The sequence below is a fragment of the Hippopotamus amphibius genome, chromosome 4, assembly GCF_030028045.1.
Source record: "Hippopotamus amphibius kiboko isolate mHipAmp2 chromosome 4, mHipAmp2.hap2, whole genome shotgun sequence".
Classification (NCBI taxonomy): domain Eukaryota; kingdom Metazoa; phylum Chordata; class Mammalia; order Artiodactyla; family Hippopotamidae; genus Hippopotamus; species Hippopotamus amphibius.
In genome coordinates this window covers 42,463,013-42,751,370 of record NC_080189.1, presented here as the reverse complement: position 1 = coordinate 42,751,370, position 288,358 = coordinate 42,463,013, and the positions used below count along the sequence as shown (strand labels likewise).

The 288,358-nt window shown below is 43.2% G+C and overlaps 3 protein-coding genes and 2 pseudogenes across 5 annotated transcripts; 2 read left to right on the top strand and 3 right to left on the bottom strand.

The window, feature by feature from the left end:
* Positions 1 to 63,259: 63,259 nt before the first annotated feature.
* Positions 63,260 to 186,451, top strand: EEPD1 (endonuclease/exonuclease/phosphatase family domain containing 1). 2 transcript variants are annotated; one of them, XM_057731565.1, is made up of 8 exons: positions 63,260 to 63,808; positions 64,286 to 65,353; positions 143,001 to 143,052; positions 173,017 to 173,127; positions 176,238 to 176,372; positions 178,565 to 178,703; positions 183,558 to 183,752; positions 185,749 to 186,451. In XM_057731565.1, exons 2-8 carry the CDS (start codon positions 64,476 to 64,478, stop codon positions 185,946 to 185,948), a joined length of 1,710 nt encoding a protein of 569 aa, XP_057587548.1. In that variant the 5' UTR covers positions 63,260 to 63,808; positions 64,286 to 64,475; the 3' UTR covers positions 185,949 to 186,451. The 2 variants fall into 2 exon arrangements, with proteins under 2 accessions (XP_057587548.1, XP_057587549.1); XM_057731566.1 differs by having other exon boundaries at positions 63,260 to 63,872.
* On the top strand, positions 107,124 to 117,903 carry LOC130851097 (dr1-associated corepressor-like; annotated as a pseudogene).
* On the bottom strand, positions 134,266 to 134,832 carry LOC130851373 (60S ribosomal protein L18-like). Its single transcript, XM_057731567.1, has one exon. The coding sequence runs from the start codon at positions 134,830 to 134,832 to the stop codon at positions 134,266 to 134,268; it is 567 nt and encodes a 188-aa protein (XP_057587550.1).
* Positions 186,452 to 203,850: 17,399 nt separating the features above from the next.
* LOC130852312 (cytochrome c-like) lies at positions 203,851 to 204,167 on the bottom strand (annotated as a pseudogene).
* Positions 204,168 to 223,068: 18,901 nt separating this feature from the next.
* On the bottom strand, positions 223,069 to 288,056 carry MATCAP2 (microtubule associated tyrosine carboxypeptidase 2). Of its 2 annotated transcripts, none has more exons than XM_057733588.1 (7): positions 287,751 to 288,056; positions 277,434 to 278,134; positions 257,873 to 258,016; positions 257,101 to 257,233; positions 256,244 to 256,549; positions 228,095 to 228,192; positions 223,069 to 225,790 (listed from the first exon to the last, which is right to left on the bottom strand). In XM_057733588.1, exons 1-7 carry the CDS (start codon positions 287,773 to 287,775, stop codon positions 225,629 to 225,631), a joined length of 1,569 nt encoding a protein of 522 aa, XP_057589571.1. In that variant the 5' UTR covers positions 287,776 to 288,056; the 3' UTR covers positions 223,069 to 225,628. The 2 variants fall into 2 exon arrangements, with proteins under 2 accessions (XP_057589571.1, XP_057589572.1); XM_057733589.1 differs by having other exon boundaries at positions 277,434 to 277,735.
* Positions 288,057 to 288,358: the final 302 nt, after the last annotated feature.

Sequence of the window (288,358 nt, the reverse complement as noted above, 5' to 3'; positions counted from 1 at the left end):
TTGTCTTTCTCTTTCTGACTTACTTCTCAGTATGATAGTCTCTAGTTGCGCCCATGTTGCAGCAAATGGCATTATTTCATGCTTTTTTGTGGCTGAGTAATATTCCATTGTATATATGTACCACATCTTCTTTATCCATTCATCTGTCAATGGACATTTTGGTTGTTTCCATGTCTTGGCTACTGTGAACAGTGCTGCTATGAACATATGGGTGTGTGTATCTTTTTGAATTATATTGCTGGATCATATGGTAATTCTACTTTTATGGTATGTGGTCCAGTTTTGATCAATGAGACCATGGTATAGTTTCCTAGGAGCTTGAGGGGAAATTGTTTTTCTCCTGATAAAAAGAGAGGGATAGACAAGGAAAGCTTGCTTCTTTCTTTTTTTGTCTTAAACACAGTTTGAGTGTGAATATGGCATTTGGAGCTGCAGAAGCAATATTGTGACCATGAGGGAAAGCCCAAGAGTATCACATATAAGTCAACTCAGAGCTCTGACACTAAATAGCCATTAAACTAACCTTGGAATCACCTATTTCAGGACTTCTTATTAGCTGAGAAAATACCCCTTCCATTTATAAGTTTCTTTTACTTGGGTATTCTACTAGTTGCCATTGAAAATGTTTCCATTGACTAGCAATGTATATAACAGAAAACCCAGCTAACCCTGGCTTAAGTCATAGGGACATATATTATTTACTTAACAGAAAGACTAAAGGGAGATGGTCCTGAGATTGTTTTATTGGCTCAGCCATGATATCAAGAACACAGACTTTTTCCATATGTCTGCAATAGATTTTGACCTTTGGTTGTTGCCTCATGGTTGCAAAATGGCTGCCAGCAGCTCCAAACATTCCACCTTGGCATAGGATAGGAAGGGAAGAGGAGGGCAGAAAGGGATCCTCCTCCCGAGCTACCTCTCTGTTATCAGGAAAAACATCTTTTTTGGGATCATATGCCCATCCATAGTTCACTTACTGGCAAAAAGGAATGAGACAGTCATTGATGACTTAAATCAGGTACTGCTGGGCATCTGCTCTTTTCTTCTTCCTCTGCTCTTCTCCTTTCTCAGCATGTCCACTGCCTTTGCTTGCAACCCGCAAAATTTGTTGGTGATGCTACATTCTTTGGGTTTCTATTAAAGAGCAAAGCATGTTTTTTACCCTTTGAGCTTTGTTCTGTCAGTGGGGCCCCAAGCAGGTTGTGTGTTCCCCGATGCTACTGTCTGCAGGTGCTGCTTCCACTGCTTCCCTCCCTACAGGCAGACCTTCGGGGAACAGCTCTTAATGAGGCGTGATTTTGCACACACACCCTCCACCCCCAATGGACATTTGGTAATGACTGGAGACATTTTTAGTTTCACAACTGGGAAGCTGGTAGTGCTACTGGCATCTAGTAAGTAGAGGCCAGGATGCTGCTGACCAGCCTTCAACGCACAGGACCGCCCCCCACACAGGAGTTATCCAGACCAATGTGTCAGCAGTGCCAGGGTTGAGAAACTTGGCCCCAGAGGATGTGACCAGGCCAGAAAGCCATCTTTCCTCCTTTTTTTAATGCCTTCTTGCTTTTGTCCCAGGCCCTTGTAAATACAGAGAATGTCCATAGTTTATGTGTCCCTCCAAAGACATGAACTTGCCCCTGGACAGTAGCAGTGACCAAGTAAACACCACAATGGAGACACCAAATACTTATGTCAATTCACTGATTAAATAAATTAATCTCGAGTCTATTTTCACCTTTAGAAAAATTGCAGCAATCACTATGTGACTTTTGTACAAAATGACAAAGTGTTGCAGCATCAGTAACAACGTCTCCAGTGGCCATTGCATCAGAGACAGGCACTGTGAGAGGCATGTGGCCGATTCCTTCCATTTCTGTTGATGAGCTTTGGAAGTGAGCAAAAGGGCAGCATAGGGGCATTGTGATCTAAAACAAGACTCGTGAGCAGTTTGGGTCTGGGGCACGTCTACTTACTCATCCCTATCTGCTTTCACATTATTTCCACCACACTCAAGCGATTATACCTTCTCTTTAGAGTTGTCATTTCTTGGTTTTCTCTCCTTTCTATAATATACCTTCTTATCTGTATCCCATTTTCATGCACAGAGAGAGACAGAGCAACAAATGAGGGGAGGGAAAGAAGTCCCACACACACTTAAGCAGGATTCTCTTCTTGTCAGTGCTGGAGTTGGCTGTTTCCAGGGACATTTCAGAGTTCTCTCTTAAAGTAATCATGCCATTTGGAGACTGCAGAATTTAAGATGCAAGTTTGGCTACCATCATAAAGAGATTCCCCACCCCAATCCATTGTCTTAAATACGTTAGAAGTTTCTCACTTACATAACCATCTCTTTAGGCAGTCTCAGGCCCGTAGGGTGGTTCAGGAGTGTCTAGACCCAAGGCCTCTTTGCTCCACTGAGCTCAGCATGCAGCTTCTACCTCATGGTCAAGGCTGGCTGCACTGTCTCCTGTTATCACAACCCACATTCCAACCAGCAGAAGGAGAGCACGCCCCTTACTTTTAAGGGATATTACCTGCAAGCTGCACTCATCCCTTCTGCTCAAATCCAGTTGACCAGAACCTAGTCACATGGCTACATCAAACTACAAGGGGTTCAGACTGGAAAATGCAGCCACTGTCTTGGGAGGCCCAGCGTACTAGCTACAATCTGAGAGTTCTATCACCGAAGTGCTTGCTAAATGCCAGGCTCTGTGTTGGGTTTTACTAGGATTACTTGGTGAAATCCTTACAATAAAAACAGATGCTCTTCTAGTCTCCATATTACAGAGGAGGAAACTCAGGCACCGAAAGCCCCGCACCCCAGAAGCAGACCCTGATTTGTTAAGGGAGTGCCAGTAGGGGGAAGGGAAGAGGGGGAGGGAAGCAAGATAGGGAAGGGGAAGGAAGCCAGCAAGGGCTCCGTTTCAGGCAAAATTCCCCACCCCCACCCTACCCCACCTCACCGCACCTGATCCTCATCCTGATCCTGCAGCACATGCGAAATCACGAAAGTACAAAAACACCACCTCTGTGCTGTGGGCCTAGAAGGTGCTGAGTGAATAAGGGAGTGAAGGAATGGATGAAAGAATGGACCCAATGCTTGATCATTCTTAGGAGAACAGGAGATCCGCTCAAAATCTTTACTACAAGTAGGTTTTCCCCCAAACCACTCAACCGTCTCCCTCTCATCCTCCTGACCCCCCCAGGAGGTTCTAACCCACCCTTCCAGGGCAGCAGCCTTGAGTGAGAGCACCTGTTAACCTCTGGTGTGAGGAGCAGAATGCTAGGTAGAGACTCAGCACTGTTGAATGTTCTTTTTCTTTCCATCATTGTCTGAACCTGACCTACCTGTAACTTGGCAGCTCCATCACCTCATGAAGTTAGACAAGTTTCAGAAAGCTTCACCTCCCCCAGTTGAAACTAGGGAGAGAAGAATAGTTTGTCCTGATCTGAAAATTACTTCAAGACTTATAGGCAGCAGATGTCCCTTGGGATAAAATACAGATATGATCTCCCCTCTCCCAGACCAAATGTCCTCAAGGTCAGGGTCACAAATCCCACAAGAAGTATGAAGTCCATGGGTCACTGGGGGAGGGGCTGGCAGCAGAGGCTTGGGGTGGGGGGCTCTAATCCCCGGTGCCTCCCACCAGCCCCTGAACAATTCAAGACCTCGAAGACTTCTTATTGATTAGCTAGATGAGGCCATCAGTTTAATGTCAATAATATGACTCAAGGAAAAGACCCTGCATTTTCAAATGGAGCAAAAGGAGACCAGCCGAATAAGAGAAAAGATTGTTTTTCTCCCTCCAGCATCATTTCCTGGGCCCCCTCCCTGAGTCAGGAGAGTGTCTCCTGTGAAATCACACCCTGCAAATCCCCAAGGTCTTTTAATTTCACAGTTCCTGCCTGATGTCCTGTGCAGATGGCTTCCTCTAGAGTCCCCTGGGGACTCAAAAGGGGCACCAGGACGTTTAAGAGTGGATCCCTCCTTTAATAGCTAATGTGAGCAGTCAGGTGTGAGCCTCGGGGTGGCCTTTGCTGGCCTTGGTCTCTGTTCCCGTCTTGTCCCCAGATGTGCTGGGTGAGTTTGGCAGAGGCTTTAAAGTCCTGGGATGATTCACTGGGAGGCACTTGGTAAGTGCAAAACGTGATTATGACACCGTCAGAATAATCTCCATTCCAGGTACCAAATATTTGTTGCTGAGAATTGGAAAGAATATTGTTTTCTTTCTGAGAATTTGCAATTTGGCCGGTGTTGGGGGACGAATTTCATTAAGGAGTGTGGGTAGGGGTGGGGGGTTCTATTTGTGGATTTACTGTGCTTCTCCTCACAAATGCTCACTGAATACTCACACCCACACAGTCCTTCACAGTAGCTGCAATTGCTCCCATTTTACAGGAGTTTTACAGATGTTATGGCTTGGGTGCAACAGAGCCATGAACCTTTGAAACACGGGTTTGCACCCAGGTCTCTCTGACTTAAAAAATTCCGTTTTTCTACCTCAATGCTACCTTAAATTCAAATTAAATGTTTTTGTTTTTTTGAGAAGTAAACATCTTCCCACACACCTGGAAGTGAGAGACTGGCTTGTCACCTGTCTCCCACACGTCTAATCCTTCCCAGGTTGAGGTCAGGCTTGGGGAAAGTAGAGGAGGAGCCCAATCTCTAACCCAAAATTCTTGGACCAGATGTGTTTTAATATCAGAAATGAATATGCAGGATTTTTTCAGATTTTATAAAGGAATTATAGTATATATGTCATGTCTTACACAAGACCTGGTAGGGTTTGGGGCAGCACCCTGAAATGAATCACATTAATATTTCTGCAGTGAAATATTCACAGCAGTGGAATACGTAAAGATTTTAAAGAGCTGCACAGGAACTTAGGTCAGGTTTTTGCTACCAAATTAGGTATGCCAAGCTATGGGTTCTCAGAGTGTTAGGGATTTGGGAGTCACTGTAAGGCATGGTGGACCTATAGGTGGTATTTAAGGACTGTTCTTCTCCTCTAAAGTCTCTCCAGATGAGTCTGGTGGGGAAGGGTAGGGAACAGGGAAGCTGCCAGGGAAGCTCCTTGGTCTGGAATTCTTTCAGCTGTGCCAGAGGAGGAAAGCCCTAGTCCCTGGGCATTTCCAGGACACAAGGACCAGGGAACCAGACTTGCTGAGCTCTCCCACTGACTGACGCACTGAGCTGTGTGTCCTTAGGGAAACTGCTGCACCTCTCTGGTCTACTAAGTAGGGAAGGGGCAGAGGGGAAGCCCTGTATGCTCTCAGAGCAGTTGGTGGAGATCAGGCTTGTACCAGTGACTGGGGGCTGCCATGACAAATTACCACAACCTGGGTGGCTTAAAGCAATGGAAATTGATTCTCTCACAGTTCTGGAGGCTAGAAGTCTGAAATCAAGGTGCAGGCAGGGTTGGTTTCTCCGGGAGGTTCTAAGGGAGAATCTGTTCCCTGCCTTTCTTCACCTCCCAGTGGCTGCTGTCAACCCTTGCCATCCCTTGGCTTGTGGTCACATCATTCTGATGTCTCCATCTTCCTGTGCCTCTCTGTGTATCAAGTCTCCCCTTCTTTTCTCTTACAAGTGCACCAGTCACTGGATTTAGGGCCCACCCGTAATCCAGAATGATCTCAATTTGAGACACTTCGTTTAATTAACTCTGCAAAGATTCTAGTTCCAAATAAGGTCACTTTCACAGGTGCCAGGGGTTAAGATTTGGATATATCATTTGGAGGGGATACAATTCAACCCACTACAGGGCTAGACATTAAGCCAGGTTGAACGTGTAGTCAACCACAGCACCCACCACATGTGGTGGCGGATTGTTAGTCAACCCCTGTAGGGATCCCCTGATGGGGACCATCCTTACAGGAGCCACTGCGACTGTGTAAAGGGGAGGGGTTTCAGGGTCTGACAGATCAAGCCCTGAGACACTGGGCAGGTCTACTTCACCAAAGTGAGGCTCAGTTTCCTTACCTCTGAGATGGACACAACAAGCCCTACCTCCAGGTGTTCTTGCGAAGAGTAAAGTCCATAAAACACTCCATAAAGTGTCTACTCCATAAAGTGCTCATGAACACAATTCCCTTCCTTGCCCCTGCTTTCTTTTGTCTGGTGACATGAATGTGGGCCCAGACTCCTCTCTGAAATCCAGATGCAAAGGCTGCAGTAAGGCCCCTCTGTCCCGGCTGTCAGAGCCCTGCAGTTCCAGCCACGGTGGCAGGTCAGCCAAAGGTCTTCTCCAATGCCAAGTGGTCTGCAGGGCACAGGCCTGCATTTCCAGGGAGAAGTACCTGATCACTGGGAGCCAATTCTTTGGAACCCACCCCACCCCACGCCCCCTAGCTTTGCCAGCGCCCAGAGAGGACTTCAAACCCTGAAGAGCATTTCAAGATCATTGTAAAATGATGTAAAACAAAACAGTATCCAGGATGGGCTTCAAGGCAGCAGACTAGGTTCCTTTAAGCCCTGTGTGTGGCCACAGACACAGCTCAGAGGAAAGCAGTGGGCCCCCCACCTGGCAAGGCTGAGGCCAGAACGGCTTCTCTCGTCCTTCTGAGGGCAGCAAAGCCCCCCACCCTGCAGTGGGTCGGGAAGCTGAGCCCTGTCCCACGTAGGATGGTGCTGGTGGATCACGATGCTGCTCCCAGGGCCTGTTTGTTCCGTTGGAACACGTGAGCCTTTCTTTTCCTCATCAAGTTTTATGACACGAGGAAGGATTTCAATTTCTGTAGGAGGTGCTAGAATATCTAGTCTATGCACCAGACCCAGCATTTTAATTCTTGAGCTAATAATTCAATTCTTCACTAATAATACTACCAGCAGTAAGTTTTTGTATGTCATGGTTTGTTTTAACTATTGTCACAAGATCTCAAAGAACACAGAGGGGCATTAACTTTTGCCATCCGTGGTGGAACAGGGAGGGGCTGGCTGGCCAGCCCCTCAACATCTAGGGAACTGTGTTTCCACTCCTCCATGAAAGGGAGTTCAGCCAGGGGGCCTTTGCTCCTGCCACCCTACCCCCATTCTTGTTTTGGAGGCTGCTTTTGGAGGATCCTCCCCAAACCAGTTTTTTCCTAGGGCAAAGTGCACCCTAACCCGGGAATGTCCAGATGTCGGTTCCCTCCGCCCATCCACCTGGATCCTCTGGCTCTGTGTTCCTGAACCAGGCTCTTCATGATGACAGGAAGGTTCCGCTGCCCTTCTCGTCCTTCCTTGCAGCTGTGCTGAGTGGCCGGCATGTGAATGATGGCACCAGGGATGCAGTCTTGGCTGTTTAATGTCTGTGAGGCACTAAGAAACATGCCTTCGATGTTGCACCCCAGGTAACGCTTACCCCACCTCACAGATGAGGAAAAGGAGCCCAGAGAGGCCAATAATGGCTTCTCTGAGCTCCAGGGTGGTGGAATTCCGCTGGAGCCTATTAGACGGAAGGCGGGGGCGGCGCTGGTGACTGAAGATCAATTTTGCTTATAGACTTGGATGATTGAGAGGGGACTCAATGGGAAGAGGGACAAGGGTGGGAGAGAGAAGTGTGTGGCTCTGCAGGGCTCACATGGCCATGGTGGGGTTGGGGGGGCAGGTGAGTAGCCCTAGCTGGTAAGGCTGAGCGGAGGTTCAAGGATTTGTCTGTCTGGCCCCAGCTGGTACGGATGGATCAGGCCAGGGCATGGCTAGACATATCCTCCCAGTCACTGCTCTCTAAGCACACCTCCCTCCTCCCCTAGGCTCACCAGTTTCTCCCCAGTCACAGCAATGAGGAACCAATGTAGGATGGCACCATTAGAGTCTAAATGCCACCTAGAGTGGCCGCCCAATTCCCACATTCCTATCCTTCCTCTGTCACCGTAAGGCACCCTAACTCTTCTGACTGGAAATGCTCATCTTTTCAGTGGTTTGGTGGAAGTGGGGCTTACCAGGAAATCTGGCCATCCATTATTCCACAAAATTACTGCATCCGTCTTCTAATTCCCAGAGAGCTTTGTACTCTTATCACTTTGATTATTTCCCTGCCTTCCACTGCCTCTTTATTCACATGAGAAGAGGAGTGTGCAGATGGGCCCGTGGTCAGTGCCACACCACCCCTGAGCTTTCCACCAGCTCCACACTCTCAGTTTTCCTAGATGCAGGATTCCTGGGGTTGAAACTGGCCAGAATGTCCATTCATTGCACTAACTTCACCTGGTCTGTGCTGACCAATGGGATTCTGAGATGGAAAACACAGTCCCTGCTCTCAGAGAGGGGCTAAGGGAAAAAAGCCAGGTCTCTCCCTTTCCCCAGGGAATTTTGGAGCAACTTAATGACAGTTGAAATTCTTAGGGAGGGAACATCAGTACATTAGTAATTATTATTAATATTAATTATGATTGAGTCATGGCAATATCAGAATAACTTGGTAGCAGCTCCCCATGGCGAGAGAAATGCCTTTAATGGAAATGGATTTCTAGTTTGCCCTTAAATCCTCAGTCAAAATCTTTTTCTAGCAAAAAGAAATGCATAGCGGCATCCATCTGGGCAAACGGAGGGCAAAACACCAGCAACACCACGACCAAGAAAGGAAGCCCAGACCCGAGGTCACTTGGGGTTTGAGACTGAGTTTAACAGTGTGTAAGTTGCCAGTGATCACAGAGGTTTGGAGAAATGACACCTGCCACTTGACATAAAGTCATATTCTAGCCTTCTCAATTGCACTAAACTCCCCAGAACAGAAAACCCCCAATTCTGTGGTAGTTACTGCTACCTTGGGATACATTTGTTGTTGTTGTTAAAATGAGAACAGCAACAGTGGCCATTTTCTTTATTCTGACGATGAGTGATGTTCCAGCCCTTGGCAGGGACTGGGTGCCCTGGCCACGGTCTGGACTCCTACACTCACCGCCCACCTGTCAGCCAGCATCACCTGTGTGGCTCCCACCTGCCACTGGTGTGACTGAGTCAGCAGGAAGAGTCTGGGCCCAGGCAGTAGCTGGACTGGCCTGGGGGAAGGAAGAGATCCCTGTGGATGCAAGATGAGTGTTCAGATGAAGGACAGTGGGATTGCAGGAAGCATGTGATGCTGAGGGCAATCTCATTACTCCAGGTCGGGAGTTAAAGATCTGTCCACAGAGCACTGAGTCAGCCCATACCTACTGACCATTCTGTGCTAGGTCTGCCGGGGCCCCAGGGGAGAGCACCATGGACCATTCTGAAGGAGCTTACAGTGAAGACGTACTAGAGAGAAAGCCCACATGGGGGGGGAACCCACTTCAGAGCACCATCCCCTCTCACGAGACAGACCTCCACTAGATCTTGCTAACGCCCCCTACGGCTACCACCTCAATGCATGCTTCCTGAGCCATCCAAGACCTGTGTAGACCAGCACTGCTCCAAGGTGCCTAGGAAAGTCCTGGAGATCAAGTTAGAATGCAGATTCCCTGAGATCCTGCATGTCTACCAAGCTCCAAGGGCGGCCAAAAGTACCTAAAGGCCAGCAGAAGAGTTACATGTGTGTGCTCGGGGGTGCTGGCAGTGTGACCTGTGGAATGTCCCTCTGTCTGGCTCTGCGGTCTCCTTCTCTGTGGAGGGTGGCTGTGGCGAAGATCACAGGCCTCAGCGGATGACGCGCGCCGGGCCAGTGTCTGGTTCATGGTGCGGCTGCGCGTGGTGCTTCCTATCACAGCTCATCCCTCCGCTGCTGCAACCCTGCAGTGCAGCCACCCCTGCAGATCACATCGGCCTTGAGCCCCGCCCTCCCTCCGCCACACCTTTGCTTTTCCCTGCGTCTGGAATGCCCTTCTCTCCCCACTCCACCAGCAAAATCCTCTTCACTTTTCCAGGCTCCCAGACCTGAGCCCACCCGAAGGGAGACTGTTCACAGGGCTAAGTAGCTCCTTGGCTGTGATCTCCGAGGGGACAGGAAGTGTTCTTGCCCTCTTCTATCCCAGTCTGTACATCACCTGACACAGTAGGTTTCAATACATGATGAGTGAATGGATGAGACAGCAAATACTTCAGCTCTTCCTTCTATAACTTCTATGACTCTGTGCTCTACTGAGAGAGGCTAAACCAGGATTTCTGAAACTTGACCACACGTCACCATTCCCTACCATCTTTTTAAGAACGAGGAATGCCTGGACCCCACTCCAGACCTAATTGAGGCAGCATTTCAGGGAGAGAATCTCTGGCATGGGATTTTTTTTTTTTTAGCAAGAACATTCATTATTTACTTATCTGTTTAGTTATATGGGTAGGGACTAGATATGTTTTTTTTTATTCAATGGCTCGTAATTCATTATTATCATTGTTTATTTTGATGCCAAACTGTCCCAGATTTAGCCTTCAGTCTGGCCCCTGTGTCCTTTTGACATGTCCTCATCACTCTTTGAGTAATTCCTTGCTTTTTTTGTGTACAAGACTTTCCAGGTTCATTTTGTGGTATATTTCTTACAAAGCACAACAGATGATTCTGATGCACATCTGGATTTTGGAAGCCATCGGGCGAGTCAGTAGTCTCAAATGATCAACAGGGTTAGCTCTGATTCTAGAGCCAGAACCTATAGCAAAAGGCAGAGAGACATTCTTAGGCAGGAGCTCGTGGAGGAAGCTCAGTGCTCCCTGTGACGGTCAGGCAGCATCCCTGAGGACAGCTGGCTCACCACAGAGGCACAGGTGACTCAAGCAAGCTACCTGGCAAAGATTCCCAGGTGTCACCTGCCCAGGCAGTTACAGATAGCAAATGGCCTAGACGTGCCCAAGGCAACCATTGAGGAAAACAAGAAAGAAGTGATACAGAGAAGACTTTCTGGAGAGGAATGTGTTTCTCAACAGGTAGAGAGATGTCGTATTAACATCACCTGTCTGCATGGGGCGATAATGGTCTTGAGGTCTGGGTCCCGCCCTCTGAGGAATCACCCCCAGAAAGTTCCCAGGGATGGAAAAGGCTGGCAGCTCCAGTCAAGGAACCCTGCAGGGTATTCCTCTGGAGGAGGCCAGGTATCACAAATACCTTGCACTAAACAGCACTTTTCTTCCCAAGAATGCAAAGCATTTTCATAGATGGCCCATTTGTTTTCAAATAATCTTTAATGTAAAAACATTTGTAAACCTGAACAGAGATGAAAAACATGTTTAAAAAAAGACTCACAATTCTCTACTGCCTTGACAAGTTTTCTATAAATCTAAAATTATGCCAAAATGAGTTTTTTAAAAAGATTCACAGTTTATAACATTGTGGTAAACAGAATAATGCCCTTACCCACAGATGTTCACATCCGGGTTCCCTGAACCTGTGAATATATTACCTTACATGGCAAAAGGGACTTTGCAGATGCTTAGAGTAAGGTAAGCATTTTGAGGTGGAAAGTTTATCTGGAATCATCTGGGTGGGCCTGTTGTAATCACAAGAATCATTATAAGGGGTCAGAGATGTGACGATGGAGGCAGATGTGAGGAAGAGGAGGGTGGGGGGAGAGAGAGGAACTCAAATATGCTACCCTGCTGGCTTTGAAGATGGAGGAAAGGGCCACAAGCTCATTTATAGAAACAGGAAAGTAAGGAAGCAAATTCTTTCTAGAGCCTCCAGAAAGAGTGCAGCCCTGCTGACACCTTGATTTTAAGAACCATTTCAGACTTTTGACCTCCAAAACTATAAGGGAATAAATTTGTGTTGTTGGCTTAAAATAACACAAATTTATATGTAATTTGTTATAGCAGCATAGGAAACTCATAAGACACTAACTCAAAAATTCTTTTATCACATTCTCCATGATGCTGTTGTGTCAACCAGCTTGCTTTTCAGTCATAATCTCTTCACTTTTCCATGTCACATTTTATAAACTTGTCCCATGAAAATGCAGCTGTAACCAAAAATATTCTTTCCATTTCTTTCGCCACCATCTGAGTACCCATCACCCACCTTTTTGTGGTTGCCATTGCTGCTGTTCTGCACCAATAAGCCTTGTTTGTTTGAGGTTTCCTACTCGACATTAGCCTCATGCTTTTCTTTAATACCTCTGGAGTTTATTTGAACATCTGTTACTATCCTCTTCTTGAGTGTGTATACAAATGGACATTCAGGTATACAGGTGCCAGAAACATTCCCATATGCAGACTCGTCAGCCGTCTGAAAGATATTCCTCTATAGATGGAGCATGGGCTCCCCTCCCCTGCAATAAGCCATCCTCCTCTGCTGTGGGCAAGTGTTCCCCAAAATGAAATTACTGGCACCCCAAATGTAACATGGAAAATGATTCATAGTTGAAAATCCACTTCTCCCTTTCACATACGGCCACCTGGAAGCTGCAGTAGTGACAGCGGTATGTCCAGAGCACCTAGAAGCAATACCCAGGTAAAGCTAGCAGGTGGGCACGCATTGTCATGTCGTCTGCATTCTCATGTCGTCCACGGATGACCCAACTTCCCATCTACCCATCACAGACCCAGAGACTTCCTTGTCGAGGAGAGGAACGGGCGTTAAAAGTAAGCAAATCTGTATGTAGGATAGCCCTGATTAAGTTACAGTCCTGTGGCCAATCCCATGCTACAGATACATTATCAAATCATTACCTTCAGCATGAATGCACCAAGGGCAAATTTAGAGTGGCCCCCACATTCGCTTCCAAGCCCATTGCACTAACGCTGCTGAAACCTTAGTCTGGTGGGGCTGTGGGAAATGTTTCAGCTCCTTCCCGTTGACAGTGTCTTCTTTCATTCTCTATTTTTTTTTAAGTTCTTTATTGGAATATAATTGCTTTACATTCTTGTACCAGCTTTTGAGGTACACCAAAGTGAATCAGCTGTATTCATACATATATCCCCATATCCCCTCCCTCCCGCGACTCCCTCCCACTCTCCCTGTCCTGGCCCTCTAAGGCATCACTCGTCATTGAGTTGATCTCCCTTTGTTATACAGCAACTTCCCACTAGCTATCTATTTTACATTTGGTAGTGTATATATGTCAGTGCTACTCTCTCACTTCATCCCAGATTCCCCTTCGCGCCCCGCCTCCCCAACCCCGTGTCCTCCAGTCCATTCTCTGCATCCTTATTCTTGCCCTGTCACAGGGTTCGTCAGTACCTTTTTTTTTTTTTAGATTCCATATATATGAGTTAGCATACAGTATTTGTTTTTCTCTTTCTGGCTTACTTCACTCTGTATGACAGACTCTAGGTCTATCCACCTCATTATGTATAGCTCCATTCCATTCCTTTTTATGGCTGAGTAATATTCCATTGTATATATATGCCACATCTTCTTTATCCATTCATTTGTTGATGGGCATTTAGGTTGCTTCCATGTCCTGGCTATTGTAAATAGTGCTGCAATGAACATTATGGTACATGTTTCTTTTTGAATTATGGTTTTCTCTGGATATATGCCCAGGAGTGGGATTACTGGATCATATGGTAGTTCTATTTGTAGTTTTTTAAGGAACCTCCAAACTGTTTTCCATAGTGGCTGTACCAACTTACATTCCCACCAACAGTGCAGGAGAGTTCCCTTTTCTCCACACCCTTTCCAACATTTGTTGTTTCCAAATTTTGTGATGATGGCCATTCTGATCGGTGAGAGGTGATACCTCATTGTGGCTTTGACTTGCTTTTCTCTAATGATTAGTGATGTTGAGCATCTTTTCATGTGTTTGTTGGCCATCTGTATGTCTTCTTTGGAGAAATATCTCTTTAGGTCTTCTGCCCATTTGTGGATTGGGTTATTTGCTTTTTTGGTATTAAGCTTCATGAGCTGCTTGTATATTTTGGAGGTTAATCCTTTGTCCATTGCTTCGTTGGCAAATATTTTCTCACATTCTGAGGGCTGCCTTCTTGTCTTGTTTATGGTTTCTTTTGCTGCGTAAAAGCTTTTAAGTTTCATTGGGTCCCATTTGTTTATTCTTGATTTTGTTTCCATTATTCTAGGAGATGGGTCAAAAAGGATCTTGCTTTGAAGTGTCATAGAGTGTTCTGCCTATGTTTTCCTCTAGGAGTTTTATAGTGTCTGGCCTTCTATTTAGGTCTTTAATGCATTTTGAGTTTATTTTTGTATGTGGTGTTAGGAAGTGTTCTAATTTCATTCTTTTACATGTTGCTGTCCAATTTTCCCAGCACCACTTGTTGAAGAGGCTGTCTTTTTTCCATTGTATATTCTTGCCTCCTTTGTCAAAGATAAGGTGCTCATATGTGCTTGGGTTTACCTCTGAGTTCTCTATTCTGTTCCGATGATACAAACAGATGGAGAGACATACCATGTTCTTGGATTGGAAGAATCAACATTGTGAAAATGACTATACTACCCAAAGCAATTTACAAATTCAACTCAATCCCTATCAAATTACCAACAGCATTTTTCACAGAACTAGAACAAGAAATCTTACGATTTGTATGGAAACACAAAAGACCCCAAATAGCCAAAGCAATCTTGAGAGGGAAAGATTGAGTTGGTGGAATTAGGCTTCCTAACTTCAAACTACACTACAAGGCCACAGTGATCAAGACAGTATGGTACTTTCATTGTCTATTGATCAGCTGTGCCCACATACTTCCTTGTTGCCCTCCAGTCAGCCCTGGATGGCTCGCCCCTTTGCACAGGGCTTCAAATCTAATAAGACAGAGGGCTCTTTCTCTCTGGTTATAATTGCCCTAAGTCCATGCTTTACAGGCCCCGTGTTCAGAAGCCCTAGCTCTCCTGGTTGCTACATGCTACTGCATATGTCTGTGCAGATGTAGATGCTGAGATGTGAGCTCTGCAAGGTTGGCTGCCTGGAATCCTGAGACGGCCTCACTCTCTGAGAGTCTCAACCATGTGACCTCCCTGTCTGTCTGAGTTACGCTGTGTCTTTGGGAGGAATTTTCTTGGCTTTAGATTTGTGTTGGTAAAAGCTTCCAGCTGAGTACAACCTGGAAAAGGTCCTTTGGAGAAGAAATTATCCATTTTGTGCAGCTGCCTGTATTTGGACATCAAGCTTGCCTTGGTTGTAGCAATGTGTGGTGTCACTATTTCACTCTTCCATGCCCAGGTGGACCACAAAAAGAGACTTTATAAAGTTTCAATGAAATGAGCCATGCTGATCTACTTCTTGGGTGGGAAATCTACCTTAGGTTTCTGGTTACCCTGAAAGTTCTTTATTATCAAGAGAAGGTTTGTTTTTTTTTTTTATGGCCTGGTCCCTGTCTGCCTTTTTTTTTTTTTTTTTTTTTTTTTTTTTTTATTATTTTTTGGGGGTACACCAAGTTCAATCATCTGTTTTTATATACATTTCTCCATATTCCCTCCCTCCCTCGACTCCCCCCCCACCCTCCCTCGAGTCCCCCCCACCCTCCCCGTCCCAGTCCTCTAAGGCATCTTCCATCCTCGTGTTGAACTCCCTTTGTTATACAACAACTTCCCACTGGCTATCTATTTTACAGTTGGTAGTATATATATGTCTGTGCTACTCTCTCGCTTCGTCTCAGCTTCCCCTTTACCCCCTGCCCCCTCCCAGTCCTCAAGTTCTCCAGTCCATTCTCTGCATCTGCGTCCTTGTTCTTCTCACTGAGTTCATCAGTACCATTTTTAGATTCCGTATATGTGAGTTGGCATACAATATTTGTCTTTCTCTTTCTGACTTACTTCACTCTGTATGACAGACTCTAGGTCTATCCACCTCATTACATATAGCTCCATCTCATTCCTTTTTATAGCTGAGTAATATTCCATTGTATATATATGCCACATCTTCTTTATCCACTCATTTGTTGATGGGCATTTAGGTTGCGTCCATGTCCTGGCTATTGTAAATAGTGCTGCAATAAACATTATGGTACAAGTTTCTTTTGGGATTATGGTTTTCTCTGGGTATATGCCCAGGAGTGGGATTACTGGATCATATGGTAGTTCCATTTGTAGTTTTTTAAGGAACCTCCAAATTGTTTTCCATAGTGGCTGTACCAACTTACATTCCCACCAACAGTGCAGGAGAGTTCCCTTTTCTCCACACCCTTTCCAACATTTGTTGTTTCCAGATTTTGTGATGATGGCCATGTTGACCAGTGTGAGGTGATACTTCATTGTGGCTTTGACTTGCTTTTCTCTAATGATTAGTGATGTTGAGCATCTTTTCATGTGTTTGTTGGCCATCTGTATGTCTTCTTTGGAGAAATGCCTATTTAGGTCTTCTGCCCATTTGTGGATTGGGTTATTTGCTTTTTTGGTATTAAGCTTCATGAGCTGCTTGTATATTTTGGAGGTTAATCCTTTGTCCATTGTTTCATAGGCAACTATCTTTTCCCATTCTGAGGGTTGCCTTCTTGTCTTGTTTATGGTTTCTTTTGCTGTGCAAAAGCTTTTAAGTTTCATGAGGTCCCATTTGTTTATTCTTGATTTTATTTCCATGATTCTAGGAGGTGGGTCAAAAAGGATCTTTATAGTGTCTGGCCTTACATGTAGGTATTTAATCCATTTTGAGTTTATTTTTGTGTGTGGTGTTAGGAAGTGTTCTAATTTCATTCTTTTACATGTTGCTGTCCAATTTTCCCAGCACCACTTGTTGAAGAGGCTGTCTTTTTTCCATTGTATATTCTTGCCACCTTTGTCAAAGATAAGGTGCACATATGTGTTTGGGCTTACTTCTGAGTTCTCTATTCTATTCCATTGATCTTCCTTTCTATTTTTGTGCCAGTACCATACTGTCTTGATCACTATGGCCTTATAGTATAGTTTGAAGTCAGGAAGCCTGATTCCACCAACTCCATTTTTCCTTCTCAAGATTGCTTCGGCTATTTGGGGTCTTTTGCATTTCCATACAAATCGTAAGATTTCTTGCTCTAGTTCTGTGAAAAATGCCATTGGTAATTTGATCGGGATTGCATTGAATCTGTAAATTGCTTTGGGTAGTACAGTCATTTTCACGATGTTGGTTCTTCCAATCCAGGAACATGGTTTGTCCCTCCATCTGTTTGTGTCATCTTTGATTTCTTTCATCAATGTCTTAAAGTTTTCTGCATACAGGTCTTTTGCCTCCTTAGGCAGGTTTATGTTAGTGTATAGGAATGCAAGAGATTTCTGTGCATTAATTTTGTATCCTGCTACTTGACTAAACTCATCAATTAGTGCTAGCAGTTTTCTGGTAGAGTCTTTAGGGTTTTCTATATATAATATCATGTCATCTGCAAAGAGTGACAATTTTACTTCTTTTCCAATTTGTATTCCTTTTATTTCTTTTTCTTCTCTGATTGCTGTGGCTAAAACTTCCAAAATTATGTTGAATAATAATGGTGAGAGTGGACACCCTTGTCTTGTTCCTGTTCTTAGAGGGAATTCTTTCAGTTTTTCCCCATTTAGAACGATGCTGGCTTTTGGTTTCTCATATATGGCTTTTATTACGTTGAGGTAATTTCCTTCTATGCCCATTTTCTGGAGAGCTTTTATCATAAATGGATGTTGAACTTTGTCAAGAGAAGGTTTTTAATACAGGCAGTACTAAAGGAACAGACAGCAATATTTTCCAAAATAGAAGAAATCTGAGGGATTTTCAAGTAGGTAGGATCTACTTACAGGAAGCCTTTCTTCCATTTGGACTTATTCTAAAGGAATTAGGGTGGAGAGGAAGAGGGAAGGATTAGAAAACTTCACCCCATAAAGTCAAAGCCCATACCACACCTGGTTCAAGGTCTCCTCAGTCCCTCCTCATCAGGGACAGGTGTGGTGCAGGGCTGGGCCAGGTCTGCTCAGCCAGAGCAGGCAAGGCTCCCTTCCCGCGGAGGAAGATGGATACTTCCAGGAGGCAGGAGAGCGGCTGGAGTTGTTGTCCAGCACACCTGGAAAATAATGTCCGGCACACTCAGAAATTTCTATCTGCCTTTGATGAACCCAGGAGTCTCCTCCTGGACTGTTAACTGTGTCTGACATCAAGTAGGGGCCCTGGCTAGATTGAACAAGGCCCAAGAATTCTGTGCTCACTGGAAAGTGGTTCCCCAGAGCAGCCTGCCATTTAAGGGCAGGAGTTGCTCTCCTGTGAGCTTGCTCTAAGGGGGCTCTTGGCTGACAGCTCAGGGTGGAGACCCCAAGGCACCTGATCTGACTGGAGGCTCAGCACCAACAAACTGGACCAGCCACATTCTCTGTGGGTCTTAATCTGACCATCTTCCAAAACATATCTCTGCAAATCATTGCACCTGGGAGAGGAAGCACCCCCGGAAATGGTTTGCCATCTCCCCTGGGCCACAGCAGAGCTGTGCTGCCTGGGGGCCACGCGGATGCCCAGTCACCATGGCCTGACAGCACGGGAGGACTGGGGTGCCAAGGAGCTGCAGCTCTGGATGAGCAGTTGTGTGTCCAGGCAGAGAGCCTGCAGCCATCACAGCCTCACTACTGGGACACCCCTGGGTCAACCAGGGCCTTCTGAAAGCACTGGATGTAAACCATGGGGTCTCCTGGAGCCCCACTGAGGCAACTCCTGGCACAATCACACCACCTGCACCAACCACCTGAGCCGGGTCACTGAGCATCAGACACCATTACCCAAGGTCTCCTCACCAGCTTGCCCGCCTCCCACATCATGACCCCATTCTGGTGGTGGTAAACATCTCTCAGCAAAGACACCCCTTCCCTTCCCTCTCCAGCCCCAAAGCCCACTATTCTACCCACTGTGTCCTCCTTATTCATCAGTAAAATCCTTCCTTAGCTGCTTTATTGACAGTCTCAGTCCAAATTTGTCTGTTGGTGTTGGAGGGCACTGTCCAAAGCCCTACAGATCTATCCAGGCCTTCCACTCCACTCACAGGCCCCTAACCCAGTGGAGGGTGTCCCCAGAAAAACCTTGAAAGGGTTCCAGACACAGCTATGATATGATTGGTTTACCTGCCACATTACTGGTTTTCAACCCCAAACACTCCTTTTCACAGAAATTGCTGTTTCTCTGCTGCTGCTTCCACTCCCTCCCTGATGCACCAGCCACATTTGGGGGAACTATGGCTAGCAGAAAGAACTGAGACGCCCACCAGTCTTCCCCAGGCCAGCAGAAGGAGCCAGGCCCCAGGGGAAAGAGCTCTCTGGTCCTCACCTGGCCACGTATGGGCCAATGGCCAGCCCTCAAACTGGAGGACCAAGAAGAGGGACCCTTCAAGAGAGAGACTTTGGAACCTGTGGCCTTCTGACTCAAACTTCTGCCCTGTGTGTCTGACTCCTCTTCCACTGTTCCCCGCTTCACCTTGCAACCCCCAGACCCATCAGATAACTAAGGACAGGAACCAGGAGACATGGGGGGAGGGGCTGGGCCTTCCATGGTACCTCCATCAACTTTAACCTTGACCCTCAGAATTGGAGGAACCTGGGAAATTCCCACATCCAAAATTCACTTGACTGTATTGTGGCCTGCCTTGGGCAAACCGTGGGGGCCCAACCCCTGTCTCCAGGCAGTCTCTGGGCTGCTGCACCTTAGAATAAGCACACCAATGTCAGGCCCCATCCCACATAAATCTGAATGGGGGAGGGGGATACAGGTATTGGTATTTTTTAAAAGCTCCTCGGGTGATGTAAATTGCTGCCTGCACTGAAAAGCCAGAGAGAGGGTCTAGGGGGAGGCGAAGGCATCCCATCGTGGCTGAAGGGGCAGAGGCTCTACTGAGAAGCACTCAGGCTGGGCCCCCTCCTCACACAGTTCAGGCCCTCCACCCTCACCCTCTGCTTTGAGTCCCCCTCCTGCCTGGCAACCCTGGTTCCCACCGCTGTGCCTCCTGTTCTGCCCCTTCACATGGGTGACCTGGCTGAAGGGTCTGTCTGCTAGTTTCCCTTATGCTTCCGGTTTGAGATGTGACTTAAACCAGAAGTCATGGTTGCACACCCTGGATCACAGCCGACCACCACCCACCACAGCCCCTGGCTGAGCCCAGGTTCCCAGACTCCTGCAGTGCAGCCCCTGCCCTGCTCTGGGCACCCACCTGCTCATCTGGAGACTGCAGGCAATTTCCCTCAGAATCTCGAGGACATCTTGATGAACCTGCAAGGCCTAGAAGATAGGAAGAGAGCAAAGGATGTCTGTTGAATGAAAGAATGGATGTTAAATTCAAAAGCCTCACTTTAAATACTGATTTTCTCTTGCTCCGTGACCCAAACTCTTTCCAAATGGGCTATCGAGTCGATAAAATGATTGACTTGTGCTTCCCAGAGATGCGTAGCCAAGAAGGAAGGAAGAAATGAAACAGGAGCTGGCAGCACACAGCTGCTGGGGCTGATTGGCTGGGCTGCAATCTTTCTGGATTAAAAGCCAAAAGTTTGAAAATACAAACTGTGGAGGGACTGTAGAGTTAGCTGTAGGTTTCTGTCCTGGTCCTAGCTGTAAGGACTGTGGAATTAGCTGTAGGTTTCTGTCTTGGTCCTAGCTTTTGTTTTGAGTGATGGTATTTCAGCCCTTATTACGGTAAAGAATAAAACAAAAAGCCTAAAGAAGTAACAGGAGGCCAGACATGGACCAACGACAGCAGAGTGACATGAGCGAAAGATGGTGATTAATCCCTAATGCAGTTCTGTGTGCCTGAGGCCCAGGAAGTAGAGTGCAGGAATGAATCACGCTGGGTCGGTGTCTCCAGTGGCCACAACAAGGCCTCGGTTGAGGGGAGGGCAGGCAGACCGCAACGCTTCCTCCCGTTGGATGCTGGACACCAGCGTGGCATCCACAGGGGAGCTGGCAGGGGTTGAGCTGAGCAGAGCTGCTGTGTCTAGTGAAAAGCTGCAACCTGCACCTGTGTGTCAGCAGGTCCTGTTTTCGACACCCTCAGATAAGTCGGGGAGGGGGAGGGAGGTCAGCCTCTGCTTATGAGAACCTGGACATGGGCCTGGAGGCCTGAACAACTGGCCCTTTGGAAGTTTCCCAGGTTTGCAGGGCCAGGGGGTGGGGGACGGGTGCCAGGAAGAGGGGTTCAGACCTCCTGACTGTCCACGCCTCACAGGGTTCCACCCCTGGGGTGCTCCAGGCCATGTAGTTATGATACCTCCTTATCTCCTCCAGACTGGGATCCAGGTTTTGTGGGACCCAAAGAGTAGACAACTGGGGGAACCTTTTTAGAAAATGAACTTAAATTTACCAATGCAAAAAAGCAGATGCCAATACAAAAGCAAATACTTACCTAGAAGTGAGGGCTGCCTAGCTATTTAGCTTTGTTCTCACCACCGTAAATTTGGCTCCAGGTATAGGTATGATCACTCCCATTTTAAAGGTCATGAGATTGAGGCCCAGATTGGTGAAGTGACTTGCCCAAGGTCAAACATCAGGCAATGAGTTAACTAGAATTTTAACCCAGATCAGTTCCATGTGACCCAACTGGGTGGTAACTTCCAATAACCTCTGATGGTGGTGGTGATGGGGGTGCCACTCTTCTAGAAAGACTGGTTATCTAATTTGCATCCTAAAATGATTTATGCCATCAGCCAATTCAGTTGCATTTATCTAGGGCATATCTTGTTCTAGGGCAGTGCAGGGCCCTGAGAAGAGAGCAGTCATGGAGACAAACATGGGCCCTGCTCTCCAGGCAAACAGAGGATGACTTCCACCACCACCAGCACCTCTGGTCATTGAGCACTGGTGCGGGAAAGAAGGTGGTGGAGCAAAACAGATATATTGTATTTTACCGGCTTGTCCCAAAGGCCTCAGGGAAGGAACCGTGGTGTGTTTAGGACAATGACTCAATAAGCCTTTAAAAGTGGAAGATGAGAGCCTATGGGCTCGAGTTGGAAGAAGACTATGAAGAGGTGGCTATAGCACTTTAGGTTAGGGACCAGGACACTGGCGGGGACAGAAAGGAGGAGAGAGAGACGAGAAGAGAAGGAAGGAGAGCGAAGAGGAGGCAGAAATGTCAGAAAGACTCAAAAACACCAACCACCAGGTTATCTGTACTCAGTTTTGTACTGTCATGTTTTTACAGTGTAAATCTCCACATCCCCAAGGTTTCTGTAAAACTGGACCACACACGTGGCCTTGAGAGGGTGGTGAGAGTGTGTTAGTGTGAGAGTGAGAAAGTGTGTGAGTATGTGTGTGTGAAGCTGAATTCCACATCTGGATAAAATTAAAAACCTAATAGAGAAAATATAATGGAGTAGAAATAAGAAAACCGATGCCTGGGGATTTCCTGGAAAACCTACCTTGGCACTGGGCAGGTGGGGGTGTGAGATCACCTCTAGATCTGGAGGGCAGACAGGTCCCATGTGGCATCTATGGTGTTAAAATAAAGTAGCGATACTGAGCCCCCTTTGCACCAGGTCCCACACCTCTGCCACGCACATTGGCTCAGGTAGTCTTCCCCCAGTCATAAGAGATGGTATGTCTATCCTCACCTTGTAGATAAAGAACTCAAGGCTCAGACAGGTTAGACAACTTGCTGAGAGCGGTAACAACTATTAAGAACAGGTTCATCTGATGTCACAGCCCTTCCTGATTCCAGCCTGGCTGTGGTATTCCTTCCACATTGGTCCGTTTCTAGACCCATGTGCCCCAGGTTTCATCGTGAGGACTGACAGAACGTTGGGCGTGGACCAGTCCGAGGCAGTTGGCTGATAGTCTCCAGGTCTCTGCAAGGCAGTGCCTGGCTCAGTTTCCTCCCGGCTTCTCCCCTTCCCTCCCTCCCATACCTTTCCGTGGTAGGTTTCTCAGGGAAGCCAGTGGAATATTACTGGCCCAGTCACCCACTCCCGCCTCTTAAGTGGGGCCACGACTCCTCCCCACTGCCCAGGTTGTCCCTGAACTATTGACCAAGGGTGTGGAAGCTGCTTTTGAAATTTATTTATTTATTTACTTATTCATTATGTAGGCAGCTGCTTTTAAGAGTGACCTCTCACTAAGTGAAAATGCTGGTGGCAAATACATATTACCTCTCTCTGTGTGTGCCTCTTCAGAGAAAAACATTTTAATGGAATTGTTTAAAAAGATGAGGTCTTTCAAGACTTGACCATAGGTAGTGTACTGGGTCACGCCAACTAATTTTACTGTGTTGGCCATCTGACTGCCACCAGGACACGGTGCTTGGTTTTCTCTTGGTGAAGTGTTAAATAGCTGTCAAGTCAGCTCTTGGGTGATAACAAGAATCCAATTATCACTAAAAATGGAATCTGGTCCCAGGGGCCTGCCTGTCCTCGGAGAGTCAAGGAGAACTCCGTGTGCTGATACAGCGAGGCCCACACATCTAGGAGCAACACAGCTGGTTATTTACTGAGTGCCTCTTCTGTGCCACCTGCCAGGCAAAGCCTGCTGCATCCACAATCTTGTCCTAGCTGCGTGGCAAAGGGGGCACCACTGTTATCCCCATTCTACAGAAGAGGAAATTAATGCCATGGTCACCAGCTTATAGGTGTCTGGGGTCATATTTAGGGCTCTTCACAAACAATCCCTATCCAGTTATCCAGTTCTTCTTCCCCAGCTAGGGGAGGAATATTCTTCCCTGCCCCCTTGATGTTGGCAACTCGTGTCCTTTCCAGGTAGAAGTGGTTTCCTCATCTGTGATTGAGGAGAAATAGTATCTATCGCATAATAACATGCTGGGAGGATTAAATGTAGTAATATATATGCAATAGTGTATATAAAAACATAGCATAGTGTACAGCACATAGTAGGGGCTTAATAATGTTAGCTGTTATTATTTTCATGATGATGATTACATGATGTGGTTCCTTGAGAATCTTCAGCATCTTCCTGTTATGTATGAAGTCATGGCCAAATGTCTCAGCCAGGCACTCCAGGTGTCATTTCCTCCCTGGTGTTTCTGTCATGGACCAGGAAGCTCTGAGGCAGGTCACCTTACTTAGCACCTGGACTGTCTGAGGGAAGTTGGGAAGGTAAAGACAGGAGCCTGCCCTGAGGAGACAGGGCTGCTTCAAGTAGCCTGGCCTCAGGAGTGCTCTATGAGGACAGCGGCTGCCTCAGCCAACCCCAGCTGTGGCCGGAAGGCCCAGTCCAGCAGGAAGAACACAGCTGTTAGGGGCTGTGTGAAGACAATCCTGTGAGTTAGTGTTGGACATTGTGCCTGTTGTTGAAGGCAAGGTTTCCTTACTGTTTATAGCATTAGATACAATATCTGTATTGGAGTTCTTGTTCTGGGCAAGATGCAGTAAGACACTTCAACATGCCTCTCCCCCTGAATGCAACAATAATCTCAGACAGAATGCAGGGAGCAGCTATCGGAGGACAATGAAAAGTAAACAGAAGCGGGTGGATTGGGGAAGGAGAACAGAATTTGAAGTACTGCGAAACCCACTGTGAGTTTTCCGTTTTTCCCCCTCTGGGATCATCTGGCCTCAACTCACAGGAAGTCTGAAAACTAGAAGTGAGCACCAGATGCAAACAGAAAGGAACCCTTGCTGTCTGATCTGAGAAGGGGAAAAGGGGTTCCTAAGTGTCAGAGAAACTGAGGAAAGCCCCTCGTGTTTTTTTCCATTCTCCCACCCTGACCCCCAGCTAATCCCAGGGTAGCCACAAGGATGGCAGCAGCAGCCAGGCAGCTGCCTAAAGCTTTGAGAGAAGAAAACCTTCTCTCTGACTAGAGAAGCTATGGTCCCAAGGAGGTAGGACACAATCCCACTGCTTTTCTTTCTCCCTGTCCTTCCACTGCTTGGCTCATACTCAGACACCCTCAGTGGAAGTGCACAGCTGAGTGGGGAAACTAAATCCCCAGCTTTCAGACCAGAGGACCACAAGGGAGCTGAAAGTGTCAGAATGATCTCAGAAAGGAGAGAGCTCGAGAGAGAAGTCCCATGTGAGCTCCTGGCCTTATTTCTAAGCTCTGTGAGTTTTGAGAACTGAACCGTGGACGAGAGGATCACTCAGACCCCCAAGTGGCAGCTGGGGAGCACGTAGAGAGCAGATCCAAGTAGCACTGCAAAGTCTTTGAAAACTGCACTGAAGTTGAAACCACAGTCCACAAAAGGCGGGTCAGGACCTGAGGCAGGAGCTTAACCATACCGATTACCTGCTAAAATAAAGCAAAACAGAATTCAACATTCTCTTTCAGATTTAAATAAAACATAGATTCTCAGAATATAATATTCAAATGTCCAGAATATAATTTGAAACTACTCAGCATGTGAAGAAACAGAAAAAATCAACTTATAAGGGAAAGGGTAATCAAGAGATGACACAAATGTTGAAATTATTAAAGATGCTAAAGCAGCTATTATAATTACTCTTCAAGAAGTAAGAGTAAATTACCTTGAAATGGATGGAAAGATAAAAAATGTAAGCAAAGAGATTGAAGATATAATGAAGAACTAAATAGAAATTTGGGGGAACTGAAAAATACAGTAACTGAAATAAAACATTCACGATAGAATCGATAGCAAAATAGAGAGGAGTCAGTGAACTTGAAGACAGATCGATAGGAATTATCCAATCTGAACAAAGAGAAAGAAATTGGAAAAAAAAAAAACCCAAAAAACAAAAATGAAAAGCAATGAACAGAGCCCTGGAGACATATGGAACAATACCAAAAAATCTAGCTTTCATATTATCAGAGTCTCAGAGGGAGAGGGGAAAGAGTATGGTGCAAAAATTTTATTTAAAGAAATAATGGGTAAAAACATCTCAGATTTGGTGAAAGACATAAAATTACAGATTCAAAAAGCTCAGTGAACCTCAAGTAAGATAAACCCGAAGGAATCCATGCCCAGACACATCATAATCAAATGGCTAAAAACTAAGACAAAGAAAAAAATTGTAAAAGCAGCCAGAGAAAAATCGTGCTTTATTACGCTCTATAGAGAAATGCTGATTTGGATCATTGTGAATTTCTCATATAAAACAATGGAGGTGAGAAGGAAATGGAATAACGTGTTTTAAATGCTGGCAGAAAAACTGTTAACCAGAATTCTTTATCTGGTAAAAACAGTTTTTTCAGGAATGAAGATGGAATAAAAATATTCCCAGTGAAGGAAAAGTGAGAGAGTCCGTCACCATTAGATATGCTCTAAAATAAATACTAAGGGAATGCTCTCTCCCCAAGACTGGGAACAAGACAAGGATATTCTGGAAAAAAACAAAAAAGCTATAGTGATGGGGAATAAATCCGTTGTTGCCGGAGATTAGGGTGTGATTGCAAAAGAGGAACACAGGGAGTTTTGTGTGTGGTGGACTGTTCTGTATCCTGTTGTGGTGATGACATAAAACTATATATATGTGAAAACTCAGAACTGTTACAGCCAAAAAGAAAAAAGAAAAGGAACCTGGAGAAAGAATTGGGGTGGGGCTGGGGGAGACAAAAGGAGAATGAGCTGAAGCTTCCTCTCACCTCCACAAAGCTCATTCAAATCCATCTACCAAAGTTCTGCAGACACCTCAGCCTCCCATGAAAATCCTGCCTCTGAACTCCCATGAATGAGGCTCTTCCTTTTCCTATTACAAGAGATGAGCCCAGATTCTAAGAGCAAGCAAAGCGATGCTTCTCTTCATTTTTTCAAAAATGAGTTCTGGAGCATCTACTGTGTGTTCAGTAGTCAGGGGTACAGATGTGAATAACAGAGGTTGGCTCCCTACCCTCATGAACGAAAGTCTAACAGGATAGGAAGCAGGGCACAGAAAGCAAACATATAGATCAGATGGTGATGGGGCTAAACGGAGACCAAACGGAATGATGCAATGGGATTCCGGAACCCATCTGCTCTCCACTTACTAGGGGGCTGCTGTGGGCAAGGATTTAACCACTCTATGCCTTGGTTACCTCATCTGTAAAGTGAAGATAATGGTATTAGCTACCTCCTGAGGCTGTGAGAGTTCTACAAAATAATGTCTATGTCATGGGATTACTGTACCACTTGAACCCTGTACGTGATCAGTAAATGTTAGCTACTCTAATTAGTAGTAGTTTCAGAAGAACTGTACTTAGAGTTGCTTTAAGCTTCAGAGAAGTCTACTGAGCAGATAGGAATTCCTCTCTCCCCTACCCCACTTGCTTCGTGTTCTTTTCCTGTGTATCAAGGGACTGATGATTTTGTGAACTCGGGCTCATTTGCCTCTGCCAGCACCCTGCTAAAGTGGCCTCTTCATTAAAGGAATACAACTCTTTAGAAGCACTGTCATCTCCATGGGGAATGTAGAAAGTGCCTGGGATCAGAAAAACCTGGGTTCAAAGGCTGGCTCTGCCAGTATTTGCTGTGTGACCACAGGCAAGTGACTCCACTTCTCTGAGCCTCATTTTTCTGATCCATAACATGTGACTAATCACACATGCTGCTCAGAGTTGAGATAAGGTCAGCAAAGAACAGTTCATTAGGGTAGCTATTTTCACTATTATTAGGTCATGTAATTCAGAATCTAGGCAAAGGTTTATTCTGGGAATTGAATTAAGCAGCTCACTGGAGTGAGCAGGAGGCACAGCCCTGAAGTGGAAGTAATTTATGGGAAGACAACCCCACCTCCATCCTGTCATTGTGCAAGGCGGTGGGGTCCCCAGCCATGGGGTTGCTGAGGGGTCAGAGCATAAAGGACCAGTAAATATCAGTGGTCTGACCACCTCATTTTCAGACAGGAAGGTGGACTGCAGTGACTTGCTACAGGCCGTAGGGTCCCCGGAAAGCTCAGCCGCGTCCCCTAAGTTCAGGGGGTATCACTGGACTTCTGTAAACACATGTGAATCCCTCACCAACAGTTACTGTGACTAAAGGAGGAGTCAACAACCCCATCCCATGATGGATGGGCAGGGTGGGCACCAGTGGGCAAGGGCGACCTGGACACGGCTGAGAAAAAAGTCAAAGCAAACCGTGAGGATCCTTCCTTCCAGCAATAGGTTTCTTGTGTTGTCATTTTTGTGTGTGTGTGTGTTGTCATTTTATCGCCATTTGGTGGGAGCTTGCTATATATGGACTGAATCCTTTGTCATATTGTATGTTTGTTTACGTATGTACACGTGTGTACATACACACATGCACCTGTATATGCATACATGCACACATATGTAACATACATACATAAATTTTCTTCCTGTCTAAAGCTTGTTTTTTATTTTCCTGTGTGCTTCTTAATAAGAAGTTTTTAATGTTGAGGGAATACAATCGACTGATTGCTTCTTTCATATTTTGTGCCTTTATGTCCTGTCTTAAAAACTTTGCCTCCCCCAAGTACAGCATGTTTTCCTGCTATGTTTTCTTCTAAAAGCTTTCTAGTTTTAGCTTTTACATTAAGATCTATCACACATCTTGAATTCCTTGTTTGTGTGTGGTATGAAGTGGTGGTGGGGGTAGTGGGGGCAGGTTACGGTTCTTTTTTTTTCCACGCGATGTCCGGTTGCTCCAGCACCATCAGTTGAAAAGACATTCCCTTCCCAGTGTGGGTACGCTGACCGCACTGGAAGTCTATTTCAGAAGTCCCTATCCTCTTCCATTTGTGTGCTCAGCTGTCCTTACATCAACACCACACTGTCCTGGTTACTGTAGCTTTATGGGAAAGCTGGGAATCAGGGAGTGTTAAGGTCTGCAACTCTTGACTTTCTTTATGAATGTCTTGACAAATTGAAGTTGTTTGTCTTTCGACATAAATTTTAGAATCAGAACATCAATTTCTACAAAGTCTCCTGGGATTTTTCTTTAATGCTAGATTTATTTTTTTTTAGAGTAGTTTTAAGTTTACATAGAAAATGAACAGGAAGTACAGAGTCCTCATATACCCTCCCTCATCAGGCTCCCCTGTTATTAACATGTTGCAATAATGTGGTACTCCTGTTAAAACTGATCAACCAACATGGATACACTGTGATTACAGCCCACAGTTTACATAGGGTTTGCTCTTTGTGTTCTCTTGTTCCACGGGTCTTGACAAACGCCTAAATCGTCTCTACCATTAGAGAATCATGCATGATAGTTTCCTTACCCTAAAAATTCTCTGTGGTCCTCCTATTCACCCCTCCCCACCCCCAACCACCGGCAATCACTGATCATGTTACGGCCTCTATAGTTTTGCCTTTTCCAGAATGTCGTATAATTGGAATCATGCAATATGCAACGTTTTCAGATTGATTTCTTTAACTTAGCATTATGCATTTAAGTTTCTTCCATGGTTTTTAGTGGCTCAAAACCTCATTTCTTTTTATTGCTGAATAAAATTGCATTGTATGGATGTACTACAATTTGTTTATTCACCTAAGGAAGCAACCAAAGGACATTTGGTTGCATCCAAGCTTTGGCAATTAAGAGTAAAGCTGCTATGGAAACAACCTAAATGCCCATCAACAGATGAATGGATAAAGAAGATGTGGCACATATATACAATGGAATATTACTCAGCCATAAAAAGGAATGGAATGGAGCTATACGTCACGAGGTGGATAGACCTAGAGTCTGTCATACAGAGTGAAGTAAGCCAGAAAGAGAAAAACAAATACTGTATGCTAACACATATATATGGAATCTGAAGAAATGGTACTGATGAACCCAGTGACAGGCAAGAGTGGAGATACAGAAGTAGAGAATGGACTTGAGGGCATGGGGCTGGGGTGAGGGGCAAAGGGGAAGCTGGGACGAGGTGAGAGAGTAGCATAGACGTATTCACACTACCAGCTGTAAAATAGATAGCTAGTGGGAAGTTGCTGTATAACAAAAGGAGATCAACTTGATGGTGGGAGATACCTTGGAGGGCCAGGACGGGGAGGGTGGGGGGAGTCACGGGAGGGAGGGGCTATGGGGATATATGTGTAGATGCAGCTGATTCACTTTGGTGTACCTCAGAGACGGGTACAGGAGTGTAAAGCAAATATATTCCAATAAAGAGTTTTAAAAAAAAATTCTCATCACAAGAAAAGAAAGAAAATAAAAATAAAAATAAAAAAAGGTGACATTCGGGTGGATGTTGTTGATGATGGGGGAGCCTATGCCTGTGTGCAGCCAGGAGTGTATTGGAAATCTCAGTACCTTCATCTTAATTCTGTGGTAAACCTGCTCTAAAAAAGTAATGAGGGAATTCCCTGGTGGTCCAGGGGTTAGGACTCTGGGCTTTCACTGCCTGGACCCCAGGTTCTGTCCCTAATCGGAGAACTAGGATTCCTCAAGCCATTCAGCATGGCTTAAATAATAATAATAATAATAAAATCTTTTTAAAAAAAAAAGAGTAAAGCTGCTGTAAACATGTGTGTGCAGGTTTTCCTGAGGGTATATTTTCAATGTGTTTGAGTGAATAAGTTATGTCACTCCTTCCCTCCTGTAATCCTTCTGTGTTGAGGGAGAAAATTTTTTTTAAGAAATGCACGAAAATTCCTTTTAGAGGAAAAAGTCTTTATTGAGCAGAATTCCCTTATGGCTGATAATGGACAGCCTGGGGGCATTGCTAGTTAGGCTAGAAGTAGAGAAACCACGTATTTTATTATCCAAACCAGGACACTTTGGAGGGTAAGAGGGGCACTATTAAGTTCATTGGCACAGCAGACATAATCTGTTTTATTCCCTGTAAACCTAAGCATATGTTCCCCTTTATAGAAATGAAGCCAAGAGGTAGCTAAACTTCTGTGCATTAAAGCCAACAAACAAACAAAACCACAACAGGCTGGCTACATTTAAAATGGCTGACTGTACCAGATGCTGGTGAGGATGTGGAGCAGTTGACAATCTTGTACATTGCTGGTGGGAGTGTGAGAAGGTGCAACCATTTTGGAAATCGGTTTGGCAATTTCTTAAAAATTAAACATACATGTACCATATAACCCAACCATTCCATTCCTAGATATTTACCAAAGACAAATGAAAGCATGAAACCCAAAGTCTTGTACGTGAATTTTAGTAGGAGCTTTGTTATAGCCAAAATCAGAAACGACCTATATCCATCAATAAATGAATGGATAAATTGTGATATATCCATACAATGGAATATTACTCAGCGACAAAGACGTATAAACTATTAATACACACAATATTGAAGAACCTCAAAGTCATTATACTGAATGAAATGAGCCGGGGGGGAAAAAGTAACATATTGTATGATTCCATTTATACAAAACTCTAGGAAATACAAGCTAATCTATACATAGAGAAAGCAGATCAGCAGTTTCTTGGGGATGAGATGGAGGGAGGAATGGATTAAAAAGAGCACAAGGAAACTTTAAGGGGTGATGAAAATGAGTGGTCGTGGTTTTATGTGTGTATATATGTCAAAACTGATAGAAGTGGACTCTTTAAATATGTGCAGTTTAGTGTACTTCAATTATACCTCAATAAAGTTGGAAAACTTTCTAAAAATAAAAAGTAAAATAAAAAAGAATGCTTTTAAAAGCCTTTAAAAAAAATGAGAGCTTTTTGAGACCAGTTTATGTGTGCGTGGCGGGAGGAGGGGGTGGTCATTAGAGTAGGTGAAACAAGGTAGAGAACAGAAGATTGATGAGGAGGAAAGGGCCTCAAGAAGTTGAGTCTGGAGCTAAAGGAAGAGAAAACCAGTGAACATTCCCGTTAGGGCTGGGGCCCCAGGAGAGGGAGTACCAGGAGGCTTTAAGACTCATGATGTCTGACAGTCACTTTTTTTCTTTTTTTTTGACAGTCACTTTTATCTGTCGTGCTATCCCCACACTTATACCCTGACTCTGTAATTAGAAATGTAATGGCCTTGGATGAGTGTTGCTTAGGGGAAATAAAGGAACTAAGTCTCTGGATGGATTCAGGATAGTGAGAAGGAGACAGCTAAAATATACAAGATGAGAGAAAGACCCAGGATTCACAGTTTGAGGTGACCTGGTGAAATATCTGACTTTCAAGAATCCCCGTTGATATTGGGAACGTGGCTGGGAATTAAACAGGGAATGAACTCTCAGTGGACAGGAAGTTGTAAGGCCCGGCTGACATCTGTGTTACAGGAGTATGTCAAAGGGCAGGGGTCACATCATCCCAGCTGAACGCCACATCCTGTAGCCACTGCTCCTTACAGCAGAATTCTCACCTGCGGCCTTGGTCAGAGAGACAAAGTCACTGGCCCTCTGCTTCTTTGTCAGCAAAGGTAAATGGCACTTCAGGGGAAGAGAGAGGTGGTGGAAGGTAAGACGTGAAAGTGGTTTTCAATTTGCAGCTTCAATATCCGTGGTGCTGGCACTAGAGATATTGTGATGGGTGTGATTGTCCTTCCCAATGGCCTTGAGGAGACTGTGTTTACTTATATGGGCCTCTTCCTCAGCAGAGATGGCCAAGAGGCCCTGTGGTATGTTGGACTTATTGCTAGCAATACTAACTTACTAAATTAAAAAAGGGAAAATGAAATAAAGAAAAAAAAATGAGAAAAACAATAAAGAAAAAAATAAGAAAAAGCACAAAGTGATAACAATAAAAGAATAAAGCAGAAAGAAAAATTGGGAAAAGACTAAAAGAACAAAGAAAATTTTAAATCTAAAATAAAAACAAAAATTAAAAATAAGAAAAAGGAAAACAGAAGAAAAAGAAAAATAGGAAAGAATAAAAAAATGAGGAAAGGGGAAAAAATAGAGGAAGAAGAAGTAAAAATAACAAGCAAAACAGATGTAAGAAGAAATATATATGTGGTTTTCATCTCAAGTTCCTGGCACAGAGCTTCTAAAATCTCAGTAATTTCCTGAGTGATGGAGTGAAAGGAACATCTTTTGTTATTCATAATAAACCCCTTGCAACCAAATCAAAATTTATGTTAATTAGGTGACCGGTAGCTAAGAGCCTCTAAGTAGCCCCTAGGTAGCCTCCTAGGTAGCGGACCTCCTAGGATGGGGGCAGGTTGCCACAGTAACCAACCATGTGATTAGTGGGTTGGAACTTTCAGCCCTATCTCACCACCTACCTTCCAGGGAGAGAAAAGGGTCTGAGGGTAATCACAAATGATTTAATTCATCTTCCCTATAACAGAACCTCCATAAAATGACGGGGTTAGAGCTTCTGGGTTGGTGAACACATCCAGATGCCAGGAGGGTGAAATACTCCCAAACTCCATTGGGAAAGAAGCTCCTGAGCTTGGAAACATTTTCTTCTTGCTATATGTAGCTCTTCATTTTGCCTGTCAATTAGACCCTCTATAACATCCTTTACAATAAAAGTAATACTAAGTAAAGTGTTTCTCTCAGTTCTGTGAGCATTACAGAAAATTACTAGCCCTGAGCGGGGGATCATGGGAACCCCCAATTTGTAGCTAAGTCAAACAGAGGTGGGGGGGGGACCTGGGGACTCACTGCTTGCAATCAGTATCTGAAGGGAGAGGGCAGTCTTGTGAGACGGAGCCCTTAACCTGTGGGCTCTGCACTAATACAGGGCAGTTAGAATGAGAATTGAATAAAATTACAGGACACCCACTTGGTATCCACAGATAACTGCAGAATTTCTTGGTGTGGAAACCCACACATTTGGTGTCAGGAGTATTGTGATTAGATAAACAGTTTTCTTTCATAGACAAAAATTCAAGAAGAAAAAAAAGCTAGTGGTGGTGAAAATCCCTCAGTTGACCAAAAGCCAGACTCCTGAGCTAGAAGGACCAAAACCCTAGGCCAAGCCAAGGACTTATGTCGGTGCCTGGAATTCCATGACAATGGCTCCTTATAAGGTCATAGCAAGAAATGGACCTGTCACTGCTAAGGATAATCCAAAGTAGCTTTCCTACTTTTTGGACTCAAGAATCCTTTTACTCATATAACAAAGAGCTTTTCATTCCTGTGGCTTGTAGTGACTGATATTTAGCTTATAGAAATTACAACCTGTAGGATGCTTCAGTGGCCTTTTTATTTCTAGTTCACAAAGCTATAATAATTTTTGGCCTTTATAGAGCTCATAATGTTGACACCTCAACTATTTAATTTCCTTTTCTTTAAACTCTCAACGATTGGTCTCAAAATGATGCCACAACTTAGTTGGCATTGTGATACTATATGAAAATGTTCCATTAGATAAGACATGATAAAATACATTACTAACACCTATAAAGTCAAGGGGATGACAGCTTTCACCATGTTTTCATTTCTTATTTACGGTTTTGCCCAGTTTTTTGGTTTGGTTTGGTGTTTTTGTTTGTTTGTTTGTTTTTGTTTTTTGTTTTTGAGCATATTCCTCCCTTCTGCAAGACAGAGAACTCCCTATGTCCTTTTAGGTAACCTTTAGATGTAATGGATGCATCTGTAAGTCAAAAGAGCGAGAATTCTTTCTTTCTTTGAGTACTTAATAGACATTTTTAAGAGCAGTTTTAGGTCCATAAAAATACTTCGTGGAAGGTACAGAGACTTCCCATCCATCCCCTGCCCCGACACAGGCACAGCCTCCCCCACTGCATTATCCCCACCAGAGCGGTACATTAGTTGCAAATGATGAACCTGTACTGAGACATCATTATTACCCAAAGTCCATAGTTTATATTACAGCCCTTCATTCTTGGTATTGTACATTCTGTGGGTTTGGATGAATTTACAATGACACACACTCATCATTATAGTATCACATAGAATAGTTTCACTGCCCTAAAAAGCCTCTGTACTCTGACTATTCATCCTTCCCTCCCCACAACCCAGTCAACCACTGATCTTTTCACAGTTTTGCTTTTTCCAAAATGTCATATAGTTAGAATCACACAGTATGTAACCTTTTCAGGTTGGCATCTCTCACTTAGTAATATGTATTTAAGGCTCTTCTGTGCCTTTTCGTGGCTTGATAGCTCATTTCTTTTTAGCACTGAATCATATTCCATTGTCTGGATGCACCACAGTTTATTTATCCATTCACCTCCTGAAGGACATCTTGGTTGCTTCCAAGTTTTGACAATTATGAATAAAGCTACCCAAAACATCCGTGTGTAGTTTTTGTGTGGATATATTTTCAACTCCTTTGGATAAACATCAAGGAGCATAATTGTTTGATCATATGGTAAGAGTGTGTTTAGTTTTGTAAGAAGCTACCAAACTGTCTTCCACAATGGCTGTACCATATTGCATTTTCACTAGCACTTGGTGTTTTAGACTTTGGTTGTTTTAATAGGTGTTCTGTGTATCTCGTGGACCTCTCAATTTGTATATTATGTTTAACATCTTTTTGTATACTTATTTGCCATTGTATATCTTCTTTGGTGAGGTGTTCGTTCAGGTTTTTTGCCCATTATTAAATTGGGTTGTTTGCTTTTCTATTGTTGGATTTGAAGTGTTCTTTGTATATCTTGGGTAACAGTGTTCTATCAGATCTATCTTTTGCAAATAGTTTCTCCCAGTCTGTGGCTTGTCTTAATGGCATTGGTGTTTTTCACAGAGCAGACATTTTAATGCTGCTGGGATTTTGACTGAGACTGCATTGAACCTACAGATCAATCTGTATTGACAATAGATTACTGAGGAGAAATCGCCAAGCATCAGGGCAGCCTGGCATCAGCAGGGAGTGGTGAAGGCTGGCATCCTGCTGGCCCAGGAGGGAGGGCTGATTTATATATTATGTGCTGTCTCCTCTTCCACCCACCCTCAGGCCTGAGTCATAGCAACATGGTCATACCTGTCCCTGTGTTTCCTTGGTACAGCTGTGAACACACCTCTCTGCACAGAGACACTCACACACTGGGGCATATACCCGTGGACACCCATCGAGGCTTCCTGAGACTCACCCTTTTATGGCCTAAAGAGGTGCCAACCCAAGGAAAATGCAGGTAGTGTTCCTGCCCAGATCAACCGGACTAATTAGTCCTTTCTGCTCTGAAGGGAGAGACCTTGTTTTATGGCCGTAAATGCAGGCAGGACAAAAATAAGATACACATTCCAGAGACTTGTGTCACCTGCCCCAGAGTTGGGTAAATACAGTAGTTGGGCTGTGGCATAAAATGCTGTCACTCAGACACACGGTGGCCTTCTGTGGGTCTCACCCACTGGAAACCCTCCCCCCCAGGCTCTCCTTCCACCCCAAGTCTCTCCAGGGGCCTGGAGTTACTGTTTTCCTCCAGCCTCCTCCCAACTGAGGCTTCTACACATTTTCTTCTAAATCCAAATTTCTCAGGGATAAAATTAGATCAGAGATCTGGGGTTGCCAGGAAGCTGCCTGGGGAGCGGGTGGCTGTAAGCCAGTGATGGTAAGGAGAAGTTAGAACAGCACTAATAAAGATGGTGTTGGTGCGGGAAGAAGAAGCCCTCTCGCCAATTCCCCTGAGAACCAGTTATCCTCCTCTGACCCAGGTTGATTGTCTTTCTGTTTTTCTAGTTGATTCTGCCCTCAAAATTACATCTGTATTTAAACCAACGTCTCGATTTTCCCACCTGGATGATCCTGCCTTTTCTGCTGCTGCTCCTGGTACATGGTTCCTTGTCCTTTGCTCCCATCAGGGCCTCTGCGGGGCCTTCCCTGCCGCCCCCAAGCACAGTTCGCCCCACATTCTCCTGAGCTCACTCTGCCCAGGGCAGGCTGCTCTGCAGCCATCAGATTGCGCTTCGTCCCTGGGTCTCCTGCCCCACCTGACAGCAACCCCTCTTCTCAGTGGCCACCAGACACATTTGTCTCTGCATTTCAGGTAGTTGCACCCAGTATTCTTTGAGTCAGAGTTGTGAGCTGGTGCTTTCAATGAAATCCAAGGCTGACACACACGTGACATCCTGCAAAACCCTACTGCTGGCAAGGAAATTCAGTGGATGTGCCCCTTGGGGGTGTGCTTGATGCAGTGTGTGTGCGTGTGTGTGTTTGAGTGTGACTCACTAAGCAAGAGATAAGTTTCCCCCCCAAGAGTCAAGGTTGGAGGTGGCATTTGGCCTAGGTGACAGTTTTCGTTGCCATCACCAGCCTCAGACCAGGGGAATCAGATATCTGATATCAGGTATTTGCCACCCCTACCCCAACTCCTTGGAAAATTTGACCTCAAACCTAATTAACACCCTGGCTTTGGGGGAGCTGGGCCCTCCCTGTGATTTCTCTGGGGTTTTCTCCTTAGTCTCACACCCCCACACAACTCAGCTCGTTCTGTCCGTCCTTCACCATTTTCCATTAGGAAATCTCCCCACACTCAAGCATTTCATGAGTCGAAGAAATGCGTTGAAATTTCTGGGGTCTGAAGAGGGGTCACACGGAGACCCATACGTGGCCTTTTTCCAGTTCTCTTGTTCCACCCTCCTGCCCCTCAAACAACGAATTATTCATCTTGTCTAACACTAAATGATTTACCTCACCTTCTAGCCCGAGATCCATTTTTTAAAAATGTTGACATTTTCTTACTAAGAAAATTTCCAGAGGGAAAATTCTTTTGAACTAAAAGTGATAGCACGAGGGGGTAAAGCAAGGTTTGGGAAGTAGGAACGTTTTGCTTTCTCCTGCTACCAAGAATAATTTGGTGAAGTTATTCTGAGCCTTGGTTTCCTCATCTGTAGAATGGGTGCAGTGATATCTATCAATCTTCCTAGGTCATTTGGGATTCATGGCACATAACAGGTCCTCAGAAATGTTCATTTCTGCCTCCTCTCTGGTTAATAAAAACACCATTGTGTTGAAAGGAAAACCAGGAGGTTAGTCCTGGCTCTGTTGTGAACAGTTGTGTGACCTTGGGGGAAACTGCTTTACCCACCTGGGTATCAGATTTCTCCCCTGGAAATAAGAGGTGCAGAAGGACTGGTCTCTAGACTAGATTTTATTTTTTTATTAAAGTTTTGAAAAGAAGTGTTTTCCACCTAGGAATTTTAGTTTTAGGGTTGAAAACAAAGAATCTCAAGAGAAGGGCATCAGCTTTTTAGGGATGGATTTGGGGGTGGGATGGGGCCAAGGCCTCTGTCATTGTCCTGCTGGGACCTGCCAGAGTCACTCAGCATTTTAGGAGTCAACCTCTCCATTGGTGGAGCAGCAAGGAGGCAAGGTTGGTGAAGCGGTGGGGTATTCTGATGCTGGATTCCATGGGAAAATGAGACAAGAAGGACAGAGTGGAAAGAAAATTAGGAGAAACAACTGGGCAGGTATTCCCCAATGGCCAAGTTGCTTTACGATCTCCAACGGTGGAGCTGGAAGCAATTGTTTGAGAACTGCCGGTCAAATCTACCCCAACACAGACGAGCAAATGGCAGCTTCAAGGACCTAAGGGATTTGCTCAGGTGTCCCAACCCTGAACTCAGTGATTCCTGTCACATCATGTCCTTTCCGAGGAAGCCACTTCTATTTCAGTTAGTCGTGACTCCAAGAAGGGAAACTTTAGTGTGTATTTTGGCCCCAACAAATGGCAGGAGTAGTTTTCTTTAAAAATCTTTCTTCAGGGGCACTGTTAGTCTCATGCAGTTTTAACAGAGGATTGTGTTTCTATTTCCCAGCAGCCTTAGTTGCTATGAGTGTAAACTTCCATGTTTAATGTAGCGTGATGCACAGTAATGCTTGGTCTAAAAAGAGAAGAAGGGCTATTTTGGCAAGAATCATAATACAAAACTAAACAGGGGTAGGAAACAATCATTTCTAAAAAATAAAAAGAAATGTTGATTGGGCTTTCATTTACTTACAAGCGTAGCCAGTCAGACCAATTGTCGTTCCATTTCAGTTTCTCCACATGATTGTGAATGTTTTCGATGCTTACCCCTCTTTTTACCTTGCAAATAACCACAAGCTCTTCCAAAGAAATTAGGGAGCTGTGGGTGGGGTGGGGGTGGGGTGGGGGGTGAGGAGCTGGGAAAGTTATGAGAAGAGAGGCCAAAAGGCAGCTGTCAGAACAAGCCATAGAATCCCTTTGATCCCTTTAGTATTTGGGAAACGCTTTGAGATAAGAGATCTACCCCCATCCACCCTCTACCTCCCTCCCCTTCCCCCCACCCACCCCCATTCTTTTTCACATTCAGTTGATTTATAGCTGGTTCACTCCTCAGAGGGGGAGAGGCTTCCCAGGGACTCCCTAAAGACTACTATGAAGACCTCCTGGTGCCCCCTTGGAATTACTGTGAGAGCTAACATTTGTAGAGTGACAACTATGTGACAGGCATTGTGATAAATGCACAACAACCCTAAGAGGATGAGATAATTGTTACTGATATTATCCCCATTTAACAGATGAGAAAGCTGAGGCACAGAGTGGTTAGGGAAGTCAGCCAAAGTCACACAGCTAGTAAAAGCGTGAAGTCAGGTTAAGAACCCAGGTTGTCTGACCCCAGAGTCCATACTCTTATTTTCTTTTTAAAATATACCACCAAATGGATATTCTATGATTTATTTATTTGTTTTTTTAAAAAAAATTTACTTATTTATCTATTTATTGGCTGCATTAGGTGGCACAGGCTTTCTCTAGTTGTGGTGAGTGGGGGCTACTCTTTGTTGCAGTGCTTGGGCTTCTCATTGCGGTGACCTCTTGTTGCAGAGCACAGGCTCTAGGCACGTGCGCTTCAGTAGTTGTGGCAAGCGGGCTTAGTAGTTGTGGCACACGGGCTTTGTTGCTCCAGGCATGTGGGATCTTCCCAGCCCAGGGCTTGAACCCGTGTCCCCTCCATTGATAGGCAGATTCTTAACCACTGCACCACCAGGGAAGTCCCAGAGTCCATACTCTTAACCACCACCCGGATTGCCTCAAAGATCCATCCAAAGTGCCTGGTGCAATAGTACCAAGTTTTGGCAAGGACATGGAGAAACCGGAACACCCATACACTGCAGGTGGAAATAGAAATCAGTACGTCCATGCTGGGGAAACTATTTGGTAGTTTCTTATAAAGTTAAACAGACATAAGTCATAAAACAGCAATTCCACTTCTAGTTATAAACCCAGGAGAAATGAGCACATATAGGTACCAAAAGACATGCACAAGAATGTCCGCACGTTCACAGCACTATTCACAACAGCCAAACACTGGAAACCACCTGAATGTCCCCTAACAGCAAATTGTAAGTAAATCATGGTATAGTCACACAGTGGCATACTTACTGTGTAGCAACGAGGATGAACAAACTACGCACCGCAATAAGGATGAATCTCCCCCACCGGTGTTGAGAGAGAAAGAAGCTCGACACCAAGCAGTACATACTGTGTGTCCGTATATTTAAACTTCAAAACACTCAAAGCCAGTGCGTGCTGCTGGAGGTCAGAGTAGTGTTCACCTTTGGGGGATGGTGCCTAGAAGAGGGCCCAAGGGACCCTTCTGGGGGTGCTGGCAGTATTCTGCTTCTTGATCTCAGTGCTGGTTACACGGGTGTGTTGTCTTTGTGAAAATTCATCAAGCTATACACTTATGATCTGTATACTTTTCTGTATGTGTGTTTCACTTGAGTGAAAAGTTTACTGTTAAAATAAAACGTCTAGGACAGTGTCTGCCAGTACAGAGGGCTCAGCAATGTGAGTTCCTTCCTTCCCTCTCTCTTTTCTTTGCCTGCTTGCCAGTGTCTGGACGTCCCTTGCTGGTTCCTCCTCTCTAGGCGTTGACCTTCCAGTGATGTCACTGGGTCTGGGGTCAGGGTTGCTGGGTTATAATGGGATGCCCAGAGTCTGAGACCTGGGGGTCTAGGAGATTTCCTGTCTGGGCCGAGACCAAGATAACATCCATTCCCTCACTGGGGTTGCTCAGTGGGTTCACAAGGGGCTACATCCTCCCTGCCTCTGAAGGGCTCAGAGCTGGCTGCCGTGTAATGGGTCGAGTTCATAGCCTGGAGAGCATGGTTCGAATTTAGGCTCTGCTGGACACTCACTGTGCCACTGGGCAAGTCATTTAGCTCAAGGGAGCCTCCACTTGCCCATCACAAAGTTCTTGGTGACCTAACGTAGGCAGAAGTACAGTGTATGCTGCAAATGTGATGTAAAAACGGGGCCTCATGAATGGTAATGAGGAGTGAGAGCACAGAGAAAGGACCCAGCTCAACTAGACTGGGCACAGCCCTGCAAAGAATCCACCATCATCTGCTTTCCCTTGCTTTGGAGTTTCACCCTCTCTCCACTCGCCTGGCTCTGCTTACAAAAGGTTTGGGCTTAATTTCTTGTGGTATATGTCATTTCTGCACTATCCCCACAGACAAGGCAGCCGCCTGCAGAAGTTTCAGCATTTGGGCTTATTGCAAGCCCCTGCGTGAATACCGCTTCCTAGAATTCTCTGGGTCTAAAAGCAACACTAGCTGGTTGGTTTCATCAATAGTGATGGCCCTTGCCTTTGTGAACAGTCAGCTCTCATTTGGGAACTGTGAACGTGGATGTCTTTTTTGTTGCCGAATCCCCTCCGCACCCCCCCCCCCAACAAGCTCTTGTCCTGCCTCTTTTTGAAAATCTCCAGTGACGGTGAACTTGCTGATTTCCACATACTGCCTTCCAAAGAGAGACCTTGAAAGGAGATTGTGGCCTCATCACTGGAGTAAGACTCATAAATTTGAGGCTGTGCCATTATGTTAGAGGAGGAGGCACTGGGAGGAAAGGGTTTGATAAGAAAAGAGCAGGCTGGTCAGCTGCTGATGAAAAAGGACATTTGTGGACCATCCAGTAGAACCTGGCCGCTCTCAGCCTCCCTGCTGTATGGAGCCAAGATGCCCCAAAAGGAATGACGGCTGAGGATGCCCAACCTAGGATGGGGGTGAGACGAGGCTTGGCAGAGGTAAGCTCTTGTTTTCACTGCATCCACAGCAGGAAGATGGCTGGGCTGCGGGTGGGCACAGGACCCAACCCCACCAGGGAGATTATCCTGCCTAGTACAGCCAGTCTCAAATCTTCTGCTCCCAGGACTCTTTGATACCATTAAAAAGTATCAAAGACCCTAAAGAACTTTCCTGGGTTTTAACCATTAATATTAAAAATCAAACCTCGAAATGTTCTGGGATATTTATTCAATAATTTGTTTAAAAGTGTTGGATTGCCTGGATTTGAACCCCATTTCTGCCACGTAATAAGTGCTCAGTGTTAGCTGTTGTTAATATTATCACAGCAGGTACTCAGTACAGACTTGGTTGATTTTATTTTGTAAAGCACAAGATCTGGAATCTTCCACCATAGGGTTCAAACCAGTGCCTCAATTTCAGCAAGGAGCTCTATAGGTTAATATTATTGCTGTATAAATATATGCCATGTTGTTTCACTCTTTCAAATAGGATTAGAATAGTACGAATCCTGGTAACAGAATCGACTCTTGCTATAGAGATATCACCTTCTTGGCCAGAGGACAGATGTCCCCCAATGCTGAGAGACCTTGGCCAGCTTTTTAACCTCTCTGAGCTTCATTTTGCCAGTTCTGTAAAATAAGATTAGTAACAATCTAATCTGCCTCATAGGTTTGCAGTGAGAATTAAGTAAAGTAAGGCCCTTGGCCCCCCTGGCATATAGTCAGCACTCCATGAATGTTATCTATTATCACTTTTTTTTTTAATGGAGTTTTACCAACCCTGCATCTTCCTTTTTTAAAAAAATTTATTTTAATTTATGTTATTTTTGGCTGCGTTGAGTCTTTGCTGCTTGCAGGCTTTCTCTAGTTGCAGCGAGTGGGGGCTATTCTTCATTGTGGTGCAAGGGCTTCTCATTGTGGTGGCTTCTCCTGTTGTGGAGCACAGGCTCTAGGCTCATGGGCTTCAGTAGTTGTGGCATGAGGGCTCAGTAGTTGTGGCTCATGGGCTTAGTTGCTCTGAGGTATGTGGGATCTTCCTGGACAAGGGCTCGAACCCATGTACCCTGCATTGGCAGGTGGATTCTTAACCACTGCGCCACCAGGGAAGCCCACCTATTATTACTTTTAACCAAAGGTTTTCAATAGCAGGTCTGAGTCACACCCCTTGGGCTCAACCTTCTAGAAATGCCATAAAGGTATTTGCTGTTGACATAAAACTGAATCCCTAGACAAGCCAGTTTGTGGGATTTTAGATCAGAAATTACTAGTACTTTCTCTAGGTGCTGGGGTCATCAGAGACAAAGTGCATAAGTGGTCAGGGTTCGGGCTGTTTGGGGTGTGTCTGCTCCTTGGACATTGGCTGCACCTGTGGGCACATTGGGTCTCCACCTGCTGAGTCACGTACCCGGCCATTCCATCTCATCTGCCAACAGGGACACTGTGATGGGCTCTGGCTGTGCTCAAACGTGTAAAAGGTTCCGTAGCCTCACTGAACCCAGTGCACAGAGCCCTTCTAGCTGGGGCTGGTGATGGTTTCCAGAACTGAGACTGATGGAATTAGCAACAAAGACATTAAATTCCATTTTCAGCAATGCTCCAAATCACTCCTATGTTTCCCCTTCATGACTTTAGGATCTAAATCCTTCCTGATACTTACTGCATGTGTTGTTTTTGTTTTTTACCTGAGAAGTATTTATAGATAATCCCAAAATTAAAAGGCACGTTTCTTCTGGTTCTGGAAATTCATTTTTCCATCACAGCTCTGTGAACCTCTATCCTGTAACTGGCCATTATCTGCTTTGTGGACAGTTCATTGTTATTCAACAATGCCATAAGCATTTATTGACCTCCACCCGTTTGCCAAACATTGTAAATAGATACAAGGGTGAAAGGGTAGCTACCTCTGGGCCAGCCCCTGGAGCTGTGTCTTGGGTGACACGGAGATAGCTGCACCAACAAAGGACCGCAGGGCAGAGGGTGGGCGAGGGGAGGGCACCTGGCCAGGCTGCCAGAGGAGGAGGATGGGGTGGCCATCAGGCCTGCATCCTCCAGGTTGGCAAGGCTCGTGTCCCACTGTGTGTCCCCACTGCCTTGCCCTCGCCTTCTTCCCGCTGATCCTTGCATGGCTGGCTCCTCTTGTCATCATTTCAAACGTCACCTTTGCAGAAAGGTGCTCCTGTCCATCTGATTTGCAGCAGCCCTTTGTCCCAGTGCTCTGTCACATTGGCACGTTTTATTTTGTTCACAACGTGTATCATTTAAACATTTCATTTATGTGTTTCCCTGACCTAGTAGACACCCAGGGAGCATTTATTTGCTGAATGACAGGCAGAGCCTCTAAATGAAAATGAATGAATGGACAACATGCTCACAGATGTTAAATCATTAATTGACATCACATGGACAATTTGGGAAAAGTTTTTAAAAACAGCTAATGTGATAGATGTAATTACTGTCTTCAACATACCAGAAATTTTTCATGAGGACATTAGTCTGGGGGCTTCCATGATTACAGGATAAAGTGGACCGAAGTTAACATGAAAGAAGTTTTGCAGTGAGGCAGCACCAATTAGAAACATCATCTGAGTAAAGACTTTAGTTCTAGAAACTTTGGGGGAAAGCGACTACTAGTTTTGATGGTTTATTCCTTGACTGGCCTGAATGTAGGAAGCTCAACCAGTTGTGAGAGGATATTACAAGGTAGCCAGTGAGCCATGCCCCAAAGAATATTTCTAGGATCGTCAATCACATATAGATATGTGTGTATATAACATATTTATCTGTAAATGAAGATATGTTTTATATATTTACATATACATACACATACACACACAGGAATAATAAAAACATGGGGAGACTGTTTAACCAGTCTAGTTTGAGCTACACGGGTAACCCTGGCAGGTCAGCTATCTCCTCTTTCCTAGATTTTAGGCACACTTACAATGATGCATTCTGGAACATTCTTGGTACTATCAAATAGTAAGTTCATTAGCTGGCAAAAGTGCCACAGACTTTTGAAGCATTATCGCAGATTTGGGCCAAGGTTTTGCATTTCTGGAGACTTACTCATCTAGGAAACGTGAAGTATATACAGCACTATTCAGCGCCCAGTGTGAGGAACCAGGTGTGCAGAGAACCTGAAAGGACTCATGATGGAAACAGACACACAAATAACTAGCTGCTATACAGAGCAAGGCTGCTGAAGCACACTCAGGAGTTAGGGGACCCATGGAAGGGGCTGTTGGTGTGACTGGAGTTCTTAGAAGGCCTAGAAGCTTCCATCAGCTAGAATATGAAGGCTAAGGAGGGGCTTGAGGGATGCAGGGCAGGAAGGGCTGGGGCTCAGGGCACTGCCAGGCAGAAGGAGCACATGTGCAAAGGAAGAGAGAGAAAACAGCCTACAGAGTTGAAGATGCGTGGGTGTGGGCAGGGGCCAGATGAGGCTGCAGAAGCAGGCAAGACCCTATTGGCAGGGACCTTGGGTTTGAAGCCAGGGAGTTTGAACCCTGTTCTGAAAGTTAAGTGTGTCTTGGAAGGATTGCCATAGACCTGCCTCTTAGAAAGAGGCCTTAGGCAGCTGTAAAGATGCATCAGGGAATTCCCTGGTGGTTCAGTAGTTAGGACTCGGTGCTCTCACTGCTGTGGCCTGTGTTCAATCCCTGGTTGGGGAACTAAGATCCCACAAGCCACTCGGTGCTGCAAAAACAAACAAACAAACAAACAAACAATGCATCAGATGATAGGAGGCCCCCAGCTCTGAGCAATAATTCCAGGGGGTGGAGACCAAGTAGAGGAGATGCGGATGGGAGAGAGTGACGAGAAAGAGGCCTCGGGCCGTGGGAGACACATAGGATGTGATGAAGAGAGGAGCGTGGAGTATGAGAACCACTGTGCAGCAGGCCTTGTTCTAGGCTCCTGGGCTCCGCAGTAGACAGAAGAGAATGACAGCCCTGCCTCATGGCTCTGAAATCTGGTGGGAGAAGCCAGAAGGAAATAAGCAAGTCAGCAGGTAATAAACCAGAACTAAGTCCTCTGGAGAAAAATAAAGATAGCGGCCCTGGCAAAGGGGCCAGGCAGCTTGAAATTTTAGACAGAGTGGCTTGTGAAGGCCTGCAGGGCCTGGGGGAACCAGCCCAATGACTCCCTGGGGGAAGAGCATTCCAGAAGGAGTGAACAGCACTGAAAAGGCCCTGGAGCAGGGTGTGTCTAGCATGTTCCAGGAACTTCAAAGCGCCCGTGTGGCTAGAAGGACCAGGAAGGAGAATAGCAGATGAGATAAGAGAGCTGCAGGGTGATGTGAGGGCAAGAAGGACTGTGAGGAAACTTACAGGCTGTTGTGAGAACTTTGGCTTTTGCTCTGAATGAGATGGGAGCCAGTGGAAGGTTGTGAGCAGAGGATGACGTGCTCAGACCTCCGTTTCTATAGTTAACTCTAGTTTAGGGTGGAGAACAGACTGGAAGGGGCAAGGGCAGAAACAGGGAAACCTGCTTTCGTGGGGGCAGGAGAGGGGGTGAAAATCATCAGATCCTGGTTTTATTTTAAAGGCCAAGCCACCAGGCATTGCTGATAGATTATATGCTTCCGAGAAAGAGAAGTCAAGGTGATTTCACGAGTTTTGACCTGAGCAGCTGGAAGATTGGAATTGCCATCTTCCAAGGTCAGAAGATCAGAGGTGGAGCTGGTTTCCAGGTTGGGAGGGGGACAATCTTGGGTTTGGCTTAGAGAAGTGAGTTTGAGATGGCAGGTGGAGATGTCCAACTGGCAGGGAATTATAGAGGTCTGAGTCTCATCTGGCCTTCAGGTGGAGCTGTGAAATCGGGCAGGTAGGAAGGCCACATAGGCAGCACCCTGCAAGGTGTCCTGATGGGGCCATCCTCCCATCTCTTAGGGTGTCTGAACTTCTGTCTTTAATGTCCTGGTTCCTAATGGAGCTGCCCATCAAAATCACCAGGGGGCTTTTTAAAGGTACAGATTTCTGAGTCTTACTTCAGACCTATAGAACAGGAATCTCAGAGGTGGGATCCAAACCTAGAAAAATGTTCAAAATCTTCATCAGGTGACTCTGATGAGCACTACTGGATAGGATTCCCCACATGTAAGGGGCTTTCTGTTGGTTTCATTGCTGTTTTAAAGTTAAGGGAGACAAGCCACAGTCTTGGCTCGGGAGAAAGAGTTTGCAAAAGACATATCTGATAAAGGACTTTTATTCAAAATATACAAAGAATTCTTAAAACTCAACAATAAGAAAACAAACAATCCAATTAAAACAATGAGCAAATACTTGAACAGATACATCACCAAAGAATATATACAGATGGCAAATGAACATATGAAAAGATGTTCAACATCATGTGTCATTAGGAAATTGCATATTAAAACAACAGTAAGATACTATTACAAACCTATTAGACTGGCCACAATCCAAAACACTAGACAACACCAAATGCTGATGAGGATGTGGAGCATCAGGAACTCTCATTCATTGCTGCTGGAAATGCAAAATTGTACAGCCACTTGGGAAGAGAGTGTGGCAGTTTCTTGCAAAAGTAAACACACTTACCATACGATCCAGCAATCACACTCCTTGGTATTTACTCAAAGGTGTTGAAAGCTTATGTCCATACAAATACCTGCATACAAATGCTTATATCAGCTTTATTCATAATTACCCAAAATTGAAGAAATGAAGATGTTCTTCAGTAGGTGAATGGATAAACTGTGATATATCTAGACAATGAGCTAGTATTCATCACTAAAAAGAAATGAGCTATCAAGCCATGAAAAGGCATGGAGGAATCTCAAATGCATATTACTTCCTGAAGGAAGCTGATCTGAAAAGGCAATGTACTGTATGATTGTAACCATATGACCTTCCGGAAAAGACAAAACTACAGGGACAGTAAAAAACACCTGTGGTTGCCGGGAGTTGAGAGGAGGAAGGGACGGATACTTGGAGCACAGAGGGTATCTAGGGCAGCGAAACTACTCTGTATGATACTCTAATGGTGATTATTTGTCAGTATACATTTGTCAAAACCCATAGAATGTACAGTACCAAGAGTAAACCCTAATATAAACTGTAGGCTTTGGTTGATAAAAAGCAAAACTTAGGGGGTGGAAATTTATGGAGAGGACAGAAAAAAGAACATAAGAACCCGCCTTTTGTGCCAGGCACTCAACAGGTGCTAGAAATGGGTGAGTGAATGGAATGGGGCAATCACTGCCCTCGTGGAGCTTACATTCTAGAAAGCCTGTCTGAAAAACATGGAGACAGGAGGGGAAAGTGAGAGTGCCTGGAAATTGTGCCCCAGAATGATCTTCTCTCTCTGCCTAGAGAGAGGCTCCCTGTGGTGTAGGGCAGGAGGGTAGCACACCCACAGCTATGTGCCAGGGCAAAACCCCAAAGAAGGGGAAGGGCTCCCTCATCACCCCACCTTCTTGGACCTCAGTGGAATGCTCACCATCTGAGCCCCAGGCAGCCCCTCTTTCTTCCTGCCCACCCCCTCTCCCGCCACAGGTGACTTGACAGTCAAAAGAATTGAAAACAGGATCACAAAGAAATATTTCACACCTGTGTTCATAGCAGCATTATTCAAACAGCCAAAAATGGAAGCAACCCAGGTGTCCATCAATGGATGAGTGAATAAGCAAAATGTGATACGTAATACATACAATGGAATATTATTCAGCCCTAAACAGGAAGTTCTGACACCCAGTGCAACATGGATGAATCTTGAGGACATTATACTAAATGAAATGTCAGTCATATTGTTTTTAATTTGTTGAAGTATAGTTTATTTACAAAGTTGTGTTAATTTCTTCTGCACAGCAAAGTGGCTCAGTTATATATATATATGTGTGTGTGTGTATATATATACACATATATATATACTTGAAATGTCACTCATAAAAGGACAGTTATGCTAAATGAAATGTCAGCCACAAAAAGGCAATTCTTTTTAAAAAAATTTTTTTATTGACTTATAGTTAGTCATTTACAATGTTGTGCCAATCTCTGTTATACAGCAAAGTGACTCAGTTACACACATATAGACATTCTTTTTTTATATTCTTTTCCATTATGTTTTGTCACAGGATACTGACTATAGTTCCCTGTGCTATACAATAGGACCTTGTTGTTTATCCATTCTATATATACTAGTTTACATCTGTAATCCCAAACTCCCAGTCCTTCCCTCCCTCACTCCCCTCCCCCTTGGCAACAAGAAGTCTGTTCTCTATGTCTGTGACTCTTGTTTCTGTTTTGTAAATAAGTTCATTTGTGCCATATTTTAGATTCCACATATAAGTAATATCACATGGTGTTTGTCTTTCTCTTTCTGATTTACTTCACTTAGTAAGATAATCTCTAGTTGCACATAAGAGGGCAATTCTTGTGTGAGGTACCTAGAGTAGTTAAATTCCTCGAAACAGAAAGTGGACTGCCAGGAGCTAGCAGAAGGGAGGGAATGAGGCGTTACTGTTTAGTGGGTACTGAGTTTCAGTTCTGGAAGAGGAAAACAGTTCCAGGGATGAACAGCGGGGATGGGTGCATAGCAATGTGAATGTACTTAAATTCTGAACTGTACGCTTGAAATGGTAAGTTTTATGTTAGGTGTATTCTACCACAATTTAAAAAAAAGGGAGTTAGACGCTTCTACTAACCAAGACTAGAGCCTCTCTCAGACTGGTTCCAGTAGGGTGGTAGGAGCACCAAGAGAGACGGGGCCTCCGGGAAATGCAGCACCCGGAGCTGTGATGGATCCAGGCCTCCCTGGAACCGGATCAGGAGCTACTGTGGCTCGGAGGGTGTGGATTAGGATCCATCCTCATCTCTCCTTGTCTGCTGCCCTGCCCCCCAGCCTCATAGCTTCTGCTCTTGCCGGTGGCTCACTTCCTCACTTCCCTGGCTTGCAAGTGACCCCTCAGGGCCCTCCGTACCTCCGCACTCTCCTGAGATGTTCTTTCATCTTTAGCTTCCCTGCTCACTGCCTCTTCTCTGTAGCCCCCAGTACAGATTTTGAAAAAATCAGATTGGTTGTCCCATTTCAGGGGAACAGCACATTATAAGTGTCTGGCAGGCTTGTGGCCTGGTACCCCTGCCCCAATCAGCTTTGCCAGATTAGTGGACAGCCTCCTGGACAGCCCAGTCAGCAGGGCTCTGGCCACCCTGCCCTCAGTAGAGGCTGTGGGCGGCAGGGATGGTGCGTTCTGACGATGGGACTCACTAGAACAGCAGTGACCTAATCAGAAACCTCCAGAGTCACTGGTTCTCTATCCATCTCAAAGTCAGCCACTCTCTCTCTCCCTTCTCTATCCCTATAACCTCTCCATCATTTGTTATTCTGTTGCACATACACTTGGGAAACAGTAAATTACATGCAAGGCAAGGCCTGCCTTATTCATTTTTATATTCCCCCATCACCATATTCCCACATCACTCAAATGTTTACTAATAAACTAATTAATGGGAAGATGAAAACATAGAAAGAGCAATGGGTTTGTAATCTGAAGCCCCCAGTTGAGTCACCCAAGGTCTCTTTCTTTGTGACCTTTGAAAAAGCATCTAATTTCTGTGGGCCTCAGCCTCAAATTCTGCAGCGTAGTTGGGCTAAAACCTATCAGTAGTCCAAAATGTGTTCCACTGCACCCCCCCAAGTTGAACGGGTGTCTTTCCAGCAGAATTTCTCAAAATCTTTAATATGATAATGGGCATTACAAATTTGCCACACAGAGATAAAAGCACAGAACACTTTCCAAATTCACTGGTCCTTTAAACTTGGAACATCCTATGGGGCTTGGGCAGGGAAAGATGAAACACCTGTTTGGGATGCACGTGATGCTACGGGCTGATTTAACCTCAAAGAATTTTGGACCGCATATGAGTCTATTTGCCGCTGCCTGTCTACTCACCCAGAACAAATTGCTGTGGATTTTCGATTGGCTACTTTTGATCATTTCCTGTGTAAATAGCTCACTCATGGTTGCCTGAGGTTTGTTTCCCTCTGTCTGTTTACCCATGACCTGGAGGTAACTAAGGCCACTAAGTCAGATTCTATGAAATTGTTCCTCCTTATCTCAGGGTATCATGGTACCTCCTATTTCCAAGAAAGATAAGGTGCTGACATGCCAGGCTACTGCCGCTGAAGCGCCACGTGAAGGCATCTGAGCTGGCAGCTGTTACCTCGGAAGTCCCCTGAGCTTTCGTATCGCGGCTGGGTCAGTCTCGGCCATGTGATTAGTGGGAGGCGTAATCTCACTTGTGGGTTTATTGTAGGAAAGTTAAATAGCTTTCATGACTTTTATTAATGGCCAGATACTATAACTGACTGGTGAATAAGACTCACCGTCAAATCAAGATATGGGGTACTGGGGCTGCCAGAGCTGGGGAGCGCTCTCCTGTAGTAGTTTCCTACAGGGGCTGTTGTAACAAAGTACCACAAAACTGGGTGCCTTGAAACAACAGAAATGTATTCTCTTCAGGCCAGAAGTCTGAAACCAAGGTGTCAACAGGGCCATATTCCTACAAAGCTTCTAGGGGAGGATACTATGGCTCTTCCAGTTTCTGGTGACCCCAGATGTTTTTTAGCTCATGGCAGCATAACTCCAACCTCTGCCTCCGTCTTCTCATGGCCTTCTCTCTGTGTCTGTGTCCAAATTTTCCTCTTCTTACAAGGACACCAGTCATATTGGATTCAGGGCCATCCTAGTGACCTCATCTTAACTTGATTATATTCGCAGAGACCCCATTTCCAAACAAGGTCACATTCACAGGTACCAGGGATTAGGACTCCAGCATATCTTTTGGAGGACATGATTCAAACCATAACACCCCTCATGTCAAGAAAAAGCATGTTTAGAGAGTTCCCTGGTGGCCAAATGGTTAGGATTCTGGACTTTCACTGTCATGGCGGAGGTTCAATCCCTGGTCGGGGAATTGAGATCTTGCAAGCTGCACGGCGCAGCCAACAAAAATTAAGAAAAAGCATGTATGTGTGCCAGCTGCATGCAGTATGTTGCACTCATTCCTCTGAGCCCTGTCTGTGAACAATGACTATCTAATCTCTCCTTTTGGGGGCCTATTTTTGGTTTTGAGAGAGGAGAGTCCAGAGTCTAGGCACCTTCAGCACAAAAGGTAGATTTTAGGGCCAAAGATGTTCAAAGTATTTGAGGCCATTTTTGCAGATGAGAGTGTATCTCGAGTTACTGTAATGCGGGGCTTAGGAGCCAGCTGGACTCTGGTTTGAATCCTGCCTCTACCACTTGGGAGCTGTGTAATCCTGAGCAGAGCTCTTGACTACTCTGAACTTGTGGCTTCCTCACATGCAGACGGGAATGACACCAATCCCTTCCCAGTGCTTCTCACCTGAGAAAGATTTTGCCCCCCAGGAGATAAGTGGCAATGTCTGCAGATATTTTTGATTGTCACAACTGAGGAATGCTGCTGGCGCCTAGAGGGTAGAGGCCAGGGATGCTGCTACACATCCTACAATGCACAGGACACACCCCATGTAGCCAAGAATTATCTGGCTTCAAATGTCAATAGTGCCAAGGTTGAGAAGCCCTGTCCATCCTTATGGGGTTGATAACTATCTTTGAAAATGAGGCATACAAGGTGCCCAGCACATGCCTGGCATTGTGTCAGCCCAATAAATGGCAGGTCTACATATTGCCAAGTAGGGAGTTTGTGACAATCTCATACAATATGCGAACTCACTAGAATTTTCAGAATCTGAAGAGGAAAAAAGTTCTCAAACTCACTGTAGTCCCTGAATTATGAACTCCCAAGAAACATAAGGAATGTGAAAATACAATTGGCTAACGCAGATAACAAGTCATACAGAAGGGGTCAAAAGATTAGTGGAGTGCTTGTTATGTCACACACTGGCCACTTTTCCCTACATCACTTCATTTAATCCTTTTAGCAACATTAGGAGGTAAGAATTTTTATTCTTATTTTATAAGCGAAGAAACCGAGGCTCGTGAGAGTTTAGATCTTGTCCCTGGGTTAAGGATCTGTAAGAGGTACAGCTGGTATTTGAGTCCAAGTCTCTCTGTCACCAGGCTGTGATTCTCTGTTGCCCTGCCCTGAGTCACATGTAATCACTGCAAATGACAAATTTATTAGTCATGAACCCAGCAATATGGATGCTGGGAGATGCAGCCAGGGAGACCCGCAGGAGAATCAGGAACCTGTTGAAGGTGCCTCAGGGATTCTGAAGGATGTCTACCACTCTAAGAGCTCCCCTCCTCTTCCCTGCCTTTGAATCCAGGCCTCTCTTGATGTCCGCTCTGGTGATCCTGACAGTTGGACAAGGCCTGCCCTCCAGGAACAATGCAAAATGCTAAAAAGTGAACCCATTTGCTTCTCCTCCTCCTCTAGTTTCCCTCAGGGTCACAGAACAGCAGCATGATGCAAAGAAGAGAGCATCTATTCTAACCAGAGATGTGACAACAATAGCACAAAAGTTAGGGGTGGAACAATGGATGTATACTTGTGTAAGGTTCTTGAATATACATGAAGTGGTGTAATATCACATGAAGGTAGACAGTGATAAATTAAAGATGCATACTATAAAACCCCCAAAAAACCCCACTAAAATAATGATACAAAGATTTACAGCTAATAAGGCACAGAGGAGATAAAACGGAATCATAAACAGTTCACCAAAGAAGATAAAGAAATGGCCAGTAAGCACATGAAAAGATGCTCAACATCACTAGTTACCAGGGAAATGCAAATCAACACCACAGTGAGATACTGCATTATACCAACCAGGATGGCTATAGGCTAAAAGATAGATATGAACAAATGTTAGAATGTGGAGAATTTGGAACCATATACACTGCTAGTGGGAATGTAAAGTGGGGCAATCACTTTGGAACAGTCTGGCAGCAACTCAAAAAGCTAAACACAGAGTTATCATATGACCCAGCAATTCTACTCCTAGGAATACACCCAGGAGAAATGAAATGTGTCTACACAAAAACATGATATTCATGGCAGCATTATTCATAAAATGTCCATCAGCGGATGAATGGATAAACAAATGTGGTGTATCCATACAGTGGAATTCATTGATAAAAAGGAATGAAGTATGGGTATATACTACAACACGGATGAGCCTTGAAAACACTCTACTAAGTGAAAGAAGACAGTCGCAATAGGCCTACATTGTATAAAATGTCCATTTGTATAAAATGTCCAGATTAGGCAAATCCATAGGGGCAGAAAGTAGATTTGTAATTGCTTAGGGCAGGGGGAGGGGTAGGAATGGAAGGATTTGGAGGTGATAGCTAAATGTATGAGGTTTCTTTTTGCGGTGATCTATAAATATGGTGATGCTTACACAATTCTCTACATATACTAGAAATCACTGAATTGCACCTTTTTTCAGTGGCTGAAGTGTATGAGATGTGAATTATATCTCAAAAAAGCTGTTCCAAAAAAGTAATCAATCCAAAAGTAGGCAGAAAAAGAGAAAAAAGTGAAAAAGGAATAAGTGGAACAAAGAGAAAGCAAACAGCAAGATGTTTAAACCTAACCATAACAATCACATTAAATTTAAATGGTCTCAATGCTTCAATTCGAAGGCAGAGGTTGAGAAATTGGATAAAAAAGCAAGAATCAACTCTATGCTGCCTACAGGAAACCCACTTTAAATAAAAAGACACAAATAGGGTAAAAGTAGAATGACAGAAAAGAATGTAGCATGGTAAAACCTAAAAAAAAAAAAAAAAAAAAAAAAATGCTAGGGTGGATATTAATATAAGACAAAGTAGACTTCAGGGCAGAGAATTTTGCCAAGGACAAAGAAGGCCATTTCATGATGATAAAATGGTTAATTTATCAAGAGAAGATAACAATCTTAAATATTTATGGGTCTGATAATAGCTTCAAGCTACATGAAGCAAAAACTGATAGAACCACAAGGAGAAATAGGAAAATCCCCAGTTATATCAGTTATTTTAATTTAAACACTTGTCATACAATAACTGAGCAGAATGTTTGGAGATTGTCCAACCCAGTCCACTCATTTTACTGTATGAGGGAAATGGGGCCCAAAGAAGTCCATTGATTTACCCAAGGCCACAGAGCTCACTAGTGCCAGAGCCTGGTCATTAGCCCAAGCTCAGGGCTCCTTGGCTCTGTGAGGTTCCCTGCAGCATACGGACTCCCATATTCAGCCTAACGCTGTGGTGAGAGACCTACCATCATGAACAGGAAGGGCCCACTGGATAACTACTCATGGTTACTTGTGTGTTAAGAGACTATCTGTTCAGCCCCTTTCATAAATATTTATCAAAGCCTAGGCACTCTTGGCGGTGCTTGGGATATAGCAGTGAAGTCCACCACCTTCCCCTCAAGAAGTTTATATTTTAGCGAGGAAGAGATGGCAATAGACAAATCTATAAGTGATAAGTGCTATTAAGAAGAGTAAAGCAGGGTAAGAGGGATCAGGAGCGGGCCGGAGCTTTAGGAAACTGTGGCCACCTAGTATTTACCCAAGAAAGGCAGTCCTGTTAAATCTTTCATATAAAAGATCAGACAAACACTGCCTGTACTGTCTCCTTCTGGAGATTCCCTATGCCTGTTAGTAAGCTGAAAGCCCTGGGAAGTCCTGCAATGATGAAACATTTCAATTTCTCTAATCTAGCACTTTCTAACTATGGAGCATGCCTTGAGGGACGTCCATGGTGCCTCCTCAGCTCCCTACAACATCTTTCCTACCCACTTTCTGGAAGCCAAACTTCCAAGCTTCTGTGTCTTTAACTTATTCCTCAAAAAGATTGTAGTTTCTTCCAGCTCAATTTGCAATTGAGGCAATTACATCCACCAGAGAGGCAGCGTGAGGCTGGGGAAGGAGCCCAGGTTCCCAGCAAGTTTCTTGGCCTTTCCAGGCCCCCCGAAATAAAATGAGGATCTAGAGTTGGTGCTCTCAGGTCCCCTCCAGCTCTAAAATGGCATAATTCTTTGGACTGGGATTTTAAGACTATGGTTGACCTTGGCCATTAAAATAGGTATTCATGTTCCAGATGCTGACAGGTCACTTTGGTGTGGAAAAAATGTTCAATCTTATTCATACTCCAATCTAAGATTGGTTTAAAGCACTGGTTCCCAAGCTATGTACTGGAGTCATCTGGAGGTTTAACAAATACCCTATTTAGGTCCCACCCCCAGAGTTTCTAATGGAATTGGTTCCGGGGTGGGGGAGGGGGGTGGGCGGCTGGGCATTGGGATTTTGACAAGTGCCCCTGGGGTTCCCATGTGCTGCCAAGGTTAAGAATGACTCCCTGTAAAACATGGTCTTTATACTGCAGCCTTTCTTGAATACATTCAGGGTTTATTGCCATATCTGAGCACCGTCTGCACCTGGGGATGTATGACTATATGTGGAATGGCTGTATCTTTGGCCATAAATAGAAGATACCCAAAAAACATAATGGAAAATAATAGAATTACATTTTAGCTTATTACTGGTCCCTGTCAAGATTCTGAGCCTGAAATCACCGTTTTCCCTATGGAGAGAGATTAACAAACCTGAGAATGTGTTATGGTCACAGTGGCCCTGAACTGAGAATTTCCCCTCGAGACAAAATGACGGTCAGAGAAATGAAAAGGCAAAGATTCCCCGTTGAGGAGTTTGATCGTATTTAGGGCTGTGTCTGGGGCCCCCTAAATGTCTCTTCCTCACCACCATTGGATTACACTTTGGGGATGCTCTTTAAGTCCTTCAAGGTTATTGCTTAAGGGGGGGTTATTCCTGGAAGCAGGGTTATGAGATCAGGTACCAGGTTATCAGGCCTTGGAGAAATGTGGCTAAGAAAGAATGGCAATGGCAATGGTGAAAGGGAATAGAAGGCAGGAACCGGAAAAGTGCATCATGAAGTTGAACTTGGCAGGGTGTTGATGAGGAGGATGATGCTGCCAGGTGAGCCTGAATTGGGAGGCAGAGCAGGGGAGGTCCACCTGCTGCTTGTATGTGTGTGAGAGCCTTTTCCCCTAGCTCCAGCCAGAGGAGCCTCCTCTGGCCCATGGGCGGGCTGAGGGAGCCTCCTTACCCCACTCCCAGAAGTGCAGGGTCCAGGGACATTGCCTGATTCCCTCTTCTGCCTCTGGAACATTCTGTGCTAAGTGAAGTCTCCTAATGAGGCACCCAGAAATCAAAGTACTAGGCTCCACCAAGAAGAATGTCTCAGAAACCCTCCAATTTAATAAACAATAAAGAAACTATTCTGTGACAAAGCAGAAGTCTGAAACTAACTGCAAATGTTGCTTCTAAGAGGAAATGAATATGCTGGAGTTCCTAAGTGTGATGGTGATAATCACATTGCCTTTAAAAATTAATGAATATTATTTTCTGTAATAATAATAACAGCTCCGGGCATTACCATCAGAGGCAACAGTGCCTCTGACGGTAACTGCTCTCCATTTTGGTACTGTAAATGAAGCCTCCTCGTTCTGTTGGGACTTTGCTACAATAATCACCAGCCAAATGCTCCATAAGAAATAAAAAGCCAGCTGGAAAGGCATTTATGATGTTGGGGGAAATGACAAAATCCTTCAACTGTCGGCCATGAAATGAAACAATTTATCAGTCAATAGACTATGAGCTTTCAAAGGAGGTATTTGATAGGAAAAAAACCCAAACTTGTACTGCCAAAATTGCATTCCTGCCTTTCAATCCACTTCCCTGGAAGAAGGCCAAGTCCACTGAAGGAAGGAGAAATAACACTTCTGGGTTCCCTGGAAGTTGTGAATTGAGGTGCCTGTTTTTAACTGCTATTGAGCTTTGTCCGGGGGGCTGATGGTAAGGCATTTAGCAATACCAAAACAGATGCAGGTTTGCACATAAGAATGATTGGGAGGGACTTCCCTGGTGGTGCAGTGGTTACAAGTCTGCCTGCCAATGCAGGGGACAAGGGTTCAAGCCCTGGGCCGGGAAGATCCCATATGCTGCAGAGCAACTGAGCCTGTGCTCTAGAGCCTGCAAACCACAACTACTGATCCCAAGTGCCACAACTACTGAAGCCCACATGCCGAGAGCCTGGGCTCCGCAACAAGAGAAGCCACCACAATGAGAAGCCTGCACATCTCAATGAAGAGTAGCCCCCACTCGCCACAACTAGAGAAAGCCCGTGCACAACAATGAAGACCCAATGCAGCCAAAAATAAATAAATCAATTTTTTAAAAAAAGAATGATTAGGAGCTGTTTCTTCTTCAACATCCATGTATCTCATCAGAGAAATAGGTTCTTCTATTTCTAAGAGCAGATAGTGACTCCTTGGCAGATAAGCTGGCACATCTACAAACAGACAAATGGATTGTAAGTAGGGGAATTTGTTTTACAATCCTTTCTATTTACTTTATTGTCATAGAAATGTTTTGATTAATTCTCTTTGCAAACTTCATTTTTGAAAAAAAAAAAAAAGGCTTCCTCAATAGACAATCTGAATAGGTCTGTATATATTAAAGAAATTGAATCAATATTAATAACCTTCCAAAACAGAAAGCACCCAGCCCAGATGGGTTCACTGGTGAATTCTACCAAACACATAAGGAGGAAATGACACCAATTCTCTACAGTTTCTTCCAGAAGATAGAAGCAGAAGGAATACTTCCTTAACTCATTCTATGAGACCAGTATCACGCTACTACCAAAGCCAGACAAAAACATTACATCATTTTATGCAAAGGAACATTTCTGTATAGTATCATGATGTCAGTTAAGTTATGGCACTATTTGAGACCATTCATTCAGAGGTTAAAGAAAAAAGAATTGGGTATTTTAAGTATAGACATTATGAACTTTTTAAAAGTCAAAAATTATTATAGTTTTTTAAACTAGAAATGAAAAGGCCACTGAAGCATCCTACAGGTTTTAATTTCAAATAAGGTAAATATCAATTCCTATAATACACATAAACAAAAAGCTTATTTTTTTCTTTAAGAATTTTTATTGATACAATTGACATATAATAAATTGCATATATTTAAAGTGTAGAATTTGATTTTTTTTCTTATTAGTAATGTATATATGGCAATCCCAATCTCCCAATTCATCCCACCCCCCAAAAAAAAGCTTATTTTTTAACAGTAAAGGATTTTTGAGACAAAAAAGTGAGAAAATCACTGTATATCATCCCCAGCTGTGATAGGGACGTTTCCTGCTATGACCTCATAAGGAGCCATTGTTATGGAATTCCAGGCACCTGGGTCCCTGGCTGGGCCTCCGTTTTTGGTCTGTCTAGCCCAGGAAGCTAGTTTTTGGTCATGTGAAGGATTTTCACCAAAGTTCAAGGTTTTACTCTTTGGCTTTTTCTCTGTTTTGCTTACTCTCCCCCCCACCCCCACCTGACACTCCCCCATTCTTTCTTTTTTCCTTTTTCTCATTTTTTCTTTATTTTTGCATTTTAATTTTTCTAACTTAAAATGTTTTTGTTTTTCACCCTTCCCTGTTTTCTTATTTTTTTCTTAATTATTTTCTTTTTCTTTTTACTTTTTCTCACTTTTTTCTTTACTGTGGGAGTGGGTACTGAGCAGAGTACACAATATTCCCTTCCATGTGTCCATGGAATATGAAAACCTGCTCAAGAAATTCCTCATTTTCAACCCCATCAAGGGAGGCCCTTTAGAGAAAATCATAAAGGACTCATGGATGCATATGGGCCATGCCTTATACAGCGCTGCTACCTAACTACGAGGATCCTGGGCAGACTGAGTTGATGGTGTCCACGGGCTACACATGGGAAGGCATCCATGATTTGTAGACGGGCCAGAAGTATGATGAACTGAAGTGGTGGTCACCTATGTGCTCCTGGCTTACAAGTGATCTGAGCTGGAGGGCTGTATCATTACCCTGAAGCCTGCCCTGTTGGCTAATCTGACCAACAACTGTCCTTCTTACCCATCCTGCAAAGTACAGCTAATCCAAAGCAGCAGAGTTTCAGTGAGCCTGCCATTCCCACCTTTAATTCCTACTCTGAGAACAGTCAGAGCAGTAGCACAGAAAAATCAGTGGTCTGAGGGGGATCAGGAGTTAAGACAGAAGTCCAGCAGCACAGCCAAAGTGCCTGCCAATCCCCTACCTGGATGGAGACCACCACTCCAGCACAGCCCCTGGCATGGCCCTGTGGTCTCCCCCTGCACAAACACACCACCAGCAGCAATGGTAGAGCCCCCAGATGGAACCAACCGCCCCAGGGGGTATCCTCCAAAGAAAACTCCCTCCACACTGGGCAGCTTAGACAGGTGCCTGACCACCAGAGTTTGCCTGACAGTGGGACCCCAGCCTCTCTCCCTGGCAGCAGCCAGGGGCCAATGGGAACGTGAAGGTCCTTCACCTTCATTCACACCTGTTTTAGGTCAGCTACAAAGAACCGGCCTGAAGCTGAAAGCAGAGTGAAGAGGAAACCTCAGGTAGTCCAGGCAGTGATATAAACAAGAAAGCACACTGTGGGGGTCAAGTGTGCTCCCTGCACTTTACATGGAGCCTGAAGCTCATGAGATCCATGGAGCCCAATGAGATGGTGCGCGAGATCAGGTGCTGGAAGAAAACAGCTGCGGGAGTAGCTGAGCTGCTGTGGGTGCATGGCCCATCCTCTAGAGGACTTTGTGCAGTGGAGGATGGAGGTACGCAACCTGCCCGGCCTTCACTCACGGGGTTCAGATAAGAGGATATCTGGCACCTCCATGGCCTTTGAAAGCATAGTCTCCAAGGCAACTGGCCACTCAAAAGACTGCCATGGGGCCACTAGGGAGACAAGAGGAGAGGACCCTGGCCAGAGCCGCAGGCGGGCCCCTCTCTCACACTTGGGTGAACTTCTGAGGCTAGACAGTTACTCCCCAGCATTTCTCCTCTTCCTCTTCCTGCTCTTCTTCATCTTGTCTTCAGTGTTTGTGGAGGAGGGGAAATGGCTTGGTAGAAATAAACACAATAAAAAAATATGCGTTAATTTATTGTATTTAAACACAATTGTGAAAAAACTACCCTGCTTTATTGCTAAAGCTGTCGCAAGACACTCATCTATCACTTGGCAAGAGGAAGGCCCTTGCCAAAATTCTCTCGTGACCCAACTGAAAAAAAAATGAAAACCACTTTTCTTGGGAGAAATCAAAGCATGATGAAACCATCCTAAGAATGAGACAAAGGTCAATGAATTGTAAAGGGGACAACATTTGGAGCTGTGGCATTGGCTTTTCTTGCTGGGAAAACAAGGCCTGAGGATCACATCTATACAATACATATTGCTGTTGAGGCAACCACTTCAGTATTTATAAGCTTAAAACAATGACAATGTATTCTCTCTGTTGACTCCTGGCCTTCTGGGGAATGTTCACTAGTCTCTTCTGTTTGCTCCAGACTCACCTTCATGGACCGCTTTGTTCCCCTTCAGCTTTCTCCTCTCTACCCTGGGTCATATATCCCTCCTCCCTAAAATTACCCTTCTTTTTCCCCTTTGAGTTCAAAGAGCACTCCTTTTTATTTTTTGAAGATTTCCCCCAGTGTTTATTGAAGTCTAACTGAAGCACACTAAACTGCACATATTAAAAGAGTACAATTCTATCAGCTTTGACATACACAGGCCTATGAAACAATGACACCTCAAACATTTCTATCACTTCCCCAAAGTTTCCTTGTGTTCTTCTTTAATCCATCCCTCCATCATATGCCCAAGGAACTGCTGATCTGCTTTCTCTCTATATAGATTAGTTTGTATTTTTCCATGGAATCATACAGTATGTTCTTTTTTTTAAACAGGGCTTCTTTCATTCAGTGTGGTTTGAAAATCTTCAATATTGTGGGTATTAATAGTTTGTCTTTATTGCTGAGTGATATTCCATTGTATGGATATACCACAATTTGTTTATCCATTCTCTACTAGTGGATTTGGGTTGTTTCTGGGTTATGGGTGTATAACAAAGTTCCTATTAAAATTCATGTACATGACTTTGGGTTTTATGCTTTTATGTCTCTTTGGTAAATGCCTACAAATGGAATTGTTGGGTTGTATGCTAGATGTATGTTGAGCTTTTTGAGAAACTGCCAAACTGATTTCCAGAATGGTTGTATCTCCTCACTCTCCCACCAGCAATGTACGAGAGTGTCAATTGCTCCACATCCTCACCAGCGTTTAGTACGGGCAGTCATTTTAAATGTAGCCAGCCTGTTGTGGTTTTTGTTTGTTTTAATGCACAGCAGTTTAGCTTTTGGCTTCATTTCTAAAAGGGGGAACATATGCTTATGTTTATAGGAAACAAAACCAGATTATGCTTGTTGTGCCAGTGAAGTTAATAGTTCCCCTGGTACCCTCCAAAGTGTTCTGGATTAAATAATAAAATATGTTCCAGCCCAACTAGCAATGCCCCCCAGGCTGTCCATTCACAGCCATAAAGGCCCATTAAGGCATTCTGATCAACAAAGATTTCTTCCTCCTCTAAAGATATTTTTATGTTAAAAAATTTTTTTTCCCTCATCACAGCAGGATTACAGGAGGAAAGGAGTGGCCTAATGTAGCCTAGTGCTAGGGTGGGGAGCAAGTAGAGGAGACAGAGGGGGTCAGACCAGGTCCTGGTGACATCATTTGAGCTGGGTGCAGTCATGTGTGACATAGGTAAGATCTAATCCTTAACTTTTCTACACAGGAACATGGAAATCCCTCTTTTATGTCTAGGCTTGTTTGACTTGGATTTCTGTCACTTGCAATTAAGAGTTCCGACCAGTATACACAGTCCAAAAGGCAATAGCATTTCGCCAAGCCTTGGTTGGCTCTCATGTCACATCTGAAGTACCTCTGCCTTCCCTGAGATTGGTTTTTGCTGACCTAGCCTGGGATTTGAAGCACAAGCATCCATCGGTCACATTGGTTGGGGATGAAACTTCAGAGGTCACCAAATACCCAGGATCAAAGTATTCAACGACATCACCCCACGGTTTGTTTAATCGAGTACTCTATCTCCGTGTATCCACTGTAATGCAGCAGGCTCTTTAATCTTTAACTAAGTTATCATTTACTGATATGATCCAAAAACTCCCGAATTTGGGGAAGCAGCCTCCATTTCCAACTAGCACGTTCTTCCTCCTTAGATTTAATACTTTTGGAAAATATACATATTTACTGAGAGCGCTAAACGTGCAAACGAGCAACGCTATAAAGGACCTATGTGAACACATCTCTAATCGGTGGTGCGCGCCCTCTCCTAGCAGCACAGAGTTGCTAGGGTTGTTTGAGGACATCTCTCTGTAAGCAGGGCAAAGATAATATTCCAGAGGAAGAAAAGAGGAGGCCGCATGTGGGGAGCAGAAGTTAAAAAGATCCCATTCAGTCCTATCTCGAACGTTCTCAGACAGAACTGAGGCTAGGCCACTTACCCGCAGGGGCGCCTCCCCCACAGGGAGTGTCCTCGCCCTGTCCCCACGCCCCAAAGACGGACTCAACTTGGGCTGGCGGCCCGGCAGCGTTTGCCGCGCCCCTAGGTGCAGCCCATCGAAAAGCAGCCGTGCAGGTCTCGCCTCGGGCGAGACTAAAAGGCTTCCATCCCGCACAACCAGCCCTTGGTCCCGGGTAGCAGCCCGGGCTCGGGAGCAGCGGACCCGAGGTCAGCCTCCAGCAGACCCGCCGCTGCTCCTCCAGCGTCCGCCCCGCCTCTTCACTCTCTAGGTCCCTCCTGCGCGCTCCCGGGGCCCGCGCCCTCGCTCCAGGGCCCTGCCTCCGCACGCCCCTTTCCATCGCCACCCCCACGCGCTCGGGCCAGCCCCCTCCCAGCACCGCCCCGCCTCCCACACGCCTCCCGCCCCGCGCACACCAGGACCCCGCCCCCCGCACACCGGGGCCCCGCCCCCGCGCTCGCGGGTTGGGCCCTCTCGGGTCCAGGCCTCGCGCTCGGGCCCCGCGCCCACGCGCCCTCCGAGTCCGGGGGAGGAGTTGGCGCTCGGGAGTAGGCGTGGCCGCGGTGCCGGTGGAGGCGCGGGCGTCGCGGCCGGGGTTTCGGCTTGGACGCGGCCGGCGAGCTGGGGCAGTGTCCCCGGTGCTGGGGTCTGGACGCGGTTGTGGCGGATCCCACGTCCGAGTCGGGGGCAGGACTTTTCGTCTGGATCGGCGCAGCTGCGGCAACGCCGCGCGTCCTGGTGCAGCCGCAAGACTTGGTGCAGCTGCGGCGGCCGGGTTTCACCGCCACTGCCGCCTCCGCGAAGCCCTGCGGCTCCTGCGGGTTCTGGGAGAGCGACTCTGAGAGTTTCTCCAGCAGAAGGAGCTGGGACGCGCGGCCCGAGGCGGCGTGGGAGGGACCCCGCGGCCCGCCCCGGACCCGCACCCGCGCGGGCACTGGCGCTGAAGGCAGGGGGCCGGCGCTGCCCTGGCCTGGGCTCAGGCTTCGGAGCCGCAGGTGTAAGGAGAACAGCCCCGGAGCAGCGGCTGAGAGGTGGGGCGCCGGAACGGCGGCGGGTCTGGTGGGGTCGATAACCCCCTTCTCCGTGCCCGCACTGGTGAGGACGGAATTCCAAAGTTACTCGTGCCGCTGAGTGTTAGGCGCGGGGGGCGTGGGGATGAGCCCTCTTTTCTGCCCGAGAGTCGAGATGGGGGCGACCGAAGGTGGGGATTTGGCCCCAGTTCTGGGAGAGTTGAGAGAGGCAGGGACAAGAGGTGTAGGCTGATGGGGATAGGTCTCTTTCCGAGAGAAGCGGCTTATAGCGTTTTTGGACCCCAGTGTGATACAAATTGGACCTCACCAGGGGAAAATCCTCATGGACCAGTCCCCTTGTATGTATGTTTTCAGAGGTTCACGGACAGGCCTCAGCCCTGGACGCCTGGCTAATAACTCCAGCTCTAGGTAGGGAGTGTTAATGCAAACTGGTTAACTAATTCAGTCGATTTGTGTGTTTATTAATTTGTTTTCCAGGTGGCCAAGTGAAAGGTGGTTTTGGACACTCTGGGCATGGCTGTTTAGTGTGAGTTCGTGGTAACCGTTTCATGTCCTGAATCCTGCACCTTCCCTTCTTCTGTGCCTGTGAGGTCTACTGAGCTTCCTCGCTAGCCAGAGAGTCTTCTGCGGTGGTGAGGCCTTCCTGGCCCCCTGATCCTGGCCGGCCATGGGGAGCACCCTAGGCTGCCACCGCTCCATCCCCCGGGACCCCTCGGACCTGTCCCATAGCCGCAAGTTCAGCGCGGCCTGCAACTTCAGCAACATCCTGGTGAATCAGGAGCGGCTCAACATCAACACTGCCACGGAGGAGGAGCTGATGACCCTGCCTGGGGTGACACGTGCGGTGGCGCGCAGCATCGTGGAGTACCGCGAGTACATTGGTGGCTTCAAGAAGGTGGAGGACCTGGCACTGGTCAGTGGCGTGGGTGCCACCAAGCTGGAGCAGGTCAAGTTCGAGATATGCGTGAGCAGCAAGGGCAGCTCCGCGCAGCACTCTCCCAGCTCCCTGCGGCGGGACCTGCTGGCAGAGCAGCAGCCTCACCACCTGGCAGCCACCGGGTCTCTTACCCCGCGTGTCAACCTCAACACAGCCACCCCGGCTCAGCTCATGAGCGTGCGAGGCCTCACGGAGAAGATGGCCGTCAGCATCGTGGACTACCGCCGTGAGCATGGGCCCTTCCGCAGCGTCGAGGACCTGGTGAGGATGGGCGGGATCAACGCCGCCTTCCTGGACAGGATACGGCACCAGGTGTTTGCCGAGAGGTCCAGGCCCCCGTCCACCCACACCAACGGGGGCCTGACCTTCACCGCCAAGCCCCACCCCAGCCCCACCTCGCTGAGCTTGCAGAGTGAGGACCTGGACCTGCCGCCAGGGGGACCTACGCAGATCATCTCCACTCGGCCTTCCGTGGAGGCCTTTGGAGGCACGAGGGATGGGCGGCCCGTGCTGAGGCTGGCCACCTGGAACTTGCAGGGCTGCTCAGTGGAGAAGGCCAACAACCCTGGGGTGCGAGAGGTGGTGTGCATGACGCTCCTGGAAAACAGGTGAGGACGAGAACCACCAAGGGTGTTGGGTGTGAAGGCAGCTCTTGCATGGCCTCGTCTGAGCATGCAAATGAGTGGATTTTTGGGGGGTAGGGAGAGGGCAAGATTTTTTTAATCAGCGTTCTTGAGCCAATATTGTGAGTATTCTGAGTGGCGGAGTTCTTCTTCTGCTCCAGAATTTTCTGAATACAGCTGTCAGGGCTCAGGGTCTGTATCTTGAACATGGTATATCTGAGATCAGTTCCTAACTTTGGGGTAAGTGGAGTTTGTACTGGTGTTACTGCTTTGGAGAATATTGTTCGGCTTACAAGACTTCATGGAGTTTGCACCAGATCAGGCATTCAGAGCCTGGGAACTACTGCAGTTTTGCATATGTGAAAGAGCTAGCTGAATTTTTTTTTTCCTTGGGAGGCAAAGTCACATTTGTCACCAAATATGCCTATTTGTGTGCAGAAAATCATTTTAAAGACCAGGTATTTGCAAACACTTGTGCTGTGTATATTTACCAAAATGCCGTGAATGAATCACTCTTCATTCTTTTTCCTTATTTAGACTGAAGTTGGTTTTTAGGCCCACAATTACAGCCCCAAATGTGTGTAACCTCTCCTGTCCCAGAATCAGAAAAGGCCAAGGTGACGTGTGGTGAATATTGGCCAGATTTCCCCATTTGAACCATAGAAGAAGGAGAGTTGTAGGATGGGCTCTTACACTGAGTGTTTACATTGTTCACAGCACTGCTCTCTGTAGAAACTTCTGTGAACCCTCCCTAAAACAAAATAATACCATTGCAGCAGTAACTCCCACTGTTAGCGACATAGTGTATTATGTAACACAATCAGCTTCGGAAAGGAAAGAAATATTTCTAATGGTACCTTCCAGGGCAAAAGCCCTCTCTGATCCTGCTCTGAAGGGAATTGGCCCTGCCACCCCCCGGAGATGCAGTACGTGTGGGGCCACTTGCTGCTTTCTTTTGCACCGGGTTGTTGATGAGGCAGGCGAGGTGGCACTTAGTGACATGAAGTGAGTTCTCGGTGGGAAATCACAGTGCTTTGTGGCAGAGCATCAGGATATGAGTGAGGAGAAAAGCAGGTCACAGCATTTCCCTGGCACCGTCCCACTGGCATGCTCCGTCACTGAGGATTGAGGGACCTTGCACCAGCTCAGGGAACGGGACCTGGGCAACCCCTGGGTGCTCTTCCTGTACCGCCAAGTCCTCTGTTTTGCATCATAACTCACTCCTTTTGCAAAATCACCTAGCACACAGGTGAGAACGGGACTCAGCCTGGGGGATGCTTGTCAGGTATGGCTTGATAACTGTTCTCTTCATCCATGGCCGCTTGGGTGTATGTATGGGCAAGGAGGAGGGGGGCTGGCTCTTTAATTCCTATCATGAGTGTTCTTAGGGCTTAGTTTGGGGGGTGAAGGAGGGTGAATCAGGATCTCAGGTTGCCCCAGTAAGAGTGATAGGCTGGTTAGTCCTTGCCAACTTACTGTGACAGATTTTTCAATTTCTCAGGACCAGCATCAGCAACGGACTCAGAAATTCTGGGTTTCTGTGTTTTCACGCACCGTCTGGGTGGTTTAATATGCACAAAAGTTTGAGCCCTCTTGTGCTGTGTGGGCAGTCAGCTAACCCTGTGGGTTGCCTCGTAAAGCACCTTCCCCTGCCCTGGCCTTTCTGACAAGGTCAGTGAGTCCAGGCAGAGCTTTCTAGGTACTATTTTCTTTGATTGTTCTGAGCATCCTTGTGGTTATCCAACCATATGATGTTCTTTCGGGCCAGAGTTTGAGGGACTTAATCAGATTCTAGAACAGATGAATGTAAAGGGTAGAAAATGGGAGAGTGAGTAGGAAACAGCTGACCTCAGGGTGCGCTCCGATCTGCAGCGCAGACCTGGGGCAGCCAGGGGCACTCTGAGGAAGAGTGCAAGCTTGTCCAGAGAGGGATTTGTCCTGGTGTCTCTTCTTTGGATTTCTTCGAGGGGTGTTGATTTGTTGAAGGCATTTGACTGCGGTCCTCAAGTGAGAGTGCAGGAAGCGCTTACCCAAATCCTGAATGGTATCGAAGGGAGCATCTGGGAGTCACTTTAAATGTGACCTATGTCCCCATCACATTTCTTGCACTTGGCCACATCTGTTGTCCTGTGGGTTGGTGGTTCCTTTTGCCTATTCGCAGTGTGTTCAGTGTTATGGGTACTCCAAGCACCTTGTTCGTGTCTGGCAAACCTGAAGTAATTGACTTAGGGCCTGACCCCCTGCAGAACTGGAGTGGGTCCATTTGCCTAAGTGACTGTCCTAGGGCACCAAAAGATGCCTGGCTATGACAGAGTGGGTCACATGTCCTCAAAATAGCAGTGCACATTCTCCAAGAGCTGTGTTCATCCTGATTCACAAAAATCCCTCGCATTCCAATTGATCCTTTTATTAGTAAGAGGAAATACGTTTAACCTGAGCAAGAGTGGATGAGTGGATGCAGGTAATTTTTTGGGTGGCTCTTAATCTTTATGTGTATCTTTATATATGTCTCTTAATCTTTATGTGTGTGTGTATGTGTGTGTGTGTGTGTGTGTGTGTATGTATATATATAAATAAAAGCAGGAGTTACCTGACTTCCGGATGCGCCTTCATATTTTCCAGCAGCTTTCACATTCATTTGATTTTCTCAGTAACTCTGGGAAGTACATAATGTATGCTTTTATTAATGAGTCTTCATCTCTGGGTGAGGAAACTAAAACCAAAGAAGTTAAATGACTTGCTTCCATCCAACAGCTCATTAGTGACTCAGCTGGGACTAGGACCCAAAACCTTCTGACTTTAGACCCATGCTCTTCACAAGCGTGCTTTTTTGTAAGCATCTCACCTTTATCCTGCCTCTTGTTCGGGCATCCCACTCTCTGCCTAACCAAGGGCAGTTGCCAAATTGTGTACTAGTTCCCATTTTCTTACATTAAATCCATTGTAAAGGAAAAAAAGAAACCCCCCAAAATGAAAACCCTTGGCTCCACCTCTGAATGTGTTAAATTGGTGAAATTCTTTAACCTCTCCAAGTCTCAGTTTTTTCATATGTTAAATGTAGCTAATGGGAAAAAAACCCAACAACACAGAAACACAAACCCTTGGGCACTTCTTTTGCAAAGGGAATAGCTGGCTCTTGTTTTCCTTTCCATGGTTTGCTTTAGTAGGTGTGTTTTCTTAGACTAAAGCATGCCTGGGTGGGACTCTAACGGGATAAAGTCTTTTCTGGCCCTGAGATGCTGCTGCATTGGTGGACCGGTGAATATGAGCTACAGGAAATCGTGTTTTGCACATGAAGCCTGAGATAGGACAGCAGAAAGCTTGATAATCACACATTCACCAGGAACCTTCAGGGACGTGATGCTGTAACACAGAACTGATGGGTTTCATCAGATTCTTTTGCCAAATCTCAGTCTTAGGTAATGTTTTTCCTTGTTTTCAGTATTTATAGAGCAAGACTAAAAGAGGAATGCTTCTGCTAAATACCCTTGCAAAATTTGGTGGCAGCCCACACATGGAATGAAGATTGTTTATTTTTTTCTCTTCCAGTTTTATTTTGATATAATTGTCATATAGCACTGTATAAGTTTAAAGTGTACAGCATAATGATTTGACTTACAGGCGTCATACAATGATGACCACAATAAGTTTAGTGAAAATCCATCATCTCATATAAATACAAAATCAAAGAAATAGAAAAAAACATTTTTTTCCCTTGTGATGAGAACTCTTAGGATTTACTCTAACAACTTTCATATATAACATACAGCAGTGTTAATTATATTAATCATTTTATACATTACATCCCTAGTACTTATTCATCTTCTAAGTGGAAGTTTGTACCTCTGACCACCTTCATCCAATTTCTCCTGCCTCTACACCCCGCCTCTGGTAACCGCAAATCGAATCTCTTTTTCTAGGAGCTTGTTTGTTTGTTTCTGAAGTGTAATTGACTTACAACACTAGGTTAGTTCCCGATATGCAACATTAGCGATTTGATATTTCTGTACATTTCAAAATGATCACCATGATTCTAGTTATGATCTGTCACCACACAGAGATCCTACATAATTATTGACTCTATTCCCCACACTACATTTCATACCCATGACTCATTTATTTTGTAATTTGAAGTTTGTACCTATTAATCTCCCTCACTGATTTCTCTCCTCCCCTCCTGCCTTCTAGCAACCATCTGTTTGTTTTCTGTATCTGTGACTGTTCCTGTTGAGTTATGTTTGTTCATGTGTTTTGTTTTCTAGATTCCACATATAAGTGATAGCATACAATATTTGTCTTTCTCCGTCTGACTTATTTCACTTAGCATAATATCCTCCAAGTCCATCCATGTTGTTGCAAATGGCAAAATTTCATTCTTTTTTTATGGCTGAGTAATAGTCCATTCTGTGTGTGTCTATATATGTATAGACACACCCAGCATCTTCATCCATTCATCTATCAATGGGAACTTAGGCTGCTCACATATCTTGGTTATTGTAAATAATACTGCAGTGAACATAGGGGTGCATATATCTTTTCGAATTAGTGTTTTCATTTTCTTCGGATCTATACCCAAGGGTGGAATTTCTGGATCGTGTAGTAGTTCTGTTTTTAATTTTTTTGAGGAACCTCCATACTGTTCCATAATGGCTGCACCAATTTACATTCCCACTGACACTGCACAAGGGGTCCTTTTTCTCCACGTCCTTGTCAACATTTGTTATTTGTGGTCTTTTTGATGATAGCCATTCTGACAGGTGTTAGGTGATATCTCATTGTGGTTTTGATTTGCATCTCCCTGATGATTAGTGATGTTGAGAGGGTTGTTTAATTTTTATTTTTTGTTTTTTGCTGAGGAGTTGTTCTATTTTGAAAAGTCCGTTTGGTTTCGGAAAGCATAAGCCCTGTGGGAACTGACAGATAATCTCCAAAAGAAATAAGGAGGTTTAGCATCCCACTTGCACATTTTCCCCATGGCCTCAGTCAGAAGGGAATGTGAGTCTCAAAGTCTTGAGCCTTTTATTGGTCCGAATCTGTTTTCTTGCCTCGGGTTTGTTTGCAGTACCAAAGCACAAGGTGAATTAGTGCCTGGCAGCACACACTCATTGTGAAAAGAAACATTTTAGTTTATCAGACTTGATTAGTAGGCTCAATATAGACACAACCCATCTTATCGTTTGATTCATTCATTGAAAAACACATGTTGAATGGCTGCTGTGTACGTGCATACTCTAAATTTGGGAGTCCGACTGGCCCTGTTTTTAAACAAAGTTAAGCAAATGTGAATCAGCTTCTACGGCTCAGCCACAAAACGGTGAAAAATCCACACATTTTATCAAAAGTCACTGAGTAGGACTGATACCTGGTTGAATTTTTCCTTTAAGAGTAATGGGCTCGGGGCTTCCTAGGTGGTGCAGTGGTTAAGAATCCACCTGCCAATGCAGGGGACACGGGTTCGATCCCTGTTCCAGGAAGATCCCACGTGCCACGGAGCAACTAAGCCTGTGCGCCACAACTATTGAGCCTGCACTTTAGAGCCCGTGAGCCACAACTATTGAGCCCATATGCTGCAGCTACTGAAGCTCACGCGCCTGGAGCCCGTGCTCCGCAACAAGAGAAGCCACAGCAGTGAGGAGCCCACGCACCACAACAAAGAGTAGCCCCTACTCACCGCAACTAAAGAAAACCCACACACAGCAAAAAAGACCCAGCACAGCCAATAAAATAAATTTATAAAAAAAAAAAAGAGGAATGGGCTCATCCTGGGGGACTGAAAGGTGGGTGGATGCAGTCAGACATAACATCTGGGGGCAAACTGTCCAGGAATCCCCTTAAAGTAGAAATTGTGAACTCTATTTTGACAGCTGTGGAAACGGAGGCTCAGAGAAATTAAATAGCCTCTGTGCAGCCTTCAGAAATGGAGATGTCAGAATCAGGTTTTGAAGCCAGGTGTTTGTTTGATTTTGGAGCAGGGAGTGGAGATGTCTCTTCCCAAGTTCCATGTCCCTTGACTGACCCCCGGCCCACCTGCTCTTTTGTCCCTGTCTTGGGTCTGAGGCCGGCCAGGCATCAGGGCTTTACCTAGACTCTTGGGACTGTGTCAAGCTGCTGGAGGCTTCTGCTCCCTTCCTGTTTTTGTCCCTCTGAAGGACAGGGCTTTTGGCCAGAGGTAGAGCACTTCACAGGGCGCCAGGGCCCCTCCACCCGGACCCTCAAATGTGGGTCTGAGACCTTGGCTCCACTTCAAGGTGGAATTCCGGTTTTCTGAGCCAAGGAGCTCTGGGTGGTTTCCAGGGAGAAAGGTGGTCAGTAATAAGACTGCTGAGGATTAATAAGAGAAGAGAGGGTGAATGAAGGGAAGGCCTGGGCTGGGCAGATGCAGGGTTTATTTCACCAAAGGGAAAGCTGTTACTTTTGTCTTTCCAGGAAGCTGGGTCCATTTGGGATCTGATTTGGGGAGGTGGGGGGGGGGGTGGTGTTGAAAGTGTTGATTCTTCCAGGAGATAGTCATTCCTTTATTATTCATTCATCCATTCAACAGAAATTTTTTGAGCTCTAAGTACCAGGCTCTGTGTCAGCCTCTGGTAATAAAGTGCAGGACAAGACAAAGTCGGTGCTTTTATGGAGCTTCCATTTTAGGCAAGAAGATGGACAAGTTGGTACACAGATAAATAATTATAGCTGGTGACAAAGGCTGAGCATGATGGAGGCTTGCTGAGTAGACGAGGGGGTCAAGGAAACCTCAGCTGAAAGCTGAGGAGTCAGGTGAGAAGCCAGGAATGGAAAAACTTGGGGGAAAGAGTGCTTCTCTAGAGGAACCAGCAAGTGCAAAGGCCCTGAGAGTGCTCATTTCAGACAGAGAGCCGGAGTTCTGGGAATGGCAGGTGGCTGAGGTTGCAGGGGGAGGCAGGGCCAGGTGGGTGAGGCCTCCAAGGCTTTTAGTTTAACAGCAGGAGGAGGCCACAGAGGATTAGAAGCAGAGGTTGATGAATTAGGTGATTCTGGTGGTTCTGGCTGCTTGGAGTGGGTCCTGGGAGTTGAGTAGAGAGGCTGTTACAGAATAAAGGCTGAAAAGGATGGTGACAGGGGAGCAGGAGAAGTGGGTGGGGATAAGAGAATCTTTTAGAGGCAAAAACTGGAAAGACTTGCCTGTTTTGGATATTGTGGGAATTAACTGATTGGATTCCTAGAAGACAGGCTCAGAGGCATTTAAGAAATCCTGGAGCTGATTCACATGCCTCTGGATTGTGTCGGCGTGATGCAGCTTGCTGACCTCACCCCTCCATCTGCCACTGCCTCACTCTGTGGGATCTTGGTCCATGGTGGATAGAGAAAGAGGTCTTGTGGTCCTCCGTGCAGACCAGGCATTGGGCTGCACCCCGCAGGCCAAGAAAGAGCCTGGAGACAGCGACAGAGACATCAATGGTTTGCTGGACAGGGGATCTTACACAAAGGGTCCTGGAGCAACACCCCACCTTGTGTGGCAGACAACGGGCAGAACATGGCAGCCGTCTTTGGTACTCGGGGGAGAAGGAGACTACCCTTTATAGGAGGGAATTGACTTCCCGTGGTCTCATCAGTTACCAGGGACTAATTAAGCCCTATAATTAAGAGGATTGGGTCAGTGAAAGAGACTGGTTGAGCAGGGGATGTACAGAGAAGAGAACAGCCATCTTCAATGGCCTAACCATACACCAGGCATCTGACAAGGCCACTTCTGCTATTTAGTATCAATTACATATAGAACAAGGACACGTTTGGGGAGTTTTAGGTAACTATTTCAATCAAAAGACATTTACATGAGTTAAATTCGACACTGATTGAGCACTTACCTGCTGAGGTCAGAGGCATAGGGAGATCCCACCTGTCATCAGGGAGCTCACAGTCTAACAAGGAAACACATTTGCAGGTACTTACCAGGGTGATACGTGTTTTGAAGGAAGAGGACCCCTGAGCTTAATTAAGCACAGGGGTATGGTACCTGTCTGCCTGGCTCTGGAGGCGGGTGGAGACCTCAGCATAGGGGAAGGATGGGGGGACAGGACTAAGGTGGTTGGAAAGGAGTTAGTCTGGAGGGGAGGTTAGGGTCTGAGCGGCAGGAGCGTGGTGGCCATCGGGGTGAAAGTCAGCAGCCTCCCACTGCAGCCACCTGGTGAGGAGTAGGAAGTCAGGGTCAATTCCCGACACCCAGGGGTCCAGGCTGGCCCACTGCCCAGGCTCGTGACCTGGAATGTTCAGACTGGGAGCATGGCAGGCTCCCACACATGGTGCCTCACAGGAGAGAACAGCATTGAGGTGTGTTATTTTTATTCCAAAATTACCCTACCTTACAAAGATTTTATCCCAGAGTTCCTTAATTTTATTTTTATTTATTTATTTACTTTGGCACACGGGCTTAGTTGTTCCGTGGCATGTGGGATCTTCCTGGAGCTGGGATCGAACCCATGACCTCTGCATTGGCAGGCGGATTCTTAACCACTGCGCCACCTAGGAAGCCCCCCAGAGTTCCTTAATAAGAATCTCTGCCAATAAAATTCACTTCACTAAAATTTGATGTGTTCATCATGGACACCCTGGTCTGTGTGTCGTCATGTACAGCTGAGTGGAAATTCCACACCAGTGACTTTTATCAAAACATCCAGGATATGCCACAAAAATGCCCTGCTCTGCTTGCAGACTTGTAGTCCTCAACAAATATTTAGGAACCTCAGAAACTTTCTGATCCTATTCCAGATGACTGTACACAGGCCTGATCTGGACAGCAGTTCTTATTGTAATGTTTTGATTGACAGCTGCCAAACAGCTGGACTCCAGTGGATAGGGGCCCTGGGGAGATGTGCTCAGAGTAAGCGGTTCCTTATAAGGAAGACTTGAATCCTTCTATTAAACTGTTGGATAAAGAAACCCTGAGTTTTCTTTACTGAGTACATCTCCCTATCTCTGTTGCTAGCTTGTTTGTTTCCACCAAGCTCTTGTTTCCTGTGAATTCTATTTTGATTCAGCCATTACCTGATTGCGCTGTTAAGCTGGGCCTTCAATTGTTTTATCTAGAGACTGCTGTAAAGTCCTGAAATGCAGTGCCGAAGCCAAGAGAATGTTGTTCACATGGCCACGTTGAAGGCTGTGTGTGCTTTGGGTGTGGTTTTATCGTGTTCCAGGGATCTGACTCTCGTTTGCTCACCTAAAAGCTGAAGGGTGAGATCAGTACTTCATCTTTCTCAGCTTATGCTAAAAGCATGGTGTCTTAAAGTGGGAGGTCCCACGTGGATTGTTGTTTTTAAAAATACTGATCCAATTCTCAACTAAAAAAAAAATTCTCCAGAATGTATTTTCATTAAGCAAATTCAGTCAGACTTAAATATTTTTGCAGTCCCTGTAACAGGGAAAAAGTAAAAAGTTTTGTGTCTTCTAAGTACCAGTGATTAGGCCTTGGACTCACCTGCCAATAGATTCGGGGCTTAGTCCTTTACTTGGTGGGCAGTCTCTGCAGTTGCAGGTCATTGTGTCATTTTACTGGTTAGCTCTTTACAAAGTGGTCCCCAGTTGTTTTTAATCTGAGAACTCGTTTTAAACAGTAAAGTACTGCATGTCCCTCCCCTGACGTAATGGTGATTGTATTTTCAGTGTCCATGACCGTGGAAGTAGTAGTTGTAATAAGAACAAAAATAATGATAGTTAACACTGAAAACTACTGTGGCTGATGTCCAGGGCTAAGTAGCTTTACATATGTATTTCATTATCAGCCATCTTACAGATACAGGAAAGATGGCTCAGGGAAGCTGAGTAATTTTCCCCAGGGTCACACAGCTTTCAGGAGATGGAGTTTGAATTATAACCCAAGAAATTAGACTCAAGACTTGATGATAAAAAAGCTACTCTCGGTTAACTAAAGCTTTTCCACAAATATGTATTCTGTTCATTACCCCAGCCTTTTTATTAGACTAGGTGCTCCCTTAACTAACTTGTTTTAAGTTCCCTAATCATGATCTTTCATAAGTATGCTGATAACAGTATCAGTGTGTATGTGTTTGTGTGTGTGTCTCCAGTATTTCTTTATTGAAGTGGAGCAAGGATATTTGCAAAGCAATCTGAGTGTGGGATACTCTAGTTTTACGACTTTTCAGTCTTTTACAATCATCTTGCCCACACCTATTTTGACAGCAGTTTCTTTAAACAATTTGCTTTCATAGAAGTTTTGCAAACATTCATCTTCCTTTTCTTAGAAACAGCTTCTCTTTTTGCTCACTCTTCTAGTTCAACAGTTGATGTCACGTTTAGGAGACCATAGTGATATGCACAACGGACATAAACAAGTCTGGGGACAGACACAGCTGACCCCGGGTGAGCACGTGATGCCCCACCAGAAAGGGGAAGTGCACTGCTCATCCACCCGGAGGACTCAGTGTGCCATGGGCACCCATATCTCAGTCTGTTTTATGTTGGAAATGGGGACAGTCTGGTGGATCCCTTGAGTAGAGGTTGGTAAGGAGAACCTCTGTTGTGTTTTTAAGAACACTAGTACCTGCACCCAAATTACGTGATTTCCGTAGTCTAGAGACAGTATTTGCTGTGGATGTATATTGCAGACCCCTGGCAGTAACTGCAGGTTGTTACTGATGCGCTAGTAGGAAAAAATAAGGTTGACTCAAAAATATAAGCAGTTATAAGGTCAAGAGTTTATTGACCCAGTTTCTTCCCCCAAAACTCTTACAACTTTTAGAAATGAAAAAGGTGAAGGGGTAATGAGCTTTTTAAAAAAATTTTGGCTTAAGACCTATACTAGTCAACATTTTCTTCAGTGCCATATATGGCCTGCTTTTGAAACTCTCGAATAACTGTGATCTGGGAGGGATTTAATAAGCAGGTGGGCTGGAGTCGATGGTGTATAAAACATCTTTCCAAGTTTGTAACTTTGCACTGTCCTTTTTAACTTCTGAGTTTAATGTTCAAGTTCGATTCTTGTTCTTGTTAAATTTAAATTCATGCTTGTACCTGTGAAACTGTGTAAGAGACCGTGGTGTTGCAGTACTCATGCTGGGCTCTGTTAAATGCGAGGCGGGACAGTTTGGAGTGGATTTGTAATCCTGAATTGTGTTAGTTCTGATGCCTCCAACATTTACAATGAAAGTGCAAGTAGTTGTTAGATAGTGTTAGAGTTTCAACTTAAATATTGTTAGAGTTTCAACTTGGAAATAAAAGCTGCTTCTGTCCTTTAAACTTTTTGGTAACTTGAAGAACATCTGAGGCTCTAAGATGGTTGTTCAAAATGTTGCTATTTGCAACCATTTATCTAATCTATGAAAATCAGGAATTTCTTGTCATTGATCTACCAAAGCAAGATATAGAAATAAACTGGGTGATGAGTGAGAGAGAAGACTGCAAGATCACCCGTAACCCCCTAATTTCAAATACAGTATCTGTATTCATAAAAACAATTGTGGTATTTTTATTGACTGATTATATTGGTAAAGGCTATATATTAAAATGTATGCAGTTCTTCTGAATCACAAAAGTCCCTTCCAACCCTGAGGGTTTTTCTACAGAGAGGGAAAATGGTCACTCTTTCTACCAAATGCCCTTCAGTTCAGAGAAGGAAAAGTATTTGTTTTTACAGGTGAGTTTGTATTAGTTTGCTAGGGCTGTCATGGCAAAGGAGCACAGACTGGGTGGCTTAAACAAAAGATACTTATTTTCTCACAATTCTGGAGCCCGGAAGTCCAAGATCAAGGTGTCAGCAGGATTGGTTGCTTCTGAAGCCTCTCTCCTTGGCTTGTAGATAGCCATCATCTCCCTGTGTCTTCACATGGTCTTCCTTCGGTACCTGTCTGTCCAAATTTCCTCTTCTCATAAGGACATCCATCTTATTGCATTGGGGCTGTTCTAATGGTATCCAAATACAGTCACATACTAGAGTACTGGGAGTTAGGACTTCAACATATGACTTTTGGGGGACATGATTCAGCCCATAACAAGACAGTGTAAGAAAAATCACCCAGGAACTTCCTTTTGGGTATTTGTGAGGAACCTGTTCCTCTTAGTTTTTCCTGGGGCAATGATGATTTCAAGTATTTATTTAACAGTTTAAATGCTGGAGAAAGCTGCGTTAGAGTTCCTGGAGTGACAGTCTGCTGGACAAGAGGAACGGCTTTCTGGCTGGGCCACAGCAAGTATACACCAGCAGTTAGGGACTGGGATTTGTTTCCCTTGAACTTCTTCCAACTTGTCAGTCCATGGTTTTCTCCTGAAATGCCGGCAGTGACCTGAAACCTTCTACCCACCCCCGCCAAGGCAGCAGCTCCACTTTGCCAACTTCTCTGCTTGCCCTTGGCTACAAGTAATGGTGACTCATGAGTTTGTCTGCCCTTTAGAATTTTAGTGACCTTTAGCACTGCCATGAAAGGTGCGATTCAGAGGGACCACTGTGAAGCCTGCTCGTCTTCAACTGTTCCTGCCCTGTTGTTAAGCAGCCCAGCTGTGGGCTCCCCCGTTGGCTTGTTTCCCCTCCCATGACAGTCATTCTGTTGTCCTAGCCTGCGGGATGCCCTCTGTGCTCCCAGACTGCACATGCAGCCTTGTTTCAGCACCATAACACTCAGAAATTTATTGAAAGGAGAAACGCCCCCGACATCTATTGAGTATCTACTTTGCCCCATGTGCTGTTGCTCAGCCTTTTATGTTCATTAACTAACTTAATCTTTGCAGCATCCCAGTGAGGTTGGCAAAGTATTCCCGCCTTACACATAAGGAAACTTTAAGAATTTAATCTACTGGGCGTATGCCCAGAGAAAACCATAATACAAAAAGATACATGCAGCCCAGTGTTCATTGCAGCACTACTTACAGTAGCCAGGTCATGGAAGCAGCCTAAATGTCCATCAACAGACAAATGGATAAAGAAGATGTGGTATATATATACAATGGAATGTTACTCAGCTATAAAAAGGAACGGAATTGGGTCATTTGTAGAGATGTGGATGGACCTAGAGACTGTCATACAGAGTGAAGTAACTCAGAAAGAGAAAAACAAATATTGTATATTAATGCATATATGTGGAATCTAGAAAAATGGTACAGATGAACTGCTTTGCAAGGCAGAAATAGATCTGCCTACATCCCTACACAGATGCAGAGAACAAATGGACACCAAGGGGGAACAGCCGGGGGTGGTGGTTGGTGGTAGGATGAATTGGGAGATTGGGGTTGGCATATATATGCTAATATGTATAAAATAGACAACTAATAAAAATTTATTTAAAAAAAAGAATTTAAGTAAACTTGCCCGCAAGTCACATGGCTGGTGAGTGTAGAGCAGAAGTTCAAAGCTGGGCAGAAGTACTCAGAGCCCAAACACTGTTACATTCAGAGGCAGAGAATCCATAAGCCTGACGATGGGACCAGGAGGTCAAGGAAGGGGACAATTCTTTCCTGGCCTTTTGTACCTAGGAAGTGTGAGAGACAAGTTTAAGAGGGAGGTGCTCCCTGGAACTCTGGAGGGGCTGCCAGCTGGCGCTTGAGGAAGTCATCCAATTCTATCATCCAGTAAGGTCAGGAGTGCTGGGCTTTGGGGGCACAGGATTTTTGAAATTGAAATATAATTTCCATACCATATAATTCACCCCTTTAAAATGTACAGTTCCTTGGTTTTTAGTATATTCACAAAGTTGCGCAACCCTTACCACTGTCCCTGAACGTTTTCATCACCCGTAAGGAAACTCCATACCCTTTGCAGTCACGCCCCTCTTCCCAGCCCCAGGCAACCACTGATCTGCTTTCTGTCTCTGTGGATTGCCTGTCCTGGACGTTTCCTATAAATGAAATTATATAATATATGGCATTTTGTATCTGGCTTCTTTTACTTAGGTTAAATCCATGTTGTAGCATGTATATGTCTTTTTTTATGGCTGAATACTATTCCATTGTAGGGATATACTTCATTTTCTCTATCCAGTCATCAGCTGATGGACATTTGGGTTGTTTTTACTTTAGGCTATTGTGAGTAATGCTGCTGTGAACTTTCGTGTACAAGTTTTTGTGTGACATACGTTTTCATTCCGCTTGGGTGTATACTTAAGAGTGGAGTTGCTGAGGCATATGGTAATTCTGTGTTTACTCTTTGAGGAACTACCAGACTGTCTTCCAGAATGGCTGGACCATTTTACATTTCCACCGGTGATATGTGGGGGTTCCTATTTCTGCACGTCCTCTTCAACACTTGTTACTGCTTCTTTTTTATTATAGCCATATGAATGGGCATGAAGTGGTGTCTCATGAGGAGTTTTGGTTGCATTTCTGTAATGGCTAGTGATATTGAGCATCTTCTCATGTGTTTATTGGCCATTTGTATATCATCTTTGGAGAACTGCCTATTTAGAGCTGGGTGGCCTCTTCCCACACACCTGTTTCCAAGCTGGTAAAATATAAGACATCTTCGTGCTGTCTACCTTTTCACTCCATATTTCCCCTGCTCCTTGCCCCTTAGTCACAGGGTCATTATACAAGAGCCTAGCCTAGAATAATTGTTCTGTAATAGGAAAAAGTGCCTGCCATCTTACAGAAACAAACCCCCCATCTGGGAAGGAAGCTGGAGAATTCCATCTGGTGTGCTTCATTACATATTCTGGCTGGAGCGATCTGGCTGGACTGCACTTGTAACCCTCTCCTTGAGAAGTACTTAGTGTCCTCTGATTTTCACATTTATTATTTTTTTTATTGGAATATAATTGCTTTACACTCTTGTACCAGTTTTTGAGGTACACAAAGGTCAAGCATCTGTATTTATACACATATCCCCGTATTCACTCCCTCCCTCGACTACCCCCCACCCTCCCCGTCCCAGTCCTCTAAGGCATCATCCGTCACCGAGTTGAACTCCCTTTGTTATACAGCAACTTCCCACTGGCTATCTGTTTTACAGTTGGTAGTATATATATGTCTGTGCTACTCTCTCACTTTGTCTCAGCTTCCCCTTCACCCCCCGCCCCCCCAAACCTCGAGTTCTCCAGTCCATTCTCTGCATCTGCGTCCTTATTCTTGTCTTGTCACTGAGTTCATCAGTACCATTTTTATTTATTTATTTATTTTGACTTTTCCGCAACCATTCTTTTTTTTTTAATTTTATTTATTTATTTATTATATTTTTGGGGGGTACACCAAGTTCAATCATCTCTTTTTATACGCATATCCCCGTATTCCCTCCCTCCCTCGACTCCCCCCACCCTCCCCGTCCCAGTCCTCTAAGGCATCATCCATCCTCGAGTTGAACTCCTTTTGTTATACAGCAACTTCCTACTGGCTATCTATTTTACAGTTGGTAGTATATATATGTCTGTGCTACTCTCTCACTTCGTCTCAGCTTCCCCTTCACCCCCCGCCCCCCCAATCCTCGAGTTCTCCAGTCCATTCTCTGCATCTGCGTCCTTGTTCTTGCCTTGTCAGTGAGTTCATCAATACCATTTTTAGATTCCATATATATGAGTTAGCATACAATATTTGTCTTTCTCTTTCTGACTTACTTCACTCTGTATGACAGACTCTAGGTCTATCCACCTCATTACATATAGCTCCATCTCATTCCTTTTTATAGCTGAGTAATATTCCATTGTATATATATGCCACATCTTCTTTATCCATTCATTTGTTGATGGGCATTTCGGTTGCTTCCATGTCCTGGCTATTGTAAATAGTGCTGCAATAAACATTATGGTACATGTTTCTTTTGGGATTATGGTTTTCTCTGGGTATATGCCCAGGAGTGGGATTACTGGGTCATATGGTAGTTCTATTTGTAGTTTTTTAAGGAACCTCCAAATTGTTTTCCATAGTGGCTATACCAACTTACATTCCCACCAACAGTGCAGGAGAGTTCCCTTTTCTCCACACCCTTTCCAACATTTGTAGTTTCCACATTTTGTGATGATGGCCATTCTGATTGGTGTGAGGTGATACCTCATTGTGGCTTTGACTTGCATTTCTCTGATAATTAGTGACGTTGAGCATCTTTTCATGTGTTTGTTGGCCATCTGTATGTCTTCTTTGGAGAAATGTCTATTTAGGTCTTCCACCCATTTGTGGATTGGGTTATTTGCTTTTTTGGTATTAAGCTTCATGAGCTGCTTGTATATTTTGGAGGTTAATTCTTTGTCCGTTGTTTCGTTGGCAACTATTTTCTCCTATTCTGAGGGTTGCCTTCTAGTCTTGTTTATGGTTTCTTTCACTGTGCAAAAGCTTTTAAGTTTCATGAGGTCCTATTTGTTTATTCTTGATTTTATTTCCATGATTCTAGGAGGTGGGTCAAAAAGGATCTTGCTTTGATGGATGTCATAGAGTGTTCTGCGCGTGTTTTCCTCTAGGAGTTTTATAGTGTCTGGCCTTCCATTTAGGTCTTTAATGCATTTTGAGTTTATTTTTGTGTGTGGTATTAGGATGTGTTCTAATTTCATTCCTTTACCTGTTGCTGTCCAATTTTCCCAGCACCGCTTATTGAAGAGGCTGTCTTTTTTCCATTGTATATTCTTGCCACCTTTGTCAAAGATAAGGTGCCCATATGTGTTTGGGCTTACCTCTGAGTTCTCTATTCTATTCCATTGATCTTCTTTTCTGTTTTTGTGCCAGTACCATACTGTCTTGATCACTATGGCCTTGTAGTATAGTTTGAAGTTAGGAAGCCTGATTCCACCAACTCCATTTTTCCTTCTCACGATTGCTTTGGCTATTCGGGATCTTTTGCGTTTCCATACAAATCGTAAGATTTCTTGCTCTAGTTCTGTGAAAAATGCCATTGGTAATTTGATTGGGATTGCATTGAATCTGTAAATGGCTTTGGGTAGTACAGTCATTTTCACTATGTTGATTCTTCCAATCCAGGAACATGGTATGTCCCTCCATCTGTTTGTGTCATCTTTGATTTCTTTCATCAGTGTCTTAAAGTTTTCTGCATACAGATCTTTTGCCTCCTTAGGCAGGTTTATTCCTAGGTATTTTATTCTTTTTGTTGCAATGGTGAACTAGAGAGTTTCCTTAATTTCTCTTTCTGCTCTTCCGTTGTTAGTGTATAGGAATGCAAGAGATTTCTGTGCATTAATTTTGTATCCTGCTACTTGACTAAACTCATCAATGAGTGCTAGCAGTTTTCTGGTAGAGTCTTTAGGGTTTTCTATATATAATATCATGTCATCTGCAAAGAGTAACAATTTTACTTCTTCTTTTCCAATTTGGATTCCTTTGATTTCTTTTTCTTCTCTGATTTCTGTGGCTAAAACTTCCAAAACTGTGTTGAATAATAATGGTGAGAGTGGACACCCTTGTCTTGTTCCTGTTCTTAGAGGGAATTCTTTCAGTTTTTCCCCATTGAGAACGATGTTGGCTTTTGGCTTCTCATATATGGCTTTTATTATGTTGAGGTAATTTCCTTCTATGCCCATTTTCTGGAGAGCTTTTATCATAAATGGATGTTGAATTTTGTCAAAAGCTTTTTCTGCATCTATTGAGATGATCATATGGTTTTTATCCTTCAGTTTGTTGATATGATGTATCACATTGATTGATTTGCATATATTGAAGAATCCTTGCATCCCAGGGATAAACCCTGCTTGATCATGGTATATGATTTTTTTAATGTGCTCTTGGATTCTGTTAGCTAATATTTTGTGGGGATTTTTGCATCTATATTTATCAGTGATATTGGTCTATAATTTTCTTTTTGTGTGACATCTTTGCCTGGTTTTGGTATCAGGGTGATGGTGGCCTCGTAGAATGAGTTTGGGAGTGTTCCTCCTTCTGCTATATTTTGGAAAAGTTTGAGAAGGATAGGTGTTAGCTCTTCTCTGAATGTTTGATAGAATTCGCCTGTGAATCCATCTGGCCCTGGGCTTTTGTTTGTTGGGAGATTTTATATCACTGCCTCAATTTCCGTACTTGTGATTGGTCTGTTCATAGTTTCTCTTTCTTCCTGGTTCAGTCTTGGAAGATTGTATTTTTCTAAGAATTTATCTGTTTCTTCCAGGTTATCCAATTTATTGGCATCTAGTTGCTTGTAGTAGTCTCTCATGATCTTTTGTATTACTGTGGTGTCCGTTGCTACTTCTCCTTTTTCATTTCTAATTCTGTTGATTTGCATCTTCTCCCTTTTTTTCTTGATGAGTCTGGCTAATGGTTTATCAACTTTATCTTCTCAAAGAACCAGCTTTTAGTGTCATTAATTTTTGCTATTGTTTCCTTCCTTTCTTTTTCATTTATTTCTGCTCTGATCTTTATGATTTCTTTCCTTCCTCTCACTTTGGGGTTTCTTTGTTCTTCTTTTTCTAATTATTTTAGGTGTAAGGTTAGGTTGTTCATTTGATATTTTTCTTGTTTCTTGAGGTAGGACTGTATTGCTATAAACTTCCCTCTTAGAACTGCTTTTGCTGCGTCCCATAGGTTTTGGGTTGTTGTGTTTTCATTGTCGTTTGTTTCTAGATATTTTTTTATTTCCTCTTTGATTTCTTTAATGATTTCTTGGTTGTTTAAGAGTGAATTGTTTAGCCTCCATGTGTTTGTATTTTTTACAGTTTTTTTTTCCTGTAATTGATATCTAGTCTCATGGCATTGTGGTCTGAGAAGATGCTTGATATGATTTCAATTTTCTTGAATTTGCTGAGGTTTGATTTGTGACTCAAGAAGTGATCTATCCTGGAAAATGTTTTGTGTGCACTTGAGAAGAAAGTGTAGTCTGTCGTTTTGGATGGAATGTCCTATAAATACCAATTAAGTCAAGATGGTCTAATGTGTCATTTAAAGCTTGTGTGTCTTTATTTATTTTCTGTTTGGATGATCTGTCCATTGATGTAAGTGGGGTGTTCAAGTCTCCCACTATTAGTGTTACTGTCGATGTCCCCTTTTATGGCTGTTAGCATTTGCCTTATATATTGAGGTGCTCCTATATTGGGGGCATAGATATTTACCATTGTGATATGTTCTTCTTGAATGGATCCCTTGATCATTATGTAGTGTCCTTCCTTGTCTCTTGTAATAGTCTTTACTTTCAAGTCTAATTTGTCTGATATGAGTATTGCTACTCCGGCTTTCTTTTGACTCCGTTTGCATGGAATATCTTTTTCCATCCCTTCCCTTTCAGTCTATATGTATCCCTTGGTCTGAAGTGGGTTTCTTGTAGGCAGCATATAGAAGGGTCTTGTTTTTGTATCCATTCAGCCAGTGTGTGTCTTTTGGTTGGATCATTTAATCCATTTACATTTAAGGTGATTATTGACATGTGTGTTCTGATTACCATTTTCTGAATTGTTTTGGGTTTGTATTTGTAGGTGTTTTCCTTTTCCTGTGTTTCCTACTTAGAGAAGTTCCTTTAGCACTTGTTGTAAGGCTGGTTTGGTGGTGCTAAATTCTCTGAACTTTTGCTTGTCTGTAAAGCTTTTGATTTCTCCATCGAATCTGAATGAGATTCTTGCTGGGTAGAGTATTCTTGGCTGTAGGTTTCTTTCTTTCAGGACTTTCAGTATATCCTGCCATTCCCTTCTGGCCTGCAGAGTTTCTGTAGAAAGGTCAGCTGTTATCCTGATGGGTTTTCCCTTCTATGTTATTTGTTGCTTTTCTCTTGCAGCTTTTAATATTTTTTCTTTGTTTAATTGTCGTTAGTTTGATTAATATGTGCCTTGATGTATTTCTCCTTGGGTTTATTCTGTATGGGACTCTCTGTGCTTCTTGGACTTGGTTAATTATTTCCTTTCCCATGTTGGAGAAGTTTTCCAGTATAACCTCTTCAAATATTTTCTCAGACCCTTTCTTTTTTTCTTCTTCTGGGATGCCTATGATTCGAATGTTGGTGTGCTTAATGTTATCACTGAGGTCTCTGAGACTGTCTTCTATTCTTTTTATTCTTTTTTCTTTTTTCTGCTCTGTGGCGTTTATTTCCCCCATTCTATCTTCCAACTCACTTATTCGTTCTTCTGCCTCAGTTATTCTGCTGGTTATAGCATCTAGAGTATTTTTAATTTAAGTTATATTGTTATCCATTGCTATTTGTTTGATCCTTAGTTCTTCTGAGTTCTTATGAACTGTTTCTTGTACTTTCTCTATTTTGTTATCAAGATTTTGTATCATTTTTACTATCATTACTCTGAATTCTTTTTCGGCATTTTTCCTATTTCCTCTTCATTTATTTGGTCTTCTAGGTTTTTTTTTCCTGATCCTTTGCCTTCATGGTGTTTCTTTGTTTCCTCATGGTTGTCCAAACTTCTGGGGTTGCTTGTCCCGGCGACAGAGGTGTTTATGGAAGACTGTCCAAGCCCCAGACAAATGTCCAAGTGTTGGGTCAAACAAATACTAAGTCTGGTGTCTTTGGGTACTAGCAGAAAGGTTTAATTTGTTAAAAATATTGGGCCCTCATGTAGAGCTGGTGGTGGCTCAGCTTCCTCTGATGAGTAAGGTGCTGTAATGGAGAGATGGTCACCATTTCGAATCCGCCCCCAACAAGGATTCTTCTGTCCAAGTGTCCTTTGAGTTCGTCTCTGAAGCAAAGGAAAGCTTTATTCTTGGAGCAAAGAATGGCGAGGCATGAGCTCCTGCCCTGGTTAGCCTGATTTTCACATTTAAATTATATGTTTAGGATGGAACTTTAGCACTTTTTTACTTTTTCCCAAAGTCAAAATGTAATGTATTGTATGTCAGGATTTGCAATAAGAAGTAATTTGGAAATAGTTCATGACAACATCTGTGAATTCCAGAACCCTGGGCCAGGAAAGAACCTTGGAGGAGCACCTCCCACAGGACCCTTCCTAAGTCACCACAGACAAATGAAATGCTATGTACAGTGTTTATTTGCTTAATCTTTTAAACCCAGCTGTAGAGCGTTGAGTCACTAGACTCTTCACTTTTGGCATCCTCTCATCCGTCAGTGCTAGGCTCCGCTTCTCTTTGGTTTTATTTAAAAATTGTCTTTTCTTCTTCACCCCCATCCCTGTTCATCCCCCTCCCGTAGATTCCCAGTGCAAAGTGTTAAATATATGTCCTTAGACATATCTTTGAAAAATGTAATGGTTTCATCTGCAAAAAACTTGTGTTTTCATGGTTTCTAGCTAGTTCTTTGCTCCTGACTGCTGTGTAGTCATTGACCACGTGCAAGGACAGGTGCCACATGCACCTGTCCATCCCCAGGTGATGGTGAACCAGGCTGCCTTGAGCTCCCTGCTACCAGTGAGGCCACCATGTCCTTCACATACTTTTTAGCCATTTGGATTTCCCCTTTGGGGACAAATTTTCTTGACTTTTGCCCATTTTGTAAAATTTAAAGTTGCTTTTTTTTTTTTTTTTTGAGTTGTTTTGAAATGTTCATGCACATTCTAGATGCCAAATTCCCTTTTTGGTCTCAAAAATTGTACAGCTCTTCTCCCACTTTATCACCTGTTAACTTTGTCTATGGTGCCCTGCACACAGCAGAAATAATTAATTTTGCTGTGGGTAAGTCTATCAGTTCCCTTTTGGATGATGTTTTACAAATCCATCTCACCCCAAGTTCATGCTTACATTTTCCTCTTAGCTTCTTAGTTGTGTAGTTTTATCTTTCACATTTTTAAGTTTTCACTCTATCTGGAGTCTACTTTTGAGTAGGTATGAGGTAGGGATCCAGTTTTTTTTCAGTTTTTCTTGTCCCATCTACAAACAGCTTGTTCTTTCCCCATTGATTTGTACATGACCTGTATCATCCTTTATCATATGTTCACATCAAATTTAATGTGTGTCAACTCATGCATTCCAGTGCTGTTACCACACTGTTTTTAATACAGTGGCATGTGGCCAGGTAACTCTCCTTCCTTGTTTTTCTGCTTAAAAAATTCCCTAACCTTAGAGAACTGGAGTGGCTGCCTCGGCTCTGGCTTCCCCAGGCAGTGGGTGTCTGACCCTGACTGCAACGGCAGGCAGCTGTGAGGTGAGGGCTGGCCCCTGAGCCTGGAGGAACGTGGGCCTCCAGGACGGTGCCAGCAGGGAGACTGGTGTGGGGTGGATGGTTGGGGCCGTGAGAGCAGTGGTCTCCACCGGGACAGCCTTCCCTGGGTTGGGGCCCAGGACCTGAGAAGCGGCCCAGCCCACATGGGGGGAAGCAGAGCCCTGGTGCCTGATTCCTGTCTGGGGGTGTGACGACGGACGGATGTGGTGTGTAGATGGGTCCTGTGGGAAGGGTGTGAGCATCCGTGGGGCTGCTTCCCCGTGTCTGGCTCTGATTTGAGGGTCAGTGAAGAGTGCTTACTTTCTGGGTGGTCTCCTGTTGGTTTCTGCACCGGTTGGGGCTTCAGCCGTCTTCCCCCATTGCATGGGCGGGGCTGGGTTGTGTCTGTTTAGTTTGCCGTCATCCTGCGCACCAGCACTTGGCAGGCTCTCCACAACAGTAAGGAGAACGTGGGGAGTGGAGCAGGGCAGGGTCTGGAAAGAGCTTTGGAGCCAACTCTACCAAGGTTCCAAACATGGCCCCACCCATTATTAGCCTGGTGGCCTGGTAAACTTTGGCTGTCTCATTTGATAGCAGCTGCAATACTGCAGCCTTGTTGGTCAGTGCAGAGGGTCAGAGGTATATATAGCACCTAGCACTGGGCTACACATGATAGGTGCTCAGTACGTGGGAGTTGTCATCTGGGTGTTATCTCACAAGAAAGTTCTCCAGTTCATTAAGCATGTCCTCTGCCAGGCTGTGCCAGGCATTGGGCATACAGAGATGAATGACCTAGCCCCGCCCTTTGACGAGCTTACAGTTCAGGGTGAGATAGTTACAAGTAGCTAGACAATAGCTGACCCTGATGCTAAGATCAGGGTGTAAACTCAAGCTGTGGAGGATGAACCCCTAGCCCAACCTAGAGGTCCAAGGGAGTCTTTCTGGAAGAGAAGAAGCTTGAATTGAATCTTGAGAGGTGACTGAAGTTAGCTGAGGGAATAAAAGGTAGAAGGGCCTTCCAGGTAGAGGAGCTGGCAGGAGCAGAGCATGGAAACAGGGAGCAAAGGGCATGCTGAAAAAAAAAATTTCTCTTACCGTATAAGTTTTAGAGTCAGTTTCAGTTTCTCAAATATCCTCTTGGAATTTTAGCTAGAATTGCGTTGACTTTATAGATGAAAGTTTGAGAAAATTTGACCCTGAAATGTTAAGTCCCCCCTTTCCTGGAACATCTATATTTCTTCGTTTATTTATGTCTTCTTTTGGAACTTTTAATAAAGCTTAACTTATTTCTCCATGAAAGTCCTATGCATTCTTTGTTAGCTTAGATCTTAGATACACTGAATTCCTGTTTTTAAAATTCCCAGAGAATAGAGTTCCAAAGATTTGCTGCTATTCATTCCAGTGTTTAACTGTTCTTATTACCATGTTACTCTTCCTTCACTTACGTATATCCCTTATTTGTAATTTAGGCCCATTTCCCCAAGTCTTTTCTTTATCTTTTTTTTAAAGATACTGTGGGGTTTTTGTTTTTTTTTTTAATTTTTTATATTTTGGCTGTGTTGGGTCTTTGTTGCTGCATGAGGGCTTTCTCTAGTTTTGGTGAGCAGGGGCTACTCTTTGTTGTGGCTTGTGGGCTCTCGAGCTCAGGCTCAGTAGTTGTGGCACACAGGCTTAGTTGCTCCTTGGCATATGGGATCTTCCTGGAGCAGGGATTGAACCCGTGACCCCTGCATTGGCAGGCGGATTCTTTTTTTTTTTTTTTTTTCTGAGCTCTTTATTGGAATATAATTGCTTTAACTCTTGTACCAGTTTTTGAGGTACACCAAAGTGAATCAGCTGTATTTATACATATATCCCCATATACCCTCCCTCCCGCAACTCCCTCCCACCCTCCCTGTCCTGGCCCTCTAAAGCATGACCCATCATCGAGTTGATCTCCCATTGTTATACAGCAACTTCTCACTAGCTATCTATTTTACAGTTGGTAGTGTATCTATGTCTATGCTACTCTCTCACTTTGTCCCAGCTTCCCCTTCGCCCCCACCCCCCAACCCTGTGTCCTCAAGTCCATTCTCTACATCTGCATCTTTATTCTTGCCCTGTCATTGGGTTCATTAGTACCATTCTTTTAGATTCCATATATATGAGTTAGCATACAGTATTTGTTTTTCTGGCTTACTTTGCTCTGTATAACAGTCTCTAGGTCTATCCATCTCATTACGTATAGTTCCATTTCATTCCTTTTTATGGCTGAGTAATATTCCATTGTATATATGTGCCACCTCTTCTTTATCCATTCATCTGTTGATGGGCTTTTAGGTTGCTTCCATGTCCTGGCTATTGTAAACAGTGCTGCAGTGAACATTATGGTACCTGTTTCTTTTTGGATTATGGTTTTCTCTGGGTTGGCAGGTGGATTCTTAACCACTGTACCACCAGGGAAGTCCCACTAAGTCGTTTCTAGTAGAAGTAAAAACCAGCCAGTCAGAACCTCTCTGGGGCTCTCTCTGTATGTTTGGAGACCTCAATTCAATCTCGTTCCACCTTATATTCTCACCCTAAATAATTTTAGTTCATTTTGCCTTTCTCCGTGATTTATATTTTTCATGCATAAATCAATTCTTTTCTTTAAATCTCAGATTGTCCTTCTTGTATGAGTAGGTATACAAATATGAGCAGGCCTGGTGGAAGAACCAAAACAAGGCCGCTGGCTTCAAACAAAATAAACAAACAAAAAAGTAATGACCATATATTATGTTTAAGTTTAAAATTAATTTCATTTGTGTAGAGCAACCCTACCAGTGAGTCAGACTTTATTGTCTGTCAAATTTGAGATCAAAGAACTTGGAATTATCTTTTATAGTTCAGACGTCATTTATTGAGTCCCATTTTTGCAAATCATTTTTGCTTCTCATGTGTCTGTGGATTCCTGTTTGTCTGACCACAGAGGTGTCTGTACACGCCTCCACCCACAGAGTGTCTGGGTATGTGTGAATTATAAATATACCCATCTTTTAAAATAGATCTTCATCTTTAGTGTTAATTACTTCTTTGCTTCTTGCACTTTCTCAGTGAGTAAGCAGAATGAGGAAGACCTGTACACAGCTGGCTGTACACTACCTTCTAACTAATTATTAGCAAGCTCTTCACTGCAGTTAGTTTCAGCCAAGCCCAGTGGTATTGGCATCTAATTTCACCTAAAAGCAGCCCAGGTGAAAATTAGAAATTTCTTTTTCTTTAACCAGGTTTCCAAATGGTGGCTGCCCTATGACTTTGGTCTTTTGCGTAGTTCTGGGCCAAACCGCTAAGTTTGTTTTTTGGCATCCAAGTAGGGACCTTTAATTTTGATATGAAACATTTAAAACATACAAAAGATATAGATAATACTTGGGCTCTTTTTCCCCTCCTGTCAATGCATTTTACTCTCTTGAGGACCCGGAGCCCTTATATCTCACTGTCATTCTTTCAGGTCCCTCCCATGTCACCCTTTCTGTGCTTGGAAAATTTCCTTCCTTATAAGACTTGGTGGGCAGCAGAGTCCACCACCCACGGAGGGGCTCGGACTGCAAAGGCTCACTTTCCCAGCATGCTCTGCAGCTAGGGCCTGGGCTCTGCAGGTCAGGGTGTCCTTTCTAATCTCTGAGCTGGGAGCCAGTGGCACTAACAGCTCAGGAACTATGAAGAGCTCACTGTGTAATCTATAAAAATGTTGAGTCTCTATGTTGTAGGCCAGAAACTAATATGTTGTACATCAACTATACTTAGTTCAAAAAAAAACCCAAAATATTTAAATACATCCAAATTTCAGACAATTTATAGGCACTTCATAAAAAGAAGCAGAGGAAAAGCAAAAAAAAACTGTTACAATTAAAAAAAAAAAAAAAGAGCTCACTCTGGCCCCAGGGACAGTTTGCACAGGATCATGTCCCTGGACGACAGAGAGAGTGTGGCTGGTAGGAGGGAGTGATGTCCCGGGCTGGTGCTGTCGGCTGCACAGGCTGCTACATCAAGGATTTGGCATTGTGACAGCGGGGTCCTTACCACCCTAGTTCTGGGTCACGTTTGCCTCTTATTCTTGATCATCAGCCCTAGCTCCTTAACATCCTTTTAATGAAGTGCTTTTCTGCGTAAATCAGCCAGCATTGGTTTCTGTTTCTTGCAACTAAGAATCTTAACTGATACACCCTGATATATAGCCCTTGGACCAGTGGCTTTAAAACTCTGTGTAACCAAGGAAACCTTTTTTTAAAATGTAGTTTCGTGGAAACACAACACAGAAAGCCAATAAAAGGGGGTCTGCTCTGGGTTAGGGACCCAGGAGGGGCCTGCACAGTTGAAATCCACTGCCCTGGACATTTTCTGATCAGGGATCAGTCACTGCCTCCCTGCCCATGTTACCCAGGCCCTGTTCTCTGCCAAGACGCCGCTGGACAGAGGGTGGTGTTTGCTACTGGTTCTTCATGGTTTGTATTTTCCGTGCTCTTCATGTGCTGCCCATTCCAAGACCCTGCCCTTCTCTTTGCCTTCTGATCTTTCTCACCAGGCGAATAGTTACATACCTGGCTCATGTCCAAACCTGGCACAAGTATAGATACCTGGACCAAAGGACATTTGTTATATGTATCTCTTAAGAGTCTGCTTCAAAACAGAAGTCCATTTTTAAGATCAAAAAAACAGTAAGAGCTAAAATTCGCCCTCACATGTAAAGAAGGATGTGTTTTAGAGCAGGGTCTCTCAACCTTGGCAATTTTGAATTTAAAAAATGTTTTCGTTTTGAGGTTATCATAGGTTCACATTCTATTGACATTTTGAGCCAGGTAACTGTTGGTTGTGAGGGCTGGCCTGTAGAATGTTTATTGACATCCCTGACCTCTGTTCACTAGGTCCCTGGAGCACCCGCTGCCCCAGGTATGACAACCCAAACTGTCTCCAGATGAATGTTCCCTGGGAAGCAAGCTCATCCCCAGTTAAGAGTCACTGCTCTTGAGCTATTCATAAGGGAGGCGCCAAGAGCAGTGTGACCACTGTGAGGACCACAGCCCAGCCTGGCCTGGTTGCTTTCCTTTGGCTTCATTCAAGTGCTGGACCCTAAGGCCCAGGCTAGACAGGGGAAGAGAGGAGTCAGAGGGGCTGAGAGGCAGATCACTCTGTCCCAGCAGGGTTGAAGAAGTATGGGTGACTTCTTGCAGCTGGAGGGCTGGGTCATGTACCGTTTCAACCATGGACTGGGTGGCGTGGATGGAGCTGGTGGGATGCGTGCGGAGTAGAAGGCAAGGCTGAGGAAGTGAGGCCCAGGGACCGCTCTGCACCCGTACCCCTAGTTGGGACTTTTGAGTAAAGGAGGAACTTGGAAACCACAAACGGATCTACCTCCATAGTGTTGAGGGGGAGCCCAGGGTTGGGCGGGGTTGGGGCTGTGTGAAGGGCAGGGAAGCCAAGCAAAGGCCTCACTGAAGGAAGTTTCCTAAAGAGGATAAAGCAAGGCCTTCCCAGGGGAGGTTGATGCACTTGCTTGATGGCAAATCATTTCAAGAACGGCCTGGAGAGACTCCTTCCTCACACAGCCCAGAACGGAGCACAAATTTGGAAGGAGAGAAGAGGTAGGGCTGCTCACCCATAGCCCTTGTTTTATGGTATAAAAATTGGGTCTCATGGGAGCCCAGTGAATTCAGCAAGTTCTCTTATGCAATGGCTATTTGAATAAAATTTATTCAAATTACAGAATGGAAAAAGTATTTCCGTTCAGATGCCAGGAGGTACCACTGTTACAGTTTTCCTACAGTGAACATGTAGGAAAAATATTAGCAGGGTTTGAGATACTCAAGTATTAGTGTTTGTGTTTCTGTGGGAGGTGTTATAGTTTTTCCTTAGTAATGACCCCCTTAAAATAAAAATGAAAACTTAGTTGCAATAAAACATTATTTTTTGTGTACAGAGAAACATCTCAAATGAAAAAGATAATTGTATTTGATTCTAGATCGTGCTCCCTTGCTATGTGCTTGACTCTGTTATGAATATGATCCGAAACAAGCCGCTAATGCCAGAGAGCTGAATAAATCATTTTCAGTGAGGAACAAAGAGGTGGGAGGGAAAGAGCCTGTGGTGGAAAATTGTACAACCTGAAAATAAAGCTGCCTGATTCTCCTCAAGTGGTGCTTAGGTACCTTGAATGTCTTCAGTGGAAGAAAAAATAATAAACCCCAAAAGGATTCAATATATTTTGACTTAAAAATGTTACTGCAAAAAAAAAAAAAATTAACTGCATGCAGTTTTAGAGACAGAAAGTGGACTGATGGCCGGGTCTGGGGGTGGGAACGGGGATTGACTGCAAGTGGGCACAAGGAAGCTTTTTGGGACGACTGAAGTGTTCTACAACTGGATCGTGGTGATGATTGCACAACGATAGATTTACTAAAAATCATTGAACTGTACACTTCATGGATTTTATGGTATGTAAATTTTATCTCACTAAAGTGATCAAAGTGTTGCTGCTCTAGGCTTTTGATGACACCTTATTTGACTTCTCAGCTGTTCTCACGTCTCTTTGTTTTTTTTTTTTTTTTGGTCCTTTCAATGAATGCCTGACTTAAGGTAAGTCATTTGAGCTCCCTGTGCCTCATTTTGTCCCGGAAAAGGGGGAGATGGTGGACCTACCCAGAGGCTGTTGGGACAAGTAGTTGAATGAATAGGTGTAAAGCACTGGCAACAGCCCCCGGTTCCTAGTATCATCATCATCGTGACCATCATCTGCATCGTTACTTGTGGCTCTGGTCTTTTTCTCCTCTGTTTGGCGGAGGCCTTGCTCTGGTCCAGGCCTCCTGCAGAGCCTCCCACTCACTCCACTCCACACCCTGCAGTCAGAGTACGACTTCTGAAAAGAAGACCGAAGCTTTCTGGAAATGCTGCTGTGGTAGATCCCCACAGGGCTTTTACGTAGATTCCATACCGGCTCTGCTAAGAGGCAACCCCCTTCTGCCCCCCGCCACACACACACACACGGTCACCCCTTCTTTGTCTCCTGTCTCATCCCAAGTTCTCCAGCCATCTCTCAGCCTTTGATGTCCCTGCCAGTCAGGAATTCTTCCAGTTCCCATCTGGGATCTGCCTGGGACCATCCTTCCTCCCTGTCTCTTCCTGTTGGTGCCAGCTCAGGGCCCATGTGAGGCCCTCTTAATGTGGGGCCCCGATTTTGGGCTGCTGGTGGGTACATGAGTAATTCTCGAAATTACAATTCCAGAGGATTTGAAATTACTGTAATTACTCATGTACCCTCTGTGAGCCCCACAAGGTAGGGTGTGCCCTGCTCCTTGCTGGTCGTAGCTTCCTGCACAGTGCCTGGCACTCGGTCAGCAGCCCTTGAAGATCAACTGTGTCAGTGAGGTGCTGATTTACCTTCCTGCTTACTTGCCCCAGGGAAGTAACGTGATCCTAGTGTGTGTTCTGTTCATCTCAGGAAGCCTTAGGTCTAGAACCCTTTCTCCCTTTGTGCCTTTGCTCAAGAGAAAACTCCTTTTTGTCTTCCAGAGGTTTAACTTAAACTGGAAAAGAGATTATAGCCTTGGCATTTTGCCTGATGGTACTTTTCTAAGGGGAAGATCCTTTTTCCATCTGATCTCCTGGGATCTTTAAGCCCTGAATAGAAATGCCTTCTTTGCATGAAATAAAAGAGCTCACCCATTATCCATCTGTTCACCTGCAAACCAACTTTTTCCTGTGGAGATCCTCTTTATTTTTTCCACACATGCATTTTAAAAATATAAGTAAAGCAATGTTCTGGGGTTTTAATCTGAGAGATTCAGTGGTTTACTTCCCACCCTGGTAATCAGCCTTTCCCTCCCCCACCACTGCTGGGCCAATGGGGGCTGGCCATTTCCTGAACTTCTATTTACGTGAATTTTATCTCATCCGTTTAATATTTCTATTTTAGCTGTACTTTATAACGTACATATTGTTACGTTAGTACTTCTATATGGTTTACCAATAAGTAATATATACATAGGCTACGTGCTCAGAATTACTGAGAGTACTGTAAGGCTGGTTGAGGTAGTGATGCCTTATTTTAACATTAGGACTGGGGACTTCCCTGGCGGTCAAGTGGTTAAGACTCCGTGCTTCCAATGCAGGGGGCTTGGGATCAATCCCTGGTAGGGGAACTAGGATCCCACATGCTGCGTGGCACAGCCAAAAAATAAAAATAAACAAATAAATTAATTAAATAATAATTAAAAAAATAAAATTAGGAACAGGATTATGATCCTATAGAAACTTATCTGTATACAGTGGTTTGCAGGCTTTAAAAATCAGCAGACGCTTTCCTCAGAGGAAAGTGTAGGTACAGTTCCAGACCAGACGCAAACAGACGGACGTGCCTCGGGCTGGGGCCGGGAGTCTCGCCCTTTTCACTCCCCTGGAAGGTGTGCTCAGCCCTCCTTGTGCTTCACGGTCACCTGAGGAGCTCTGAGGACATTCCCGTGCCCACTGCCACCGAGAGGCCCCTCCGCGGGCCTGGGGCGCCAGGCGTGGCGGTGCTCCTCAGAGCTCCCCGCTGATTCTGAGAGCAGAGGGTGGAGAACACTTCTCCCCAGTCCGGTGAGCAGTGGCTCCTCTCAAGACTCCAGCCCAGGCCAGCTGGATACCAGAACTATAGCGCCACAGGGAAGACCCCATGAAGACTCTTTTCCACCCAAAATAAATTCATAGATGAAGGAATCAGGTAATTGGCCGGGCACAGGATGCTTAGGACAATTCTGCGACACCTGGAGGGGGCCATGTGGGGTCATCCTCCACCTGTGCATTAGGGGTTCCCCCTTTGTCTTGTCACTAGCCAGGTGTCACATTCTGTTGTACCCATTTTCTATTTGGAGTTGACAGGAGAGGGCAAAGTTTACAGGGCAGAAGTGTTTTCTTCCTTCTCTCCTTCCTGCCCTGCCCGCTCACTCATTCTCCCTTCTAAGTACATGGGGGTTTGGCAGAAAAGTATCCAGAGAGGCTGCAGGGTCTCCTCTTCCATCGCCTTCCAGAAACCACGGGCCCCTCTCTGGCGCTGCTGTTGGAACACTGGGGATTCTGTGACTGTACCCATAGTTGTAGCTTGTCCTCGTCCAGGGTGGTAGGCAGGAGAAACTTTCATAGACACGCTCAGGGCACACACAGTGTGGCGTTGTGGCAGTCCCAGGAGGTTTGGGCATATACCTACCTTCGAATGCTGGCTGTGAATTTCAGAAGCCTGCGTGTGTCTGCCTGGGTGTCTCACTAATGCCAGCTCATCCTCAGATCCCAACTTAAAAATCCCTTCCTTTGGGAAGGCGGTCCCTACCCCGGGCAGGTTGGGCTCCTTCCCTGCTCTGTGCCTGTTGGGACAGTGGGCATCTGTCGTTAAGTCCATTCACTTCTACCGTAACTCTGTGTTTTCTCTGTAAGCCCCTGCCCTCAGCCCTATCATCATGTACCTGGCCTCATGCAGCATTGTCCCCCTTACTGGTCTCCTGGCCTCCCACCTCCTCGTAACTTGCCAGCTCCAGAGTGACCTGGATGGTTAAGGCCTGCCTGTCACCCCTGTCACCCCACGCCTCCATTGTCTTCAGCAGCGATTCCTAAAGTCAGGTTGGATAACCTGCAGAATTACTCAGAGCGATTTTTTGGTGTGGATTCCTGACCCTGCTTAATACCTACTAGATCTGACCTCTGTGGGTGGTGCCTGGGAAATGTGCATTTGACATCTCCCTGGTGATGCTGGTGCAGGCAGGAGTTTGAGGACCACTGAGGAGGGTTCACCAGGTGGTCAGACGTTATCTGTCCACATGCCCTCTTCATCTTGTGTCCCTACTCCTCGCCCCCCAACTCCACCCCACATCCCGCCACTCTAATTTCTGCCAGCTGCTTCTGCTTCCTTCCACACTTGGAAACTCTGCAGTCAGTGCAGCACAAGTGGGCCGGGTATCCCCTCCTCGCTGAGGCTCTCTTTTTGTGTCTTATGCTCATCTCTGGGTTTGGCAACTATCAAATTGAACTGCCCATCCCAGGGTTGACTTTTTGTAGATTTCTCAAGATGAGAGATCATGGGACTACCCTGGTGATCCACTGGTTAAGACTCCACACTTCCACTGCAGGGTGTGCAGGTTTGATCCTTGGTCAGGGAATTAAGGTCCCGCATGCTGTGCAGCGCAGCCAAAAAAAAAAAAAAAAAAAAAGATGACAGATGATATCTTTGGACTCCTAGCATCTCACACAGCCTGACATGGAAGGCGTAAAATGAAGTTTTGAGTTGAATTTGCTAGCTGAGGGCGGCCAGGGCAAGAAGCCCCTTGAGTTTGGCCTGTACCCTGCAGATTCTTCATGCTCCTAGCCCTCAGTGACCCTTCCTCATTCTAGAGGAAAATGTGGGTACATGTGGAAATACATTGGTGTAGGAGATAAATAAATATGGCAACAGAGTTAGGAAACACCTGGAGTTTCTCTTGGTGCCTCCAGCTTCAGTGCCACAGACCAGCAGGGCAGTGCGGCTCAAGGCTTCCCTTTTCATAGACTTGTTAGGAGCATTTATGTCCACATCCCACATGTTCAGTTATTCTTTCTTCAGCCCCTTATTTGTCAGTGTTAACAAGGAGGGGGAGAAGAAGGCCCAGGACCACAGGACGGCCTTGCTATACAATATTATTCCTCCTCTCACATTGCCAGCCGAGAAAAGGATTCCAAGACTTTTGCTACCCCGGTTCCCATCTCTTGTGTTTCTCATCATTGACTAAAGCCATTGACAAAAATAAACATAATTTATTCAGTAGTGGCCTGGGGGAAGGGGAATTAAAATCTCTGATATGCTTCTGGAATTTATCTTACAAACAAACCTGCACACAGAGAGTGAAGTCTGGATAAGTTTCCACATTGCACGTTGTCTGTGACGGCAGAGCCTGGAAACAGCTTGTGTGTCCACTGTAGCACATGGAGTCCAGCCACACAGGCAGACACTCTGCAGCTGTAACAGAAGAAAGAGAGGGCCCATGTGGAAAGATCTCCATTCTATATTGTTAGGGGAAACAGTAAGGTAGAGAACAGCATAAACCTTTGTGTGTAAGAAAGGGAGAGAAAAGTAAGGCTATGTATTCATATTTACTTGTGAATGCATTAAGGTAAGCTGGGTGGACACTAAAGTTCCAATAAAATGGTCATCTCTGGTGAGGGGGATGCACGGGGGATGGGGGTGGGAGCTAGATTTCTCAGTGTGTCTCTCCACAGCGTCTTGATTTTTTGAACTATGTGAATGTATTACCTTCCAAAATTATATACAAATAAAATGTTATATAAATATGTTACAATATGTTGTATAAATGGACTGATTATTCTTTTGTAATTACATTTGTCTCCCTGTATCCATGGGTTCCACATCCGAAGATTCAACTGACCTTGGGTCGAAAATATTTGGGGGACATATTCCGGAAAGTTCCAAAAAGCAAAATTTGAATTTGCTGTGTACCAGCAACTATTTACATAGCATTTACATTGTATTAGGTGTTATAAATTATTATAATCTAGAGATGATTTAAAGTATGCAAGAGGATGTCCACAGGTTATATGTAAATACCACACCAGTTTATATAAGGGACTTGAGCATCCTCAGATTTTGACATCTGAGGGGGTCCTAGAACCAATCTCCCATGGATGCCTAGGGACACCTGTAAAACCAAATTGGTCTCAGCCACTTTTGCCCTGTCTAAGTTCCCACTGAGCTTTCAGGGCAGGATCACAACTCCTGATCCCCAAATCGGGACTCTGTCTGCGCCATCATACAACAGAAGCAAAGAGGCTCCTTCCCTTCAGCAGATGGACACAGGGCCAACATGCAGAGGCAGGCACTAAAACAGCACCCTTGAGGTTAAATGCAGCATCTTGTACCTTTTAACCCTTTTAAAGTTTTGCTTCGTGTCTGTGGATGCTCTTTTGAGTGTTCGCATCCAGTTAGCCTCCACGCTTCATGTCATGCTGACCTTTGACCTCTTGCCTCTTTCTTCCTCCGTGAACAGGGGTTGCCGTGGCAACCCTAAAGCTCCAGTGGGGGTGAGTCAGAACTTCTAGGTGGATGGGGTCAGGAAGGCCTTGGAGAGAAGGCCCAGAGGGTGGCAGTCCCTGTTTCTAAGCCCCTGCTCCTGAGCCGGCTCACATGCCCACCTGTCATAGCTGTTCTCCCCAAGTCCAGGCAGCTGACCGTGGGCTGTTCTGAGTGTCTGAGGATGTGCAGATGGCATGCACATTTCATCGTGTTCTCCACGGGCACCAAAACCTGGCTTGCTTGGCACAGGTTTTTACTTGGCGAACACACGATCTAGCTGCGCTCCTGGGAGAAGAAGATAATGGAGACCCAGCAAATTGGAGCATGGTTTCTTTTTGACAAAATCTGGTCACATCTACTTAGTAGACCTGCCTGATAGAGGGCTCCTCTTGTGCTGTCAAATTGTATATTTGGCTTGGGTCGCAGGAAGCTGTCACCCGGGGATGTTGTTAGGACTTCGTCCGTCAGTGCTGTGGCTTCACACCTGATGGGAGAACAGATTTGCTTAAAATAACTGTTATGTTTTTGTTTGTTTTCCTCAGACTACATGACTTTTTCCACAATGGTGTACCTTTCTGCTTTGGCCGCCCAAAACACAGATTGGTATTCCAGTGTTGATAGTTGTGTAGATCTCATGCCTTTCTCTCTGGGCCTGTCTCTGCATTTGAGCCAGATTATTCTTTAAATTTATAATTTATTTAGGTTATTTTTTAAATTTATACTATATTATGTTATCTTATAAGCAGCCATACGTTCCGTATGAAATGAGGTCACATATAAGCACAGAAGCAAATTTTGTGTCTTAGGTTCTGTACCTGATCTGATTTATTTTTTAAACTTTTTTCTAGGACAAGGGCGGCAGGTTTTTTCTGCAAAGGGTCAGATAGTAAATACTTTAGCCAATTTTCTCCATTTTCTCTTGTAGCATGAAAGCAGCCACAGGTCAGTGAATGTGGTTGTGGTCCAATAAAACTTTATGGACAGTAACGTTTGAATTTCATATAATTTCCTCATGTCATAAAATATTATTCTTGTTTTGATATTTTTCCACCATTCAAAAAAAAGTCAAAACCATTCTTAGTTTACAGGCAGTACAAAAACTGGATATGGCCCACAGGTTTGCAGTTTGCCGACCCTTGTCCCAAACCACGGATGTGTTTTGGTCCCTTCTAAGAAAGAAGAGGGATTATGTACACTCAGCAGCCCCCAGACCATGTTTCACCCAGAATCCATCTTAGCTGGGTGCCATTCACATAGTCAGGAGTCAAGTGTGCTCTGGGACTATCAGACCTGGGACCGTGTGAGGGCAGGAGAGAGCCCTGGAACGACAGCCCTTTGTTTCTTCCTTCCCTGGAAGATTTGCCATAATCCCTTCACTTTGAGGCACGAATGATTCTTTAGTCCTCTCTCATAGCCAGGCAGCTTTTAAAAATAGCGTTCTTATAAAAATGAGTTACTACAAAAACTTTCACAACATATATATATATATAAAATATAAAGAATTAACAATTCTAGGAATACTCATATGCCTACCGCCCAACTTAAGAAAGACAACGCTGTTATTTTGAAGTTCCCTGTGTGCCCTCCCCACACAGAGATCACTACTTGCTGGAACTTTCTTCATTGTTCATCATTTCTTTGCTTTTCTGGAGAGTTTTGCCACATATGTTTGTATCCCTAAACAGACGCGTCGTTGAGTTTCATATCAATGGAATCACATTCTGTGTATTTGTCTGCAGCTCATTTTTTATTCCACTCCCTGTCATGCTTGAGATCCTCCATACAGGTGCAGGTAGCTGTGATCTCTCCGTTTCCCTGCTGTACCTTCCATTGTGTGGCTGGTGGGTGCACCAAAATTGACATCCGTTCTACTGTTGGTGGATACTTAGGTTGTTTCCCATTTTTGGTTATCACAAGCAGTACTGCTGCAGACATTCTTTTTTTTAAATATTTGTTTGGCTGTACCAGGTCTTAGTTGTGGCATGCAGGATCTTAGTTGTGGCGTGTGGGATCTAGTTCCCTGACCAGGGATTGAACCCCGGCCCCCTGCATTGGGAGTGTGGAGTCTTAACCACTGGACCGCCAGGGAAGTCCCCAGCTGCAGACATTCTCGTATGTATCTCTTGGTGCATGGGGGCAAGAATTTCTCTTGGGAATGGATTGGAGGTAGAATGGCCAGTTTTTGGTGTCTAATTAAGGAATTTTTGTTTCATTGATCACACCGTCATCAGGCATCCCTGTGCCGGACATGATGTAACAATGGTGAGTGTGTGGATTCCCTTGCCCTAACTCCCATGGGCTGTGGTCCATCACACTGCTACCCTAGAAAGACGCTGCCCTCTCCAATTCATGAAGGTCACTGGTAAGACATGAGCATTCTGAATTGGGGATGGCTTCTGTCGGGGAAAGAAAATCATGCCTCTGTGTCTGTTCACGGTTCCTAAGCAGCTTTGATGTTTTACTTTGTGCCCTTTGTGTTGGCGGCAGCGTGTTTGTTTTGCATGTCATTGGGCTTTGCAGGGATCGTGTGTTCTATATCAAGTTTCTTTTAAGCTCCATAGAGAGCTTTTACCTTGGCGTAAAAGTGTACAGCATAAATCAGAATATTCCTTTACCAACTGGCAAAGGGACCATTTAACATTGGAACAAGTATAACTGGCAGTTCTGTTGTAAATATGGATACTTGAAGTGCATTTACCCTTACTTTTTCCTTTCTAGAGGCGCATTTATTTTGCTTAGTGGGTTGGTTTCTTCCTGGCACAGGTAGAAAACCAATAGCATGTAATCGTAGCTCTGCATACCCCAGGGACCCAGAGGCCAAATGGCCAAGACTTTATTAGCATCCAGGCCTCACTCCAACACCTCTCAGGGCTCTCCCCCTTCCCCGCCGTTTCCCTTCCTTCTGTCTTTCACCCTCTTCTTCCTTAAAAATCTAGTCTCTTATTTCGTTAGGGTTCACAGTGAAGGGTGATAATGGCCAGTGAGGAAAAGACTTTGGAGCAGGTTGGCTCTCTGACCCCCAGAAAGTTTATCCCAAGTGAGAGAAGTGTGAAATTCCAAGTGTCTGTACCTCTGGCACCAATTCCAGACCTTCAGTGGGAATCCGTTGGGTTCATCGGGGAACCCAAAGAGGGTTCTGTAGCCTCGTTTAACCACAACAAAAATGCATGACCACATTCTCATATTGGATTGTGAAACAGCAGCAGCCTACTGGAAGGACCTAACAGTTGTCTGTTTTTCCCTTTATGACTAAATTAAAATGTCTGCATTAATCTGAGGGAAGTAGAGTGATTCAAGGCAAGCAATTAAAAGTAACTCAAGATAAAATTTTTTAAAAATAAAATAAAATAATATTGATTGAAGACGTTCAATTAAAAAAAAAGTAACTCAAAATAAATGAACAGGTAAGGATGCATGAGTGTGTACTTGTGTGGGTGGAAGTGTAGGCAAGGTCATTGCTATGGCTGGGGTAAATGCAAAATTTGGACTGATTAAAATTTAGTAAGCTAACCATTCTTTCAGTAGTCTTAGGAACTATTATTGGAAATGCTAAATACCGAACGTTTTGGCTGCAACATGTATTTCTGTAACACAGGTTAGCTCATATGCTATTATGATTATAAATATAGGAATGATGTCAGTGTAATGTGGAAGTCAATTGTTCCCAGCATATTAATATTTTATAACAGTGCGCAAATCCAGCAGAATCCTGCAAGGCAAGGCGGAACACAGAACCCATTCACCTTGTTCTTGGTTCATTTTGGCTGCGTACTCTGTTCTAGAGGTGATTTTTACATGGCTCTCTCAGAGCTGTGTGCATTTTGCCCTTGTTATTACAACTCGGCAGCCTCAATTCCTCTGTACCTCCTCTTCAGTCAAGGTACCTGTACCTTTTAAGATTTTAAGTGAAGCCTTTTCTTTTTTCTTTTTTAAAAATTGTGGTAAAATATACGTAATAGAAAATTTACCGTTTTAATCATGTTTAAGTATGTTAGCATTAAGAACATTCACGTTGCTATGCAACCATCACCACCATGCATCTCTAGAGCCTTTTTCATCTTCCCAGATTGAAACCACATACTAATCAAACACTAACTTCTCATTCCTTTTGCCCCCCACAGCACCTTGCAACCACTATTCTACTTTCTGTCTCTATGAATTTGACTACTCTTTAAGTACCTCATATAAGTGAAATTATACAGTATTTGTCCTTTTGTGACTGGCTTGTTTCACTTAGCATAATATCCTCAAGGTTCATCCATGTTGTAGCATCTGTCCAAGTTTCCTTCTTTTTTAATACAGAGTAATAGCCCTCTGTATGTATATTCCACACTTTGTTTATCCATTCATCTATCTGTAGACGCGAGTCGTTTCCACCTTTTGGCTCTTGGTATGAATAATGCTACTATGAACATGGGTGTATAAATATTTATCTGCTAGTGCTGTTTCTCTACTTATTCGTAACTTAACTTGTTTTTAACTGTGCTGGTAATTTTAAATGTGTAATTGTTACTTGCTTTGTTAATTCTCTGGGTATAAATTTGCATCAGTCTTGAGCAGTCTATCATTCTCTCTCTCTCTCTTTTTTTTATAAGCCCCGTTATTTTTTACTATAGGATTTTTAGAACATGCACTTTTTTTGATAATCAGTATAGCAAAAATGATTATATTTGAGAATGAGGCCAGAAATGAGTAGGAAGAGGCACTTCCTGTTCTCCCCACTGTCTGTCATTTTATCAGTCATTTCGTGTGTCTGGCACCTGCTGGCACTGTGCTGAGGTCAGTCTCAATGGTGTAGCAAATGGCCTTCGATTCCCACAACACTCTGTTGAGAGATAGGACACTGCAGCCAGCAGCATTGTGACTGCAACTGAGACAGGCAGGCTGAGTGACTGTCATCTGGGTCCTGCGGGGAAGGAGGGTCCTGTGATCCCATGGGCTGTGAATCAATAATCAGCTTCAATAAAAAGCAAAATTTCCATCAGGGCCTTTCCTTCACTCAGATGAGTTCTGCAGTAAATAGGTGGTGAGAGTTAATTCTGCATCCTTTCCTCTTGTCCTGGTTCCTTAGTCATCTGCCGAAATGAGTAGTTTGCATTAAAAAAAATTGAGCTCTGAAATGTGTAGAGGGCTGTTTGTAGACATTTATTTTTAAATGTGTTTGAATGCTTAGGAGGCCCATTGGTTACTTCTGATGTTTTACTATGAAAATGCTAAATGTTACCAAGGATTTATGTAATTTCATATTTAGAAATGCTTTACAATCTATTATCAAATATTGGTTTCCACATTATGAAAATATCTGTTTATTGCATGGCAAATTGAGTGGGTTTGATTTGACGGATGCTATAGATCTTGAAGAGCCTGATGCAGTGACCAGTGCCATTGAGACATTCCTGCCCTGCACCCTGGGCTCTGCAGTGGGTGCTAGTGGGTGTCAGACCATGCCCATGGCCCTAGCCCCACAGCATGTGAGATTCCAGTGAGTAGCGCACTGCAGGGGCTCTGAGGGAGGGGCCTAGCCCAGTGCCTGGCACAGTATGGGCCTCCAAATTATGTTTGCTGATGGATTGACCCAGTTTATAGAAATTTCAAGACGAGAACTAATCTGAATTTTGAAGGCTGGAACATTTGGTTGAAAAATGGAGATTTTTTAAAATGAGAAGTCGTAGGAAAATAATCTGTGAATAGTTTTATTTAGTCTATTTTTTTATTAGCTACTTCCACAAGTCCAGTTCTGGCTTACAAATGAATTTTTATTTAGTTGAATTGAAACAACTGGGACTAAGAAGTAAACTTGCATGCCTTTTTTTCTTTTTTTTTTGGCTGTGTTGGGTCTTAGTTGTGGCACGCGGAATCTTCATTGAGGCATGTGGGATCTTTCATTGTGGCGGGCTTCTCTCTAGTTGTGGCATGTGGGTTTTGTCTTTTCTGGTTGTGGTGCACAGGCTCCAGGGTGCTTGGGTTATGTAGTTTGTGGCACGCGGGCTCTCTAGTTGAGGCGCACGAGCTCCGTAGTTGCGGTGAGTGGGCTTCGTTGCCCTGCGGCATGTGGGATATTAATTCTCTGACCAGGAATCGAACCTGAGTCCCCTGCATTGGAAGGTGGGTTCTTTACCACTGGGCCACCAGGGAAGTCCCTAGTCTTGAAATATTAATATTGATGTTATTATTAAATATGCAGATAACCATAGTATAACATATCGAACTTCTTTATGTTATCAGTGGACATTAATTTCCCTAAATCTTTTTGAAGTTCTTTGGCTGTGTTAACTTTTGGAGGTAAACTTGTTGAATATGAGAATCTTGAAATCCAGGCAGCCATTCTTTTACTGACTACCTTCCCTGGGTTAAGAGCTCCGGTCGGCACAGGTGCTTTGGGGAGAAAGGAACGTGCATACCCTCCACTCCCCATGATGGCCGAGAAGGAAGGCTTCCCAGAAGTTACTTACCCACGTGTCCTTGCTGAGGTTATTCAGCACTGTGGAAAGGAGCAGAGGTCTGCAGCTAGACTTGGTTCTCGTTCTGTGCCCCAGGCTGGCTGTGTCTGACAGGTTGGGCAAATTACGTAACCTTTCTGTGCCTCAGTTTCCCAAAAAGAGCGACAGGTGCTCCTTTGGTTTTGATGATGCGAGGATGAGAGGTGCACACAGGAAACCTGCACTCACGGCTGACCACTGTTTTTAGCTCAGGTGGCTCTTGGATTTGGCTCCTTTGTCCATCCTGCACTCTCAAGTCCCGTGACATAGTCAGACAAAAACCAATCTGATCCTGACCGAGACATGATTCTGGCTTGATTTTTCAAAGGCTGTGCGTCATTTTATCCTTAAGCACGGGATTACTTTTGAAGGTGACACGGTGGGAACAGCAACCAGCACACAGGGTGGCCTTCGCAGCCCAGCAGAGGGGAAAACATCTGGCCCCTCCCATCGGCTTCCTTTGTTCCTTCAGGTTTATTTTAGTCCTCTGAGTCTGATACCTAATGGAAGCCTGGCACATAAAAATGACACTAATCCGGGTTGTAAAACAACCCGCTCTTTGAAAGTGGGAGAGTGGGGGATGAAGCCTACAGCTTGATTATCCCCGTTATTTTTAGAGAAGCCCACCCTCAAGTCATCATGCATCCTTCCTGGCTCTGCCCCCTGGGATGGATCCGGGCTGGCTGGGAGCATGACCCGCACCCGCCACAGCCCGAGTGCTCCGGCTTCCTCATTCTGGTCCCTTGCCAGCTGTCTTCCCTTAAGTCATTACCGGGCACTGACCTCTTCCCCAGAAAAACGCTGAAGAGGTTTCTGAACTTGAAACGATTTCCACATTCCGTTTCATGTAGGAGCTTTACAGTTCCCTTGTTTGGGCCAGGTGGTCTAAAACCAGACCATGCTAGGAAATAACCAGGGCAGTACCAAGTCATGAAGTGCCCGTGGTTTCTGTCAGGGAAGCATTCTCCTGAGAAGAGTTGGTTTGTGCCAAGATCTCATTACCTTGGGCAGCTGGGTTGCGGGTCCTCAAATTAAGCGTGTGCTTGGACTGACAAGAGTGAGTTAGTAGGATAAGGAGACGGGGCCCCAAGGTCAGCCAGTCTGAGATGGCTTTGATTTAGGACCTAAAATCCACTGTTTCGGCCTTGAGCCCTTGCTGTGGGTGAAACCTTTTTGGCACAGCCATAGGTAAGCACGGGAGAGGGTGTGTGCTGCACACCAGGGAGTGGCTGGGGGTGGCAGGGTGGGGCGTGTGGGGGGCAGATGGAGTAGCCTGGAGGCAGCTGCCACCTGGTCTGCCGAGTCCCCTCTCCCGTGATGGCCGAGACCGAGGTGGCACTGACGGGGGCTAGCTGTAGTTTACTTTCCACAGTGAGGCTTGAACCCATCCTGAAGGAGAGAGATGAGCACTGGGATTAGGAATGATTAGTGACATGCTCAGCTGCCTGGTCAAGTGTGAGCCGTCCTGGGAGGTGTAAATCCGGGCACTTCTGATTAAAACCATCCCAGATGCCAACGCTGGGTCTCCAACCAGACACACTTCATTTTGTGACTCAAGGTTGCTCTTTTTTATTAGTCTGAGGGAGCTTATCCTGGGGACAGTTTGTGGCCAGAGACCACAGCCTTTTCTGGCTTAAGAGTCTGTCCTCCTGAGGCTGTTTGTGACCTCTGCCCCATGTCCTTGAGAATGCAGGGGCGGTTTTGGGAGGTCCAGGTTTGGGGCACCTTGACTCTTTCAGATTATCAGAACCCTGCAGGTTAAAATGCCTCATCTCTACAAGTTCTGCACAGGTACCTGGGAGCTGAGTCGCATTTACAAGAAGGCCCTGGGCACCCACGTCTCTCACCCTTTTCTAAAAGCGGAGTGTGAGCTTTGCATTGCAGATGTGATTTTTATTTTTAAACACCGGGAGTGACCGTGTGCGAGCAGTGATGCATCCTCTGCTGGCTAATCTGTATTGTGTAAAAACACACAAACCACAAATTATTTTTAAAAGGGAAGAAAGCAAAAGAACAGATGTAGTGAACTCCTCGTGTCACGTGAATCGAGCAAAGAACTCTGCAAGAGGCGTTTCTGAGCAGTGGCAGAGGGAAGACCCACATGACCGGAATGAACAGGCAGCATATTCTGTCCATTGGTCTTCTCTGCAGTAGCTGATACCTGCCTTTGTCTCTGATTTTCAGGGCACTGATGATGTCCATCTCTATGTGCATGTATTCCTTCTTTCTCTTTCCTTAAAATCAAGTGGAATAATTGTCTCGTGAATATGGAAAAATATAGAAGTCAGGAGTATAGCGCTTGCCGTGTCGTCATAGACTGAACAAACATGGGACTTGAGGGGGAGAACCTTACCAGGCCTGCATCTTAGCGGTACGTGATCCTGGGCAGACCTGGTTCACTAAAGTCAGAGACGGTCACATAGCCCAGCTCCCCTTACATTAAAAAAGAAGTTGGTATTGAAATCTAAGAGTAGAAATGATACTCCTTGGGCCATGAGTAGAACTAAATTGTGTTTCCCTGAATGAAATTAGAGACCTTCTGGATCAGGACATGAAAAGCATCAGAGTGGAAAGGATTCCTTCTTCCCTGACCCGAGGTCAAGGGCCGATTGGGCTGCACATTCTCCCCGAGGACAAATGATGGCCTGATGCCCCAGGAGGGGACGGAAGGCTGTAGCACAGGATCCCTTCTGTCCCTCCGTCTCCCATGTGGGGCTCAGGTTGCTGGAGGGAGGGGCCCTGGGGAGGGACTGCCCCTCTCCAGGTAGTTGCAGCCTGACTCTGCTGGGCCCTGACCCTGTGCCTGTGCTGAAGAAACTCCTGGTTCAGTGCAGAAGGCGAGCAGGGCACAGAGTTCAACGTCAGCAGCAAGGATGCTAACCGAATCTTGGGGCGTCAAGAAAGGGTCCTGGAAGAGCTGATGATGAACGCCGAGATCCGGAGTGCCCACCAGGGGAAGTTAGATGAAGAAGGGGCCCAGAGAGCAGAGTTCCCCAGAGGGAGAAAGTGCAGAGGTTTAGAGTATGAAGGCAAAGTATGGCTGGAGTACAGAGAGGATGCCTCGGAGTTGGGGGGGGGTGGAAATAGGGAGCGATGAGGTTGGGCAGGAAGGAAGGGACCCCTTTAGGCAGGCCTTAGGAGGCCATTCAGAGCCCCGGGGTTACCCTGAGGGCAGAGGGAAGCTGGAAAGAACAGAGGAAGGGCAGGAAGACCAATGAAGCTCTGGATTTTTCATTACTGTGTTGATGGAGTCATGCCTGGGGTGGCCAGATTCCCTGTCCTAGTAGAGGCATATCTGGAAAAGCTCCAGGGATCACAGCTTCTAGAAGGCTCTGCCTTTGGACACTGTGGGGTGTTATTTCACATTCTGTGAGGGGCAGTCTTGTTTAACATGTGCCCAGGGCTGTGTTTTCTAGGAGGAATTCAGGAATGCAGGCCATCAATTGCCACCATAAGTGGTGACCGGTAGTAACCTAGCTACACTCATCCTGGTACTGTTCTTAAAGTTTTTTCCAGAATAGTCATCATCTCCCTCTCAGGTGCCCTTTGGGGCCATATCATAGTGTTGGGTAGAGCTAACAGCAAAATAAAGCCTTGGACACAGCGTGAGGGCTTTGGAGAGTTTTGCCTGGAGCCTCTGTCTCTACCTGAGTCCTCAGGGCCAAGCAGCCCCCACCAATCCTGAGACTCACCAGTCCTGGGTTTATTTTGTGTGGTCTTTGAACTTCATGTGTTGAGTCCTTTTCGTTCCAGAAGAATTGTGGCTATTTCTGTTGTGAGGTCAAGGAAAGATCTGAGTTTGTATGTGAGGGACCTTCGGGTTTCTGGTTCCATGTGGGGAAGATGATGATGTCTACAGTGGACATTATCCACTGGGCATGATTGCCAGGCCCTGAGGTCCTCCTTGGGAAAGGGTTGGATATATGTGCAGGCAAATTCATACTTTAGGGTCCAATCCATGTCCAGGCATGTTAAGTACATGTGGAAGGAAGGAATCCTGAAATGGTGAATGAATGAGTGAAAGCATCAATGGTGATTTTCATCCTGATTTCATCAGTAGTTCTTTTGGCATCCCTCCCTGTCCATTCCTTGTGGCCCCCTCCAAGGTGAGTATTTCCTGGGGCAGGAGACCCTCACAGGACATCCCCAGGCCTGGCCTCTCCTGCTGCCACCTTCTTTCTGCATCTTATTACCTCGTACTTCCCTTGCATCAAAACATAAGTCTTCTGAATCACATCCCCCAGAGCGTGTAAATACTCGGTTAAGATCCTATTCTCATGGAAAAAGTCCCCCATGTGGCTTTCCAGGGATACTATTCTAGTCCAAGGATGGCAAATGGGACAGACTCTAAGTGATTGTTAGTTCTTGCTAGAGCAGTGGTCCTCAATGTCCTTCTACCGAAGGTTCACCTGAGCATCCTTTTTAAGTGCAGATTTCCTGTTCCCAATCGCAGTGAGTCTGACTCAGCATGGGACACAAGCCAGTGGTCATAATCTCTGATAGCATCCCAGGTGCTTCTGGGGCAGGTGGACAGCGGGGGTAGTGCACCGTACACGTCCTGCTAGGTGGCAGGGGCCCGGGCTGCGTGTGGACTGGTCTAGGAAGAGTAGTGAGATTGAGTCGGGGGCTCCCCCTGGAGAGACGTGGATGGGAGAGGCGGCATTGGGTCCTAAACCAGCCTTCCTCATCCTAGCTTGCCTAACCCTTTAGCTTTGAAGTGCCCATTTAAAAAGTGTGGGCATGTTAGCAGAAATCCATGTGACCCTGTGTGTGCCGGGATTCATTAGTTGATTCCAGTGGTGATTTGGGTGTGTCTTCACCTGGTCATCAGTTACGAGACTCAAAATACTCATGCCCCTGGAGACGACTAAACTCTTTCGTTTTGAAGCTAATCCCTCCTAATGCCCCAGATAGGGCTCCTGATGTAGTCTGTTTCTAACTCATTTCTTCTTTTGTCCATTTCTATGTTCCTCCAGCGATCAGGTATTATTGAGTGCCTGCTCTGCAGGGACCTAGGTGGGTCCTGGTGATACAGTGAAGCTCGAGGGGGCAGGGCCCCCCTTCCAGCGCCACAAGCAGTCAGCCTATTACTGTGAAGGTGGGGCTGAGAGTGCTAACAGGGCTGGCTTCTTGGAGGGATACTGAGGCCTGACAGACCTTGAAGTAAGAGGCGGGCAAGGGGAAGCATGTCCGACGCGCACGGGAGACAAGCGGTGACTCAGAGCTGCCCTGACCCAGTGAGCCTGGGTCAGAGCCAGGCCCAGAGCACGGCTTCCCTAATGGGATGCTACTGGCAGTGAGTCCATTATCTGCCTCTCACTGTGAGATCAGGGGCAGATCTGAAAAATGTTTCCCCTCTTAATGATTTGTAAAAGAAGCTGAGAAAGCCATCCCGTAAGGCCTTCTGCCCTTATGAACTGAGTTTGTAGTGTCTTTTCCAATTTTAGCTAAAGAACTCTGACAAAATGTGCATTGGTGGAAACTCTGTAGGTCTGCACACAAAGTATAAATCACTTGAATGCTGGAATGTGAAGCATCTTCTTCCCTGAACATGAAAAGGAAGCTTTACAAGATCAGACATCCGGCATTCCCTGTGAGTGGGAACAGGATGGATGCTGTGCTCCGTCAAGGCATGGTTTAAGATCGATGGGCGCTGTGGTCGCCGTCGCCTCTGCCCCAGAGGCCCCAGCCGGAGCTGTCTTCCTGAGCGTGTGCTCGTGGTCACTTGGGTGGAGCCTGCCCCCGCCCGTCCACTGACGTACTCCTGCCTTGTGGTCTGAGCCGCGAGGCTGGGCGGATGAGGGTGCTCTGCTGGCTGTGCTAAGAGCTCTCTCCATGAGGGGAAGAACCCCAGGGAGGCCCAGGGAGCCTTCTTGCTGCTCCTCCAAAGCGGAAGAGTGCCTTGCACGTTGCTGGGAGTCTCAGGATTTCCTGCTCACCCAGCTAGCCCCGTCAGGACACACAAGTTTTACATAACCCCTTCGACTGGCATCCCAGCCCAGAAATGCAGGCTTGTCCTTAGGAGATAAGAGCCCTTTTTCCCTCTGAGAAATCTGAAGAAAGTTCTCCAGAAGGTGCAGTGTCTCGCCAACACTCAGCACATTCTGCCTCAGACCCCCTTATCCCGGTGCTGTCCTTACCAGCCAGGTATCAGGAAACTAAGGTGCTTTGGTTTTCCAGTGCCAGGGCTGTCTGGATGATAAGAATTTTCGGGCGGGGGGGGGAATCATTATTATCATTATTATTAAAAGCTCATTATCCCCCCCTTTATAATTTTTGGTTTTCTAATTACTGGCCTGGCCCTAGGAAGGAAGAGGGGAGGATGGGGACTTGCTGAGAGACGGCAGGACATGGCATTTATGGGACATGAGGCCTCATGCCCGTGATTAATAATAAGGAATAATAATCAGTAATGTTTGGGATTAATAAGTCCATGACTTCTGAAACTTTCAGGACTCCCTGGATCAGCTTTGCAGAGCCTTTGGGGGAAAAAATGAGCTAGAGAGACAGCCTGTCATTGGATAGGCCTGATTCAGATTCCCACTCTCTCTCTCCTGGCTGGGTGATGGCGTCCTCTCTGAGTTGCAGCTGCTTCTTCCCTCAAATGGGAATCACACGCGCTCTCCAGAAGCCGTGGTGCCCCTAGCATCTAGAAAGGGGAGAGCCACTTCCCCTGGGGGAAGGGAGCTGAAAGCATCAGAATCATCAGAGCCCAGAGGCTGTGGGCACTGTGATGCACTCCCCCCGACCTGGACGGGGTTGTCACAAGGACCAGCCCTGACACAGGACGCACGGAGCACCTGGCCCTTCGCAGGCATTTATAAATGACAGCCGTTATTTATCACCTTGTAAATCTTGAGCTCTTAGTGCTCTTTTCTAAAATTTGTCGGTGCTGTCTCCCGCATCATATTTCTTTAAGCATGCCCGGTTTTGCTGCAGAATAAGAGCTCAGTTCTAGAAAGAAATGCTCACTTTGGGGGAATCATTACCTGCAACGTTCCAGTTTTCTAGCTTGGATGCCGTGAGTGCTGCATTTGCCCTTCAGAACATTTCTGCTGGGAGGTTGACACCGAGGGTGTTTTTGGTTTGTGTTTTGGGTTGTTTTGTTGTTGTTACTGAGATTACCAAATTTCCCAGGCTGGATTCATGCCTGAGGCTATTGCTGGAATCTTCTGCAGCTTGTCTGTTGTGCCAGTTGGCAGTCAGACACATACCCGGGTTTCTTGAGTTCTGGCTCTCCTCACTGCTCCTCCAGCCCCGCAGCCCTCGAACAGAGCCCGCACCAGAATCACCTGTTCAGACATTTGGGTGGTCTCCAAGTGACTCCTCACGGGCTGGTTGTTAGTTACCATCCAAATGGTACTTTTTTACTTTTCCAAAGGGAAAAGTGGTAACTCTGCCGCGGAGACACCAGTACGATGCCCCCTGAAGAGTACAACCTCATTTCTGTGGTATTTTTGCCAAAATGCATGATATGAATTTAATCACAAGGAGACAGCAAACAAACCCAAATCAAGAGACATTCTTCAGATAACTGGCCAGTACCCTTACATTTGTCAGGGTCACGAAAAACAAAGATAATGGAACGGCCTCAGGTTGGAGGGCACCAAGGGGGCATGGTGGCTGAATGCAGTGTGGGGCCGTGGACTGCGTCCTAGAGCAGGAAGGACCCTCAGTGGACACTCGGGAAATATGAGTATAGTCTGTAGAGCAGTATAGTTAAGAGCTAATAGTATTGTATCGCCGTTAGTGCCCTGATTGAGATAATTACACTGTGTTTTGTAAGTAGTTAACTTTGGGGGGAGCTGGGTGAAAGGTCCCGGCGTCTTTTCCACACCAGGGTGTGGAGTAAAGTACTTGAGTTTTGGGGCCAGAAAGGCCTGTTCTGGGTTAAAATCTTGCCTCTGATAACGATGAGCTGAGCGGTACAAGGCAGGTCGCGTTACCTGTCCGAGCCTCCGTTTCCTCATCCGCCACCCCTGGGTGTTGTTATGGGATAAATGAGAGGCTGTGTGCCACCCACAGTGTGTAACATTCCCTTCCCCAAAGACAGAGAAGGGATTTGTCTCCTTTCCCACCTTCCCGTCTTTCCCTGACCTGCCCTTTATCTCTGTCAGCCTCTACTGTGCACCCTCTCGTGTGGTAGTTTCAGAAACTCACACGTGCATTTATAGCCAAGGTCGAGAAAGCAGGTTCGCAGGTGAGACGCTCTCCGACTGGCTTTGGCTGGATGAAGCCTGAGGTAGGACGGAGGCCCGATCCATCCTGCCCCAGCCGCTCTTTTGCCGGCTCAGGCCTCCTCTAGGATTCTCCTTCAAAGCCTTCGAGCCCCTGCTTCTCCCAGACCCGCAGCATTGGCATCACCTGAGAGGTTGTTGTACATGCAGAGTCTCAGGCCCCACCCCAGACCCAGAGACTCAGAATCTGCGTTCTACCAGGTGCTTTAAGAGTCAAGAAACCTTTATGCAAGGACTTGACGCAGAAGAGGATTCCGAGCCAAGAGAGCAGGGTCTCGTCGCCCGTCTCTACATCGGGGGACTAGGTGAGAATCAGTACGAGAGCTGAGGAGCGTGAGCTCTAGAGAGAAGAAGCTTCAGGACGCATCGTTCCAGGCCCGGCCTTATGTGGAAATCTCTCCCCCGGAGACTGGAGGGCCCGAGGTCCTGCCCGCATCCTGGAGTTCCAGCCGGGGCCTCTACGTGGTGTTGCCTGGCCAGAGTCTTGCCCGGGAGGGGTTGTCTATTTTCTGTGGGACTTGGGTTTCTCAGCCTGTTTCCTCGCCTGTGCCAGGCGTGCCTGGGGCCTCCACATGGAAGCTGGCGGCATCCAGCTGCCGTGGGTGCCCACGGGAGATAGGCGGCAGCACAGGACGCTTCTGCCTGCCAGACCTGATTCCTCTCAGCTGGACTCAGGTGCTGTGCAGGTTGTCTTGTAAACTAAACTACACTTCATCAACCTGATCCAGCTTTAAGTGCCTTTAACTGTCACTAGGACTACAACGTAGGACCACCACTAGCCCCATTTTATAGCCTTGGACTCTGGGACTTAGAAAGGCTAATGGGAGCCTAAGGTCACGTTGCTTGGAAGTGGAACTGGGATTCAAACCCAGAGCTTCCTTCAAGCCCCGTTCTTGAATCCCATGTTGTACTGGCCCGGGTTCCCTTCTGGTGTCTAAAGCGGGACGGCCACCCCCGTGCCCTCTCGTACACAGAGTGGAGGCAGTGACCCCGCAGTGTCCTCCCTGCCTTTCTGTGCTTGCTCTGGGTGAGCCACCTGCCAGGCCCTCTGGCCCCACTCTCTGGTGGGGCTGGACGTGCTGGCGGGTCACTCTTATCTCGTGGGGGACGGGTGTTGGGTTCTGGGTATAGACCTGCAATTCCCAGAGAAGGAAGAGTGGCAGCTGGGAGAGCAGGCAGAATGCAGGGCAGCTGATGCTTGTCATGGTGCAGATCCTGGTGGCAGGGCTGGGTCAGGGTCCAGGCTCGGCACAGTGGCTTTGCAGTGTGGCCACCTTGACGGGGTCTGGGGTGGTCGAGGTGGGCTGCACCTGCACAGGAAGCAGCTCAGGAAAGCACCGCAGGTCGAGGCCGCGCTGTGCAGTTGCTGTTCCCGTTCTGCAGTCATTTTCCTTCCTTTTCTTTCCCCTTTCTAGCAGACGAGCGGAGGAAAGCGGAAAACCGCCAGAAACTCTAAAGTAATACCGGCCAGTGTGGCTCATCCTTTCCCCACAACTCCAGTGAGGGAGAGGCTTGTGTTTTTAAAACTCTGGTTCTCTTTCAGACTCAACTGAAAGGCTCAGAGGTAATTAGCTGTTCTAGAAAGACTGTATCATCACCTTAAAAAGCTGCCTCGTGGGAGTAACCATTATCTGTAGTGCGATGGAAACATGGCAATAAAAATAGAACCTGGACCCTCCTCTGCAGGGGCTGAAGGAAACCAGCCAATTCGTTTAATGAAAATTACGCAGTAGGCCTAAAGTTGCCCCTCTCTCACTTTTTAATTTGAAAAAAATCTCATAAAAAAGCACACATTTTACTATGAAAATTTGGAGGAGTCAGAAAAGCACAAATAATAAAGAAAAATCATCCTTAATACCACCATTTGGATGAACTGCTGTCAGCATCTTGGCAAATACACCTCCGATCTCCATTTCCTTTGTTCATGAATAAATGTTTATTTGTACAAAATTGGGATCACGCTGATGTATAGTTTTATAAATCATTTTTTTCAAAAGTAATTGAAATATTACTTTTTAATCTTTTCCTCATGTCATTGAATGCTCTTTTTTAGTAGTGAAATGGCTGAGTTGGGTAAAGGCATCGTAATTCATCTAAGGACAGCAGCAACAAGGATGAGGATGGCAATGAGGAGGTTTTGTAAAGACTCGTTTGGTGCTGGGCACTGTTCTAAGCTCTCTGTAAACTCACTTCATCCTCACAGAGTGCTCTGAGGTAGGCACTCTTGTTATTCCCGTTTAATCTTTGCTGTTTGGGATTTAAGCTTTTCCTTTTAAAAAACATGTATTTCTAATAACTCTGTACTAAACATACATGTTTAAACACGTTCTTAGTTTCCCAAAGGTTGCTGCTGGGTTAAAGGGGCTGCACATTTTAAAGCTTTGATGCCTGTTCCCCAGTGTCCTAGAATGAGTCTCCACTCCCTGTCCCTTTTCCTCTTCGCACTCGTTTGGTCCGGAGGTGGCCTCATGGTGGCCTGCAAGGTGAGAATGGGTGAGTCTTCAGTGTCTGCTGAATGTTGGACCTTGTGACTGAGGGGTCTGGAGAGAGAGCAAGTCTTTAGGCCTGGTTCTTCGGGTCCAATCTCCGAGACCCCTTGCTTGCCTTCGTTGCCTCTCAGTGTTGGTTAAGCCCAGTCTCTTGGTTTGGTGTCTCGCAGTTAGACTGAGAAATCCTCGCAAGCAGAACTATTTCGTAGCTCAGCATCCTGCACGGGCTACGTGTTCATGGTCTGTCAAGGTTGGGTGATTGAGCAGAGAGGAGAACAGTGTTAGTAAGTATGGCTGGACTTTGCTGGCGGCTGAAACAGATTCTGCAGGAGGTGAGATCTGACCACCCCGCAGGCCAGATCTGCAGCGAGCAGGCCTCCTACATAAGCCCATTGGGTTGCATGGGTCGTTTGTCTACCTGAGTGAGGTGACCTTGACTCGTGGAGCCCCCATGAGACTCAGGGGTGTCTGGTCCTCGGGGATTTTCAGCTACCCCAGAACAGACAGGGAGTGAAGTCTAGGTATCAGAGCCTGGCAAACACATGGGACCACCAGGGCTGCAGAAGCTGGGGCTGCCTCTTTCCTGTGTGCACCTCCCCCGTCCGTCCCCATATTCTGGAGCGTCTCCACAGAGTTCCTGAAGTGGCTGGACGTTACTGTGCACCCGTGGTTTTAAAAAGGTGTGGGACTCCGGGGAACTGTGGCGGGTGGGTGGCAAGCTGGCCCAGGGGCCGGGAGGCCGCAGGCGGCGGTGCTGGGCCCGGCTCGGCGAGAGAGGAAGAAGAAGTGCAACGTGCGGTTGCCCCCAGCACGGATCAAGATCATGCAGATGGATGAAGAGACTGGGAAGGCGGCGGCGGCTGTGCCTGTCATCATCTCTCGGGCGTTCGCGCTTTTCCTGGAGTCACTGTGGAAGAAGGGCTGCCAAGTGACCCCGTCCCGAAACACCACAACCACGAGCACATCCCACCTGAAGCAGTGCGTTGAGCTGGAGCCGCAGTTTGACTTCTTGAAGGACCTGGTGGCATCTGTGCCTGGCATGCAGGGGGACGGGGAAGACAGCCACGTGGATGGGGACAAGGTTCCCTGCAGGGGCCGGAAGCCAGGCGGAAGCACCGGGCAGCATGGTGAGATGGGACGCAAGGGCAAAGACAAGAAGCTGTCGGGGTCGGACTCAGAGCAGGAGGCGGAGTCTGAGGACACAGATACTGACGGGGGAGGGGAGAGACCACAGGCCCCACCCCGGCCGGCCACCCCCCTGCCCACGTTCAGGGCCCTCCAACACCCTTCATGCCCTTCACCTCAACTCTGCCTCTGCCCCCAGCGCCCCCAGACCCCTCAGCACCTGACATAGAGGATGAAGAGGGTTAGGACTCCTAGCGCCTTCTGCCCCCCAGGCCCCACCCCCTTTTAGCTGGTTTTAGTTGCTCTGGGGGGGAAGAGAGACGTTAGAGCTGTTCTAAAATTTGTTAAAATAATAAGAAAAGGAAAACTTTTTTTAATTAAAAAAATTAAAAGGTGTGCCTCGGGACCGTGTAGCAAATGTCTATTGATTCCTTCCTGGGTGCCAGACCCTGTGCTGGACACTAGGGGTATGAAGATGAATCAATTGTGGCTCTTTCCCTCTAGAAACTGGTGGGAAGACCGTCTTGTAATGGCTATAAGACAGGGTGAAAGGTTCGCTGTACATAAAGCTGGGAACAGTGGTCCACGCTCATTTCTTTTCCCACCAGTGGCCTGTGCGCACAGGTCACCCTCCTGGCTCTCAACCTCACTGATTCTCAGCAGAGAAAGGGTTAGCTTTGCCTGGAGCCCTGGTCCTCAAGGCAGTGCAGGGTGTGTGGGGGAGAGGGCTGGCAACTGAACGTGATAAACAGACATCAGGTTTCATTAGGAACAAAAGCCAAGAACAGGGCGGAGTGGCATCAGCGTGAGCTTTGTGTCACTCACTTCTGTGCTCTTGGGAATTTTTTTTACAATGAGAATGCAGCCATGTTTACTGTGTTTGTATAAATAAAGTAATTTAGAAGATAATAGGAAAAAATTAATTAATCTTGGATGCCAAACTCCAAAGACTTCTCTCCTTTCAAAATTGTATCGTATGTAAGTCGCTGCCCCATGATTATTTTGCGATGAGGAAGACATGTCCCATATGGGAGAGAAGGGAGTGGCCTGCAGAATATTTCTGTCCTCTCTTGAGGGGTTGCAAGGGGTTTCAAGTTTCATTGCCAAAGTGGCCCTTCGATTCTGGGTCCCAGTGCTGTGTGGGGAGAGGGAAAGCGTTTGTCTCAAGTGTGATTTAGAAAACTGAGCTGCAGGTGAAAAGCACGGAATGTGATTCTTTTCCCCCAGGTGGTTTTAGATTTTGTATTACATGTTTCACTTTTGAAAATGGTTAACAAATTCTCAAAGTGAGCAGGCCATTTTATCAGGATGGCGGAGTGAGTAGCACTCAGAAGCCAGATCTCTAGCTAGTTTTTTAGAGCTTTAGCGCCTCTGCACAGTGGCATTTTCTGCAGAGAGGGGACAAAGATAGCAGAGTGTCAAAGACAAAACCCCATAGAAACTCTCCCGGACTCTGGGGTAATGGGGCCACTGACCTAAATAAGGGCAGGAATCCTCCAGTACAATGAGCTCGCGCTGCCAGGATGGCGCGGCGTCCTCCCCTCACACGCCGGACCCATGTGCATTCAAGCCCCAGACGGCATGCAGGCCACCGTCCAGAGACAGCCAGACCGCCCCACACCCTCCCACAGAGGGTTTCCTAGCTCCAGGAACCTGGCTGAGGGCTGGGTGATAATAAGGCTAAGTCCCTGGGTGGAGACACTAGCTAGCAAATAGGATTTTATCATAAGAATCCCAAGAAATGAGCAGACCTCGTCAGGCTCCAGGGCTGGGTCAGAGAGAACAGTTCTTGGTGGACTATCCAAGAACAGCGCCGAGTCGAAATACAGTGTGAGCCACATGTGCAGTTTTCAGTTTTCTGAAAGTACAGTTTAAAAGATGGAACAGGTGGCATTAATTTTAATAAATTTCATTTAACCCAATATATCCAAAATAGTCACATTCAACATGTATGCACCTCGTCAGTATAAAAATTACTAATGAGATGCTTTACCTTCTTTCTGCGTGCTCTTCCAAATCCACTGTGTGTTTTACCCTTAGCAGCACATCTCGCTGCAAAGCCATCCCATGTTAAGTGTCCGGCAGCCACACGTGGCTCATGGCTGCCGTCTTGCACAGGGCAGGTCTAGAAGCTGTATCACTCAGCGTCTTACAGAGTGAGGCTGAAAGGCTGCCGGGATGCTCTCTGGGCCTGTGGGATCACTGTAGCATTTGGTGTAGGGTCCTCATAGCATTCTTCTGCCATTAAAAAAAAACTTTCAACCTTAAGCTATAGATGGTAATACTCTACATTTTCATAGGGCTTTTCCATGGCAGGATATTTTAGTATGCTCTCCTTTGCACTTAAAACTGAGAGAGGCCAGGCAGGTTATCATTCCTTTGGCAAATGTTTATTAAGGGTCTGCTGGGTGATAGGTCCTGATTAGCAGACAACTCCCACCTTCTTGGAGCTCAGATTCCTGTAGGAGAAAAGCAAGTCATGTGTCACTGTAGTTAGAACTGTAGTAGGTATGATCAGGGGCTATGGAAACACAAGAGAAACACTTCTAATTCTGCCCACGACGTCAGGGGAAGCACTTCAGAGGAGAGGTATTGGAGTCGAAAGGTGGAGAGGGATACCTTTGCTAGGCAGATGAATGGGGGTGAAAGGGAGACGAGTTCTGAACCTGATCCATTCGGGTTAGAACTTCTGAACCTGGTATGTCCATTTTACAGCCCAGACAGGTTAGGTCACCTGTTCAATATGTGTTCATAGGAGATGGATCCTGGAGGAGTTCCTGTCAGCTAGGCCTAGAGCAGCTATTCATCTGGAAAAAGTGTTCCTGGGCATGATGTTTAGGAAGGGAATACGTGGTGGGAAAAGCCCTACCCTGAAACTTAATGATCAGCTGACCTCAATTCCAGGGTCCTTTCCTGCCTGCAGCTATCATTTTTTGTTCTGAGATCTGACTTAAGAATATTTTGCATACAATTCTGTATTGTCGGTCAGTGAAAGTCCAGCAGGGATGCATGCTTTACGTGCTGTTTGCAGTGTTTCTATTGTAGTTACTGGGGAGTCTTGGGGGAGACATCACCATATCTGGATGTTTCCAGTCCCAGGTGAACTGGCTGCCCATCTGGAATTTCAGTGTGAGGATTTTAACCCAGACAGGGAGCTGGGCTCTTGCCTTTTGTCCATACAAGGCCATTGGCCACCACTAGGGCAGGACAGAGCGCCCACATGCCTGCCTGAGGCCTGTTTCCCTCCAGGAATGGTGAGCCTCCTCTGCACTCAGCAGTTTTTATTTTTATCTCCTCAGCGTGTTCCTCCTTTTAAAGTGTGAATCCTAGTGACCTGAATGAGCTGTCTGCTTGGGCCTGGGCCAGTGGGACCAGGTTACTCCAGTTCAGAGGCGGCCCTGGGCTGGGGTGGCAGGGATGGGGGTTCCCTGTGTGACTGGATGGGGCAGGGCGGGGAGCTAAAGTGGCCTGCCAGACTGACAAGTTCTCAGACTGGGAAAAGGTTATGCTTGAAGTAAAGCGGGCCCTGTATCCCTCCCCGCTTCCTTTATCCCCTTCACAGCAGCCCTTTTAAAAGAACAAGCGAAGTTTGCAAAATTCTGATGTTAATATTTAGAAACATGAAATCAAGTGTGCGTACCTCCCCAAGTTTGGCTGTAGGTGGAATTCATGCCTGTTGGCTTTGGCGTCCACACATGTGAGGCTCTGCTGAGATTTTGTCCGTGCTGATGCATCAGAACAGCATGGCTTCATACTTAGAGGTTGGGCTTGGGGGTGGGTGTTTGTACTCTTTCCCTGGAATTGAGTGGCGGCTGCCCCAGGCTCTCAGGGGAGGATATGGTAGAGTTTTAGAAACAGGAAGACAGACGGCTTGCCCCACCCCACTGTTGGCTCGTGAAACTGGCATGAGTCAGAGGGAAGAAATAGAATATTTGTGGCCTCCTCTGCTGTAGCAGGACCTGTGGTAAGTACTTTTCCTCTATAGGCCCATGAGTGCCACACAGCTGTTCTGCAAGCTTATCATTATAGAGGCAGTTTCCCTTCCATAGGGCAGTGGTTCTCCAAGTGTGGGAACTGGACCGGCAGTGTCACCTGGGAACATGTTAGAAATGCAGATTCTCAGGCCCCACCCACGCTCTCCAGAATGAGGACTCTGGGGGAGGGGCCAAGCTATCTGTGTTTTTTTTTTTTTTTTTTTTTTTTTTTTTTTTTTTTTATCTGTGTTTTAACAAGCCCTCCAGGCAACCCCTACCTCAGAGGTGAAAATCACAGGCCTGGAGCTAATCTGGGCTCAAACCTCAAGTGTGTGGCTTTGGGCAAGTTGGGCAACCACTCTGTGCCTCAGCGTTCTCATCTGTAGATTGGGGGCGTGAACAGTACCTGCTTCATGGGGCTGTGTGGATTACAAGAAGGAATATATGACAAGACTCGAGCAGTGCTGGCACGTGGTGAGCACGCCCTAAGTGTTTGCGCTCGCTCACTGAGAGCCAGTGGCTTTGGTCCCAGGTCTGCTGGACCTCAAAGCCATCTACTTAGAAGCCTCATTGTACCAGCTGTCCCTTCGAAGCCTAATTCAATTAGCTATCACCACATCTCATTCTGCAAAAACTGTAGGCTGCTCTGTAGGCCTAGACTAGCCAGGGGTTCTCCTCTCTCTCTCTGCCTGCTTTAGTTCCTTAGTAGGAGCTGCTTGGAGCAGGAGAGAAGGATTTTAAGGCCAAGGCCGAGTTTGACATGTGTGTGCCCTTATTGATTAGTGTGTCTGTCTTGGATACACAAGGGGTTCTTTCCTCCTGCTGTTGCTGCTTGTCAGGCAGCTTAGTGTGAATTTCTGATCCTTTCCTGTTACTGGGTTGTAATGGAGGGCTGGTAGGAGTCGCTGCTCAATGTGGCAGGCCAGAGAGGCTGCATGGGCCGCACACGTTCAGGGAGGGTCCGCAGGAGGCTGCATGTGGTTTGTGGGCCTTGCCTGGCCCAAGAATTAACGTGCTCCTGGGCCTGGTGCTGTCTCCTTGGGGACTGGGGGGTGGCTGTGGCCCCAGGGAAGGGCTGGTTGAGAACGGGGATGTTCTGAATCCTGGCCAAATATCTTTCCATTTTACCATGATTAACAGGTGCTTTTAGCCCCATTTTGCAGCTACAGGAAGGGTTGCCATAACAAAGTACCACAGACTGGGTAACTTAAACAGCAGAAATGTATTTCCTCATGGTTCTGGGAACTACAAGTCTGACATCAAAGTGTCAGCAGAGTTGACTTCTGAGGCCCGTCTCTGTGGCTTGTAGATGACTTCTCTTCCTGTGTTTTCACATAGTCTTCCCTCTGTACCCAGCTGTGGCTACATTTCCTCTTCTTTTAAGGACACCCATCACATTGTATTAGGGCCGCATTTTAGCTTAGCTACCTCTTCATAGGTCGTTCTCTGATTGCAGTCACATTCCAAAGCCCTGGGGGTTAGGACTTTAACATATGGATTTGGGTGCAGATGGGGCACCGTTCAACCCATGACACCCGGCCTCAGATTATCCACCTGGGTCTTTGAGAAGAGGGAACCTTGTGTGGCAGGTGGGCCCCGAGGTGACTGAGTTCACTGAGGACAGAGAGGTGGGAGGAGGGGAGGGGGCAGGACATCCTGTGGGCAGTGAGGGTTTACCAAGCAGAGAGGTAGCTGGAGGTGGAGAGGTAGGTGGGGCTGGGGGGTGGGTAGAAGGGAAGGGAAGACCCCAGTTTCAGGAGGTGGCTGGTTGTGACAGTGCAGGCAAGTGACAGCGAGGGTCCAGAAGTACGGGTTGGATCTTCTAGAAGAAATTTTTCAACGTTTTTACGGATAGATTTTTGAATGACTTGAGTATGAGGAAAGATAGACCAGTTTCTTGGATGGGAATACTGCATTTTGCAAAGCTGACAGTTCTTCCACAGTCAATGCCTAGGGTATTTAATGATTCCAGTTAAATCCCAGTGGGCTTTTGGGAACGCAACAGAATGATTCTAAGATTCTTTTGAAAGAAGAAAGAGCTGAAAATAGTCAAGACTTTTTTCTCATGAGGGAGGGTGATGGTGTCTCCTCTAGTTTGTTGCCCACACGCCGTCCAGAGTGATCTTTTTAAGAAGTGAGTCAGGTCCCATCTGATGGTGTCATCCTGTCATACAGAATAAAATCTCCCTTCTTTCCTGCGACCTGCAGGCCCGCTGTGGCTGGCCTCCTGGACCTTGCCTCCCGCCACCCTCACCCTTGCTGAGCTCCAGCTACGTGGCTTCCTCCTCCTCCTGGGAAACACCAGGCTCGTCCCGCCTTCAGTTGGCTGCTGCCTCCGCACCGAACTGTTCCTTTCTGGTCCAGACTGTCTCCTGCCTCACTCATTCTTATGATTCAGGTCTCTGCTCAAAAGGCACCTCTTCCTCGGGGAAGCCTTCGTTGACCACTCTGTCTAAACCACACTCTCTCCTGTCATTTACTCTCCTCTGCTTTTATCTGGATTATACACTTTATTTACAGGGAGGTGGGCTCTGACCCGCACTACCTGCATTCATTGTCTGGTTTTACCCCTTACTATTGTGTGGCCACCTAGCCATCAGTTTTCCTTGTCTGTAAAATGGGAATGACACTGCCTATTTCATGAACTGTTGTGAGGATTAAATTTGACATGTAAAGTGCCCAACAGATCCTGGCACACACAGTAGGCATTCAATAAATGTTGTTATTGCTTGTATTACAATGTTCATTCCCCCTCTAGAAAGGGAAGCAGACAAACCAGGAATGCTTTGCCTCGTTCACTGGTGTATCCTCAGTGCCCAGAACTGTGCCTGGCACACAGTAGGGGCTTGGTAAATATTTGAGTGAATACATGAGTGAATACATGAAAGCATGACGGTAAAGCGTATTATAAATGCACAGTAATTAAAGTTGTGATTGGTATGTGAGTAGAGGTGCAGATTAAAGGAACAGAATAATATCTCAAAAGCCAACCCTAGCTTTTCTGAGAATTTAAAATAGGATGATGGAGCATCACAAATCAGTGGGGAGAAGGGATGGATTATTTATTGTGACCAGGGCAAACTAATTACATCCTCTCCCATAACATACACCAAAATAATTTCCAATTTGATTTTTCAAGTTAAACCATAAAAAAGAAGGAAATACATAGCAATATCTTATTTTCTAGGGAAGGGTTGGTTTTCTAAGCACAAAGCACTGGGGGAAAAAAGAATAAAGAGCAATGGATTGGACTTTTTCAAATTAACTTTTGTGTATCATAAGCATTAGAAACGAAGTTTATAGTCAATGTAGAAAAATTGCCACATGTACAGTAACTGGAAAAAAGTCCTTTACTGTATAAATTGTTGCTTATGTAAATCTGTAGGGAAAAAAAGATGACTATCTCAATAGAAAAATTAGCCAAAGGGAAGATATAGAGCATGCGTGAAAGAAATACAAGCAGCCAAGTAAAATGGGGGGGCAATATTTAACTGATTGGTAATCAAAGAAATGTAAAGTGAAATAAGAGATCATTTCTTTTTGGTCAGGTTACCCAACCGGTTGTGTTGAGAAGGGCACTTCCCTAAATTGCTGTTGGGAGTATAGCTGGAGAAAGCTTTTCTGACACAGAATTTGAAGAGGCTTAACTCTATACATACCTTTTGTCCTAGTAAAGCCAACTCTAGAAATCCAGCCTAAGGAAATAAGTATAAATACATCGGATATATGTGCAAAGGTATTCATTATTCATAAATAATAAAAATGCGGAAAAAAATCTACATATCCAGCAATAGAGGAAATAGTTATGGTACATATACATAGGAAATATCATCCAGACTTTAAAAATAATTTTTCTAGGATTATTAAACGTATCAGTTCTTAACCATGGGCCTTTGTTTGCATCATGCGCACTGATGTCATTGGCCAAAAGCAAGTCACGTGACCAAGCCCCTGGCTCGGAGAGAGCAGACCACACAAGAGGTGACTACTGATGGCCAGCAGTGTAACAGTCTGCCATATATATGCACAATATGATGGCAGTTCCTAAACACGAGACACACAAAGACACACGCACATATGAAATATGACAGAATGTTATCATTGGTTACTCTCTCATTTCTTATTCTGTGTATTTTCAAAATTTCCTATAATGCGTATACATTTTATTGTCATAAATAAAAAATATGTGTTGAATTAAGAAGTGTGCTGTGGGTTTGGAGAACCTAATATATGATAAAGGATAGATTCAGGAGAATGGTTGGATGAATGGAATTAACTAGTGTTGGTGGCTTTTTAGATGATAGATGGGGCTGGGAGTAGGTGGGTTCAAGAGTCATGTAGCTCAGGCCTTGATTGGATGGGATCCAAGATGGAGGGAGGGGACGTGGGGCATCTTTGTGGGGGGAAATGTCTTCTAACGTGTTGAGTTTGAGGTCCTTCTGCGGCATTGTAGTTGGAGTCCAGCAGCTGGTGGAAATACAGAGCTGGAGTTCAGAAGAGAAGTTGGGGGCTGGAGAAAGAAATTTTTTTTGAATCACTGGTGGTCATTGTGAGAGAGAAAATAGGGTTGAATCCTCGAGTTCACCAACATTGAAGGCCCTGGCAAAGGAAGTGCCAGGCCAGTTCCAACCCCTGACACTGCTTCACTGCAGCTTCGCTCACAGTGTCTTCCCTGCCCCAGACAAATAACCCCCACCCCACCCCCACCATATGCGGTCTCGGCACCCTGTGCTTCTCTTTTGGAGCACGTAACGTGTTTGTAATTAAGTGACCGCTTGTGTAATTAATTGATCGGTGGAGGTGCCCCCACTGGATTGTCAGCTGCATGAGAGCAGGGCAGGGTCTGTCTTGTCCACTTTTGTGAATCAGGGTTGTCTGGCACAGGTTTTCCCGGAGGATGAGTGGATGAAAGCACGTAGCAAGCAAACCAGAGACGTGAGTGGATACGAAGGGTTCAGAGAAGGTGCTGGGGTTCCAGGAGAGTTTTGGGAGAAGAGTTTCAAGGAGAGAGAAGGCAGCAGTGCCAGACAGTGGTGAGAGGTCGAGAAAGATCAGTGGAGAAAGTTTTAGAGTGGGGGTGCAGGCAGGCCCTGGGGGAAGGGAATGTGATCAGTCGTTCAAGAGCAAAGGTGGGCTGTTTGGTCTTGGAAAGAGGACTGGAAGGTCTTCTGAGTGGAAGGATAATAAAGAGGGTAGGATAAACGTGGTCGCCCCTCAGTATCCACAGGGCATTCGTTCCAGGAGCCCCCGTGGACACCAAAATTCAGGGATGCTCAAGTCTCATATTTAATGGCCTAGCACAATAAATACAGTTGGCCCTCTGTATCCACAGCCACCAGGCTTCTCCCAGAGCCCTCCTCACCAAGTCTGGTCCGGGAACTCTTAGATGTGTACCACCTATAGTTAGCTGTGTTGAAATCTTCACGGAAGTGGCGTTCTTAGCTATCATACCCTAATTCAGTGGTTCTCAAAGTATGGTTCCCAGCCTGGCAACAGCTGCCTCTGCCTCTCTTAGGAACGTGTTAGAAATGCAAATTCCTATTTAAATAGAGGACCTGGGGGTGGGGCTCAGCCATCTGTTTTAGCAACACTCCAGGAGATGTTCACTGACGCTCAAGAACCACTGCCCTTACTCCCAGAATACAAGCAAGTGGTTGTTGGAAATTAACCTGCCGCCCTGACATTTATGCAGGAGCCTCCAGGAGCAGGGATGTCTGTTTCCTTCCCGCCTGCTTCCTGGAAGAGTTTTGAAGCTGTCAACTCAAAACCTTCTTTGGAATTCCCTGAGGTTGGAGGATTGGGCTGATAAAGTTAGAGGCCCCTGTCTTGCAGAGGCCTCTTCCATGTTATGGATCCGCCGTCTCTGTTGGGATCTCGGGCAGGTTTCCTGAGCCAGGCGGCCGGGGGGTGGGGAAGGGGGGCCTCCTGGGCCTCCTGGAATTCACTACTTTAAATTGAAGACAGTGAAGGACCCGAGGGGTTACAGACTGGAGGATAAGGTTGCACACAGAGCAGCTGGGATTCATAGCTGTGGCGTCTGGGACCTGTGGCTTTGGAAACTTGGTGAGATGCTGTTGCTTAACAGAGACCCGCCCCGGCCCGCCAGCCTCCACCCTCGCTGTGACTTGGCACCAGTCTGGGTCACCAGGGTCCTAGTGCACCTCGCGGTTCCCCGGAGATGAAAGCGTGGCGGCCCTGCCTGCTGCTGTTACTTTAAAGAAGGCTGACTGCGCTGCAGCTCGCATTATGGACACCCAGCAGCAAATGTTAATTGCTGGAGGGGTAGAGTGGGTTTTCTCCTCTTGGTAATTCAGAGGGACAGACATCCAGAGACCTGCCAGATTCCCACATGTTTGAAGCTGACCCAGAAACCAGGGGTTGAAATTCCCCAGATAAGCAAGGCTCTCAGCAAAGAGGAAGTACCCGTTTGTCCCTGCAGTGGAGGTGCCCACTGGCCTTCTACAAGCCTGTAGACGTGATGTTTTGGGGGGCCTTGCTGCCTGAGATTTGTGTTCCAGTCTGTTCTGCACTGTTGAGCGCAGTGTTGTGAGTAGATTCTGGGGAGCTGGGACTGGCCCCATCCCCCGTTGGGGCTGTTTTTGTGGGAGACAACAGCAGGTAAGGGCCTGCACTGTCCATGGGGGCTCCCCCTCCCCTTCTGGAAAACCTCTGGGCTTCCCTGCAGACCGCAGACCTGTGTCCAGCCTAACTAAAGTCCTTCTCATTTTGCACACTTGTAAAGGTAAATCTCCCTCTGCTTCCAAAACCACAGGGAAGATGAGATCCCTTGGTCCTGGTTCTATTTTATTCACATGATTTTGAACCAAGAACTAGATCCTTCCAAACACTCTTTTTTTTTCCCCTCTCCCATGAGACGGCTTTAATCGTACTATTTCTAGCCAATAGGCCTCTATGTAAAATTTTTGGGACAAAATATTGAAAGTAGCTATTTATCAAGAATATTTGGGAATCTAAAATTTCTGTACACACTGTTCTAGTGTCTCCAGAGAAATATATCCAATTAACAAAGGAGAGGATGGAGAGAGATGGTTCCAGAACTTCAGCTTAGTTACAGAGGTCTGATTGTTCATTGATTGCCCTGTACAGGGCTGCTAAAGTGGGCCTTCTGGTGTGACTCATAGGTGCTAGAAGACATTTCCCCAGGACTGCCCCCTCCCTCACCATCATTCACTAGTTCTGATGAAAGAAGAGTTGAAAATAGCCAATAAACTGTTCTCTAGTGGTCAAATCAATGTAAATTTGAGTAGCATAGTAACACTTTTTCCACCTATTGGATTAGGGAGGATTTACAGAAATTACGCAGGGCAAGGGAATGGGTTGTGTAATTGCTCATGTAAGTCTACGTCTGCAAAGCAGTTTTGCAAATGTTATTTAAAATCTTAAAAATGCACATAGCCCTTGACCTCCTGTAAATTTTTTGCTTGAAACAAAGTTATGCAGAAAGTAGTATGTTCAAAGTTTTTCACCAGAACGATAATTAGAACAGTGAAAAATTAGAAACAGCTTTGATGTCTAGCAAGGATTATTAAATTATAGCATACATCTATATTTGTATCTGTAGCTATATGTATCTTCATTAAAATTACATCAGATAATACTTAGTGACATGAAATCATGTCAATTAATAATAATGACAATAATTTATAACTTAGTGGCAGTTTAAAAATAGTAGAAATAACATAAACATTATGATTCCAATTTCATGAACTATATGTATTAACTTCTTTTTAAAGTCTAAACGGATATATATGAAGATGTTAATGGTAATTCCTAGGTTGAAGAATTATGGTTAATGTTTCTTTTCTCTCTTTTTCCTTTTTTTGGGGGGGGGCTTCTAAGTTTTCTGCAATAAATATGTGCTTTGTAAATTATTTCTTTTAAAAACATATTCCTGTGAAATATGCCCTCATAATTGCTGCTTTAAACAACTTCCTGCCCAGAGCATCTAAACTGGCTGGTTTGCATTACAAGAAGGGATGAACATTAGCTTTTTACTGATTAATGAGGAGGCCATTGCCTCTGACAAAACCCAGAGGTGAATTTTGTCTGGCCTAAAAGGAAGAGAAGCCTTGGTAAGAGGTGAAAGGTCAGCATTGAAAGCCAGATGAAGAATTTTGGCTGGAGCATTAAGCTGGAATCACAGACCCTGTATTGTGTTAGATAACTTTGTAATTTCCAGTATGTTCTGAAAGTGGAAATTTTTTTTTCTTGCATGTTCAGTTAATCGCTCTTCCTCTCTCCCAGAAAAATGAAACAAGTAACTAAGTTCTTAAGTGGTGGCAGTGGCAGTTGAAAGCAGCAGTAGTAAGGCTAACTGGGCACACATGACACCCTGCTTTTTCCTGAGAGTTGGGTGATGGGGTGGAGGGGCCAAGAACAGAGCTTTCCCTTTGAAGTGCACCCAGAGGGATCATTTATACCAAGAACTGTGTGAAAATATCACTCTTCTTGGCCGAAAATATGTGATCAAACGTAAAGTTGAACTTAAGAAATATTCATTTCATGGTGGCTTGACAGGCTTAGGATGGAAACAGTAGATGGTGGAAGAGGAGGGGGTGGGGATGAGTGGCGACTTCCTCCAGGTTAGGAGGGACTAAGGAAAGCCTAAGAGAGAGCCTGAGAGGAAGGCCTGGGAGGAGAAGCATTAATGGCATCTGCAGTGGAGCTTCCCTGGGACCTGGAGTCTGCAGAGAGCCGGTCAGTTGAAAATGAGAGGAAGAATTATTCTGAGGCTAACCTTTGTGTGAAATATCAGAAACCAAACCATTGGGCTGCAGCATTACTTTGAAATGCATCAGTAACAAAGAAAGAAAAAGATGGATTGGTGAATGGTTAGAAGGACAAATGTACAAGAAAGCAAATGTGGTAAAATGCTAACAGGTGTGAAATGTGGGTGGTAGGTGTATGGGTGTTCACTGTACAGTTCTCTAAACTTTCCTGAAAGTTTGAGAAAAAAATCGTAGTTAAAGTATTGGGAACAAAAAGAGCTACTGGATGGCAAAACCTAAATTTGTGACATTTACAGAAAAAACAGGTAACATGGAATCCCATAGGAATCCCCAAATACAAAAAGGTGGGGATCAAACTCCCCGCCCCAAACCCCCAATTATCGACCTGAGAGCTGGCCAGCATGCACTGAAAAGATGTGTGTGTGTGTGTGTGTGTGTGTGTGTGTGTGTGTGTGTGTGTCTGTTACCGCCATTCTCACAGGATTTGATACACATAGATACTTGCAAATTCAAAAGATGAAAATGTTGGAAGGAAGCCTAGTGAGTGGCAGGGGAAGATAGGGAAATAAGATCACCCCTGGAGACACACCCCACATGGTTCTGAGCCAGTAGCTGCGGGAAGACCACAGGAAAGCCAGGTGCAGAGGAGAACAGCATCAGCGACAGTCCTCACCTTTTGCCTCGTGAGGTCGTGTAGGAGGGAAACGCAGTCCCCACCGTAAATACAAAAGTGCATTTGATCTGCTTGTTTCTTACACCTCCCCCAGTGAAAGCCAAGGAATACTGTAACCAAAAAGGGTTCAGGAAAAGCAGTTGAGGGAGGGTACTGAAAAGTATTTCTTCCTGCAGGAAAAATTATCTTCAAATGATATTTGCAGCATTTTCTGATTGTGTTAGCCAGATGTCTCCTTCTTATATAAACATGTGTTGAAAACAATGAAAGGGGAAGGCTCAAGTTCCAAGAATCCCCCAGTTCACTTGGATTAGAGAGGTGAATGGTACCAACCTGAGAGCCCCCTTGGTTTAGGGATATCTGGAACTGTGTCATCATAACCCCTTGGATGAAGAATGATCCACAAGAAGCTCATCCACGGTCTAAGGCTTCACCTCTTAGCAGCTGGATGTGCCACTGGGGAGGACGTTTGGAATGGAATCAGGAAGTACCAGCCAGAGCCCTGAGCCCGGCTTTGAACGACCCCTCTGCTCGTGCTTAGTCGCGTGGCCCCGCTGTCCTCCTCTCTAAAGCAGAGCTAGTGACGCACATCTGTGCGACGCGCCCCACCTCGCATTAGAACGTACGCTTCGGGAGAGTAAAGATTTCGTTCTGTTCATTGCCCTATCTCTGGTGCCCACAGCTATGCCTGGCACGTAGTAGGTGCTCAGAAAATATGTGTTGAATGAATAAAAAGCAGTAAGCCCTTTTAAACTGTGCACCCCCCAGCTCACTTCCCTCAGTTCCTAGCTCTTACGTGAGCCTTGCACAAGCCGCCTAATCACTCTGAAGCTGTAAAATAGGAGTCGAAATCCCTGCCTCTTCCGTTGAGAATAAAATATCCCAAAGCCAGGAGTGAGAAAGACTAATTTCGTAGCATCCAAATCATGTAGCCAATCCCTGAGTGCTCTTTAGCTTCAGAATCTGCAGTTTGTTACAGCTGTGTCACTGAGGAGACACTTTGAGGTGTGAGTGAAATAACGTAATAAAGCCTTCGCAGAGAACCTGACATCTGGAAGACACTTGGTTCATAGCATCCTCTTTCTCCCCTTCATTGCTTCTGTCCACATTTTAGTCTGTTCCTGTGCCTTTTGTTCCAAACGTCCTAGGAATAAAACCACCTAGTCTATTGCAGTTTTCTCTCCTGTAGTTAAACCATGCTGTTAACTTCCTAATGGGCTTTCCTGTGGGATTTCAGACCTTGGATTAGGCTAAATGTTTTAGCCTTTTAAAAAGTGGCATGAAATAGGCAGTTTGCTGCTGAAAAAGGACAGTGTGAGTTGGAAATGCCTTTCCCGGTCTCCATCCACCAGGAGCCACCCTCCCCTCCACTGTCCGGCTGTCCTGCATTGGGTCTGATCATATTCAGCTCTTTTCAGTTAAGGTCAAGGCTTCCTCGCCTCTGGCAATTCCAGTGGTTTGTGCTTGAGGAGATTTCAGAGGGCGCTGTCCTGATTCCACACAGAGGGGCTTCCTGAGAGCCAGGATCTGGGATGCCTGCCAGGTACTGACCTGAAGCCCCCGAAGCTTGAGGAGCCGAACCTGCCTCAGGGAAACAGATTCTTTTTGGGAAACTTCTCCTCACAAGGAGGACGTAGATCCCTGTAGTTTGAGGAGGAGCCTGTCTTTCCATCTGCTGAACAAGACAGTTGGTAAAAACAGGAGACCAGACAGCATCTTGCCCTTCAGAGACACCATCTCTGGAAGCACTTAGCTGCTGCTGAAACGGTCTTCCTATTCATCAGAAAGATATAGGCTCCACCCTGGTTCCAGGTGCCCTGTGGCTTGCAGTTCCTCCTGATTTCTCCCTGATATACCTATGATGACACAAAAAATAACAAAAACTCACAGGCTGGCAAAAGCCAAGAAGGATTGACAAATGCCAGGATCTTGAAAGCATCAACTGATGGTCATGAGAAGACAGATAGAGCTGGACTATGGGGCCCTGTCCAGGATGTAGCTCATGCCGTGAAGGTTCATGGAGAGGAACAACCCCTCCACCCCCAAAAAAAGTCAGAAAGTATTATAGTTTATACCTTCTCTATTGTTTAGTTCCTAACTCTTGTACTTGAAGCAAATTCCAGCTGACTGGCCTTTTTTTTTTTTCCCCTACTTTCAGCTACAGGCCTCAGATGTGGGCTTTTGTAATCTCTCTCTCTCTCTCTCTTTCTTTCTTTCTCTCTCTCTTCTTTTTTTTTTTTTTTTTTTACCCTGTATCCAAGTAGAGAAAGAAAACATGGGAATACAACCAGATGGGAAATAGGGGAAACTGGCATGATTTCAGTGCATCCCAGTAAGCCTACTCCCCCAAAGCAAAGTGCTGTAAGGAGGGAACCCTGGGAGCTGTGCATGTTGGAAAATAGAGCACCTTCTGTCTTGAGTTGATTAAGTCTCTGAGGAGGAGATGAACTTTGCTAGAGCAAGGGTTCCAAATCACTGGCAGCTGTGCCTTCGCCCTGTCCCCTACCATAGCAGGTACAAGAAGAAGATCCATCCTTTATGCAGCTGGGCAGAAAATGGAACCACTGCCAGTCCACTCATAACGTCTGTTGAAATTTCATCATTGGTCTCAACAAATTTTTCCTTATTCAAGGATAAATAAAGACAAAAAAAGACTGTGTGGGAAAGTCCTGCAGGACAAGGTAAAGGCAGTAGCTTCTAAAGACCCAAAAGCAGTGTCCACTTTTGGAAAATCAGCTACAGCAGGCTCCAGAAGAGAATTTTGGGGAAATGTATAGCATCCTCAGTATACCACAAAGAGACATGACCTCCCTGGAACAGAAACAGAAAAATGTAAGGAAAAGATGGGTTAATATGAAAAGGCAACAGAAAGGAAAAAAAAGATACGGATTAAATGAGGAAAGGTTTTGGGGAAATAAAATCCAGTAACAGACTAAATCCAAACTAGTAGGAGTATAGAAGAGTATTAATGTGTGCGAGGCTGAATAATGCCCCACCCCCCAAAAGATATCCATATCCTCATCTCTGGGACCTGTGAGCACAACTTTATATAAGAAAAAACGACTTTGCAGGTGTGATTAAGTTGAGGCTCTTGAGAGATGGAGAGGTTATCCTGCATTATCCACATAGGCCGTCAGTGCAATCACAGGTGTTTTTTTGTTTTTTGTTTTTTTAACATCCAAAATCTTTAATAACAAGGTAAGATCTGGGGTTAGTTTTTGTAGCCACGGCTGGCCCGTCGGCCTCTGGCACACTCGAACTTCCGGCTCTTGGAGCGTACATCGGGTTTGGTGTGGCTTTGCGGCGTTCCTGGGGCCTTGCCAAAATGCCTGTACACCTCTCGGCCCTTGCGAGGACCAAAGAGGAGGGCAGTGCCACAGCCCTTGGGGGAGTCCAGGGCCAGCTGGTCGAAGGTGAGGATCTTGCCCCCGGCCTTGAGGATGCGGCTCCGGGCACTGCTGCTCACCCGAAGGGCACATACCTTCAGTTTGGGCACCTCCTGGACACACACATCATCGGTTTTAGTTCCCACGACCATAGCTGTTTTGCCTTTCTGGCCAGGAAGCTTCATTTTCCAGATCATCTGGGAAAGGGACAGAGGTGGCCGGTTGGTGCGACCCATGAACAACCTCTTTAGTACAAGTTGATTGAAGGTGGAGTTAGTTTGTCTGGCCAGAAACCTGTACAGCTTGGCCAACAGCCTTAGGTAGATGTCCTGGCTCTTGGGCTCCTTGCATCGCCCCTTCCGGTCCTTGTTGTGGCGGATGTCAGCTCCCATGATGGCGCCTCCTCCTTAGCCAGGTCTGGAAAGAGAGAACCGTCACAGGTGTTCTTATGAGAGCTACGCAGAGGGGAATTTGGGGATAAACGAGAAGGCAGCGCGACCATGGAGGCAGAGATTGGAATGATGCGACCACAAGCCAAGGAAGGCCAGCAGCCACTGGAAGCTGGAAGACGCAGAGAACGGATTCTCCTCTAGAGCCTCCAGGAGGAGTGTGGCTGTTCTGACAACATCATTTGGGCCCAGTGATACTGATTTTAGACTTCTGGCCTCCAGAACTGTGAGAGGATACATTTTTGTTGTGGTAAGTCACCGAGTTTGTGATAATTTGCTAGCGCAGTCACAGAAAACTAATACAGTTGTTATAGACGATCAAATCAGTGATGTGGGTGAAGGAAAAAGAAACCTGAGAAACTGTCCTGGAAAATACAACAAAGAGAATGAGAGACAAGGTTTAGATGTGGAAGACGGAACTGACACATTCAGCTTATCGGTGTTGGTGATACTGGGATCAGTGCCCAGGCATCAGGTACTTCCCTGAGCTGATGAGAGACTGTGTGTAAAGGTAAAGAGCTCACTAACCACATTCTAAACAAACTCAGGGGAAAGAGGCCCACATCTGGGGGTACCCTGGGGAAAAAAAAAAGGATAACGAAGATAATGGGGAGGAAAAAACATATCACAAGTGTCCAGAGAAAAGAATAATAAAAATCAAGCTGACTTTAGGTCTGTTCTCTATAACAAAGTGTCTGTGTCTACTGAACCTGTCAGATTAGAACATCAGGAAGGTTTTGTTTTGTTTTTGGTTTTGGTTTTAAGTTCAGATATATTCATGCCTATCTGGATTGGGAATGTTAAACATTAAAAGCTCTTCTGCCTATCAAGTAAGTTTGCGAACCATCTATAAAGTTTTGGGAGTTATATTGTAACCCAACTACTTTATACTTGACTGAGGTGTGTTCTGTGTATAAAGCCCATCAGAAAGACGTTCTTAGACATGCAAGGACTTGGGAAAATAAACATGTTCCTTTCTTTAACATTTAAGATACGTTGCAGAAGTTGAAGTGGTAGAGCAGAACAGAGCTCAAGCATAGGCACTGTAATCAGTAAACCTAGAGAGCAGTTTCAAGTATTATCATAAGTCTGGCGATCAAACAGATACAAATGTGGGAAATTGTTCTCAGATAAGCTGTAGCATGGAAAGACGGCAGCGTGACCATGTCCCAGGTCTAAACCCCGGAGTGTCGTTAACAGAAATCAACAAGGGAAGAGGAGGGAAAGGTTTGTCATGCTGCTCTTATGAAATAGGTTGGTACCAAAAAAAGGTATTTCCTTTATGATTCCAATCTTTAGAGGAGTGTTAAGGGCCAAAGAAAGACTCTGAATAGTATTGGTACCAATATCTGCTATTTGTGGAGCTTTACTCTGAGCTAATCAGCAAAGTGCCGAAAACGTTACCTTCGTCGTCTCTACTCCAGGCCACGGGTGGGGATGCCAGCGCCTTCCCCTCACACCCACTGTTCTAAGCCTCCTGAAGATCGTGCACTAGTAGGTGGTGCCGCTTGGACTTCAGGCGGACCGACCCTTCCCTATCCCCGAATATGAGAAACTTACAAGTAGACCCTAAGAGATCCAAAAAACAAGTTCGGGAACTACCCAAACACTGAGCAATAGAAAAGCAAACCTCATCATAAAGTAGACTTAAAAAAAAATGTATCGATAGATTTTTAAAAGCAGGAAAGGTACAAGGTATTTTCTTTAACCACCGTGCACTAGAATTATAGAAGATACAAAATTATAAAATTTAAAACCGAAATACTTAGAGAAAAGCACAATCCAAATAGTATGGAGTCCAGTGAGAGACCAAATCTGCAGCTGCAGGCTAGATGGAAAGTAACACGAAAGCTACATAGTGAAATTTGAAACAAGGACAAATATTTACCTAGAGAAAAATTCATGGCTGTATGTACAAGAAATCATTTAAATAAATGAATATCCAACTTAAGAAGGCAAGCAGAGAAACTAACGAAAACAATGGGAAGTTGAAGAAAGGAATTAATGAAGATAAATGTTGACTTTAATTAATTGGAAAAAAAATGGTAGGCTTGATAAATCCCCATGCTAATTTTCTCAGAAAGCAAACAAAGTGGACTGATTTCTCACAAATCTAATTTTTTAAATGAGAAAAAAATGCCTATACACATGAATGGGGAAGGCGGCATGACCACAGAAGCAGAAGTTGTTTTTAAGTTAAAAGTGATTACTAGTACAATTCTGTGCACAAAATTTGAAAATCTAGATGGATTGGACAGTCTTCTAAGAAATTTCTAAGAAATGGAAATTACTGTAATTGATTCAAGCACTTGAAAACCTGAATAGAACAAAAAGCATGGGACTGTCATCAGAGAAGTTCTTGCCCACTGTTTTGCAGACTAGTTCCTGCACATGTGCCAAGAAGTGTTACCTAAGTTAAATTCTACATAGACTGTTCTGGTGCTAATGGGGTAATTCAGCATTTGGCTCTGGAGAGGAACGATGAGATGCAAGCATGTTTGGCGGTGATGGGATGAAATGCTGTAGAGGATACATGTGAGAAGAGCCCCGCCTTCTCTGGGAGCTGGTCCTCTCTTCCAGGTGGCACCCGTCTACATCCAGAGGCTGATGCCCGCTGTGTTTTCCCAGCCCTGAGCCAGTGGTGGAAGACAATAAAGCACTAGGGAAGATGAGTCTGAACCTAACACTCACGGCATCTTCTAAAATTTGGTGATCAACAGAGAGAACTCTTCCTTACTTTGGTCAGGGGAAGGTAATGTGGAGCTTTCCTTGAAAGGGGAAGAGATGTGTTCAGACAACTGGATTGACACGGTTTCTGAATTTGACTTTCATGAAATATCATAAGTACTCCCCGCCAAGGGGCACATGAGTAGAGAGTGGCCGTTGTCCACGGCCACTGGCCCCGCCTGCAATCCTACCTCCTCTCCATCCTCTCCTCTCAGCCCCTCTCTCCCTTGCTGGAAGGCTGCCTGTCCCCCCCACCCCCAGTTTTATCCTGTTGTTGCTGAGACTCTGGTCTTCTGCTGAAGTGTACATGGAAACCCTGCTCCCCTCACTGGCCTGGCTGCCAGGCCTGGGGACAGTTTGGGCTGGTGCGTTGGGCACAGAGCTTGCATCCCCAGGAATTTCTCATCCCTTTCCCTTTTTTCCTGCAGAAGAGGTTGTGGAAATATTGTATGACAAAACAAAATCACCCCAGCATCATTTAGGACTTTCTTGACCTTTACTTTTCCCCATATCATTGCAAATGCTGATTATGCTCTGAGAGAAAAGATGGGCCCTCTGAGGATACCGTTTGGGGAGGTGGAGGGGAGGGGAGGGGAGGGGTGGTGGGAGCGAGAGAGAAGGAGGGAGAGGGAGAGGAGGGAAGAAGCCCTGAGAGGGGTCATTGTCTGCACTTTACTAATTCCGTGCACGTGACAAGGTGAGGACCTCTTGGCTTTGCCTTCTGCCCCGGGGAATCACGCTGGGGGACTTGCCACCCTACCTGTTCTACCTAGAATTTAACCTCGTTATTTCCCCTTCTTTGCCTCCCATCCATCTGTTCCTCACCCACCGAAACCTGGCATCTCTCTACCACTTCCTGTAGCCTCTCTCTCCTGGAACACCAGCCCCCACTTCCCTGGCGTTCCTCAGAATCAGAGCCGTTGCCCTCCCCGCCCCCCCCCCCGAGTTCTTGCAACGCCCTCTTCCCTTGGCTCCTGGCCCACGTGCTCCTGGATTTCCCTCCACCTTCCTGGCAGTTCCTTCTCTGTTTCCTGACAGGCCCTGTTTCTCTGCCTGCCTCTTAAGTGGCGATGGCCCTTGGGCTTCTGTCCCTCTGCACAGTCTCCTGAAGATCTGACCCCTCCAGTCACTGTCCTCGTGCTCCTGGTGTCCACATCCAGAGCCCAGAACTTGCTGAGGGACAGCCAGCTGCTCTTTCCATCCCTTTGAGGGGACCCACAGGCCCCAAAGTCAGCATGTCCAAGACCTAACTCACCATCTGTCATCCAAGTAGATGGTCCCTTCAGCCCCCAGTTTTACAGGCCAGGAGCTGAGGGGATATTTCTCTCCCATCCCCCACATCTGTTTCTTCATCAGGTCCTGCCAGCTACCAACCTATCTGGAATTAGCCCCACGCCTTTTCCCCGTACCAGCCTCCATCATCTCTTCCCTGGACCCCAGGTCTTGCTGCCTCCTGTCTCGTCCCCCATGCTACCACCCCCATCCATTCTCCACATCAGGGCCATTTTTACACCTTTATTGGGCATCCTTCTGCGTCCTGAGCCCTCTCCCACACCACAGCCCTAACTCATTGGCAGCCATTCCTTGCCCCCAAAGTACAGGCCACACTCCTCAATGTGGCTTAACAAACCCTCTAAGAGGCCGGGCCCTGCTTGCTCCTGCAGAGGGATCTTTCAGCACCCGCCACGCCCCAGGCAGCCCGTGTGCCCTGGTCAGCGTGCAGTCCCTGCGGGGGCCGCGCCTGAACTCCTGCCTCCTTCCTTTGCTTGTGCTATCCCTCCCACCCGCCTCTCTGCCCCGCAAGCCTGTAGGCATCAGCTTAGGGGTCCCTTCCCAGGAAGCCTCCCCGCTTTGTCTTCTGCTCATGCAAGCACCCTGCGTTTGCCCCTGGAGAGTGCTCTTCAACGTGGCTGATGTGCTTACCTGGTTCCTCTGTAAACTCAGAAGCTTGAAGGCAGAGGCCGTGTTGTATCATTGTATCATTGCACATCACTGTATCCTCAGCATCCAGTAGTGCCTGGTACGTAATACATACCCCTTAAATATTCTATCTGTGCAGTGAACGTGTGGCCCCATCATACTACACCCTTTCTGCATGTATTGAAATCCTCAGTATCTCATGCAGTGTACTGTGACCCTTAATAAATGCAGTGGAACCTCAAAGTGCCAGAATCCTCAGAGAAAGGGAGGTAGAGTAGTCAATTCTTGACTCTGGTGCCCTGTAGCTCATAATCTGTTCTGGAAGTGTGAGTTTCTGAATAGTTGGGAGTTTACCCTTTAAGTGCTTTTGCTGCACCCACAGAGTTACATGTTATCTGCCTTTTCAGGGGTCATTGAGGTTCATTGCAGCCCTAGGCCACCTCCGAGATGCAGGGGTGCCCTCCATCTTCTGTCTCTTTAACTTTGCTGCTCTTCATTCCTTCCGTCAGTGTCTGCCTGGTGCCTTCCCCATCACCACTTAAAATTCCTTTAAAGACCGCACTGTGCCACCCACTATCCAGCTGAATAAGACATCTGCCCTCAAGCGCCTCACCTGCTTGTAGCTTACTTTGCAAACATTAATTGCATGCATTCTAGGTTCTTCTAAGTGTTGCCCATCTTGACTTCAGAACTTGGCCTTGAAATGGCCACTTTTCTAAACAAATCACAGTCATCAGCTGCTTTTGTGTGATTTGCCTCTCTTCTCAAAGTCAAGTAGGGAAAAGAAATTGCAGCTTCCATCTGATGGGAGCCCTGCTGTTCTCAGAGGATGCTGACCAAGCACCAGGCCACCCGAGAGACATGCCCTGTTTAGCTCAGCTCTGCTGGTCCACGTTGGAACCTGGGAGAGTCTCAGAGAGACATACCTCCCTGGGCTTGTGCCCCAGCAGCATCCTAGCCCCCGTGAGCCCTTTGAGGGCAGGGACAATATTGCGTTCATCTTTGTTTTCCTGGCTCCTGGTGCTAGGATATGTTTGTAGATTAGCAAAAGCACAGAAAGGGGGAAGAAAGGAGGGAGAAATGGAGACAGGAAGGGAGGGAAGGGAGAGCAGAATTGAAACTGAGAGGTGAGATTCCCTTCCAGGGTAAGACGTTCGAGGTGTCAAATGGAGGATTTGGTAAACAGGTTCATTGCTTCTTTGTGTGTGAAAATTTCCTCCCAGGGAGTATCTGATGTGCTAGAAGAATCTGATATCATAAATACTGAAATAAATACTCCAAACTTGAAGAGTTTCCAGTAAGGTAAGAACTAACAGTAGGATACTTATATACCAGTAAATGCACTGAAAAAAAAAAAAAAAGAAAAACGAACATGGTGACCAGGGATGTTGCTTGGAGGAGAGAGCATTTGCACTTAGACTGAAATGATGCAATGAGATGCAATTGGTGTTGTCAGGATCTTGGGGAAGACAGTTCTGAGCCAGAGAAACAACAAAAGCAAACCCATCCAAGAGACGAAGGAAAGTCAGGCATTGGAGCAGAGGGAATGCCCAGGGTCCTGTCCATTAGCCCTGATGTCTGCTAAATTGGTGGTGGTGGTGGCGGTGGTGGTGATGGTGGTGGTGATGGTGGTGCTGGTGGTGGTGGCGGTGGTGATGCTGGTGCTGGCGGTGGTGGTGGTGGCAGTGGCGGCGGTGGCGGCAGCAGCGGTGGCGGCGGCAGCAGTTTCTTGTAGGCCTTTAAAACTTTTATTGCACTTGCTGAAGCTGCTTTCAAGTAAACCTTTGCATTTGGTTGGACAGTGCTTGCTTAGCTATGCAGAGAGGTTTCGAAGCATTCTGTAGATCGAGGTGAACCTTATCATGGGCGTCACCCCTTTTGAGGGAGGTGTGTGGTACGGGGGGCCCATTTCTGCTCCAGAGAACCCACGCGGGTTGGGGTAGGGAGTCGCAGTGACCAGTGACCACAGGTGGGTTGGCCGGGTCTGGAGGGAGCACGATGACACCATCGGCAGCTGACCTGCTCCCTGAAGAGGCCCGCTGAGCTCTTGCTTCCTCCTGCGTGCTGGCCGCTCCAGCCTTGGCTGCCTGCTCACTGTGTCCACAGACACCTCAAAAGCAACTTGTCACGAAAGGGAAAATACCTTCCCTGTGAAACCTGCTCCCGTGTCTGAATTCTCCCGTTTCAGCTGCTGGCTGCAGCCTGGGCTCTGGGGCCTCAGCTGGAAACTAGCAAGTTGCGTACCTTCCGAGCCCTTTCTCTCCCCTTGGTGCCTTTGCCCTGCAGTTCCTCTGCGGGGGGCCTTTCTCCCCAGCCCTCTCCCCTGGCAGGGCTAACCCGGTCCCTTCTCCGGGAAGCCACCTCTGACCTCAGCCAGGCTGGGCTCCTCTCTGTGCCCCAGCCGGTGCACTCGGCACCCTGCTGGTCCTCTTCTGCTCTGACTGTGGCCTCTGAAAGGCTGTGAGCTCCTCGTGGGCGGGGAGCAGGTCATGGGCATCAGGTGCCTGCACTGCCTGCGCACAGTAGGGCTCGATCCATGCACGGTAACCAACGAGCAGCTGAGCCGGCCCTCGTCATGAGCAGTGAGTTTAGCTACTCATTTGTTCTCATCAAAGGGACATCAAGGGAAGATTCATGCTGAACGTGGGCAGCTGTTTCCTTCTTTATATTCCTCTGGATGTATTCAAGTTGCTTACATAAGCAACTCTCCATTACTTTTAGAAATTTTTGTGGTGAAACGTATGTAACGTAAAATTTACTATTTCAACCATTAATAAGTGTATAATTCAGTGGCGTTAAGTACGTTCACATTGTTGTGCAACCATCACCACCAACTCCAGAATTTTTTCCCGAACAGAAACTCCATAAGTCCCCGTTCCTCCCTCCGCCGGCCCCCGATAACCACCTTCTACTTTCTGTCTCTTTGGGTTTGACCAGTCTAAGGACTTCATATAAATGGAATCAGATAATATTTGTCCTTTTGTGTCTGGTGTATTTCATTTAGCGTAATATCTTCAAGGTTCCTCTATGTCGTAGCATGTGCCAGAATTTCCTTCTTTTTAAGGCCGAATAATATTTCTTCATGTATACAGTATGTACCACATTTTGTTTATCCATTCATCCATTGACGGACATTTACATTGTTTTCAACTTTTGGCTGTCTTGAATAATGCTACGATGAACATGAGTGTGCACATATCTGCTTCAGTCCCTGTTTTCAACTCTTCTGGGTATATGCCCAGGAGTGGAAATTGCTGGATCACATGGTGAAATCACTTTTACAACTTAGAAACATTTTTAATAGTTCTGAAATGGTCATTTTAGTTCAAACCAAAGGTTACCTTAATATAGGAGGTGATGTAGAAATGAGGCTGAAATTTCAGATTTTAGTTCTTGTGATTTGTCTGATGCTTGGTGACATAAAATGTTTTGTTTTCAAGTGTTGTTTTAATTTTTTCTTACAGCATCAAGCTGCTAGCTGTGCAAGAACTACTTGACAGAGAGGCCCTGGAAAAGGTAAATATTTTGTTCTTCCAACGCCAGATTCAAAAACTTAGAGCAGAATGCCCCACACAGGAAAAACTCAACTCTCCGTTGCCAGAGACAGCACTTATAGCAGTGTTGGTCTGTTATGTGGTCTTCTTAACAGTCAGTGAACCTTGCAAAATTTTAATCAAAACGCCCCACATTGCTCATAGGCCCTTAGCACTTGTAAACTCTTCCTCGTTTGGCTCTTTCAGAGTTGAGTGAAAGCGGAGGCTCGCCCTGCTGTGGGCCAGGCTCTGGAGCTTTGTGTGCCCAGAAGCCCCGCACACTGGCCACTGGCTGCGTGCCAGAGTCTCTGCTTCCCTCCATCTCTGCTCGTGTGTGCTCTTCTCTGGGCTTATGGGTGGTAGAATTGAGGCAGCGAGGTTAGGGAGCTTGCCCTCATGAGGAAAATTACCTCAGTGGCAGAGTAAGGATTTGAGCCCCAGAGTTTCATTTCCAAAACCAATGCTTCTTCTATTTAATAGGCTAATTCGTGAGCTTGAGCGCCTTTAGGGGCCACTTCTGAGGATTGGGAAACTCTCCCCGCCTCAGCCCTAGAACGAGCTATCCAGTGTGTCTCGGTTTTTTATGTTCAAGTCAAGTACTCAGCTGGGGATCTTTTGCCAATTGTGGGTTCAAGTTCTGTGTGCATGGTGGGGTGGGCTCCAAAGAGCAGGCTGGGCAGGTGCTGAGGAAGCCCAAGTGCCCCCCCACAGGCCTCCCAGCTCCTACCAAGCTGCTCCCCGGGTGGCTCAGGGCTCTTCCCCAGCACGTGGCTGTGGGCATTCATTAGAATCTATAAAGGTAACAGAACAGAAAATGGTTAGGGAGATAAGCACCCAAACGATATTACTTTGTAGAATTTAAAATGTTTGGAGTAGTGATCCGTCTGCTGGTTGGCACTAAAGCAAATAAAGTCTTTAAGCACCAAGCAGTGATGTGGGGGGAGGAGGTGGCTGAGCTCTGGCTCTGAATTTCACGTCCCTCTAGATTCATGTGTATCACACGTAGAGCAAGGGTGGTGCTGCCTGCCTGACCTCAGCGAGGTGACGTGAGAACCAAATGAGTTAGTGCCGTGGAAGGGTTTTCTAAATGCCAAAGCACTGGACTCATATTAATTCTTAATTACTCATATTAATTCTTTAATCCGGCCATGAAAACATACTAAGTCCAGATGTATATGAAGATTCTTTGTATGTTCCTGAACTTTTAAAAAGTTACCCCTCCAAAAATAATTCTCTTCTCGGGTGTTTGTTTTACTCCTCAATTAAAAAAATCAGACAAAGCTGGTAAACACATGGAGCCCATGTGCTAAGGTGTATCAGCATCATAGAAACACAGGCACCAAAGACATATCCGTTAGGTCTTTAGACTTGTACTGGTGCCCGATGTGGAGAGGCCACACGGCCAAGCCGATGTGGGGTACTAACAGCTTGTGGAATGTAGCAGAGAACAGGGCTCCCGTGGAACGGCATATAGTGTGGGGTTCAGACAGGCTGGGCCCAGAGCCGCCTCCTCCTTCCTAACTGGGTTATTAACCCTCTCTGTGCTTTACTTTCCCGTCTGTAAAGTGGGAGTCTTTATGATCCGAAATTCACGGAAGTTTTGAGAAGATTAAGTAGACAGTCAATGTAAAGGAGTTCAGTGATCCCCCAAGAGTCAGCTGCTGCACGTGTTATTTTCCCTTCCTCCCCCTCCTCCCTCTCTCTCCAAATCTTATGATGGTTTTGTAGTTTTCCCCTATCTTCATATGTGACCAGTAGAAAGATTTATAAGATGGTTTAAATATGCACAGGGGCTAGCTAGGAGCCAAGTTCACTCAGTTTCCTTCTTTGGTTCATGCATGCATTCATTCATTCATACTACAAGTCTTTATTGTGTTTTTGATGTGTAGGCAAGTAGCAAACATGTGTAGAAAAGTCCAGAAGCAACCAGTCAATAGGAGCTTGGTACCCAATTGCATTTTGAGTAACACAGGGTATATTATCTGGCATATCTGCTATTATTTTTTGCAGTGAGATTGGTTCAGATTCTATGTTGGAATAAGATATGTTCATTAAAGAGCCTTATGAGTTACAGATTCTCATCCACCTGGACCAGTTAAAGAACCACCAAAGAAAGATCTTAGTAAACTGTAGAGCTTCGCTACTCAAAGTGTGGTCTGCAGACCAGCAGCATCGGTGAGCTTGTTAGAAATGCAGACTCTCAGGCACTATCCAGACCACCTGATTCAGTTTGCATTCTCACAAGACCCCAGCTGATTCGTGTGCACCAAAGGCCAAGAAGTTCTCCTGAGGAGTAGCCATGATCATCACCATCACTGCTGTTGACTAGTCCATCTTCATAGAGAACCTCTGAGATGTCAGCTTTTTGCTTTAGTGGCCAATCAAGCTCTAATTTTTCACACCAAAAAAGAAGTAAATACCATAAGTGTATTTGTAAGAACCCAGTTTTTTGTTTTCTTGGTTTTTGTTTTTTGGTTCTGTCCATTCTTTTTCTTTTTTTAATTGAAGTGTAGTTGACTTACAGTGTTATGTTAGTTTCAGGTGTACAGCAAAGTGATTCAGAGAGAGAGAGATATATATATACATATATATACATACTCATATATATACACACCTATTCTTTTCCAGAGGTTGTTACAAGATATCGAGTAGAGTTCCCTGTGCTGTACAGTAGGTTCTTGTTAAATATCTATTTTACATATAGTAGTGTGTATCTGTTAATTTCAGACTCCTAATTTCTCTCTCCCCCTCTTCCACTTTGGTAACCATGTGTCTGTAAGTCTGTTTCTATTTTATAAGTAAGTTAATTTGTATCACTTTTTAGATTCAACATATAAGCGATATCATATATCTGGTAAGAACTCAGATTTTATCTTTAGTTTCATTCAGAAAATAGTCTCATTTAATTTAATAGTAGACCCAGCAAGAATGACCTCAGTTAAACACACATCCTGCAAACCTCACACCTCTTTAACTGTCTTTGCAGCTGGGCTTCAGATGGCAACATGCTTTTAGGTTCAGCAATTGCTGAACTCCTGAGGTCCCACCATGGTGGGACTGGTCACTTCCAGACAGAGAGTCTTTCTCTTATAAGATGGAAGCTATTCTGAAGGGGTCATTTCCCCCCAGCTACTTGTAGGTTAAATCTGACCAGTAAAATATTTAAATTATGTAAAACATAATATAAGAGGCTAAAAAGCAGCAGCAATGTTTTGGAGTCTCCTAGACAATAAGACCTTCAGTGCTTTTTCTCCCTAATATTAGACATTGTTGTTATGATCTTTGCATTTTTAGTTCAAAATTACCAGCCATTTGTCTCACTTGTACTTCCCTGGCTTTAGGTAGAGAGCCTGTCCATTTTTGGAAGTGCCAAGGCTTTCTGGGTTTCTGCAGCGCCCAGAGCAGCTGTGGGGAGTCTGCTGTAGGACAGCCAGGGTCCCCTCCCAACCTCGCCTCTGTTTGGCTGTTGGACCTGGCAGAGGGCCTTCCTCAGAGGCCTGGGCCCCTTTCGTTACCCATAAAACTGCTTTCTATTCCTTCTGTGGTTCCTTCCTCTAAGAGTCTTGGGTGTCACAGTTGATCCTTGATCACATTGTGAAGAGGGAGGAATTCTCCTTTTCGTGCTCTGTTTTCTGAGTTTTTCTCTGCTCCTTGCTCAGTGATCCTCACTGGGTTGGGGGCTTCCATGTTTCATCTGCAGGGAGAAGAGAATGGTGGACACCTGCCCAGTGAACCCCTTACATAGATTAGTAGAGTCCCATTTTTCACCTCTTCAAATGCTTTGTTTTAATTCAGGTACCGTCAGTTAGGGTGGAGACTGGGGACACCTGGGAGGTCAAGTCTCTGAATTTTTCTTCTCCACCAACACTACATAAAGCCATTTCCCAGACAAGTGACAGTGCTTTGTCATTTATTTAAAAAATAAGTTATAAACCATGCAATTAATAACTGCTTCTTTTTCTAAAAATCTGTTAGAACCTTGAGAAGATGGTTTAATATGCATGAATGTCAGGGTATGTGACATTTCCTTGAGAATGCATTTTAGATTTGATGTGATTTATTTGTCAAACATCCATTTGGCTCCAAGAGCAAGGCCTTGCTCTGAGACAGGTGCATGCCATCCCACTCTCTCTGTTCTCTGCACTTTAAGAGCAGGACGCTTTTGTTTTTCTGAACTTAAGTCACCCAGACTTGTTTCCCAGGCTTTATAAACAGGCCCCCTCTAATGCCTTTAAATGTGGCATTGCATGAAAGGAAATAAAAATATTGGTTCAGCTTGATTTAGTAAGATCATTTTTCAATGACCCTTTCAAACAGCTTCCTGCGAAGCTGAAAACAATAGTTTGGCCGTTCCTTCCAGCTGGAGGTCACCCTCTCCCTGGAAGGGCCAGAGGGCAGAGCACCGGCTGACCCCACCCAAGACTGGAGCCTCCCTGAAGAGCTGCCTGTGTGAGCCGGGCCTCCTGGAGGCTCAGGACGCCCAGCTCATGGCCATTGCCTGTCTTACCTCCACCTCGGCCCCCATCCCATTTGTGAAATTGTCTAGGATAAAATGCCTGCCAGTCTCCATGCCTGCTGCTGCTAGATATTTTTCCTAGAATTTCAGCTTTGAAGACCCACTCTTAGTCTAGTTTTCCAACGGGTGAAGCAGATGATCTCTAAGACTTCTACACCTTTTGGTGCTTTCCATGTGAAATAAACTATATACATTTCACCAGCAAGCCTGAGACTAGAAAAATTGAACTTGATGTTTGCACACGGTGGCTAATCAGGGACTCTTCCAGCTGAACCCCAGTGGTGTGCAACATTGGAATTAGAAGTTAATAGCTTCCTGGGGATTTTCAGAAGGAAATAGGAGGTAAATGATTGTCACATAGAAGTGTTCGAATAACCTAAGGATGCCAAGTGCGCGTATCTGTAATTGGTGGTGGTGTGTTCTGAACACACATATACACATACGTAAGCTCCAGCTCTGTTATTACACAATTTTGGAATGTTTTCCACTGTGATTTTGACTTCCTGTTAATTTAGTTTGTGCAACAGTTGCGTGCTTATGCTGTGCCGAAATTGCAGTACATACCTAGGAAGATAAAGTTATAAAAATAAATTTGAATGGCATATATGGAATCCCAGAATGTCAGAGCTGAGGGAGGCTTTATAAGCCACTGAACCAACCCTATCATTTGTCATTTTGCAGACAGGACACAGAGACCAGAGGTGTTGAAGTGTCCTTCTCGTTCAGGGCCCATAGCAGTTGTGTGGGTAGAACCAGGACCAACCGTGGTGGACTCAGCTCCATTCCAAGGCTCCCTGTAGTACGACCACTGCCTGTCTCCCATGGTCTCATTTATCCTGGGCATCAGCTTTTGCGGATTTTGCAGGTACTTCTATCTCTGTGTATTCCAGGGCTTGGGAGCACATCCAAACGGTCGGTCCCTGGCCCAAGTGATAGAGAACTGAAACCCAGGTCTTCTATTCCTTGCAGCAAAACAGACACTGGTATGTGGTGTTTATCACCACGGGTGCCCCTTGGTCCAGCAGGGAGACAGCGTGGGCCAGGGGTTGGAGGAGGAGGCAGTCAGAGGTTCAGGGCTCGGGATGTGGGCACTGTCAGGGGAGCCTCTGAGAGCAGAGGAACTCTCAGTGGTGTGAGGGCTGCAGAGGGTCCAGGGGCCCCTGCGGAGGAGGGCCATGAGGGACATGTAGGAGGGTAGAGAACATGTAGCAGACTCACCCTTCGTTAGGCTCTGTGTCAAAATGTATTGCTTCAAGAATCAACATAAAATATCCCTTTTCCAAAACAGTACTCGGTGTTGATTTTAAAATATGAGATTCTTCAGCTCCCTGGGTTCATTTTTCTCCCATGCCTGGTCCTTCACATAGTCAGAGCTTCTTTGAATGCCATCTTGGGTGGTCAGTATTCATGTATCTGTGAGATTTTTTTTTAAGTGGGTTGAGCCAGATCAGTGTCTAATTACGATTAAACCCATTATGTTCATATTCCTGGCTAAATCCCTTCCAGCACGCAGCTGGGTCATTAAGCAGAAATGGGGGCCCTTGTGGAGCTCAGGCTCCCCCGGTTCGCTGTGCGGAGTCTGGCTCAGGCCTGCAGGGGCCGCCACAAGCAGCTGCACACCAGCTCCGCTTTGCAAACTGCACTCTTGCGCCCTGACCCGGTTCTGGAAAGGGCTCTTGGCTGGGGTACCCCACAAGCACCTCAGCTGTCAGAAAATGGTGCATCTTGGTGAACTATGGGCCAGGCTTCACGCTTCATTCAAAAAAAAAAAAAAAAAAAGGAAGAAGATGCATTTTCTCCTTATTCTTTTAAAACCATCACAATATACCATCTGTAATTGGGGGTTACACTATCTTTCGCCTATTATGAAAAGCTTTTATTCGAAGTAAGCAAAAAGTAGAGTCCCAAAATAGGACTTTTTAATTCCTTTTAGCTTTATTAGCTATCAAAAATAAGCAAATTGAACAATGAGGGATCATTTTAAATGTACTATTACACTGGCAAAGCTTTTTAAACACTGGTATGTAATGTTGAAGTTCTGATAACACCAGTGTCTCCATTCATTGGAGAGCATGTTGACAAAGTACTGTCCTTTTATATGCTCTGGATGGCATATTGCATTAGCCTCTGAGATGCCCCTACCCTGTGACCAAGGTTGATTCCTAGGAGTGTATCTTGAGGAAATGATCCACAAAAGTGTGGAAAAGGCATTTAACAGCATGCCTTGTGGTTATGAGTCATTGCCGGCAGTCCACTGCTCTGTGGGAAGGGTGGGTTTAAACAGACTGTAGTAGGTCTGCCCCGTGGGCTGGTGTGTGGCCATTAAAAATGATAAGCATAAAGCCTTATAGAAATTTGATATAATGTTTGCAAAAGGGGGGATAAGGGGTGGAACCTGCTGTAATTACAACTATGTAAAAATATATGTATTCATCCTTTCAACCAGTATTTAAGTTCTTGTGTCATGCTTTGCACAAGGCTGGGAGTCACATACCTCTGTGACCCAGACAGCTATCCCTCCTGCCTTCATGTAGCTCACGTAATTGGTGAGGAAAACGTTAGCAATTGCACAATTACTTATTTAAATACAGTAGTGAGAAACACTACCCCAAGAAACACCAAAACAAAAATTGGGTCCGGGTGAGGGTGGTGGTGCTCATGTTCTCATAGCCTCGAGGAAATATGAAGACACAAAAAACAAAAGCATAACTAGGATTGGGAGATTGGGATTGCCCTATATACATTGCTAATAAGAAAAAAAATCAAACTGTACAATTTAAATATATACAGTTTGTTGTATGTCAATTATATCTCAATAAAAGTTCTTAAAAAATAAATTATCAAAAAAACCCATAATTAGGTAACTCTTTTTTCCTTTTAAATTTCCCGTATCACTCATTTACTGTTCCTGGAATCTACTTTTTAAGATCCCGTAAGGCCTCCAGCTATGGCTGTAGGAGCCAGGGGGAAGGAACAAGGTGGGTGGCCCAGGGAATCTGGAGGATGAGGCTGGGCACCAAGACGGAAGTACTCAGTGAGTGCCCAGGAGGCCTGCACGGGAGGGTCTTTCTACATCAGGCCAATGGTGATGGGCCCTCTGGTCAAATCTGGCAATAGCTAGTTTTTAAACATCAGGTTTTATTAAAATGGCAATGCTTCCATTTGTTTACTTGCTGTCTGTGGCTGCTGTCACACTACAACATCAGCATTAAGTAGTTGCGACAGAAAAGGTATAATCCACAAAACCCAGAATATTTATTATTTGGACCTTTGCAGAAAGTTTGCCAACTCCTGTTCTGGATCAGTGGTACTTGGCTGCTGAGCCCTTTAAGTATCAGATGGGAGCTGTATGACCCCATCCAGGAAAATGCACCTATGAGCCTGTACATGGAGTTGAATTTACCTGTTCTAGAAGCTTCCCCATGGAGGCCCTCAGGTTCATACTTCTGGGCCCTGGTGAGGGTAGGACTCATTTCTCTACGGCAGAAGTGCTGAAATATCTTCTCTCATTACAATGGTAGCCTAGTGAGGAAATGTTTCTCAAAGTGGGACAGCTCACCCTTTCCAGGGAGACATAGAGCCCAGGGTCTGCAGGGAGGGTCCTTCATGTGATTAGAGGCCAGTCAGATTTTAGATGAGACTGCATCCCTTTGGCACAGAAACAGCATCCCTTTGGTTACCTTTCTGTGATTTATGGCTTGATCCCATATTGGCTGTTTTAAGGAGATTATCTGGTTCATACAGTACCTGTTATCCATTCTTCACCCCTTTCTAGCATCATTTTCTTCACTGGTAACTTGAGACATATTTAGGTCTCCTGAAATCTGAAATGTGTTGCTACTTGCCCTACTTTCCTCTTCGCTGCTGTCCTATTTCTCTTCTTTCATGTATTCATAGTTGTCTTGAATGTAAACTCCCACCCTACACAATCAGCCTTCATCTCTTCTCAGCTGTCCTTAACCCTTAGGAGCCTAGCCCCTGTCCCACTTAATCTAATAAATCATAGCTTACCCTAGCCAACTTCTAACCCAAAGCATTGTTACTGAAAACATTTTTTGCTTTCTATTAAAAATTATTATGAAATAATTTTATATAGAATTTAAATTTTGTATGTGCAGTTTTTCATTTTTTGGTAATTTCTGGGTACCTATTTCTGCTTTTATAATGCATCCATAATGATTTTATGTTAAAATTTTGTTTTAATTTTTGAAGCCATTTAGATACAATACTATGAATTTAGGAGTGGGAAAAGGAAAGAAATCATTACTAGGGCTTGTCTTATCTAGGTGAGCTATACCGCTTGGGGCATCTGAATCAACTGCTGCCTTCTACCTGTGATGGTTGTCCTTGAGGTCACTCTCCTTGATGGTTCCATTACTTTGTCTTCATACTCTAAAAGCTTCATTACTTCTTAGTCTCCTAATTGATTCTGGATTTATAGAGGAAAAGAGGAGAAATCTTATAATAGCCATATGGATGGCAAACTCAGGCAGAGGCCAAAGCAAGGGGTTATAACAAGAGCAGAATGATCATTTCATTCAGGCTTGAAAGTCAAGGGAGACTTGAAAAATCACCCCTCCCCATCTTTTGCTAAGAATAATTTTATCATCAACTAGAGAGAATTTTGCTGGCGTCTTCTGGTGGCTCATAAATGATGGGCTGGTTTTGTGAACTTGTCTAGCCTATGATTTAAACATAATGTGTTCATGTTAATATTTGTCTTGTGCTGACTCTCTCCTTGAGATACCCTCTTTCCTCTTTGAGAATCTGGAGGTTCCACTTCTTGGTAACGCCAGAGTAGCTTATATCAGAATAACCTTCCCTCAAATAACAATTATAAACTCTGGGTAAAGTGCAAACAACTATTTGAAGGCACTTAAGAGCAACTAATAACCGGAGAGACGTCAACTCTCAAAAGAAGGAACTAGCACTGGGTGAGTTCCACATCTAGATGGCTTTTCCCCTGATGGCATTTCCTAGTCTGTGTGGGCAGCTAGAGCTCAGACAGGTTTGGGGGATGAGTCTTCTCTCTCTTTTTATCTCGGTCAGTCTAGCTAAAGTTTTCTTATTTTTGTGTTGAGCTTTTCAAAAAACTTTTGGTTTCAGTGATTTTCTCTATTGTTTTTTATCCTCTATTTCATTGACTTCTGCTCTAATCTTTATTGTTTCTTTCCTTCTCCTTGGTTTTTGAGTTTGGGGTCTCCTTGCTTTTTTTCCAGTGTCTTAAAGTGGAAGCTTAGGTTATTGATTTGAGATCATTCTTCTTTATTAGGAATCTGTAGCTATAAATTTCCCTCTAAGGACTGCTTTAGCTGACTCTTCATTTTCATTCATCTCAAAGTTTTTTTAGATTTTCCTTGTGATTTCTTCTTTGACCCACTGGTTATTTGCAAGTGTGTTATTTAATTTTCACGTATTTATGAATTTCTCCCCAATTTTTTATTATTGATTTCTAATTTCATTCCATTCCATTGTCATCAGAAAACATACTTTATTCAGCCTCAATCCTTTTAAATGTATTGAGGCTTTTTTTAATGGCCTACTATATAGTCTATTCTGGAAAATGTTCCATGTGACTTCAGAAGAATGTGTGTTCTGCTCTTGTTGGGGTCAGTGTTTTATGAATGTCTGTAGGTCTGTTTGGTTTATGTTGTTAAGTCTTTCTTTTTCTGTTGATCAGTTTAGTTTTATCCATTATTGAAAGCGGCATACTGAAGTCTTGAACTATTGTTGAACTGTCTGTTCCTTCCTTCGATTCTGACAGTTTTTATTTTATGTATTTTGGGGCTCTGTTATTAGATGCATATATATTTATAATGGTTATGTCTTTCTGATTGATTAACCTTTGTGTTATTGTAAGATCTCTCATCATCTCTAGTAACACCTTTTTTATAAAGGCTATTTTTCTGATACTAGTATAGCCATTCCAGCTTCCTTATGATTGCTGTTTGCATGATGTACCTTTTTCACTGTTTTTACTTTCAACCTACATGTATCTTTGAATCTTAAATTTATCTTCTATACACAGCCTATGCTGTAGTTGGATATTGTTTTTACCCAGTTTGACAGTCTCTGCTTTCTGATTGGATTGCTTAATCCATCCACATTTAATGTTATTATTGATACAGTTGAGTTTACATCTGCCATTTTACTTTTTGTTTTCTATGTCTTGTCTGTTTTGTTCTTCCTTTTCTCTTTCACTGCTTTCTTTCACAATAAGTGAATGTTTTCTGAAGTAGCATTTTAATTTCCTTAATGATATTTTTCACTATGCTTTTGAGTTATATTCTTAGTTGTTGCTCCAGAGTTTTACCATGTACATCTTAATTTATCAGATTTATACTAACTTAATTCCAATGAGATGTAGAAACATTACTCCTATGTAGCTCTATTCCCTCGTCCCCCTTTTTGTGCTGTTGTTACACATGTTACATCTAACTGTGCTACAGATCCAACTATATATTCTTATGATCATTACTTTATATGCTTTTACGTCTTTTAAAGAAGATAAGAGAAGGAGAACAAGTATATTTTAGGGAGATAACTACATTAACCTTCTTATTTACCATTTCAGATTTTCTTCATGTGTTCCTATTGATTCCAGTTACCATTTGGCATCATTCTTATTTCAATTCATCTTTACTTCTACCCAGCTCCTTTTTGCTGGTCAACTGTATTATATCTCTATATGTTATAGGCCCAACACAACTGTATACATCTATTCATATTCACACAATATGAATAAAGGAGAAGAAATATGTATTTATACTGTCTTTTATAATTATATAATGACCTTTACTGGTTCTCTTCATTTTTTTTTTCATGAGGATTCAAGTTGGTCCGAGGTCACTTGCTTTCAGCCTGAAGAACTTTCTTTGTTATTTCTTAGAAGGAAGGCCTGCTAGGAACAAATTCTCATAGTTTTTTTTTTTTTGTTTGTGTGTTTGTTTGTTTGTTTGTTTAGTCTGGGAATGTATTTCATCTTCATTTTTAAAAGATGGCTTTTCTGGATATAAGATTCTTCAGTGACAGCACTTTGACTATGTCATTCTACTGCTTTCTGGCTTTCATTGTCTCTGATGAAAATTTAGCTGCTAATCTTATTAGAAACAAGTGAATTTTGAAAGCTGGCTATGTTTACTGAAGGAGTATTTTGTTTGGGGGGTTTCTGAAAAGTGGCTCATACTTACTCAGTGTCCCAAAGCTCATCCAACTTTAGTGACACAATTTCATTTGTTTGAGGAGACTTCTAAGGCATTATCTGTATAAAGTCCAGCAAAACATTTCACTTGATTTTGGCAAAGAGAGAAATGAAAAGTAGAGAGCATTATGATGTTCTAGTAAGACCAAAGACTTCATAGTAAGAAATATCTGGTTTGATTCTCAAATTATAGGTTGTGAAACCACTTGAGTAAATTACAACCAGCATTTGTTTCATTGTATGTGTATATGGTGGATGGATGGATGAGTGGATAGATAGATGGATGAATGGACAGATAGAAGGATGAATGGGTAGATGGACACAGACATACATACGTAGTTGGCAGGAAGACAAATGGATAGAATATACCAGATTGCCATATAAAATTTTATTTACTGCTATGATTCATGGTAAGAAATGCTTGAAAACTGCCATTCTAGACCATTTGTTGGCTTGAAAGGGGGGAAGACAGTGTGCTCTGGGATTTTTTTCCAGCTCTGGAAAGGCTCTGCTTACCCTTGGGTATATCCTAAGCACTTTTCCCTCCTGCCTTGTTAGTCTCTTAACTCTTTTTTGCTTTTCAACAGTAAGAAAATGTGCCTAACTCATGGCATTCCCCTCAAAATTGTTGCATGTAGCCATCACCTTATACAAACTCTCATACAGCCATGATGACAGGAGTTACATGCAATTTCCTGTCTTGTTTGGTCCACCCTCAAATGCTTCTCTTATCAGGAAATGCTAACAATGAGAGAACTTTCAATTCACTGTTTTAGAGAATTCTGAGACTTTTTGTGAATGATTCATTCACTCATTTCTTGAGAGCATGACTTTGTATTCAGCAAAGTTCAGGCTAATTTGTAATTTTACATGAAACAGAAGGGCAGGCAGGTGAAACTATTTGGCTTAGTTGCTAAAAACATTTATGCTGGATATTCTCAGTAGGTAAACTTATCCTGATTGAGTTGGTCATTAAGGCTTGTTTTGCCAGAATTAATTCAGTGGGGAGATCTATCAGATTGTTAACTACCCACTTGGAATGAGTAACTCCTACAGCTGATAAAATATTTTTTATTAACCTTTGGAAGGCATTGAAATGGTGAGTTTGGGCTTTAACAAGACTCCAGACTGCTGGGAAAGCATCCAACCCATTTTTAGAGATGTTGATCTGTATTTGTAGAAATTCATAATAGTGTACTGACATCCCTTATGGGCACAATCCAAGACCCCTTTCTAGATCCTAGACTTGGTTTCCCTATCACACTCTGTGCTGCCACCCCATTCCTTCCCTTGTCCTAAGTCTGTCCCCCCAACCCTTGTCCATGAAATGCAGGATTATTTTCATACGTAGAATTAATTAGGTTGGAAGAAGACAGCTAGAGAAAACAAAGCAGCTCCCCATATATGAGTTACTCTAAAATTACCTGCCCTCCTAGTTAGCGGTTAGTGGCTTCCTACGCAAGTGGCCAGCAAAGAAATTTAAGTGGCTCTGTAGAGTCACTGTTGGGTCATGGAGCATCTTCCCGATGTGTCCAGCTCTAGGGATCCAGAGGCATCAGAAATACCCAGGACTAAAACAAGATCCTCAGCATTTACAAGCCGAAGGGCTGAACCTGGAAAGGAGGTTCTTAGTTTTTGCCTGAATTCCCAACATTAGCACCAGCTCCAAGGTTGAGTGGGGACAAGGGCACTAAAGCCTCTACCCCCACCTTTTTTAAAATTATGAAATCGTGAGACTGTAGTCTTGCATTACTGCTAATCTTCTCTATCAGGCATGCTTTGTCTCCCTCCTTCTCTCCATCTGGCTGAAACCTCTAGTTAGAAAATAAATTACTGTGTATCGATTGTTCATTTTGTTTCTCATCACTCAGGCATCCTTGTTATGCACTGGGCTTGCTTGGCTATATTTGTGAACAAGAGAAGAAGAAGTAACAAGTATTTTTAGGCTTCATGTCAGGATGTGGCAGGGACATTTTCTTTCTTTCTTTCTTTTTATAAATTTATTTATTTATTTATTGGCTCCATTGGGTCTTCGTTGCTGCACACGAGTTTTCTCTAGTTGCAGCAAGCTGGGCTACTCTTCATTGTGGTTTGTGGGCTTCTCAGTGCAGTGGCTTCTCTTGTTACAGAACATGGGCTCTAGGTGCTTGGGGTTCAGACGCTGCAGCACGTGGGCTCAGTAGTTGTGGCTCACAGGCTTAGTTGCTCCATGGCATGTGGGATCTTCCCAGACCAGGGATCGAACCCGTGTCCCCTGTGTTGGCAAATGGATTCTTTTTTTTGCTGTGCGCGGGCTTTCTTTTTTTTTTTTAAGTTGCGGTGAGTGGGGGCTACTCTTTGTTGCAGTACACGGCCTCCTCATTGCCGTGGCTTCTCTTGTTGTGGAGCATGGGCTCTAGGCGTGTGGGCTTCAGTTGTTGCAGCACGTGGGCTCAATAGTTGTGGCTCACGGGCTCTAAAGCGCAGGCTCAATAGTTGTGGCGCACAGGCTTAGTTGCTCTGCGGCATGTGGGATCTTCCCGAAGCAGGGATCGAACCCGTGTCCCCTGCATTGGCAGGCGGATTCGCAACCACTGCGCCACCTAGGAAGCCCGGCAAGTGGATTCTTAATTGTACCACCAGCAGAGTCCCAGGGACATTTTCTTATGTTGTTTTTGGTGATTAATTTATTTAGTAACAGCACTTAGTCACCTTTTATTTATGGAAAAGAAAAAAGCATGTGTGTGTATGTGTGTGCTTACACATCTTCTAAATGGATAAAGTTCAAGCCAATTAATTGGTATTTATACTGTGACTTTCTAGAGAAGTGAAATTTGTAGAAAATGTAAAACAGAAAAGTTAAAACATATGTAGTTACTACCTGGTCTCTGTAATTTTTCTTTCAATCCTTCATTTCTATAGTTACCAGAGTAACCCTCCTAAAATGCAAGTTTGATCCTATTACTGCCCTCTTTGTAGTTTCTTCAGCTGGAAGCCACGTGCTGTAATGGGATCATGGACGTGAATTTGGGTCCTGGTTCAGCCGTTTGCCCTATGGGTGACCTTATCCCCTCCAGCCCTACATTTCTCATTTCTTGAGCAAGGATAATGCCTCCCTCGCAGACCCGTGGTGTGGGTCACATCACGCAACATGTGTAAAGAGCCAGCGGTGTGCTTGGCATTTGGCAAGTGTTCTACTAAAGAGGACACCGAAATTGTATCTCAATAAAAGTTCTTTAAAAAAAAAAAGGGACACTGGGGTTACGACCCATCACTATGGAGTTATCCTCTTACCTGCAGGACACTGTCATGGCATCCATGTGGCCCCGTCTGGTTGCAACTTGATCTTTGTGATCCTCCGCTCTGTCCTGTTTGCTTTCACTCTACCCACTCCCAGTAATTTGGAAGGAGCCTGAAGAGCCTGCGAAACTAACATCAGGCAGTTTGGCTATTTTTAATTGCCTCTGGCCAAAAATGTGATGGGAAGGGAGGTTGACTGAAAGATAGTTTGGGGATCTGGCTTTCCATTCCGTTAGCACAAAAAAATGAGAACCAAGGAGTCTCAGGACGTTCTCCAAAATGAAAACGTTATTTCATGAACTACCACCTATAGTTCCAGCTGCCATAAAGAGTCTGGGAGTGAAAAATTGCAGGTCTTTCTATCCCTGGCTGCCCACACAGAAAAGAACCATCAAAGCTATGCGGTGTTCCCTGAAATAAAATAGGAAATATGCAGGCTTTAGAGACCAGGATTTGGCATAATGCAAATCAAAATAAAATAAGTCGTGAATCTGTAATCCGTTCACCCACAGCTTTGAAGTCTGTATGATTATTGCTGCTGAGGAAGGCAGGCTGCATAAACACCATTTAGAATATAGCTGGAGGCTGGCGTTTTATAAGAAAAATGGCAACCAGAGCAATTTCCCAGAGGGTCCATAAGTAGTAATTCTGTTTAATGTGACAGTTCCTAAATAACTCTGCATTCTTCACAGAAACACGTATGGGAGGTTCTGGAGCCTTGCCATCTAGAGTGAGCGTAAGAGCGAACTAGTCTTCAGTGTTTACGGATCGAGAAAATATATCTCTGGGATTTAAAAAAAAAAGTGGGTGTTCACGTGGGAGGGTAGGAACAGGGAACTGATGTAAACGGCCAGGTTTTGCATTATTTTCTTCGGATTTAAACACCTACACAATCGTTTCCCACCCTTTTGTGTCAGCTTTCTCTCGCGCCGTCCCTACCCTTTCTGTTGCTCACAGAAAGGGTGAAAATGCTCCTAGTAATCAGTTGTGCTGTGGGATGGTTTGTTGGGGTTTAGAGGCCTTATTTCCTCCATCTATACCCATCTTACTCATTCTTTGAGGCTGTTCACCCAGAAATGTCAGAGAGGGAAGAAGGCTCTAGAAAAGGAAGAACTAAGGTTGGCTAAGTCAACAGGGTTTGTCTTAGGAAATGCTATCATCAGCTTTGAGCAGATGCTTCTTTGCTTTACAAGTAAAATGTTGTAATATGTATGGTTGGCATTTCCTGTCCAGTCTTTAGTTCAGCATGTCAGTAGGAAGTACCAAACGAAACTCTGCACCCTCCGCTTTCATCGCTGGCATGTTTCTCCAGCGACGTGGAAGCCTTAGCATCTATGGCATGGCATGTTTGTTGCAAGCCATGGCATGGCCATCCCTGCGTTTCTGCTTTGACTTGCGGTACTTCACTCTGCCTGCAGCTCTCCTACGCTCTTCTAAAATAGCCACAAAATCCTCCCAAACGCCTTGCTATTTTCAGACCTGCTTTCACTTAGAATAATTAGTTTCAATCATTACTCACAAGTTTAGTGTCTAATTTGGGACAAAGGATTTATTTTATTTGCCCTAAAACTGTCTTTTTTTTAAGCTTCAGAGAGCCTATATTCCAAGAATTACCGGGCAATGCATGTCTCTCACAGGCGCATTATAACCGTGTGGAGAGAAGGCTGGAAGAACCCTGTCTAGAAGCGGCTTCCGCGGGGTGGTGGCCCTGCTTCCCTGCTCCCCACCTGATCCAGGGCTCCACAAGGGACAGCCTGACTTCCAGCTGTACCTAGAATAGCACATGGCATTTGTTAAATGAAAGAGTGGTTCCTCTGCTTGATCTTAAACATCTAGTCCATTGCCCAAGTCACTTTTTAAATTATTGACGTAAAATTCCATACCATAAAATTAATCAGCGTTCATTTGAAAGTGAGCAAGTCAGTGGCATTTAGTGCCTTCACAGCGTTGTGCAGCCGTCACCTCTATCTAGTTCCAAGACATTTTCATCATCCGAAAAGGAAAGCCGATACCTATTAAGCGGTCACTCCGCGTGCCTCCCTCCCCCTGGCACCTGGCCACCACCAATCTGCTTTTTGTCTCTATGGAGTTGCCTCTTCTGGACGTTTCATATGAGTGGAATCATACAATATGTGGCCTTTTGTACCTGTTTTTTTGTCACTCAGTATAATGTTTTCGAGGTTCATCCATGAGGTAGCAGGTATTAGTTCCTCATTTTTAGTTGTAGTGCAGTACTGTTCCAGTGTATGGATACAGCACATTTTATCTATTCATCAGGTGATGGACATGTGAGTTGCTTCTGTCCTTTGGCTCTTGTGAATAGTGCTGATATGAACATTCCCCTGCCAGCATTTGTTTTCAATTATTCTGATCCAAGTTGTGCTTATTTCCCAGTTCTCTCTCACATCTGTCCACTGCTGTCCTATCAGTGAGGCCACCCTCGTCTCTTACTGCACTACCAAACTGGTCTGGCCCTCCTTCAGCCTGACTCTACACTGCAGCCCTGTGGCTTTTTCAAAATGCAGATCTGTTGTTCATGCCCTTCTTTGACTTTAGAATTGCTGAGAAGGTAAGAAACAAACTCCTTTCAGGCCCACAGGGCCCTGCATGACCAGGTCTCTAAGCATTCCTTTAAGTGCATCTCACCATTCTGCCCCTCACCATCTGGGCTGCAGCCACACTGACCTTCTGTCCTACAAACTCTCCATGCTCCGCTCCATCACAGGCCCTTTGCACATACTACCCCTGTTGCCTGGAAGGTTTCTCTTTCCTCTCTGCCTAATTAATGCCTTCTCACCCTGGAGTTGTCCGTGCAAGCCTTACTTCTTCAGGGAAGCCTTCTCTGACTGAGTCAAACTCATCCCCACCACCATTGCCACCATCGCGGATGCCCACAGGCTCCTAACCGCTCCTTTTGCAGCACAAGTTCTAGCTGCATGTTTAGCTGATTGTTTGATTCATAATTGTGCCTACAGAGGCAGAAGGCAGCTGTACACAGAGCATGGGTTCTGGAGCCAGACTGCCTAGATTCAAACACCGCCTCTGTCCCTACTGGCTATGTGATCTTGGGCAAGTTAATTGACCTCTCTGTGCCTCTGTTTTCACATCCATCAAGTGAGGATCATAATAACACCTACCTTAGAAGGCTGTTGTGAGAATGAAATAAACTCATATGTGTTAGGTACATGGCACCAGAATGACCTCAATAAAAGTAGCATTACTGTAACTTTTTAAGAAATGAATAACTGCCTACATTGTCCCCCCCCCCACACACACACCCCTCACTCCCAGACTGTAAGCTCAGGGGGGCAGGGAACCATGTCTCTTTTGCTTACATTATAGCTCCAGAGCCTAGCCCAGGATACCCATGTGGTTAGTGCTTGTTACATTTTTATTGACTGATTGGATGAATCCATTGTCTTCCTCACCAGAGAAGAATATTAAAACTACAGGGTGCCATCTCTCTGTCCGTATCTGAGTTTTAGGGGGCTGTACCTTCCAGCATGCAGTGTGGTGGCACTTGGCCGCAAACCCTACTCCCGCCCACATCCTAGCTGGTTGGTTTGGGGATTGGTGCAGCTGGCTGTGGAGAGCTGAAGGCGGGGACCCTCCCGGTGGCCGTGTGCCGGGGGAGGGCCCAGTCTATACGGCAACCACAGGAACACAGAGGGGACTTGCATGCATCAGGCCCCGTGCGCCCTGCTTTATCCAGCCCATGAGGCGGCAGGATCTGTATCCCCTTGTTACAGACAAGGAAACGGGGGCATGAGCAGGGGAGGCATTTGCCCGAAGTCACGACTCTCGGTCAGTGGCAGAGCCAGAGTCTGGATCCTGGGAGACTTTCTTCAGAGCCTCTGCTCTTCACCTCACCCTTAACTAACGAACACGACCCCCTTCAGCACGGAGAGTGTGGGAAGGACTCCTCCACCGGAGGACTGGGGGCTGCGGTCCCGAGCCTGGACAGCTTTGTGTAAGGCCCCACAGCGAACAGTGGACATGCCCTCTGTGTCCTGGCTTGTGTGATCGTCCAGCCCTTCGCACCTGAGGGTCCTAACACGTGCAGGTTGACGTCAGAACAAATTCTCTAAAGAAATATTAGAAACAAAGCTAGAGGGAAAAACTGAAGGTGAGAATGGTTTATCTGGAGATGAAAGAAACGAAACTGTTTCTAGAAGACTCCCACTCCTGTGTCAGTCGGAGATGTAAGAAAACAGAGCGTCACTTCCTTTCTGACCGTACGTTTCCGGCGTTTCATGCCTGCAGTCGTTCACCCTCTAGGCTCTTGTGCTGCCATCTGTTTATTACAAGTATGTTTATTGAAAAACAAAACCTCCTGGTTTATGTTCAGAAACAAAGACATTATGATTTTAAACTCAGCATCTTTTTTTTAAACATATGGATGAAACCACTGTGAGCACATAGGGTTGAATGGTGAGGTTTTATTGCTACCATAGTAGGTGATTTTAGGATGTTTATAATGAGGTGAAATGAGCCCCCAAGCGGCATAAATTCCTCCCAGCCAGCGAAATATCCACCACTGGGGAGATAGCATGCTGTGTCCATATAATAGCACATTAGATGGTACGGGAGGTGAGTTTGAAAGAGTATGTAATAATGTGGCACAGTTATAACAAAACTGTGTGTCTTTACGAGTAAACAGGTATACATATATTAATAAAGTGCATAGGAAACATCCTAGAAGGGAATTCACCAAAAATGTTAGCAGTGGTTGTCTTTGCACAATGATATTCTACTTAAGTTTTTCTTTGTTTCTCTAGTTTACAAATTGTCTTATAATGAGCTTGTGTTTACTGATATCAGGACATAAGCTTGAATTTAAAGAGTAGGGGAGGACGTCCCTGGTGGCTCAGTGGTTAAGAATCCGCCTGCCAATGCAGGGGACATGGATTTGAGCCCTGGTCCGGGAAGATCCCACACGCCGTGGAGCAGCTAAGCCTGTGCGCCACAACTATTGAGCCTGCGCTCTAGAGCCCACGAGCCACAACTACTGAAGCCCGTGCACCTAAGGCCCATGCTTTACAACAAGAGAAGCCACTGCAATGAGATGCCTGCGCACTGCAACGAAGACCCAACACAGCCAATAAATAAATTTATAAAAAAAATAGAGAAGGGGAAAAAACCCACAAAATTATCAGCACACTCTTAACTCCCATCTCAGATTGAGAGTCTTAGCATCCAAAGACCTTTAGAGAAGAAAAGAACCTTTGAAAATGTCCCCGAAGGGCAGAAACAAGGGGTGACGAGGACAGTGACAAGGACAGTAGCAGCATAGGAGTGTAGAATCCCCACAGGAGGGTCCCGGGTCCCCTGCCTCTCCTTCCCCATCCTAACCTGCCTTCCCTCTCCACAAATCTTCAGCTGCCTCTTACTCACCACTTTATAATTGCCCTTGCAAAAAAATCCCATTGCCCCCGCCCCGTGCTTATGTTCAGCCATCTTGTTCCGGATATGTGCTGAGGAGCTGTAACTCCTGGGAGCAGGGAGGAGACGCTCCCAGGACCGGCAGCCGCTCTGCGGACAGGGGTGCGTGTGGATGTGACTTCCCTCGACTCTGAAAAAGCAGCTGGTGATGAGCTGCTGTGGAGGCCGAGGGAACGTCTCCTTGTTTGCTATGTATCTCCCTCAGCATGAGAATGTTTAAACAAGGATGAGCAGTCGTCCAGAATCCTTTTGGGTCCCCATGGAAGAGCGTGTTCATGGAGCTGACCTGGCCGGGGTTCGTGGGCGGAGTGCCGGAAGGGCGGCAAGCCCGTTGCCTCTCTGGCCGGGTGGAGAAGGACGCGCCTGAGCTTTTAGAGTAGGGGCTGCCCTACGAAGCTCTGAGTGCTTGACTGCGGGTCCCACCGTCCCTGGCCCCCACCAGGAGGAAGCCTGGAGTCTGATGTGCTGCGCTCCCCAGGAGAGCAGTGTCCCCAGGACCCAGGCAGCCTGCTGCATCGGTGAGGAACTGACATCAGCAGCGTGGTGGTGGTGTGGCTTTTAGCTCCAGAGAACCCCAAATTTGCAATACCTGTGGTGTATTGCACACATTATCACACAGGGCAGTTGGTTTAATTTGTGTTTCCTGAGCCGTCTCCCCTAAGTTAAGTGCACTTGGCCATTAGAGTTGGCCACCCTGGATTTCGTCCATCCTGGCCCTCTTGCCAGCAGTGGGTGACCTTGCCGTGTTCCCTTTCTGAGCCCTGCTTTCCTCACGTGTCACATGAGAGAATTATGAACTGCCTCACAAGGTTGTCGGTAGGATCAAATGTGATAATATGTGAAAACTGCCGAATAGCTGGCACTTGACGCTGGTTCCCTGCCCTCACCTTTCCTCCCGGCTCTGGCTCTCTCTCTTCCACAGGGTTCAGAAGCTAACTTGGTTGGGGATTATTGACCACCTAAGTTTTCGTACTGTTGCTGGATTTACCCAAACTTAACCTATTAGAATTACTACCTATTAAAAGTAAGCTCCTTCATGAAACTTAAAAGCTTTTGCACAGCGAAAGAAACCAGAAACAAGACTAAAAGGCAACCCTCAGAATGGGAAAAAATAATTGCCTATGAAACAACGGACATGGGATTAACCTCCAAAATATACAAGCAGCTCATGCAGCTTCATACCAAAAAAGCAAATAACCCAATCCACAAATGGGCGGAAGTCCTAAAGAGACATTTCTCCAAAGAAGACATACAGATGGCCAACAAACACATGAAAAGATGCTCAACATCACTCATCATCAGAGAAATGCAAGTCAAAGCCACAATGAGGTATCACCTCACACCGATCAGAATGGCCATCATCACAAAGTCTGGAAACCACAAATGTTGGAGAGGGTGTGGAGAAAAGGGAAGTCTCCTGCACTGTTGGTGGGACTGTAAGTTGGTACAGCCACTATGGAAAACAATTTGGAGGTTCCTTAAAAAACTACAAATAGAACTACCATATGATCCAGTAATCCCACTCCTGGGCATATACCCAGAGAAAACCATAATCCCAAAAGAAACATGTACCATAATGTTTATTGCAGCACTCCTTACAATAGCCAGGACATGGAAGCAACCTAAATGCCCATCAACAAATGAATGGATAAAGAAGATGTGGCATATATATACAATGGAATATTACTCAGCTATAAAAAGGGATGAGATGGAGCTATATGTCATGAGGTGGATAGAACTACAGTCTGTCATACAGAGTGAAGTAAGTCAGAAAGAGAAAGACAGATATTGTATGCTAACTCACATATACGGAATCTAAAAATGGTACTGATGAACTCAGTGACAAGAACAAGGACGCAGATGCAGAGAATGGACTGGAGAACTCGAGGTATGGGAGGGGGCGAGGGGTGAAGGGGAAACTGAGACAAAGCGAGAGAGTAGCACAGACATATATATACTACCAACTGTTAAATAGCCAGTGGGAAGTTGTTGTGTAACAAAGGGAGTCCAACTCGAGGATGGAAGATGCCTTAGAGGACTGGGATGGGAGGGTGGCGGGGACTCGAGGGGGGGAGTCAAGGAAGGGAGGGAATATGGGGATATGTGTATAAAAACAGATGATTGAACTTGGTGTACCCCCAAAAAAATAAAAAATAAAATAAATAAATAAATAAATAAAAGTAAGCTCTTATTTTAGGGAGTTTAGCAAGGAGTCTTCAGATGGGGTTTAGGGTACGTTAAGGAAACCTGATGCTGGTTTTGAGAGAGTGGAATCCATTCTTCCCGTTTGGGAGAAAACCTTTGGAAATTTAAGCCAGTGCCCTGTCGGTGCAGTCAACTTCGTTATGGAGTTCATGCGGCAATTATCACAGAGAAAGGGGGAGAAAGGAGTTTTAATGTTTCTGAGAATCCTGTATTTTCCCTCCCAGTTTTATACTTCTCTCCCCCCACCCTCCCACCTTTCCCTGTCTCCTCCACCCTCTCCTAGTGTTCTAGAATCATGCGGTGTTAGAACGTGGAAGTGTCCTTGTTTGGGGTCATCTCCTCCCATCCCTTCACTTTCTAGATGGGGAGATTGAGACCCAAAGAGGTCAAATGCCAGGGGTGCCCGGGGTCCGGAGCTCCTTCAAGCTCCTCTTCTTCCTGAAGGTGGCCCTCTGAGGACACTTCCAAAGCTACATGGAAACAAGCCCAGTTTTTTCTTTCAGTATGAGAAAATGATAGTTGTTCAGTGAGCCTCCAAGGGGCAGAGGAATGGCCCCCCCCACCCCCCGGGGACTCCAGGGCCTTTGGGGAGGCTCTTAGATGCAGCGCTGCAGCAGTGCTGGGTGAGGGGCTCAAAGCAGCCCTGGAGCCCCAAACACACGGCTCTCTGTCCCACTTTGCACCTGTCTCCCCTCTGGGATACGTACCTGTGTTTGCGTTTGAGCAAATGTGACTATACCTCGTCCTGGCTCTGTGGGAACAATCTCTTTCTCTCCCATACAGGCTGGGGGAGAAAGAGGAGTGAAAGCCTCTTTGCTTTTGCAGAAGCAAAGAGGCTTTCACGCTAAGTCCATGTTACATTCTGTGTGCGTGGCCTGCTCTGGGGAGAGGCGGGCCAGGGCTTTTTAAGACGGCTAAGGACCATTAAGGCACTTAGCGCTCACTGGGGCAGAGTGTAACTGAGTGTATGGCTGCCCCATAGGCAATGCGGCATCTTAAAGTCTAAATATGCCCGAAAAACTTTGGAATAGCCTTATTTGTTATAGTTCAGAGGCCAGATGTAATCGGTACTATATACCAGGCGTAATTCAGCGTTTGCGCTGCTCAGTGCTCTTTGAGAGCACATTAGCGTTTTTGATGCCCCTAACCGTTCCTTGGTTTCGCCCTCCGCGAGCTCACCGTCAGGTACCCGTAGATGTGCTGGCCTCTGATGGTGGCCGTAACGTGCACGCGGTGACCATCCTGGCAGAGCTAAGCCCCTGATCACTGTTAACATTTCAGAAAATGTCGTCTGTGTCCTTTGCTCCGTTTCCTGTAGTATTCAAGTGAAAGTGGAGTCTCTTGACCTTGCCTGACTTAAGACAGGGCTGCTTTCTGCTCTGATGTGTTTATCTCACCTCTCCTCTCCATCCACCACAATATACTGTGTTTCGAAGAGCTGCCGCTGAGTGCATGGTGGGAATTGGTGATTAACGAGCAGAAGACTCACGGTCAAAGAGACGTCACCTCCAGAATCAGGGAAGCAAACGAAATAGCCAACTCCGTGAAGCACCTTCATCTGGAAATTTGACCCAGAGGATTCTAAGTGAAAGCATACCCTCCCTCCCACCCCCCATCCAGGAAGCAGGGTGAGGGCGGCCACTTGGAGTTTGCTATGGAAACACCTGACTGTACTGGTGACGTTCTGTCTCCAGCTGACCCTGCGGTCGGCACCAGCAGCACATCTTTATAACTAGCTCACAGAGCCCCAGGTTTCCTTTCAGCTTAACTGGATGGGGAAGATGAAGGGACCACTGAGCTTGGTGGTGGCTGGATAGGCCACCAAGTGAGGTTGGAATGCCTTTCCTGTTGTTATTTGCCAGTCAGGACCAGATGAACTAAGGAGTATTCATTTCAGGAAAGGGGGGGGGGGTGCGGGTAGAAGGGAAGAAACAAAGTCCAAAGGTCCACACAAAAATCAGTTCCAAGTGACCTTGGAACATTTGGTCACTGAAGAGGTGAGCAGAGTCCAGGCGGACCCAACGGATATCACATCCTAAGCGTAGCCAAAGGAGTCTTGTCTTTTAGGACTTGACATTCCCGAATGCCAGCACCTTTGGCGTCTTGTAGATTGGAGTTTAAATGTCTGACTTGAGGCCCCTTATCGTCAAGGTGATGGGTAGGGTGGGTTTGTTCTCGACAATCAAGTTCTGCCATCTGTCCAGCTGGTTGTGGGGCAGGTGCTAAAGGATGATGACATCACCCCTTGGTCTGAAGTTCGAGAAACAAGTTCAGCCCGTGGGGTTTCTTGTAACTTATCCTGGGAGAGAGGAGTCACAAGGTGGTTCCGCAGAGACATGTGATTCATTTATTCAGCAGCTGTCTGTCGCGCGTCTGTGTGCCATCCAGCGGCACGCAGGCTCCCTCCACGCGTTATCCCGCGGGCGATCTGCAGAGGGCGGGCCTCAGGCAGATGCGTCCATGGGGCAGGGTGGGAGAGCTGAAATTGTATTTATTTGTTTTGAACAATAGAAGCTGTCTTTCTCTACCACAGGTTTTAAAAATGCAAAGGCCAAGTTCTAAAACAACGATTGTCTAGCCTTGTCGGAGCTTCTAAAACTTGGTTTAAAATTGCTCGGGGAACTTGTCAGAAGTGCACACCTTGGCCCTAACCTCAGAGATTCCGATTCAGTAAGAGTGGGGTAGGCAAATCTGTGGTTTGAAATAAGAGCCGGTGTGATTCTGACAGAGGCAGGTGGTGGTTAGCCCCTGGGACTCTAGAAACACAGGTGGCAGGTAGGGGGACTTGGTTGGGGTTTTGCATATCACAGTTACCTGGGAGGCTTTTTTCCATTCGCACCCTCCTTCCCCTTTCCATTTCCACCCTTTCTGCCCCTGTTAGCCACTTTTACTTACCAGTATTATTTCTTCCTTCTGATATGTGGGCGAAGCAGAAAATTTGAGAACCAGCCATTCTTTAAAAAAAAAAAAAAATCAACTTAAGGCAGAGTTCAGGGTGAGGGCTTTCAGAGGATGCCTTTGTTTTCCTTTGAAATTTTTGGGAGAAAGAATCTAAGGATTGGTAAAGGCCTGCCCGGCCCCACCTGTTCTGGCCAGAAGATGGGACGTCAGGAGACAGACTTCAGTTCACACTCCCCTTCTCACCCCTATCAGCTGTAGAATCTGGAAGGTAAACTCACTTATGTTTGGGCATAAGCTTTCTGGGCTGCACTCCGCTCCTGAATAACTGGTAGGATGCGGACTGTTGCACGGATAGTAGGGATGGCGTGTACAAAGCAGGAGGGCTCCAGAGCAGGCTTCTCCAAGCTTGCTGAGCTTGTGACTCACCCGGGGATCCTGTGAAAGTGCAGATTGCAGTGCGCTAGGTGTGAGGCGGGCCTGAGAGCTTGCACTTCTGACAGACTCCCAGGTGAGGTCGAAGCTGCTGGTCCAGGGACCACACTCTGAGTAGCAAGGATCTAAAGGTGCTCCCCTCCTTAGGTTTGCTGCGAACTGTTAGTGCAAACAGTCAGCGAAGTTAACAAGCTGGCGATTCTTTTTTCAGTCCTAGAAGTAGAAGAATTACCTACCCCTTACCTAAGGCTGATCGTGAAAATTGGGGCAAGGAACGCTTTCAGCCTTTATAAACACTGTTCTCCCTGGCCCCTTATATTATTACGCATCCCCAGTAATGTAAGAAATACTGAAGAAGAGGGCAGAGGGAGGGATCGTCTACTCTGTGGGCCGAGAGAGGTCATCAAGGGCAAGGCTTCAGATGTGCAAAGTATAGGCGGCCCTCAGGGTTCAGGGATCATGGTTCCTTTTCTCCCAGAGTTTACCTGTGAGGGAAAGGCTTTTAAATATAAAACAAAGAAAAAGGAGAATGTCCTTCCTTCATTCAATAACACCAACTTTAAACTAGAGTCAGAGTCACCTGGAGGGGCTGTTAAAGGCACAGGGCCAGGTCCCACCCGGAGACTAATTCAAGGGCATTTTAAGTTCCCAGGTGATGCTGATGATCACAGCTGGATACCAGCGCAAGCTTAGTCCCCAGAGTCCATCTTTGAGAGTGGTGTGCATGCAAAACAGTGTCAGCCTGTGCCACCTCCTCACAGTTCTGGCCCTTCCCATCAAAGTGGCATTGCCAGGAGTGGCAGTGTTTAAGCTGGGCTGGCGTCTGGGGAGTGAATGGGAGATTCACCTGTCCTCAGGTGTCTGAAGGTCCTGTGAGGGTCAGGAGAGATGAGCTTTCCAGCTGCCTGCAGATCCTCTTCCCAGCACAGCGTGGCCCCAGAGGCCGGGGCTCTCCAGTGTAGCTGGTTGGCTAATCACCTCAGGGGCTTTTTAAAACTAGAGCTTCCGGGGTGCATCCTCAGAGATTCAGGCGAGCAGCCAGTTTCGGGACCCCCTGCGTGGGGACCAGCGAGGCAGCAGATGGGCAGTGGAGAGCTGCTTTCCTTTTTAATGATTCCTGGATTCAGCTCTGATGATCATCCAGCAAGTAAATGACTCCCCGGCAGGAAATTGGACCTTCTGAAAGTACATTTGCCTGCTAGATCCCTAAAGTTAGAGTTGATAAATTCCACCAGCATTTCCCAAAGTACTTCATTTCCCACCCGAGGATGGCTACCAGCCAGGACCATCTGGCTGTGGGGATTCATCGCAGCTGAAGCCCCCCATCAGGAATAACACTGTCCGTGGCCACTGGGCGGTGTTGAAAGAGGAATGGATAAAAGTCACTGATGACCAAATCTCAGAGAGAACACTTCCCAGGCAAACTCAAAGTCAGGTTAAAATTGAGACAATTATTTAAATAATTAGCTTCAAGAAGAAATTCCTCCTTTTCTTTATCATACACGGGTTTGAGGGCGGTGGTTTTCCCTGGCGTTTCCTGGTTCACCAGCAGATGCTTGCAGAGCGTCACCGGGCGCCGTGCTCTGTGCCAGGTGGGCTTTATAAAGGTGACGCAGGGACAGTCCCTGTCCTTATGGTGTCCACTCGTAAACATGTAACTGCAAAAGCAGCATGAGTCCTAGAACGGCACACATCTAGAGCAGCCATCCCAGCAGGCTCCATCCTCCCCCGGTCTCCTTTTCTCCATAGCACTTGTCACTATGGAAATGACTGGCTGAGTACTTGCTTATGCCTTGTCTTCCCTCTTACAGCATGAGCAATGGGAGAGCAAAGACCAGAATGTTAGACCCTAGCCTCTCTCAGCCACTGGATGTGAGCCGCCCAGGAAGGCCACGAGTACAGCTCTCTGCAGCTGAGGCATTCCCAGAGGGGGCTGCCCCCTGAGTCTGGGGCAGATGCTTAGGGAGGACGTGGCAGCTGCAGTGGTTCTCAGACCTTAGCAGGCATCCGAAACACCTGGAGGGCTTGTTAGAACACAGGTCGCTGGGCCTCACCCTAGAGTTTCGGATCCAGTAGGTCTAGGGTGGGGCTAGAGAATTTCTAACAAGTTCCCGGGTAATGCTGATGCTCCTGGGCCCCAGAGCACACTTTGAGAGCTGCAGGGGTGGTGCGTCAGCAGAGCCGTCACAGCTTACCCAGTGGATAGATGGAAGGTGGTCAAATGACAGAGAGGCAGGGAGACCTCTAACAAGCTACACCAGTGACCCAGGTGAGATAAGACGGGGCTCTGAAACCGGCCACAGCAGTGGGACTGGAGAACAGAAGGAGGGCACTCCAGACACGTGTGATGCAGGGCGGGGCCTGGTGAGCGCTGGCCTGTGGGAGGAGAGGGAAGAGTCAGCACAGCTGGAAGGATGCGAATGCCAGGAACTGAGATGGGCATGGGGTGGGGGAGGGGAACGGTATGTTCCTTTGGGACCTGCTGGGTGTGTGCGTCTATGGAAACCTTCAGATGGGAATGTTAAAAAGGACGTTGAAATACAATTCAAAACTCAAGAGAGAAATCTGAGCTGCAGGTACAGATTTGGGGGCCTTTGGGATGGAGGTATGCGCTGAAGCTGTGGGGCTGAGTGAGAATGATTAAGGGCAGCTGATTAAAGAGATTGCGACGATGCCTCCGGAAAGAAGCCAAGAGACTGACTTGTAGGGCCGGGCAGAGAAAGAGATGAGTGGGGTGCTCCGAGGTGCGTGAAGCAAAGGGACAGGAGGTGTCACTGGGAAGGGGCAGTACCAGAGGTCAGAGCATCTCAAACGCTGAGCTCAAGTCTGACAACTTCTGGAGATCCCTCAAAAGAACCAACCCCAAGAAATGGGGTTGCGTTTGAGGAATGAGTTAGAGGAACTGCTCCACAATCTTGGAAGCCCATAGTTTTTCAACTCCTCATTTTCCTTTGCCTGAGCAATTTTATTTTGCCTTGATGGTAAAGTCGCCTTACAGTACCATACTGGTGGAACACACATGAACAAAAAAGCAGCTCAGCCTGCAGACACACACCGGGTGTAGAACCATCCACGGCAGGAGGACTCTCTTCTCAGAAGAAAACCTAGGTGAACAATATGCTGGTGCACGGTGAAGGGGGCGGGGGGTCAACTGGTGGTTTTGTTGTTGTTGTTGCTGTTTGTTTTTTTAATAAGTAATTTATTTAAAAAAACAAAAAACAGCTCCTTTTTTTCCCCCATTTGGATTGGAGTATAATTTCTTTATAGTATTGTGTTAGTTTCTGCTGTACAACAAAGTGAATCAGCTATGTGTATACATATATCCCCATATCCCCTCCCTCTTGAGCCTCCCTCCCACCCTCCATCACACCCCCATATTGAAGTATAATTGACTTACAGTATTGTATCGGTCTCAGATGTACAACATAGAGATGTGATATTTTTATACCTTATGAAATGACCACCATATTGAGTCTAGTCATCACCTGTCACCGTGTGGAGTTATTTCACTGTTACTGACTATATTCTGGGGCTCAGTTTTTACGCCTCTAATATAAGCACAAAAGACATCATGGAAAGACAAGGCAGCTGTATTCATCCTTTTTCCTCTTCATTTAATACTGATCTAGACCCTCCTGGGACCTTATCCACTGGTTTTACAGGGATTAAAAGGATTCTGACAACTCGTTTTGAACTATTTGTGGTAAAATGCCACAAAGAGAATCGATTACTGTGAGCTAAGAGTCCCCAGGTGATAATTGTGTATTTCACAGGTGGACAGCTGGCTTTTTAATTTGTGATGCTTGTTTTGTCATCCGGGTCTTCACAAACCGTGGTTTTTGAGAACACAGGGATGAAGTCTGACAAGGGTCTGAATCAGGCTGATGAGTCAGGATCACACGTTTTCTGGCTCCTGCAGTGGGAATGACTTTGGGTGGGAATACACACCGACTTGTGCTCTGTCTTTACAGTTCTGTGCGGAGCTGAACCAGCCAATCCTGCCCAACATCCGCAAGTGGAAGGGGCCCCGGGGATGCTGGAAGGCTGTTGTTTCAGAGACGCCCTCGACCCAGCTCCAGAAGGTACCCTCATCTGCAGAACCGGGATTTTCTTCCCATTTTCTTTTCCCCTGATCACAGACATTTAACATTTTCCTTTGCCAAAATCCTTGATGTAATTTTGTATTTCTGCCCATTTTTTAGCTCTCGGCCATTTGTTTCAAAATGCCCTGGTTCTCGTTTCCTGTTTGGATCAGGAATGCACTGCCGCCCAGACGGAAATGGGAGTTTGGATGTTGGGAGGAGAGGAGAAATCCTGTCTGGAGCCAAGGCAGCAAATGGGGTGTTTCTGTCCTTTGTCCTCCTAATCCCTTCTCCACAGTTCTAGCCTCTGCCAAGTTTGTGGAGAGCCTGTTGTTCATTGACTAAAAACTTCAGATTCATTTAATTCATACATGAAGCGTTTGCTTTCCGTGGTAGGAACTGTGCCCATAGAAATGGCCTGCGGAGATTTTCAGCAGATTTTGATTTTGAATTTTCTTTCATTAGTATTGCCCATATGGGTTTGGGTAAATCTCTGTGTGTATACATTTTCACTCCTACATGATATTCAAGACCAGTTTTTACTCACTTGAAATGTTCAATATCTGTGGAGTTTTTGATTTAAAAAAAAGACTCCTGATAATTAATTATGAGTGGATTATATCATGACATACTTTTCCTCTACATGCAGATGTTATATTTTTATCTCTAGTAAACCTAATATGTTTATAAACGCACATGACTTGTGCTTATCTGTGATATTGCGGTTTGGGGCTTTTAAATTATAAATGTTTACTGGATTAAAACTATCCAGTCAATAAGCTTATTGACAATAAGCTGTCTTTTCAGCTACTACTTTAAAGTGTGATATAAATCCTATTTCTCTGGGTTTTGGGGTTATTGCAGGTGGCAGCCAGTGTACATTCACAGGAGGCTGGAAATACAGCTGAACTGGAAGGTTTTTACCACTCTAGCCCATGGCTGTCCCTTCTCAGTCCACATGGAAATAATACTGATAGGGGAATTCCCTGGCGGTCCAGTGGTTAGGACTCCGTGCTCTCACTGCCGAGGGCCTGGGTTCAGTCCCTGACCGGGGAACTAAGATCCCACAGGCTAAAATGGTGTGGCCAAAAATAAAATAAAAGTAAACTTTAAAAAAAAATGAAAGAAAAGAAAGAATACTAACACCGCCTTGCTTTTTTTTTTTTCTTAATAGCACTTTGCATGTATGTGTAGGTTCACACACACAGTCTCTTACAGTCCACGTAACACACTTTATTCATCTGTTCAGCAATCATTAGATTCCTGAGTGCCAGGCACTGTGTCATATGCCAGATATTCATGGCAGGAAAACTGAACCCAGTGACCCAGCCCTGCCTCTTTTCACTCTCTGCAAGCCCAAGGGCTTGACTGAGCCTGACGGAGCCTGTTGGAGGGACAAGCCAGGTAACGCTACTCCAGGTCGGGGGTCAAGGCCGTTGGAGAACAGCGTGTGGCCGCCACTCAGATCTCTCAGCCTCAGTTCCTTCATCTGTAAAATGGGAGCAACAGCCCCTCCCTCAGCTAACAGGGTGGCTGTAGGATTTTAAAAGATAACGTGCATTGAATGCTTGATTAACAGACATAGGCCAGCACCTGGCAGGGTACACATGAGGCAGCAGGCAGGCCCGGCGGTGCTGGGAGCTGGTGCCTGTCTCAGGCTGCAGCTGGTCCAGTGTAGCCAGTTGTTGCCGAGGGCATCAGGAACCAGTGGTGGAAAGAGCAGGTGCATAGCCATATGAGGCAGGAAAGGCCCAGTCTTGCTGGGAACATGGGTGAGCAGGCATGAAAGGCAGCGTTGAACAGGGAGGTGCCCACCTGGAGGGCCCCTTGGGCAGTGGACAGCGGAGCCACTGAAGGCTTTTAAGCAGACGGTGACCTGAGTGGTACTTTAGGGAGGTTACTCCACACCTCTGCTTGGGAACCAGTAAAGGGAGGGATAACCCTCTGAAGCCAACAGGGCAAATACGTTTCCCTCACTTTACGCCTGAGGAAACAGGTTTAGAAAAGCAGAGTGGCTCCCTCAAGGTCCCAAGGCTAAGTGATTCCAGGGGACAAGACCCAGGTCTTCTTGTTCTTAAACTAGCACTCACTCCAGTGGGTGGGCAGGTCAGTTATTTTAAAACAGAAACGTGCATGGTACACAGAACTCTGTTCCCTCCTTCCCTCCTCTTCAGCACACACATGGCTGGGACCCAAGCTGGAGCTGGGGACTCCGCTGAGGCCACTCAGGATGTGCAAAGTCACTTCTCCTTTCGCAAGAGCATCACTGGCCTGTCAGATCCCACCCAGGCAGCAGAGCCCCCAGCAGCTGGGATGGGGGCAGGGAGGATCTTTCCTCTTCCCACGAGGCACCTGGTGGCAGCAGCGTGAAGTAGACAGGCTCAGAGTGGCCCGTCTGATGGCCAGAGGTGGCAGGGGTTTATTTAGCACCAGGCCCTTGACCCTGCCGACACCACCCCATCTGTCTGCCCCGCTCATTGGCCCTCACAGTGCCCTACACTGGGGCTTCAAACCCCCGTGTGCAGCCCTGTCCACCTGAGGAGAGCCCTGGACCAGTTCCAAACCTCTGGGGTGGTTAGCCCTGACCTCTCTGCATCCAGCAAATATTTATTGAACTTCTCCTAGGTGCCAGGCCCCAGTTGTTACAAGCAGCAACTAATCAGTAAGTAAAACCACCCCTCTGAGTCTTGTATTTGACCCTCAGCATTGGCATTTACCAGCTGCAGGATTTCAGAGAAGTTACTTAACCTCTCTGAGCAGCTGAGTCTTCATCTGACAGATGGGCATGTGTTGTGTACCTCACAGGATGCAATGATTAAAAAGATAACTCCATGTCTTATCTGGGCTCCTCCCAATCCTCCCAAAAGTAAAGCCCAGGCACCCCAGCTGTATGTGAAACTCTTCGAAATTGCCAGCCTGGGAAATTTCTTGGGGGGACAAGGAGGAACATGCTGTGGTTTTTGGATGGCAGGTAACCCCAGGACCTGGTGTAGAGCCTGCTGCCTCCCCCTTGTCTCCTGCTGGCCACGCCTGCGGCTTCCCCAGCTTGGGGCTGAGCCCTGCCACCGGACAGATCCCTCTGAACACTAAGGCCTCGTCTTCTCCCACAGGGTGCTGCGTTTGCGGGGTTCCTGTGGGACACTGCGGCCGGGGTGGAGCTGCGAGACGCCGCCTGGCAGGAGAGCTCACCTGGCAACGGGCACGGGAAGCCCACAGGCCCCAGCCCGTACCTCGCGAGGTTCAAGGTACCGCTTGCTCATGGTGCCGTGCAGGACCATTCCTTCTCAAAAGGAAACAAAAGTCCACTTTTGAACTGTGAGCCAGAGAAGCTCATCTCTTTGCCTTGGTTTTCTTCTTTCTCAGGGCTGGGTCAGTACGTACTCTTGGGGTTCCCTTGGCTAGCGAACGTGTCTAGAGCAGGAAGGAAGGGGATTTGGGGGGCTGTAGCTCTGGTGACTTTGACATCTGGGCAGGAAAGAGATCAGGTGGCTGCTTCCCAGACATGATAAACAGTAGACTCACCTGGAGAGATGTTCTTAAAATCAGGGTTTCCTGGACCCTGCCCCAGACACACAGAATGTCTGGTTTTCAAAAGCACCTCTCCTGCTTCTTCCGTTCTCCCTGCACTGGTTAAGGAGCCTGGGTGTTTGGGAATCGCTGGATTAGACGGCAGCAGAACTGCTCTGAGGACCCCCGTTCTCTTACCAGGGGTCATTTGGGTTTGGAAGGGGCTCAGAAGGAGCATCTGGGCGGCGGGGCCAGGGCAGCCCTGTCACGGACACCTCTGACGAGCCCTGCTTCACCAGAGTCGGGAGCAGCAAGCAGACTGATCTGAGCTGCCTCTCCCATTCCCCTCGCCGCCCTGGCAAGTATTAATGCACAGCAAACAGTCAGAAGCTGGGCAGCAGGAAGGAGGAGAAGGCAGCCGCTGAAACGCATCACCACGTCAGCAGTTGGCCTTATCCCAGGAAGTCACAGGGTCAGCAAGAGCGGTCCCCTGCCACAGAGCCCCGCCAGCCACCCGCGTGGCGTCTGGGACACCCCCTCCTCCATGCTCCGAAGTGGTTCTCAGGCCTGAGAGCTGCCACAAAGCCCCGCGCTGTGGCTCTCCGGCGGCACAGGGCTGGGGCAGCCCGCGTGCTAGGGGCTGTGGTGGCTCTCGTTGGGGTCTCGCCCGAGCTCACCCCCCCCCCCCCACACCTGTAGTTGCAGAGATGCTGACGTCTCGTGTGCACACACACACACCTGGGGGTGTCTGTGGGTTGTGCTTTGGGCACTAATGTGTAAGTCAGCCAGGCACCACCTTTGAAACCTCCTCCCCAGGTCGTGTTTTCTATGCAGAGTGGCTGTACTGGCTTTGGCCAAGCAAGGCAACAGGCAGAACCAGCCAGTGTCTCTAAGAGGCAGGCTGTTTTTAACAGCCAGTGAGAAATGCTATCAGGGCACGCGTTACTGGCCCAGACCCTCTAAATGAAGCAATCCCCTAGACAAGAACACAGCCTCCTGTACTTTGTGTCATATCCTAGGCCAGGCAAGTTGTAGGGAGAGAGATGTGGCTTTTCTCTCCAGGCAGGGTTTCCCTGCCCACAGCCTTAAGGTGGTTCCCGCACGGTCAGAGCCACAGCTGCAGAGAGAGTTCTCCCGGCTGGGCGGTGGTGGTGGTCAACTGGGCTCACATCTGTAAGACAAAACTGGCAGCCTCCACTTCCTGGGGGCTCCCTCTGCCCCACCCCTTCCTGGTAGAGTTTAGTGTTTGTTGTCATGACGAACAGAAGGGCAGGGTTGCCAAACCCAGAGCCGCTGAGCAGTGCTGCGGGGCTCCGGGGACGGACGCCAACCTTGTGCTTCTGCGCCTGCCCTGGGGATGCAGGATGGAGCAGAGCCTGTGCCGCCAGGGTTCAGCCAGCTTTCATTCTTTACATGTTTGAAGTCAGGTGAAAGTGAGCACCCGGGCACAGTGGTCTCTGGAGGGAAGAGGACACGGAGGGGTGGGGGAGGTACGTGGCGGTGGGGAAGAAGGTGGGGGCCCAGCAGTGGGTCCTGGCTGGGGGTAGCCGGCTGGCCCTGTGGGTAGGAGCTCCAGGTCTTTGTTAATAACCAGCCGTTACAGCCACCTCTTCCTCCTTCATAGTTGCTCAGAAGCAAAAAAGCAACAAAAATGTGGCATTTCTAGATGTGCCCAATTTTCCAGAGCCCCAGGGGGAGTAGGGGCTGCAATGTGGGGGGTACACTGATCGGACAAGATAGGTCTCTGTCCTGCAGGGGCTTCAGAGAGCTGTTCTGGTGGCCGCCTCGCCTTCTCTCCAGGGCGAGCTGGCCTTGTGTGCATTTACCATCATCAGTGTCGTGCGTGAAGCTATTCCTGGGTCGGAGGTAACGGACACAGGCAATAAGAGCATCTCAGCCTGTCCCTGAGGCTTTGTTTTCTGTTTCCCAGGTGGGAAGCCATGACTTGACCCTGGTGAACCTTCACCTCCCAGCCTTGACCCTCCCAGGGGGTGAGAACCCGAGCAAGAATCACAGTGACAGCCACCGCTGGGCTAGCTTCGTGCAGACCTTGCAGGAAACCCTGAAAGGTAGGAAACTGTCTTTCTCTGCAGCTGGGCCAGCAGCTCCCACTTCTGCAGGGCAGGCAGGCATCACCTCTTTGGAGCGTCTCCCCTGCCCCTTAGGCTGGCCGTCCTGTGGCCAGTGATGCACACTGAGCCGTGCACGGGAAACCACCACACCGCCTGCATCCTGGGGAGCTCGGCTGCCCCGTGCATGCCGACAGCTTTGCCTCTGTGGGTCTAGCGTGTGGGTTCCACGGTGTCGGCTTTGTGGCTCTTCAGTCTCTCTCTAATGGAAAGGATTAGGGGGAAGAAACTAAGTGATGACACCCTCCCCCGTGACACTCATGGTGGGCTCTGCTGCCCCAGGTGTGCCCCCATGGTGCCCCCTGCAGACCTGCACCTGCTCGTCTTGTGAAAGAGAGCCAGTGGGTGACAAGGGGCGGGGAAAGTCCTGACGAGCCGTAAGTTGAGTTTTTCTCCCTGGTGGGGTGCAGACCTTGTTAAAGGAGCCCTGAAGCTGACAGAAAGGGTGGATTTTAGTCTTAGCTCCTTCAGTGGCCGCAGGACATCCGGCACATCACCACGCTTCAAGCCCCATCTGATGGGGGCAACCTACAGGGCGTCCAGGGGCGTGGTACCCAGCTGAGCAAGGACCCAGCACCTAGTAGGGGCTCAGCGGACATGAGTTGACTCTAAAACATGCCAGAGGGATTAAGAGAACATTGAAAAGAGCAGACCTTCAGAAGAAAGATGTGCTCTCTACCTTCCAGGCTCTGCCCCACATAACACAGGAGGTTTTCTGTGTGTGGTTTACCAGGAGGAAAAGGTGACTCAGCTCTCATGACTGGGATGTGTTCAGTTTGGCTTGGTTTTCCAGAGCACTGAGCTGCTCCAGGTGAGGGTTCATAGCTGGAGGCCTGTAGTTCTCTCTCATGTTCTAGAGTCATGGTCAATATTCCCTGCTTGCCAAGCCTTTTTGTCCCTTGTTAAATTGGCCCCCCACAAGGTGATTTATGAAGATTTGGCTACAAAAATAACTCAAAGTACAAATTTACATTTTGAAAAGATTTTTATCATGGTAAAATATGTGTCACATGAAATTCACCATCTTAACCATTTTGAGTGTACAAGTCAGTGGTATTAAGTACACTTACATTGTTTTATAACCATCACCTCCATCCATCTGTAGAACTTTTTCGTCTTCCCAAACTGACACTCTGTACCCATTAAACATGAACTCCCCATTCGCCCTTTCCTCTCAGACCCTGACAGCCACCCTTCCACTTTCTGTTTCTGTACATCTGACCACTCTAGGTACTGTAAGTGGAATCTTATAGTATTTGTCCTTTTATGACTGGTTTATTTCACTTACATTATGTCTTCATGGCTTGTAGTATATGTCAGAATTCTTTTTTTTAATTAATTTTATTTTTTTATTGGCTGTGTTGGGTCTTTGTTGCTGTGCATGGGCATTCTGTAGTTGCAGGGAGTGGGGGCTACTCTTTGCTGCAGTGCACGGGCTTCTTGTTGCCATGGCGTCTCTTGTTGTGGAACACGGGCTGTAGGTGCACGGGCTTCAGTAGTTGTGGCGCATGGGCTCAGTAGTTGTGGCTTGTGAGCCTAGTTGCTCCTCGGCATGCAGGATCTTCCCAGACCAAGGCTCGAACCCATGTCCCCTGCATTAGCAGGCAGATTCCTAACCACTGCGCCACCAGCAAAGCCCCCAGAATTCTTTTTAAGGCCAAATACTATTCCAGTCATCAGTCAGTGGACACTTGGGTTGTTTCCATCTTTTGGCTGTTGTGAGTAATGCTGTTATGAACATTGATATGCAGCTTACATTTCAAACCGGGATGTGCTGTGACCATCGTTCTCCTTAAATTATGAGTCTTTGGGCTAAAAAAAAGTCAGAAAGATGCTTAAGTTGAGATACTTCATCCAAGGAGCAACTGTGTGGGAAATTGTTCATCCACAGCTACTCTTTAACCTGTTAAGAAGGATGACTTGATGGCTTTTAAATCTGTGGACCTTTCTATTGTTCTTGATCTCAAGCTTTTCCTTTTCTTTACACGGAAGCAGAAAGGAAAGATGCCAGTTCCTATCTACTCTGATAACCTTAGGCCCTCACTGTTTTTTTCTGATATCCAGGCAGGGATCAGGTTTTTGTCATAAAACCTGGGCAGGGTATTGTTCCAAGTTGCCAGGGGACTATTGACCCACAGCCTGGCTTGGCCTTGACATGCCACGTAAGGACAGTGACTCATGTCCCTGTGTCCCACTGCTTGTAACCGACATCCAGTTCATTGTTAGCTGGTGACATGGCACAGCCGAGGATTCAGGAAGTGCTGCAGCCTTCCCAAGGGGCAGTGAGGGTAAATCGATGAGCGAGACGGTTCAGCTGAAGCAAAGACGAAGGCTTTCTTCTGCAGGTTTCTTTCGGTCAGGGCAAACAGAGCCGATTTGATGAGCAGACCTTGGGCCTTGCTGCCTCTGTCTGGAATGGGCACCAGGTCGACGTCAGCGGGGGCTGGGGGTGGAGAGCCCATCCCCTGATGGAGTTTGCTTCTTTCAGACCCCACGGAGCCTGCTCTGTGACCTCAGCAAGCATGACCCTCCCCCAGTGGGAACCAGCTCCTGCTCTTTTCACCGGCATTTTATAAATCTAGGCTCTCTGAGGACGTCAGCGCCGAGCATTCTCCCCTCACTTCTGGAAACTTGTAGAATGACTAAGGAGCCCACCCTGGTGCACAGCTCCCTAGGAGAATTTAGGCCCTCGCACATCTGTGGATTCTCAGAGGCAAGGCCTGTCTCAGTGTCATCACCAAATCGCTTTCACCAAAAGAAGATGAGTTGTGAGAAACTAGACATTCCAGTTCAAAAAGAGCTATTATTTTTATTCCTGAAGCTACGCAGAGCTGGGTTTATTGACCCCTGACACCAGCATCTCTCCCGGTTTCAGAATTATCTTTTTTGGCCCCAATTTTTCAGGTCTGCATCCCAATGAAAACCTCTCTCATTATGTGGGAACCTTATGCCTCAGTCTTTCCTAACTTGTTTTTCTTGATAGTCAATAAGCAACTTTCTCTTTGTTCCTTTCAAAAATACACTGCACCTTAATTCTGCGGTTTTCCTCGTGCATCGCTCACCATCTCTTCCATGCGTGTTCAGCGCGCCCCTGCCAGGCAGCAGGCTCTGTTCCAGACGCGTGGGGCTTCTCCATCCCAGCTCTTTGGATTTGAGGGCTGGCTTGGTGGCTTTGGGCAAGCCCGTCCACCTCTCGGAGCCTCAGCCTCTTACCTGCGAGAGGGCCCGGCGCTCGGTGAGGGCTTCGTGGAGGGTCGTTAACCCCGGCCACGTATGCGTTGTAATTAGTATTATTCTCAAGTTGGCTTTCCTGTTGGAAGTTGGCACTCTTCTCAAGACAGCTTGGTTGGGCTCGCCCTGCTTTGGGTGCCAAGGTTGTTACGACCTAGCGTGAGGGGTACAATTACCTCTCTGTTGGTCACACAATAGCAGCAGGAAAGGCTTCCTCCCATCCCCTTCTGTCCCTCACGCCCCCCGGAGGAGGGCGTGGTGTGCAGTGCGCGAGTGCCCTCTGCTGGTGGCTTGTGTTATTTCACGTTCGCTTTCCCTGGCCATTATTATTGCAACACATTGGTGTCCAGGAAGACTTTGCCGAGTGTCTCAGATGCATCTGGCCCTTGTTTATGAACTGCTTTCCTTAAAGGTTTCCTTCAGGTGCAACAGAAACACTGCTCCCTGTGATAACATGGCTCCTCTGAAGGGAACCTCGAGACAGGAAGTGACGGTCAGGCAGTGGATGGGAATCCCAGGGAGCCTAGCTGGGGCCCACTGTCCTTGCTGAGTGTCTCCTCACTTTGGAAAACACTTCATAACTATCCCATTTACTCTAGTAAATCAAACTATGAGAGAAATATTGAAAATACTTCAAAGAGAAAAGCTTTCCACTTGGGCCGTGTATTAGTGTGCTAGGGCTGCCATAACAAAATACCACAGACTGGAAGGCTTAAACAACATTTATTTTCTCACAGTTCTGGAGGCTGGAAAGTCCATGATCAAGGTGTTGGCAGGGTTGCTTTCTCCCGAGTCCTCTCCTTGGCTTGTAGATAGCCATCTTCTCCCTGTGTCTTTCCCTGGTCTTCCCTCTGTGCTCAATAAATGTTTGTTGAGCTTTTGTTAATTTTCTGGGCAAGACCCTTAGGGCTTTTTGTGCTATGCGATTTGGTACCCATGATCCAGAACAGAGGTGATCTCTGTATCACACTGCCCCCCCCATTTCCAAGTGTGTCACTAACCTACTCTTCAGGTTTGCATTTTTTGAGGGGTTTTTTTGCACAAGAAATTTGGAAAAATTGGGAGAATAAGAACCATGCCACAAAAAGAAATGATACAAATGAACGTATTTACAAATCAGAAACAGACTCACAGACTTAGAGAACAAACGTATGGTTGCCAGGGGGAAGGGTGGAGGGAAGGGGTAGTTAGGGAGTTTGGGGTTGACATGTACACACTGCTACATTTAAAAATGGTCGCCAACAAGGAACTACTGTGTAGCACAGGGAACTCTGCTCCATGTTATGTGGCAGCCTGGATGGGAGGGGAGTTTGGGGGAGAATGGATACATGTATATGTATGGCTGAGTCGCTTTGCTGTGCACCTGAAACTATCACAACATTGTTAATCGGCTATACTCCAATATAAAATAAAAAGTTAAAAAAAAAAAAAAAGAACCATGCCTAGTGCTGACCTTGGGGAGTCAAATCAGGGAGTCATGGTCCTACTTACAGAGCTGTGGTCAGGGTTAGGTTGACTTCCCACCACCTCTTGCATTCCTGAATTTCTTTCTTCCACTTCCAGGAGAAAAAGATGTGATAGTTTTGGGGGATTTCGGCCAGGGGCCGGAGAGCAGCGACTACGATATCTTGAGGAAAGAAAAATTCCACCACCTGATCCCCGCACACACTTTTACCAACATCAGCACCAAGAATCCTCAAGGCTCGAAGACTCTGGACAACATCTGGATCAGTAAAAGCTTAAAGAAGGTTTTCACAGGTAAAGCACAAGTGCTGTTCAGAAACGGAGTAAGAGTCATTTGTCTGAGCTGACCGTTCTGTATTGTCTGGTTTGAGCAGGCGTCCAAGTGACCTTCCCTCCTCTGTGGGCATGGGTCAGGTTACTGTTTAAGTGGCTGTGTAATTATCATTCAAACAGAGCCACTTTTAAAAGTGAAGGGGGAGACTTCCTTGGTGGTCCAGTGGTTAAGACTTCACCTTTCACTGCAGGGGGTGCGAGTTTGATCCCTCATCTGGGAGCTAAGATCCCAAATGCCTCACAGCCAAAAAACCAAAACATAAAACAGAAGCGATATTGTAACAAATTCGGTAAAGACTTTAAAAATCGTCCACATCAAAAAAAAAAAATCTTTAAAAGAAAGAAAGAACAATGCCTTGTGTTCAAAAAAAAAAAAAAAAAAAAGAGTGAAGGGGGTGTGAAAAATAATTAAAAGGCATTCACTGATCTACAACAGGGACAAAGCAAGTGTGTCCTGGGCAAACCTGGTTCTGGACTGCCAGCATCCCCCAATTCCAAGAGGAGCTGATAACTTAGCCTGATTTTAAGGACACTTAGTCCTTCAGCAAACACTCCTCAAGCCCTGTCACATTCAGGCGCTGTGTTGTGGTCGGAGGTTTACTGACATGCCATCGGTGCCCTGAGGAGCAGCAGTTGGAGGTGAGCTGACATGTCACCTGGCATCATGATAGGATGGAGAAGTGCTTTAGACAGGATTCCACCAGGACCAGGGTGTGGTGGGTAATCTCAGCACTGAAAAGCACTCCCCTGCAAACCAGTCACTTTCTGAGCAGACTGGGTCCTGAAACAGTCATAAACAAAATATAGAAGCAACAGTAGGGTCTTTTGATGAAGGACAAGAACAGCTGTTCTCAGTTCTGCCTGGAAGCTTTGCTGAGCACCGATGGATGCAGATTATACTTCAACGAGACATTAAAAAATTTTAGGTACCAGTGCTGAGGTCCCACTGTGAGACCCCAATGTGCAGCCAGGACTTAGATCCTCAGACCTAGAATTTTCAGTCCTGGGCACCAGTTTCCTGTTGGACTGTGTCATGGGAGGATCCAAAGGACGAAGAAAGTGGGTCTCAGAGGGAGTGACAGCCGTCAAATTAGGTGAGAGGCAATTTGCAGAAATGCACTGCTGGCCAGACCGAGGCCATTGGTGGCTGCCGGGCTGCCTGGAGGGTCCTCTGGGAGGCAGTGCTCTCACCAAGGGAGCTGGAGCGCCCAAGGACGTGGGGACAAGAGGAAGGCAGAAATCATTCCATGTGCCCCCTTGCTCTTAAGCTGTAGAAACCTAGGTGTGGGGAGGAGTTGCCCCCATCACAGAGCTGTCACCTGGGCAGGCGCAGCTCATCCCAGAACCCAGGCCTGGGTACACTTAATTATCTGCGGCTGTTCTCACTGAGGGCCGTGGCAGTGCTTCCAACGGCACTGTCCTGGCTTTTGTGACGATTTCATTGTTTCTTAAACGTACCTCCTGCTTCATATATTTCTAAATCTTGACTTTAAAAATACCTTTACTTTCTCATAAACGTCTGTAACTTTCTCTTCTTCACTCTTTTTGTAGAACTTCCTCCCTCCCCCTCACCCCCCTTAGTCTTTGCTTTGTGAAATAGGACCTTCACTTTAGACATCTCTGCAGGGCACGTGTCCCTGGGTCAAACGCTTATTCTTGCCGGTCAGATTAGAAGTGGTGCACGGTGAGGAGGGGATGGGGGCCACCTTACGTAGGCCGACAGGGGTGTGAACGAGCAGGAGACGTGCACCTGGGATAATTTCAGTGCCTATGCGGTAAACCCTCCCTAGTCCGGAAACTCCAGTGGGCTGAGACAGCTTGTTTGCACAGACAAGTCAGGTGGCTGCGGGGTCTCGTCAGGCTTGCCGACGTATCGCGTTGGCCTCCACCCTGCAGCCTGTGGCTGCCGCCCCACCCCCCATCCTGACTTCTGGGTCTCTCTTCCCTCTGCCTCCAGGCCACTGGGCTGTCGTGAGAGAAGGCCTCACAAACCCGTGGATTCCAGATAACTGGTCCTGGGGCGGAGTAGCTTCTGAACACTGCCCTGTGCTCGCCGAGTTTTACACCGAGAAGGACTGGAACAGGAAGGAAGGCCCTCGGAATGGCAACGGGGTTACCCTGGAGCGAAGTGAGGCCAACATTAAGCATGAGCGATGATGATACCAAATCGGTTTGCCACGCCCTGACCCCGGAGGCAAGGAGCTCGCCCTTCCCGGTGAAGATGCAGAGCCCGAACTGCCTGCCCTCTTGTCCTCGTTTTGACAGTGCCGGCGCCCGGGCCTCGATCTGCCTGCCTTCCTTGCAGACACTTTTGTATTTTCATGGGGAAAGGAGCATGTCGGGCCCTCGAGGTGCCCGATGGTCAAATCAGAAGCCCAGTGAAGAACTGAAGCGTCTCTGATCTGCGGATGCCGCCCACCTCAGCCGCCCCGGGGCTGGCCACCCCGCTGCCTGGACCGCAGCTCGAAGGGAGCAGCAGTGGAGGCTGAGGGCAGAGAGGGAGACCTCCCTGCGTGATGCCAGGAGCTCTTGTTTCTGACCACCCGTCTGCGATGTTCTGGCTGCAAATTCCATAAAGCTTTTAACTTGAGCACTCTCCTCAAACATTTTGAGTGATGATTTTTAGTTTTGTTTTGAAAAAATAAACAGAGATGAACCTGCCTGGCCGCAGTGAGAGCCTGGGGGTGGGTCCCCTGCCGTGTGTGTTTTCTGTCCCGTCCTGATGCCTCTGAGGGGCTGCGGCCTGCAACCCCCAGCCCCGGGAGCTCTTTTCACATCCCCACCTGGAGATCACGCAGAGGCGCCCGTCACACCCTCACTGACCCCCTGAGACCTCTGTGAAATCTTTACATCGTCTCCTCCCTCCCATCCTGTGCTTCATCGTCTGATCCCCGTGCCAGATGGTCTGTTCCCGTGAAGGCCCACTTGTGCCTCCAGACACTGTAGGTTCCTTTGTGCTGGGCGAGCATTCCATCAGAACCATCTCCTTTCCTCCTTCCCTGCCCACGCCAGTTCCCCAGCCCAGTCATTCTCTACCCAGAGCCTCTCTCTGTGATCCTGAGGAGTAGCTGTGGATTCTGGATCCACAGGAAGCTAAGCCTCGGAGCATCGAGGGAGGGAGGGTCCTTCTAAGGGGGGGGGTGGGGAGGCACTGGGGGTGGGGCGGGAAGAGCAGGTTAATTACCACAAGGCACCCTTTCCTTCCCCAGGCTGGGTTCTCGCTTAGGTCCTTGTGAGACCAGGATTGTAATGCCCATTTCACAGCTGAAGAAACTGAGGCTTAGAGAGCTTTACCTCCTGAAGGTCACACAACCAGTAAGTAAATAGATGAGATCCACACTCAGTCCAAAGCCCGTGCACACATCAGCACTGTGCTGCCAACACTGACGTGTGGGAGTGTTCACACTGACCGTGAACTTGTGGACCACCATCACCACCAGTCGGAACCCAGTGGCTTGTTGGGCCCAGGGCTGGATGGGCAGTCAGAGGGGCCCGTTGTCCATCTAAGGCCGCCTTTGGGGCCACCTGGCTCCAAGGAGCATCCGTGGTCGTGAGCACGGGAAGGAAGCCCCTTTCTGGGGGCTCTGCGGGCACTGGCCATCAGCCATGCCCACTGCCGGGGGTATCTCTCCAGAGTGGGAGGGTGAGCAGTGCCCGGAGGCCCAGAACCTGTGCCACCTGAGCCTTGACCGAAAGCAGCCAAGTTAGAATGAAGAGTTGTGGCGGGTAGGAAAGGGTGCTCACCAGCTGAGCTAACCTTTTTTGGGGCTTCATCTAAAGTTAAAACCTCCACTTGCATTCACCAGCAAGATGCCCCAAGTCCTTTTAGCCAGATTTTTGCAGCAGAACTGTGGGAAAAAAAGGGCTTCTGAAGTGAGAGGAGGGGGAAAGAAATCCAGTTAAATGACCTTTGTGAAGGTTGTTTGGTTTGAGCCAGAGGCTGGGGACCTGAATTGCAGCGGCCACACCTCTTATACTGGAGTGTGCTCAGTACTTCTGCTTAGCCTTGGCTGGATGCAGACACACCACAGATGCCGAATGGAGGCACTTGTCACCCAGGGACCCCAGGAGTGGGGTCATTGCTCGGGGTCTGGAGCCAGCAGACGTGGCTGCCGAGTCCCAGCTCTGCCAGGTTCAAGGTGTGGCCCCTGGAGGTTCTGCTGGTCTGGCTGAGTCCCAGGTTTCTTATGTATTAAATGCGGATAGAACCCCTCAGGGTTGCAGAGAATAAATAACATCTGTAAAGTTCTTAGCATACTGTCTGACCACAGGGTACAACCCAGGGGGAGCCGTTCCCCAGGACACAGGGTGAGAGCTCAATAAACAGCAGCATTTTTTAAAAATTAGTTTCAATTATTTATTGTTTACACTTTATCTCCAGAGTCTCTCTGTTCCCCTCAACTGGAACATGAGCTTTGTGGTTTCCCAAGAGTATGTCATCCTGGACTGTGCACTGGTCCAGCTGACTCTCAAAAATAAGCGTCCCCACCCAGTGGCGCCTGTCACGTGCACACTGATCATCCCACCCCGCGTTCCACTGAAGAAGACCCAAAGGCCCCGTCAGGCTCCCAGACTGCCCCTCACGGCTCCCCCTGGCGGAGAAGCTTGGTAGGACTCTCGGTGAGTCATCTCCCAGGGACGGAACCTGAGCTTTGTCCTGTTGACAGGAGCCGGCAGACCGACTCCTGTCTCTCAGAAGGAGTAAGAGCGGGGCTCAGATGTGGCATCCTAAGTGCCATCGTCGCTGGGCTAACAGTGGGCACATTTAGCCTTTGAAAGTCTCGATTGCCAGCCAGACTGCGGAAGGATGGAGCCTTTCTCCCGCAGAGCGTTAGGCTGTGGAAGCAGCTGTCTGGTCCTCTGCCAGCCCCCGGCCGCCTGGGCTCCTCCCCGCCTGGGCCTGGGAGCCTTTAGCCCAGAGGCAGGAATTAAAACGTACAGAATTAAAAGCTCAAGTTTTCTAGAAGTGTTAAGATTAATAATCAGATGGCCCATCTCTTCCACCCTCCCCTGCACAGTAAATATGAGGGGATTGAGTAGAGCTTAAATTTACAAATTGTGGATAGTGGTTGGAGCTGGATGATGGGAACACAGGGGTTCACGACACTTTTCTGCTTTTGTCTATGTTTGAAACGTTCCATAATCACAATGAAATAAATGCATAAATAATAAAAGGCCCAAGCTCCCTCTCCAAAAACTCCAAAAGACATTTTCGAAGATTTATTCTTTTTAACAGAATACATTTCCCTGTAGACCAGGTGTGCTGAAGTCCTCACAGCAGAAGTAAAAACATGTGGAGGAGATTAAGTCCTATAATCTTTCTTTTTATGCCACTCCCTGAAGTGGCCTTTTGCTGGGAAGGAGTCACGGAAAGCAATCCCGTGTTTCATTCTAGAATGGGGAAATTAAAATATATGTATTTGGAGGGTAAATTGGAAGTAACGGAGAGAGGAGAAGAAAGGGATGTTTAAAAGCCTTGGGCTGCTTTTCATTCATCACACGTGGTACACCCACGAGGCTGGGCCTTGGGGGTGGGGAGGGGAGCGGCAGGGAGACCCTGGCCTTCCAGGGTCACTGGGCCATGGTCCTGGGCTGTGTGTGTCTCCGGCATGGTGCCCCTGGGGCTGAAAGGGCCTGGATGTGTGGGATATCCTGTAGTCTCCATTCACCTCTTGGTGAGCCTGGAGGGAGGCAGCAGGGATCTGAGTGCCAGGCTGTTAAGAAACTTGTCTCTCTCTGCTGGCTCTGGGATGCCTCATGCAGCAGCCAAAGTGATTCATTCCTGCATCTTCCATCTTGTAAGAAAACCATGGGTCCTTTCATAAAACAGAACCCTGCGCCTCCAGGCTGGTGATGCCTGGAGATGGTGCTCCGTGGGAGAGGGCCTGTCCCTTCCAGCCCAGCTCTCTGCCCAGTCTCCTTGCTGTCCCCTGGCCTCAAGGCACTCACCGTTGGAGTGTCCCCACCCACCGCACAGGTGAGCTCAGGCTGGGCGGGGAAACAGCCTTTACCAAAGGCGTAAGGAGGCAAAGAAACAAGCCAGGGAATCGTAAACGAGCTTCCCCGTCTTCAGCGTGACGGGGCAGATGGGAGTCTCCCTGCCTCAGCCCACCTGGAGAGGCCAGCAGCCCCTGCCCCTTGGGAAGACCCTTGGGTCTGTCTGGACACCCTGCAGGAAGTCCAGAGTGAGAACAGAGTGGTCACCATGAGGTCTCCTGCTCGTCTGAGGCTGTCATCCAACCTCCCTCTACTGCCCGGCACCTGATCCCTTTCCCTCTTGATAGGCCCCAGGGATGTCTGTCTCCCCTGGAAGAGCCCCACACAGGGGTGCCTGCTTAGGCTAATTGCAGCTGAAGGGCAGGCGCAGAGGAGTGAAGGTGGGACACGTTCCTGAGGACAGAAAGGAAGGGGGCTGGAGGGGAACTGGCACTGCCTGCCTCCTGGGTGTCGCACACCTGGCCAGGTGACTTCAATGCTAGCCTGAGGACTTTCTTCGAGGATCTGAGGCTGATGCCGTAGTCCTCATTTTACAGTAACCTACCTGGGCCTCACAGCTGGTAAGTGACAAAGTCGGGATTCCGACTCAGCTCTGTTTGACTCCAAAGGCCTTGCTTTTTAACGTTCTTCAGGGGAGAGGCTCATAATTAAGAATAAACACAGAAAAACGTGTACAGCAGAGATACAAAGTGCTGTGTGAATCAGAGGAAGAGAGTATGTTTTCACCTGGCAGCAAATCTGAGGAGTCTTCTCTGGGAAGGTGTCTCTGAGCTGGGACTTGAATGGGCAGGACTGGGGATGTGGGGCGTGAGAATTCTGGGCGGGGGGGGCCAAGGACAGAGGTGTGGAGAAGGGAAGGGTTCAGTATAGGTCACTCTGGCAAGAGTTTATGATGTGCTATGGGGAGAAGACTAAACGGAATCCGAGGCCAGATCTTAGATGGCGGCTGGCTAAGGGGCGGGGAGGCTGTTCTGCAGGCAAAGCAGAGAAAGAGGCTGCAGCCCTGGTGCACGGGGAGCCATGCAAGAGAAGTGCAGGTCATCACGCTGGCCCCTGAGGCAGGGGTGAGGCTGGGAGCGGAGCAGTGGTGGGCATGGAGGGGCAGGGCCGTCGGTTCCCCCCCCCCCCCCCCCCCCGTGACGAGCAGGCCCCCCGGAACACCTCCAGGGCAAGCTGGAGGCTCAGCAAGGTTGGGGGAACTAGTGGGAGGAGATGAAGAGAAGCTCTGGGAGGCACTGAGAGCTCAGCTGTAATGGATGTTATAGGCCCAGACTCCTGTTTAAATCCATCTGGAACTTATTATGGGTGTGACTTTGGGCAAGTTACTGGACCTCCCCTGAGTCTCAGTTTCCATATCTGAAAAATGGGGTACTTCTACCTAGCTTGTAGTATGGTCATAAAGATGAAATGAAATATTGGATGTAGGTGGCAGTCCTCCCCCTCATACCACCATCCCCTCCCACCATCACCTTCTGTGGTGGCCAAGCTCCTCTGGGAGATGGAATTGTCTGGGGAGCTCCCAGATACAGTGACAGCCCCCAGCCAAGCACGAGGAGGCGGCTTTGTGTGAACACCACCATAAAGATGGACATGAGGTCAGAGGCCAGGGCCCGACCGAGAGTGGGGTCACGGGGAGACCTGACCACCACTGAGAAGCAGGCCAGGTACCTAAAAGCAGAGGTGGGAGGACCTGTGATGGGGAGGAATTTGCTGGGCATAAAAGAGGCCACCTGTGGGGATGAGGGGCTGACCCTGACGTTTAGGGTCAAACCGCATGAGGCAGGCTTCACCTGGCACTTTTGGTTCTGAGATGCTTAATGGTGTCTGCTTAGCAAGCTGAGCCCCCATCAGTAGCCAGTGGTGGAAGACGGGCTCTCTAAGTGCCTTGCTGCCTCTATTATGATGAATTATTTAATTAAGCGATTCTTGTTGTGGGTGGGGAGCATCGAGGACTCAGGTTTTGCTGTGATAAGGAGTGCCGTTGGCCTGGAACGTGTCAAGCAGATAAGGAGGCCTGTGGAAAACAAGTGACCTTGACAAAGGCGGGGCAGGGTGTGGCAGGGGGCGATGCACAAATGCAAAAGGGAGAGGGCCGGGGGCACTTCCTACCGCCTCCTGCTCTCTGGAAACTGCTTGGGAGGCTGAGTAGCCAAGGTTGACCTGGCAGTTGCCCCAGCAGCACACAGAGCAAGGGAAGCAGGTGGCAGAGGGTGGGAGGGGCCAGACCCCCCGTCACTGCAGGCCCGGGTGCAGCCTGGAGCAACGAGGATGAGCTTCGAAGGCAGAGGTGAGGTGCGATCTGGGGCACCCTGGGGTCGCCATTCCTTCCTTCCCCCTAGGGTGGGGACTGGAGGGGATATGCTCTCTTCTCAGAGTGTAACACAGGAAATCCAGGCGGGTGAGAGCAGCAACATCCACAGGCTTAAAGAGCAGCAGGGAAAGAGGGCACTGCCTCGACCCCAGAGAGCCTGGTCCTTCTGCACAGGTGGTTCCACGTGGCCTCGGTGGGAGGGAGATGGGGGAGAGAAAGAAAAAGCCCTGGAAGAGATTTCCCACCTGCTGGCCTTTTCCTGAGTCTTGGGGGTCGGAACCACAGGAGGCAGCCTGCAGTTGGTACCTTTGGTTCTGGGGCACCTGATAGTGTCTGCTTGACAAGCCGAGCGCCCATCAACGGTGGTGGTAGATGGGCTCTCCTCAGCACCCTGCTGCCTCCGTTATGATGAATTATTTAATTGAATGATTTTTGTGGCTGGTGGGGAGCATTACAGACTCAGGTTTTACTGTGACAGTGAATAAGGGCAATTGGCTGGCATTGTGTGGTTGCAGCAGAACCGGCTGCTTTGGACTGAGCCTGAGTCTGCAGCTGGAGGAGGATGTCGGGCCACCGGTCCCCGGCCCACTGTGTACCCTGTGCTAGTTTCTTCACTCTGAGCTCAGAAATGTCCTGAAGTGGCATTTTAATTTATTTATTAGGTTTTTTATTTTTTAATTTTTATTTTATGTTGCCGTATAGTTGATTTACAATGTTGTGTTAGTTTCAGGTGTATAGCAAATTGATTCAGTTATACATATGCTTGTATCTATTCTTTTTCAAATTCTTTTCCCATTTAGCTTATTACAGAATACTCAGTAGAGTTCCCTCTGCTATATAGTAGGCCCTTGTTGATTTATCTATTTTATATATAGTAGTGTGTATGTCAGTCCCAAACTCTCCCACACCTTTCCACTTTAGTAACCAGAGTTTGTTTTCTAAGTTTGTGAGTCTGTTTCTGTTTTTTAAATAAGGTCATTTGTATCATCTTTTCAGATTCCACACATAAGTGATATCATATTATATTTGTCTTTCTCTGTCTGACACTTCACTTAGTATGATAATCTCCAGGTCCATCCATGTTGCTGCAAACGGCATTATCTCATTCTTTTTAATGGCTGAGTGATACTCCATTGTGTACATGTACCACATGTTTTTTATCCACTCCTCTGTCGAGGGACATTTAGGTGGCTTCCATGTCTTGGCCATTGTAAACAGCGCTGCAATGAATATTGGGTGCATGTATCCTTTTGAACCATATTTTTCTCCAGATATCTGCCCAGGGGTGGGATTGCTGGATCATGTGGTAGCTCTATTTTTAGTTTTTTAAGGAATCTCCATATTGTTCTCCATAGTGGTTGTACCAATTTACATTCCCACCAACACTGTAGGAGGTTTCCCTTTCCTCCACACCCTCTCCAGCATTTATTGTTTATAGACTTTTGATGATGGCCATTCTGACTGGTGTGAGGTGATACCTCATTGTAGTTTTGATTTGCATTTCTCTAATAATTAGCAATGTTGAGCATCTTTTCATGTGCCTCTTGGCCACATATGTATGTTCTTTGGAGAAATGTCTATTTAGGTCTTCTGCCCACTTTTTGATTGGGTTGTTTGTTTTTGATAATGAGCTACATGAGCTTTTTGTATATTTTGGAGATTAATCCTTTGTCAGTCACTTCATTTGCAAATATTTTCTCCCTTTCTGTGGGCTATGTTTTCATTTTGTTTATGGTTTCCTTTGCTGTGCAAAAACTTTAAGTTTAATTAGGTCCCGTTTGCTTGTTTTTGTTTTTATTTCCATTACTCTAGGAGATAGATCAAAAAAATATTGCTGCAATTTATGTCAAAGAGTGTTTTGCCTATGTTTTCCTCTAAGAATTTCATGTTGATAGTATCTGGTCTTACATTTAGATCTTTAATCAAATGGAAACTGTGAAGTACATTTTTAAACAGAGATTCGTGAAACGGATTTACCTCTCAGCCAACGGGGCACCATCCCTGTTCTATGCTTCAAGGAATCCTATGAATTGTCTAGGCTATAAAAATCCCCCCATTCTTTGACTCTAAAAGCCCAAGGACAGGGAGTCAGGAAATGCCAGGAAGAGGCCCGGCTCCACACAGACTTGTTGGGTCCTGGGGGGCAACCTGTGAACTGCATTTCCCAGGCCCTCAGTTTCTGTCCTGCTCGAAAGTGTTACATCTGACTGAGCTATCAAACAAGGAGTGTTGCTCTCCGGGGCAGTGGGGCTTTCACTTCAGTGCATGGAAGGGTCTCCCTAGGAGCTTGCTGGCGCGCACGTTCCTAAGCTCTGACCCCAAGAGTCCGATGTTGGAACACTCACTGATTAGGTCGCCTGTGGTCCAGCTGGGTTGATGAAGGTACCCTGAGACACACACTTTGAGAAATACTGATGTGGAGGGGACTTGGTTTAAACAGAGAGCCGAGAAATGTGGCTGAACCTACTATAAATAATACCCAAGATAGAGATGGGGTGACTGAAGGTTTAAGAAATGCACTAGTTTATAAGAATTTTAGTGTGACTTTCACTGACTAGGTAAGGGATTCCTTCAGCCGGGGTATAACTACCTGAACCTATGAAGGACATCAACAGGGTGCTCAACACTCGAAGGGCCAAAGGTGACAAATGGCAGGAGAGCCGCTGTAACGGTGACTGTTTTATTAAGAGTCTGAGTCCTTGGCTTGCTGTCCCAATGGAGCTGGCAGTGAGGATCTTTCATTACTTCAATTAGCAAACACAAAACCAGCGTTCAAAGACTGATGTTGGGTAAATCCTTACTATTTATAGAACTGGTAAGCAACTGGAGCTCTAGGAATTTTTTTGAACTTGTCTTCTGAATTTTTCTGAATGTATCATTCTTCATCATTTACTTATCCAAGTCTAATTTCCTAATTACCAGAGAATTTTTTAGAAGTCCAGTCTTTTCATATGTATCTTATGCACCTGCTGGCAAGCAGCTGTCAGGCCGAGTGGTTTGGTACTGAGGCCAGCTAGGTGCAGTGTTTGCCTGGGAAGATCAGACCCGCCAGCCTTCACAGGCAGCTTCCAGCTAGACTCTGAAGGCAAGTGCCCCAGTTCTCATCGGCCGCATACAGATGTTCATGTTCTCAAAGCCTAGAATTGTCCCTGACAAATCTAGTCACACATCTAACCCCAAAACACCTCAGATGTTTCCCAAAGGCCCTCAGGAATCCCAGTTTATAGGAGATCTGTGTACCTGGCGAATGGGGTGGGTGGGGGGTAGACCTCTGTGTAATTTCCATTATTTTATTAGAAGATAGCCCGGAAGCTTAAAGGGTCTGAAGGCTGCATTGTCACTGGGTGTCTTGGGTCTGGGACAGAAGACTTGAAGACCCACAGAGCTGTTGTATAGCAAAGCAAGAGTCAGTTCCCTAGACTCACCTGTGTGTGATCCAGAAATAGTGGGAACCCCAGGTTATAGGCCATAGTTAGCTGCTAAGCTGAGAAATCTCTTTGGCCAGAGGATCTCCCTCATTTCTTTTTTTTTTTTTTTTTCCTCTCATTTCTTTAAAAGGAAAACGCTAGTTCTGGTTTTCCTGAGAAGTGTCTTAGGTAATTATGTTGGAAGCTGTGGTAAGGTAAATCTGAATCTCAAATTGCTCACATTTCACATAGATACTACTTATTTGAATTAGACACATTAAAATGTTATTGAAGGTACCTCTTAAGACTGTAAAGAGTGTATACTTCAGCATAGAATAGACTATGTATATTGCTTTTCAGCCCAACTTATGTCAGGAAATTTTATGACAAACTTGCCAGTGGGAGATTTACATTGGACAAAGAGGAACAGATTTTGAAATAGGCCTGCAGGATGCTTCAGTAATGCCTTCTCTTGAGCTCCTTAAAATGACATGCAAATCTTTCCCAGAAAAGTTATGCTTGCTTAAAAATCAGTGTATGTTTGAGTGTAGCTCCAAGGGTCAGTCAGTGAGATTAATCATCTAGAGGGCCTCCAGCCTGAAATAGAATACTAAAGAGGAAAAGAGCTGCAAGAAAAGGGGAAAAGAAGAGCTTGTGGTCCCTCTGGTGGACAGTTGTGGAGTGGCACCCAGTAATTGGCTCAGGAACTCTTTCGGGGGTTCAAATAGCTCACCATCGAGATCTAGATCTTGCAACACACAAAAAAAGAGCTACTGTCCTACTAAATCCAAGAAGATCAATTTATATGTAAAATCCAAGCTACATAATACAGTAATTAGGGAAATACTGTAAATATGATAGAGATTATTTTTAAAATGCAAGAAAACCAAATATCTGGTTTATCTGAATTTTAGACGTTTCCTCCTTAGGTCATCACATATTTGCTGCTCTTCAGAACTTTGATACATACGCTGTTGAGGTTTTTTCACATTTAGCTCATCCCCGTGTTGGAAAAAAAAGTTCCAGAGCTTTACAATCACTTGAAATTGTCTCCCACAGAAATTCCACTTTAAAAGAAAATTGAAACATAGTTGACATACAATATTATGTTCATTTCAGGTGTGCTACATAGCAATTTGACATTTGCATACATTATGAAATGATCACCTCAGTAAGTCTAGTCCCCATACAGTGTTGTCACGTTACTGACCATATTCCTTATGCTGTATATTACATCCCCATGGCTTATTTCATAACTGGAGGTATCAATACCTCTTGATCCCCTTCACTTATTTCACGAACTCCCCCCAACCCCATCCCCTCTGGCACCACCCATTTGTTCTCTACATGAGTGTGTTTTCATTTTGTTTCATTTGCTTTGTTTTTTAGATTCTACATATTGGTGAGATCATACAGTATATGTGTCTGTCTTATTTCACTTAGCATAATACCCTCTGGTTCCATCTTTGTTGTCGTAAATAGCAAGATTTCTTTTTTTCAAGGCTAACATTCCGTTACATATATATACTACATCTTCTATACCCATTCATTTATTGATGGACACTTATGTTACTTCTGTGCCTTGGCTGTTGTAAATAATGCTGCAGTGAACATTGGGTGCATATATATTTTCTTTTTCTTTTTTGTTTTAAGATTTATTTATTATTTATTTATCCATTTTTGGCTGTGTTGGGCCTTCCTTGCTGTGAGCAGGCTTTCTCTAGTTGTGGCAAGCAGGGATTAATCTTCATTGTGGTGCACAGGCTTCTCACTGAGGTTGCAGAGCATGGGCTCTAGGCACATGGGCTTCAGTAGTTGCAGCACATGGGCTCAGTAGTTGTGGCTTGTGGACTCTAGAGCACAGGCTCAGTAGTTGTGGCACCAGGCTTAGTTGCTCCATGGCATGTGGGATCTTCCTGGACCAGGGATCAAACCCGTGTCCCCTGAATTGGGAGGCAGATTCTTTTTCCTTTTTTTTTTTAATTGTTAACTTTTTACAATAAACTCCATATATTTAGAGTGTACAATTTGGTATTCCAATCTCCCAATTCACTCCCCCCCCCCAACCCTCCCCGCTTTCCCCACTTGATGTCGATATGTTTGTTCTATACATCTGTGTCTCTTTCTGGCAGGCAGATTCTTAACCACTGTACCACCAGGGAAGTCCACATATATCTTTTCTCCCCGCCCCCTACTTTTTTTTTTATTGGAATATAATTGCTTTACACTCTTGTACCAGTTTTTGAGGGACACAAAAGTCAGTCAGCTGTATTTATACACATATCCCCATATTTCTTCCCTCCCACGACTCCCACCCACCCTCCCCGTCCAAACCCTCTAAGGCATCATCCATTATCGAGTTGATCTCCCTTTGTTATACAGCAACTTCCCACTGGCTATCTATTTTACAGTTGGTAGTATATATATGTCTATGCTACTCTCTCACTTCGTCCCAGCTTCCCCTTCACCTGCTGCCCCGCCCCCAACCTCATATCTTTCAGTCCATTCTCTGTATCTGCATCCTTATTCTTGTCTTGTCACTGGGTTCATTAGTACCTTTTTTTTTTTTTTTAGATTCCATATATATGAGTTAGCATACAGTATTTGTTTTTCTCTTTCTGGCTTACTTCACTCTGTATGACAGACTCTAGGTCTATCCACCTCATTACATATAGCTCCATCTCATTCTTTTTTATAACTGAGTAATATTCCATTGTATATATATGCCACATCTTCTGTATCCATTCATTTGTTGATGGGCATTTAGGTTGCTTCCATGTCCTGGCTATTGTAAATAGTGCTGCAATAAACATTATGGTACATGTTTCTTTTTGGATTATGGTTTTCTCTGGGTATATGCCCAGGAGTGGGATTACTGGATCATGTGGTAGTTCTATTTGTAGTTTTTTAAGGAACCTCCAAATTGTTTTCCATAGTGGCTGTACCAACTTACAGTCCCACCAACAGTGCAGGAGACTTCCCTTTTCTCCACACCCTCTCCAACATTTGTGGTTTCCAGATTTTGTGATGATGGCCATTCTGATCGGTGTGAGGTGATACCTCATTGTGGCTTTGACTTGCATTTCTCTGATGATGAGTAATGTTGAGCATCTTTTCATGTGTTTGTTGGCCATCTGTATGTCTTCTTTGGAGAAATGTCTCTTTAGTTCTTCTGCCCATTTGTGGATTGGGTTATTTGCTTTTTTGGTATGAAGCTGCATTAGCTGCTTGTATATTTTTGAGATTAATCCTTTGTCCGTTGCTTCATTGGCAAGTATTTTCTCCCATTCTGAGGGTTGCCTTCTTGTCTTGTTTATGGTTTCTTTCGCTGTGCAAAAGCTTTTAAGTTTCATTGGGTCCCATTTGTTTATTCTTGATTTTATTTCCATGATTCTAGGAGGTGGGTCAAAAAGGATCTTGCTTTGATGTATGTCATAGAGCATTCTGTCTACTTTTTCTTCTAGGAGTTTTATACTGTCTGGCCTTATATTTAGGTCTTTAATCCATTTGGAGTTTATTTTTGTGTATGGTGTCATGAAATGTTCTAATTTCATTCTTTTACATGTTGCTGTCCAATTTTCCCAGCACCACTTATTGAAGAGGCTGTCTTTTTTCCATTGTATATTCTTGCCGCCTCTGTCAAAGATAAGGTGCCCATGTGTGCTTGGGCTTACCTCTGAGTTCTCTATTCTCTTCCATTGTTCTTCATTTCTGTTTGTGCCAGTACCATACTTTTTTTTTTTAACTTTTTTTTTATTTTTTACAATAAAATGCATATATTTAGAGTGTACAATTTGGTATTCCAGTCTCCCAACTCGTTCCCCCCCCCAACCCTCCCCGCTTTCCCCACTTGGTGTCCATATGTTTGTTCTCTACATCTGTGTCTCTATTTCCGCCTTGCAAACCAGTTGATTTATACCATTTTTCTATAGTCCACATATATGTGTTAATATACAATATTTGTTTTTCTCTTTCTGATTCACTTCACTCTGTATGACAGTCTCTAGGTCCACCCATGTCTCTAAAAATGTCCCAGTTTCATTGCTTTTTACAGCTGAGTAATATTCCATTGTATGTATGTACCACATCTTCTTTATCCATTCATCTATTGATGGACATTTAGGTTGCTTCCATGTCCTGGCTATTGTAAATAGTGCTGCAATGAACATTGGAGTGCATGTGTCTTTTTGAATGATGGTGTTCTCTGGGTATATGCCCAGTAGTGGGATTGCTGGGTCATATGGTAGTTCTATTTTTAGTTATGCAAGGAACCTCCATACTGTTCTCCATAGTGGCTGTATCAATTTACATTCCCACCAGCAATGCAAGAGTGTTCCTTTTTCTCCACACCCTCTCCAGCATTTACTGTGTGTAGGTTTTTTGATGATGCCCATTCTAACCGGTGTGAGGTGTTACCTCATTGTAGTTTTGATTTGCATTTCTCCAATAGTTAGTGATGTTGAGCAGCTTTTCATGTGCCTCTTGGCCATCCATATGTCTTCTTTGGAGAAATGCCTATTTAGGTCTTCTGCCCATTTTTTGATTGGATTGTTTATTTTTTTGATATTGAGCTGGATGAACTGTTTATATATTTTGGAGATTAATCCTTTGTCTGTTGATTCATTTGCAAATATTTTCTCCCATTCTGAGGGTTGTCTTTTCATCTTGCTTATAGTTTCCTTTGCTGTGCAGAAGCTTTGAAGTTTCATTAGGTCCCATTTATTTATTTTTGTTTTTATTTCCATTATTCTAGGGGGTGGATGAAAAAATGTCTTGCTGTTATTTACATCGAAGAGTATTCTTCCTATGTTTTCCTCCAGGAGTTTTATAGTGTCTGGCCTTACATTTAGGTCTTTTATCCATTTTGAGTTTATTTTTGTGTATGGTGTTAGGAAATGCTCTAATTTCATTCTTTTACATGTAGCTGTCCAGTTTTCCCAGCACCACTTATTGAAGAGGCTGCCTTTTCTCCATTGTATATCCTTGCTTCCTTTGTCATAGATTAGTTGACCGTAGTTTATCTCTGGGCTTTCTATCCTGTTCCATTGATCTATATTTCTGTTTTTGTGCCAGTACCATACTGTCTTGATCACTGGAGCTTTGTAGTATAGCCTGAAGTCAGGAAGCCTGATTCCCCCAACTCCATCTTTCCTTCTCAAGATTGCTTTGGCTATTCGGGGTCTTTTGCATTTCCATACAAATTGTAAAGTTTCTTGTTCTAGTTCTGTGAAAAATGCCATTGGTAATTTGATTGGGATTGCATTGAATCTGTAAATTGCTTTGGGTAGTATTGTCATTTTCACAATGTTGATTCTTCCAATCCAAGAACATGGTATGTCCCTCCATCTGTTTGTGTCTTCTTTGATTTCTTTCATTAGTGTCTTATAGTTTTCTGAGTACAGGTCTTTTACCTCCTTGGTTAAGTTTATTTCTAGGTCTTTTATTCTTTTTGTTGCAATGGTGAATGGGATTGTTTCCTTCATTTCTCTTTCTGATCTTTCATGGTTGGTGTATAGAAATGCAAGAGGTTTCTGTGTGTTAATTTTGTATCCTGCAACTTTACCAAATTCATTGATTAGCTCGAGTAGTTTTCTGGTGGCATCTTTAGGATTTTCTATGTATAGTATCATGTCATCTGCAAACAGTGACAGTTTTACTTCTTTTCCAATTTGAATTCCTTTGATTTCTTTTTCTTCTCTGATTGCTGTGGCAAAGACTTCCAAAACTATGTTGAATAGTAGTGGTGAGAGTGGACATCCTTGTCTTGTTCCTGATCTTAGAGGGAATGCTTCCCGTTTTTCACCATTGAGAAGGATGTTTGCTGGGGGTTTGTCATATATGGCCTTTATTATGTTGAGGTAGGTTCCCTCTATGCCCACCTTCTGGAGAGTTTTTATCATTAATGGGTGTTGAATTTTGTCAAAAGCTTTTTCTGCATCTATTGAGATGATCATGTGGTTTTTATCCTTCAGTTTGTTAATGTGGTGTATCACATTGATTGATTTGCGTATATTGAAGAATCCTTGCATTCCAGGGATAAACCCCACTTGATCATGGTGGATGATCCTTTTAACGTGTTGTTGGATTCTGTTGGCTATTATTCTGTTGAGGATTTTTGCATCTAAATTCATCAGTGATATTGGTCTGTAGTTTTCTTTTTTTGTAGTATCTTTGTCTGCTTTTGGTATCAGGGTGATGGTGGCTTCATAAAATGAGTTTGGGATTGTTCCTTCCTCTGCAATGTTTTGGAAGAGTTTGAGAAGGATGGGTGTTAGCTCTTCTCTAAATGTTTGATAAAATTCACCTGTGAATCCATCTGGTCCTGGACTTTTGTTTGTTGGGAGATTTTTAATCACAGTTTCAATTTCATTACTCGTGATTGGTCTGTTCATATTTTGTATTTCTTCCTGATTCAGTCTTGGAAGGTTATACTTTTCTAAGAATCTGTCCATTTCCTCCAGGTTGTCCATTTTATTGGCATATAGTTGCTTGTAGTAATCTCTTATGGTGCTTTTTATTTCTTCAGTGCCCGTTGTAACTTCTCCTTTTTCATTTCTAATTTTATTGATTTGAGGCCTCTCCCTCTTTTTCTTGATGAGTCTTTGCTAGAGGTTTATCGATTTTATTTATCTTCTCAAAGAACCAGCTTTTAGTTTTATTGATTTTTGCTATTGTTTTCTTTGTCTCTATGTCATTTATTTCTTATCTGATCTTTATGATTTCTCTCCGTCTACTCACTTTGGGTTTTGTTTGCTCTTCTTTCTCTGGTTTCTTTAGGTGTAAGGTTAGATTGTTTATTTGGGATTTTTCTTGTTTCTTGAGGTATGATTGTATCGCTATAAGCTTCCCTCTTAGAACTGCCTTTGCTGCATCCCATAGGTTTTGGATCATTGTGTTTTCATTGTCATTTGTCTCTAGGTATTTTCTGATTTCCTCTTTGATTTCTTCAGTGATCTCTTGGTTATTTAGTAGTGTATTGTTTAGCCTCCATGTGTTTGTGTTTTTTATACATTTTTTCCTGTAATTGATTTCTAATCTCATAGCATTGTGGTCAGAAAAGATGCTTGATATAATTTCAATTTTCTTGAATTTACCAAGGCTTGATTTATGACCCAAAATATGATCTATCCTGGAGAATGTCCCATGTGCCCTTGAGAAGAATGTGTAATCTGCTGTTTTTGGATGTAATGTCCTATAGATATCTATTAAATCAAGCTGATTTATTGTGTCATTTAAAGCTTGTGTTTCCTTATTAATTTGTCTGGATGATCTGTCCATTAGTGTAATTGGGGTGTTAAAGTCCCCCACTATTATTGTGTTACTGTCAATTTCCTCTTTCATAGTTGTTATCATTTGCCTTATGTATTGAGGTGCTCCTATATTGGGTGCATATATATTTATCATTGTTATCTCTTCTTCTTGGATTGACCCCTCAATCTTTATGTAGTGTCCTTTCTTGTCTCTTGTAACATTTTTTATTTTAAAGTCCATTTTATCTGATATGAGTATCGCTACTCCAGCTTTCTTTTGATTTCCATTTGCATGGAATATATTTTTCCATCCCCTCACTTTCCGTCTGTATGTGTCCCTAGGTCTGAAGTGGGTGTCTTGTAGACAGCATATATATGGGTCTTGTTTTTGTATACATTCAGCCAGTCTGTGTCTTTTGGTTGGTGCATTTAGTCCATTTACATTCAAGGTGATTATCGATATGTATGTTCCTATTACCATTTTCTTAATTGTTTTTTTTTGTTTGTTTTTGTAGGTCCTTTTCTTCGCTTATGTTTCCTGCTTAGAGAAGTTCCTTTAGCATTTGTGGTAGGGCTGGTTTGGTGCTGTTGAATTCTCTTAGCTGTTGATTGTCTGTAAAGCTTTTGATTTCTCCCTCGAATCTGAATGAGATCCTTGCTGTGTAGAGTATTCTTGGTTGTAGGTTCTTCTCGGTCATCACTTTGAATATATCGTGCCACTCCCTTTTGGCTTGTAGAGTTTCTGCTAAGAAATCAGCTGTTAACCTGATGAGAGTTCCCTTGTATGTTATTTGTCATTTTTCCCTTGTTGCTTTTAATAACTTTTCTCTGTCTTTTTTTTTTTTTAATATTTCTTATTCAAGTTTAATCATCTCTTTAGAAGGGGAAAACAGTGACTTATTGAACTGGAATTGCTACCAAAATTCAAAAAGCTGACCATATTCATTTAGCCACAAGCCAATCTTATTTAAATCAGGACAGAAATATTACATCAGCCATGATCTGAAGTCTAGTGTATGAGATCAATTTAAATATGGTACACATAAAAAGTCATGAGACATCTGTCTCGTAATAAATAAGGCAGTGACCAACTATTACTCATTAGTAGCTTGTTTGAGATAGGCTATCAAGTCTGCCCTCTCTCCCTTCCTCTTAATGCCAGCAAAGATCATTTTTGTTCCAGGGATGTACTTCTTGGGATTCTCCAAATACTCCGTCAGCATCTCCTCCCCCCAGGTGATGCCTTGTTCTTGTTGGCATCTGTGTAAGAGAATCCAGGAGACTGACCCGTCTTTCGCCCAAAAAGACCATGGAGATTTGGCCCAGTCTTGTGCTTGCCTCCCTTTTCTACAGTATGGCACTGGGCACACTTCTGAACAAAAATCTTCTTGCCCTTCTCAACATCACCCATTTTCAAATTGTTCTTTCCTGGTGCACGCCTAAGTGGGGGCCGCTGGCAAGCCAAACGTCCCGCTTTCTCAGCCCAAGGACACGCCGGTCCGCGCCTATGTATGGGTGCTGGTGCAAACAAACTCCTTTTCTCTGTCTTTAATTTTTGTCAGTTGGACTAGTATATGTCTTGGCGTGTTTCTCCTTGGGTTTGTCCTGCCTGAGACTCGCTGCGCTTCCTGGATTTGAGCTATTTCCTTTCCCATGTTAGGGAAGTTTTCAACTATAATCTCTTCCAGTATTTTCTCAGGTCCTTTCTCTCTCTCTTCTCCTTCTGGGACCCCTATAATGCAAATGTTGGTGCATTTAACATTGTCCCAGAGGTCTCTTATGCTGTCTTCAGTTCTTCTCATTCTTTTTTCTTGATTCTTTTCTGTGTCAGTGATGATCACCATTCTGTCTTCCAGGTCACTTATTCGTCTTTCTGCCTCAGTTAATCTGCTATTAGTTCCTTCTAGTGTATTTTTCATTTCACTTATTGTGTTGCATATCTCTGTTTGTTCTTTAATTCTTCTAGCTCTTTGGTAAACTTTTCTTGCAACTATTCGATCTTTGCATCCAACCTTTTTTCAAAATCCTGGATCATCTTCACCATCATTATTCTGAATTCTTTTTCCAGAAGAGTGCCTATCTCCTCTTCATTTAGTTGTTTTTCTGGTGTTTTATCTTGTCCCTTCATCTGGTACAAAGTCTTTTGCCTTTTCATTTTCTCTGTCTTTCTGTGGCTGTGATTTTCAGTTCCACAAGATGAAATAGTGCTGATACTGCTTGATTGTGCTGTCTGCCCTCTTGTGGAGGAAGCTGTCTAGGAGGCTCCTGGGTCCTTCCTGATGGGAGGGATTGATGGTGGGTTGGGCTGGGTGGGCAGAGCTCAGTAAAACTTTAATCTGATTTGGTGGGTGGAGCTCAGTGACACTTTAATCCGCTTGTCTGCTAATGAGTGGAGCTGTGTTCCCACCCTGGTAGTCGTTTGGCCTGAGGTGACCCAGCCCTGGAGCTTACAGGCTCTTTGGTGGAGCTAATGGTGGACTCTGGAAGGGCTCACGCCAATGAGCACTTCTCAGAACCCCTGCTGCCAGTGCCCCTGTCTCCTCAGTGAGCCACAGCTGCCCCCCACCTCTGCAGGCAACCCTCCAATGCCAGCAGGTAGGTCTGGTTCAGTCTCCTATGGGGTCACTGCTCCTTCCCCCGGGTCCTGGTGAGCACACTTTTTTGTGTGCCCTCCAAGAGTGGAGTCTCCGTTTTCCCAAGTCCTGTAGAGGCCCTGCAATCAAATCCCACTGGCTTTCAGAGTCTGATTCTCTGGGGATTCCTCCTCCCATTGCTGGACTGCCAGGTTAGGAAGCCTGATGTGGGGCTCAGAACCCACAGGACTTCTGGGGTATAAGTGTTCTCCAGCTTGTGAGTCACGCACCCAGCATTTATGCCATTTGATTTTAACATGATTGTGCCCCTCCTACCATCTCATTGCGGCTTCTCCTTTGTCTCTGGATGTGGGGTGGTTTTTTTTGGTGAGTTCCAGTGTCTTTCTGTCAATGGTTGTTCAGCAGTTAGTTGTAATTCTGGTGCTCTTACAAGAGGGAGTGAGCGCACATCCTCCTACTCCGCCATCTTGATTCTTCCTCTACCAAACTGTCTTGATCACTGTGGCCTTGCAGCATAGTTTGAAGTCAGGAAGCCTAATTCCACCAATTCCATTTTTCCTTCTCAAGATTGCTTTGGCTATTCAGGGTCTTTTGCATTTCCATACAAATCGTAAGATTTCTTGTTCTAGTTCTGTGAAAAATGCCATTGGTAATTTGATAGGGATTGTATTGAATCTGTAAATTGCTTTGGGTAGTACAGTCATTTTCACAATGTTGATTCTTGCAGTCCAGGAACATGGTATGTCCCTCCGTCTGTTTGTGTCTTCTTTGATTTCTTTCATCAGTGTCTAAAAGTTTTCTGTATGCAAATCTTTTGCCTCCTTAGGCAGGTTTATTCCTAGGTATTTTATTCTCTTTGTTGCAATGGTAAATGGGAGAGTTTCCTTAATTTCTCTTTCCGCTCTTTCGTTGTTAGTGTATAGGAATGCAAGAGATTTCTGCACACTAATTTTGTATCCTGCTACTTTACTAAATTCATCAATTAGTACTAGCAGTTTTCTGGTAGAGTCTTTAGGGTTTTCTATATATAATATCATGTCATCTGCAAAGAGTGACAGTTTTACTTCTTTTCCAACTTGGATTCCTTTTATTTCAATTTCTTCTCTGATTGCTGTGGCTAAAACTTCCAAAACTATGTTGAATAATAGTGAGAGTGGACACCCTTGTCTTGTTCCTCTCCTTAGAAGGAATTCTTTCAGTTTTTCCCCATTTAGAATGATGTTGGCTTTTGGTTTTTCATATATGGTTTTTATTATGTTGAGGTAATTTCCTTCTGTGCCCATTTTCTGGAGAGCTTTTATCATAAACGGATGTTAAATTTTGTCAAAAGCTTTTTCTGCATCTATTGAGATGATCATATGGTTTTTATCCTTCAGTTTGTTGATATGATGTATCACATTGATTGATTTGCATATATTGAAGAATTCTTGCATTCCAGGGATAAACCCTGCTTGATCATGGTGTATGATTTTTTTAATGTGCTGTTGGATTATGTTTGCTAGTATTTTGTTGAGGATTTTTGCATCTACATTCATCAGTGATATTGGTCTGTAATTTTCTTTTTGTGTGACATCTTTGCCTGGTTTTGGTATCAGGGTGATGGTGGCCTCATAGAATGAGTTTGGGAGTGTTCCTCCTTCTGCTATATTTGGGAAGAGTTTGAGAAGGATAGGTGTTAGCTCTTCTCTAAATGTTTGATAGAATTCACCTGTGAATCCATCTAACCCTGGGCTTTTGTGTGGTGGGAGATTTTTAATCACAGCATCAATTTCCATACTTGTGGTTGGTCTGTTCATAGTTTCTATTCCTTCCTGGTTCAGTCTTGGAAGATTGTATTTTTCTAAGAATTTATCCATTTCTTCCAGGTTATCCAATTTATTGGCATCTAGTTGCTTGTAGTAGTCTCTCATGATCTTTTGTATTTCTGTGGTGTCCATTGTTACTTCTCTTTTTTCATTTCCAATTCTGTTGATTTGCATCTTCTCCCTTTTTTTCTTGATGAGTCTGGCTAATGGTTTATCAATTTTGTTAATCTTCTCAAAGAACCAGCTTTTAGTTTCATTAATCTTTACTATTGTTTCCTTCCATTCTTTCTCATTTATTTCTGATCTGATCTTTATTTCTTTCCTTCTGCTCACTTTGAGGTTTCTTTGTTCTTTCTCTAATTGTTTTAGGTGTAAGCTTAGGTTGTTCATTTGATATTTTTCTTGTTTTTTAAGGTAGGACTGTATTGCTATAAATGTCCCTCTTAGAAATGCTTTTGATACATCCCATAGGTTTTGGGTTGATGTGTTTTCATTGTCATTTGTTTCTAGATATTTTTTGATTTCCTCTTTGATTTCTTTAATGATTACTTGGTTGTTTAATAGTGTATTGTTTAGCCTGCATGTGTTTGTATTTTTTGCAGTTTTTTTTTTCTGTAATTGATATCTAGTCTCATGGCATTGTGGTCAGAGAAGATGCTTGATATGATTTCAATTTTCTGGAATTTACTGAAGTTTGATTTGTGACACAAGATGTGATCTATACTGGAAAATGTTCCATGTGCACTTGAGAACAAAGTGTATTCTATCATTTTTGGATGGAATGTCCTATAAATATCAATGAAGTCGAGATGGTCTAATGTGTCATTTAAAGCTTGTGTGTCCTTCTTTATTTTCTGTTTGGATGATCTGTCCATTGATGTAAGTGGGGTGTTCAAGTCTCCCACTGTTATTGTGTTACTGTCGATGTCCCCTTTTATGGCTGTTAGCATTTGCCTTATGTACTGAGGAGCACCTATGTTGGGTGCATAGATATTTACCATTGTCATATGTTCTTCTTGGATGGATCCCTTGATCATTATGTAGTGTCCTTCCTTGTCTCTTGTAACAGTCTTTAAAGTCTAGTTCGTCTGATATGATTAGTGCTACTCCAGCTTTGTTTTGACTTCCGTTTGCATGGAATATCTTTTTCCATCCCTTTGCTTTCAGTCTATATGTATCCTGTGGTCTGAAGTGGGTTTCTTGTAGGTAGCATATAGAAGGGTCTTGTTTTTGTATCCATTCAGCCAGTGTGTGTCTTTTGGTTGGAGCATTTAATCCATTTACATTTAAGGTGATTATTGACATGTGTGTTCCGATTATGATTTTCTTAATTGTTTTGGGCTTGCTTTTGTAGGTGTTTTCCTTCTCTGTGTTTCCTACTTAGAGACTTTCCTTTAGCAATTGTTGTAAGGCTGGTTTGGTGGTGCTGAATTCTCTTAACTTGTGCTTGTCTGTAAAACTTTTGATTTCTCCATTGAATTTGAATGAGATTCTTGCTGGGTAGAGTATTCTTGGCTGTAGGTTTCTCTCTTTCAGGACTTTCAGTGTATCCTGCCATTCCCTTCTGACCTTCAGGGTTTGTGTGGAAAGGTCAGCTGTTATCCTTATGGGTTTTCCCTTATATGTTATTTGTTGCTTTTCTCTTGCTGCTTTTAATATTTTTTCTTTGTGTTTAATTGTCATTAGTTTGATTAATATGTGCCTTGGTGTATTTCTCCTTGGGTTTATTTTGTATGGGACTCTCTGTGCTTCTTGGACTTGGTTAATTATTTCCTTTCCCATGTTGGGGAAGTTTTCCACTATAAGCTCTTCAAATATTTTCTCAGACCCTTTCTTTTTTTCCTCTTCTTCTGGGATGCCTGTGATTCAAATGTTGGTGCACTTAATGTTATCACCAAGGTCTCTGAGACTGTCTTCCATTCGTTTTATTCTTTTTTCTCTTTCCTGCTCTGTGGCAGTTATTTCCCGCATTCTATCTTCCAACTCAGTTATTCGTCCTTCTGCCTCAGTCATTCTGCTGCTTATACCATCTAAAGTATTTTTAATTTCAGTTATTTTGTTGTCCATTGCTCTTTGTTTGTTCTTTAGTTCCTTTGAGTCCTTATTAACTGTTTCTTGTACTTTCTCTATTTTGTTATCGAGATTTTGTATCATTTTTACTATCATTACTCTGAATTCTTTTTCAGGCATTTTTCCTATTTCCTCTTCATTTATTTGGTCTTGTGGGTTTTTCTCCTGCTTCATTGCCTGCATGGTGTTTCTTTGTTTCCTCATGGTTGTCCAAACTTCTGGGGTTGCTTTTCCTGGCAATAAAGGGGTTTAAAGAAAACTGTCCAAGCCCCAGACTAATGGCAGAGTGTTGAGTCAAACAAATACTAAGTCAAGGAAACACATACATGTATAAGACACACAAATATTGAATCCAATTGAACATAACGCACTAGAAAGACCTGGCAGAAGAACCCCAGTAGGCTATCAGACATTCAAAGAGAAAACCAACAGGAATTCAAAAGCAAGACTAGACAAAACAGAAACAAAAGCAAAAACAAACAAACAAATAACACCACACACACACAAACACAAATCCATGGAGGTACTGAAAGCTAGGATCAAATATAATAAAGAGCTGGAGTACCACCAGACACACTGAAGATTCTCAGAATGAAATTAGACACTTATACTAAGAAGTAAGATAAAGACAAAAACCTAATAATAAATACCAAGGCAGTGTGTCATTTGGAGAATAAAGCAAGGAGACTGAGCAGACTGATAATGTTGCTTATAAGTATATTAAGATAAAATAAACTAAAAAAGGATAGAAGACAGGGCAACAGAAGAGTGTAGTGTGACTGGAAATATGAAAATAAAAAGAAGTAGAAATATATGAAAGTTAGAGATGAAAAGATGGTAGGAGCAATATATAGTCAGCACTACGAAAAACTTACCTAGAAATAGAAATATATAAAAAGGCTAAAAATAAAAATAGAAGAAAAAATGTTATAAAATTTATAGATCCCTTTGGACTAAGATCGTAATTAATAAAAAAAAAAAAAGAAAGAAAGAAACTAGAACTGACCGCAGAATGGATCAATTCAATAGAATTAATACTAATATATCTGTTTCCTTGGGGTCTCAGCTGTAAGTGTCCTTCTACCCACCTTGGGTTTTTTGTATTATTCTGCGACCAGTAGAGCTTCCTTTATTGTTTGTCTGTAAGCGCTGGCATGTGGGGAGAGAGAGGGTACAATAGTGGCTCCTTCCCCTGGGGGTAAGTGAGCAGTGGTGCCCTGTCTGGGTCACGGCATTTCAGTCGGGCGTGGAGGTGCCTGTTGCAAAGGGACGCCAGTTGCTCAGGTGTAAACAGAATGTCTCAGAGTTGGGCCTCTCTGTGGGCTTTTTGCTCTCGGCTGCAGGCACTCTAAGCCAGCCCCGCCTGGGGGCCTTTGTTATCCCTGAGTGCCTTAGGTTGGCCCACAGGGGTCCTTCCTCTGTCCATCACAGGCACTGAGAGAGGGACACTATGTCCACGGCTCCTCCCCCCACCCATGAGCCAGGAGCATCCAGCTGCCACCATGGACCCACAGCTCTCCAGGGCAGGCACTTTTTGCTGCAGACCTCTTCCCTCCTGTCCTCTTGGTCCATCTCTCCACTGACAACAATGTTTCTCACCCTGAACCAGTTTTCTGGTTCCCCTGCTCCCAGACCCCCTGTTCAGCTGTGAATCGACATCTCAGTCTGGGAACACTCAGCTGTGGTGCAGACCCTCTGTGTGTTTCTCACTCCCTCTTGTCTGCCACAGCTCAGCCACTTCACACTCTTTGAACCGTTGTTAATGCCTCCCTACTGGTTATGTTGGGATCCTTGCAGTCCTTTCTGGTGTCCGAGGTTGTCTGCTGGTGTTCAGTTTGTTCTCCGTGAGAATTATTGCGTCTTTTGGTGCATTCCCAATGAATCTGTGGAGAGGGATGCATTCCACGTCCCTCTACTTCGCCACCTTCTGTAGCCTGTATTTGAGAGTTTTTATCATGAAGGGATGTTGAAATTTGTCAAAAGCTTTCTCTGCATCTATTGAGATAATCATATGATTTTCATTTGTCAGTTTGTTAATATGGTATATCACATTGATTGATTCATGAATATTGAACCATCCTTGCATCCCTGGGATAAATCCCACTTGATCATGGTATGATCCTTTCAATGTGCTATTGAATTTCATTTGCTAATAATTTTTTGAGAGTTTTTGCATTTGTATTTATCACAATAGTGACCTGTAGTTTTCTTTGTAATGTTGGCCTCATAGAATGAGTTTGGGAATGTTCACCCTTCTTCAATTGTATGGAAGAGTTTGAGGAGGAGTGGCATTATTTTTTCTTTAAATGTTTGGTAGAGTTCTTCAGGGAAACCATCTGGTCCTAGGCTTTTCTTTGTTAGAGTTTTGATTACTAATTCAATCTCCTTACTTAGAAATGGTCTGTTTAGATTCTCCATTTCTTCCTTATTCAGTTTTGGTAGGTTGTGTGTTTCTAGGAATTTATCCATTTCTTATAGTTTATCCAATTTGTTGGTGTATGGTGGTTTATGGTAGTCTAATATCACCCTTTGTATTTTTGTGGTATCAGTTGTAATATCTTTTTCATGTCTGAGTTTGATTCTTTTTTTATTAGTCTAGCTAAAGTTTTGATTTCTTCTTTAACCCATTGGTTGTTCAGGAGTGTGTTGTTTAATTTCCACATATTTGTGAATTTTCCAGTTTTCCCCTCATTATTGATTTCGAGTTCATACCATTTTGATCAAAGAAGATACTTGGTATGATCTCAGTCTTCTTAAATTTTCTAAGACTTTGTGATATAAACTCTATCTTGGAGAATGTTCTGTATGCACTTGAGAAGAATGTGTATTCTGCTGCTTTCCAATGGAATCTTCTGTATTTGTATTAGGTAAATTTTGTCATTTTTGTCCAAAGTATAGTTCAAGTACATTTCCTTATTGATTTTCTGTCTGGATGACCTATCCATTGTTGAAAGTGGGATATTGGAATTCCCCAACTATTATTGTATTGTCTCTTTCTCTGTTCAGATCTATTAGTATTTTCTTAATATATTTGGATGCTCCAATGTTGCATACACATAGGATTGTTATATTCTCTTGAATTGACCTCTTTATCATTACATAGTGACCGTCTTTGTCTCTTGCTACAATTTTGGCTTCAAGTCTATTTTGTCTAATATAAGCATAGTCATTCCTGCTCTCTTTGGTTTCCACTTATGTGAAATATCTTTTTCCATCCCTTCACTTTGAGCCTATGTGTGACCTTGAAGCTGGAGTGAGTCTCTTGTAGGCAGCATATGGTTGGGTCTTGTTTTTTACCCATCCAGCCACACTGTGCCTTTTGTTTCAAGAATTTACTTACATTTTGAGTCATTATTGATAGGTAAGAATTTATTAATGCCATCTTATTGTTTTCTAGCTGCTTTGTTATTTCTTTGTTCCTTTCTCCCTCTCTTAGTCCCTTCCTTTGTGAATTGATGATTTTCTTTGGTATGGTTTGATTCCCTTCTCTTTCTCTTTTGTGAATCTACTGTAGGTTTTTGCTTTGTGGTTATCATGAGGTTTACATAAAACATCTTACAGTTATAAAAGTCTACTTATGCTGATAACTTCAACTGCATACAAAACTTCTATTCTTTAACTCCTTCCACTTTTAGATTTTTGATGTCACAATTTACCTCTTTTTATGTTGTGTATTTATTAACAAATTATTGTAGCTCTAGTTATTTTAATACTCTTGTCCTTTAACCCTTATACTAGGGTTTTGTGATTAACATACCACCATATTACACCATTAGAATACTCTAAATTTGGCTATATGTTTACTTTTACCAGTATGTTACTAATTAACATCCTTTCATTTCAGCATGAAGAACTCCTTTCAGCACTTATATTATTGAATTTTGAGTTCTTTATATATTCTGGTTACATATCCCTTATCAGATGTGATTTTAAAATTTTCTTCCACTCTGTGGGTCATATGTTCAGTTTTTTGATGATATCCTTTTATGAACAAAAGTATTTATTTTTCTAATCACCTTTTCGTATTAATTATGGTGGTTTCCTTATTTTAGAGATTTAAAATTTTTTATTTTATATTGGGGTATAGTTGATTTGCAATGTTGTGTTAGTTACAGGTGTACAGCAGAGTGATTCAGTTATACATATTCATATATCCATTCTTTTTCATATTCTTTTTCCATATAGGTTATTATAGAATATTGAGTAGCATTCCCTGTGCTATACAGTAGGTCCTTGGTGATTATTTTATGTATAGTAATGTATATATGTTAATCCCTAAAACTCCTAATTTATCCCTCCCCTCCACCTTTCCCCTTTGGTAACCATAGGTTTGTTTTCTAAGGCTGTGAGTCTGTTTCTGTTTTGTAAATAAAGTCATTTGTATCATCTTTTTAGATTCCACATATAAGGAATATCATATGATATTTGTCTTTCTCTGACTTACTTCACTTAGTATGCTAATCTCTGTATCCATCCATGTTGCTGCAAATGGCATTATTTCATTCTTTTTAATGGCTGAGTAATATTCCATTGTATATATGTACCACATGTTTTTTATCCATTCCTCTGTCAATGGACATTTAGGTTGCTTCCATGTCTTGGCTATTGTAAATAGTGCTGCAGTGAACATTTGGGTGCATGCATCTTTTTGAATTATGGTTTTCTCAGGATATATGCCCAGTAATGGGATTGCTGGATCATATGGAAACTCAATTTTTAGCTTTTTAAGGAATCTTCATATTGATCTCCATAGTGATTGTACCAGTTTACATTCCCATCAACAGTGTAGAGGGTTGCCTTTTCTCCACACTCTCTCCAGCATTTATTGTTTGTAGACCTTTTGGTGATGGCCATTCTGACTGGTGTGAGGTGATATCTCATTTTAGTTTTGATTTGCATTTCTCTAATAATTAATGATGTTGAGCATCTTTTCATGTGCCTCTTGGCCATCTGTATGTCCTCTTTGGAAAAATGTCTGTTTAGGTCTTCTGCCCATTTTTTGATTGGGTGTTTTTTTGTTTTTTGTTTTTTGTTTTTTGTTTTTTTGAGCTGCATGAGCTGTTTGTAAATTTTGGAGATTAATCCCTTGACAGTCGCATCATTAGCAAATATTTTCTCCCATTCTGAGGATTGTCTTTTTGTTTTGTTTATGGTTTCCTTTGATGTGTAAAAGCTTTTAAGTTTAATTAGGTCCAGTTTGTTTATTTTTGTTTATATTTCCATTACTCTAGTAGGTGGGTCAAAAAAGATCTTGCTGTGATTTAAGTCAAAGAGTCTTCTGCCTATGTTTTCCTCTAAGCATTTTATAGTATCAGGTCTTACATTTAGTTCTTTAATCCATTTTGAGTTTATTTTTGTGTATGGTGTTAGAGAAAGTTCTAATTTCATCCTTTTCATTCATTCATATAGCTGTCCAGTTTCCCAGCACCATTTGTTGAAGAGACTGTCTTTTCTCCATTGTATAGTCTTGCCTCCTTTGTCTTAGATTAATTGATCATAGGTGTGTGGGTTTATTTCTGGGCTGTCTATCCTCTCCCATTGATGTATATTTCTATTTTTGTGCCAGTACCATACTATTTTGATTACTGTAGCATTGTAGTATAGTCTGAAGTCAGGGAGCCTGATTCCTCCAGCTCCATTTTTCTTTCTCAGGATTGTTTTGGCTATTTGTGGTCTTTTATGTTTCCACATAATTAAAAAAAATTTTGTTCTAGTTCTGAGAAAAATGTTATTGGTAATTTGATAGGGATTGCATTGAATCTATAGATTACCTTGGATAGTATAGTCATTTTGACAATATTGATTCTTCCAATCCAAGAACATGATATATCCTTCCATCTGTTTGTGCCACCTTTGATTTCTTTCATCAGTGTCCTATAGTTTTGAGTACAGGTCTTTTGCATTAGGTAGGTTTATTCCTAGGTATTTTATTCTTTTCAATGTGATGGTAAATGGGATTGTTTCCTTAATTTCTCTTTCTGATCTCTCATTGTTAGTGTATAGAAATTAAAGAGATTTCCTTGTGTTAATTTTTTTATCCTGCCACCTTATAGAATTCATTGATGAGCTCTAGTAGTTTTCTGGTAGCATCTTTAGGATTTTATACGTATAGTAGCATGTAATCTACAAACAGTGACAGTTTTTCTACTTTGCCAATTTGGTTTCCTTTTATTTCTTTTTCTTCTCTGATTGCTGTGACTAGGATTTCCAAAACTATGTTGAATAAAAGTGGTGAGAGTGGACTTCATTGTCTTTTTCCTGATCTTAGAGGAAATGCTTTCAGCTTTTCACCACTGGGTATGAAATTAGCTGTGGGTTTGTCATATATGGTCTTTATTATGTTGAGGTAGATTCCCTCTATGCCCACTCTCTGGAGAGTGTTTTATCATAAATTGGTGTTGAATTGTGTCTAAAGCTGTTCTGCATCTTTTGAGGTGATCATATGTTTTTTATTCTTCAATTTGTTGATGTGGTGTAATACACTGATTGATTTGCAGATATTAAAAATACTTGCATCCCTGGGATAAATCCTAGTTGATCATATTGTATGATCCTCTTAATGTATTGTTGGATTTGTTTTCCTCATATTTTGTTGAGAATTTTTGCGTCTAAATTCATCAGTGATATTGGCCTGTGATTTTCTTTTTTTGTGGTTTATTTTTGTTTGGTTTTGGTATCAGGGTGATGGTGGCCTCATAGAATGAGTTTGGGAGTGTTCTTTCCTCTGAAATTTTTTGTAATAGTTTCAAAAGGATAGATGTTAACTCTTATCTAAATGTTTGATAGAATTCACCTGTGAATCCATCTGGTCCTGGACTTCTGTTTGTTGAAAATTTTAAAATCACAGTTTCAATTTCATTACTTGCAATTTGTCTGTTCATATTTTCTATTTCTTCCTGGTTCAGTCTTGGAAAGTTGTACCTTCCTAAGAATTTGTCCATTTCTTCTAGGTTGTCCATTTTATTGGCATATAGTTACTTGTAGTAGTCTCTTATGATCCTTTGTATTTCTGTGCTGTTCATTGTATTTTCTTCTTTTTCATTTCTAATTTTATTGATTTGACCCCTCTCCTTTTTTTTCTTGATGAGTCTGGCTAAAGATTTATCAATTTTATTTGTCTTTTCAAAGAACCAGCTTTTAGTTTCATTGATCTTTTCTATTGTTTTCTTCATCTTTATTTCATTTATTTCTGCATTGATGTTTATGATTTCTTTCCTTCTACTAACTTTGGGCTTTGTTTGTTCCTCTTTCTCTAGTTGCTTTACGTGTAAGGTTCTGTTGTTTGATAATTTCTTGTTTCCTGAGGTAAGATTATATTGCTATAAATTTCCCTCTTAGAACTGCTTTTGTTGCATCCCATAAGTTTTGGATTTCCATCCTTTCATTTTCATTTGTCTCTAGGTGTTTTTTGATTTATTCTTTGATTTCTTCGGTGATCCATTGGTTTAGCAGCATATTGTTCAGCCACCACATGTTTGTGTTTTTTACAGTTTTTTTCCTTGTATTTGATTTCTAATCTCATAGTATTGTGGTCAGAAAAGATGCTTGATATGATTTTAATTTTCTTAAATTTACCAAGGCTTGCTTTCTGGCCCCAGCATATGATCGATCCTGGAGAGTGCTCTGTGTGCACTTGAAAAGAATGTGTATTCTGCTGTTTTCAGATGGAATGTCCTTTAAATATCAATTACATACTTCTGGTCTAATGTGAGGCCTTAAATATAAGGCCCTTTTACCTTATGGATTTTCTGTCTGGATGATCTGTCCATTGATATAAGTGGGGTGTTAAAGTCCCCACTATTATTGTGTTACTGTCAATTTTTTCCTTTTATGTCTGTTAACATTTGCCTTACATATTGCGGTCCTCCTATGTTGCCTGCATATATATTTACAATTGTTATATCTTCTTCTTGGATTGATTCCTTGATCATTATATAGTGTCCTTCTTTGTCTCTTGTAACAGTCTTTTTTTTTTAAGTCTATTTTGTCTGATATGAGTATTGCTACTCCAGCTTTCTTTTGATTTCAATTTGCATGGAATACTCTTTTCCATCCCCTCACTTTCATCTTTATGTGTCCCTAGACCTGAAGTGTGTATATCCATTCAGCCAGTCTATGTCTTTTGGTTGAAGGATTTAATCTACTTACATTTAGGTAATTATAAATGTTTTTACTGCAATTTTGTTAATTGTCTTGGATTTGTTTTTGTAGGTCTTTTTTCTTCCCTTTCTCTTTTGCTCTTTTTTTCTCTTATGATTTGATGACTACCTTTAGTGTTGTGTTTAGATTTTTCTTTTTTTGTGTGTGTATCTATTGTTGGTTTTTGGTTTACTGTTACAATGAGCTGTTGATGTAGCAGCAACTTAAAACAAAGAACTTCTTTGTTTTAAGTTTGTTCTAAGTTGCTGGTCTTTTAATTTCAAATACATTTCCAATATCCTGCATTTTTATTCTCCTCTACTTACAAATGCTGGTTTGATATCATATTTGTGTGTGGACAAATATGTATGTTTACCTTTACTGGTGAGCTTTCCCATTTATAATTTTCTTGTTTCTAGTTGTGGCCTTTTCTGCCTAGAGAAGTTCCTTTAGCATTTGTTGTAAAGCTGGTTTGGTGGTGCTGAGTTTTCTTAGCTTTTGCTTGCCTGTAAAGCTTTTGATTTCTCTGTGGAATCTGAATGAGAGCCTTGCTGGGTAGAGTATTCTTGGTTGTAGTTTCTTCCCTTTCATCACTTTGAGTATATCATGCCACTCCCTTCTGGCCAGCAGAGTTTCTGCTGAAAAATAAGCTGATAACCATATGGGGATTCCCTGGTATATTTTTGTTTCTGTTCCCTTGTTGCTTTTAATATTTTCTGTCATTAATTTTTATCATTTTGATTAATATGTGTCTTGGTGTGTGCCTCCTTGGGTTTGTCCTTGCACAGGACTCTGCACTTCCTGGACTTGTTTCTTTTCCCTTTTTAGGCGTTTTTGGCTATTACCTCTTTGGATATTTTCTCAGGTCCTCTCTCTCTTCTCTTTCTGGGACCACTGTAATGCGAATGTTGGTGTGTTTAATGTTGCCCAAATGGTCTCTTAGACTGTCCTTTCATCTTTTTTTAAATTTATTCTGTTCTGTAGCAGTGATTTCCACCAATCTGTCTTCCAGCTCACTTATTCATTCTTCTGCCTCATTTATTTTGCTATTGATTCCTTCTGGTGTATTTTTCATTTCAGTCATTGTATTGTTCATCTGTTCTTGAAATCTTCCAGCTCTTTATTAAACATTTCTTGTATCTTCTCAGTCTGTACTTGCATTCTTTTTCTGTGATCTTGGATCATGTTTACTATCATTACTCTAAATTCTTATTCAGGCAGATTGCCTATCTGCACTTAGTTGTTTCTGGGGTTTTACCTTGTTGCTTCATCTGAACCATATTTCTTTACCATCTCATTTTGTCTAATTTTGTGATCTCCATCTCAGGCTGCAGGTGTGTAGTTCCCCTTGCTTCTGGTGTCTATCCCCTGGTGGGTGAGGTTGTTCCAGGGGCTTGTGCAGGCTTCCTGGTGGAAGGGACTGGTAGGCCGAGCTGGGTCTTGTACCTCTGGTGGGCAGGGCCATGTCAGGGGTGTGTTTAGAGGTGGCTGTGGACTCAGGACTTTGGGCAGCCTGTCTGCTATGGTGGGGCTGTGTTCCCACTCTGTTCATTGTTTGGCCTGAGGCATCCCAGAACTGAAGCCTACAGACTGTTGGGAGGGGCCAGGTCTTGGTGCCAAAATGGCAACCTCTGGGAGAACTCACACTGATAAATACTCCCAGGGGCCCCCATCACCAGTGTCCTTAACCCCACTGTGAGCCACCGCTGATTCCTGCCTCCCCAGGAGACCCTACAAGACCTGCAGGTAGGCCTGGCCCAGGCTCCTATGGAGTCACTGCTTTGCCCTGGTTCCCAGTGCTTGTGAAACCTTATATGTGCCCTCCAAGAATGGAGTCTGTTTCTCTCAGTCCTGTGGAGCTCCTACACTGGAGCCCTGCTGGCCTTCAAAGCCAAATGCTCTGGGGGCTTCTCCTCCTGATCCCGGACCCCCAGGCTGGGGCTCAGAACTCTCAATCCTGTGGGAAAGCCCTTGTGATGTAATTATTTTCCAGTGTATGTGTCACCCACCTGGCAGGTATGGGATATGATTATTATCACCAGAAGCACCCCTTCTACCATCTCATTGCAGCTTCGTCGTCGTCTTTGGATGTAAAACATCTTTTGGTAGGTTTCAGTCTGTTTTGTCAATGGTTGTTCACCAGTTAGTTGTGATTTTGGTGGTTTTGTGAGTCCTTCAACTCTGCCATCTTGTCTCCTCCAAGAGTATTTACTTTTAAAAAGTCTAGTTTATTTATTGATTACTTTTGGCTTGCGATTTTGGTTCTAAGTTATGTAACTAAGTGGAAATAGCAACACATGCAAAACTGTTTATACAATAGTAATCTATCTTTGTTAAAAATGGATGAGATAAATATATATAATATGTAAATATAGATATATATATGTATGTTTGTGTTTGCCTGTATATGCACAAACTAGTAAGTTTTATAAGAAACTGAACATAGTAGTTATCTCTTGTGGGGGAGAACAGAAATGGGAGCCACAGGTGGGAAGGAGACTTTATACCATTTTATTTCATTTTTTAATATGAAATTTAAATTTCAAAATGCAGTGATTAAACCTAGAATTCTGCTAACACTCTTACTGAGTAAAACAAACATGGACTCAAAAATGTAAGAAAATTTTGAAGACCATATGTGCATAAAGTCAAATAAAAATAGTATGGAGTGAAAATGAGTGTCTGACTCCTAGTCCTTCAATGTCACCACTCTTACCAGTGTCTCATGTAGCTTACCAGAGATGTTCTGTGACTACAGAAGTATGTGTACAGGTACATACACATACCTTCCCTTTTTTAAAATCAAATAGAAACTGACTTCAAACACTGTCCTGAAACATGCTTTTTACTTAACAATAGATTTTGGAGATTGTTCTACAAGATGTAGATTCTACAGCAAGATGTACAGGTCTACTTTATTTTTAAATAGGCTATATAGTTTTAACATGTAAGTATGTTATTTAACTAGTTCCTTGCTAATGAATTTTAAGGTTGCTTTCACTCTATTTTTACTACAATGTTGCAGTGCAAAGACATACATCTTTGCATGTGTGTATAATGTACATGTGATGAATAAGTGTGTGATAGTATGTGTGTGTACTTACTGTGGAATTGTTGGGTTAAGGACATACATGCTTTTAACATTTTCATGTATTTTCTAATAGAGCTCTAGAATCCACTTGTCAAATATCCTTTTGAGACTGTGCTTAGAAGCACTTCTTGGAAGGCAGATCTAGTGCTAATGAACTCTCTCAGCTTTAGTTTGTGTGGGAAAAATCTTTCTCTTTCCTTCATTTCTGATGGAAAACTTTGCCAGACAGAGTATTCTTGGTTGGCAGTTTTCTCTCAGCACTTTGAATATATCACTGCACTCTCTCCTGGCCTGTAGGGTTTTTGCTGAGAAATCTGCTAATAACAGTATGGAGCTTCTTTTCTCTTGCTGATTTTAAGATTCTCTTTGTCTTTTACATTATAGCATGTCTTGAAGATCTCTTTGAGTTTGGTGACCTATGAACTTGGATATCCAAAATCTCCCTCAGATTTGGGAAGTTAGCCATTATTTCTTTAAGCTTTCTGCCCCTTTCTCCCTCTGGAGCATCAATAACTTGCAAACTGTTTCTTTTGATTGTCTCCCATAGATCACGTAGGCTTTCATTATTTTTTCATTCTTTTTTGTTTTCCTCTGAATGAATAATCTCAAAATTCCCATCTTCTGCCTCACAGATTCTTTCTTCTGATTAACACATTCTGATATTGTTGCTATTATATTTTTCATTTCATTCATTGTATTTTTCTACTTCAGAATTTATGATTTCTCTTTGTTTAGCTGCTCATTTTATTCATGTATCTTCTTGATTTCATCAGATTGTCTATGTATTCTTGTAGCTCACTAAGCTTTCTTGAAACAGTTTTTAATTCTTTATCAGGTATGTCACAGATCTCCATGTCTTTGGGATCTGTTAGTGGAAGATTATCATAATCCTTGGGTAGTGTCATGTTTTCTTAAAGTTTTGCTTTGTTGTCTTTGTATTTAAATTAGCAGTCACTTCCTCTAGTCTTTACTAACTCCTTCAGGGCAGAAGTAACTTTAGTCATCCCTGCTAAAGATTCTGACACGCCCTCAGATTGGCTATGGATAAGTCTGCACCACACTTCTTGCTCTCTTATGGCAGAATTCTTAAGCTTCTGTGTCTTCTCTTGATTATGCAATGCAGAAGGTTAGGCGCTGACAAACTTCCCTTCTGCTTCCCCAAGAGTGGGGCTAAAGGTCTCGTTTATGATCTTTCTCTGGCCTGCAGATTCAGTTTGGGTTTTTTTTTTTTTTGCATGTTCACAAGCTGTGGTCAGATTTCTGCTGTCTCTTTGTTTTGCCCTCTTTCTTTAGCTACAATCCTTTTCAGTTCTGAAGGCTAGAAGTTCAAGATCAAGGTGTTGGAAACTTTGATTTTTCCTGAGGACCATAAGGGAAGGATCTGTTCTGGGCCTCTCTCCTTGGCTGTCCTCTTGCTTCCTCTTCATTTGCTTTTCCCTCTGTGTACCTGAAATTCCATGTATTTTTTTTTTTTTATAAAGTTACTTTGATTAACCAACTCTTTTTTTTTTAATTTATTTTATTGGCTGTGTTGGGTCTTTTTTGCTGTGCATGGGCTTTCTTTTAGTTGCAGTGAGTGGGGGCTACTCTTTGTTGTGATGCGTGAGCTCCTCATTGCTGTGGCTTCTCTTGTTGCGGAGCATGGGCTCTAGGCACATGGGCTTCAGTAGTTGCAGCACATGGGCTCAATAGTTCACAGGCTCTAGTGCGTAGGCTCAATAGTTGTGGTGCACGGGCTTAGCTGCTCCGCGGCATGTGGGATCTTCCTGGAGCAGGGATTGAACCTTTGCCCCCTGCATTGGCAGGCGGATTCTTAACCACTGTGCCACCTCGGAAGCCCATTCCATGTATTCTTAAAGGCAGCTAACAAACATTGGTATTTCTTACCCTGGTAGTTTCAAGATATTCCTTTAGCCACTGGAATCAGAGTGAACAAAAATGAGTGAAATCAAAGCTAACTGACAAGGCACTCACAGTGCCATAAAAGTTTGAATTCAAAGACCAAGACACTTAAGGATAAAGTGTTGACTCCCTTGGGCAACTGCTGAAGGGCTCAAGGGATCTCCTCAGGACCTCTGATGACCCAAGCAGCTGTATTCTTGGTCTACTCCTTCCCCTAGGCTAAAGTTGCTCAGCTTCCAAACAAGCCTTGCAGAGTAGTAATAAAATATTGTGAATACTCACTATTTTGCAAGTGATCTTTCTCTCTGTGCTTCAAACACATGAGCAGGCCCATTTCCTATGGTTTACATTCTTTTGGTAACGCTTTTTGGGTATGGTACTGGCAGTGCTGTAACCTGGGTCTGTGCCACTCTCCTTCACTAGACTATGAACACGTCTTGTCTTCATCAGAGGACCTCTGACACTCAGCACAGATCCTGCTCCTCAATAGGTTCTGCATAAAAGTTTCTTAAACAAACAAGGTAGTAAATTAAGATAATTTTTCCTCTCTCCTTTTCCCTATGCCCCATGGGAGTATATGCTGAACTAATCAGGGGAAAGGTAGAGTGTGGCAAATGCAATATTTCTCTACAAATAAGAATACTAGAAGGCAAACATGATTGATGGTATTTTCAATAATTACCACAACCAAAAAAACCAAATACCACAATAAAAATATAATGAGGTTTTAAAAGAACAGAAGTTTGCATGCATATACATCCACATGGTTCATTTGAGAACCTCAGTGCTATTTATTTCTATTACAGCTAGACACAAAATGTGCAAAGATATAAAACAAATACAAACTTTAAACACTTTTACAAAGGTGAAAATATAAAGAAATGAAGACTATGGATTTACGTTCACAAACTTTTTTACTTTGAATCTGCCTGGTATGAAAACCTGACAGTTTATCAGAATTTGTATTTGATACAACTATATGTTAGAATTACAGTGGACAAAATTGATGAAATCCTAGTGATCAATACCCTATAACAAATGACTCTTCTAAGTAAAACTAATATGATCTTCAGCTATTTTAAGTACTGCTGCTATAATTTTTTATTTATAAAAACTTTCATTCTAGAGAACAAAACTGACCTTAATGCTATTTCAAGAAAGAGAAACATTAACTCTTCAATCTCAACTTTTAAAGCTTAGAGCTCTTTAAGTATTTCTGCTAATCTTAAATTATTTTTGGTTCATTGCTAACTTTTGAAATACCTTAAAGTGATTTAAAGTCTTTTTTTTTTTTTTTGTCTGGATAGTGCTCATATATTTTGTCTTTATACCAAAGCAGTAAGGCAAGGAAGTTTTTCCTTTTTCAGATCATATGTCTATCCATTCTAAAATTCAGGGACTTAGAACCACTACAAACAATCCTAACAACAGGAAATTAAGGCTGCTGTGATTTTCCTTCATATTTAAGCCATAACATAAGATTAGCAGTATTACTGCCTACTAATGCTGAATTTATAAACATTTGGGCTTAAGCCACAAGACATAAATATTGCCATTTCTGTCTGTACTTCAATTCCAGTTAATAAGACGTTTTCACAATTACCTTTCATAAGTTTGAAGATGAAGTCAGAAAACACTATACAAAGCTGAAACTGGATGACTCTGCTACAAGGAAATAATGCTTGCGGGGACAAGCGTGGTCTTCTGCTGTCTGGTTAGTGGTGCACTATGCCCCTAGCACTGTACAGAGATGTGCAGGTCACACTCCAGCCAGCATGACGCAGGTATGGATGGGCACCTTCAATGCTCCAAAGGGCCTTGCCTGCTACTGCCAAAGGCAAAATGCGTGGCTCTGCAAGAACTGTCAGGTACCAGTTAGAGCCTATCGTGTTTGTTGGAGGTTTGTTAAAGTATATCATTCTTTGAGGCAAGCCCTTCTAGCTATGTGAAAGAGAAAAATGCCATAACTTAGTCTGCAAAAGAGTTTCTAAAATCATTTCCTAGTGTGAATGTGAACCAGGCTTTGCAGTATACATCTACCAGTGTTAGCACCATATTTAAGCCTGAATTGAGGTAAAGATAAACTCTCAGATAGACTTTGGGTAGAAATTACAGTAGCAATTTTGAATGGGGTGTTTACAGCAGTATTCTTTCTGATCATTAAAATAAGTTGAAAAACTACTTGATCCCAAGTATATATATCCAAGTATATATTGAAATTGATAAATTACAAAGCTAGATATAAGCTTTTAGCAGGAGAAATGTAGTAAAACAGAACTCACATTCTTGAAATTCAAACTATGTCATTATTGGCTTGATGAAGTCAAAGATTTTGATAAAATACTGAGCCAATATCACAAAGCCAGTTTATCAAATGGCAATGCCCAGAAATTCTGTTTCTCAGAGTATAGTCAAGCTTACTGTAGATGCTACCCTGTCAACATCCGACTCCTGCACGATTTGTCCCCTGCTCATTGCTCCATTTAATAAGAAACGGTAAGTAGCTTCTCTGTTCCCCAACTATTTTGATTTATGTAGAAAAACCTCTTGGAGACATGTATTTACATAAAGGAATAGGGAGAAAAGACCCTAAAACTTGGTTAAAATGTTGAAGGAGTACAGTATGTTTCAGCAAATGAAAACTGAGTTAAGGGATAACTGGACAAAATAAGGTAATTTTCTACTTTAGTTCCTATAAACTGATAAGGTGAAACAATACTGTGTAAAACAAAGAACTATGAAAACTTTTCAAATTGCTTTCCCCCTCCTTTTAACATTGCTTAACATATAAGATTTCTTATTTTCTAGCTTTAGGGGCATAACAGACTAATTTTTCAAGGAGACTAACTACCATTATTTATTAAATAAAATAGTACCTTGGAATTTGAACAACATTGGAATTCCATATCTAGTCAGAGCTGGTCTTGGTGCTCAGGCAGGGGCACTAAGACCAGTGCTTACTGCTCAGGCAGAAATTTATTACTCATTTTGACCAAGATTCCTCAAAAGCACTCATCAGCATTATTTTCATCTGACTCTGTTGAGAGTCAGATGAAAACAGGAGTAACTTTCCCTTGTAGCCTATAGAAACATTTTAGGGAAACAGTTTAAAGTTTGTTCTTAATCTAAATATTCAGCTGAATACTGCAGATCATTCTTCAGAAAACTCATATAAACAGTCATTCTTCTTTTATAAATCTGCTGGTGCTAACTGCACCTAAGTGGTAATAAACATGGAGGTATAGCTCGGCTATGTTTTCAGGAATACTAATTAATATATAAGATCTTTCAGTTCCCTGTCGGTCAGTTCATTCACTTCCATGATCTTCTCTAAGTGTTCCATATATCGGCCATGGTCCTGCAGAAAGTGAGGGACCCTCATGTTTTCAGTAACTGCCAATCCTTTTAAGCGATCCACATCTTCATAAGAGACCTGAAAAAAAGGAAGATGTGTTAATTTTTAAGTGTGAGTACCAGTTACCTTTGAAGAGCAGTTTCTTCCTTTGGTCTTAAGTGAAACTTTAAGTATGAAGACTGTTTTTCAAATTATTCTAATACCTAGAAAATAACAAAATTTATGGTGTTAAATAAGAATGTATTTATCTGCCCCTTCATACCATGACCATATTTAAAAAAAATCAAAAGTCAATATCTGATTTAACAATCTATCTTGGACCTACAGTTTGTCTAGAAATTAAACAATTAAACTTAATATGTGTGCGTGAAAGACTGAACCTAAACAAATATCCTCCCTAAATCTAAATAAAAGAATTGGGACTTCCCTGGTGGTCCAGTAGGTAAGACTCTGCACTCCCAAACGCAGAGGGGCCCAGGTTCAATCCCTGGTAGGGGAACTACATCCTGCATACATGCCACAACGAAGATCCTGTGTACTGCAGCTAAGACCCAGTGCAGCCAAAATAATAAAAAATAATAATTAAGATAGAATGTAAATACCATATTATTAGGAAAATCAGAACAATGGTACGTTAAATTCTCTTGCTTTTATTTTGATATTTTTAAGTAAGTATTTTAAAAAGTTTCATATCTCTTTCATTCACTTGAGTAAGAAGCCAGTCTTTCACAGGTATTATATTAAGTTTAGCAGTGAAACTTTCTAAGTTCTATAAATTACCTTTGCAACTTTAAATTCTAAAATTTAAGTACTATTATCTTCTGATCAACACTCTTCCTGGTTCAGCAGGAAAGCTTTAAATATATCATATTCATACTAAGTTTTATTTATATTTTAGTTATTAAAATTTTATTGAGTATTTATGTCACTAAGTGTAATAGGTTATAGGAAATAGGTTTGGTGTTGATATTGGTATGGTTTCATAATTTATCTTAAACCACTTTATTAAATGAGTAAATACACTGACATTGGGAAATAAGGTTCTCATAAGATAATGGAGATACATATATGGAATGGGAAGGGAGTTGTAAAAGAACCTTGTGGTGTCTGATTTGAATTAGAATGCCGTTATGATTTAAAACAAATATACGATATGCTCATTGAAAAGGTCTAGAAGCACCAGCACCCCAGTAGTTAGTGATGTGCACACCTTGTGCTCAGGTTGTGTTTTCTAAATACCATTTCTCACTAGAAGAAATACCATTTCTCACTAGAAGAATCAAGACTTCCTCGGAAAAATATCTAATCTCAGATTTGTGCATGAAAAGTATAAGGTGAGCTCAGAATATTTTACTTTATTTTGCTGGAAAACATGTAGACATGCTTTAAAAAACACAGGAGCAGCCACTGGAAGAGCTGAATTAAAAAAGTGGAGGGAAATGTAACAGAATTCAAAGATCTCTATTTTGGGCAAAAATCAATAGATGTTAAAAATCATTTCTGGAAAGATTGTTAGACAACAGTACATTCAAAGGTATCATCCCACAAATTATTTATTAATACAATCAGGGACAGGTAACTTTTACAATGGAGAGATCTAGCAGTAACTAACTTACCCAGGTGATTAAACACAGTATCACTAATAATGGGACAACACTCTCTCTCTCCAATGTGATGCACTGAAAAATGCATGACTCACTTAAGTAGTATTCTTGGCAAAAATATTTAACCTGAAGCTAGTTACAAGGAAACAATCTGCTAGTCCAGATTCTAGAAATTCTCAAGGAAATTTTTCTTGGATTCTTAAGGATTCTTAAAAATGTCATAAAAAAAGAAAAAGACTGGAGTGAGGGGGGACTGTTATAAATTAAGAGATTACAGATAAGTGAATGCAAGGCATAAATCTTGACTGGATCCTGGGTCATGAAAAAGAGCTACAAAGGACATTTTGGAGACAATCTGGGGAATATGAAAGAGGTTTTTTTTTTTTTAGAACTATATGTAATCAGTGATAAATTTCTTTAGAAAATCATCTGATCATGTCAGAATATCCTTATTCTTGGAAGATACATGCTGAAGCATGAAAGGGAGCAGAGTTATACCTGCAGCTTACTTTAAAATACTTTAGGAAAATATACATATAAAAGTTAATAATATATTCCCAAATTTCCTATTCCCTTCTTTATCTCTTACTGTCCACAAAGAAGTACTGTAATTTGGTTCTGTGACAGAACCAAATTTATCCCTTCTGGAGTAAAGGAAAATTACTCCAACAACAAAATAAAAACAGTTTCAACTTGAGTCTTATTTAATCATGAAATGAGCTGGAAGAAATTGTTGACCTGGTGTGTTTGGGGACTGTGTGCCATTGATTTCACTCACCTTCCCCAGGGCAGTCAGTAGATGAAAGTCAATGGTCTCTCTGTATCGGAGGATTTGCAGGATACCATCTAAGTATACCTGGTCTTTACTGAAACACCCTGAAGGAACCAGAATAGTGTTTACTTTCTGATATTTAAAAAAATTAGTAAGTAACTAGATACCAGCCCATTCACTTTACTGTAGGAATCAGTACTGTATATCAAAAATAAATAGGGCAAATTAGAAGTTTAACTATCATCATAACATAAAATGTAATGTCTTGAGAAGTACCACAATAACTGCAGCCTAGTAGCTTCCCTTTAAGAATTCCTTTTCCCTGACTCCCCACTCCCCATAATTAAAATAGCATTTTTTTCCTAAAGAAACACTAGTAATTTAAAATACATGACTCTTATAATTATCCCACCCTCACTTCCACCACTTGATATAAACTTGACTCCCATGATTAACTGAAGGCATTTGGGTGGGGAGGGCTTGGAGAGGATAGTTGTAGAGCAGTTAAGTCTCAAAAGGGGGCAATGTGGAGACATGGGATTTCAGAAATTTTTGTTTTTTTTTAAATAATACCCATTAAAATTAACTGTAAGTGACTTTGATACTATTCCTCCCTATGAAAACAAGAATTAGAACCAGATTTTAAAGAATATGAAAATATATTAGACATGAAAATTAGGAATAGCTCACGAGATCCGTGCTTAGATAAAAAATGGTATTCTGCTTACAAAGAAAACCTTCCTCCTATCATGACATAACCTGTATAAATTTTTTAAAATTTTGCTCTAGAATTAAATGGACTAGAATTCTACCAAATGGAGAGTCATATGTTAAGAAATTATTGTTGAAGAATTCCCAAGATGGTGGACTAGGAGGACCCTGAATTCACCTCCTCTCACAGGCATACCAAAATTACAACTATTTACTGAGCAACTATCACTAAGACTGGAAACTACCAGAAAAGATTTCTATAACTAAAGATATAAAGAAGGATGGGTAGGAGGGGAGAAACTGCTGTCTAGTCAAGACCTGTATCCCCAGGTGAGAGACCTACAAATGGGAGGATAATTACAAGTATAGAGGTTCTCCACAAGGAGCAAGGGTATGCACCCCACATCGAGCTCCCCAGCCCAGGGCTCCTATACTGGGAAGACAACACCCCAGAATGTTTGGTTTTTGAAGGTCAGATGGACTTCTTTCAGGAGACCCAGAGGGCTGTGGGAAAGAAAGACTCCACTCTTAAAGCATACACACAAAATTTCACATGCTCTGGGACCCAGGGAAGAAGCAATAATTTGAAAGGAGCCTGGGTCAGACCTACTGGAGATCTTGAAGAGTCTCCCAGAGAGGCAAATGGAGCTCACCCTGGGGACACAGACACTGGCAGCAGCCATTTCTGGGAGTTAATTCTACTACACTGAAACTGGTGCTGCGAAGCACCGTTTTGGAATCCTCCCTCTAGCTTATTAGCCTCGGAACCCAGCACTAGCACCGCCCCATGCACCAGCCTGTAGGCACAAGTACTGGGTCACCTCAGACCAAGCAACTAGCTGGGTGGAAATATAACCCCACCCACCAGCAGACAGACACCAGCCCCAGAACAACTGCAGCATGCTATGCCGGGACCAAGCCCAGCCACCAGCAGGTGGCACCAGTCCCAGGACTTGCTGGTCCTCAGCCCCAACCACGAGAGGGACAAGAACAGCTCTGAGACACCTTGGGTCCCTTAGCCAGTATCCCAGGATCAGGCCCCACTTACTAGCAGGCTGACATAAGCTTTGGGACACCCTGGACCCCATAGCCAGCTGTGTCAAGCACCAGCCAACCCACCAGTGGTCCAAAACCGGTTCTGAGAATATGGGCCCTGAAGCCAGAGGCCCCAGGATCCAGCTCAACTAGCCAATGGGCCTGCACTATCCCCATAACCCAGCTTTATCCACCAGCGGGGCCTGAAAGAGCCCCAGAATCTCCTGGATCCTGACCCTGCCAACCAGCGGGTGGACACCAGCCCCAGGATCACCAGCAGGCCAAAACAAGCTTCAGGACACCTTGGACTCCATACCCAACTGTGTCAGGACACCCCTGCTCTCTGCTCAGTAATCTGACAACAGCTCTGAAATTCCTGGGCCCTGTTATCAGACTCCAGGACCCAGCTCTACCTGTCACTAGTCTGACACTAACCCTGGAACGTGGCTTCACCCACCAGTGGTAGGGCCACAATCCCAGAGCCTTACAGATCCTGATTCTGTCCACCAGTGAGCCAGCACTAGGCCCAGGGACCCCGGGGTTTTACAACCTGCCACCTTGTGACCAGGTCCCACTAACCAGCAGTCAGCAGTATCTGCACAAGGCAGAGCCTGACAATCAACCAGGCTAGGGGCTAACCAAGCCTACCACACCACCCATATAGCCCACCAAAGCAGAAGGACTTATACAGCCCTCTTAGGGGGAAACTGTAGAGCATATAGTGTGGGTGACAGAGGGGAGTGCATGCTGGGACACATAGAACATCTCCTACAGAAGACTACTTCTTCAAGGTAGAGAAACATAACTAACCTACCACATACATAAAAATACAAGTAGCAACTTAGACAAAATGAGGCGACAGAAAAACATTCCAGATGAGGAAACAAGATAAAACCCCAGAAGAACAACTAAGTGAAGTGGAGACAGTCTACCTGAGAAAGAGTTCAGAGTAATGACTAAAGATGATGAAAGAACTTGGGAAAACAATGGACACACAGAGCAGGAAGTCAGAGGGTTTTTTTTTTTGTTTTTTTTTTAGTCAGAGGTTTTTAACAAAGAGTTAGAAAACATAAAGAACAACCAAACAGATGTAGAATACAATAGCTGAAATGAAAAAATACACTAGAAGGAATCAGCAGTAGACTAAATGATACAGAGGAACAGATCAGTGAGCTGAAGATAGAGTAGTAAAAAGCACTGTCACTAAACACAAAAAAGAAAATGGAAAGAAATGAAGACAATTTAAGAGACCTCTAGAACAATATCAGGCAACTAATATTCACATTGTAGGGGTCCCAGAAGGACAAGAGAGAGATAAAGAGGCTGAGAACATATTTGAAAACATAACAGGTGAAAACTTCCCTAACCTGGGAAAGGTATCAGTCACTCAAGTCCAGGAAGTACTGAGAGTCCCATACAGTATTAACCCAAAGAGAAATCAAGACACACTGTAATTAAAATGACAAAAATTAAAGAGAATATTAAAAGCAGCAAGGGGAAAGCAACAAATAGCACACAAGGGAATTTCCATAAAGCTACTGGCCGATTTTTCAGCAGAAACTGTACAGGCCAGAATGGAGTGGCAAGATATATTTAAAGCGATGAAAGGGAAAAACCTACAACCAAGATTCTTCTACCCAGCAAGGATCTCATTCAGATTCCACACAGAAATCAAAAGCTTTACAGACAAAAGCTAAAAGAATTCAGCACCAACAAACCAGCTCTACAATAAATGCTAAAGGAACTTCTCTAGCTGGGAAACGTAAGAGAAGAAAAAGACCCATAAACAAACCCAAAACAATTAAGAAAATGGTAACAGGAAAATACACAGTGATAATTACCTTGAACATAAATAGATTAAATACTCCAAACAAAAGACACAGATTGGCTGAATGAATACAAAAACAAGACCTGCCTATATACTGTCTACAAGACACCCACTTCAGACCTAGAGACACACACAGACTGAGTGAGGGGATAGAAAAAGATACTCCACACAAATGGAAATCACAAGAAAGTGGGAGTAGCAATACTCATATCAGATAAAATAGACTTTAAGGTTACAAGAGATAAAGAAGGACACTGCATAATGATGAAGGGATCAATCCAGAAAGAAAACATAACAATTATAAATATTTATGCACCCAACACAGGAGCATCTCAATACATAAGACAAATGCTAATACCCATAAAAGGGGAAATAAACACTAACACAATAATAGTGGGGGACTTTAACACCCAACTCACATCAGTGGACAGATCATCCAGACAGAAAATAAATAAACACAAGCTTTAAATGACACAACAGACCAGACAGATTTAATTATTATTTATAGGACATTCCACCCAAAAGCAGCAGAATACACTTTCTTCTCAAGTGCACACAGAACATTCTCTAGGACAGATTACATCGCGGGTCACAAATCAAGCTTTGGAAAATTTAAAAAAGTTGAAACTGTATAAAGCATTTTTTCCACAATGCTATGAGATTAGAAATCAATTATAGGACAAGAATTGTAAAAAACACAAACACATGGAGGCTAAACAGTGCACTGCTAAATAACCAAGAGATTACTGAAGAAATCAAAATGAAAAATATCTTGAAACAAATGTCAATCAAAACACGGCAACCCACAACCTATGTGACACAGCAAAAACAGTTCTAAGAGGGAAGTTTATAGAAATTCAATCTCACCTCAAGAAACAAGAAAAATCTCAATCTAACCTTATACCTAAAGCAACTAGAAAAAGAAAACAAAGAAAACTCAAAGTTAGTAGAAGGAAAGAAATCATACAAATCAGAGCAGAAATAAATGAACTAGAAAACAATTAGCAAAGATCAATAAAACTAAAAGTTGGTTCTTTCAGAAGATAAACAAAACTGAAAAACTTTTAAACAGACTCATTGAGAAAGGAAGAGGACTCAAATCAAGAAAATTAGAAATGAAAAAGGAGAAATTACAACTGACACCAAAGAAATACAAACAACTATAAGAGACTACTACAAGCAATTATACGCTAATAAAATGGACAACCTGGAAGAAATGAGCAAATTCTTGGAAAGGTACAATGTTCCAAGGCTGAACCAGAAAGAATTTTAAAATACAAACCAATTTAATATTCTAATATATTTAACATTCTAATAAACCAATTTCTAATATTGGTTTCTATTAGAAAATACAGACCAGTTACAAGTAATGAAATTGAAATTGTAATTAAACATCTTCGAACAAACAAAAGTCCGGGACCAGATAGCTTCACAGGTGAATTCTACCAAGCATTTAAAGTGTTAACACCTATCCTTCTCAAACGCTTCCAAAAAACTGAAGAGGGAGGAACACTCTCAAACTCATTTTATGAGGCCACCATCACCCTGATACCAAAACAAGACAATGATATCACAAAAAAAGAAAAATACAGACCAACATCACTGATGAATACAGACGCAAAAATCTTCAACGAAATACTAGAAAATAGAATCCAACACCACATTAAAAGTATCACACACCATGATCAAGTGGGATTTATTCCAGGGATGCAAGGATTCTTTAATATATGCAAATCAATGTGACACCATATTAACAAATTAAAGAACAAAAACCACATGATCATCTCAAAAGATGCAGAAAAAGCTTTTGACAAAATTCAACACCCACTTATGATAAAAACTCTCCACAAAGTGGGCATAGAGGGAACCTACCTCGACATAATAAGGGCCATATACCACGAACCCACAGCAAACATCATTCCCAATGGTGAAAAACTAAAAAAATTTCTTCTAAGATCAGGAACAACACAAGGATGTCCACTCTTGCCACTATTATTCAACATAGTTTTGGCAGTCATAGCCATGGCAATTAGAGAAGAAAAAGAAATAAAAGGAATACAAATTGGAAAAGAAATAAAACTTACTGTTTGCAGATGACATACCATACACAGAAATTCCTAAAGATGCCACCAGAAAACTACTAGAACTAATCAATAAATTTGGTAAGGTTACAAGATACAAAATTAATGCACAGAAATCTCTTGCATTCCTACACATTAACAATGAAAGATCAGAAAGAGAAATTAAGAAAACAATCCCATTTACAATTGCTGCAAGAACAATAAAATACCTAAAAATAAACCTACCTAAGGAGGCAAAAGACCTGTAGTCAGAAAACTATAAAAAACTGATGAAAGAAATCAAAGAAGACACAAACACATGGAGAGATACCTGAACTGGAAGAATTAATACTGTCAAAATGACTATCCTATCCAAAGCAATTACAGGTTCAAAACAATCCCTATCAAATTACCAATGGCATTTTTCACAGAATTAGAACAAAAAAATTTTACAATTTGTATGGAAACATAAAAGACCCTGAATAGCCAAAGCATTCCTGAGGGAAAACAAAACAAAACAACAACAACAACACCAAAAACAACCAGAGCTGGAGGAATCAGGTTCCCTGACTTCAGACTACACTACAAAGCTACAGTAATCAATACAGTATGGTACTGGCACAAAACCAGAAATATAGATCAATGGAACAGGATAGAAAGCCTAGAGATAAACCAAAGCACCTATGGTCACCTAATCTGACAAAGGAGGCAAGAATATACAATGGAGAAAAAACAGCCTCTTCAATAAATGGTGCTGGGAAAAGTGGACAACTACACATAAAAGAATAAAATTAGAACACTACCTAACACCATACACAAAAATCAACTCAAAATGAAATAAAGACCTAAATGTAAAACTGGACACTATAAAACTTTTAGAGGAAACCATGGGAAAAACACTCTTTGCAATAAAACAGCAAGATCTTTTTTGACCCACCTCCTAGAGTAATGAAAATAAAAACAAAAATAAGCAAATGGGGCCTAATTAAATTTAAAAGCTTTTGCACAGCAAAGGAAATCATAAACAAGACAAGACAACCCACAGAATGGGAGAAAATATGTGCAAATGAAGCAACAAAATTAATCTCAAAAATACACAAACAACTCATGTAACTCAATATCAAAAAAAACAACCACTCATTTTTTTATTGGGTTGTAAGACCTAAATAGACATTTCACCAAAAAAAGACACATAGATAGTCAAGAGGCACATGAAAAGATGCTCACCATCACTAATTATTAGAGAAACGCAAATCAAAACTACAATGAGGTATCACCTCACACCGGTCCGAATGGCCATCATCAAACAATCTACAAACAATAAATGCTGGAGAGGGTGCAGAGAAAAGGGAACCCTCTTGCACTGTTGGTGGGAATGTAAATTAATACAGCCACTATGGAGAACAGTATGGAGGTTCCTTAAAAAGCTAAAAATAGGGACTTACCTGGTGGCACAGTGGTTAAGAATCTGCCTGCCAACGCAGGGGACACAGGTTCGGTCCCTGGTCCAGGAAGATCCCACATGCCATGGAGCTACTAAGCCCGTGTGCTGCAACTACTGAGCCTGTGCTCTAAAGCCTGCAAGCCACAACTACTGACTCCACGTGCTGCAACTACTGAAACCCATGCACTTAGAGCCTGTGCTCCACAACGAGAAGCCACCTCACTGAGAAGCCTGCACACTGCAACAAAGAGTAGCCCCTGCTCACCACAACTAGAGAAAGCCTGTGCACAGCAACGAAGACCCAACAGAGCTAAAATAAATAAACAAAATATTTTTAAAAAATGAAAAACAGAACTATCACATGACCCAGCAATCCCACTACTGGGCATATACACTGAGAAAACCATAATTCAAAAAGACACATGTACCCAAATGTTCATTGCAGCATTATTCACAATAGCCAGGACAACTTAAATATCCAGCAACAGATGAATGGATAAATATGTGGTGTGTGTGCATGTATACATAAAAAGAAATGAAATTGGGTCATTTGTAGAGATGTGGATAGACCTAGAGTCTGTCATGCAGAGTGAAGTAAGTCAGAAAGAGAAAAACAAATATCATATATTAATGCAAATATGTGGAATCTAGAAAAATAGTACAGATGAACCTATTTGCAGGGCAGGAATAGAAATGGAGATGTAGAGAACGGGCATGTGGACACAGGGGGTAAGGGGAGGGTGGGATGAACTGGGAGATTAGGTTTGACATAAATACACTACCATGTGTAAAATAGATAGCTAGTGGCAACCTGCTGCATAGCACAAGGAGCTCAGCTTGGTGCTCTGATGACCTACATGGGTGGAACTGGGGGAGGGAGGTCCAAGAGGGAAGGGATATATGTATACATATAGCTGACTCACTTCATTGTATAGCAAAAACTAACACAACTTTGTAAAGCAATTGTACTCCAATTAAAAAAAAAAAAAAGATCCCACATGCCATGCAGTGGTGAGGCAAAAAAAACAAACAAAAACCAAACAAAAAAAGATGTACTGTAACTATAAAATAATGTATCTTAAAGATTTAGTAAAAAAAAAAAAAAGTTAAAGAAGATATGGCACATATATGCAAAGAAATATTACTCAGCCATAAAAAGGAATTAAATTGAGTTATTTGTAGTGAGGTGGATGAACCTAGAGACTGTCATACAGAGAGTAGTAAGCCAGAAAAAGAAAAACAAATACCGTGTGCTAATGCATATATATGGAACCAAAAAAAATGGTACTGATGAACCCAGTGACAGGGCAAGAATAAAGATGCAGATGTAGAGAATGGACTTGAGGACATGGGTGGGGGAGGAAGGGGAAGCTGGGACAAAGTGAGAGAGTAGCACTGACATATATATACTACCAAATGTAAAATAGATAGCTAGTGGGAAGCTGCTGTATAACACAGAGAGATAAACTTGATGATGGGTGATGACTTAGAGGGCTGGGATAGGGAGGGTGGGAGGAAGTCACAGAAGGGAGGGGATACGGGGATACATGTATAAATACAGCTGATTCACTTTGTTGTACAGCAAAAACTGGCACAACAGTGTAAAGCAATTATATTCCAAAAAAGAGCTTAAAAAAAGTTAAATAATTCACTATTTTTTATGTTGATTACCTGTTGAAATAATATGTGGATACACTGTATAAAATGAAATATATTTTTAAATTAGTTTAAGAAATAAAGACTGTTACAAGAGACAAAGAAGGACTCCACATAATGATCAAGGGATCAACCCAAGAAGAAGATATAGCAATTGAAAATATATATGAAGAAAAAAAAAAAGAAAATATATATGCACCCAACATAGGAGTACCTCAATATATAAGGCAAATATTAATGGATATAAAAGGAGAAATCAACAGCAACACAATAATAATAGGGAAAATTAAATCCCACGGACATCAATGGACAGATCAACCACACAGAAAATCCATAAGGAAACACTGACCTTAAATGACACATTAGATCAAATAGACTTAACTGATATATACAGAGCATTCCATCTTAAAGCAGCAGAATAGATTCTTTTCAAGTGTACATGGAACATTCTCCAGGATACATCACATGCTAGGCCACAAAACAAGTCTCAATAAATTTCAGAAAATTAAAATCACATCAAGCATCTTTTCCAACCACAATGCTATGAGACTAGAAATCAGATATAAGAAAAAAACTGAGAAAAACACAAACATGTAGAGGCAAAACTATATGCTATTTACTAAACAACCAATAAATCAAAGAGGAAATCAAAAATGTACCTAGAGACAAATGACAATAAAATCACAACAATCTAAAACCTCTGGGATGCAGCAAAAGCAGTTCTCAGAGGGAAGTTTGTATCAATACAATCTTATCAAAATGAACAAGAAAAATCTCAAATAAACAACCTAACCTAACACCGAAAGAAACTAGAAAAAGAACAAAACTCAAAGTTAGAAAAAGGAAAGAAATCATAAAGATCAGAGCAGAAACAGATGAAACAGAGACTAAAAAACAATAGACAAGATCAATGAAACTAAGAGCTGGATCTTTGAAAAGATAAATAAAATTGATAAACCTTTAGCCAGACTCATCAAGAAAATAAGAGAAATGGCCCAAATCAATAAAATCATAAATGAAAAAGGAAAAGTTACAAACACCACCACAGCAATACAAAGGATCATAAAAGACTACAATGAACAATTATTCAGTGATAAAATGGGCTACCTAGAAGAAATAGACAAATTCTTAGAAAGGTATAATCTCCAAAGACTGAACCAGGAAGAAACAGAAAATATGAACAGACCAATCACAAGTATGGAAATTGAATCAGTAATTTTAAAACTCTCAAAAAACAAAAGTCCAGGATTAGATGGCTTTTGAGGTGAATTCTACCAAACATTTAGAGTTAGCATCTATGCTTCTTAAAGTATTCCAATGAACTGCAGAGGAAGGAATGCTCTGCAACTCATTCTACAAGGCCAGCATCAAACTGATACCAAAACCAAAGATATCACAAAAAAGAAAATTATAGGCTAATATCATTGATGAATATAAATTCAAAACTCCTCAACAAAATATTAGCAAACCAAATCCAAAAACACATTAAAAGGATTAGACACCATGCTCAAGTGGGATTTATCCCAGGGATGCAAGGATGGTTCAATATCTGCAAATCAATGTGATACACCACATAAACAAATTGAATAAAAATCATATGATCATCTCAAAACATGCAGAAAAAAATCTTCTGACAAAATTCAACACCCATTGATGATAAAAACTCTCCATGAAGTGGGCACAGAGGGAACACACCTGAATATAATACAGGTCATCTATGACAAATCCACAGCTACTGTCATACTCAGAAAAGCTGAAAGCACTTTTTCTAAGATTAGTAACAAGTCAAGGATACCAACTTTTGCCACTTTTATTCAACATAGTTTTGGAAGTTGTAGCCACAGATATGAAAGAAAAAGAAATTAAAGGAATCCATATTGGAAAGGAATAAGTAAAACTGCCACTGTTTACAGATGACACAATGCTATACACAGAAAATCCTAAAGATGCCATGAAAAAACTACTAGAACACATTAGTGAATTAATGAATTAAGTTGCAGGATACAAAATTAAATTATAGATATTTGTTGCAACTTCACAGTTAGCAACAAACTCAGAAAGGGATATTAAGGAAACATTCTTATTTACAATTGCATCAAAAAGAGCAAAAATACCTAGGAATAAACCTACCTAAGGAGGTAGAAGACCTGTACTCAGAAAACTAGAGGACACTGATGAAAGAAACTGAGATGACACAAAGATAAAAAGACATACCATGTTCATGGATTGGAAGAATTAATATTGTTAAAATGACCATACTACCCAAGGCAATCTACAGATTCAACACGGCCCCTAACAAAATGTCAATGGCATTTTTCACTGAACTAGAACAAAAATTTTTTAATTTTGTATGGAAACACAAAAGACCCCCCAATAGCCAAATCAATCTTGAGAAAGCAGAACAGATGTCGAGGAATCACACTCCAATTTCAGACTATACTACACACCTACAGTTATCAAAACAGTATGGTAATAGCACAAAAACAGACAAGTAGATCAATGGAATAGAATAGAGACCGCAGAAATAAACCCATGCACTTATGTTTAAATCAGTCTACAACAAAGGAGATAAGAACATACAACAGGGAGTAACAGTCTTTTCAATAAGTAGTGCTGGGAAACCTGGACAGCTAAATGTAAGAGAGTAAAATGAAAATGTTTTCTCACGCAATACTGAAAAATAAATGCAAAATGGACTAAAGACCTAAATGTATAACTGGAAACCAAAAAACTCCCAGAAGAAAAATAGCCAGAACACTTTTTTACATAAATCACAGCAATGTTTTTATGGATCTGTTTCCCAAAGCAATGGAAACAAAAGCAAAAATAAACATATGGGGCCTAATTAAGCTTAAAAGCTTTTGCACAGTAAAGGAAACCATTAACAAAATGAAAAGACAACCCACAGACTGGGAGAAAATATTTGCAAATGATGTGAATGATAAGCAGTTAACATCCAACATATAAAAACAGCGGATATAGCTCAACATCAAAAAACAAACTACACAATTTTAAAATGGGCAGAATACCTGAAAATAAATTTTTCCAAAGAAGACAAACAGATGGCTATCAGGCACAAGAAAAGATGCTCAACATTGCTAACCATCAGAGAAATGCAAATCACAACTTCAATGAGATATCACCTCACACCTGTGAGAATGGCTATCATCAAAAAGAACACAAATAACAAATGTGGATGAGGATGTGAAATATTGTACACTGATGCTGGTAATGTAAACTGGTGCAACCACGTGAAAAAACAGTATGCAGATTTCTCAAGAAACTAAAAACAGACTTACCACATGATCCAGCAATTCCATCCCTGGGTATATATCCCAAGAAAATGAAAACACTAATTTGTTGAGATACATGCACCCCAATGTTCATAGCAGCATTATTCACAAAAGCCAAAATATGGAACCTACCTAAGTGTCCATGAACAGATGAATGGATAAAGATGTGGTATATATGTGTGTTGTGTATATACACACACAGGAGTACTACTCAACCATAAAAAAAAAATGAAATTTTTGCATTTGCAATAACATAAGTGGACATGCAGTTTATTATGCTCAGTGAAATAAGTCAGAGAAAGACAAAAACTGTATGATCATTTATATGTGGAATCAAAAATATAAAACAAACTAGTGAATATAACAAAAAAGAAGCAGACACACAGATACAGAGAACAAATTAGTGGTTACCAGTGGGGAGGAGGAAGAAAGGAGGGGTAAGATAGGAGACTAAGAGGTAAAAACTACTATGTATAAAGTTAATAAGCTACAAGAATATACTGTACAGCACAGAGAATATAGCCAATATATTTAGAGTATAATCTATAAAAATTTTGAATCACTGTTGTATACCTGAAAATATATTATAAATCAACTACTGTAAACCTCAATAAATAAATAAATAAAATTGTTATTACTTTATTAGGTATGCTAATAACATGGGCATTATGATAAAAATTGTCTTTAGTTAAAATTCATATGGAAGTATTTATTATGGGTTAAAAGACATGATGTCAGGAACTGGCTTTAAAATAATATAGGAAATCAGGAACTTGAAAGAATACATGAGCCATAGTTAGAAAACGTTCATAATTCCTAAGACTGTGTAATATTTAATGTGGGACTAGCATACTAATCACTCTTTTGTAAATATCTGAAATTTTCAATAATTTCAATAGTTTTTTTTTTAACTAAGTGAAGGAAAAAAAACTAGTTTAAAAGCAATGTGCCTATATGGGTTGTCAACGGCAACATGAACGCCCTATGCATCTGGGTACAGAGCACTAAAATACCGACAAGCAGATCTAAAAAGAAGGCAGGAAATGGCAGATCCATTCTGTTGATTTGAAACTGAACCTGGAGTGGCTTTGCATATATGAAAGCCAGGGTACAGATGTCTTCCTCTTCGCAGTTTACCATCTTGCTTGGTCTTGGCTCTCAGGCACAACACCTTCATACAACTAAATCACCAGTATAAAATGTTAATGTGGGCTGCTCAGGAGATATAACCATCATAAACTTGGAAAACTATTTCTAAATTCCAAATAAATAGTTTGAAATACTTTTAGAAGAAAATGCATTGTTGAACTAATCTTAAAGTCAAAATGACTTTTTTTTATAATAATTTTTAAAATTTTACTTATCTTATTATTATTTTTTTGGCTGCATTGGGTCTTTGCTGCAGTGCAGGCTTTCTCTAGTTGTGGCGAGCAGGGTCTACTCTTCATTGCAGTGCGTGAGCCTCTCATTGTAGTGGCTTCTCTTGCTGTGGGGCATGGGCTCTAGGTGCACAGGCTTCAGTAGTTGTAGTTGTGGTGCATGGGCTTAGTTGCTCCACAGCATGTGGAATCTTCCCGAATCAGGGATCAAACCCATGTTCCCTGCATTGGCAGGCAGATTCTTAACCACTGCACCACCAGGGAAGTCCCCAAAATGACTTTTAAAAGGAACACTTCCTAATTCCTCTTTTTTTATAAAAGGAATTTTAAAAAATATTTTTGTACTCCTTATTCTGTCAGGAAAAAAATTAATAATCTATAATGGAATATAATTTGCAAAAAAAAACAACCCCAAAACACAACAAAAACCTGAATCACTATGCTGTAGACTTGAAACACAATACTGTAAATCAATTATACTTCAATTAAAAAACAAAAAACAATAACCAAAATCACCTCTAGGGGTAACCTGATATCTTAGAGCTACTGATAAAATCTTTTAAACTTTCTATTAGAGTAATGTGCTTACTTTGAACCAGAACTGCTTGTGAAGATCAACGTGCACTGTCATTGTACTCCTTGCTTCTATTTTCTTTAGACAAATAATAAAAACAATAATTTAACAAAATGCTAAAAATCCCCAGTGAAATTAATAGATTCAGGCAAGGATTACTGATAGATGGTAAAACCATTACATGAAACTGTGCTGGGAGACAGGATATTTGTACAGTATTTATCACCTTACAAAAAAAGGAAAACATACAAAGGAAAGAGGTCACAATCTCCATTTTCAACAAGGATCAAAGTTAGCATATCTAATGGTAGGACAGCTTATACTTAGGTGGCTCCTGATGTGATCCAATATCACTTATGTAGTGTTCTTATCAAAAATGTTTACCCTGAGTCTAATCAGGAGCAAACAATCAAACACATCCAGATTTTGGCCATTCTATGAGAACAGTGCCCAAGATGTTACAAACGCTCAGTAAGGATAAGAAACGTTGGGAAGGCAGAGACAAGATGGTGGAATAGGAGGATGTGAGCTCACCCCTTCTTACAAAAACACCAAAATCACAATTTAATGCTGAACAATCATTGACAAAATAATACTGGAACCTACCAAAAGAAGATCTCCAACATCCAAAGACAAAGAAGAAGTAACAATGAGACAGTAGGAGGGGTGCAATCAGGATAAAATCAAATCCCACACCCACCAGGTGGGTGATGCACAAACTGGAAAATAATTATATCATAGAAGTTCTCCCACAGGAGTGAAAGTTCTGAGCCCCATGACAAGCTCCTTACCCTGGGAATCTGGCAATGGGAGGAGGAGCTCCTAGAGAATCTGGCTTTGAAGGCCAGTGGGGTATGGTGGGAGGAATTCCATAGAACCAGAGGAAATAGAAACTCCACTCTTGGAGGACTCACACAACATCTAATTTGCACCAGGACCCAGGGAAAAAAAGCAGTGACCTCATAAAAGCCTGGGCCAGATTTACCTACTAGTATTGGAGGGTCTCCAGTGGAGGTAGGAGGGTGGCTGCAGGGACAGACACTGGTGGTGATAGTTTTGGAGAGTACTCATTGGCATGAGCCCTCTTGGAGGCCGCCATTTTCTCATAAAAACCTGTCCCCCTTCTCCCACCAACAGCCTGTAGGCTCCAGTGCTGGGATGCCTCAGACCAAACAACAAAAAGGGTAGGAACATGGCCCCACTCATCAAAAGACAGGCTGCTTAAAGTCTTCCTGAGACACAGCCACATGCTAAACACACCCCTTAACACAGCCCTGACCGACAGAGGTACAAGACCCAGCTCCACCCACCAGTGGGTAGAAACCAATCCCTCCCACCAGGAAGCCTGCACAAGCCTCTTAGACCAGCCTTATCCAGCAGGGGGCAGACAGAAGAAGCAAGAACTATAACACTTCAGCCTGTGGAACAGAAACCACAATCACAGAAAGTTAGACATGATGAGATGGCAAAGAAACATGGTCCAGACAAAGGAACATGATAAAACCCCAGAAACAACTAAGTCAAGTGGAAATAGGCAATCTACTCAAAAAAGAATTCAGAGTACTGATGGTAAAGATGATCCAAGATCTTGGAAAAAGAATACATTTCTTGTATCTTTCCACAGGTTGCAAAGATACAAGAAATGTTTAACAAAGGCCTAGAATTAAAGAACAGAGATGAATAATACAATAACTAGGTGAAAAATACAGTAGAAGGACTAAATAGCATACTAACTGAGGCAGAAGAACAGATAAGTGTGCTGGAAGACAGAATGGTGGAAATCACTGCTGCAGAACAGAATAACGAAAAAAGAATGAAAAGAAATGAGGACAGTCTAAGAGACCTCTGGGACAACATTAATTGCACCAACACTCACATTACAGGGGTCCCATAAAGAGAAGAGAGAAAGGACCTGAAAAAATATTTGAAGAGATAATAGCTGAAAAATTCCCTAACATAAGAAAGAAAACATTCACCTAACTCCAGGAAGTGCAGAGGGTCCCAGACAAGAATAACCTAAAGAGGAACAAGCCAAGACACAAAGTAATCAAACTGACAAAAATTAATGACAAAGAAAAAATATTAAAGGCAACAAGGGAACAGAAACAAAAATATACCAGGGAATCCCCATATGGTTATCAGCTTATTTTACAGCAGAAACTCTGCAGGCCAGAAGGGAGTGGCATGATACGTTTAAAGTGATGAAAGGGAAGAACCTACAGCCAAGAATACTCTACCCAGCGAGGCTCTCATTCAGATTCCACAGAGAAATCAAAAGCTTCACAGACAAGCAAAAGAGAATTCAGCACTACCAAACCAGCTCTACAACAAATACTAAAGGAACTTTTCTAAGCAGGAAACACGAGAAGAAAAGGACTCACAAAAACAAACCCAAAGCAATTAAGAAAATGGTGATAGTAACATACATATCGATAATCACCTTAAACGTGAGGGGATTAAGCACTCCAACCAAAAGACACACTGACTGAATGGATACAAAAACAAGACCCATATATGTGCTGTCTACAAGAGACTCACTTCAGACCTAGGGACATAGACAGACTGAGAGAGACAGGGTGGAAAAAGATATTCCGTGCAAACTGAGATCACAAGAAAACTGGAGTAGCAATACTCATATCAGATAAAATACACTTTAAAATAAAGAATGTTACAAGAGACAAGGAAGGACACTACATAATGATCAAGGGATCAATCCAAGAAAAATATATAACAATTATATATATATAATTGTTTATATATATATATGCACCCAATGTAGGAGCACCTCAATACATAAGGCAAATGCTATCAGCTATAAAAGGGAAAATCGACAGTAACACAAAAATAGTGGGGGACTTTAACACCTCACTTATGCCAATGGTCAGATCAGCCAGACAGAAAATTAATAAGAAAACAAAAGCTTTAAATTATACAATAGACCAGATAGATTTAATTGATATTTACAGGACAATCCATCCAAGAAAAGAAGATTACACTATCTTCTCAAGTGCACACAGAACATTCTCCAGGATAGATCACATCTTGGGTCACAAATCAAGCCTTGGGAAATTGAAGAAAACTGAAATTATATCAAGCTCTTTTCTGGCCACAATGCTATGAGATTAGAAATAAATTACAGGAAAAAAAAACTGTAAATAACACAAACATACGGAGGCTAAATAATATGCTACAAAATAACCAAGAGATCACTGAAGAAATCAAAGAGGAAATGAAAAAAATACTAGAGACAAATGACAATGAAAACATGACCCAAAACCTATGGGATGCAGCAAAAGCAGTTCTAAGAAGGAAGTTTATAGCAATACAATCATACCTCAAGATACAAGAAAAATTTCAAATAATCTAACCTTACACCTAAAGTAAACAGAGAAAGAACAAAGAAAACCCAAAGTTAGTCGCAGGAAAGAAATCATAAAGATCTGAGCAGAAATAAATGAAATAGAAACAAAGAAAACAATAGCAAAGATCAATAAAACTAAAAGCTGGCTCTCTCAGAAGATAAAATTGATAAACCTTAGCCAGACTAATCAAGAGAAAGAAAGACTCAAATCAATAAAATTACAAATGAAAAAGAAGCTAAAATAGACTCTGCAGAAATACAAACCATCATAAGACAATACTAAAAGCAACTATATGCAAATATAATGGACAACCTCGAAGAAATGGACAAACTCTTAGAAACTGTGATTAAAAATCTTCCAACAAACAGAAGTCCAGGACCAGATGGCTTCACAGGTGAATTCTATCAAATATTTAGAGAAGAGCTAACACCCATATTTCTCAAACTCTTCCAAAAAAGGAACACTCTCAAACTCATTCTACAAAGCCACCATCACACTTATACCAAAACCAGACAATAATATTACAAAAAAAGAAAATTACAGACCTGTATCACTGATGAATATAGAAGCAAAAATCCTCAACAAAACACTAGCAAACAGAATCCAACATCATACACCATGATCAAGTGGGATTTATTCCAGGGCTGCAAGGATTCTTCAATATGTGCAAATCAATGTAATATACCATATTAAGAAACTGAAGGATAAAAACCATATGACCATCTCAAAAGATGCAGAAAAAGCTTTCGACAAAATTCAACACCATTTATGATAAAAACTCTCCACAAAGTGGGCACAGAGGGAACCCACCTCAACATAATAAAGGCCATATAAGGCAAACCCACAGCAAACATTATTCTCAATGGTAAAAAACTGAAAGCATTTCCTTTAAGATCAGAAACAAGACAAGGATGTCCACTCTCACCACTATTATTCAACATAGTTTTGGAAATCCTAGCCATGGCAACCAGAGAAGAAAATAATTAAAAGGAATACAAATTGGAAAAGAAGAAGTAAAACTGTCACTGTTTGCAGATGACATGATACTATACATAGAAAATCCTAAAGATGCCAGTAGAAAACTACTAGAGCTAATCAATGAATTTGGTAAAGTTGCAGGATATGAAATTAATGCACAGAAAGCTCTTGCATTCCTACACATTAACAACAAAAGATCAGAAAGAGAAATTAAGGAAACAATCTCATTCACCATTGCAACAAAAAGAATAAAATACCTAGGAATAAACTTACCTAAGAAGGCAAAAGACCTGTACTCAGAAAACTATAAGACACTGATGAAAGAAATCAAAGAAGGGATTCCTAGGTGGCACAGTGATTAAGAATCCACCTGCCAATGCAGGGGACACAGGTTCGATCCCTGTTCCAGGAAGATCCCACATGCCGCAGAGCAACTAAGCCCATGCACCACAACTATTGAGACTGCTCTCCAGAGCCTGTGAGCCAACTCTTGAACCCATGTGCCTCAACTACAGAAGCCCATGCACCTAGAGCCATGCTCCACAACAAGAGAAGCCACTGTAATGAGGAGGCTGCACACCACAATGAAGAATAGCCCCCTCGCTGCAACAAAGACCCAATGCAGCCAGTAAATAATAAATTAAACAAAAAAATTTTTAAAAAATCAAAGAAGACAAAAATAGATGGAGAGATATACCATGCTCCTGTGTGGGAAGAATCAATACTGTGAAAATGACTATCCTACCCAAAGCAATTACAGGTTCAATGCAATCCCTATCAAATTATCAATGGCATTTTTCAGAGAACTAGAACAAAAAAATCTTAAAATGCGTATGGAGACATTAAAGACCCCAAACAGCCAAAGCAATCTTGAAGAAAAAAAATGGACCTGGAGGAATCAGACTCCCTGGGTTCAGACTATACTACAAAGCTACAGTAATCAAAACAGTATGGTACTGGCATAAAAACAGAAATATAACTCAATAGAACAGGATAGAAAGCCCAGAGAGGGCTTCCCTGGTGGCACAGTGGTTAAGAACCTGCCTGCCAATGCAAGGGACACAGGTTCGATCCCTGATCTGGGAAGATCTCACGTGCCACCAAGCAACTAAGCCCATGTGCCACAACCACTGAGCCTGCACTCTAGAGCCTGTGAGTCACAACTACTGAGCCCATACACCACAACTACTGAAGCCCATGTGCCTAGAGCCTGTGCTCTGCAACAAGAGAAGCAACCTCATTGAGAAGCCCACACACCACAATGAAGAGTAGCCCTGCTCACCACAACTAGAAAAAGCCTACGTGCAGCAACAAAGACCAAATGCATCCAAAATAAATAAATAAATAAAAATAAGTGTACAAATTCTTTGATACTTTAGAAAAGAAATCCTCACCAACACTTATTATCACATCTTTAAAAAAAAAAAAAAAGAAAGAAAGAAAGCCCAGAGATAAACCAATGCACCTATCGTCAACTAATCTATGACAAAGAAGGCAAGGATATACAATGGTGAAAAGATAGTCTCTTCAGTAAGTGATGCTGGGAAAACTGGACAGCTACATGTAAAGAATGAAATTACAACACTCTGTAACACCATACACAAAAATAAACTCAAAATGGATTAAAGATGTAAGACTGGACACTATAAAACTCTCAGAGGAAAACTCCATAGGAAGGACACTCTTGGACATAAATCACAGCAAGATCTTTTTTGATCTACTCTAGTAGGTGGGAAATAAAAACAAAAATAAACAAATGGGACCTGAAACTTAAAAGCTTTTACACAGCAAAGGAAACCATAAACAAGACAAAAAGACAACCCACAGAATGGGAGAATATATTTGCAAACAAATCAATGTCCAAAAGATTAATCGCCATTATATACAAACAGCTCCTGCAGCTGAATGTCAAAAAAAATACAACCCAATCAAAAAATGGAAGACATAAAGACATTTCTCCAAAGAAGACATACAGATGGCCAAGAGACATGAAAAGATGCTCAACATCACTAATTATTAGAGAAATGCAAATCAAAACTACAATGAGGTATCACCTCACACTGGTCAGCATGGCCATCATCAAGAAATCTACAAACAATAATTGCTGGAGAGGGTGCAGAGAGAAGGGAACCCTCTTGCACTGCTGGTGGGAATGTAAATAGATACAGCCACTAAACAGAACAGTACAGAGGTTCCTTAAAAAAATAAAAACAGAATTACCGTGTTACCCAGCAACCCCACTATCATGCATATACCCACAGAAAACCATAGTTCAAAAAGACACATGCTCCCCAATGTTCAATGCAGCACTATTTTCAACAGCCAGGTCATGGAAGCAACCTAAATGTCCACTGACAGACGAATGGGTAAAGGAGATGTGGTACATATATACGAATATTACTCAGCCATAAAAAGGAACTAAATTGGGTCATCTGTAGAGATATGGATGGACCTAGAGTCTGTCATACAGAGTGAAGTAAGTCAGAGAAAAACAGCATATATTAATGCATATTTGTGGAATCTAGAAAAATGGTACGGATGAACAGATCTGCAAGTCAGAAACAGAGACAGATGTAGAGAACAAACATATGGACACAAAGCAGGGAAGGAGGCATGGGATGAATTGGGAGGTTGGGATTAACATATATACACTAATATGTATAAAATAGATAGCTAATGAGAACCTGCTGCATAGCACAGGGAACTCCACTTTACTGTACAGTAGAAACTAACAACATTGTAAAACAACTATACCCCAAGGGGAAAAAAAATAGGAAAACAAGAAAATAAGTCCTTAAATGACAATTAGACCAGATGGATGTAATGAATATATAGAGAGCTTTCCATTTAAAAGCACGAGAATACATGTTCTTCTCAAGTGCACATGCAACATTTTCTAGGATAGATCACATGCTGGGCTGCAAAGCAAGCCTCAGTAAACTTAAGAAAATTGAAATCATATCGAGCATCTTTTCTGACCACAATACTATGAGATTAGAAATCAACTATAAGAAAAGCACTTTAAAAAATAAACACAGGAGGCTAAACAATATACTCTTAAACGACCAAAGGATCACTGAAGAAATCAAAGAAGAAATAAAAATATACCTAGAGACAAAAGTAAATGAAAACACAATGATCCAAAACCTATGGGATGCAGCAAAAGCAGTTTTGAGAGGAAAGTTTATAGCAATACAATCTTACCTCAGGAAACAAGAAAAATCTCAAACAACGTACTCTTACACCTAAACAAGTATAGAAAGAAGAACAAACAAAGTCCAAAGGTAGTAGAAGGAAAGAAATCATAAACATTAGAGCAGAAAATAAAAGAAATACAGATGAAGAAAATAGAAAAGATCAATGAAACTAAAAGCTGGTTTTTTGAAAAGATAAAAACCAAACTCACCAAGAAAAAAGGGGAGAGGGCTCAAATCAAAAAAATTAGAAACTAAAAAGAAGTTACAATGGACACCACAGAAATACAAAGGATCATAAGAGACTACTGCAAGCAACTTTATGTCAATAAAATGGACAACCTGGAAGAAATGGACAAATTCTTAGAAAGGTACAATCTCCCAAGCCTGAACCAGGAAGAAATACAAAATATGAACAGACCAATCACAAGTAATGAAATTGAAACTTGTGATTTTAAAACTCCCAACAAACAAAAGTCCAGGACCAGATGGCTTCACAGTTGAATTCTACCAAACATTTAGAGAAGAGTTAACACCTATCCTTCTCAAACTATTCCAAAAAATTGCAGAGGCAAGAACATTCCCAAACTCATTCTATGAGGCCATGATCACCCTGATACCAAAACCAGGCAGACACCACACACAAAAAAGAAAATTACAGGCCAATATCACTGATGAACATACACAAAAAACCTCAACAAAATACTAGGAAACCAAATCCAACAATACATTAAAAGCATCATACAACATGATCAACTGGGATTTATCCAAGGGATGCAAGAATTTTTCAGTATCTGCAAATCAATCAGTGTATTATACCACATCAACATACTGAAGAATAAAAACCATATGACCATCTGAAAAGATGCAGAAAAAGCTTTTGACAAAATTCAACACCCATTTATAATAAAAACCCTCCCAAGAGCGGGCATAGAGGGAACTGAACTCAACATAATAAAGTCCATATATATTACAAACCTACAGCTGACATCACACTCAACGTTGAAAAGCTGAAAGCATTTCCTCTAAGATCAGGAACAAGACAAGGGTGTTGTCTTGTTGAGTGAGTGATATTGTCTCTCACCACTTTTATACAATGTGGTTTTGGAAGTCCTATCCACAGCAATCAGAGAAGAAAAAAAATAAAAGGAATCCATATTGGAAAGGAAGTAGTAACACTGTCACTGTTTGCAGAAGACATGATATTACACACAGAAAATCCTAAAGCTGCTCCAAGAAAACTACTGGAGTTCAAAGAATTAGGTTAGACTACAGGATAAAAGAATTAATAAACAAAAAATTGGTTACATTTCTATACACTAACAATGAAAGATCTGAAAGAGAAATTAAGGAAATAATCCCATTTACCATTGCATCAAAAAAAAAAAAAAACATAACCTAGAAATAACCCTACCAAAGGAGGCAAAACAGCAGTACTCTGAAAACTATTAGATGCTGATGAAAGAAATCAAAGATGACACAAACAGATGGAAGGATATATCATGTTCTTGCACTGGAAGAATCAATATTGCCAAAATGTACCCAAGGCAATCTACACAGTCAAAGGAATTCCTATCAAATTTTGAATAACATTTTTCACAGAACTAGAACAAAAAAAATTTTTTTTTAATTTGTATGAAAACACAAACCGCCACAAATAGCCAAAGCAATCTTAAGAGGGGGGAAAAACAGGCCTGGAAGAATAAGTCTCCTGATTTCAGACTATACTACAAAGTTACAGTCATCAAAACACTATGGTACAGGTACAAAAACAAAAATATAAATCAATGGAACAGGATAGAAAGCCCAAAAATAAACACATGCACCTGTGCCCAATTAACCTCTGATAAAAAAGGCAAGACTATAGAATGGAGAAACAAGTCTCTTCAATACATGTTGTTGAGAAAACTGGACAGCTATAGGTAAAAGAATGAAATTAGAACATTCTTTTATACCATATACAAAAATAAACTCAAAATGAATTAACTTAAACATAAGACCTAATGTTATAAAACTCTTAGAGGAAAACATAGGAAGAACACTCTGAAATAAATCTCAGCAATATCTTTTTCAATCTGTCTCCCAGAGTACCATATGATTCAGGAATCCCACTCCTGGGCACACATCTGACAAAAACCATGGTTTTTGCACCCATGCACCCCAATGTTCACTGCAGTGCTGTTTACAATAAGCAAGACATGGAAGCAACCTAAATGTCCATCAAAAGAATAATGGATAAATAGATGTTGTACGTATGTCCAATGGAATATTACTCAGCTATTAAAAAGGATGAAATAATGCCATTGGCAGCAACATGAATGGACCTGGAGATTATCGTACTAAGTGAAGTAAGACAGAGAAAAACAAATGTCATCTGATATTGCTTACATGCAAAATCTAAAAAGAAATGATACAAATGAACATACTTACAAAACAGAAACAGACTCACAGACTTAGAAAGCACACTTAGGTTAACAAAGGGGAAAGGTGGAGGGCAGGAATAAATTGGGAGTTTGGAACTGACGTGTACACACTACTCTACTGAAAACAGATAACCAAGAAGGACCTACTGTGTAACATAGGGAACTCTGGTTAATATTCTCTAATAACCTAAATGGGAAAAGAACTTGAGAAACAATAGATACATGTATATGTATAACTGAATCAGTTTGCTGTACACCTGAAACTAACACAACATTGTTAATCAACTATACTCCAATCTAAAATAAAAATAAAAAAACAAATGGGACATAATTAAACAGCTTTTGCATAGCAGAGGAAACCATAAAAGGACACCACACAATGAATGACAAGAAATTCTGGCAAATGATGCAACTGACAAGAGATTAATCTCCAAAATTTATAAACTGCTCATGGAGCACAATATGAAAAAAAAAAAAAAATCAGAAAAATGGGAGGAAGACCTAAACAGACATTTCTCCAAAGAAGACATACAGATGCCACAAGGAACATGGAAGAATGCTCAATATTGCTAATTATTAGAGAAATGGAAATTAAAACTGTAATGACACCTCACACCAGTCGGAAAGGCTATAATCAAAAAGTCTACAAACTATAAATGCTGGAGCAGGTGTGGAGAAAAGGGAACCCTCCTACTTGTTGGTGGGAATGTAAACTGGTACAGCCACTATGGAGAACAGTATGGAGATTCCTCAAAAAAACTAAAAATAGAGCTACCATGTGATCCAGCAATCCCACTCCTTGGCATATATCTGAAGCAAACCATGGTTTAAAAGGATACATGCACCACAATGTTGATTGCAGCGCTCTTTACAATAACCAAGACATGGAAGCAACCTACATGTCCACTGAGAGAAGAGTGGGTAAAGAAGATGAGGCACATATGTCCAATGGAATATTACTCAGCCATTAAAAATAATGAAATAATGCCATTGGCAGCAACGTGAATGGAACTGGATATTATCATTCTAAGTGAAGTAAGTCAGAGAAAGACAAATATCATCTAATATCACTTAAATGCAAAATCTTAAAAAAATGATACAAATGAACGTACTTACAAAACAGAAACAGACTCACAGACTTAGCATACTTAGGTTAACAAAGGGGAAAAGTGGAGGGCAGGAATAAATTGGGAGTTTAGGATTGACATATACACACTACAATAATGAAAACATAACCAACAAGGACCTACTGTATAGCACAGGGACTTCTGCTCAATATTCTCTAATAACATAAATGGGAAAAGAACTTGAGAAACAATAGGCACATGTATATGTATAACTGAATCAGTTTGCTGTACACCTGAATCTAACACAACATTGCTAATCAACTATACTCCAATTTAAAATAAAATCTTTTTAAAAATGGCACCTAATGAAACTCAAAAGCTTTTGCACAGCAGAGGAAATCATAAACAAAAGGAAAGACAACCCACACAATGGGAGAAAATACTGGCAAATGATGCAATCAACAAGAGATTAATCTCCAAAATTTACAAACAGCTCATGTACCTCAGTATCAAAAAAAGCAAACAACCTAATCAAAAAATGGGCAGAAGACCTAAATAGACATTTCTCCAAAGAGGACAGATGGCCACGAGGCACATGGAGAGATGCTCAACTCTGCTAGTCATGAGATAAATGCAAATCAAAACTACAATGAGATATCACCTCACACCAGTCAGAATGGCCATCACCAAAAATGGACAAACATGAGATCTAGAACTGACTTCCTGTATATGAAAAATAAAAGAGCTGAACAGAACCTGAAAAAAAAAAAATCTACAAACAATAAATGCTGAAGAGGGTGTTGAGAAAAGGGAACCCTCCTACACTGTAGGTATATAAATTGGTACAGCCACTATAGAGAACATTATGGAAGTTCCTTAAAAAAATTAAAAATAGAGCTGCCATATGATCCACCAATGCCACTCCAGGGCAGCTATCTGGCGAAAACCATGGTCTGGAAGGATACATGTACCCCAATGTTCATTGCAGTGCTGTTTACAAGAACCAAGACATGGAAGCAACCTAAATGTCCACTGACAGAAGAATGAATAAAGAAGATGTGGTAGATACATACAATGGAATATTACTCAGCCATTAAAAAGAATAAAATAATGCCATTGGTAGCAACATGGATGGACCTGGAGATTATCATACTTAGTTAAATAAGTCAGACAGAGAAAAATATCTTCTTATACCACTCTATGGAGAATCAAAAAAATGATACAAATGAAGGTATTTACAAAACAAAAACAGAATCACAGACTTGGAATACAAACTTATGCTTACTAAAGGGGAACGGTATGGGGCAGGGATAAACTGGCAGTTTGGGACTGACATATACACACTACTATATTTAAAATAGATAACCAACAAGGACCTACTGTATAGCAAAGGGAACTGTGGTGAAATTCTGTAATAACTAAATGGGTAAAGAACATGAAAAAGAATAGATACATGTATATGTATAACTGAACCACTCCACCATACACCAAAAACTAACAAAACACTGTTAATCAACTATACTCCAATATAAAATAAATATTAAAAAAAATTAAAAAAACTAAAGAACAGTATGATGAGGAACAAAAAACACAGTGTTCAAGATGTCTCCCTATTAAAAAAGGCTGAAGAGACACTGCCACCGTAAGTAATGCATGAACCCTGACTGGACCTAGATTTTTTTTAACACCTGTAAAGACATTTTTGGAACAGTTGGGGAAATTTAAATACAGTATATGGAGTAGTTGATATTGCTGAATTACCACTCACCTTCTTAAGTGTGATAATAACACTGTTTTAAGTAGAAGAGAGCGTTTTTAGTCTTAGGAGATGCATGCTCAAGCTTGTAAGGAATGAAATGTCAAGTGTACAACTTGCTTTTAAAAAGTCACAGAATAGCATCAAGAAAGTGAAAAGACTATAGAATAGTAGAAAATATTTGTAAATGATTATTTGACAAGAGATTTGTATCTAGAATATAAAAAAACTCTCACACCTCAATAATAAAAAGGAAACCAATTAAAAATGGGTAAATGATCTAAACAGACAGTTCTCCAAAGAAAATACACAAATAGCCAATAATCACATGAAAAGATGCTCAACATCATAAGTCACCAGGAAAATGCAACTCTAAACCACGAGTTAACCACTTCACAACCACTAGGATGGTTATAATATAAATTTTAAAAATCGCAGGTGTTGGTGAGGATTCAGAGAAATAGAAATCCTCATACACTGTGGTGGGAATGTAAAATGGTGCAGTCATTTTGGAAACAGTGGCAGTTTCTCAAAAGGCTGAGCAGAGAGTTGCCATTTAACCCCAAAATTCTACTAAGTATATACTCAAGAGAATTACCAGCATAAACTTGTGCACAAATGGTCATAATAGCATTATTAATAATAGCCAAAAAGTGGAAAAAACCCAAATGCCGATTAACTGGTGAAAGGATAAATAAAAGGCGTCACATCCACCCAGTGGAATATTATGCAGCAATAAAAAGGACTGATATACTGATACATGCTACAGTATGAACGAACTTTAAAAACATTATGCTAAGTAAAAGAAGCCAGCGACAAAGGCTCACATATTATATGATTTCATTTACATGAAATGTCCAAAACAGGCAAAAGTAGTAATAGTAGACTAATGGTTATTTATCGCTGGGAGCAATGGGGAGAGAGAATAGGTAATGACTGCTAATAGGTACAAGTTTCTTTTTGGGTGATGAAACGTTCTGGAATTAGATAGTGGTGTTGGCTGCACACCTCCATGAATATTATAAAAACCAGTGAATTGTACATTTTAAATGAGTGAATTATATGTTGTGCAAATTATATATCTCAATAAAGTTGTTTTTAAAGTCAGAGAGGGAGAGAGAAAGCAACAATGGCAAAATATTAACAATTCGTGAATCAGAGGAAGGGTAAATAAGTGTTCATTATTTCCCTGTTTCTGTAGGTTTGAAATTTTTCAAAATGAGATGGGAAAAATAAAGCTAACAAAATGTGATTTGGGAAAACTAGCACTGACCTCAAGTAACAAAAGGTTTAATCTTTCATAGGTGAGTGGATTCTCTGATGGGAAGGGATATAACCAAAATCAATAGACAATTGCCCAATAAATCAGAAAATCTACAGTCAGGGGACACCCACCTGGTTGAGAGGTATCAGTCCATCCCCTCTTGGCTCGTACACAATAATCCCATCTTGTATTGGGGTCCTTGACAAACTTTCCAATATCTCTGAATAGTTCACAAAAAGACATATGGCTGGCTCGATAAACAGTGTAGTATAGGAGGGCAGCCCTCCATAAAAAGGGGTCTTTTCTAAACAGGACACTGTGAATACTTGCCAGTCCTTCCTCTGTGGGATTGTTTGGCTTTAGCTCATGTTTTTTACGGCCAGTCCAACTGTTCCATGGCTGCTGAAGGTTGTTAATACCTCGAAAATAATGTGTGCCTATGGAGAAGAAAAGGCACATGAAAAGCAAGAAATGCCATTCTTATTTTAATTCTTCTCCAAAAAAAAGATTCTACCAACAGTTCTGAAACTAAATTGATGTGTACCTACAAATCAAAACGAAGCAGAAAATGACCTGGCCCCAATGCTCTTTGGTTTGAAGGAGTACACTGCCTTCAGAAGGATTATATGTCTCTTTAGAAAAAGTGTAACTTTTACGGCACTTTATTTTCTTTTTAAGAGAAGAATTATAGACTTAATATTTGAAAAGAATCTCAGAGATTACTTAGTTCGATTCCCTCAGTTGAAGCTGGGGGAACCGAAATCCAGAGAAGTTAAATGACTCTCCAAGCTTAATACAGCTACACAGTACCCTAAAAAATCTAATTTGAAATGAGACATTACTATCTTAACTTTAGTTCAAGTGACACCTAACAATTTCATTACTTTTTGCTAAATATTACTATGAAAAAAACCCATTACAGAAGAACATGTCCTTCAAGTAATTTCTGCTATTATAACTGAATAAATGGAAAAGGGTTGCTCCCTACCTATTTCATGCCTCAGCATTCCTTCTAGCCAATGCTCCCGTGCAGTGGAAACATTGATGGTCAGTGTTGGACATCCATTTACTACTGTCATGGAAGCTCGGGAAAGCAGGTCCTCAGTGAGATGAACTACAATCTAAGGAGCAAGACAAAACTTAGAAGGCAGGGGGAGAAAGTTTTCACAAAAAACAATAAACTCATAAATTAAACACCTTTTTATTTTGTTTACACCATCTTGAATCTCCCAGAAACCAAGACGACAAAATACAGACCCTTGCAATTTTGAGTCTTTGGGAACTCAAGAACCTTTACTGGATTGAAAGAAAAGTAGACATGTGGAGGAAGATACCAAGAACTGAAGTTGCACCTCTGCTATGCTCTCAAATACAGTCCCCAGGCTAGAATGATGTAGAGGAAGGTACAGGAGCCAGAGTCCTGGTTACTGCTGGGCCAAAGCTTATCCTGAGACTGAAATCTAGAAATTGGACATTAATAACTGTGGCAGATCTCTTCATTAATAATTTTCATAAACCAATTCACATAATCCCACAAGGTACATAAAAATGGTAGTAAGAAAAAAGGAAAGAGAAAAAACTGAACATAACAATTCAGTGCAACAAAAACTTAAACTTATATTTAGTGAGAAATCTGGATGACTTATTTAATGAGTAAAATAGTGCTGGGGAAACAAAACCTGCAGATAAAAAAAAACACATGGCACTGACTAAGAGGTAAAATGCTCAGTCAACTCGTCGTGTTCACTCATGAGTCATACCTCACCCATGCAGCCTTCTTTCCTCATGTACTTCCTAACATGACTCCAGATTCGCGTTTTAGACAGCAGGCTACCACCGGTGGCCTGTTCAAATTTTTCATAACTTCCATACTTTTGTAAAGTCAGTTCCATAATATTGATGGACTGTAAAAGAAGCAGAGATAATGAAAGTAAACCGCCTTCTATTACTTTGACATGAGTAATAAGCTAGTTACATTCTTATTTACCATGACCTGTTCTGTGTTTACTGACTTCCAAATTAAATTGCAGCTACAATAACATATTTTTCTAATCCTAAACAGCTTTCACTCATTTTCATACATTTTTACAAACACCTGTGTACGTATTTACTTTACACAGGATAAAGGGGCTCAAGCATTGTACAATTGTTAACATCTAACAGGCTGAGAAGCTAAAGGCAGAGTTCTCAATTTCTCTTGGCTTAAGACCATGTGGTGATTTATGCAGGAGAACATAGAAGATATGTCTCCACACTAAACACTAGAATATAATTACCAATTGAACAAAGAAAAAAATTCCTAATTTTTAAGAACACACAAAAGAATCAACCATTCTTCTGTGATGATCCTATAGAACCTGACATTTTCCTGGGCTACTCTTTGGCAGAACACATAGTCTCAACATTACTAAAAGCACTTTTATCTTTCATTCAGGGCAGGGTACTATGTACTTTTCATTCTTCATAAATTTGTATATCAAAAGCATACAAAAGTTGAGATCTTTCTTTCTAAACACAAATATACAGAAATGAAGACTAAAAAAACTGGTAACAAATCACAGATCATCAGTATCTATGCTAAAGCCATAAAGAAAGGAAAACATAAGGGAGGAAAATGCTCTTCAAAGGTCTTTTAGGAAAAAAGCTAGAAAATTCAAATATATTATATATGAATGGCAATAGAAGCTAGAAAATTCAGATACCTGTTATATTAAGTTTATACTTTCTAGCTGTTGTCAGACTAGTAAAGAGATTAAAAGTACAAGCTCTAGAGTCAGACTACCTGAGCTGACATCCCGATTCTGACACCTTCTGGTTGTGACTCTGTGCAAGTCACTAAACCTGTTACTAAGCCTCCTCATTAGTAAATGGGGATAACAACAATGTCTACTGCATGGTTTTGTTGAGACAATTTAGCCAAACTTTGTAAAGCACAGTGTCAGATGTAAGTAGTCAATACGTGTCTGTTACCACATCATTGTCATCATCAGTATGTTATCACTCATTATAAATACCACCAGTATAGATGACATGCCAACACAAAAACTACAGTAAAACTCATGTAATACAAGTTACAAGTAAACATATATATCTCCACAGGAAAAATACATACTACTGATAAACTAGGCATGAATCATAAAGTTATCATAACAAGAAATGGCTTCAACAGGTCTGCCTGGCTTCTGTTCCCAAAGTTGTTATTAAAAGTTTTGCTATTCAAAATGTGGTCCAAAAGCCAGCAGCACTGGCACTGCCCTGGAAGCTGGTTTCAAATTCAGAATTTTGCCTGCCTCCAAGCTGCATGTATACCGAATCAGAATCTGCATTTTAACAAGATTCTCAGGTGACTTACGTGTACAGTAGAAAGTGAGAAGGATCTCAGAGAACGGGAACACAGCAAATACCCCAGAGGCTAACTTATTTATATGACAACTAGGATAATTAAAAGCCCATTTAGCAGATTAGCTAAGGTATTTGCATACACCAGTCTAATGGTCACTAGTCATCAACATATTAAACAGAGTTAGAAGAATGTGAGAAATTTTGTCTTAATTACACAAGAGACAGAAGTGGTACCTTCTATATCGGACTTACTTATATTTAGACCTGAAAAAAGTTAAAGAAATTTATTATTATAACGTGTTTATAGGTTTTTAAAAGTATGTACTTAATTTAGGATAAAACTAGCTTTTCTAGCATATGATTATTCAGTAGGAAAATGTGGTTATCTGGTTACTATTTATTATAGCAGATATAAAACAGTTTAGAGAATTTAGAAAAAATTAAATACAGGTGATCCTTGTTATCAATAAATGGTACTTAGTAGAAGGCTATTAAGTATTCATATTCATAATAAGTATTCGTTTATATTCATAATAGGAAACAAAGATTCGATTGAAAATATATCCTGAAGAAGTACCCCATTAGGATTTAAAAAAATTACTTTGGCAGTTTAAGAACATTGAGGCAACCTTTATACCTATCAACTAATTATTAGCTACATCAAAGAATGAGTAAAAATAGTGGGAGGTTTTTTTTGGGGGGGATGTAATTTTTCTATCAAAATGATATACAATAGCATATCATTTCTTTCACTGTGTAACTTACATGGCACCATCATCATGGCAACCGTACATGGGAGCTACATGGATGTTCCCAAAAGCTTATCTTAATATGTCATGTTCAGTCATTCTTCACTGAAATGCCCATCCTGTTGTCATCCCTAGATTTTTTTATTAGTTTTTCAACTGGTCCAACCTAGACAAATTTGCCAGTGACCACACAGATCTCCAGTATCCTTCACTGACTTCCCAATCCATCTGCATTAAATAGACCCCAGCATAGAGTCAGAGACAGCAGCTGGATAGGTGAATAAATTCAAGTTTTAGGAGAGAAATCAGCAATGTTCAGTGGTTACTTCATCAGTGAATATTTTTATATTACAATAACTTCTGCTTCCTTATGCAACCTCTTGCAGGCCACAAAAATTTTATAAGTATGATTTCAATTTTGGAAAAAGCAAACAGCAATAAGCAATTTAAAAAGGCACAAGGAGGGCTTCCTAGGTGGTGCAGTGGCTAAGAATCTGCCTGCCAATGCAGAGGACATGGGTTCGATCCCTGCTCCAGGAATATCCCACATGCCACGGAGCAACTAAGCCCAAGTGCCAAAAAAAAAAAAAAAAAAAAAAAAAGGCACAAGGAAGCCTGGAAGGATATACCCAAAGGGTACATGATATGATGTTCATGTTTGGGAAGGGATAATGTGTGGCACTGATATTTAATAATGTGCACTTTACAGAAGTTCTAAAAATTGTTTACAATGTGCAAAAGAAAAAAGTCATTTTTCCAGCTTCACTGAGGTAAGACTGACAAATTAAAATTGTTATATTTAGGTTGTACAATGACGTGTTTAAGGTGTACAATGTGATGACAACGTATGTATACACTGTGGAATGATTACTACAATCAAGTTAATTTACAAATCCATCACCTCACAGTTACCATTTTTTTTTTAATGTGGTGGGACCATCTAAGATCTTAGCAAACTTCAAGTATACAATACAGTATTATTATCTATAATCATGCTGTACATTAGATACCCAGAACTTATTCAGTTTATAACTGAAAGTTGGTATCCTTTGACCCACATCTCCCCACAAGTTGTTTTTTGTTTTTTTTTACAGGAAAAGAGCTCATCCTCTTGCCCTAGAGCTCAGAGACTCAATATCTATATCACTTTGAGAATCAAGCTTTCACACACTTTCACATGGTTAATACTTTTAAGAGGCAATAGGGGCTTCCTAGGTGGCGCAGTGGTTAAGAATCCGCCTGACAATGCAGAGGTCACGGGTTCGATCCCTCAGCTCCAGGAAGATCCCACATGCCATGGAGCAACTAAGCCCGTGTGCCAAAAAAAAAAAAAAAAAAGAGGCAATAAATTTCACGTTAAATCTCTCTTCTCCATTAATATCATCATTTAAGTTAATCAGAAAACTACATCTCCCAATATTACTTGGTGGGAGATTCAAATAAGCAGCAGCTTAATTTTTTTTATTTTTCTCCAATCATCACTTTCTTTTTTCTTTTTCTTTTTTCTTTTTTTTGGCTGTGCCTCGCAGCTTGGGGGATCCTAGCTCCCCGACCAGGGATTGAACCCAGGCCCTCGGCAGTGAAAGTGCAGAGTCCCAACCACTGGACTTCCAGGGAATTCTCCAATCATCACTTTGAATTTGCCACCCAGAATATCCCTTTCCTATCTTCAAATATACCTCAATTTCTTTAACTTTCAATAACATTCAAGTATTAAAGGGAAAAAAAGTCCACTTAAGTTAATTTAACCCAATTTAAAACATAAATCACATATCCAATTAAAGCTCTTTCCTCTCCTCTAGCAGGGCTTGGCCTGAGGCCTAAAGAATGTTCACTGGGAAAAGAAGGCATAATCAGTGATTTGATTCCTCCTCCATTACTCCCCCATTTTCAGGGCCTCTCTTTCCCTTCAGTATATTGATGGCTGGGAGGAAAGAACGAATAATTCCTATATTACTGGTTCAGTTGTGGTCCTCCATCCCTGACTGTAATGCTAGGGCAGGCCTATTATAGCAGGTGCCTCCATTGTACAGCTTACTGACTAGCCTCCTTCCAACAGATTCTATGCAAGAAGTCCCCCTGGAGTGGACCACTACCAAAACTATTTCCATGAAACTTAAAAAGCACAACAGGAACAACCTAAAGATTTAATTTAATCTACGTACTGTACGCCTATTACATGAAATACATGCAGTCAGTTAAAATAATGCTGACAAAAAAAAAATGCTGACAGCTTCTAACAACATGAGAAAATACAGATGTAAATAAAAATGCGCTAACTCAACCATGAACATTAGACATGGGACAAGGAAAACACACTAAAATGTTTTTTCTTTTTCTTTTTTCTTGAAGTATTGTTGATTTACAATGTTGTGTTAGTTTCTGGTGTACAGCAAAGTGATTCAGTTACACATACATATCTGTTTTTTTTCAAATTCTTTTCCTTTATAGTTTATAACAGAACACTGAGTATACTTCCCTGTGCTATACAGTAGGTCCCTGCTGGTTATCTATTTTATATACAGTAGGGAAAACACCCTAAAATGTTAACAGTGGTGACCTAGAGGTGGTGGAATTAAAATAATTATTCTCTTCTCCATATTTCTCTAAGTTTCTGCACTAAACACACATTTCTTTTACAACTGGAAAATATAGAAGTGTTTAAGTGCCCTCCACTTTGGAATCTCCAGGCCTTTCTTTTCACTATCTAGTTATCTTCTGCCACTTGCCACTTAGTCACTGATATCCCTTCTCCAGAGTATTTGTATTTAAAAAGGAAACACATGAAAATATTTAAAAATTCAAAAAATATCTTCTATGGTAGATTTTTAGGCAGAGTGATTGCTGGTAGACAGAGTTGGTATGGCTTACATTCTTGAGGTCTATTGATGGAGCATGCAGCCACCTCCCTTATCCATGTGGAAATCTAGCCCCAATTTATCCATTGACATCAAATATATTCTCTACTTCCTTCCATCTCTAAGAATAACAAATATAAACAGTAAGTGATGCAACATAACATAGTTTCACTAATGTTTTAAAACTCCTGGAACCTGAACATCTTAACATATACATATCCTATTATCTAGGTCTTGGTTCCCTAGTCTGCATGAATCTGACTTTGCACTTTTCCATCTTCTTGCTTGGCCAACTCCTCCATCATTATGTTAGAAAAATACTTTTGAGTTCCATAAGAATAGTTAACAGGTGGGATAATATTTCTTGCAAAAAATGGGTTGAAACAGGCCACCAAACATACTTTTGCCTCTTTAAAAATATTGGACCAAAAAAATTACATTTTTGCTAAATTATGAATCAATATATTATCTTTGCTTATAAATCAATCATTTCTAAATCCTTCCTCCTTATATAAGAGAATATTTTAAAGTTCTGTATATCTTACAGGCATGAAAACAAATTGATTTTCAGAGAACTCAAACCTGAAGCAAAGAGAAAATAAATGCAAAATGAGCAATTGTTCAGTGTGAATGAAATGGTCTTATCTGTCTCCAGATCTGGATGTCATTCATAATGCTACACAAAACAGAACATCAGCATTCTTCACAATGTTACTGCCAGCTCATGACTTTGAAACATTCTTATTCTCTTCTATTAAAACAAGAAGAGTAATCAAATTATTTTCAATAAATGGTGCTGGGACAACTGGATACAAATAAAAGGATAAAACTGAACCCCTACCACACGTCATATACAAAAAATTAATTTAAAATGGATCTGAAACCTAAATGTAAGAGCTAAAGCTATAAGACTCGTAGAAGAAAGCATAGGCATATATTTTCAGGACCCTGGACTGGGCAGTGGTTTCTTAGATATGACACCAAAAGTATAAATAACAAAATAGATAAATTGGATTTCATCCAAATTAAGAGCTTTTATGCTTCAAAGGACACCATCAAGAAAGTGAAAAGACAACCCACAGAATGGGAGAAAATGTCTGCAAATTTCATATCTGAAAAGTGACATATCTAAATATATAAAGAACTCCTACAACTCAATAATAAAACCACAAAAAATCCAATTAAAAAATGCACAAAAGATCCAAATAGTTCCACAAAGAAGATATACAAATGGCCACTAGGCACATGGAAGATGCTTAACATCATTAGTCATCAGAGATACCACTTCATACCCACTAGGATGGATATAAAAACAAAAACAAGAATTGACAAAAAGTTGACAACAATGTGGAGAAACTGGTACTCATATATGGCTGGTGGGAATGTAAAACGATGCAATCACTTTGGAAAAGAGTCTTCCTTGAAAGGTTAGACACGGAATTCTGATATGGCCCACTACTTATATGATCTATGATCTCCTACTATATGACCAACTACCACATGACCTACTAGGTATATACCCAAGATACCTAAACACACGTCCACACAAATGTTCACAGCAGCATTGTTCATAACAGCCAAAAAGTGGGAACAACCCAAATGTGTATCAACTGATGAATGGATAAATAAAATGTATTATATACATACATGGAATATTATTTCAACAATAAAAATAGTGGTACATGCTATGATATGGATTAATCTTGAAAACATGCTAAGTAAAAGAAGGTAGTCATGATGGACCACATATTGTATGACTCCATTTATATGACAAGTCCAAAACAGAAAAATCCATACAGACAAAGTATCAATAGATTGATGGTTGTCTGGAGCTGGAGGGGGGCCGGGGGGTTGGTGACGAATGGTGAGTCACTTCTAATGAATACAGGGTTTCCTTTTGGGGGTGATGAAACTCCTCAAATTTGATAGTAGTAACGATTGCATAATCCTAAATATACTGACAATCACTTAACTGTACACTTTAGATGGGTGAACTACGTGGCATGTGAATTATATCCTCATAAAGCCATCATTTAAAAAAGGAATAGTAATCAAACAGTACAGTGTAATATTTAAACCACTAATTCAGAAAAGGAAAAATCTCTATATAAAACTTACAGCACTGTCTTGTATGATATAACAAACTTTCCGAAAAATCTTAACATTGTTGAATGATCTATTTTGGGTCACTTGTTGATTCTGTTTGCTGTTTAGCAATTTGGAAATCTGACCATCAATCACAAGCCACTTCCACAGTCATGTGCTAAAAACCCTTTTCAAATGCAGTTTTCACTCAATGAAAAACTATATACAATAGGGATACTAATACGATATGAGTCTGGGTGATAGAGTGAAAGACTAGAAGTCAAAAGATCTGGTTTTACGTTGGTGCCCTACCTTTTACTGACTGTGTGATCTTAGGTATGTCATTTTACCTTTCTCAGGTTTAGTTTCTTCAATGGCAAAATGGAGATGAAAATCTTTGCCCTACTTACCTCACAGGATTGGTGTGAGGATGAAATCAGAGATAGAGACAGAGTGTGGAAGAGAGGAGGGAGGGGGAGAGAGAAAAAGAAACAATGAATGTGCTTTATAGTCTATTTTCCAAATGACTGTATACAGTATTTAAGGTAATTGATTTGATCTCTATTCAATCCCAACCCTCTCTTCATTCCTTTTCTTTTTAGTAAATTCTAACATTTAGAACTCTGACCCCCTTCACTCCCCAAATACTGAATAAACCCTAGCAGATCACACTGTCCTTTTCTTTAGGCTAGTGTTTTCCAAACTATGTTTTGTTTGTTTCTGGAATAGTGGTTGAAAAGATACTATTTTTAAAAGGGTTCCATGGCCAAATGCATTTGGATTAAACAAAGTTAAGACTCTAAGCCTTTATTATGATACTACATGTAGTGAACATAACATTTTGTGTTTCCTACCTTATATGGCACTCTTTCTCATGCAGTATTCCTCAAAACAGTTTGAAAATGCTTATTTCAGACAAGGATGAGGTACACACACATTCTGGTACTTTAAGATTCTCAGAATGAAATACAAAATTCAAAATACTGAATGTATTCTTCAATGGTGGCTATTTCTTCTTGGTAGCAAACCGGGTATATGAAGATTTATATTACTCAATCAGGTCTATAGACCTCCATTTAAGGTGCTGTAGCCACAAACTGATGGGACACTAGAGCTGTTGTTACACACTCAAATACCTTCAGCTGCAAGCAGAAACCTCTGTGTAAAGCTATTGAGTATATGACATCCGGCAGAGGAAACAGAAGAGCATCCTTATATACCAAGGTTTTAAAAAACACTGAGCTGACCCCCCACCCCCACCCCCACAAAAACAGATGTGCAAGCTGAACTGGACCCTTGAGCCACAAATTTGGATCCACCGTTTGTAGAGTACTTCACTAAATTTCTAGCATACCATTAATAAGGATCATTCATTTATTCATCTTTATGGTTAACTTTCTTTGTGCCAGTCACTGCTTTTATTTTTGTATTTTAGAATCTAAGACCCTGTCTAACCATTAAACTGACAAAAATTACATTGAAATTAACATAATTTAATAATACTCTGTTGGATATACGAATAAAGTGTTGTGAAAACACAGAGAAAGGTAAACTGAAGTAGAGAAACTAGACGGCATTCCAGGTAAAAGGGGATATTATTGTCAAAAGCATACACAAAGCAAAGAAAGTGAAATACAGAGTTCCTAGGCTTCCAGCCTAGGCATCAAGGAGACTCATTTATTTAGTGCCAGGAGCTCTGCTAGATACTGGGAACAGCTGAAATAAATAAAATACACTTTTATAAAAGAGGTTAGTCTAGTGGTAAAGGCAAAAAAAGAAACTTAAGGACAATAACAGGGTGATAAATGTCATGATAGATAATTTGCACAAGATGCTGTGGGAGTATAGAGTTGACTTTGGAAACCTAAGCATGAGCCAGATCATGAAAGATGAAAGGCCTGTAGGCCATGATAAAGATTTTGGACTTTATCTTGAATTATGAGGAGCTCTAAAGTTTTGCAGGAAGGGAAGTGACACAATCAGATTTGTACCTTAGACACTGACAGCAACATGGAGGGCAGGAGAAAATGAAGCAAAAATAGTGTTGCCAGTAATTCAATTTTCTATAAGATGGATTGCAAACTATGACTAGCTTATAATAAAGAGAAAAATGTTTCAATAAATTATATTCTACATATGCAGAACCCAGGAAATAGATTCAAGAAATGAGTCTGCCTTTAATGACAGAACAAGTGAAAGAACACAGTAGGACAAAGAAAAATGTCACCTGTAGCCTTCCCCCCATTCCCTTCTCCTCCTTCTGCATGTTTATATCTTCAGGGTTGGGGGTAGTCTGGATGTATACAGTGGGAAAGTGAGAGGGTAATTGCTACCAGGAGACGATATTTATAAATAGCTTATTACTGCAAACTCTTTTTTTCATTACCTACAAAGAAGCAGCAGATATTCAAGCTGTTTTGGAGGAAAGACCCTGTTAAGATAAGAACCTGAGAATGCACGTTAGGCAAGTTTTCAAAGGCAAATCAATGAAGTGTTGTCTCAATGAGTCATAAAGGTCATACCTTCTTTCAAGGACATACAATCTGATTGGGGTGTTTCCATCTCTGACTGTAAGAAAATCTTCCTTGCTATTAGGTTAAGAAATGACCTCGCTTCTTCAATCTAGTACACAAAACTACTATGGGATATACTAAACTCAAAATCATCTTAGAGCTTTAATGTATCTGGGAAAAGTCTGTGATCTGTTAAACAAAAAAATCATGTCACCTAGGGAGAAGTATAGTTTAAAGAAGGCTTGCTTTTCCCTGCCCTTCACTATTTGGACAGCTTGAGGTCTACAGAGACGAAATACATTATAGTAGTACAATTAAAACTTAGCCTTAAAGAAATTTTATATTAAGACATACTGCTATCAGTGAAGGTATTTGCCTTCCAATTGTGTTATTTCTATCAAAAAAGGAAAATGAACACTTGCCTTGCTTTAGAATACAATGTGATTTTATATATTCATTATGATGCATTTTAATATAACAATGAATTACCTATTCCATTTTCACTATAAACTCTAAAAGCAAGACATTATTTTCTGAGGACCACATTTAAAAGTCTTTATGTTATGCTATCATTGGCCTCAATAAAACAGAGTTTACGTTTAATAGATCTGATGAGTCAGAGGTGGCAAACCGGTGTGGGAAGACATTCAGGAACCTTTCTGAAACCTTGAAAATGTTAAAGTATGTGGGCCGAGCGATGGGATTCAGAATGTCCTGCTTGAGCAGTGGAGGAACTGAGGGTGCGGGGCGTGGAGACTAATATCACCCTGTTTGGCCCTGAAGGATGGCTGGTTAGCCAAAGACGGGTAAGATTCCTCAGAGGAGGAACAACCTAAGACAGGCACAGCCGCAGAGGGGCCAACAGGGGTGGTGCATAGAGCCTTCCTTATATCACCCTGTTTGGCCCTAGAGGATGACTGGTTAGCCAGAGACGGGTAAGATTCCTCAAGGGAGGAACAACCTAAGACAGGCACAGTCGCAGAGGGGCCAACAGGGGTGGGGCACAGACCCCCAATATCTGAGAGAGGTCTCCTGCCCCCAGGGCTGTTTTGCTCTCCAGGCCCAGCTCAAATCCACACCTGCTCAACTCGGACCCAGGAAGCAAACAAAGATAATTGCCTCAGTCATGTGAGGCCCTTGATTGTTTATGGGTGTAACCTGAGAATGTTAGCCCACGAACTTAATAAAAGCAACCTGGGATGAGTCAGCAGGGCTCTTGATCCGAGAGGTCTTGAGCCCCCCGGTCCCACTTTTCTCTTCAGTCTGTGTTTGTGTCTTCTTCAAGCTTGCGGCACCCGTCACTCACCTCGAGTCGCCGAGCTGGTCTCGGCAAACCGGCAACCCAAGGGATGAACGTGGCCCACAAACAGGTTTTCATTCGTCTGAACAACCTTTGTTTGAATTTTCTGTCAACATTTACAAATTAGAAGACTTTGTATAAAATTCAGGTTATCTACCTTCTCTTAAAAATTCTGAGGACATGATAACACTTGACCCAAACTGTAGCCCAAGTTAAATAACTGCTGTCTGGTTTCCAGTTTCATACTATGCCCAGCCAGCTCCCTGCAATCATTTATGATCCCTGCTCAGATCCTATAGGCATGTGACCCCTGAGATATCCTAGCTGTATAAAGTTTGCTAACCAGGAAGAAAACCAGAATTTATTTCCTAACATAATGAAGTTGGTCCATCTAGGTACTTACTTTGAATATCTGAACTCTATAAATGAAAACGCAATGCTATGTCACAGAAAGTTATGCGTTACATTGTTTCAATGCAGGAAAAAAGTTTCTGTCAGAGTTCTTTTCTCTAAATATCTCTAAGATTTTATAATAACTTTATCAAGTTAACTTTGATAGCATGGACCATTAACTTCCAATCAGTAATAAAGGAATTTAGGATACTCTGGACTTCCCTGGTGGCACAGTGGTTAAGAATCCACCTGCCAATGTAGGGGACACAGATTTGATCCCTCATCCGGGAAGATCCCACAATGCCGAGGAGCAACCAAGCCTGTGCACCATAACTATTGAAGCCTGTGTGCCCGAGAGCCTGCGTGCCGCAACTATTGACCCTGCGTGCTGCAACTACTGAAGCCTGTGTGCACAGAGCCCATGCTCCGTAACAAGAGAAGCCATTGCAATGAGAAGCCCACCCACCTCAACGAAGAGTAGCCCCCGCTCATCCCAACTAGAGAAAGCCCAAGTGCAGCAACAAAGACCCAACGCAGGAAAAAAGAAATTCAGGATATTCTAATTACATAAGTAGGACAGTTTTTTTAGTTAAGTAGATGTATGATATATTAATATCAAATAATAGCCTAACAAATAACATGGTTAAGATGGAAATGGCCTTTTTGAGGGATGTCAAATACCTTTAAAAAATGAACTTTTTCTTGCAGCTGGCTTTCTCAACTATACTGTTTCACTTTGGACATATCTTTTTATAAGAAATCAAGTTTATGTCACTCAATAAGACAATATGCTTGAATTTGATAAAATTATGACTGTACTCTGTCTCCAAGCTGTTGGAACCCTTGCTTGCTCTGAGTCATACAGTGCCTTTCCTGATGACTACTCTCCTTCCCAGAAGGTGCCTTGTCTGTACTTTCCCCTCAAGATGCTACTAGACTGTCGGGCACAAGAGCTAATTTTGCAAACTAATAATGTTAATGTGTAATACCTCAGTACTAAGTTTCAGTTTCTCACATTGGGGGAGAATAGACAGGTTGCCAGAGAGTCATAAGCAATTTATATTTTTCTCTATTACAATAAAGATATATTGTGAAGTTTAATGTAACATTCACATGAATTTAAGATAAAACAGATATGCTCACACCCTGATTTCCTTGGTTATTCTTTATATTTCTGCTGTTAGGTTACAGTCTTAGTAACCTTAGTTTGAAAAGCATTCTCCTAAATTATCAAATTCAGTGTACACTGTAGAAAGAACTGCATTGAAGTGTTTTTTTTCCACTAGGTTTTATGCTTAGAGAAACAAATTTCACTTAATTTGGGAAGTTAACTTTAACAAACCAAAATATTTGTCAATTACATTGAGTTAACAAAGCACTGCTATCTAAAGTAAAAGAATTTTCAGTTAACACAGCTGGCAGAAACTCTGAGCTTTTCTGTGATTAACATGTAATGTGGAATCCCAACTGATGGACATTCTACAGATTACAAATGGTCAAGGTCATCAAAAAGGAAAATCTGAGAAACTGTGCCAGCCAAGAGGAGCCTAAGGAGACAGGACTACTAAATGTAATGTGATATCCTATATAGGACACCAAATGGACAAAATACATAGGGAAAAACTGAGGCAATTTGAATAAAGTATGGACCTTAATAATTATATATATATTTAATATTAATAAACTTATGTCAATTTAATATAATTTATATTAATATCTACTTAATAAGGTATCAACATTGGTTGTTGTGACAAATATATGATACTAATGTAAGATGCTAATAATAGGGGAAACTGGGTGTGGGGTATAAGGGAACTCACTGTATTACTTTAGCAAATTTTCTGTAGACCTACAACTATTAAAAAATAAAAAATTTAAGAAAAAAACATGTAATGTGGAAGGATAGCTAAATGTTTTTACAAAATACATGACAACTGGATACATGATATGACATGAAATGGAATCTTGATTTGATCAGCCATATAATTTTGGCGCCTGGAACTTAGGAGAGATGTGTATGGTCCTTAAAAAGGCTCTCAAGGATCATTTAGTCTATTTCCCTCAATACATATATGAGGAAAATGAGGCAGACGCTGTGCAATGTTTACATGAGCATATAGTATGGGAACAAAAATAAAAATAGAAACAGACATTCTGCACCATATTGTGCAAGGGAAACCTTAGAGATTGAGTCCATCTCTCTCTTACAGAGCAGGAGTCCTAAAAATCAATCATAAATCAAAGAATATTTTTAAAAGAAGGCAATTCCTCAATTGCTTAATTATATTTACATGTCTAATAAACCTCTTATTTAAGATAGTAATTCTTATAAACAGCTATAAGATCCATTTCTCTATTGTCTAAGAGGGTTATGTTTCAAGATATTGTAAAGATTAGCAAGAACATATTTAAGGAGTGCTTTGATATGCTAAGATGGAAAGATGAAAAATATTTTACTGTATGTTTTTGACATTGATTTTTTTGCAAATATATCTGCACATTTCTTCTAGTTACTACAAGTCTTTAACCCCTGTTTTTCATTCACACTAACATTCCTCAATACTTAATTCCCCATCTTTCCTAACTGCATCTTTTCCTCCAGAGGTTACAATATAAGATGCCTGGAACCAAATCAAAGGTTTTCAAAAAGCTTTCTTCTTTATAAATCACTTCAGTGGATTATTTTCACTTAGATGGTGGATTTTAAATATCACTTCCTTCATGCCACTGTTTGTGGCTGTTTCTACTGCTGTGTTTCCTACTTACTATGGCTGGTATAACACTGTCACAGCAGGAAAGACAAGATGACGGCCCTGATGAAAACTATTGGATAGGGAGGGAGCAGGGAATAATCTTTCCATTTTAGCTAATCCATCCATACAAATGTTTCCTTCCATTAATATAGGTAATCAAAAACTGTATTTGTAAATAATTACTTTGAAAAATATAAAGTCTTAGGAATAAGAAAACAATGGATATACTACTTCACTGAAGAAATTTTTGAAAGCTTTTTTTAATTATTTTGTTTCAGTTGAAAATACCTAATTTTATTTTGATCCTCTTGTCAACACTTGGTTGTGCATACTCCACATGAAATACAAAGGAAACAGGTGAAATGCAATGATGAGGACAGTGGTCAACAGAGAATAAGTATATACTGTGGGAGCTGTAATGGAAAGGATATTTCTGCTTTGTTCCCTGGCAGAGTCAAGGGGGCATGAAGGAGAAATTAGCCACCTACAATGTTGTGGACAGCCTTTTGGGGGCACCTTTGTTTTTGCTTCTTTCAAATATTTACTCTGTTTACAGACTAGGCATCCAGTTTTAACCTTGTTACTCTTCCTAAGGCACTAAATAACTATGTACTATGAGCTGAGAGTGAAGCTGTAGCTGAAAGATGAGGATGGGTGCTGGAACAGGAGGAAGGTAAATACTCTTTGTCTAAAGCTTCCAAAAAACAGTAACTAATAATCACTATTTCATAGGCGTATCACAAAGAGCAAATTAAAAAAAAAAACCTTCCAAGTCCCTATAATCAGCTTCTACCAAAGGCATCTTTGCCAGAAAAGTTACGTTCTTTTGACCTGGTACCCTTTGAGTCCAGGGGTAGCAGTAGGGTTAGAAAAGCCTGGTTGAAACCATTCTGTGAAACAATTATATGCTGAAGTCCAGCCACACTGGCTTGTCAGAGCTGACTGAATTTTTATTAATTTGCATGCCAGTGATGTTACATTGCTTGAAACTGATCATGGTGGAAGTATTTATATTCATACCATTGAAATGGAGAGCTAGTTTGCCAACATACCATGGTGTGGAAGATAGTAGAGTGCTTGAGAAAGACTCCTGGTTCTGCAGCTTAACTTACTATCCAAGTCAAGAAAGTGACTTCACTTCTCTAGATACTACTACTAGTACTGTACCTCATATGAGGGACTAAAGATGGTAATAGGTGAAAAGTACTCAGCATATAGAGTAATGAGAAAATATTAAGCACTCTATCAATGCTAGTTGTAATCTGTCATACATAGACAGTTCATATGACTCCACCCTTAAATTTCAAAGCAATTTTAATGGATTAACAAAGGAACAAGGGCTCTGAAAAAAAAAGGCAGTGTGAGCAACTTAATAAAACAAGTATGCTTTTTTTTACTCGTTCTTCCCCAGCTACCCTCCATGCAAAATTTCTACTAACTTAGCACATATTTAATTTACTTGACCTTTTAAGACAAATATCATACAACTAAAAAGTATTAGAGGAGTACTGTATTATAATGCCAAAGAAGAACCCCATGCTTACAGTAAATGTCAATTCTATTGTATGAATGGAGGGCCCACGCTCAATTTGTGAATGGCACCTCCTGGAATTGTGCAACACAATGGCCCTTTACAAAGCTGTAAGAAACCAGACCTTATAACTGATCAGGAATCTCAAACTGACAACAAATACAGCTCATGGAAATGTTTTATTTGGATGGTACAGAGTTTTTTCTTTTTCTAAAATCTGAATGTAAATACCTTTAAAAAAGAAATCAACTTAGCCCACCACTCCCCATTTCTTATATCCAGTAAAGTCTGGAGAAAACCAGAAGCAGCTTCAAAAGATTCCTCTCACAATGAAGTCACAGGATGCTATTAACTTCTCCAGCCACTGAGCTATAAGAATATGTGAAGATTTGTCTACCAAGGAAATTTATTACACAGTCAGTGCCCAAAGTTTCTATTATTGGCTGGTTACATAAGCACCTCTATGGCTAGCACATTCTAAAATTCCAGACTCCGTAAAGGAAAAGATGTATTCAACATAAATCATACTGTTTGCACAATTTAGGCACAGCAAGCTACTGGTATCATTTAGGGAAAGTTTTATTTCAGTGTAGGAAACTGTTTACCAGTCGAGATCCCAGACTCCAGGATAAGGTTAATCTTGCAAGTAAGCCTTTCTAAGGATGACAGTCTCAGGATGTTCTGTTAACTTCTTCTGCACACCTTTACCTTTTCTTCCCTGACAGCCAGGGGGGTAGCCTCAGCCCAAGATCTCTACCCAACATCCCAAAGCCTTCCTTCTCTCCCCATTTACCAATCACTAATGATTCCCACTGCTCCAGTTTTATTAACAAATAAGAACATAATTCAAACTTTACCTTATCAAGCCAAACAAAAGATGGCTTATTTCCCATATGTTATTAAATATCACTCTAGCAATCAGGGCTTCCAGTTAGCAGGATCCTAGCCATGGTCTATAATAAGATACAATTCCAGCTAAAGGTGGAAAATCAGTCACTTAAGCTACACATTGGCTTATCACATTAATATGTAATTTCCATTTGACTGCTGGAAAAACTGCCAAGGACTCCCAATACAGCCCTGAAGACCCTTCTCATCTCTCACTTCCAATCTTGTTCAACAATGTGCCTGGAAGGCCATATGGATTTTATATCTAGGTTTCCCAGGATGGTAAGGCATCACCAAGAAGAAAGGCAGAGAGTGTACTGGCTGTCAGTTGACTGCTCAAATGTGCCACTAAGGATCTACTCCTAATCCACTGATGAGGAGGCACCTGACCCTGGACAGCTTGCAGCATTCTCTCATCCCAGATCTTCTTCTTCAACACCCAGGAAGCAATGCACTCTTTCCTGTAAAGGTCCACAACCACAGAAAACAACATTCTCAGTTTCTGTCCCCCAAGGGTCAGGGAGCTGAGGCCCACCATGGCTGCCAGCAAGAGGCTAAGCAGGGTTCAGCAGGCTCCACCTGGAGTTATATTCAAGTCCTGCAGCCCATGCTAGATGCTCTGAACCATCTAAAGGGCCTAAGTGTCTCCTGAGGAACTTACTGCCTGGACCAGAAAAAACTGAGTCCTGGAACTCCTTGACATTGACAGGGTAACCAATTAGGAATGACCAGAACCTGAGCACTAACTTAGTTCCACTATGGCAGACTTATCTGTGCCTGGATTTCACACTGTTCTGCCAATCTGTATATTAAAGAGTACCGTGGTCACCCCCCAACAATACAGACTGCCTGTCTTGGAAAGATCCAGATCATGAAACTTGAGAGACTGTCAGCTAGGAGTTGGCAAGGCCTCAAGGGTGGAGGCCAGACATGAATGGGCTACTTGGCCATCCTGGCCGCCTCTGTGCAGAACATTTGTGAGTCCTGAAACCAGCCCTGAAGCTGCTGCTTTAGCTTCACAGCTGGGGAGGAGAAGGATGTATTATGTCAAAATTTATTCAGATGCTAAGTAGGAAGTTAAGCATATTTTACGGGGGACTTGTTCCGATGCTGAATCTCCTTTATTTGATTAAAGTGGTTTGAAAGGTACATTTGGCATTTGTTGCAATCATTCTCCCAAATGGTGGCAGTTGAAGTACCAGTCAGCTAGGACTGCTGGTGCTATTTAGAAGTCTCAGACAACCCAAACATAAGAAGCTGGAACTGTGTTAAAGATTGTAGAGCCAAAAACCAAGCACTGTCAATTCTCAATCTTTGAAGCTGCTGATGCTTCCTAACTCCCATCCAAGGAAATGAAAGAGCATTCATTTTGAGCTAATGGTGGGAAATCCCTCTCCCAACTGGGAGGGCTTGGAGTAGGACTCCAAATTAAAGAATACTGGTAAAGAAATCTCAGCTGTCTCTTTCAGCATTAAGGGGGGAAAAAGCAAACAGCATTTGTATAATTACCCTAAATTTTAAGTGAGTGAAAGCCCTATTGAATCAATTGCAATTTCCACACCAATAAAAGAAAAAAATCATAAAATGACTGCCAAAATAATAAAATAGCTGACCTTTTTATCAGTGTTCAGCACAATCTCAGCATATTTCAAAAAGGGAATGTAACACACACTACTATATATACAATAGATAACAAATAAGGGCTTACTGTACTAGCACAGGGAACTCTACTCAATACTCTGTAATGACCTATACTGGAAAAGAATCTGAAAAAGAGTGTATAGGTGTATATGTATAACTGATTCATTTTTCTGTACAGCAGAAACTAACATAACATTGTAAATCAACTATACTCCAATTTAAAAAAAGGGGGCGGTGTACCTTCAAAAAACAAGCAGTAGAAAAGGTTTCATCTAACAAAGGAAAATAAATAGCAAGATTAAAATTATTTTAATCTTAAATTAAGCTTTACATAATGCTTTAAAAGGCTGGTCAGATTCCATGTAATTTATAATAAACAATAAAAAATTTGTTGGCCACAAGTCCAAAGTACTTGCACTGCAGCAAAATGCTAAAATAGGGCATTTGCCGCAGGCAAAGGGAATCATGCAGCTTTACCCACCCTACAAAAAGATTTTCAATCACTGACAAAGCCACGTTGAACCTAATGCATTACAAAAACCTGTACGAAGGTTTTTATAATGTAGTCTGCTTTTATGATCTCAACTCTGTGCCCTGAAATCAGCCAATTTCTCCTCCAATACTGAAGTGGATTTTGAAGTTTATAAGACCTTAACACACAATAACATGTGCTAAGTATCTAAACTGAGCAGTTTTGTTACTTATATCATCCACATCATGATTTGCTAAGCTTGAAGATAATTTTAAAATTCCATTATTTTCTTCTTTAAATGGGTACTTAAATATTTGATGACTATTAACAATTTCAGTGAAGCATTAAAAAAGTCTTTGCCAAGTATCAGGCCTAGGGACCCAAAATGCCTTTAGGGGCCTAAGCAAGTTGTGAATGTAATATAACAGGGAGAACCAGAGATACTGCATGCTCCACCTAAGGCATTCAAAATCAAAAAGAAAACACAAACACTTATCTGTGGGCTGACAAGTTTATAACTCCCAAATGAAAGCTTGCAACCTGAATCTGAAGCTTTTTCCTAATATAGTTGCTTCCTGACACAATGTCTATATAACAGATTCTTTAGAGATTTTGATTAGTGCAAAGTAGTTTACATATGGGCTGTGACACTCACCTGGAGATATCTTGTCACATATTTACATGTCCTGGATGGGAATTAACTATAAATAATTGGAATATTTTAAAACAACTTTTTCTGGCAAATAATTGTTTTCATTACATAAAATGATATACCACTACTGAAACAGCATTTTACCTGCTTAAGAAATCGGTCAGATGCATTGCTGTGCTTGGCTAACACACTTGGCAGAGAAGAATTAGCATATTCAAACTGAGGATTGTAGCTATAGTCAGACTTGAAGAATCTCACTTTTTCTTTCTCCAAGTTGGTGGGCTTTATAGCAGTCAGTATACAAAATTTCTTTCCAGAAAAGTCATCTCCTTTTTCAAAACTTCTAGATAGCTGAGTCTGCGGCTTTGGCTTGGGAATAGTGGAGAAATGGCATCGCTTGACCTTTCTTTCATTTTTGGGTTTAGCTGGCAGTACTATGCTGTTTCCTGTAACAGAGATATCATGTGTAAACTTTATAGGACTTGACACTGAACTAGTGACAAAAACAGGAGGCTGCCTTTCTAGGCAGTACCAAGTACCACTGGTCATCATAGGCACTGGGGCTTTCATCTTGCGAAGATCTTTACTACGTGAAGAGCTAGGAGATTTGCTGGGTTTTCTACATCTTTTGGAGTAGGCGGAGGAAGACTGTTTTTGTGAATGATGCTTTTTCTCCTCTTTGCTCTGTAGTAGGACATTGTAACTACTGGTTCCAGTTGTGAAAATGTCCTTTAGTACTCCAGGAGATAAATGTGAAATGCTTCCTTTGCTGTCAATGATCAAGGATTCTTCTGCATTTAGAACAGACTTCTTAGCAAGTTCTTGCTCAGGCCAGTGAAGCTTTTCTGTGTTAATAAACAAAATTAAAACAAAAGAAATAACAAAAGATACCAGATGAAGCAAATTGTTTATTATATGAAAATTATTCTGAAGGTTTTGTAAACTTTATAATTTTACAACAATTTTTAGAAAAGACATTTTAAATATTAAAAGAATATCTTTGGTCATGCTAGACACAGTCACTTCCGTAAAAATGTATATATGTTAAATAATCTATAAAAATCCTCAGCTTCAAACTGTTTAGATGATCAAAGTCTAATATAGATGTGAGATAACATACATAAACAATCTGAACGCTCAACTCTACCAAAGAATGTGGATTTCATAGAAAGGATATAGTTTAATAGTATTACCAATATCAAAGTAGAATCCAAGGCACTTTCAAAGCCAATACAATCTTGAAATCTGACACCATATATAAAGGTAGCCATCAGTAAAAGAAGAACATTGTCTTATTTCTCTCAAAAAAACAATTTTTAAATTAAATAATTTTATATAATAACTTAATACTTTTAAATAAATGATATGTGCACTTTCAAAGCATGTTTTAGTAATGTCACTCAATATTAATTAGTTGCTTTTCTTAATTTTAGGCTACAGGTTAAGATGAAAGAAAATCAAGTTTTTTCTTGCCAGGACTCAAAATAATTACTATGTAAGATATCAGTATATAAAATGCCAAATTAAGGAGAGGTTGGTTTTGCTCTAAGAATCAGTTGAAATATTGTTGCTCGTGTACTGTTTTAAAACTGTGTTTATTTGCATTCTTTCATTCCACAAATACAGGAATATTGCTAACAGGTACATGGACCTGAAAAACATCTATATAAATATTGTTCTTGCCTTCAACCAGCTTCTGATCTGTCTCTGAAGGTAAGGCAGTCCTATGAAGATCTGAGTACTAATACCAGATAGTATAAGCTTGAATGTGGAAAAAAAGAAGATACAGACAATAACCTAGGGATCAGGGAAGGAAGAGAGAAATGTGAAGAGAAACATCTGAAGAGATTTCAGGTAAACCCTTAAGAACTCTAGGGTTCAATCCTAAACTGACAAAGAGTTTGAGTTTATCTTAAATCCTGTTATTGGAACTCCCAGCTGACTATGCCTGCTTATAAACCTTTTCCAAATCCTTTCTGCAAATGTGATATATCATTCTCTCAAACAGCCCTCCTTTCTAAGTCTCATGGATCCTTCTACCTCTAGCCCTCAACCTCTGGCTCCTACTATGGAGGTAATCTCAATGCTAGCTGACTTTGACAGCTGCCTTCCTTGCCAAGAAAGAAACTATTTAATTCCATTTTTTAAAAAACTGTTTATCCACATAGATCTGTTGCTCAGTTATTCAGGATTAGACATTCAGGGATCCTTTCTATAATAAGTAGTCATAAATAATAATAATAATAATAATAATAATAATAATAGCAGTCGCTACTTGTTGACACATTTATGTGAGTTTGAAATTTCACCAAAAACTGTAAATATCACTTAAGCTTCAGAAATGTTAAGTAATGTGCTCAAGGTTATATGATAAGAACTCAGTGAACAGCAAACTGTGATTTGAATGCATATGTGTCTGATTACAGAGTCCATGCTCATTCTATTACATAAGGTCACTCATTCAATTATCAACAGACATTCAGTACTGAGTCTGCTACGTGCACAGCAATATACCTTTTCTTCCTCTGTACAAGACACGCCATCCTAGTAAGACATGGTAATCTGAACAACTGATGCATTCAATATTAAGGCAGGTACCAGGTCCATGTTTTATTTATCCTTCTCTTTCTGACATCTACCATGGTACCTGGTAGACATTCAATAAATGTGCACTGAATAAATAAGTGAATGAATGGTATGACCCTAAACATGCCATTCTCTAATCATTTTAGTAAAAAGGTATTTGTAGTTCTGGAACCATTCTATATTTCTATGAGATCATTGTAGAAGTGGAAATATAACCTGGAAGACCTTGAATCAGTGGTTCTCAATTGAGAGGAACTGTGCCCTCTAGGGGACATGTGGTTGTCACAATTAGGGAGGGATGCTATGAGCATCTTGTGGGTAGAGGCAAGGGATGAGACTAAACATCCTTCAATACACAGGACAGCCTCTTACAACAAAAATTCGTCCAAAAAAGTGCTAAGGTAGAGAAACCCTGCACTGAATTAAGTTGTTAAAGCCCGGAAGTGTTGGGGTTTAGGGTAAAGAAACAGTACGAGGTCAAAAGTAGGTAATAAACAATCCAAATATGTAAGGTACTTAGAAGTTAACATTTTCTAGGTCAACATACGAAATTTGAATTCTGCTGTTTAAAGATAACATGAAAGTATAAACGTGCAGGGGCTAAATAAAATGTCTACTACATGGACAAGCTGAGAGGTAGGAACCAGACTGCTCAGGGTCATGTTGAAGGTTGATTGTACAAAGAAGCTATTAAATAATGTGAATAAACAGAACAAACAAAACTTTCACCAATGGCTGGTAGGTCCCAGATCCTCAGGGGTTTCATACTTAAGTGTTGCCAACTGATAGTTAAAACTGGGTAGGCTGGGCAAACACAGGCTAAGGAACACAAGCTGCAGTCCAAATGCCCACGAACAACGTCAGTTTCCCTAACAAGACACCACAAGTTTAGGAGGCAAGAGGTGATAATGAAAGGAAGACTGAAATGGACACTGAAAGAAAAAGAGCAAGAGAACTGAGATAAGAGTAAGGGTATCACAAACCAAGAAAAGTCGGGTAAGGACTAGGCACAGCCAGAGAGGTAAAGGGAGGTAATCGGGTTTTTCTCATTTGGTCTTCATAATAAAAAGGGGAAAGTTACCTCAAATTAAAATCAGTTAAACTACTGTGAAGAATTCCTAATTTGGGTGGTTTATTACAGGTATATTGATTTTTTTTAAATGAATATTCAATGTAAAAAGTACTTTCTTCGGTTCCTAAGACTCAGTTGCTCTGTTGATCAAAGAGCTGTGCTCACTGGGACTTCCTTGATGGCGCAGTGGTTTAGAATTTGCCTGCCAATACAGGGGACGTGGGTTTGAGCCCTGGACCGGGAAGATCCCACATGCCAAGAAACAACTAAGCCCATGTGCCACAACTACTGAGCCTGTGCTCAATAGCCTGTGAGCTACAACTACTGAGCCCACGTGCCACAACTACTGAAGCCCGCACACCTAGAGCCCCGTGCTCCACAAGAGAAGCCACTGCAATGAGAAGCCCCTGCTGGCTGCAACTAGAGAAAGCCTGCACTCAACAACCAAGGCCCAATGCAGCCAATAAATAAATAAATAAATTTTAAAAAAAGATCACTGTTTGCTGCTATCCAGTGCAAAAAAAAAAAAAAAAAAACCTAAAAAAAAAAGTTGCATTCCTAGAGTTTTCTGTTTTGTCATAAAGCATCAGTGACCTCTGAATTCTTAACTTTGTCCCATGTCAAACAACCTATACACTTCAGACTTTTAAAAAAAGAGTCCTAAACCAGCTGCCAAAACACTAAAGGAGGAGTGGGGGGTGCGGGTGGGAGAGAGGTTACAGTGTGTACGTGGCAGAATCCTTTCCCCCCTCCCAGGAATTACAGCATTTCAGTTCACTTGCTAATTATCTACCGGAGAGGTTTAGCATCAGTCCTTTTTAAGCACCAACTTTCAGTAAGTAGTCTGGGAGTACCAATGGTGTATCTATTTAGTAAATGCCAGTCCTGCCAAATGCTGATATCCCATGAAGTTCATAAAAGTGAGGCAGGTGGTCCTTCAAACAACTCTTACTAGATAGAAATAAATTCACTTCTCAGAGTCACACTAACCTTATTTTAATTGTATTAAGTATTAGAGAGCCTAAAATACTATTTTTGTAATTTTAAATACTATCGTTTACGTTAAGAAAAAATAACCTTTAAAACAGGCTTAAGAACATAATAAAAGGGCAAGAAGACGTCAATGAAGAACATCCTATTCACCTAACTCCTTTTTTCCTGAAAAATCAAAACTTTAAGCAGAAGCAGGTTTCTTTGGGGGCAAGTGTAACTCATTTTCTCTCATAAAAGTAATCAAATAAAAATCATACTCTCATATTAAAAGTCACCATTTAATGTAAGATTTTAGCTACCAGCAATCTGCTTCACTAAAACCTTGGAGAAAATGAAAATAATGTGTTGATCAAAGAAGTCATTCACCCCAAAATGATTACCCATATTGAAGGAAAAAAAGAAAATAATATTACATTAAAATGGAGAGTATATTCACAAGTAGATGACTATACTGAAATTACCAACACAATGAAAGCTGAATTTGTATCTAGAACAGGAGAAAAGAATACCAGGATTCCTGGCTTTCATTCCCAACTCTTTCAATAGCCTCTCTGTAATAGTAGCTTAATCACTAAACCCATCAGGGCCTCCTGATCCTCATCTGAAGGAATGGGAGAAAGAGGGGAACACTGCTCACTAAACTCTCAGTGCTTCACAACTGAATAGCTGAGGTTTCACAGTAGTTATAAGGTCTCTTGCTGAAGGGAAGATTAGATCATCAGAAACAAAGCCTGGTGGAAAATATCATTTAACCAATTTTGACCCATAAAATGGCAATTTTATATGGTTCACTAATACTCATGAAACCTGAGAACCTGGAGTAATTTTATACCACAAAATGATAGGTTGACTGATTACAAACAGAAGAGGAGGCAAAATAAAAAAAAATAATTCCTAAACAAGATAAATACTTTAACCAAGTTGTTCATCATTACTTAAATGATACAACATCTGTTAACAGTAGAAAGGATGAGTAGATTGTAGTATATTCCTACAATAGAATACTATATTGCAATGAAAAAGAACAAACTGAGTTTACAAGCAACAGTATAGATGACTCTCACAGACAGTACTGAGCAAACAAAGTCAGTTCAAGAGAATACATACTGTATAATTCCACTTATATGTGGTTCAAAAACAGGCAAAACTAACTTATGGTATTAGAAGGCAGAATAGTGCTTATCTTTGAGGGAGGGGTTATAACCTGGGAGAAGGTACCAGGGTACTGGGGGCTAGAAAGCTATCTTGTTCTGTGCAGTGGTTACATATGTACAGATTCCTCAGGCTGCCCACTTAAAGACTCAAGCACTTTACTGAATGTAAGTTACACGATAATTTTTAAAATGGTATATTTAAAAAATCAGTATCTTTGAAAACATTTATTGCCCAATTTATCTGCATCATAACAGCTAATCTTTTAATTATATCTCCAAATTCGACATTATCCAATACTGTTTCTCGACTCTAAGTAAAGAGAAGAGCGATGAAAAGGCACTGTTAGTATCATTCAAGAACTGAGAAACTTAACTGCACTTCAGGATTCTTAAAAATGTCACAGTCCCAGTTAAGGGCACTTCAGTGTTACTCCATCAGCAGCAAGGATTCTCATAATGTTACACAATTGTTTTTTGGTTAGAAACTGCTTGTGTTGCTGTTGTTTTTGCAGTTAGAAACATGCAAGTATTCTATAATGCCCGGAAATGGTTTGTGGTAAAAGAAAATGCATTAAACACCATCTAAAACAACAGTGAACATGCAAGAAAAACTTCCCCAGACTTTCCACTTAGGGTGAAGACAAAACTCCTCACGTGCCATGATTAGGTCACTCATGGTCAGGTCACTCTGCGTCTCTGGCCATTTCCTGCATAATGCTCCCCCTTAATCAGTCCACTTTAGCGTCTTCATTTTGTTAATCCCTCACACTCACCACTCCCTCTCCAGATACAAAACCTCTTCATATTCTGTTCCCTATGTTTGCAGAGCCCTCCTCTCTCCTCTCTATTAGATTAATCCCTATTCATTCTTCAGTTCAAATATCACTTTTTTCAGGAAAACTTCCCTGTAAGGTTCTTTGACTCACTGGTCATGGCTGCAGTCTTACATTTGTTTATATGATGGCCTTCCCCATCACTGAAATTATAAGTCCCACTATGGCATACATCTGTGTTTGTTTTTTCTCACTCACTGCCCTGAGAGGTAGACAAGGAAAGAGAATATTTGAGAAGAGAGAAAGGACACAGGACTTGAATGCCTGAAGGTTGAGGAAAAAATCATACCAGGACACATAAAAAAAATGAAACAATTAGTGATGCTGAAGATAAATTTTAATGGTAGGTACCTACTGCTGTAGGACAAACAGGAGCTATGTGCCTAAGTATATTCATCCCATATGGCCAAACGCTGCTCTTAAGACTTCTGTCTCCAGTATTTTTAAACATTCACTTTTGTTGCAAAGGAGTTTCATTTCCAGATGATTAATCAATCACTTCTTATATCACATACAAGATACGGGCAGTAGGAATTCAAAAATGAACATAATCTTATTTGACTCTTGATAGCATTTTGTTACTCACTTAATGAGCTAGATGTCTTCTATTTTGAAAACAATTTTACAGTCAAGTAAAATGTGATCTTTTCAGGTAAAAATTAGAGACTTGCCTGTGATAAAAACTCAAAAACGCCTGGAATAAACTATCAGCTAATATACCACTGATGGTAAACGAGAACTTCATGTTGAATTTTGTGGCTTAAATCACTATATAGTCATTTAAACAAGTATTCTGACTTTCCTAGTGGTTGAGAAAATGGGCTTTGGAATGGAGCTTCTGATTTGAATCTTGGCTGTTTATTAGCAGCTGTGACCTTGACCAAGTTACTTAACATCTTTGTGCTGCAGTCTCCTTACCTGTAAAATGGGATACTACTACTACATACCTCACAGTATTGGTAGGAGGATCAAAAAAGGTAATATATGTGAAGTGCTGAGAAGAATGCTGGCCTGTACTAAGCAGCAGGTGTTAACTATCAGTATCATTATTATATTCCATATTATATTCAGCTCCTATAGAAATACTTCATGGAATAATGTAAATGGAAAAATATTTAGAATCATGAAATTTGGATTTCCAAGATAAATTTAACATTAAGTAATAAATTTTACATTCTAGAATCAACATTTTAGTGGCTTTAGTATAACAAACTATCTTCTTTTAAAAGCTATGAGAAGGGACTTTTCTGGTGGTACAGTGCTTAAGAATCCACCTGTCAATGCAGGGGACATGAATTTGAGCCCTGGTCTGGGACGATCCCACATGCCATAGAGCAACTAAGCCCGTGTGCCACAACTACTAAGCCCACGTGCCGTGACTACTGAAGCTCTAGGGCATGTTCTCCACAAAAGAAACCACCGCAATGAGAAGCCCACACACCACAAGGAAGAGTAGCCCCCGAATGCCGCAACTAGAGAAAGCCTGCATGCAGCAACGAAGACCCAACACAGCCAAAAATAAATATTTTTCTTAAAAAAAGCTATGAGAAGGCAAAGAAATCTCTTCTGATTTGATTCCATTTCAAACGGCATATATAACACAAATCTTTCTGATTTTATTCCTCCAATCGGCAGTTCACCAGGATGTTATATTTAGGTTATGTTAAATCATGACAAGTCAAAAGCGAATAAGATACTATACAGTAAGTGATTTCAGAAGCAAGTAACTGCTTCAGTCCTGAAATAAAAAATGATCAGTTTGCTCTATATTTATAGCTATTTTAAAGCTGAAAATAAATAAACACATTTCCATCAGTACTCTCACCACAAATAAGCATGCTCTAAATGCTAACCAGAAGAACATGGGCTTCTAAGATATCAATGAATGATGAGGGAATAGTGAGAGAAAAGGAGGGCATGCTTTTGGCTAAACTCTCTTCATAAAAGTTTCTGGCCACTGAAACTGGGCTTTCTGATATGTCAGCAAAACACTAGGCATGGGGTTCTAGAACTATACTCTTAACTAGTCAAGAAATTTATAAAAGAAATGGAGAAACTATTTTAAAAAACAACCAGTCAGTTGTTTTAAATATGAGGCTTGAATTGTCTCAGATGACTATATGAACCTTTATTCAACTACAGAAATACACTGCCACATTATCTTACCTCAGGATATGCAACATGCAGAGTTGGATTGATAAGTGTATTGCCACTAAATTATGGCAAGAGAATTGAGGCAAGCGGAGTGGGTCTACTATTTTATAAAGTATCTCTCAAACTTTCAATTCTGCATATTGAAAAACAGGAGACCAACTCTGTATTGTTAATTGGTCAGAATACCCACTTTCTAAAACTAATATTATAATTGTATTCTTTCTCTACCATGATTGTTATGCTTTAGAGAAATCATCTTAATTGATGTTATTTCTAACCCATTATCTAATAATCTTCACTAGTATATTTTTCTGACTAGTGTATTTTTTCTCTAGGGCAGTGGTTCTCAAATGGGAGAGGGAGGCAGTAATTTTGCCCTCCAGGAGACGTTTGACAATGTCTGGAGACATTTTTGGTTGTCACAACTGTGTGTGCGTGTTTGTGGGGGGGGGTAGGGGAGCGTTACTAGCATCTACTGGGAGAGGCCCAGGATGCTGCTGAACATTCTACAATGCACAGGACAGCCCCCCGCAACAAAGAATTATCCACTAACTCAGTGTTAACAGTGCCAAGGTTGACAGACTCTGCTCCAAGGCAGAAAGAAGATATGGTATTTTAAAGTAACTTTCAATATTTTCATTGTATTTTAAGATGAAAGAACAGCATCTACATTAAATCACTTAAAAAAAAAATCTAATGCCAATCTAAGTTGCCTCTTAAATCTTAGATCTTGTTAATTGTCCATGCTTCCTGTCAACATAAATAACAATAAATCACAGCAATGTCATGACTGCACAAAATCAGCTCCCCATTTTATAACACAACACGAAATATAAAATTAAGACCATAAATATTTCCATTAAAAATGATGCAATGCCTTAAAGTAAAAAAGAATCTGGTCTTATTTTGAACCTAGTTTCAAATTTAGACGTGTCCCTTTATTCTGCTGTTTTTCGGTGTTTTTAGTCATGATACTAGGCTATCAAGAACCCTGTCTTGCAGAAATGTTAGAATCAAATGACGGGAAAATGGCCTAGGAAATTACTCTAATATTGTGCAAGATAATTTTTAAATGGTTAATAGCCACAGTTGTTTTCTAACAAAAGGTAAATAACTTTCTGACCTGGGGTCTAAACACCCATTTTTTGAGCTTGGTATAATACATACTATAGTGACCTGTTAATATCAACTCAAGACGTTCTGACTTAAGAAAAAAAGCATACATACACACAAACAGTATAAACATTGATATACAGAGATCTGCTCTCTTGCTTAGCTCTGACTTTTCTGAACATTCTAGAAAACTAGCTCCTAGTGCACTATAACGCCTAATTACATATCTAATAAGCCTTGAAATAGAATTTAACAATATTTAGATTGTACATTTGTAGGGCCGGTAATCTACTATAATTTACCTCACTACAGTCCACAGCACGCGCTTAATGATAGTAAGTGACAAAAGGAAAAACGACCGTTTTCTGTCTTTCCTGCGCACCTTTTGCCTGAGCACCTGCGCGTTCCGCACCGTTCAGGGCGCCAGGTTGAGCACCGGAGCCCACATTCTACCGTTACCTCGCCTCCGGGTGGACCCGCCCCACACTCGCCGCAAGCGGCCGGGAGTACACTAGCCGCTCTCGCCAGCCCTGCGGCCACCCTTCCCGGCACTCACCCGTCACGCGAATGGACTCCAGCATCGTCCCGCTGAGGCCGCGGGCTGCGGGCTCCGCGGGCGCTGTGGGCGAAGGCCAGGCAGGAACCGGGCGGGCCGCCTCTAGCCTCCGGCCGTGGCTCAGACGGGGTCGCGGCGGGAGGTTGCTCTCGGCGACCGAGTGCAAGACAAGGCGGGTAAGGACGGACGAAAACGTGCTGACAGAGAGCTGCAAGCAGCTTTCCCTTCAGCCCGCAGGTGCTGGAAGGTACTCAAAGCTGCTCAAAGCTGCCCGACGGTGGGCAGCTGCTCTTAGCGCCCCGCCGCCGTGACGTTGCCGCTCCCCCGTTGCTAGGAAACACTTCTCGCCGTCCGCGTGCGCCGTGCTTCACGGAGCCTGCGCGCCGTTGGAGGCGCTCGAGCTTCGGCGTCCTGGCTCTCAGGAAGAGAGGAGGAACTACAACTCCCGGCGTGCACAGCGCGAGCGCGGGGCCCGTGCCAGCGGGGCTTTGGGGCTGGGCCCTGGGAGAGGGTCTGGTCGCCAGCCTTTGGGATACGCATTTCGACAGATTATCTCCGTAGACATTTGTGCGCTGTTCAAGAGGGCGTAACTCCTCAATAGATTTACA

Bases quoted from the DNA above. Each gene is read 5' to 3' on its own strand.
- EEPD1 (XM_057731565.1), top strand. From the start codon at position 64,476: ATGGGGAGCACCCTAGGCTGCCACCGCTCCATCCCCCGGGACCCCTCG. The intron at 143,053-173,016 runs GTAAATATTTTG...CTGTCTTTACAG, and splicing joins ACAGAGAGGCCCTGGAAAAG to TTCTGTGCGGAGCTGAACCA. The intron at 178,704-183,557 runs GTAGGAAACTGT...TTCCACTTCCAG, and splicing joins CTTGCAGGAAACCCTGAAAG to GAGAAAAAGATGTGATAGTT.
- LOC130851373 (XM_057731567.1), bottom strand. From the start codon at position 134,832: ATGGGAGCTGACATCCGCCACAACAAGGACCGGAAGGGGCGATGCAAG.
- MATCAP2 (XM_057733588.1), bottom strand. From the start codon at position 287,775: ATGCTGGAGTCCATTCGCGTGACGG. The intron at 257,234-257,872 runs GTATGACTCATG...CTTGCTCCTTAG, and splicing joins AAGAAGGCTGCATGGGTGAG to ATTGTAGTTCATCTCACTGA. The intron at 225,791-228,094 runs GTGAGTGAAATC...CCTTTTTTTCAG, and splicing joins TACTGACTGCCCTGGGGAAG to GTCTCTTATGAAGATGTGGA.